The sequence below is a fragment of the Amblyomma americanum genome, chromosome 6, assembly GCF_052857255.1.
Source record: "Amblyomma americanum isolate KBUSLIRL-KWMA chromosome 6, ASM5285725v1, whole genome shotgun sequence".
NCBI classification, from domain to species: Eukaryota; Metazoa; Arthropoda; class Arachnida; order Ixodida; family Ixodidae; genus Amblyomma; species Amblyomma americanum.
This window is the reverse complement of record NC_135502.1, coordinates 106314606-106593523: the sequence shown is the minus strand read 5'-3', so window position 1 is coordinate 106593523 and position 278918 is coordinate 106314606. Positions and strand designations below refer to the sequence as shown.

At 46.6% G+C, this 278918-nt stretch overlaps 4 protein-coding genes across 9 annotated transcripts; 1 reads left to right on the top strand and 3 right to left on the bottom strand.

Moving 5' to 3' along the window:
- Positions 1-10127: 10127 nt before the first annotated feature.
- LOC144093948 (uncharacterized) lies at positions 10128-47501 on the bottom strand. 2 transcript variants are annotated; one of them, XM_077627719.1, is made up of 13 exons: positions 47326-47500; positions 36368-36607; positions 33446-33694; positions 28848-29032; positions 24634-24768; positions 22352-22475; positions 21840-22012; positions 19267-19374; positions 17386-17457; positions 13604-13772; positions 11816-11946; positions 11544-11702; positions 10128-10674 (listed from the first exon to the last, which is right to left on the bottom strand). In XM_077627719.1, the coding sequence occupies exons 1-13, from the start codon at positions 47387-47389 to the stop codon at positions 10336-10338; spliced, it is 2148 nt and encodes a 715-aa protein (XP_077483845.1). In that variant the 5' UTR covers positions 47390-47500; the 3' UTR covers positions 10128-10335. The 2 variants fall into 2 exon arrangements, with proteins under 2 accessions (XP_077483845.1, XP_077483846.1); XM_077627720.1 differs by lacking the exon at positions 24634-24768 and having other exon boundaries at positions 47326-47501.
- Positions 47502-64945: 17444 nt separating this feature from the next.
- tmod (tropomodulin) lies at positions 64946-208301 on the top strand. Of its 5 annotated transcripts, none has more exons than XM_077627715.1 (11): positions 64946-65771; positions 69727-69827; positions 176890-177013; positions 179550-179709; positions 181239-181370; positions 182589-182678; positions 187362-187492; positions 189081-189188; positions 196106-196249; positions 199790-199937; positions 205978-208301. In XM_077627715.1, exons 1-11 carry the CDS (start codon positions 65754-65756, stop codon positions 206019-206021), a joined length of 1200 nt encoding a protein of 399 aa, XP_077483841.1. In that variant the 5' UTR covers positions 64946-65753; the 3' UTR covers positions 206022-208301. The 5 variants fall into 5 exon arrangements, with proteins under 5 accessions (XP_077483841.1, XP_077483842.1, XP_077483844.1 ...); XM_077627716.1 differs by lacking the exons at positions 64946-65771; positions 69727-69827 and adding exons at positions 172481-172710; positions 174953-175074; XM_077627714.1 differs by lacking the exons at positions 64946-65771; positions 69727-69827 and adding exons at positions 172870-172944; positions 174953-175074.
- Positions 208302-214589: 6288 nt separating this feature from the next.
- On the bottom strand, positions 214590-231611 carry Txl (Thioredoxin-like). The gene is made up of 8 exons (XM_077627713.1): positions 231437-231611; positions 230664-230934; positions 229538-229660; positions 226268-226334; positions 221158-221251; positions 218865-218943; positions 216266-216370; positions 214590-214835 (listed from the first exon to the last, which is right to left on the bottom strand). Exons 1-8 carry the CDS (start codon positions 231529-231531, stop codon positions 214806-214808), a joined length of 864 nt encoding a protein of 287 aa, XP_077483839.1. The 5' UTR covers positions 231532-231611; the 3' UTR covers positions 214590-214805.
- A 363-nt stretch (positions 231612-231974) lies between these two features.
- Positions 231975-232954, bottom strand: LOC144094893 (uncharacterized). Its single transcript, XM_077628762.1, has one exon. It carries the CDS (start codon positions 232842-232844, stop codon positions 232269-232271), a length of 576 nt encoding a protein of 191 aa, XP_077484888.1. The 5' UTR covers positions 232845-232954; the 3' UTR covers positions 231975-232268.
- Between the last annotated feature and the right edge of the window lie 45964 nt (positions 232955-278918).

Below are 278918 nucleotides of genomic sequence, written 5' to 3'. Positions count from 1 at the left end.
ATGCTAGTTCAAAGATACTTTGCATGCTTTACCTAGAAGCTTCAGACTCAAATTTTTGAATTGGCTCGAATTAAAAACCATTTTATCTTCGCTTTGAGTCTCCTTACGTGTGGAAATGCGAAAGCATTTCGTGTTCCGTTGCCTCATCTGTTACTTAGAAAGGTTATTAATCACTGATGTTAATTATTTAATTAATAAAGATCACTTAATGATTTCAGCAAGTGATATTATTGGTCAATATTAGTTAATTTTTATTAATTAGTTTGATAAACAGTTTTATTGATTATTAATCGATCCAATATTATTTTATTGTTTGCTTCCTTCTGGAGGAACTACTATAATTCAGAAATTTCGTGAGATACCAGGAATAATTAAGAAAATTATCTGCCTTATTATTTAATTATTTCATAAGTAGTTCGGTAGTTTATAATTTATATTTAATTATTATTAATTATTACACATCATAATTACCCTCTTACTGAATGGCCGACAGTTCATGAGGACACGCTCTGTCCACAGCCCGTGTTGAGGCATTCTCTCCACGCCCCTCATGACGCAAGAAATATTTTCGCATTAATACTATTTCCGAATGGCAATTTCTGAGGCTAAACTATAACGCCGACGACGTCCCAGCAGTTATCACGGAGTTCATAAATAAAGTCTTGGCGTCGTCATCAGCGTCACAAGAAGGAATCGAGTGCCAGGAAAAAATATTCAGCTTTGATCTCCAAATTTATCCACAATAAATATTCATTTTGCTGCCAAAGGAACATCAGAAGAGCTACAGAAAGTCGAATAAAAAATTTACAAAGAACTAGGCTTATATGACATTGTCCTTAGCGTCCACAAAGCGTACATGGATTGGATTGTCGTCCGCTTCTCGACAGTAAGTACGTCTGTAAACCCTAGTGAAAAAAAGTTGCATAACGTAATAACTTCGTGCAGCCTTTATCATACACACGTCATACAGTTTGAATGATATTGTAGAACATTTCTATGCCGAATGAATGATTTTGTAAGAAGATAGAACATCTCTATGGCATTTTGATGATAATTGTATGAGATTTGTATGAAAAACATAAATGAGTTTATTATGAAGGAACATAGCACAAAATGAACGAAGTAGAGGAGAACAGACGCACGCGAACGCTGTATTCCTTCATAATGTTCAGTCAGCAACGCACCCAACCATCATCATCATCATCATCATAAGCCTGACTACAAATGAGTTTATAATGAAGGAACATAGCCCAAAAAGAACGAAGGAGAAGAGAACAGACGCACACGAACGCTGTATTCCTTCATAATTATCAGTCAGCAACGCACCCAACCATCATCATCATCATCAGCCTTGCTGCGCCCACTGCAGGGCAAAGGTCTCTCCCATGTCTCTCCAATTAACCCTGTCCTTTGCCAACTGCGGCCCCCGTATCCCTGTATCCCGCCCACCTAACCTTCTGCCGCCCGCTGCTACGCTTACTTTCTCTTGGAATCCAGTCCGTTACCCTTAAGGAACAGCCTTCGCGATACATACCCTGCCCAAGCCCATTTCTTCCTCATGGTTTCGACTAGGATGTCACTCACCCGCGTTTGTTCCCTCACCCACTCTGCCTTCTTACGGTCTCTTAACGTTACACCTGTCATTTTTCTTTCCATAGCTCGCGGCGTTGTCCTTAACTTAAGCTGAACCCTTTTCGTTAGCCTCCACGTGTCTGCTCCGGAGGTGAGCACCGGTAAGATACGGCTGTTGTAGCGCGCCCAACTTACCTTGATGCTGAATGAGGTTATTGCAGCCTGCAGATTTTTCACCAGGGAATGACTCGCAGGGATACGAGTCACCACCATATCCGCGCTTGAACTCGTCAGGATACAATTTTTTAGAAAGAAACGTCCTGTTAATATTTTTATCGAAGTTCCACGAGATTATGAACGAGGCACGTGCCGTCAAAAGTTCTGGAAGGAAGCCAATGCTATGTGAACTGAAACTAAGAACAAACTTCAAATGAAGCTATGCGCAACTTTTGCGATATAGGGCTACGAAGGCGATACTCTGATATTGCAATGACCACTAATCGGCACACTGCTCATGCAACGTTGTTGCCGGGCGCATGACACAACGGTATAGTGCCTCGCTTCAGTAATTCTTATACTTGCACTAAGTCTCCGTTGTCCTAGAATGGGAAGTAGGCAGAGCCCATTGTTACATTTTGCAGAACGAAAGTTCCCCTTAGCTACACAGATGCATGACAAACCCGCCAGAACAGCAGGAATCACGCACAGTGCGAGTGAAAAACTTCCAAATACCGCATGAAAACATTCAAACATAACTTTTTAGTGGAGTAGGTATATTAGTGCGCTTTCGTGTATGAGCCCAGAGGAGCGAAACGTGGCCTGCGGCGCGCTTTTGCTCCGTACGGAGGTATGGGCTTCACCTTCTACGCAGAGGACCTGGATCGAAGCCCCATTCGTTTAAACATCATGTTTATTTGCTTTTCTTAGTCTTCTACTTTACACAAATATCTGAATAAGCTTCAAGAAGTCATCGGAGACTTCTAAGAGGGCTTGTTTCTTAAATCTGCGTACCACAATGGCGAAGCTCGAGCCTTCGTGGAGTGGCGAATCTGTGTTTCACAAGCTATAAATCTTACTTCGCTCTTTTTTACCACCTGGAAGCATCGTATTGGCTCACGCATAGTGAGACATCCATGTCTTCCTCGGTAACTTCAAGCTTATCCGTCAAGAAAATCCTTTTAGATCGTTTCAAATCGCATGTAAAATGGAATGCTGAAGAAATGCCATAAAAAAAATTTATCGACAGAAATTTGAACTCGGGCTGTCTGAGGCGTCAAGATCACTCGTGACACAACGCCAATTCTCGTAACTCAACCGGTTGCATTGTGACACTCGCATCCAATTAAATATACGAATACCGCAGAACCAGAAATGCCCTTGAAAACATTAACCGGCATGAAAAAATGAGAAAGGCGAAGAAACATAGAGACGACAGTACGCGTGCTGACCGCCGCCTGCTGGTAGAACTGGAGGGGCACGAGGAAGTATATCGCAAATCAGGCTGGTCTCTTTCTTGGAAAGCGACCGCCCCTCTTGTTTCCATCCTGTCCCTGAAGCCCTTGAAGAGACCTTTGTGGGGCACTGAACAGAACAGGTCTTCAATGTAGATGCAGAAGACTGACACTGCTGACTTTTGCGTCGAAATCTCTTGCATAACTTAGGCTGAACTTTTCACTACAAAACGGCCGTCACTCGGCAAGCGGCTCAAATGACCCTATAGAAAGCTGCTGGCTTGAAATTGTCCTGTATATACTTCCAGACGACGATCAGTGGCTTGTCCTGTCGTCTCTATATTTCGAAGTCGTCCTCGTTTTTCGTGGTGATTACTGTTTCTTGGGGAATAAGCGACCAGCCCACACCAAGCTTTAATCAACTACATGCGCTCCAAGCAGTCGTTTAATTTTAGTTGTTAATGCCCTGTTTGGGGAGTATTTACCTTCAATACAGTTACAAGCCTGTACCTCTTTCTTGCGTGTCCTATAAAATGTACCTCGGTAGGTCTCTTGATCTAAGAGACGAGCCGTGCAATCAGCCCTCCCTTTATTACTGCTACGAACTGAGGGAGCGTGTCAGACATGCTTGTGGGAAGAATGATAATGCTGTTGCAACCGCTAGGCAGTGAAGTTGCACGAGCCGCTGTTATCAGAGGTGATTATGGTATCGGCGAGTCCTTCTCAAATCCCGTGTAAAGGCCGGGATAGATAGAGGCCGGGATAGATAGAGGCTGGGATAGATGGAGAATCGGCGTACCGTTCGTACGGCGCTTTAACGCTCAGTAAAGGTGTATTACATACGACGGCGTAACTCAACAAGCAGGCCACAAATTTTAATAAGGACTGCCAGCTTTTATGACAAAATGTATCTCTATTACCTGCCACGCATTAGCTACAACTGCCTTGAATTAAGTGAAAAACTTGAATTAAGTGAAATTATCAAGTATTAAAAGCGATCAGCTTTGAAACCACTATAAACGCGAAAGATTCCAGAGTTAGAATGGTGTGAAGAGCAGCAAGGCTCTACAAGTGGCTTGTCTTTCGTAACAGAACTTTTTTTTTTATTGTTTTCGCCCCGAAAGCAAAGCGCACGCCACGAAGAGAGTCCTCGACAAGGGCGCGTTTCGTCAACTTCTCGCCAGGAGACGCTGCAATGCCGACACTTCACGTGGCGTGTCCAATTTCGCACCAATGTACTCCTCGCAATCACGTAGGAGCGGCCGGAATTGTGTTCTATCCCGCTCTTCGTTCAGAGCTAGAGAATGGCACATGATAAGACGTAAAAAAAAACCAAACCCTGTTTTTTGCAACGCGTACTGTGAGGAATGTTGCGCTGAGCTAGGGTTCCTATTAAATTCGATCGCTTGGCGTTCTTTAATATGCACCGAAATTGCATTGCAGCAGATCTCTTGCATCTTCCCTCCATCGAAATAGAGCCGCCGTGGGCGGATTTCAACTCGCGATCTTGCAGGAATTAACAGAAAAGGCTATATTTTCCACAGTCTAGTTTACCCGGAAATTTTTTGGGTGCAGCAACCACTTAGTTATCGAAGTAATCAGAGAGCGTATATCCGAAACCCACAAAATTTCCGACTAGAGTACACTATGGAAAATATAGCTTCGGTGAATTCGCCTCAGTTATCGTTCAATGTTGCAGTCACTAAGTTACCCACGTAAGTAGATAGTGTACTTCCGAAACTGATAATTATAGAACTATGAAATTGGCATTTTCGCGTATTGGATGGTTCAAAAACTTTTAAACTCATTTGCGAAACCGCTCAAATTACTAAAAGGACATTTCTGAGAAATATGTATCCTCATTTGTTTGAGAACATCGCTCCTACTTTTCTTTCACCTTCGGCCCCCCTTTTAGTTTCAAGGAGTGGATATACTACTCTATGAATACGACAGCGCCATACGCAATGTTATTACTGCTGGATTAAGATACTCCAGACGTTCTGTTTTTTTCTTCTTTAGCGACTATTTACCGTGTCTTAGATGGCTTAATCCTGCTTTTCCATAATTTATTAAAATATTTTGTCATCAGCAGCGCTGCTGCAGGCATAAAGTGTTCGCTGCTGTCTTTGACTGATATTACGAATCTTATTTTACTGAAAGTGTTTTTAAAATCATCTCAATGCATTAAGTTGTAACTTTAACAAACCATACGCATCTCATTTAATGTGACGCTCATTACTGTCACCACGGATTGCTTTTGTCCGCGGCCTGGTATTGCGGTAGTCGCGGACCTAATGTTAGAGTTTGCAAATGTCGACTATCACAGCAAAACGACGTTTCTATATCGAAAAATTGCGTTTTAAGTTATCCTCTGGGCTTCTTGTCCCCGCAGCCAAGCCGGCGCTTACTTGAGCAAGGAGCTTTCTATTGCCACAGAGAGAAAATGTCGATAAAAGCCAGTAAACTCTAGTAAACCAGTAAAAGGTCAGTAAACTGTCCTTTGAATGCATTTTATCGCGTTTCAGCCTTAACTACTTTGAGGTAGTACTACATAGCCTCAATACTGCACTGATACGGCTTTGGCAAGAATATTTAGCGCTTTGAAGCTTGAACTGCAGTTATTGGGAGGACAAGGCCATGAAGAGATCGACGACACGATAGCAGTCTCACTATAGCCAGGCACCTGAACCGTGCAGTGGTTGAAGGAGTGAAGGGGGTGTAGAGGGAAAGCTGGTATATGACACTTGATGGTCTAGGCATTGCGTGGTATGCACTGGATCCTGCTGTGAAGGCTAGTACTATCTCAGGGCGATTTAGCATCCTGCCTTTATTTTTAATCGAAACCTTTAAGGGTCCCGTTCTACTGAAAATCCGGCGGCGTCCACCGATGTCCTTCGGCAGGATTGGTCGAAAAGGTGGCTACGTCACGCTTGAAGACTGTGTCTGCATCCTCTGCCCTTTGCCTGTGCGCTGTTATTCCAAGACATATCAAGCTGCTTGTTTGAAGAGTCATTAAAACATTAAAAAATTGGTGACTCAAATGCCATTAAGACGTGTATGTATGCAAAGTAAATGTGAATGGCATTAAAAAGAAAATGAGAGTAATTAGTCGGCAATCGCACCACTGACCCTTAGGATGCGAGTCAGACGCGCTAAAAGCTAGGACACTCAGAAGCGTTCGTACGACTTGGTTAAAGGGGAAGTTTATGTGTATCTCGTGTTGTCTTTCGCGTAATATGGAAACAGCGTCTGCGTCCGCTTGGGCAAGAGCAGCCGGTGACGGGACCCATTAACGCTATCGGGTCATACCGTCAAAGATGGGGCCTAAGTGTCCTGTATTTTTTTTCCCCTTAGGTGGTGAGGGAGGATTTTCCTAACGCTTGACAAGTACTTTCATCCCTCCTATTTGCCCCTTCTATATCACAGGGTTCTCAACCGCGTGGCCCCTAGAGCACTGTCGTGCGGCCAACTGGCCCTTACACTTTCATGCCGTGCTCCAGAAAAACCTCACACTGTCGCTCCCTGATTCTTAGCTTCTGAGGACCTGAACCCACGGAAAAGAATTCCGCTTCGTCCGGTATTCCCTGGTTTAAGCGAAATAATAGTGAGGGTTCGTGAAAAACTGTAATACGACGAGAAAACTGAAACAAAAAACATACCTAGCAATTCTGGACAAAAGCATTTCACAAAGGAAACTCTTTATAAAAGCAATTTGTTCATATAATCTCACATTTCACTATAACAACCCATATATGCGCAGATCACTGGACAACAGTCTGGTATTTTTTTTTTATTCACGCTTTTCCAATCGCCAAAAGCGTTCTCCATTGGTTTTCTATGGTAGTCCTAACTGTTCGATACAATCGATGCAAACACTTTACAAGAAAGATTTTGCTACATATCAGAATAATGGACCATTGCCTTCAATATTTCCATAAGAGTGCCTAACAACTTTCTAATTATCAAAATTTTTGCCCGAGAAAGCTGGACTTGAAAATAGAGAAAGGATACTTTTAGTGTCATTAGTTGAACTGTTTACCGTAGCTTCTGATATTTTCGTTTCTTTTGTGCGTGTTATTGAATTTACTTTTTCTGACGTTTTTATGTTTTGCTTTTTGCTTTTTCCTTGGACCCCGCTTCTTTCTCCTATCCACTCCCCGGTTTCTGGCTCATGGGGGACCACAGTCGTCAATGTCGAAACGAGTCAATACCTGTTTGGCCCGTGTCAGTAAGGTCCATGTGCCGAAAAGTTGGAGACGCATGCAGCTCGGAACCTTCTTAGATTGTTTCGAAGCCCACTAGAAATTTGTTTGAGAGCGACAGCGAGGGCGGAATTAGAATTAAAGGACTACTGACACTAAAATTGCGTTCGCGTTTTTCTTCTTTCAGATGATGCGTTAGACGTTAATATACACAGACACGTCGCGATATTCACCTCCGACCGCTAAATAATTTATGATAGGATTTCTTCTTCACTTTGTTTCGGTTTTATCAACCGAACCATGGCAATGGCTGTCACGTGTAGTTGATCTTTAGGTCGCGTGAGCCACGAAAAAACCTGCAATATAAAATAACTTACATGACTTCTTTTACAAATAAAATAAAATAAAAATGCTGATACTGCGTTTCTTGTCATTCCAGCTCGAGGAGCAGGCTGGTTTAAGTGGAATTAAAATTACGTATCAGTGTTTATATTGCAAGTTTTTTAATGTGTGTGTCTCAAAAACCCTAAAATGTCAACTACGCGTCACAGCCATCGCTCGGTTGATGAAACCGAAGCTGGAACAGCATTAGAGAGAAGAAATCCAAATAAAAATTATTTAGTAGTCGTAGCCGAATACCACGCGGTGATCCTATTCTATCTAATGCGTAGTTTGGACGAAGAAAACGTTTCAACTAAAATTAGGTGCGTACAGTATTTAAAGGGAAATGCTCAGTCATCTCTCTCCGAGCAAAATTTCAGGGTTGAAGGAAAAAGGAAGGGGTTTTGAAATGCCGATGAGTGCAAATCTCTGCCGCACCCTTAGGGAAAGTACGAAGTATGCGAGGAAAGAGAGAAATGAGAAAAGCAGAGCAGCGATTAAACTCTTGCTCAGCCCGAAATGTTTGATGTTTTGCGCTCGAGCCGGTAATTTCACCACGTACCAGCCGCCTGCACACTGCAGGCACCCACCCCTGCAGGGATTTAAAGTAAGTGCCGGATGTTGAAGCTGAAAGAAAGGTTGTTGTACCGGCAAGTATGCTCCAGTATTTAGTGGAAAAAGTGTGCTTTTTCATGCGTACGTATACAGTAACTACTACTATGCCTACGGCTCATGTATATAGAGGGTCGCTCAGTATGAAAGAGAACCCAGGAGCACGTGAGCTCCACGCTTGGGGAAGCGCTGGGGCTGACAGCCGGTGATAATCAGTGGCACCAGGCGCATGCGCGAAAAGAGCAGCCAGCTGCGCATACTGCGAATCCACCTTCGTCACCACTTATCGCTGGATCTCGGCACCAGCACTTCATGGAGTGCAGCGGCCACCACGCTCCCCTGTTCACTTTCATATTGAGCGATCCCTTCCCTTACGGCGCCGTTCAGGTGTCCGCCGATATGTGAGACAGATACTGTGTCGTTTCCATTAATAATAATAATAATTGGTTTTTAGGCGAAAGGGAATGGCGCAGTATCTGTCTCATTTATCGTTCGACACCTGAACCGCGCCGTAAGGAAAGGGTAAAGGAGGGAGTGAAAGAAGAAAGGAAGAATTGGAGGTGCCGTAGTGGAGGTCTTCGCGGAATAATTTCGACCACCTGGGGATCTTTAACGTGCACTGACATCGCACAGCACACGAGGGCCTTAGCGTTTTTCCTCCATAAAAACGCAGCAGCCGCGGTCGGGTTCGAACCCGGGAACTCCGGATCCCAAAACCAATTTTCATGTTCCTTTATCCCTTCCCTTACGGCGCGCGGTTCAGGTGTCCAACGATATATGAGACAGATACTTCGCCATTTCCTTTCCCCCAAAACCAATTATTATTATTATTATTATTATTATTATTATTATTATTATTATTATTATTATTATTATTATTATTATTATTATTATTATTATTATTATTATTATTATTATTATTATTATTATTATTATTATTATTATTATTATTATTATTATTATTATTATTATTATTATCTTTTTTTGGGGCGCCTTCAGCCAATGCGACTGCAGTTTTGAGGTCCTACGGCACGCATTACAATTTTCACCGTAGTGGCTGCATCTCGATAGCGGCGCAAAATAGAGAGTCAATGCACGTTACTGAAACCGAGGTGGTTGAAATTATTACGAAACTTTCCACTACGGCGTCCCTCACATCCGTGGCAGCGTCTCGAAATGTGCACGCACAAAAATGCGCTTCAGTCCAGCTATGCGATGCAAACTGTGCTTGTGAAGCAGCATATTTAACACGAATAATGATGCGAGATGACAAAACATTATGTTGTGGTAAAGATTCATTCTTTGACACTCACAGAAAATGCGCGATAAGCGAAACGGGTTCCTTTTCGCCTCAGTGGTAAAAATTTACCCTACGCGATGCGCTCATTTCGGCTGCGCGCCTTACCGCGCCTACCACGGCTCTGCCGTAAGCGCTGCCACACGGCATCGGCGGTTTTCACACCTTCCCATTCTAGCCACCTTAACGTGACCAACCACGTGACAGCGTTGCGGCGCTGCCACCGCCACGGCGCCGCCACGCTGAAGGCTCGAAATGCTACCGTAATGTGCTTTCGCTACAGAATTTATGCCTTTGGATATGTTACATGTGCTTTACAGCCAACATGCCAGCCAGGCGTCTGCCCAGAGGCAGGACCCAAGCCGGGCGCAGCCTCACCAGCGCGTAATATGTCGAACTTCCTATTGTTAATAGTGCGAGTTACACATCGCGTCCTCTTCGTGGCCGCGTCTGTCGCCCTTGACATTCATGCAGGTATATGTATGACGCGTCGTGTGGATGTTATGCTCCTGCTCCCGAATGGACCTCAGCGTCATGCGTGTGGTACAAAAGGAGAGACATATCATGAAAGATATGTTTACCTTTTACCTTCTTACAAAAAAAAATGCAATATTGGGAATAAAATAGAGTTCCACTATATTTGCCCAAACACCAGAATATTTTAAAGCAAGCTCGCATTCTGAAGTGATACCAAGGTCTTGAAGCCCCCTCTTTCACAGTCAAACTATCCCCGCGCCATTGAATTGAAAATTTCTCCGTTCTCTTATGCAAGGTACAAGGTAGACGAGAGAATTTTGTAGAAACTAATTTTTTTTCACATCTACCGTACAATGCGCTGGAGACGGAGCGACACAACACCAACCATGGCACCGATAGCGAACAGTCCGAGGGCCGCACCCACGAAGATAACCACGTGTACAGTTTTTGTATGGCCGGTGGTTCCATTCTTCGAGGCCACGCTGGACTCGTGGTGTGCCTGAGATCTGTACAGGAGGGCAGGCATCGGGTAGTCCAGGGTGACGTTTTGGACAGACCAACCGGGCTGGCCAGAACGGAACAGCGTGACGGGAGTGGGCCGTCGGGCTGGTTCGTTGCTCGGCGAGAAGTCTTCGTCGGCGCTCCGAAGCGAATGCGGCACGGCCGTGAACTCGATACTCTCCTGGGAAGAAGGGAAGGCTTTGTTTTTGAAACTTTCTGGTTTGGTACGACAGAACGGTTGCCTACCTTCGACTCTCTTGCCGTGTCAGCGGGCGATCGCAGTGACAAAAGGAACGCGGAGCCACTTCAGTTATTACAAAATGTGAAGATCACAATGATATTTCGATTGAATACAATCTCTATGCTATATACAACGCCGGACTCTCTTTCAAATTGCAAACAGAGAACTAAATACTCAGCGAAGTACGCTGGGGTAACAGTGAGCTTGCACTTCCCTAGTTACACGGAGCGGACCTGTCAGACAGGAAGACAAGCAGACGGACGAATGCAAGGACGGACGGACGAAGGGACCAATATATAGACACACAAGCAGTTAGGAAAAATACTATATGGAAGAGAAAAGGAAACGAAAATAGAAGTCTCAACCCGTAGTCAGTGAGGACAGTTACGCTGGCGTGCAAGTGGCATTAGCCCTAACTGTGTTGCGGTGCTAATCTCAAGCAGCACCAAAGTGAAGGCTTCGAATTCAAGCGAAGTGTCCGTTTCTAATCTCCCAATGCCATTATGCGCGTTCCCGGTGTTTCCACAGAGTCGTGCAGTGAATCTCCACTAGCGCTTCGGAATCTTCGCCAGCTGTTGAAATCGAAGGATACTGAAGTGCAAAGAGCACAACAGGGTCTCAACTGCGGTCTCAACTGCAGCATAAAGTCTCAACGGCAATTCAGCCCACTGCAACGTTCAATAATTCGACGTAGATGTTATATGAGCAAGAGATCGAAACATAGAATGCGAAGCTTCCTTCCTTTTTCTTTAAAGACATGCCCGTGAGAAAAGGGGGCCACTGCCTACAACATGAGTGAGATTACTTACCTGTTTTCCAGGAGCAGTCATACTGATTTTCAACACTCCGGCGTCCACGTCTTGCTCGAGCGACCCTTGCAGCTCCTCCAGTGTAGGCTCACCCTTAATATTTGGGAACTTGCCGAGCAACGCAAACTGAATGTGAAGCTTTTTTTCTTTGTCAAACGCCTACGAGCACAAAAACAATTATTGTAATTAACTATTTTCTTAATTTGATGATGTGGTAAGCAGATCTTACTATCTGCTTCGTACCAATTTATTGTATATGCGACAAAACTTACAGCTCGAAGTTTTCCGACCCTAAGAACTCCAAACTTGCTCTTCAAACTCTGCACTATGTGATATTTGCACATCGCCAAAAATAGCGGTTCGATGGTGATATTCACTACGTCTTCGTACTTTGTTTCTGGATCTGCAACGAAAGAATAAACCAACCTGAAATACATTACAAAACTCCTATTAGGTGCGGCTCAAAAGCTCTAGGTACAAAAAAAGGGTACTCGCAATAGCATTATTGGGTATCTTCATCGGCCTGGAGTCCTCTTTGCACATCATTTCTCGGACACGGACACTATTCTTTACTCTATTTTCATTTCTTTTAAATTTTATTCACATTATCTTTATTCATTTTTTTACAAGAGACACACCTCTATTTAGCCAAATCAAAAGAACGTTCCTCAGTGTTCGAAGGGTATCGCGCCCGGCTCACCATCTAAGGGACCGGGGTTCCAGTCCCGACTCGACCATTTTCCTTCAGTCTTTGTGGGGTGTTTGGATTACTTGCACGAGGTCATTTGGTTTTGACGTCATGATGCTCTCCACCAGTCCCGATTTTCTCGACACGCTAACGCCTACGCCGACGTCGGGCTATGCGCTGAACGGAACCCTTTATTTTATCGCGTTAAAACTGTTTTACAGTACATATGTACAACGCTGCCGGCCTGGGGCACAACCACCTTAATCTGCGGCCCAGGCCAAATAGGCGCAACTGAATTCGAATTCGGGGCCTTTACCCAGACCGCGGTGAAGAGTAGCCTTCCTCTTAGCCGCGAAGCTCCCAGTCGTTCATAGGCTACTGCAGCTAATCGTTTGGCAGCAGCGGCAGTCAGGCTTATTATCATCACTGTATTAACCAGCTTGCGAACAAGCTGGGACTCACCACTCATGGTATCCTGAAGGTGAGCAACTACTTTTTTTTTCCATTCGCTAAAAACAGGCGCATGAAGTCAATCAGATTACACCGGATGTTGGAAAACCTTGATAGAAATGACAGCTGCGTGCCGCTGAGTAACATTTGTAAAAATATGCGCAATGAAAACATCCTTCGAGCCGAAACGCTGACCTATAGCTTCTCGATATTCCAGTCGTTTGCAGGTAAAAAATTGAGAATCTCTGCATTCTTCGGTGAGCCTTCTTCACTTTTATAAGGTGATCCGATGGTCGCGATATGTTGTTCTGGAAAGTATTCGCCCTTTAAGGAGAACTTACTCATTGGTGATAGAAAAAAACGAAACGAGCAACCCACCATAGTACCCTGACGCAATCTGCAACAGTAGTGTACTGAGTTTAACGTCCCAATGTCAAATGGGCTACGACGGCCAATTAGTTTTATTTTTACAGCGAAAGCTGTTAGGCGCCCGTCCCTGGCTTGCGCGGCGCCGTCGGCGTAACTGGTGGATGCGTTAATGAAATCCACCCACCAGGTGGATGTCATTCATTGGATCCGTTAATGACCGCACCCACCGGTCATTAACGCACTCACCTTATTTCACGGTCAACCTGGGTCGCATAAGCCTACGAGTGGCTCTGTTTGGAACAGCCGCCAACCAGTGCAGAGGTGCATCACGTGACCACTACAGCAGCTATCGTCGAATCTCGCGTCACATACTCGTAACTGTGCTGTTAGTTTTTTTTTTGTTACACGGCTTTCCTTTTCTAATGACACTGCGAAAGAATTCATTAGAACCTCCCTCGATGCCGGGCTAGCGTCGGACGTTCTGAAATTGTTCAAAAGCTGAAAACAGAAACTTTCGTGAACGCCGTTACCCGAGCGGCGATGTCGTCCTTACATTTCAACTCGAACTGCATCGGGTCTATGTCTTCATCCATGCATTCGGTAACATCGAAGGCCTGCAGGTCTGTCACCCATTTGTTGGCGCTATCGACCCGATAGAAAGAGAACGTCAGCTTCTTCCAGTTTTCGTGAGGTATTTCGTCGTCATGAATGTCATCGGCAGTCTGAAAAAGAGCTCATATTAGACGAGGAATAGAACTTTGATCAATGATACACATTGGCATTCACAACTATCCCTATTTATGTCAACAACCACTCCTGCCTATATTACGTTCACAGTGTAGCACGCAATTTGTATCGAAGTTCTATGAAGAAGGGTACGTTTGCAAGAACACTTAGTTAGAGTTACTGTCGGTCCTATTACATGCTTACGTATGTTATTTAGACAGCACAGAATAGCTCCACTTAGAGCTGCAGAAAGGCACGTCTAAACGTCTGTTAGATGTACCTAACATCGAATTAGTCATTTAATCTGTTAATCTGTTAAAACCGGCTAAAACAATTTAATTTCTTGTCGGAGATCCCGTAAAGTTTTCGCTAGACGTTTCTAGATTCCTTGCCACTCTGCTCGGCGAAGGAGCCCTGTGATAGCAATATAGCAGCCTCCCCTCCCCATTATGAGAGCGCCCCCTTCGAGACGCAGATTGAAAGGCTCTCTTCGGTCACATGACTATAAAGAGAAGCCTCCGGAAACAATGGCATTGTTTCTCCAAAAGAAAGTTATTGTATAGTAGCAGCAGTAATTGATCTCTCATATTTTTACAGGCCAGAAGCCTGAAATACAACGAATGATCCCGAGCATAAGTTGCGAAAGACCCTACATTCCTTCCATTATCCAGATAAGAGCAAGGTTCTGAGCTAGTTGGTAATGCATTGTAATTGACTTGTTGCCTTAATTGCCTTGTAATGCCTTGTTGGTAGTGCCTCTATCTTGTTTTTTCGTCCTCAGCGTCTTAAAAGATTTTAACGCTTTTAAACCACCCCCCCCCCCCTTTTTTTTGGGCAAATTCTTAAAGCTTTTACGTGTTTCATTTTTTATGTTTCACTTGTATTTTCCTATCTGTGTTCCTGATGGTTTTAACGCATTCTCCCCCCCCCCCTCTTTTTTTGGTAATTTTTCATTGGTCTTGTTTTTGTTACTGTCACCTGACCACCTTTTTGCGGCTCTTTACACCGTCTTTTTATCGCTTACTTCGTTCGTTCCTGTTCTTGAACTTTTGTGACGCGACCACACTGATTGCCGGTTATCGCTGCAGCAGCCCTGTTAACCACCCTCTCATGTCTTCTATTTAAACATCTTTCCTTCAAAATAAAATTCAGTTGTGAGTCAGCGCTCGTGTGTGTGGTTTCTTCGTGATGTCCGCGTTTCTTCGCGCTGTATCTAATTACATTCCATTATCCTCCGAATCAAAAAGAGCGGAGCATCAGGGCCGTCACATCGTGCACCTTTGCACTACAAACGACAGCAAAGAATTTTGTGCGCGCGAAACTCTAAGGGAACGACAGCGATTTCTTTCATGGCCGAAAATAACATAATCGAAAAGTTTCCAACGGAGAGCTGCAATCCGCTCCAACAAGGACCATGGAGCTGAAAACTCCGAAGGTACTCGACAGAAGCGCAGAGTGTTCTCCTTCAAAGCGTGTTTGCCCCCTTTCCTCCTGCCTCCCCCCCCCCCCCCAAACGCCCTTTTGACTACCGACTCCTCTGCCTCACGGAAGACGGCACTTCGTAGCTAAATGTTTTACGCTACATATTCTTACCGCATTTTTTAACGCAAGGCAAGAAAACAAAATGGGTTATAATCACTGCTTCGTCGTTTTCATTAACTATAGCACTGAAGCCAGCATGCCTGAAGAGCCGGAATCACAATGAGCGAAGAAACAGGGATTAACCTGTATTTTATTTTCATGCCTCACGAGACCTTTACTGTCCGTCGACGTCACGGCCATATTTCGGCGGTTGGAACGTAAAGTCATACCTGTGAAATTAAAATAAAGCTCTGAATTATTTAGCGATTGCAGGGAAACGGCACGCGGTAATCCATGCATAGTAGTGTCTTACGCACCGTTACAAAGAAGAGAAAATGCCGCCGAAATTTGGCCCCTATACACCTTTAAGATGTGCAGCGAGGACCGCCGTCGTTAGCTCTGATGCACTGCGGGGAAACCTTATGCATGCGACTGCGACGTGCACCAGCCTGCGTTCAGTGTCTCTTTACTCCGTCTTAGTAAGCACTGTCGTAATCTGTCACCTTGTAAATGGGCATGGGAATCTGCTTGTAAAGGAGCGAACTAAGCGAACTGTGTATTGTGGTCGTTAACCAAAGCGACGCATGGGCTATGAGGGTGCCGTTTTGGAGGACTCCGGAATAATTTAGGCCATCTGGGGTTCTTCAACGTGCTCAGACATCGCACAGCACGAAGGCGCCTGTTGTATTTCACCTGCATCGAAATAGACCATCGCGGCAGGGATGAACAAACTATGTAAGTGATCGCGCTTCGACTGATTCCGAACCGACGGCTGAAGCTCAGCGGCACAGCGAAGACTTCGAATAACTTTTCAAAAATTGGATTTTTACAGTAAAATGTGGCTCTTGCAGCATAGTATTAGCAGTGCTGGCGGACACCGGCAAGTTAGTGATTTGACTAAAGTAGTAAACGGGTTAACTAATTTCTGATAATGATCTTTTTAACCACAGAGATAGACACCTAGTTGCAATTAGAGATTGGCAGTCGGTCGCTAGTAATGGCTATATCAGTTTTTTTACAAATTCGGAAACGCAGTTATCCTCGGTGCTATGGCTCGAAAAAATATAGCTACATCGTGCCAAAATACATGCGCTTTCGAAAGCATGCAAGCAAAGCAGCCCCTCCAGTGCGCGCAACTAGTTAAAAAAGCCAAATTTTGTCGAGCCACAGAGACAAGGATGATCGCGTTTTCTAAATTCTAAAAACTGATATAGCTGTTACTAACGATCGGCTACAAACCCCTAATGGCAACTAGGTGCTTAACTTTATTAGTTATAAAGATTTGTATTTTAAATTGTTTACCAGCATAATACTTAAAACGATTGACCGGTTTTCCGGTGTCCGACAACACTGGCAATACTATGCTGAAAAAGCCATATTTTAACTTTAAAAAAAGCCTTTTTGTTAAAATTAAAGTCTTCCCTCTAACACCAGGTATATCGAGTACCCGTAACCCGCAGAACGCGACCGTCACCCGCTCCAGAATTTTTTTAAGCCCTTAGTTCCCGACAACTAAATTGTTGTCTTTTTTTAATTTTTCGGCTCTACCTCGCAGCCATGCCAGAACGAATAATTTGTTCAAGAAGTACTTTGATTTGGGCTAGTTGGTTCATATCTTGAAAGAAGTTAGGACGGCGCTTTGTCTTTGTCGTTTTAGCGCCGTCCTAACTTCTTTCAAGAATAATTTGTCTACGGTGGCGGTGCAGCGACAACTGCAATGACCAAGTCGGCGTGCTTGCTGAGGCGATTGCGTCACGGGTCAGGAGCAACATGGCAAACTGTAAACTGCCAGCGGTGACCTGATTGGCTATTCGCGGGGGCGGACTTCCGAGTGACGAACGAAATTTTTGACCAAGGTAGAACCAAGGACAAGGCAAGCGACGGAGGCAAAACACTTCGCGTGACGACGCCGCTTGCACCTTCACGTGAGAGTTCGCATACATACAGCTCAGCCTTTTCAGGCGGCGGGCGACTGGGCACTGAATTTTACACTCCACGCCTCGAGAGACCAGAATTAAGAAGCCTTACCTGGGAGTGGTAGATTTCCAGACTGACCAGAGGAAGGCTTGGAGAGTCCCACATGCCAGTCGCTGGCTTTTCCTGGAGAGTTTCAGTGTTTTTCGCAGTCAAGATTCACAGACTTCAATATCTCGCTCAGCGGAACAAAGTGCAGTTAAGAGCTCAGATTGCCGTCAGATTTCTTATCTCTTGTAAAAAATACTCTCAATATTCACAGTGGACAGCAGGAACAAACAACTCGGTTTTGCCGTCCACTTACGTGGGAGCTCATACACTCGAGCGAACGCACATCGGCAGTTTCTTTAACAGCACACGGTTAAATCACTATTGCTCACTTACTGAGTTAAGCCTGTACACATTTCCCTGTCTCTTTCATTAAGCCTGTCTCTTTCAGTAAAGTCGCCTCCTCCTCCTCCTCCTCCTCCTCCTCCTCCTCCTCCTCCTCCTCCTCCTCCTAAGCCTGCACACATCAGTTGTTGTCACTAGCTCTGTTGTTAGTTTCAGTTGTTACTGACTGACTGCTGTTTTTCGTTCATCGATAGCTTTCGCATGGCAGTTTACTTTACTGTTTTTTCCTAGCCGTGTGTTAATTTTAGATTGAAAGTACTTCAGGCTTTCTCGTGGTTTCTTTTTCTTTACTTGGTAATGATACTCCATGATTAAGAGATACTTCACAGCCGTTGAGGAAAACAAGGTGAGGGAGATATGGTCGATTTTTATGACTTGTAATTCATTCCTTATTTCAGTAAACTAGTCCTGGAATCTCTGAGAGCTATTGTACTTGCTCGCACATAGGTCCACCTGCTGTTTCAATATCGCATTCTGCTAACTTCAGGTTCGACAAATACATGAATCACGACCACGACAGGCGTATACTCGGCTGCCATTTTTGGCAGGCAAGGTAGGCAACAACAAGCCATGCCATCGTTCCGCCCTATTGCCTTCACAAACTACGGCAGTTACTACCGTTATTTACCACGCAAAGGTTTCACAAGCCTGCTCCTTATTAAGAGAGCCGCGAAAAAAGCTCTACCTATCGTGTTCTCATCACAAAAACGAAATTTCCTCCAGTCGCTCAGCCGCACGGGAATATATCGGCAGCATTTAAGGGAGCCAGCGCCTTGCGTACGCAGCGCCGAAAAATAGGGTGGTTTCACACGAGTTCAATGTCACCGTAATGTTAGCCAGATACAGGGGAAAGGAGGGAAAAGAGTCAGAGTATAACACCGCACTTTCCGCGCACCCGCCGAAGATTACGGCCTTTGAGGAAAGACATTGAGGGTGCCTGTCAAACTTGGAGCGTGTCCGTTTCGCAGGGAAAGATTTCGAATTCACACTCGATGCGCAAGTACGCCGCCTCATGTGCGAGCTCGCCACTGCGCCGCCGCAGCTGTGATGTGTTTCGCGCTATACTAGTGGCCTTAATCGAATGTTGGAGGCTCGTATATTCAGCGGGTCGAGCTATGCGGCATTTGTTTGTTTGTTTATCTTTTTCTGGCCGGTTCCCGAAGTTGGGGAGTCGATCTATAAGAGGCATCGACCAATATGCGATTAGCCACAGTATACGCAACTACGAACTAAGTTGGGTTATGCAAAAAAGCAGCAAGAAGATGTGTTCCCAACGCTACACTGCTTACACTAGTCGCGATATCGAAAAGCCTCAGCGACTTGCTGTGTGCAAGATCAAGGGCTACGCTGCAATAAGTATATTAATGTTCTACTCAAGATACCCAATATACAACACACAAAATCGGTGGCGTTCCTCTGACACCCACATATCTTCGAGAATAGACTACGTCAGATAAACTGCCGACGACTGACGGCAGACGCAAGTATACAGTGAGCCCATGGTTACCTTCTTATCTTGGCCTGCACAGTACTGTGGCTTACCTTTTCCTCTCTCAGGCACCATTCCCAGACAGTGGTGACATTCTCTCCGGGAGGCCAGTCATTTCGTCGGCCCTGCCACACGTTGCACGGGATCCCTCGCTTGCGTGCCTAGAACCAAAGCCAGGGCCATTCAGCTGCTTCGCATTATCCGCAGTGTACCATTTCTTACTATTTAAATGTTAAGCGTCATAAGGTATGCTGTCAGTATATACCCGACCTTCACTATTATAAAAAGTATCTTTGGCAGTAACTCACAAGCTCCTCGAGAAGAAAACGGTTAATGTAGCGATAGCGTTTGGCACTCTTTCCTAAACTTTGTTATAAATAGAAGCCTGTGTGAGGATAAAGAAATGAAAGCACTGAAAGTTGTCTCATGTTCTTTTAGCTGCCTTGATTCTTACATTCAGCAGTTGCCGTTTAACGCCGGGTCTCTTTTAATCCAGTTATGTCAGGCAGGGCGAGAATTGATTCCGTTTGAGCTCGCGTCCATTGATCACCTCCTGCTTGATCTGTGCAACCTTTCTTCCGTACGGACATGACTTGCGAGTACGGAATATACACGTTTGTTTCCAACCCGAGTAGTTCAAGGCCTGGGCTCTCTCAGTCTACGGCTTCGATAAAACCCCACAATATTAGGAGGACTGCGCTGGACACGAGAAGTGTTTCGGCTTCACACCATCCTGCAGAGCGCGTGCTACTCTCACACTGTGCGGGGCACGCTGTTGTGACAGCTTTCAAACTTTCGCGCTAGGCATGATCTATTTGTCTAGAAAATGCAAAGGACAAGTAAACTTAATTTTGCAGGGCACTTGGGGAAATATTTGGATAGAAAACTCCGCTATTAGAGCTCAACTGTGAAGCGCCTGCTAGCCGTTAAAACGTTGTGTTAAGCTCATGAAAAGCCCTTCAGTTTCATTCTTTATATTGTTGAAATCCAGGAGCCAAATATCGGCGCCGTATGTGAGTTGAGAATGGAAAGGAAATAGATTTCGTACAGCTTTTCCCGCTATTCATGTTTCTTTTTTTTTCATTCTATATTCGTAAAAAAGAAAAAGGACAGAAATAAATGGTTATTTCTTAGAGATGTAGTACAGACTACCACAACAGTTTATACGGCTAATTCTATACCAAACGTCTTTCTCATAAAGTTTCTTCATATTTATTGCATAGGCGAATGCATCCTCAGCATTTTCGTGACTATGCATGCCAAGCCTTCTGGGAGTTTTCCACCTTAACTTACAAGCTTGCAAAGCCTAATTCCCGAAACAATGTTCGCTAGCCTGTGGTAGCGCGCAACACAAATAGTACGCTGAGGCAGGTCTACATATAAGGAAGAATAATATGACTCAGCCTGTGCCGCTATTTATAACTCGCTTAACCCAACCATAACTATAACTGAATCCGTCCAAAAAGCACAGCTTTCCTTTTGAATACACTAAAATGAAAAACAAAGCATTAAGGAAGAAACAGCATGGACACAATTCGCTCGGGAGAGGATCCAGGGAGGCTTCCCTGAAATCCTCAGGGAAAATATGGGTGTGAGTCGCACAACACGCTACGATTTGAATCAAATGTGAGGCTAGCATTAATGCTATCAGGCTCGCTTTGGAAAGGCATTGCTCGAACCCGATTTAAATTCAAACCATGCGGGGATGCACAAGTTATTAGGCGGTTTTTTGTCATTCAAAGTCTTAGACTGTTGATGTTCATGGAGTATCGCTGCAGTAGCCACCAGGCAGTTTGCTGTGGTTAATCAGTCCATGATAGCGTTTAAATTTTAAGCCCTGAGCTACCCGCGACGTAAGTCGGGGGCTTCAACTTCCTGACGCTGCGCTTAGCCTGAGGGAGGCGCTGTACCTGAAGACTCGGGATAGAACTCAACCATCAGTGTTAGTAAGTGCGCGTTGACATCGCACAGCACACGACCGTATTCTTAATTTCTATTTTTTTCGAAGAAATTCGGCCGCCGCGGCTTAGTTTCCATTTCGCGAGGCTCAGCAGCAGAACGCCAAATCCGCTAACAGTTAACGGCTGCTGTTTGCATTTGGCCTCCATCGCACGGCGGCCTATCCAGCCATGTTCCGGTGGAGGCGAAATGCATGATGTCCGTCTGCTGTGCATTGTTTAGCTGGCGCGTTAAAGAACCGGAACTGGTCAGTAATATTTGCTAGCCCTCCACTACTGTCCCTCTCTTTTAGCTTATGACGAGCTCACCTCGACATGGCTGAATGGCCTTCTGAAAGTCTTCTGACGAACAGCGGTCGTCAAACGTTATTCTTTTATAACATAGATGGCAGTAGTCATTTTTTACGGTACCAAATGAGCCATTTTAGTAAAATGTTTTTTTCGATGCGCCTGTAAACCGTAAAAACAATGCATTTTTCGTTTCACCACACGACTAACTTCTTACTTTTTACCTATTATTAGCTAACCATGCTGTTGTTCTGCCTTTGAAAAATATATCAGCAACCAAGACAACCGACCAATTGCACGCCGCTATCCTCTTCTTCATCACTTTCGGAACATTTAATTACTTTTCTGCTTGACTTTTCACGTGCATTTTGTCCATTTACCTTCTTTTTGAGAACGTACTTGGTCCGGTTTGTGCCGAAGAAAAGATCAGGCGAAAGCTCTGACATGTCTTGAAAATCTATAACCGCCTCTTTCATGAAAGGCAGTCTTTTCACCGCTCTGCGCTGGCACCGCGTTTTTCCATTCTTGAGGCTTTGTATGTCGAACACAAGGCCTGCATTTAAAAAGGAAAAAGAAAATGTAAACTTCATTTAGGACATGCTCAGTAAATAAATTTAACTCAGTGAACCCATTGAGAAGACAATAAAAACATTTGTGCGGAGTTGTTAATTTCGCACTTGTTATGAATTGAAAACGTGTGCAGGAAACTATCTCGCACCGCTTCCTTTGAAGTCAACCTTTCTTTTTCTATTTTGAGTATTAAATGACGCTAGTACCCATGTAAAGAATTTGTGAAATGAGCATGTGAAGCAAAGCACGACGTCAATTGCGGGGTAAAGTGAGCGAATGTTTCGAGCTCAGCACCAGCGCTCGGTATGCTCGGCACTCTCACCCGAAGTTCCCGAAATTATTCGGCTGACTGATTTCACGCTCCTCGATACGGTGATGTTGTTAAAATATGCCGTCTCTGGCGTGAAGTCGATCCGGTATAGCCTCTCCAAGGTGTCCATGTGAACCTGAAAATTGAAAAAAAAATCTTACGTTTCATACGCTACATTTTTACAGATTTCAAAGAGCCATTGATATGAACTCATGCGACAGTTGTCTTTGCTTTTAAAATCTCAATTCTTTTGCGCCATCACTTTTTTTCTAAAAAAATGTCAGCAATGCTTAATGCGGCCGTTAAGAACCCTTGCATGCAAAAATTTAAAAAAACCACAGCCGTCCACAATTATACGTTCTTCTTAAAGCCCTTACGTCTGGGACCAATCGCAGCTTGCCGGAAATACCCACAACCCCCGTTCTGTCTTCGTTTCTCTTGAGTGCGCACCGGCAGGCTGAAGCAAGCGATGCGTGTCTACTTTTCAGGTGGTATACAAAACGTTCAGTCACACAGCTTACATTCGTTACCCTGTAGATGCAAAGAAAACTTCATTTTGACCAATTTTTCGCAAACTACCTTTAAAAAACAAGAGAACTACACAAGAAGAAAAAAATAAATACTGTACCCAAAACTCCGAAACACGATTAAAAATAGATTTTGTTTTTAGCGGAAAGAAATCATTTTGATGCCACTCTTTTTAGCGCGGCTCCTACTACGCACCGTGGTGTGCCTTGACCACCACATCCCTCTTCGCTCAGATATGAAGAAGCGATAGTTCTAGCAGTGACGAGCCTAAGGAATGCAAGTTCTCTATCCCCACCTGTGGAGTCGGAAGCCACGCAGCGAGAAACGGAAGGGTTGAGCCGAGCGCGTTTGGTTGAATACACGTGCTTTTCTCTCTAAAACGCTGTTCCAACGGTCCCTTGCGTCGTAGAAAAGGGCCACAACCATTACCCCGTCTCCTGCCAATCGATGCGCGGTTCTAGAGTCGCTGTTTGCAGTCGTCGTAAGAGTAATGGCTCAACTTGACCTAAGTCAACATGTGTTTAAATAGCAGACACAACCAATCATTTCCCCAGATTTAGGCTTTACAATAAAAATGTGGGGATTGCAGTTAATCTTTTTCCAGAAAACAAAGAGGCTACAGTGGCAATAACAAATTTTTCGGTGGATTATCGTGCACCGATGTCGAAATCTTTGAAACAGTTACCCAGAGCGCGAAATAGAAGGCATGAATTGAGGCAACACTTATTTATTATTTCATTTACTGATACAACTAACGGAAAAAATGGTCTGCGGTGGTGTTGGCAGACATGAAAAATCTCCAAACACTAAAAAATTTGAGCCCGCAGAAATCTTTTCAAAAGTATGACAATATGCACTTATCTTATATACTGAAATCAATTCAGTCGGCCGTAGAGAAAAAAAAAAGGTTCAAGTTCCTGCTTCAGAAACAAACCTAGAAAGATTGCTTGAGTATGCGCTGATAGATGTGGAGTCATCAAGGACTTGAGGCAATAGGCTCCATTCGCGCATTGCATACGTGACAAATGGGAAGTGTCGATGTGAAACCTACCTACGTATTGTATTTATGCCTGGTAGTTCTGGACCTTGTTAACAGTGAATAATTTTCCTCTTTTCGATTCTCAGCATGCTCTCGACGAGCTTGTACAAATATTTTTAACCGTAAGAACTTGCACGATTGATAATTGTAGGTAGGCGATCCAGAAGTTCTAAAGGTGAAATGCAGAGGTCATATCTATTTTAAGTAAATCTGGCCGCTTTTTGCTGTAGGCTTCCTGATTTCGTGGTGCTTACGTTTTTGTATGGGAACAAAGAATACTACGCCATGTTCAAGCACAGGGCGGGCTGGCTAACAATATGCCGGAAGCTTTGTGTCTGCCGGAAGCTGTTTTTATTGTCTCTTTCAAATAATAAAGGAGTGAGATGGCACTGCTAGTAACTTAGGACACGTGTTTCTTCCATTTAAGTATTCCGTGATTAGTATGCCAAGATATTTAAGCTCATTAACCGCCTTATTTTAGTGCCACAGAAGAAATTCTGGCATTTCAAACTTCTTTTATTACTCACTCTTTATTAATGCTACCCAAAGGCTCCCTAATGAAGGAAAAGTTTGTGCCACAGACAAACCGTACCCTTCTTCTATCTAAGATTAAGGCAGTACAACGTTGAAAGGTCGTCGCGCAGAAAAGCCATTCTGGAAATAACGGGACATTCCCAGAGCATAACTTAAGTCAGTTCGAAACATGAGGTAAATAATGCGTACTTACACGGGAATCAACTACATAATTGAAGCCATCCTCGTCCAGAGTGACTTCGGCCGAATAACTGATATAGGTTAATGGAGATGTGTCCAACTTCCACTCTTGAGAAACGAAGTTTTCGCAGTACACTCCGTCAGGGTACTGCAAAATAAAACAAGCAATTTTTTCCCGCAAATAAATATGTTACTGAAGTAATAACTGCAGTCTGGCCTATATCATCTCATTAGAGGTACCTTGGTATGAGCTAAAAACGACGATGTTTTTTGTTGAAAACATGAAGACAAGCCTTTAGCCAGGTTGAACTTTTGTAACGACGTCGTTTATACGCCAGCCTAACGTACGCCTGCGTTGTCCGAGTCAGACAAGCCATTTCGCTCGTAAGCTTAACAATACTATGCCGGTTGGGGGGGGAGGGGGGGGGGACTTAGAGATAGCAATCATTTAGCCCCTCCCTTCGCTGGTTAGTATGATAGGGTTTAGAGCTTTTACTTCTGCCATTCTATCACTTCCAGTTCTTTCCTGCATCCCAGGTTTCTTTCTGTAAAAATGTGAGGCGCTAGTGATAACAACCGTTTGCTATTTAACCCTCAGGTTGTGGGCCACGTTTGGAATGACGAGAGCTCGAAGGCTAACTACAGCTCTTAGGTACTAGGCGCAAACTCAGAGACACAAGCAAGTACCTACCAACCTAGTACCTAAGATGAATTGTAACCAAGTCACCCAAGAAAACGTTCTGTTAACTACAGCTCAGTGACAAATTACCAATAATTAGCGGGAATCCCTTCTATAGTCTCATACAGGTCAAGAACGCAGCGGCTTTTCCCCGTCCAAGGACCTCCTTCTAGCCAATGGTGTCGGCCGGTTCTCATGACCCTGCTAGCGTGACAAAGCAGGCAGCGGCGTCACACTGGAGAGAGGGGTCTGTCTCCGACCATGGAGGAAAGGAACTAGCCCCTTTCATGGGCCACTCCCTGCTTTGTCACACTAGCAGGATCAGAGAATCGGCCTACACCACTGGCTAGAAGGAGGTCCTTGGACGGGGAATTACCGCTGCGTTCTTGACATGTATCAGACTATAGTTCCTTTGGCTGCCACTGCGTGTCGCATAGCTTTAAATATTCAAACATAGCGCGTTGGCATCATCTGTGATGAAAAAGAAAGCGAGTGACTGAATGCCTGCAGAACGTGATAGGCCGCTAGGCAGAGCGGCGCTGGCGGGCACTGTCCCTAATTCTTAGTAATGCTACAGTTATAATTAGACGGCACTCCACGAAGCTGTACTAAATGCACTGTTTTTTTTCGTACGGCACTGCGCAACACAATCAAGTACAATGGTACGAAGAAAGGTACATGCCATTTCACATCGCACCTGAACAGGCATGCATTGTGCCATATGGTTGTGTTTGTGAAACATTACGTGATTAAACAGCGAGCAGAAAAGTCTTTCTCGCTGGCTCGCGTGATGTGCAACTGCAGCTGACGCCAAAATTTTTAGAAATTCCTGTTTGTAACTGTATAATGCTGTATTACGTTCTGGGTAACGCCGATTTTTCACGCACTGTACTGAGCTATAACAGCGCAATGCGGCGCAACATCGTGATGCACCGTCCTGTGCAAGATGTGTGAAGTTTAACATCCCTAATCCGTACAGTCTTTGTCAAAAATATACAGCCCAAGGGTTCGCTTCCAAGCCATGTACCCGGGCTCTTAAGCACATATGACAGTCCTACGCTTGGGAGGTTTGAGGACGCAAGTTCACCCCGCCTTCATGAGATGGCAGTCCCTGAGTATGCAAGAGGAACCGCGCAGCAGGTCTCAGAAGCAGACCCCTTTGTTGTATACGTCTGACAAAGACTGTACATGAGCATTGAGGGACGTCATAAAAACGCCTTCTGCGCATCTTCACGGTTGCGAGCAGGCTACGGCGCAGTCCACATTAATTTCGGCCGTACTAGTACAGCTGTCTTTTTTATGTGTACAAAAATTATTTATTGACGACTTGCATGCCCCTTAAATGGCCAGACTGCGAGCTTAAACTTTGGTTTTGGTTTTTATGGGGTTTAACATCTCAAAGCGACTTAGGTTAACGGAACGCCTAGTTATGCTATCAGGTCTGCTGTGCCTATGAACCCACAGGCGACAAGGCGCCACTCCCTTTGCAATTGGCACATTCGAAACTAGTGAAAAGAGCAATTACAAACCTCTGCTTGTCAAATGCGCTTAAAAAGTCATGTATTCACGCAATGGAATGCAGCTTTCGTCGCCAGGTTGACCGCCTTACGGGAGCTGGGCGCCCCTCGCACTTGCTTGCGCGAAACGGCTGAATAAGAACCAAAAACTAAAGCGTGTCGCTGCCGAACAAGATCACGAGAGCAGGAGGACGAAGGACAAACGAAGAATTGTGGCCCTGCCATATGTGTTCATGGTGGGTGAACAGCGCAACAAAGGCGGGGCAAAGACAAGACAAGTTCAGCTTTTACTTGCGATATCTGCACAATATATCCCACCGCTTGAAAAAGACTGGTCGAAAAGCAGGAGTTAATGCTTTGCCTACTGCCGGGGAAAACTCAGAAGCCTCTGCAAACGTGTCAACGCAGATGACTCGTTAAAGCATCAAGGGTGCACAATAAACCACCAGAGTCGATTTGTGGAATCCGCAGGAGGCGTTGTCTTCCATACCATTGAAATGTGGGAAAAAGTATTTAGTGCAAACAGGCAGATGCACCAATGGACGGCTGAAAGAACACAAATGGAACGTCGATCAAGCATGAGCGCATAATTTTCATGAGTGTGCAGGAGTGCGTGTACCGCGTAGAGTGCGAGTCACGTGCCTGCGGCACATGTGGTGGCTTTATGCAAGGGTATATGAAGTTCTGTGTTTCACGAAATAAACGTTGTTGAAAGTCAGCGCCCGTTGTGTTGCCTTTTTGGCTCGTTCTCCCGTCCAAGTTCTGCTCTGCTACTTGAGGATGAAAAACCAATAAACCCAGTCTGCTGTTCTGCTCGGCATTCCTGGCCGCATGTACCTGAATTCTCTCCTCAGCCCTGCCTAATTTTCTTGTGCCGTCTCCGTGCTCCCCCCCCCCCCCCCCCCCCGGCATGCTCCCACTTGCCCTGACGCATATGCTAATCGAGAACATTCCCTTTTCTCCTGCTCCATTAATACTTAGTCTTCCCATTACCCACACCCTCTTCCCAATGTTTTGGGCCTTAGTAACCTTGCAACAGCTGACCTAGCAGCAGGCCTTGGCGACTCTGGCGCTGGACCCCGTCGACACTTAGTGTTGCGTCGCAGTTATTTTTCTATATCTCTTTTGCGCAATGCCCAGCATCGCCCAACCCTTTCCGGCCGCCGCTCCAAGACACAGTTCCGAGTCTCTGGTGTCTTCCAAGATAATCACGCATTTCTAAGTTACAGTGTACTAGAAGAGGCAGTGCAGCACGTGGTCGGGATTTCGCATTGGGCGCTTTTCCCTGCCACTGGCAAACGAAGCAGTGACGTTTCAGTCACCCACTCTCGAACGCGTTATTTTGGCATCACTAAGTTCGTCTACAGACAGATTCGGTAACTTGCGTGGCGCCCCTCACCTGGTGCATAAAAAGACCTAATATTTCTTTTCGGTTAGGCAGTCAGCGGACCGGGAGTGATTTAGGTGAAAAAATGTGGCCGTTCCCGATCACTCGAACGCCTTGGTGGAAGTAGTGAAACCACCTGTTTTTAACGGCGCTGCGATCGAACACCCTTGAAAGAGGGCCGCTACTGATGACGGCGCTAGGGACACGCGAAGATCCCCGCCCATTTCTGTCCAACTTTCCCGGAAAAAAAGTTTGAAAATTGGAAAATTATAAGATACTGTTATGACAATCTGGAAGGTAATGAATGATCCGTACTTCTGATATGTAGCAAAATTTTTCTTTAAAGTGTTTCCATCGATCTTATCGAACAGCTCAGATTTCCATAAAAAAATGGGAACTCTTTTGGTGGCAGCAAAACTTTAATAGAAAAAATTCTAGACTGCCGTCAGGTGATTTACGGATACCGTGATTGTTATACTGAAATATTTCATTATGTGAAACAATGGCGTTCATAAGCGGTTTGCCGCTCAAAAATGCTTTTGTCCAGAATTATTGGATATGACCGTGTCTATTCCAGCTCCCTGTGTATCTGAGTGGTCTGTTCATCCTTCGAGCTCGCGTGCATGAAGTTTCTGCTTCCTTACCTCAAGGTCATCGCCGAACACCGCGTTGTGAGTGAAGTGGAGTATCTCCACGACGTTGAGCTGCGTGGTCGTTTCGGTGCTGTTGTCGTCGGGCCTCGTGACGTTTTCCACACGACAGAGCCGCAGCTCCAGGGGCACGTTCCGCTCCTGAGACATCGACGACCACGAATTTTCTGCCGTAAAATCTGAACCACAAGTGGCACGGAGAAAGGGGAATTCATCTGAGACTTCCAGCTGGGCTTGTCGATGAATGCTCATGTTTCGCAAGAAAAATTGGCAGTGGCTTAACTTGGCTAACCCTGGAGTTCAGCGAAAAGCAAGCACGCTGGCTAAGCGTCTGAGGCTCGTCCATGGCAGCTCCGCTACACGCTCCTACAGCCCTTCTATATATACCCACGCGAACACGTGGCTATGGCGTGGTATCACATGTTCTTACGACACCGCCATCGGATATGCCATCACATGGGTTCGCATAACCCCTTCGGATGTTATTAAGGTCAGAGGTCAATCCAAAGCGCATCCAATGTCGAAGGACAAAGGTCGGAAGTAAAATAAATGTTAGGGGTCAAAGGTCAGACGTCAACTAAAGGTCATATGTCAAGGTCATACACATGGTCATACACAGCTAACGTGGTTCAGCTGAAGGCCGTTCAAGGTCATTATCCGGCCTACGCGACGACTCCTTTCTCTAGACTAGTGAAGTTTATCGCTTCAAAAAACAGCTCGAAAAATGAGGGACGCAGCACCGTGTTTGCCATCTGTTTCCTTTGTCCGCGTTCTTTTGCAATGACCCCTTGCCAAACATGAAAGGAATAGAGTTATATCACTATTAGGAATCAATCTGCAACATTTTACACGAGGTAACTGCATGGCGTTAGACTTTTACACGTACAAATGGAAACTGCTGGTCGCGTTTGAGCTGATTCAACCGCATGTAGCTGATAGTGAAAATTGGTGCAGCGAGAAGTGCGCTATTTCAGGCAAACAAATTTAAACGCGCATATGAATGTGCTCCTTTAAACAAACCGCGTTCCGTGCTTCTTCAGCTGACCTTGCGAAGACGGGATCCGGGATCGCCTGATATGAAGACGACGCGGATCCTGCTGCCGCCGAACTACGCAAATGTTCAATAAAAGTTTTTCATTCATTCAGCTGCCTCTGCATGTTTTGTCTCGTTCAGATGGAAAAATAATAGTAAAATGCAGAAAGTGTCTTCCTCCGCAATACCCGCTCATAAAAAATAGGCGCGCCACCTATCTCAGACAAGATATATCAAGTTTTATGTTTTGTGACGCACATGGAAGCACACGAGCACTACGGAGAGCTGCCTCAATAAAAGAAAAGGCTCGCCCATGCTCGCTCTTCGGTTTCTTTTAGTATTCATAGTTGTCGGTGCCCGAGGTATGACCGTCTTTGAGGCGCCAGGATTCAGGGATAGCGAAGATAATGTGACTTTGTCTGCGGTAGGCGTCGATAAAAAATTGTTGAAGGATTTCTCGCTTAAAAACAGGGAAGTAACCTCTGGATACGTTTTTAGGAGGCAGACTTCATGTACTCTACAAGTTTCCTAAATTTTTATTTTAAATAAGGGTTAGTTTTTAAATAGGACTGCTCAAGGTTCTAGAAATGTTTAAAATAAAAAACTTATGACATCACTGCGGCACCCGCATTGGAAGAATGCGTAAGCATTGACCACGATTCGAACCTGGGTTATCGCGACCATAGCGCAAGGCACTAACTACTATACGATCACTGTTGCCCGGGAGGGACGGACGGCATAGGGTCACGTGATCATCTGATTGAGAGAATTGACGTCAATTCAACCAAATTTTAATTGCCTCAGTTAATTGCCTTAATTAATCAAGTTCCATCATTGCCCATTTTGAGTTTTCAAACTTGGCCCCACGCTTCTTTTGCAAATTTGGCGCCACGCTTCGCTCCGTCCACACTTCCGGTTTTTCAAATTTGGCGCCACACGTAAGCTCCGTCCACTTCTGGAGTTTTCAAATTTGGGTCCACTTGTTGGACATTTTTGGCTCTAATTAGTTAATTAGCCACCATGCACCTCATGATTTCCGCTGAGATATTTTTGATGGTCTATCTAATGCCACCATTCTTTTCCGTATAACTCAATTCGTTCGAAAGTTATCGTGATGACAAGCTCGTGAGGACATGAAACCGCAAACATAGCCATACAATGCTTACGCATTAATAGCTGTGATAAAATCCTGAACTTGCTGGTGCCTGCCACCGCTCCGTTTCAAAGGGGACACTCATATGATGCATTGAGAAATAGTCTTTTATTATTTGTCATGCAAACGGCACAAAGCCGACCCACTGGCATTATGCACCGCCTCAGTGATGCCGAATCTAATCCAGCCATGAGATAAATGTTGCGCTAGAGCAAGCCGCCTGACATTTAATGCTCTTAAAGAGGAGAATTCGAGGACAGAGGGAAAGAGCGAGAACTTAATTACGTGCCCCAGGTGTAGGACGGCGGTTGGAGTGGGTGGGTTACGTGTTATGATGGTTGCCCAACATGTGGCTGATATGGGCAACTCAGACGGGCCGTAATGTTGGCCGGGGTACAGCAGGATGATAGGTTCAGTTCTCCCAGAAATAGGGAATGTGGGAAATGGCGGGGCGACGGAGGGGCGCGTAGGTGACTTCGATATTCGTGTGTTGCACAAGGCGATTGAGTATGTGGGGGTTGTAGAAGTCCCTGTAGGTCGGGAATTAGCTTACGCTTCTCTTATGTAAGTAGATTCCCGGCGAGCGAGGAACGAAGCGGCGGGAGTTGTGCAGTTTTGTTTTGTAGCGATAGCTACATTACGGTAGCATTGCGAGCCTTCAGCGTGGCGGCGCCGCCACGCTGTCACGTGGTTGGTCACGTGTTGGCGGAGCAGCTGCCGACCGCGCGGCGCCGTGGCTGATCACGTGGTTTGTCACGGGGTTGGTCACGAGACCAAGTTCTACTCGGCCAGCTGTAGCTATCGCGTCACTCCAGGTTTTACCAAAGCTAAACCACCGCCATTTTTTTTATCTTCTGTATAAGCGCAATGTGGTAAATATGCCTAGATTGCATACTGTGAAAGTCGATCAAGAATAAGCGAACCCAGCAAGAATATATTTAATCATTATTTATGTTAATAAACCTCCTTATTAACAGCCCTTCCAATGGCCGCGACTCTTATAGTATCAGTAAGTTCTTTTTACCTTAGGTGCGAACCTCCGGCGCAACTTTTATCGTGTTCCCACCTCGCTGCTCGAATCAGAAGGTTTGCATTCCAGGCAATGGTTTCCGCGTGGTGCTGTATTTCCTTCCTTTAATTTTTTTTTCTTATCTTAACTCTGCTTCGCCAGCGCGGTCTCCCGTAATAGGAAAAAAAATGGGAAAAACATGTCTCAGTGTCACATCTTAGTCATGCACATGTGCTCTACTGCCCGCCGATTTTTTGCGAACCGATACTGTGGCATGGCGTGTGTCCTCATGATCGAAACAGCGTAGCAGACGACGCTCCCCCTTCGTGCGCATGCGCCAACTCACACTGTGTTGCACGCTTACCGCCGTTATAATGCGCTGAGCAGCAATTTGGTCGACGCTCGCGCTATATTATTAAAAATAAGGAAGGCTGTACGATACGCGAATGCAGCAGGACACTAATTTGTGTGAAGTTGTTTAACGCTCTTTAATGAACTGATAAGCAATCATAGGTTCATCACTGAACTCTGTATTAATTTTCAACATATCATTTATAACAAAGCGCACTCGTTCCTTTTTTTTTTTTTGCATAGCCAGCCATCGTGCTTTCTGTGTTATGGGTTACTAGAACATGCCCGTTTTTTTCTCAAGTTTCCATGCTTCGGGGGAAGAAAACAGAAGAAAATGTTTTTTTTCAAAGATATCTGCTTTTTCCCGAAGCCTCCTATCACTAAACACGCGCTGTCACGCTTTGTGTATTGTCACCGACACCCCCTAGATTTTATTTTCACCCGTCCGAGGCATATGGCCGCCACGCGTTGAACGTGCGCTGAACGCGGAAGAACCAAGTTTATTCAGAGTCCTGAAGGTGACCTAGGATTCCTGCAGCGGCGAACACAAACCTCGGGACAGAACAGCACGCAATGATGCCTTCGTATGGCAGAATTTTTATTTCTGTATCTATTTCTTTTAGGTGCGTTGTCAAGGAGCAAAAGATGCCTTCTACTGCTTGCTAGCCAGATTTTCGCGTACCCATTTTCGCATCCGCACTGCAGCACTCGTCTGTATAGCAGTTAAGACTACATATGTGGCCGTAATTGTACGTTACACTGCTTTCGCAGTACAAAAATCCCAGCATATTGGCCCTCTTTGGACTCGAGAGTCGCAAAGTCGTACCAGCTGCAGTGTTCGTAGCCTTTCTCTTGCGTTCGAGTTTGAGCTGTGCTATGCCGTGACCCCTGAAAACTAAGGAGAAAGTTTCTCGTTGGGCTAATGCTGCAAAAGGTAACCCGGAATGGAAGCTGAATTTTTCTAATAAATTACCTTCAAAGCTCGCTTGCATAAAATGCCAGTACGCGTGCGCCGTAGCCGAGATGCGTCAAAGACATTTGCTCACCGGTCCACACGAGGGAGTACACTTCGCGAGACACTATGAGCGACCCGTCGTCACCCTTCCTGGTGACCGGCTGCTGGCGGACGGTCCAGGTCACGCAGGGCTGACCCCGACACGTCCCCCTCACGGGCTGCTCGTTGGGCTCTGGCAGGCTGAGCATCTGGAGCACGGGGAACGCCACGGAGCCCTTTTCATCCTTCAGCAGGTGAATGTTCTGCATGTTCAGCGCGTCCATGTTGACCCTCGAGCATCCTGTAAGCACAGAGGTCAGAGAGCCCATTTGATGTTCAGTGAGCCTCGGTCATGGCGACGTAATGCGCACGACAGGGTGGCATGATGCTGACGCAGTTCCACTAAAGACGCAGTCGTGATTTTTCACTTCAGAAGCATCATTGATGGACAGGTGGCTAATGCGGAAAGTTTTTGGTCATGACATACATAATACGACGCCGTTCACTCGGTGCAAGTCTCTCATCATTGTATTGCTAAAATATTTATTACATGCGATAGCATTTTTAGCCTACTGTCTCGTATTATACTGCTCGCCTGTGTGGGCCGGCTTGATCCTGTGAAAGAAACAGGCGCTGGCGAGGACCTTCTGGTTCTTTTACGTGCACTGACATCGCATAGCACACGGGCCTCTAGAATTTCGCCTCCATGGAAATTCGACCACCGCGCCCGGGATCGAACCCACGTCTAGCGCAAGAATGAAATGCATTTATCTATATTCGCGGCAGTCTCTTCAGAACATCTTGAAAGAAATCGCCTAGACGTAAACGGTCAAATGAAAGCCGTAATCGTGATTGCAACTGAATAACAACTCGGTAGAGACACTTCGTACTCCTTACGTGTGGGAATGCGAAAGCATTAGTTTTTGCACGGCCGACTTTCTTTTAAAAAGTTCTTTCTGCGAGATGGTTCGTCTGCTTGGTTTCTAGTGCAAGAAGACCTGTCCCCTTCGGGACTTCAAGCTGCTGCTGAGAGCCAAGGAAACGCCCCAGCTGCACAGATGAGAGGCTGCGGCCAGAGAGTGGCTTGCGCGCGGGCCTCCTCACGTGCCGACGTCCCCCACGAGTCGGAACCAGAGTGGAATCACCCCACATGCATGCGCCATCTATAGGTACAACGCGTGCGCCTCGCTCGGAGACCGCGTGATGACGCCATGTTTTTGGGACCATCTCTCGCCCTCAACAAGAGCGCCGGTCGCCGACGGAATTTCGCCAAATGGGGCTGTAATGTTTTCGCATTAATACCCACAACTATCCGCTAAAATTTCAATCACGTGCACGAAAAGATGCAGTATTCTCCAAGAAGGATTCCATAGAACTCCTGCACGAAATGAGCAGCTGATCTGGCTACTTTGGCTTCTCGGTGATCACCACGAGGGGGCCCACGGCACACGCACTGTCTCTAACTTTGTAGCATATACATCACCAGGCTCTCCAGAGTCGTGGTGGGGTCACTGATAACATATGGTGTTACTTAGACGCCCTATTAGTGAGTGCATGAAAAGAAGCGTAGCGATGCCTGCCGTAATGACACCAAAAGTAAGGGGATAACTTTCTGGTGCTTTCGTACCGTACACCCACATGCTCTTTGGAGGTAGTACTTCAGCCAACTGACGCAAGCCTTTGCAGTTTATGGAACACTACACTGGTTCCCACAAGTGCAATAGATGGCACTTTCAGATGATGAACAGCAGTTTCCAGTATCCTTCAAGATGAAAGTATATGACGATTGTATCTTACCGGTACTCACCTGTGGGGCAGCAACGTGGAGGCTAACGAAAAAGGGTGAACCAAGAAATAGAACAGCGCAGCGAGCTGTCGAAAGGAAAATTATTTATGTAACACTAAGAGACAGGAAGAGAACGGAGTGGATCAGAAAAAAAACGCGAATTAATCACATCCTATTCGAATTCAAGAAGAAATGGGCATGCGCATGACATGTAATGCGAAGGCAAGATAATCGATGGTCCCTTAAGGTAACGGAGTAGATTTTTAGAGAGAGCAAGCGTAATAAGGGGCGTCAGAGGTACAGATGTCTTATGATTTAGGAGGTTTGCTGCGCCACAGCTCACGACAGCGTTATTTGGAGGGAAATGCGCCAGGTCTTGGCCCCCCCTGTGGACGCAGTTCGGCTGACGATGGTGATGACACTGGTTCCACGCCACAGCAAAGAAGCGTCCGACTCACCGATGATGGCGGCTTTCTGCTGTCGCGCATGTAGGAAAAAAACCATGTGAACATGTGCCTAAATAGGTATAGTATGTGGACTGTTGTTTTGACGAATTTGTGCCTTTGGACAGCAGCCGGTCGTGTATATGCGCAGAAATGTGCCAATCAGCTCTTCATAATAACACTTTCTCTCGGACATAGGACGAAGTCGTTTTATCCCCTCAAAACCGAGCTATAGCCGAGTTATTATTGATTCATTCTTGCAGCGGTAGATATTTATGCCCAGTTTCCCGAGACCACGTTTTCGGTGGCCTTCTCCACATGGTAAGAAAAGAAGATGAAAAGCGACAACAGTTCTGTGAAGAATTGTTAAACCATCACAGACTATAAAAGGCCTACTACGAAGGAACAGTGCTCAGTGCGACAATTATTGCTACGGCTATACACTTGGCTAAGTGCAAATATTTGCCGCTCTGTTAGACCTCGTGTAGCTGTAAGTGAACGGGGTCCGGTCGATCCTGACGGTTTAACGTGATAGCGTTAATCTTCCGTTGTGCAGAAAATTTGGCGTCGTCGGCGTTGTAAACACCTAAATCATCTGCGAAAGTCCAGCCCGATGTCTGTGCGATTAGTATTTAGAAAATATCTGTCGCCTCCCATAGAAGCGCTTTAAGCAGCTATGTTTAGCGGCACTGCTGATGGCGCTGTCCCAATCTCCCGTTGATGAGAGGGAGCTCGACGTACTCACGTCCGTCAGCTATCTGCACGGTCTCGTTGAGGGCGCTGTCTTCGACGAAGCGCACGGCCGGAATGGTTCCCAGGTCGACGACGAGAGCCGCCCTCTTGTCCCCCGTGTCAGGGTCCACTCGGTAGCTCTCCCTGAATCCCGCCGCTATCGGGCTCTCGCTGGCGCGGGCCTCCGGCGAGCAGTCGCTGAGCGTGTAGGACTGGCCCATGGCTTGGAACGAAGCCGGAAGCTTGCCCCTTCCTGCGTCACAGGGCCACTCGCGCAGTTGGTGTGTGCCGTGGGCACTTACCCCTTCAGGCCTTCTCTCAACAAGTATGAGCGTTTCGAAAACGAACAAAAATACGATGACACAAGAAAAAAAAGGCTGAGGGGTACCATTGGAGTGCATTTTCTTTTCTTGCACATCACTAGTGCTGCAGTCGAATGCAGTTAGGGGATTGGTTGATGGCAAATGAACTAAGCTTAAAGCTTACTAAAACTGCTTACATAATATTTGTGCCCATCAACACAGCTAAACAATGTAGTGTAGTCATTAAATTTAAAATCAGTAATATGGAACATGTCACCAGTCAAAAGTTTCTGGGTGTTTCGCTTGATGAAAGCCTTCCATGGAAGCTGCTGTTATAAAATTTAGTAAAAAATGTGAGTAAACTTTTGGGGTGTCTTTTTTTATAAAATCATTTACTTTATAGTAGCTTACGTCAAGGTTTCGATATTTTATACCCTTTTTTATTCTAAAATATTATATTGTGTTCTCGAATGAGGAACCACTTCATCTGGGAATTTTAATGGTTGCTTGTCGTAAAACAGAAGCCGTTAGAGCTATTGAAATGCGGCAAACCGTGAGATTTGCCCTCAGAACCCTTATCCAAAAATTAAGCTACTCTGCCCTGACGTTAAATTTATTGCTCTAGTTTACTGCTACACATTCACCTAAGAGACATTATGCCACTCTACCTGACTCAGAACTGCCTTAATATGCCATCTCAGTACACGAAGAAAACGTGTAGCTGTCACTCGGACTATGGGAAAGAGAAATTAACTTTTCTGGAATTATTTGTCATGAACCAAATTTAGTAGATGGGGAATTCTCGACATCCACAAAAGTATTTAAAAAGAATATAAAGCAAAATTTGAATGAATATCCCGTATAGTTTCGTGGATTGAACTCGCTGTAGTTGTTTGTTTTTTCAGAATATGCAGCCTTATCTTTGCATAAAAATTCTGCAGGATAAAATTTTGGCTAATGACGCATATGCATTGTTGTTTCTACGTACAAAACAGGATATGTGTTACTACTTTCGTTGAATATACTTTTTAGCGTGTATAGATATTATGTTATGTATTTAAGTAATGCTTTTTGTGTTGTATAGACACTAGAGGTGTGTGATGTCTTTATAAGCACGTTGTAATGCGTGGACACAGGATTTATCGATTGTAGCTTCAAAACACAACGTTGCAATACCGTTCTTAACAACCTTTGAGTGACCTGAAGAGTAGTCAAATAATGGTTTTTGAGCTTGTACTTGTGGTTCTTCGTCCTGTCCTCGTCGTCATGCGCTTTTTTTCAGCATGAAAAAGTTGGACGCCACACTTTGGACTGAATAAATAGCAGGCCTCTGCCGCAGTCGAGCAGCTCACGTAGAATCTTCTATTCCCTGCACATTCATCTCGGCCAAGAGTGAGAACTTTTTGCAGTTGGGCAAGCACGCCTTGCCTTTTTTTTATTTCACTGTATTATGCGTTCTAAGGAAGTTTTCTTGTAAACCTGATTCCTCTGGCGTCAAATTTATTTTGGCTCTGGCAAGTCCTCATGTTGACACTCCTGCGGCAAACGCCGACGCCCAAGTGCCATCTGATATGGGGCGTACCCCCTGGTCCTGTAGCTCGCTACCTGGCCAACAAGAGACGCCGGTACCACCATATCGTGTGAAGAACATTCTTCCCAAGGTTTCCTGAAGAAAAACTTAAAAAATGCTCTAAAGATTGACTTGTGCAGAATAGACATTATCATGGCACAATATTTGACAAAATCAAGAATAAAGCTCGTAAACTGCTGGGAGTTTTACATAAGAAGAAAAGGGGCACTGGTTTTGGCAGTGAAACATCGAAACATCTGCCATTTTAATTCTACATTTTCTCAGATGCGGTGCTGCGTTTAGCACGCATCTGTCTCCGTTTTTTAATTTTTTTTCGTATGTGTGCACAGGTGCTTTACACTGAAGCATCTTCTCGACCAACAAACAGTTCGAGCTCAATATCTTTGTGTTGTGCGTTGTCCTTTGTAAACAACGTTTTTACGCTCAACTTACGCCTGAGAACTCATCACACGTCTTCTAAAAGCTTGTCTTATAATCCTTCAAGTCTTATGTTCCCGCTACACGAAGCCTCATTAGAGGAAATAAATAAAGGAAGGCTGCTATGAGGACTTATCCCAAGGGTTCGACTTTGTTTTCTAGAAGTGTGCATCGAGATGGATACGGAAAAATTATTCATACTTGAAACTGGCCGTAGCCCCAAACTCTCCTCGTATCTATGCGTAATTGCCGTTGATGTGGGAGAGGGGCCTTATTCCTTTAATAATGTTAGCGATGCATCGGTTTAGTGGTAGATTAGAAGTTTGTTATTACCACGACGCAGATAATCATGGCGTGTTTAATGGAATTTCTCCACGCGCTCAGCGCTGGGAATGTGACTGCCAACACGGGGAGCGACGTCGAAGAGGCAAGGGCCAGCCTCGCCACCGCAAGCGGATTCTTCCCAGTGCTAAGTTTTTGCTTCGCTCGCGACTGCACGTCCACCAGGTGCCACAAGTGTTGTCAAGAGCTCAGTGATCTTCACCTTACCTGCTTGCGTGAGACGACATATGTCAGATTCTTGCATGCCTTCCTCATCAGCCGCATCACCTACACCTGCTCCTACTGTCACCTTCGAAAGAAAGGCATCGAAGCGGTACACAGTGTAATCTGTGTGACCTACAAGGCAGCCCTAGGGCTGCCCTCTTATACCAGCACACAACGCCTCCTTCAACTTGGCGCTCTCAACACTCTCACAGAGTTGATAGAGGCCCACAAGACAACTGAAATCCACCGCCTTTCACGTACCGTTCATGATCCCCATATTCTCAACCAGTTAAACTCCCAAATATCCCTTCCCAGAGGTATTTACAGTTGCCTGGTTGCCAAGCCTCCCCCAAAGAACATGTTACTTGGACGACATGACAGATGCCGGCGCCTTAGCCCAAGCCCTAGACACCACGTGCATGGATGACACCCACGCAGTCTATGTAGACGCTGCCAAATACAATACCAGCACCTACATAGCGTGTACTGCCACTAATCGTGCTTCCCTCAGCTACGACGCGGGTTTCGCCTCCGACTGCTACAGAAGTTGCGAAAGCGCTGGCCATTGCTCACCCGCCACTCGTACACTTCTTAGCGACTCGAAAAACGCCATCCGCTATTACTCCAACTCCGTTTGCCCTGCCGCAGCACGCATCCTGAAAGACTGCGTCCTCCGTGACAGATCAGCCTATTCCGGGCTCCTGCTCATGCTGGAAACTCCGGGAACGAGGGAATCGACCACTTACCCCCAAGTTTTGCGAACCGGGCGGCCACGCGCCCTCCTCCCCGGACTCACAGCGGAGACTCTTCAAAGTTGCGCTGATATTACCAACCTATACAGATAACAACGCCGAATACACCCATCCCCCTCATCCTGACCTCGACATAGCAGAAGCCACCCTACTCCGTCGATTACAAAGTCATTCCTTCCTCAGTCACTCCCGTTTGGCGCATATCACCAACGATGAACTCGACCCTTCTTGCCAAAATTGTAACAATGGTACTCCCGGAACACAGGCTCGCATCTTACAGGGACGCGCGAAACAACCGCCCCAACACTCCCTACTATCAGCTCCCACTGAAGAGGGATTGAATGGACTGCTGACAACCACATACAAATCGCAACAAGTGGCTCTCACGCCGTGGCCCCAGGCAGTCGCCCCCACCTGGGAGGCACGCCGCTTTACTATGCCTCACTAATTCCAATTATGAAAGTGAAGTTTATTCACTCACTCACCTTGCCCGCCTTTTTTCGGTGGACTCAGGTTCATGGCAAAGCGTCGGTGCCTTTGGCCGAATTTTTTTCTTTAGAGCGAAAGCTCTACTCCTCTCGTACAAAGCTGAAGGTCATGCGGCTACGAAATTTGACCTTCACACCAGGAGGAGCGGAGGTTTGGCTCTGACGTCATACCACGTGACTCGCCACGCATTGCCACAGCTGCGCGCGTTGAGCCGACAGCGCTCGCTCCCCTCACAACATTCGAATCACGTGACTCACTGCGCCTCGCCACAGCTGCGTACGCGGAGCCGACGGCACTCTCGCAACAGCCGGAAATCGCGTGACACGCCGTTCCCTATACGAAAGCGCGCGGAGAGTGCTTACTTTCGTGGGCTTATATTAACAAAGGTTTCGCTCGTCTTACTATACCAGATAAGCTACGCGAGATTAATGAAGCCTATTACATACATTGTGAAGGAAGGTCTACGAGCACACTGTCCGTGGCGTTGCTCTCAATAACGAGAAATGCCTGAGAAGAGCTGTTAAAGCTTTGTTATTGTATTTATATCAATTACTCTGTTTAAGGTGCTGTTTTCTTCTTAAATAAAATTCAGCTGTGAATAAGTGCTTGGCCTGATCATCGGCATGCCCCATATATTTGCATAATTAAACTATTTTAGCTTAAGCTTTTTTGCTTCAAATCACTGTGCGGCGTCATCCGGTTTTGTGTTCTAACTTCGTGTCGTTTTGAAAATTCTTTTTTGGGGGAAAGGAAAAGGCGCAGTATCTGTCTCACATCTCGGCGGACACCTGAACCGCGCCGAAAGGAAGGGGATAAAGGAGGGAGTGCGAGCAGAAAGGAAGAAAGAGGCGCCGAAGTGGAGGGCTCCGGAATAATTTGACACCTGGAGGTATTTAACGTGCACTAACATCGCAGAGCACATGGGCGCCTTTGCGTTTCGCTTCCTACCCGCCGCGGTGGCTCAGTGGTTAGGGCGCTCGACTACTGATCCGGAGTTCCCGGGTTCGAACCCGACCGCGGCGGCTACGTTTTTATGGAGGAAAAACGCTAAGGCGCCCGTGTTCTGTGCGATGTCAGTGCACTTTAAAGATCCCCAGGTGGTCGAAATTATTCCGGAGCCCTCCACTACGGCACCTCCTTCTTCCCTTCTTCTTTCACTCCCTCCCTTGTCCCTTCCCTTACGGCGCGGTTCAGGTGTCCAACGATATATGAGACAGATATTGCGCCATTTCCTTTCCCCAAAAACCAATCATTATTATTATCATTATTTCGCCTCCATCGAAACGCGGCCGCCGCGGTCAGACTCGAACCCGGGTACTCCGAATCAATAACCGAGCGCCCTAACCACTCAGCCACCGCGGCCTACCACCATCGTTTTTGGTCATACCCCGCCGCGGTGGCTCAGTGGTTAGCGCGCTCGACTACTGATCCGGAGTTCCCGGGTTCGAACCCGACCGCGGCGGCTGCGTTTTTATGGAGGAAAAAACGCTAAGGCGCCCGTGTGCTGTGCGATGTCAGTGCACGTTAAAGATCCCCAGGTGGTCGAAATTAATCCGGAGCCCTCCACTACGGCACCTCTTCTTCCTTTCTTCTTTCACTCCCTCCTTTATCCCTTCCCTTACGGCGCGGTTCAGGTGTCCAACGATATATGAGACAGATACTGCGCCATTTCCTTTCCCGCCAAAACCAATTATTATTATTATTTTGGTCATATAAAATTAGCCGAAATTCCGGAATCGAAATTTGGTTCTGTTACGGCTATCAAGCGCCGTTTCCGCTTTTGGCATTTTGGTCTGTAATGTGTCACCAATGACGACACATTTAAAAATGACGCAAAATCAGAACACGAGCCCTGGTAAAATAAAAACAAATAGAAACGACCTATTTGAAGTCCTGGTAAGGTCTGAAAATGTACACATCAGACATCCGAATGAATTCTTTTGGTGTTTCAGTTCGGATGTTTTCAGAACCTTTTAAGGACATCCGTAGGACAAGCGTAAAGTCCCGCCGCGGATTTCTCTGACATGCTTAGGATGACATTGTGTTGTCTGGAGAGGTGGGCTGTGCAAGAACCTATGCAAATACCGGTATGTTGAATGAAGATCTTCCCGTTCCGTCCTATGGCCGTAAAGCCTAGATAAAAGAAAAAAATTCTAGAAAGGGACTCAACCGAAACACCACACCTAGGCCTCAATGAAACTGCGTCATTATCCCTCGCAATGCAGTCCTGAAAACTTATCATAAGATGATCATGGGGCATGGAATAATATGTCTTCAAGTCTATGCTAAAACCGAATACACTGTCCTGGATTGTTGGTCCTGAGAACTTATAACACTGACTCCGAATTCGTGCCTTTAATGGATCATGCCCAGCCAGGAACTTCAGATGCTTTCGTAGTTATCAGTAGCGACTGCATGCTACCCAGTATCTCGCTCGGATACGACAGTGCCGGAAGAGATGCTATCTTTTTAGGTTTTTGCCATAAAAATTACCGCCAACTGGAGGCCTTCAGTCTGTTTGATGCCGTTCACACAGCATGTCCACGCTGGGGCGAAGCAATGGAGAGGAAGCCTGTTCTTTTACCTTATTCTCTTTTAACGCCATAAGTCCGAAGGTTTGGCCAATAGCAACTTCAGCTTTTTTTCTCAAAGGATACTTCCGGTAACAGTACAAAACACCCTCCTTTATCGGCGCTACCAACTGTCAGCCCAGCGGAGACCAAGAAGTCATCAATACGTGCATTGTTTCCTACATTCCTTTTCCTATCTTGGGTTCTTTCCAGGACGTCAACACATTTTGCATTACAAAAAATTCATACCTTTGTTCGCCAAAGTAACGAGTCTTTCCAGGCACCGAGAACAATTGGTCCGTGAATTGATGGAAGCCTTCCACATGCGCATGAGCCAGGAAATCTGTGTCAGTCAACCTTCGGTGGCGTTGACTGTTAGAGAATTTGAGTTTCTAACGTCTGCATTGGGTCATAAGGGAAATAACTGAGCTGTTTTGCTTATGTTTCTTTTTTGATTTCTGCTGGTTGGCGAATTGTTGTGGTAATGATTGCTGCTTTTCTGTTCTTTTCCTTGGTTCAGTCTTTTCAAGGTATTCTATTAACACCTGTACTCTCAGGAATAGATTTTCAGTTGAGTTAGCGCTCCTCCATGTGGTTGTTCGTCCTGTCGTCATCTTCATGAGATTTTTTCCACCGTGTATGTTAATCTGCTCGCCAAACTTTCTGCTCTAATCGCGTCAGCCAGTCCCACGGCGGCTTGCCGCTCTGCCATCGGCGGAGTGATACGTAAGTAAGAGAGTCCACGTGTACTTTTATTTCCGTGGGCATAATTTGAGGCTATATTGTCTGTGACTGAAACTTTTCATTCACATAAACTTAAAAAAACAAAATAAAAGCGAAAGCGAAGCCGCCACTGGACTGCCTGAAGACACTCCACGCGTTGGTTGACTCCGCCTATCTACCGCGTTCGGTTCAAAAAAAGGCGGTTAATTCCATTTAATGAGGGCAGTCGGCCGCACAGGATAATAATTCTAAGTTTCTAAGAATGTCCGAATGTGTAGATAGAGGTCCCGCGGTTGAAAGATGAGTTAAGATTCCTCTTTAGTGCACCTTTAAGTCTGCTTACGTGGAGGAATGCGAAAGCATGTGTTAGCATGGCAGCCGCGTTGGGTCGCCGTCACAACGTTTACAGTCATTGTATCAGTTTTCCCCCTTAATTAAACTCCTTAATTAATCACATTTACTCTTATTACATAATCTTTTCACCCCAATCACACAGTTTTTTTTTTCAAATTTGGCGCCATTGCTGCTTACCCGTCCACCTACTATATTTCCGTCCAGCCAGTTCTGCCGTCCGACGACCGTTACTTCTAATTAATTAATTACTCTATGTCAATCAAACCTTTTGTTGTATTAATTATCACTCATCAAACACATTCAAATCATTTTAAACTTCATTTCCACTCATTTGCCTATTTTCCCACTACATCTATCCCCACGCTATTTCGACATTTTTTACTCTAATTAATTAACTAATCACCCTATCGACAGCAAATTTTGTTCGCACATCACCCTTACATCACCCTATGTCGATTACAATCATTCGTTCGATCCTAACTCTTCTGAAAACGACACAACGGCTGCCGACACGTTTTCCGGACACGCTCTCGCCGACATAGTCAAGTAATCATTTCGCATTAAAGCATGAACTGCTGAAGAGTGTCGGAGTCACGAATAGTACAAGCAGTATCAAAGAGTGCCGTGTAGCAATTCGCGCCACGGACATAGCATTCCACGTACCGGTCAACAAGCACAAATGAACAGGATTTTCGCAATAAAGGTTGTTAATGAAAACCTTCTCACGTCAGATACTTAAAGCGTATCAAGTGACTGGTACGAGATCGAACACGGTCGCCTCAACTGCATTCTGCACACCATTACGTTTCCTTGCAGCACTTCATCAATATGCAATCACCAGCTTCACGTTCAAGTACATAAAGTTCGAGCTAACTCTTTAGACGCGCCTTTGCCGCCTACTTTCTCATGACTGACTTTACAGAACCAATTTAAATATTTCAACCGCAGTTTTTTTACTGCTCAACAGGTGAAAACAAAGTCGTACAACGTTAAAAGATTCAAAGCAGCCAGCCGCTCTTCGCGCTGACATGACAGCGCTCTTGTCACCTTTTCGAGAACATATATCCAATTTTGCGTACGAGACTAATTTTCATGGGCCGTTCTTGTGTGTCGCGTGTGGCTCTTAGGACCTTGAATCAGCGTCAGTATGACGGTCAACCATGCCAGTTTTGCATATTGCAAAACTAACGCGACCGCAAAATAATAATAATAATAATTGGTTTTGGGGGAAAGGAAAATGGCGCAGTATGTGTCTCATATATCGTTGGACACCTGAACTAACGGAGGCAGTTCACTCCGGTTCTCAAGCATAGGTGATTGAAAGTCGACCGCAAAAGCAAACCTCATTTTCTGCACTAAAAAAGAAGGCACACCAAGTTCACGATAAAGAAACGCATTAAAGAACAAAATGTAAAACGATGTCTGATTTTGTTTAGGCAAAAAAGAAAGTAAATGAGCAGGAAATTAACGGTTCTAAACCTCTGGAAGGGGCCTTCTTTCCTTCATAGACGGAAAAATGAAACGAACGAAAGGGTGAAAATTTTATAGAAACAGAAACGTGTGGATATTTCATGGATATTTTTAAAATGGAGTCTCTCGCGCTTCTTAAGCATCAAATACACGTGCAGTTGGCATTTTTGTTTATGCGGAAGCTAACTTGATTTCGGCAACGATATCACGTGCAGCGGTTCCATTTTATAATTGAGTCATGCGGGAAAGCCAACTCAAAAAAGCTTTGAAATGCGTATTGTGGACGTTCGATATTTCGAACCACATTGCCGATTTTAAAAAAATAAATAAATAAAAAGATACTACACCACCAGCTTCGAAATATAACCTTTCCCTCTAAAATAAGAAGTTTATTACTTAATTTATTTATCGTCTAATTATAAATCCATATGAAATACGTAATGTCCGACTTGCTCTACTCTCTACATCAACGGACTGCACTGACATATATCTCAGAGTTCTTGAAATAATATTCCATATATGTTAAAAAAACTTCACCCCATACATTCGGACGCTTCCCACATTTGTATACGGCAGGTGTGCATACATGACAGTTTCTAGATGGACAACGCGTCTTGTGCAAACATATACCTATGCAAACAGCGGTCGCGCGCTAACTCCCGCGCTGACCCAAACCTCATACATAGTGTGCGTCTTTAGCATATTTTGCGAGCCTTAAGCAAACACTAAAGTCGAATCCCTGAACTCTGCCCTGCTGGGACTGTGAACGTTGGTATAACTGCCCAACCAAACTTAATTAAGGACAGACGTGAAGATGCGTTAATATCAGAAGCTTCCCTCTCAGGTGAGAAGTTAAGTTCCTGGAAGGCACATCGGCTCTTCGTGATACCCAAATAGACGACAACGCGATCAACATGACCAATGAAAATCACCCGGAAACTTTACTTAACGCACTGACATCCGATGAGTTATGTTAATTTCGCAGTACGGAGAATTGGCCGGAGTCAAATAAAAAGAACTCTCCTCAATAAAAGTTACCGCTGTGGTCCTCTAATCACTAATAATCGCGTTAGGAAGTGCAGCGTTAAAAAAGAATAAAACTTTATTAGCCAATCGCGCATAGTCCGGGGGCGGCCATCGTAAAAGTCTCTGTACATGACGGTGGCCCCCTTTACGCCCTGCCCCCTAATTTCTGGATGCGGCCTGTTAACACTACCGAATTCGTCGCGTACAACGCAAAATGTGAACAAATATGCAGTTAATAAAACATGCGTAAATTTGAACAACCATGTATGCAAACGGTGAAGACAGGCATTCGAAGCTAAAGCAGAAAATCGATTATTTTTATTGCGGCTTCCATCTTTTATGTCCGTTTCGATATACCACTAATGAGTATGAGTCTTCGTCTGCTTGCTTTGCAAGCAAAAACACTGATTTGTTCACATAACGACTTGATGTGACAGGCGTGGATCATAAGAAGTACCGCCGAGATTTTGAAAGCCGCTTTAAATCGTGACGCAGGCATATGAGGATCCGACCGAAATTGCTCAATTAATAATGGGCGAAACCTGAAATTTCTTCCACGCAAGCTTAACGCTCTTCTTGCGAAAATATTAAAGTTTGAAAATGTTTCATTCTCAGGTAAAGAATGGAGCTCGAGGGAGCTACACCTCTGCCTACTCAATACACGCGTAGTGCCTGCAGCTTCAGCAGTGGCTTGTTCCCTTCAAATGATACAGTGCGCGTCCGACGCTTACCCAGCCCGGCGACCGACGCTGTGCTGGCCGCCAGCAGCAAGGCGGCGCGTAGCCAGCGCTCCATATTGCGTGGTTCTTCGAGGCACGCGGCAACGCTCTCTCTGGGCTTGCTTCCCCTGCTTACGCGTAACACCGCTGCTGCGGATGCTGTCGGCAGTAGCAGCAAGCGCGAAAGTGACGCCCCCTTCCAGTAGAGGGCAGAGGAGGAAACTCGCCTACAGGTTGAATTACTCTCCCCATGTTCTTATCGTGGGTAGGAGCGATAAGGACTTTTCGTCTCTCTGGCCTACCTTTGTTTCGAGAAACGCTAGGCGTATCCCGATAAGCAGATACTGCTCACCCCTCGAGTGTATATACACATCCGACATATGAGCATATACGCCTCGCCGATAAAGCACCAAAGAGCGCTGGCAATCAGTTTCAGATGGGCGCCTTATTGAGGCGATTCTTTTATCTGTCTACCTGTTCTACAGGAATGCAGTAATTTTGCATTATGAGCGTTTCTTTCGTGATTTATCTGTTTTTCTTATCTACACCTTTTTTTCGCAGTCGAGAAGTTTCACGAAAGTCACATGAAAGCGTAGGCCCTTATTTCGTTAAACTCGTTTCGTTAAACCCGTTAAACTCGTTTCGTTATTTCGTTAAACCAGGAAACTTATACGTCGGCTCTATGAAAAGTCAGTTTATTCAGCGGTGTCTCGCGCAAAAACCACGCAGAATAAAGCTTACACGTGGCGTCTAAAGTTGTTTTATAACTATATCTGGGTGCGTGGATTTGGGCATTGCGATTTCCTTTGTGCTTATGTCCCCCTTCGTAATCCCTAATGTTTCTGAGCTAAATTATTGCACGCCATAGAAAATATAACTGATCTCTATAGTCTCCCCAGACTTATACAGTGAAGGTATAGGCTCCACAGCTTAGAAAAGAAATGTAGGTGGCTCAACTTACCAAAAGGACCATTGTTGAAAACGAGAAACTTGGGAAATAATGGATCCAATCCACCACGTAATGTTTTTTTTTTCATTTTACACACAGTCAGAAACCCATCCTGAACCACAGATACAGATAGCCGAGGGAACTGTAGCCAACAGCCCGACTAATTACGAAAGAAGAATAAATTCGAAAAGCACTGTGAATCGGTCTTTAGGCTGATTCTGCAACATATATTCAATTTTAAGCCTCGATGGCATAATGCATAAATAAAAATCATAAGTGCGTTTGCGAGTTGAGAAAAATTAAGCTCCTTGCACGGGTTCGGTAAAAAGAAGAAAAAATGTCGTGAAAATGTTGCATAAAGATAACAACAATACAAGTACAATTGTACATTTTCCAGTTTTCTTGTGTGTTGCGAATTTTATAATAACTAAGGTGGCGCACTTAGGCGGGACGAAAAGTCGCGAATGCGCGCTACGAGATGCTTGCAATTACCTCAATGTTGCCGCTGGAAACTGTGCGCTTATGGGGCGTGATTTGAGGAATTACTTCGAAAACCCCCCATCCCGGCTCGAGCAGATGATCACCTTACAGTTCAAACACTAATTACACTATAAGGGAGTGAAAACAGAGTAGGCAATCTTCTCGCGCTTTCATTTTAGGGGCGCAGTATGCCGCCCAAAATCCCGTGGTAGATTTCGGTAACTAAATACACGGAATGCCTACCGTTTGCAGCGAAGGACTATTCCCACCTCGGAGCGCAGCAACTTGAAGCAGTTAGCAACGGAAGGAGACTTCTTAACACGGCACCGGTAGTCTGAGGTTTGCAAATAGCGCAACCTGAAACTTTAGTTGAGATATTCGTAACTGCAAGAACTTCGTGTGTCTTGAAGAGAGAATCTGTTTTCGCTGCCAATCGTAGCTATTCCGTATTTTTAGTAATGGTAGTTTACACCAGCACATGGTCAGCGTACCCTTCCCCTATCAGGGAGAGTGTTAAAAGAAGGCTTACTCCCTTTTCAGTCCTTATTGGAGTAATTAGTGTTTAGAATGTAAGAATGATGTGTTTGTCAGAATATTTGCGAACGAGAGAGGGGCAGGGCGTTTACAAACAAAATGCGGAAAGGATATATTCAGTTTAGTCGACAGAAAGGAACTAGTTGTAAAGTATTGCACTCTTTAAGAGCTTCCTGCGTCATCTCTGACTAAGGTATTGCACTCTCTAAGAGCTCCCTGCTTCATCATCGCCGACACCCATACAGCTCAACTTCCCATGCAAACTGAGAAGCGACAAGTCCTTGCACATCGTCGCCAGAAAAACATTGGTTCGCTGACATGCCCAACGGAAAGAAAACACAATTTTTCTTCACGAGGTCAACAGCAAGTTGTCAACGGGCTCGGTTGTAGGCGGCGCGGTAAAAAAGAAGGCTCAAAAAATAAAATTAAACAAAACGTGCTGGCCTCCGAAGCTTCATGCCACACAGACGAGCAAACAGAGCAGGCCGTGTTTCGGTTGGCCAACTCTAACCCATAGAAATGAATCACGCTGCGGCGGTCAGGCCGTTTTCACTCCTTCGGTGTGACCTTGGTAGCTTTCCTCCTCTTTATGCTTGGTAGTTAAGGTTGACAGGGGAGGGTGGGGGGGGGGGGGGGGGGGGGGGGGCAGATTTGGGAGTACGGAAAGCCCCGCTTTAGAAATTTACAGCACGGCTTCTGTAGCGCTGGCGTAGGCTTGAACGGGTAGATGCACAAAATTGATTCCTCAAACAAGCGATGTGATCTGATTCACGGGCGCAGTCGCACGCGTGCAGTGGGACATAATTTTATATTATTTTGATTATCTCATTTACACCACTCCCAGATGTTGAAGGTGTTGAAGCAGTCTTTTCTAGGCTAGTATTAGGTCCACATACGTTCGTGGTAGGCTGTGTTTATCGAAGCCCCTCTTGCGATCATGAGTATATGTTAGCTTTGCACAGCTATATGCAACGTTTTCTTTTAGGAACGAGACTGATATTGCTAGGGGATTTCAATCTTCCAGATATCAACTGGCACACAACGCAGCATAGTTCCGCTTCCTCAGATGCCTTACTAGATATCATGCTTCAGTTAAACCTCACTCAGATAGTAAACCATCCGACACGTGTAACAGGACTGTCGACTAACACTCTTGATCTGATATTTCTTAGCCACCATTTTGCTCTCGGCAGAACAAAAGTAGACATTCTTGATGGAATCTCAGATCACAAATTAATCTTTGGAAGTGTCCCCATTGTCAGCACGCTGTCATCCCCGCGATCGGAAACTAAAGTTCTTGACTTTACTAGGGCTGACGATTCAAGCATTCTAGATCACCTGTACTTCGAGTTTGACTCCTTTTTATAGTCTTGCATGTCGCACAACTGACATTGACACTTTATGGGAATCCTTTAAATACATTTTATTGTATTGCATTCTGAAAATCGTGCCTTGTAGAAGGAAAAAAGTAAAGACACGCAACCCTTGGAAAACACGTGACGTTATACGTGCTAAACGCAAAGTAAATCGATTGAAAAAGGATCTCAAATTAAAATCTTGCACTAAAACAAGGAAAAACCTCACCTTAGCAATACAGTACATGAAAGGTTGACTAAAGGCCGCTAAATCGTACGACTTTACTCATACGCTAAACAATTTTATCAGGACGTCCCCAACAAAATTTTGGAGCTACTTAAATCCTAAGAAAAATACTGATAATCCACTCTCGGAAGAAGAAAGGCTTGAGTTTGCCAGATCTTTGAATGATTATTTTTCTTCAGTTTTCACTAACGACAACGGTACTCTTCCTCCCTTCAGCCATTCTGGAACGAAACACATTGAACCACTAACTGTTACTGAGTGCGGGGTTTTAAATCTATTATTAAATCCCGATACAAAAAAGGGCCCAGGACCAGATATGATCCCAAATTTTTTCTTAAAATATATGCGGAATGGATGGCTAAGTATATATGCATAATCTTTAACAAATCATTAATAACGTGCACACTCCCACAGGAATGGAAAAAAGCAAAAATCATCCCTATTCAGAAGTCAGGAAGCAAGACTGATGTTACTAACTACAGACCCATATCCATCACCTACCTGCTCAGTGCCTAAACTACCTGAGCATATTATCCTTAAGCACATAACAATTTTTCTCGAAGATGAGCGTATATTATCACCATTTAAGCATGGCTTCCGCCAAGGGCCTTCCACTGTAACTCAATTAATAGAACTAATACATAATTTATCGCAAAGCATAGATAGCCGTAAACAAACCGACCTAATACTACTTGTTTTTTCGAAGGCATTTGATCGGGTTACGCATAAAAAACTAATTAATAAACTTGAGACGACACTATGTCAAGGGCCTATAGTTAACTATATTAGAAATATTTTATCAGATCGAACACAGTTTGTAGAAATTAACCAACAAACTTCCCACATAGTCCAAGTTGTATCCCGTGTTCCCCAGGGCAGTGTCTTGGCCCCCATCCTCTTTTTAATCTTCATCAATGATTTAGCCGCTAATGCTAATGTCAACATGCGACTTTTTGCAGACGATTGCATCATTTATAAGGAAATCAACACAGTTGATGACCATCATACCCTTAACAATGCGCTTAAATCTATAACAAAATGGTGCACGGACTGGCAGATGACCCTTAACGCTTCTAACTTAGCTTTTATGATTATAACAAGGAAGAAGCATAAATCAAATTTTCCATACACCATAAATAACATACCACTAACTACAGTCGCGGAACATAAATATCTCGGTCTACTAATAGCTGATGACCTCCGGTGGAACGCCCACGTGGACATGATTATATCAACAGCTCTAAAACGACTCATTTTTATTAGACGACGTCTGCGACTAGCCCCTGCCCAAACTAAACTATTAGCGTACAACACTTCGGTTAGATCTATCTTAGAATATGGTAAAATCGTTTGCTTCCCTCATACTAATCAAAATATTGCCAAACTCGAAGCTGTTCAAAGAAAAGCTCTCAGATTTATATTTAACAAATACCAAACAACTGACTCACCAACAGAAATAATGAAACGTGAGGGGATACAAACACTCCAAATACGTAGTAAACTCGCGCAACACAAGATGATGTATCAACTAATTCACCAGCAATTAAAACTTGAAGTTACTAAATATATTTTCTTTTCTAAAGCAAGATCGACGCGTCACAAACATCCTAATACACTTAACGAGTACCCTTTCCATACTGACTGCTTCAAATAGTCATTTTTTTCCGTTTGCCACTCGTGAATGGAACAGTCTAAACCCTTCAATAACTAGCAGCTCATCGTTAGGAAAGTTCAGCGCTGCTATCGAGAGCTCGGTACTTAAGTAGCAAATATTTTTGTGTGTATGTTTTCTCTGTTGCTAATATTGCTTCCTATTCTGTGTGCCTTTTTAATGTTAACTTTGTTCATGTGTACACAGACTACCAGTACTGTTTTCAGAACTATTGCGATGTAACTTCTGTCATGACGCCTATTGTGAGATTTATTTGCCTTGTTTCGATATGGTTATGATACAGTTCGTTTTATTGTTATTCTGCGTTGTTGCATTTTTGGTTGTATTTCTATAGTTAATTCCAGTGCCTTTGCTTTACCCTTACTATTAGTTGTCTACTTTACGATCTTCACCAAAATGATGTATTTCTTGAACTGTTATTAATAATTTTATTTTGCCCTCCTGCAACAATCCCAAGTGGGATTAGCAGTATGTATAAATAAATAAATAAATAAATAAATAAATAAATAAATAAATAAATAAATAAATAAATCTAACGAGGAGCCGTTCAGAATATCCACCCACATCCAGTAACGTTAAGGAGCACTTATTATTGTGACGTCACGTGACTCAGTGATTGTTCACAGAAACAACCAGTGCTTGCCCGTGACACCAACGTGATCAGGAATGTAGTAGTTCATGCAGGATGACCGGTCTAACGTGACGGAAAGGTGCGCTTGAGCGCAGGCGCCGACCGCTACCGATTCTTCCGGTACAAGCTCGCTTGTAATTAATTATTAACACTGTCCACTGGTATTTTGAGCTCCCTTGGACTATTACTAGGCCTATAGGCATCTTTCAAGGCAAAAAAAAAAAGAAGACCAAGATACTTTTTATCTGTGCCCCTTTAGAAAGGTGCAGAAAAAAAGTTTAGGCTGCATGTTTTTTCGTTGTTATGATGCGCAACACATCATTGGCATCCATCGATTACCATTTTGTATTCGCCTATGCGGCCCCTAAATAATTTATAATATACTGTTTTTCTCTCATGCTGTTTCGATTTTAAACGCTCAGCGACGGCTGTAACATAAAGATTCAGTGTACATCAGGTGATGCATGAAAAATCTGCGATGCCATTGCTGAAGCTTCGTTATTATTACTACTTTTGAGGAAGGCTAGTAGAAAATTAAATCGACGAAGCAGCAATCATACCAGTGTTTTTACGCATCACGTGACCTAGACCGAACCTTGACGTCACAGCCATTGTGCGTGAGTTGAAACCAAAATTGAAACCCCATGATAAAAATTTTGGTTATAAATTATTTATCGCTCGCAGGCGTATACTACGCGGTGATCCTAGCATACTGGTCACTTACATGTTATTACAAGCAAGAAAATACGTGCGTAAAAATTCGTAACACTCAACGACGCCATGCTTTTATTATGTTAGCGTACAGCGACGTCACGCATGACGTCACTGCGACGCGTGACGCTGAGCGGTCTGAACAGAGTGACGTCACTAGTAGAAGCATGGTGACGTCACTGCCACTTGCGACGTCACTAGCACTCCATCAAGGAAGACAAAACGAAGGAATAAATAAAATTAATATTCCCATCGCAAACAGCATTCACTGAACCTCGCGTTAGGAAGCGGAAACCATCCTGTGAGCTCCTTGTTTTTTTATTGCAATAACAATATGACTGCATTTCTTGGCTTCTTTTTGAAGACATAGGTCTAAGAAATGTATTATACAAATAACGCCCACCTCACGCCTCCTCCACGAGTTGCCCATAGACCCACCCTGGGAACCGTCATTCGGGCTTCGTATGAAGGGTACGAATACAAGATATGATACTATAATAATAGAAGACGGAAGTGGACCTGGAAGAGCCCCAATGGTGAGATTAAAAATGAAATCGACTTCATACTATGCGCTAAACCTGGCATCATTCAGGATGTGGCCGTCCTCGGAAAGGTGCGTTGCAGCGACCACAGAATGGTAAGGTCTAGAATTAGCTTAGACTTGAAGAAGGAACGGAAGAAGCTAGTGAAGAAGAAGACCATTAACGAGTTAGCCTTAAGAGGGAAAGCACAGGAGTTTAGGATAGCGCTGCAAAACAGATATTCGGCTTTAACTGAGGAAGGCGATCTTGATGTTCATTCAATGCACAATAATCTGACATCAATAATTACGGAGTGCGCAGTAGAAGTAGGCGGTAGGACAGTTCCAAAGGATACAGGGAAGATATCTCAGGTGACGAAAGATCTGACTAAGAAGCGCCAAAACATGAGGACATCTAACCCTACCGATAGAATAGAACTAACGGAGCTATCAAAGTCAATAAATAAGCGCAAGGTAGCCGACATAAGGAAGTTTAATATGGAGAGAATCGAGCATGCTATAAAGAATGGAGGTAGCCTAAAAACAGTGAAGAGGAAACTAGGCATAGGTAAAAACCAGATCTATGCATTAAGAGACAAGCAGGCCAATGTCATTAGCAATATGGATAAGATAGTTAACGTAGCCGAAGAGTTCTACACAGACCTGTACAGTAGCCAATGTAATCAGAGCGTTAATGAGAAAGACAGCAGTGCACAGCAATGCGTCATCCCACCAGTAACGAAAGATGAAGTAATGAAAGCCTTAGAAGCAATGAAAAGGGGAAAAGCAGCTGGGGAGGATCAGGTAACAGCAGATCTGTTGAAGGATGGAGGGGACATCATGCTAGAAAAACTAGCCACCCTGTATACGCAATGCCTTATGACCTCGACTGTACCAGAAGCTTGGAAGAATGCAAACATTATCTTAATTCATAAGAAGGGAGACGCCAAGGACTTGAAAAATTACAGGCCGATCAGCTTACTATCCGTTGCCTACAAAGTATTTACTAAGGTAATCGCTAATAGAGTCAGGGCAACATTAGACTTTAATCAACCAAATGATCAGGCAGGCTTTCGTAAAGGATATTCCACAATAGATCATATTCACACTATCAATCAGGTGATAGAGAAATGCGCAGAATATAGCTAACCTCTATATATAGCTTTCATTGATTACGAGAAAGCATTCGACTCAGTGGAAACCTCAGCAGTCATACAGGCATTGCGTAATCAGGGGGTAGAAGAGCCTTATGTCAAAATACTGGAAGATATATATAGCAACTGCACAGCTACTATAGTCCTCCATAAAGTCAGCAATAAAATTCCAATAAGGAAGGGCGTCAGGCAAGGAGGCACGATCTCGCCAATGCTGTTCACCGCATGTTTACAGGAGGTATTTCGAGGCCTGAATTGGGAACAGTTGGGAATAAGAATAAATGGAGAATACCTAAATAATCTGCGATTTGCTGATGGCATTGCCTTGCTGAGTCACTCAGGAGGTGAACTGCAAATCATGATCAATGAGTTAGACAGGCAGAGCAGATCGATGGGTCTAAAAATTAACATGCAGAAAACCAAGGTCATGTTCAACAGCCTAGCAAGGGAACAACAGTTCACAATTGGCAGCGAGAGCCTAGAAATTGTGACGGAATACGTCTACTTAGGGCAGGTAGTGACAGCTGATCCGGATCATAAGAGGGAGATAACTAGAAGGATAAGAATGGGGTGGAGCGCATATGGCAAACTCTCGCAGATCATGAGTGGCAGTTTACCAATTTCCCTCAAGAGGAAAGTGTACAACAGCATAATCTTACCGGTACTCACCCACGGGGCAGAAACGTGGAGGCTAACGAAAAGAGTTCAGCTTAAGTTAAAGACAACGCAGCGAGGCATGGAAAGAAAAATGATAGGTGTAATGTTAAGAGATCGGAAGCGGGCAGAGTGGGTGAGAGAACAAACACGGGTTAATGGCATCCTAGTCGAAATCACGAGGAAGAAATCGGCTTGTACAGGGCATGTAATGCGAAGTCAAGATAACCGCTGGTCCTTAAGGGTAACGGAGTGGATTCCAAGAGAAAGTAAGCGTAGCAGGGGGCGGCAGAAGGTTAGGTGGGCGGATGAGATTAAGAAGCTTGCAGGCAAAGGGTGGATGCAGCTGGCAAAGGATAGGGTTAATTGGAGAGACATGGGAGAGGCCTTTGCCCTGCAGTGGGTGTAGTAAGGCTGATGATTATGATGATAATTATGATGATGAATAGAAGGTAACTCACCCATGGGGTAGAAACGCGAAGGCTAATGTAAAAGGATCAGCTTAAGTTAAGAACAACGCAGCAAGGTATAGAAAGAAAAATTATGGGTCTAACATTAAAACACCGGAAGCTTGCAGATTGGTAGAGGGAACAAACACGTGTTAATGGCATCCTAGTCGAAATCAGAAAGAAGAAATTGCCATGCGCAGGGCAAGTAATGCGAAGGCAAGATAGCAGATGGTCATAAGATTAACGAAGTGGATTCCAGGAGCGGATGAGCGTAGTAAGGTGCATCAGAAAGCGAGGTGGGAGGAGTAGATTAGGAAATTTCCGGGACAGGATGGCTGAAGGAGCACAAGACCAATGGCGCAGTATCTGTCTCGTATATCGCTAGACACCTGAACCGCACCGTAAGGGAAGGGATAAAGGGGGGAATGAAAGAAGAAAGGAAGAAACTGGTGCCATAGTGGAGGGCTCCGGAATAATTTCTACCCCCTGGGTATTTTTAACGTGCACTGACATCGCACAGCACACGGGCGCCTTAGCGTTTTTTCCTCTAAGCCTGCAAAAGCGATTTTTTTGTCTAGCGAGGCTGTGACCTATGAAAAAATTCTACAGTCCAACTGCTAATCAGTTCTGCTATTAAGTCTCCTGCGTTTAAGAGCAAAGCATTGCTTATCCAGAAATAAAAAAAAAGAAAATTGGTTGTTGGGGAATGAAAATGGCACAGTAACTGTCTCACATATCTCGGTGGACACCAGAACCGCGCCGTAATGGAAGGGATAAAGGAGAGACTGAGAGAAGAAAGGAAGAAAGAGGTGCCGTATTGGTGGTCTCCGGAATGATTTCGACCACCTGGGTATTTTTAACGTGCAATGACGTCGCACAGCCCACGGGCGCCTATTGCGTTTCGCCGCCATCGAAACGCTGCCGCCGCAAAATTACGCATGCCCACCTATGTGCAAAGGATAAAGGTCACATACGCGGTGAATGCAGTGACCATGTACACGGCAATCAACAGTGAACTTGATTAGTGCAAAAAATGGTATTGCTTGCACTGCACGCAGACAACCTGATCGTTGGCTGCCACCTGTCTCGATCGATTTTTCCCTTCCACGAACGTCGTCGATTGTACTGTCTATATGCTATGTGTGTTCTGTGGAACAAGACATAGAACACAGACGCGGCGCCAAATTACCTGGCACCGAACCATTCAGGGCACCTGTATATCACCGGCAGCACGCTTTACACGAAAGCCCGAGCGCTTGTCTTCCACTGGCATTAACGCCGCTGGGCTTCGGCCGCTAGGTCCGAGACAATGTTAGGGTGGAAGCAGGACACTACGTGTCGCCAATCGCCGCAAGCTCATCGCGCAACATGGTCTCAGACCCAGTGCCACGCGCCCAGCGGCTCGAATGTCAATGCAGAACGCGCACTCGAGAGTGTTAAGCGTGCTGTCGGATACGTATAGGTTGTGCAATAGAAAGCCAAGAAGAGCACGCCGTCTTTCTACTACATATGATATGCGTACAGGTGCCCTCGATCGCTCAGTGACAGGTCGTTTAGCGCACTGGTACTCCAGGCTCGCTCGTGACACTCTTGAGCTTTGGCGACCAGAAAGATGGTGTCTGACACATGCCTTACCACCGCATCTGTTGCTCTTCTCGATGAGGAGTTCTGAGTCTGTAGAGTCTTCTTTTGAGAAAAGGTTCTTCAGGTGAATTCCCGCGCAGCTAGAAGAATACCACCAACTGTCTTACGGACGTTTGCCTTCCGTTAAATTCCCGCTGCCCAGGAATGCCTCGGTATCTGTGGTCGGTCCTTTTGCATTTTACCTTGTATTAAATTTTCACGGTTCATATGCATTTTGTCGTGAATTATGGGTTGTTTCCGTTTCACACACTGCTTAAAACGATTCCGGAAATGCGTACATTTTGCTTGTAAGGTGGGCGGCTTATTAATAGAGGTCAGTTTCAGGCTAGCGCTTCTTCTGAGTGCTCTAATGAGTACCGTCTATTACGCGCTCAATTTTCTATAGCGAGTAAAGTTTCAGCATTGAACAGCTGTGTCGACCAGTTAGGTTTAGTTCGGCTAAGCTCTATCGCACCAATTCCTTCTTGTATTAGTGCTTGTTTAAAGTGACCAAACAGTCCTTTTGCATGAGATTTGGAGGGCACGTTAGCAATAGATATATATAATATACAAAATAAGGGCCAAATGAGAATGTTTGTCGTCCTTATTCAATCCCTGAAAAGCTGTAGTTTCAAATGATACTCACCAGGTCTCCCCTGATTTGATTTCATTTTACTCGATTCGAAGAAAAGCTGATGCGTCTACGTGTTTGGCAGACCTCTCTGGTGAGAGTGCGAAGACGAATCTTTTATTAGGTCTCCTGCACCCCCCCTTCCCCCCATTATTGACATTGCCGCTGCATAGGCTAGTTTTGGCTGCGAAGCAGGCCCGGTGTTTTCCCACGGTCTTTTCTAGAAGCCGCTACCGCGCAGAGGCGCTGCACGAGGATCTGTCAGCGGATAGCAAAACCGGCGCTAGGACTATGGCTAGACAAAGGTAGAGCCCGTGCCAACGCTTTGACAGCTTGACTCGCCTGAAGAAGAAGCGAAGAGGCGCTGGGAAGCGGTGGGGGCTCTCTGGGATCAAGACTAAACTAACGCGGATCGTCCTTCGGTGCCAGCGTTCCGACGAGTGGGGCCTTCTCTGTCAGAGCCGTAAAGAAGGCGAGTCCACTTGTGGAAGCCAGGACACTGGACCCCGGCTCCATCTTTGTTGACTTCCGCATCAGCTAGAGAGGGAACATGCAAGCGCGCGGCTCGTTAGGTGCTTTAATTTGATAAATATTAGATTCCAAATTACTCTATATACGGTAACGAGAGCAGAAGCCAGCTCCAAAAAACAGGCCAACGTCTCCTGAACACATAAGTTAATTTAAAAAAAAAATTGAGAATCGTCTTGTTCTGCCAGTGTGGTACAACGAACGGCTATCATCCGCTATTAGTGTATGATAAACAAACCGAAAAGATCATGTCATAATTTAATGAGTTGGGAATACGTACAAGCAAAGGGTCCGTTTCAATCTAGCTCTTGTGGTTTTGAATCGTTAAGATTATTTTACGCATTAAAGCTACTCATTCAGGAACTAAGGCATACTGTTATAAAGGCTTGCAGTTTAAATTTAACCGCTAGGCGTCGATTAAGGTGCGCAAAAGTCTCCGTAACCAAATTTTAGCAGCTTGCTTCCACCGTTCTGGATGAGGCCGGTATCGAAACAGTGAGTCTTTTCAAACATCACAGCGCCACAAAAAGTGAGCCGGCGTGCTGTTTTTTTTTTCTCGCTGAACGCCCTCTCTGCTGTCATCACTAAAATCAGCGGCTTCGTTACTGTGGTATGTGTAACTTAATTACAATAATAATTATAACGTTTATTTCGCCGCCATGCAGTACTTGATGGCAGGGTGCCTAATAAAAGCTGCCTTCTGACAGCTTGACAACGCCACGGGCACCTGACCTTAACTACTGACGGCAATACAGTGGCTTAGAACATGTGGTAATAGAGAGTTCGTAGAATACAGGTGCAATAGACAATTATTTAGTGTTATGGCACGTAAACTGCGCAGCAGCAGACAGGAAGAAAACAAATTGCTAGCAACAACACCATTCATTGCTGCCCAGGTGTGCGTGTGAGAACAAAAAAAAAAGCGAGAACCCTGTTCAGTCATGAGAAAAAAATATTGCTTTGGTTTATGCGTGATGAGTTCAAGAACAATATTATTCTCACACACTTTACTAAGCGAAAGTGATAATTTGTTTTCTGGCTTTTCATACCCATAATTAGTTCCGTATTTGTTGCGCGGCATATCAGAAGTCCAAGTACCCAGCGCTTTTGCAGAGATTCAGCTATAAAAGCGAATATCTTTTTTACCTAACGAGAGTGGTACGTCCTCAAATCGTCTGGTAGTGAAGATAGTGCAAAGCTTTACGAACTGTGTGGTCGACCAATAAGCTAAATCTCTAACGTGAAAAATAATTTAATGACCTACAGTGCAGTCGGGCTGTTAAACAAAATAAGACGGGTACATTTCCGAAGAATTTCTATCGACCATTGCACTGCACGTCACTCCCTGCCCGCATAACCGCACATATTCCTAGGGCCCACATGGACAATATTATTGCAGGTATCACATTCTAGCAGGCGTCTACTGCCCTACACTTTATCCGGACCACATGGACTTTTCGGTATACATAACGCACCTTAACGTATTGTCTTCAAGCAGCAGGTAAACACACTGCCTTCAGTTGCCACCACCACTGTTGGATTATACCAGCAGCCGAACTCCCTAAAAATCGCGTGTGTCATAATGCGGAGCAGTGATTGGACCGAAATTCGGAGCTTAGCAGATTGCCACGCCACATGTGGTATTCTCATGAACTATCCATAACTGCTCCAAACCGGGATATACGGAAAGAACCAAAAGTTTCAGGCATGGAGGGAAAAATCTCAGGAGGGAGCGCGACGCCAAACGGCCATCCTTCGAAAGTCAAGCGCTCGGGAAGCTGATCCCTCCCTCCCTCATTTTTCGCTCTCTCTGTTAGTCCCTATTGTTTTGGTGTTCGTATGTGTTATTGCGTGCGTCTGTGCGGCCCATGGCGCGAACAAGTAGGTTGATCTACAGTCAGTTTGCCGGGCTGGTCTGCACATGCGCGCGCGCGGCGGGTATAGATATTACCACACGCTACCACGTGGGGTCACCACGGGGGCACAGACTCTCTCTCCTATTTAGTTTTTATGACTAGGCTTCAAGGCTGTCGCCGGACGCTCCCTCCTGAGCTTGTTTTTTTTTTTCCGCCATGGTTGCAGGGCGCCGTCGATGACTAGCTGCCCCGCTCATAGGTGGCGCCACTTTCTATTGACCTCCGCGAAGTGATCACGAAAAGTGGGCAGTTTTCGTAGCTGAGTTTCGTAGCTTGCATCATCAGAAAGCTCCGGGTTGCGACGACATACTACGATGACGAAACTACAGCCATTTACTCTGGAGACAGTCGATCGCGGAGCTCCTGCTGCGAAGCAGACCTTGCACCGAAAGAACCAACAAATAATCTTAATGTAGTGCACAGTACAAGCTGGGGCTTCCAGAAAAAAAATTATTGGCATCTCACAAATAAAAAGTGACAATTCTTGCCTCATACCTCAACAAAGACGGACTCCCATAGAACCACGCCGGCAGAGTGTTTGAGAAGCGTCAGGTGGCCCTAGTGGGCAGTTTTCCAGTATTGCTGGATTTGCTCAAACCAGCTCCTGTGCTTGACATGCGCTGTGAATCTCAAAATTACCTTCGCCGAAAAGGAACACTGTAGTGCGTTTTGTAATTCCGCATTTTTAAATGCCGAAGCTTTGGGGCAATTAGGATCTGCTTTTTTCCATTTCGCTTTCTCCTGCATTTAAACTTTCTATATTGATCTGTCAGGTAGTTTTTTCCACTTCCACAATTTCGCTTCTTGGAAAATTTCTCTTTAGCATAACGTGTTGTTGGACAATTCTTCTCATCCATCAACTCACGTTGGATTTGTATTCCTATTTATGACATAGCCTCTACGTTAGCGCTAATAATAATAATAATAATAATAATAATAATAATAATAATAATAATAATTGGTTTTAGGGGAAAGGAAATGGCGCAGTATCTGTTTCATATATCGTTGGACACCTGAACCGCGCCGTAGAGGAAGGGATAAAGGAGGGAGTGAAAGAAGAAAGGAAGAAAGAAGTGCCGTAGTGGAGGGCTCCGGAATAATTTCGAGCACCTGGGGATCTTTAACGTGCACTGACATCGCACAGCACACGGGCGCCTTAGCGCTTTTCCTCCATAAAAACTACTGATCCGGAGTTCCCGGGTTCGAACCTGACCGCGGCGGCTGCGTTTTTATGGAGTTCTGATTTGCTGTTCGTATATTTAAGGGCGACATTCCGTTCTTCCTAAGAAATGCAGATTTGATTAATGCACCACTACGATCTCACTGCTGAAGACGGCGTCCACTGGCTACAACGTACAGGCAGCCTCAGGTCCGGATTTGAAATGCATAGTGCTTTCTGTGTACACCGCTATGTCCGAAACACAACAAGCAAGTCTGTTGTTGTGCGAACACTGGAACATACAGTGGACGAAGGAAATACAAACCTTGTCCACCGTTCTTTAATCACTGCATGTTTTTTTTCGCCGTGTTCGATCATTTATGAGCAACCAATTCGTTCGAGACGCTTCATTCAAGTCTTTTCGGTATGAATGGCTCTGTAGACTCCTACAGAAAGAGCAGTGCATTACTGCCGCCGTGAAGATACTCTAAGAAAATCCTAAACGGAATATGCTGCCGCATTGCTAACATTGGCTTGCTAATAAATATTTCTTCACAGTCCTCGTTCCAGCGCGAAGGAAAAGCACGACACAGGCAAACAAATAAACAAACAAAGAGCGGTAGTGGCAGTGATCGCGGTACAAAAATACGACAGTTACTTTCCGCGCCAGGCTCGCTTTTCTCTTACCGAAATGCCCTAAGCCTAACCGGAAGGTTCGGGACAGGGTTACGACGGTGGGACAGGCCTGCCCGTGGGACTGGGCTGTCCCAGCTGAGCCCATAAAGAAGGAGCGCCAACGTCGGCACCGCTTCCTCCCCGCCCGGCTTTTCACTCAGCACCGCAAATTTATGCCACGCTAACCCGGCTAGTTCCGTGCACTAGCGACGGAAAGCTCGTGCCACGAACTTGGCACACTGGCTTTATCCGTGGGAGGATGTTGTGTCGTTACTATGTAGGTTTAAAGCAGTGCTGCGGTAAACTGGGCGCAATACACTTGAAGGCTACCGACATCGGGACGCGTTCAAGCATCCTGTGACATCAACCGAGGCCAGGAGTGACGGGCGGCGTGATACGACGTTGGAAGCGCTACTCGTCACGTCCTGATTGGCTCAGCCATGACCGTGGTTTTTCCCTGCGCTGTACGCAATTAGCTGACGCCGACACGAGAGCGGAGACCTTGGCCTTGTTCCATCTACCGCGTCCCAAGCTGAGGTGGGAGGACTGTAGGGAGGACCGCCGTGGTGACAGCGGCGTCTCCGCTTGACGGAAACAAAAATTCGCAGGAAAGCGCGGCAGAAACAAGAGTTGCCGCCGCTGGTCCAGCGTCTGTTGTCATTGCTTCGGCCTATCGCTTTTGAGCAATACCGAAACGACGCGTTGTTTTTCCTTTCGAAATAACTGGCGGTGTCTGCGGCCCGTTGGCATGCCTCGCTCGGCGTCGCTTCCAGATAACCTTGTCACGGTCACTCGCACCCGCGTCGCTTTGACGAAACGCCTGGCGGTATATTTAGATTACGACTACAGAAATGGATCGGCGCGTCTGTGTTTTCTTTTCATTCTATATTTGCGTGCCAGTCGACCTTTTGGACTGGAAACAACGCTTGCACATGTCGTCGTCTAAGTCAACGTGGGGGGTAGCGTTCCTTCATTCTCTTCGTCATTTATGCATACGAGCTGTGTTCTCTAAATCAGTTAAGAGTGGGCCATCGGGTGGTTGAGCTTCATCATAGCGAAATGCCCGTTAATAATAATAATAATAATAATAATAATAATAATAATAATAATAATAATAATAATAATAATAATAATAATAATAATAATAATTGGTTTTGGGGGGAAAGGAAATGGCGCAGTATCTGTCTCATATATCGTTGGACATCTGAACCGCGCCGTCAAGGAAGGGATAAAGGAGGGAGTGAAAGAAGAAAGGAAGAAGAGGTGCCGGAGTGGAGGGCTCCGGAATAATTTCGACCACCCGGGGCTTTAACGTGCACTGACATCGCACGCCCGTTAGAGAGCGCTTGGCATTTCAGAAAACCTCACGCTTAGAGGCTGTAGGGTACACAAAACGGAACACAGCTCTAAAGCCTTAGCCGCTCGGTTTTCATAATCTCTCTTGAAGAAGGGGATTCACCGAAGCCGGGAAGATGACGACAGCAATAAGACCCAGAAGACGAGACTTGCTTGTGCGTCTGTTTCCAAATTAATGCGGTCCATATTCTTCGTCTATTGTTTCCCGACCTTGATCGTGTCACAGCCCGGCGGGTGCCCACCAGTCTACCTGCGCTTGCACCAAAAGAGCAATGTTGTTCCCGTGAGCTCAGACCCGCGAGCTGTTACGTCTCCACCGAAGCGAGCTCCCACGCGGGCCGCGTCTGCATCCTCCCCCGCTGGCCGGAGTTCCCCTCCCTTGTGGGCCCCCGTCGGTCCAGGAATGAACCGAACGCGAGCTTCTCAAGGGAGGTCGCTTTTTAAAGCAACCTGGAGCCCGTCCAGACCGAAACCGAGGTACGACGACGAAAAAAGAGGAGGATTGGTGCAAAACACAGAAGCACAAAGAAAGTATAACGCCAGAAGTCATATCAGCTGCTACAGCCTCCGCCGCAACAGCCGCCGCCATGTTTGTTCCTTCCCGTTAGCCACCGACTCACCCACCCTCCTCCCGCTCGTGATGCAGCCAAGCGCGCCTTGAGCGCTCGCCCTCCTCTCCACTCTCGTCTTTTCTTTCTCTCTCTCTCTTCCTCTCCCTGGCATTCGAGCTTCCTCATCTTCCGAGAGACGCCGCTGGCCGAGAAAAAAGAGGGCCCCTTTTTCCAAAACAACGCGGCTCCTCCGGGACGCCCCATCGTTGACCTCCTCTCCACACCGCTGTACTTTGACCACCGGGGACAACCATTTGGTCCAGCAACACTACTCAACAAACTCCGTAGATGCATTCGACATCTGAGCCCAGCGTTCACCGAGGATAACCGCCAACGAGCACCGCACCGAGAGAAACAAACTTCCGAATCTTTGTGGTGCCGCGAGCAAGAGCAACAGGGGGAAGAAAAAGAAGAGTGGAGGTCTTTTTGCCGCCTCTGTGCTGTGGTCAGTGCTCTTGAAGGAAGTGTTTTTTTTTTGTTGCCGTCTGACGGGCCACCCAGAGGCCCGAGCAGCCGTGAGAAGGGGCGTCTCCCTGAGCTCCGCTTGGATCATCTGTTTACATCCAGCTGCCACTGCCTTTCACGATGGAGGTGCTAATGCAGGTGGGTTCCGCCTCTTTCTTGACGAATGCGTTTGTCCGAAAGGATTGTGTGACGTTCGCAAACAGCGACATTGATAGCTCTTTCTTTAAAACTAAAGTTTTGTTTTCCTTCAGTTTATTTTGTACTTTAGGGCCATTTATTAGAAGGCAGCATATAAGCGCAGTGCAACACGCCGTTCATTCAGGAAAGCACGGGTTTCTTGCTATGTAGCTGTAAAAAAACTGCATCTCGGTGTTATCGCGAACCATAGAAAAACCAGGGAAAGGTTATGGGAGAATGCTTGATACCTGAGAATGCCTGGTACCTGAGAATATGGCAGAATGCCTGATACCTTATACCTGATTTAATATCTCCTGCGGGTCCTTTAACCCAAGATATTAAACTTATTTTTGAAATATGGCGGAGTGTTTGGCTTGAAGCACTCTTGCACGGGTCGGCCCGCTATTGCGCTCCCTCCGGGATCGGCCCGGGGCATATTAGCGCACGTCTTTTCTTTCTATCTTGGCACTCATATCCTTTAACTCTCCTACTTTCAGCAGGTGGCAGCGAGTTTCTGGTGTCAGAAGATTTTCTATTTTTCTGTTTTATATAAACGCAATTCATTCAACTCACTGTGTTCGTAGGTGAGCTGCACTCAAACTGGTTACGGGCAACTAGAGCCGCTATTAAAAGTAGTAAACAATGCCACAAAGTACAACGGGGTCGCTGCATAGAAGCTGAAAAAGAGCGGTCTGCTAATCTCTGCGACATATTAGGCCCGGTTTGCGAGTCTTCAAAACGCAGACACAATTTACTTGCTTGGGCTATAACGAGATGTTGTTGCGCTAACGAGGTCACCACCGCCGCGTGCTTGCCAGCTTCGCGAACACAACGACAAAATCGAAAGAAAAAAAGCGACCCTGCATCACTGCAAGATGGAATATGTCTCATTAGCGAAGCATGCTTAGGTTCTTATTAGGCCAAGAAAAACATCAAGCCGTCTTAATTTATTTTTATATTGTCTCGACTGCAAATTCTATAAACTATTTTACATTCTAGCCGCGACAAAGGAAAGAAAATGGGCAAAGGCGCAGCAACAAACAGCTGTGTTTAATTCCCTTGTGTTTTGTCAATTTTCTCAGTTTCCCGATTCGTCATTTGTGGCTCGTTTAGTGCTCACCTGTAACGTGCGACTGGCTGGGGATGAGCTTCAACAAGACTGGAATATAGTAGTCGTGTACTAATTATGAAGTAATAATAATAATAATTGGCTTTTTGGGGAAAGGAAATGGCGCAGCATGTCTCACATATCGGCGGACACCTGAACCGCGCCGTAAGGGAAGGGATAAAGGAGGAAGTGAAAGAAGAAAGGAAGAAAGAGGTGCCGTAGTGGAGGGCTCCGGAATAATTTCGACCCCCTGGGGATCTTTAACGTGCACTGACATCGTACAGCACACGGGCGCCTTAGCGTTTTGGTGGGTAATTCGTAAAACGTTTGTTATACCATGAAATGGTCCTAACTCTACGGCATCGTCACGCTAGAGGAAGCGCGTCGATTCGTTAACTTGCCGTCCACGGTGTCTCAGTGGTTATAGTGCTCGGCTGCTGATTCGAAAGATGCGGGTTCGATACCGGGCGCGGCGGTCGCATCTCGATGGAGGCGAAATGCCAAAAGCTTGAAGCTCGCGTAGTGTGGGATGTCAGAGCTCGTAAAAGAACCCCAGGCGGTCGAAATAAACCTTAGCCCTCAACCACGGCGTCCCTAACCTGAGTCGCTTCGGGACGTTAAACCCCATAAAACCATAAAACCATTGTATTTTAGCTGCCTTAAAGCATGCGGCGCATTCCTATGCATCGATTTTACCATGTGAGAACTGCGTTTTTTCATTCGAGAGCGGAGACTGACTTTTACTGTCCGAGGTCAACAAATATTATGTGCACGCGTGAGGTTCATTCCGGTTTCGCGTTGCGGGATAGATCAAAAGAAAAATTAATGCAATGCACTGCAATAACTCTATGTGGTTACAAAGCCTCCGTCCTGTCTAAACAAAAACTGAGCTGTGCATACATAAAGGATGAACCATGAAAGCTGTGCTTGAAAGATTAGTGTATCCTACATTAGCAGGCGCGCAGGGGCAACACAAGCCACATCAAGAATACCTGTTCACGAAAAGTCAGGTACAGATAAGAACACGAATCCTCAGAAAATTTCAAGAGACTCGGCGACGTAATCGAGCCAAGAAAGAATAGGAAAAAAGTAGGTCATGATTAGTGCAGCCGCCATGCACCTCCAAGATTCAGCAGAGAGCTTTGCATGCTTAACGTTCCTTTTTAAGTTTGGGGTTGCAGTTTTAATCACGTGAGTTGGATTTCTTTTTATTTTTTGAAGGGCTGAACGCGGGATTATCAGTTGTACTGCCTGGGGCTTAGCGCGGAATTTAAAGTCTGAGTATCGTGTGATGTGCCACGTATGATATTGCCAATCCCAAAGTTTGAAAATGGTTCGCAATACACGTGGCTAACTGCCTGCTTCATTATAAAGTTTCTAACTACCGTTAGCAAAGTTTCAACGGTAAGCTCCGACATCTCCAGTCTACTGTTTGTATATGCTGAGTAAACCAGTGAAGTAAGACCTCAGGTCCTTTCGATTCCACTGACCCGTGTTGTTCCAGACCATGGACGGCTGGACTTAGCATCAAAAGCGGATAGCTCTCTTTCCTTTTTTTGAATTGCTTTTGTATTCCCGCACAAATATTTGTCGGTCTTCGCTCCCGTGCCGACATATGTATGCGCAAATAGCGGTGTGCACAGCTTCCTTGAAGTTTGTTCAGGTGGCAGTTCGGTCTGCATAGCATAGGTTCTGCGTAGCGGAAAGTGAGCAAACACAGCCAGGAAATGTTTGAGAAAGCAAGCAACATGAGAAGCGAAAGTACTTTCTCTTTGGCTGTCCTATACGGAACCATAGTACACAACGCCGAGACATGCACCAATCACCGTACCCGAGCAGACATGGGCGGCAAGCGAGCAGCGGCAGTATTTTTTTCACAGACGCTGTCCTCGCTCTAAAACATTGAAGCCATCCTTTCTGCGCACCAAACTGCTCATAAAGTAGGGCGAGGCTTAAGTATACAGCGCATTTTAACAGGTCAGCCTACCGAAGTTAACAGCGGCGCTTGTTCGCGTTGTAAGCAGGAAAGCACGTCTCCTCCACTCTCAATCTCCACTGCACCATTGTGTACAGTGATGTCCTGTTTACGAGGAAGAAGGTCGCGCGGGACAGACTGCCCAGCGTTTTTAGGGGCGTCTATATATTCTCACTGACAGCCATTAAGTTTATTTCCTTGCATTTCAATTGATTTATTATTAACGTGATAGCGTTCGCCGTCGACGTCGTTGTGACTGGAAAATCCTGATTGGTCGAGAGTGTAGTGACGTAGAAAAGCAGTTCCGCTGGAAAGAAAAAAAGTGGTCGAGCGGAATCGAACCGCTGTCCTTCGGGTTGGGAGCTGGGCACGCCACCTGTACATCACTGAGGAAAAGTTCGTTCAGTGGGATAAATGGGGGCCTTGTACGAGCACCTCACGCATGGTAGGTGAATTAAATTAGAGCAACACTTAGTTAATTAGGGTCACTGATTAGCCTCAACATTTAACATGGACGATGATGTGTAATAAAACAGTGATTGCAACAAGCGTGTCGATGTCTGCGAAAGAGTGGGCCAGGGGACCCCCAGAAGACCGAAGGGACCCTTTAACGCTATTGCCTCATACTCTTAAGGTCATCTAAGTGGGGTTTTTTTTTATATTGTAGCAGTGGACTGATCTTAATACTTCCAGTAGTACTTTTCAGTGTCTAATGCATTTCAGCGTCGCGTTTTGAAAAACACCGATCTGCAACGCCCTTTAGCCACGCTTGTCTGGGCTGCCTCTAGCAGGCTTGGGAACTCTGTTCCGACACCATGTGCTTTCTTGCGCAGGGAAGCATCTTCGAACAGCGAACGAGCGAGTTCTCGAAAACGATAGGACGGCGGATACAAGTGTTCAGCTCCGGAGGCGGCATGTTCTCGTCGCACAACAAGTAAGTAAACAGCGCTGGTGTCCTTGCCGAACACGGCGGCACTGAGCGCGCATGTCGACGACGATGTGCATTGCCAGTATGCACTCTGTTCACCCTGCTGCATGCGCTGTGTGTGCGCACGTCTGCGATGATACCTCATGACTGTGCTTCCTTCTGCGCCTGTCAGGGTTGTTTGAATACATGGGCAATACAACGGTACGTCCATACAGCGCGCTTGACACCGTTCGCTGCAACCCAGCGTTTCCAGGCCAAGTTTGTAATTTGCCGAATGTGTTTCACACGTGGTGTGTGCGGTGATATAGAACATTTTCTTATGTGCTGTCCAGTGTACAACGCGGAAAGGTGTGCGTTGTTCGCTTTCCTCAAGAAGACAAGAGTCTCTCACAGTTGCCTTCAGTACATTGTCTATACCCGGGCGGAAATCAGTCGTGTAGAACGGAGGCTTCACGCCTTTTTTTTAGAGTTCCTGCGGGACTCGGATTTGGACTCCAGATGGTGATAGCAGGAGTTCACCATTAACTGTTATAGTTTATTGTGTTTAGAGTTATGATGATCAGTTATATATCAGGTATGTGCCAGCTTTGTGGACAATATTCAGCATTTAAGTGTCGCTACTGTAGGGCAATTGCCGGCAGGGTCTGCAAGGCTAACTCCACCAGTAGCTGCAACAACCTCAACGTCAACCTCTGTAGTTTGCCGACGTCACCCGTTTGCTAAACCAAGCAGATGCACAAAAACCTTAGAATCTGGCGATGTTGTCCAACTGGATGTTAGTGCAGTATACGGTTACCACTTTTTGCGCCCAAGCAATCCTGCTGCTTATCGCTTGAGATCGCGATTACAATTTTATTTCGCAGTGGTCTGAGATACACTGTACTGACGGAGTCGGCGTCTAAAAACACGCTGGCACAGTGGCTCGTACGTGATCGGTAATCAAACGTTACCCTCGTTTCCGTTAATTGGCTACAATCTTCAGGTTCTGTTGCAATCACGCCGAATAGCGTTATTTATTTCATCGAAAACCCGCCTGCATTGACTGGTGCGAGCAGAATTTTCTGCCAGCTGCCCTGAAACGACGTTTTTTACCCTACAGTTTACCGATGGCGTTCTATACACTTTGTTCACGGGAAGAGTTTCAATAATGGGTTTTTGATATAAAATGTTTGCCCCTTTGCGATCATCATTTCGACAAAGGCAAATGTCATGAAACAGGTGAGATGCGGCAATTACTCGAATAATTAAATAAACATGTTGTTAATGTAATTATAATACCTATTCATTTGGTTTCGACTATCAAATTGTACCAGGCCATGGACGCCTCCAATAACAAACTTTAAGTCCAAAAAAAGAACGGTACCTACGGCTTCCCGCGCGCATGAAGCTTGCGCTCGAAGGCCAGCCAGGGTGCCGACGTTGCCACGCCCACCTGCGCTTCATGTGACCGCAGAGCCAAAGTTCCTAGCGCCGTAGCGTGGAAGGCAGGTAAGTTTTTCCGCATCTATAGTAACCGATACTGGATGCGCTGATGGCCGTCAAGAGCTTGCTCATTACAGTCCAACTCCTAACTCTTACGATTAAAAAGTTTTAGTAAGTAACGCATATCGCCTGTTTCGTGTCTTCTACCACAGCCGCCTCAATTATTGCGAACAAACTGTTACTTTATCTCGAAAAGTCTTTTTTTTTAATTACTTAGCATTCACGGTCGCACACTATATATGTAAGGGGAAACACGCATACGTTTGCATCCTTATGCAGAGCTTTTACTGCTGTTGCCATTTGCATCACATGGGATTGGAGGAATCGTGTCTGCATACTGCCCAATGCAACAGGCTTAACAAAAGATATTCACAATTTAAAACTTAATTTTTGCCTTTTCATCTGCACTTCGTTTTTTTTTTTCATTTACAAAAAAAAAGAGAAACGCGGACGCACAGGCGAAGTTTTTTTTTCACCTGACACCTGCTGCACAAAAAAAAAACATGGTCTGCTCTCAGATATCAGCACAGATACATGTATACTACGGATAAAACCAGTGATGTCAAATATCGCGGACAAGGGCATGATATTTCAGCCTGTAAATTTTTGGTATAAGGCATTAGGAGCTCTAATCTTTAAATTTCAACTTTCTACAGCCATAAAGCCAGCAACATTCTTAGTTTGAACAGTTACAAGCTGCCATCTCTCCCTCTGGTTGTGAGAGCTTTATTCAGATTGAGTTGAAGCTTTAGTCAGGCGCCGTTAATAGAGTTATTGTAGAACTGATGGTAGGAAAAGTGCATTAAACTAACGAGAGTACCAAGAGGAGCAAATAAAAATAATTTTTCGCATTTCAATCGCGCACAGTTGATGTCGCAGCAATAGATGACCACTAAGATGATCATTGTGTTGGATATCGTTCCATGACTATTAATTATAAAGCGGTGTCAGTGATCAGACTCACTCAGATTTTGGTATGAAAGTCAGACGTCACGTCGATTCATGATTGGTTGGTGGATTATACCTGCGTCACACGGGTTTTTCGAAGTCATTCGAGCCGATAGTTTATCGTTTCGACGGTCCATCGAATACTGCTATACGGGCAGCTCCAATGGAGCCGTACGGAACTCTGTAGAGATTTCGAAGGCCTTCGAGCAGCAACAGAATGGTCTCTCGGACATAAAGCGCTAGCATCTACGCACTGAATAATAATATCGGAGTAGTTTAATTGATAACATTTTTTTAATTATATAATTTTGAAACATACAACTTACGTTGCAGAAAAACAAAAGACAGGAAAGCCTCAGAACCCTGCAGTAGACATAATATCATTGGCGTCAGTGGTACAAGTACACTCGACACCTGCTATCCCAAAAGTGCATGGGTGCTACTAACACTTGTCCGAAGAACATTTAATATTACTCTAGTGAATAAACATTTCATTTTTAACCTCATTTTAGATTAAAATTAATAACTGATACTTTGCATGCATGCAAAATTAGCGGCAGTGACCGGTGGCGCCACAACAGCTTGGCGTGAACTAATGGAATTTCTCGGCAGCGATCAAGTTTGCCGAGTGGCAGTGGCACACCTCCTTCGACTTCGATCGCGGTTGAGCACCCCGAAGACCCGAAGGAGAACAGCCATCTCAGAGTACGAATGTGACAGGAATATGAGTTACCGTCTCGATGCCGATCATGACCGGTTAAAGTACTAGCCAATCACGGTCCCGCACTTATTATAGCTCACTAGTGAACAGACGATGGTCAGCCGGAAGTCGATCATACGAACGAGACTTACGAAAAGCAGTCTCGGGAAGGTTTCCAGGATCTAAACACATTAAATTGTTCATGGCATGATTATTTTAATATGTTGCATGCTGAAATGTTGGAAATGTGTTATGTACCGTACCAATAGGGCAACTGTGACAATATTCAGCTGCATAAATATTAGAAAAGCATGACCAACTCAAGCTGGCGAAAAACTTAACAAAGAAACTACGAAGCTTGCAATGCCTCCAGGATATATCTGCAATGTTTATTTTTTTGTTATTTTTCGCCGACAGTAACAGAAGCTGATTCTCAATTGCGTCGTTTTAACATGAATTTTGTTTCTTGTCTTGGTTTACACGTACATATATTTGATTTTTCTTTCGCGAGTGCTTCCCAGTTCAGGTACATCTGGTCATTTGCAAACATTGGCAATACGTGTGCAATCGCGCACCAACTTACTTCCTGCTAGAACTGATCTGTTCGTAGCTAGGCAGTGCTGCCGTTCTCGATAGCGTTCGTTATTGTAAGTGCATATGCATGTCAGTAAAGGCTGATACGTGATAAATATCGCGCAAATTTGTTCCCGCATGCTTAGCAGTTCTTCACGGTTAAAACTTCAACAGCTAATCGGCATACCAAACACGTTCGTAAAACTATGGCTGAGAGTATGTCATTAGAAAGCCAAACTTCACGGTTTTGCCGTTTTTCACAGAAAAGCAGATGTGCCGTACGTACAAGCAAATGATCTTTGAAAGCCCCAGACACAGCTTGTTGTCAGTGAAATTCCTTCCGAAAAACCCTGAACTCTGCAGAAGCCTTTTGCAGCACTGAAGACAAAATATTGCCGTTGTTGTTTTAAGTCATCATAGTTTTGAAATTTTTCAAGCTTTTTTAACCGCTCATTCTGGTTTAACTATTTTGGAAGAATTAATTTTTTATCCCGTGCTCCAAACCGATGGCATGTACCGCATCGGCGCACAGGATATGTACTGCAATAACTTCCACACCAGGTTCCTTCGTTCCAAATAAACACGAAAAACGGTGTTGATTTCTCAATTTTTACTTCACGACGCAAATTCGCGCGTAGTTTGTAAAGCTCTGAAACTTTTCTTTCTTTTTTTCATCGCGTATTTCCAGTAATGGCCTGTAACGGTGCGTACATAATTATTAGCTGAAAATGTATTTTTTTTACTTTTGGTTCATGATTAAACTGCGCTAAAGAACGGGGACAGAGACAATAAACATGTGCACACACAGAACGCAATGTGTTTCTTGTCTCTGTCCCGGTTCTTTAGCGCAGTTTAATAATGAACGAGATGCACCAGCTAGACCGCCAAAAAACCATTCTTCATTTACTTTTGGTGTTGCTTCCCAATTTTATTATTATGCTGATTTTTCTAGACTTGCATAAATATTAGCATTCCCGAGTTTTGCAGGAAGACGACGAGTATATTTTACTCGGATGCTCTCTGCGCTCATGACTGCTTGACGTTGCCGTTCTTTAGCGCAGTTTAATCATGAACGAGATGCACAAACTAGAGCGCCAAAAAAACCATTCTTCATTTACTTTTGGTGTTGTTTCCCAATTTTATTATTATACTGATTTTTCTAGACATGCATAAATATTAGCATTCCCGAGTTTTGCAGGAAGACGACGAGTATATTTTACTCGGATGCTCTATGCGCTCATGACTGCTTGACGTTGCCGTTCTTTAGCGCAGTTTAATCATGAACGAGATGCACCAACTAGCCCGCCAAAAAAACCATTCTTCATTTATTTTTGGTGTTGCTTCCCAATTATATTATTATACTGATTTTTCTAGACTTGCATAAATATTAGCATTCACGACTTTTGCACGAAGACGACGAGTCTATTTTACTCGGATGCTCTCTGCGCTCATTACTGCTTGACGATGCCGTATAACGTAATGAAGTCGCGCCCATTTTCCGGTAGTTAAGGCAAATGCCAACAGCAGAAACACCCCACACTCACTCCTTTGCCACGCCGACTGCCCTTTGCCACTCTGAAGCAGCAATATAAATTGGCCGCTCTCGTGCTTGCACTGCGCTACACGAATTGAGCTCAATGCGAGCAACAGCAAGCTCACCACTTGGATAACAAAGACGAACCACTGGTGATCAAAAAGCAATTCTTTCGCCCGAATGACCCAAAGTACGCAGCTCGCAGACCCGAATACTTCTTGCAGGTCGCTACACCATCTAGTCAAGACAATAAATGTACATTATGATGCATACAATCTTCAACAAGAGGTTAAAAAGAACGCATTTACCATAGACGGCAGTGCACCCAAATGATAGCAACGAACTGTACACCAGAGCAAGAGTCTGCTTGTAAATGCCGGTTTCCAGTTCACAGCGTCCTGGTCTACTACGCTCGGATAGCACGTCATCGAGTAACAATGCTAGTCGAATAACTGTCCTCTCTCTCTCCGTGTCTGTGTATACGCACTAGTTAACGTGCGTCAATAACTGGGGTGCTCTCTGGTAGAAGGAAATTCTTAGCAGTTTTGTACAGCACGCACAAATACACTCTACGTAGCCAAGCTCATCGAAGACAGAAATGAAAAGCAAGTCGACACTAACTTGAGTTCTACGTGCACTGTCAGTTTGGCCCTGGTGTCGGGAGTAGGAGCGGACCTGCACCCGCGTGTCGAGGCTAAAATAGTCTCGTCTATAAACTCGTTGCCATTTTGAATGCCAGTTTTGACAGTTCGGAATAACTTTTTTTCTTGTTCCTTTCTTCTACTATTCTAGCAACTCAACCTTAAAAAGCGCCCCGCAAACGTTCGTATTTGCCGCTGCTACTACTCCTGTTCGGTTTATCTTGTATTGGGAAGGCCCCCCGCAACAGTATCTACAGCACAGTTGTTGTGCAGTTTAGAGCAATTCTGGCTCAACTTGCGCAGCTGTTGTAGCTAGCGAAGTTGATTGACGGCCCCTTCCGACGAGCAGCCAGTTATCCGCTCCTCCTTCCCGTCAGAGCGACGTTCAATCTATCGAGAACCGGCTCTGTGTCTAAACAAAGGCGGCGGCGTCTAAACGGAGCCCGCGTATAAATCCAACCTTTAAGGTTTATTCACGCTGCTCCAAAATAGCCCCTCCAGACCGGAGGAAGGCCTTGTCTCTCTCTTCCTCCTCCATCCCTCTTTCCATTCCGCCCCCGCCGCTTCTTTTTGTTCTTGTTGTGGTTTCGGCCTCTGTCGACACCCGCTCGGAAAGGTGCGAGCGCCCTGGCCTCTTCTTCTCGTTCGCGAAAACAACCAGGCTATCTTGTTTACGAGATGACATTCGCGTATTTATAACCGATTCCTCCGAACCTTGTTTCAAGTTGAGGTGTATTTTGCCGCCTTTTCCGTCCCTCTGCGCCACGAGCAAAGAAAAACGCGGTAATATTGTATGCGGTTCCTATTCCGCCGCTTTGCTAACAACGTTTACTTCGGCATAAACCTGCGTTGAATTCCTCCGAGATCGACGCCGTTACAAGGCTTGTCCCGGGCAGTTATTTCATTTCATTTATTAATACCCTCAGGGCCGTTTGGCATTACAGAGGGGAGTGATAAAAATGATAACGCATTAAACAAAAGCAAGCAACGCAAAAAAAAATATACAAGTTGATTAGGCTCTTAATTATACAATGTTAGCTATTGCATCTTTAAAACGATGATGATCTTCAGTGGCGGCGATAAGTCGGGGAAGGCGGTTCCAATCCTGTGATGTGCGGGGAACAAAACTATATAAAATAAAAAATAATACTATTACTACATAATAACATAAAATGAATAATAAAATAATAAAATATTAATAGAATAATAAAATAAAATAAATAAATAATAATAAATAATTTAGAATAAAAAAACTATATAAAATAAAAATAATGCTCTACTATGCGCTTGGTCTGAGTTTCTTTTTTTATGTCACCGCGAGCACTGTGCTCCAGACAGTAGAGACAAATGCCTATTGTACTTTACGAGCATTGCACGCAGTACCGCAGCTCTTGGGACAGCCCTCGCCTCGTGCACGGATCCGTTAGGTTATCGGTTAAGGCGACACGAGAAAAGCCGTGATCGTCCGCGACTGTGTCTGGTTGAGTAAACATGTCCTGAGCGCTCGGCCGAGCTGTCGGCGTCTGAATGAAGTTGCCCATCGAAGAAGTATGATCGTCTGACACCGTGAGCGCACGGGGCAACGCATTTCTGTGGATCTTATTTAGCACACCATTACGGTAAAACAAAAAAAAAAACACAACGTGTTACACAGATTGCTTTCAGATGAGACGAATTGTAACCTTGTTGCTTGGGCTGAAATTGGGCACGTAATCAAGCTCATAATATAGTTAATAATAATAATAATAATAATAATAATTGTTTTGGGGGTGGAGGAAATGGCGCAGTATCTGTCTCATACAGCGTTGGGAACCGCGCCGTAAGGAAAGGGATAAACGAGGGAGTGAAAGAAGAAAGGAAGAGAAGGTGCCGTAGTGGAGGACTCCGGAATAATTTCGACCACCTGTTGTCTTTAACATGCGCTGACATCGCACAGCACACGGGCGCCTTAGCGTTTTTCCTCCATAAAAACGCAGCCACTGTGGTCGGGTTCGAACCCGGGAACATAACATAGTTCCCAGTGTAAGGAATGTCGGCTTCGTCGTGCATTATCGACGCTAGTGAAGCCAAACCTGTGAAAAATGCAACGATGGCCAATAATTTTGCACACATAAAATATACCTCCTTTTTGTAGAGGAAAAGAAGTCCACCAAAATTCGTTCGGAAAGATTATACTAGTCAACTAACCAGCAAGCTTTCGTTCGTGCTGAGTCGAAAGGCAGCGAATGTAACTCGTTTGTCGATAATTTTTTCTTTTCTCAGTTGCCGAGACTTGGCCATCGTGCGTCTACTAATTCCACCCAGATACGCGGCTTCCACGAAAAATTATAGTAATTATTGAATTATTCATGCCAAAAAACCACACTGGTGGTGAGAACAAATTCCCTGCTGCGGCGTTCCTGCAAAAATGCTGGAAAAGTACGGTTTTGTTAAAGGAAGCGGTTTGTCAAACCATTGTTACCGGTCCTGAAGCATGGCTCCCGGCGTGTTTTTGTAAGCGGTAGCAGCACTTAATGCAGTAGCAAAACAATTGTAGGCCTTTCAGAGAGAGAGAAAAAAAAGAGGCACCGGGGATTACACTTGGGACGTGTCCGAAGTCTCGAGCGTTGGGCAGCTTACCGAATATTGCGCCATATTTCGCATACATTTTTTCTTTCACGGCCCACATCGTTATTAGAAGTAGTCCCCATAATCTTCAGCTTCCCAGCGCTTATAGTCCAAATCCCCTAGCACTTTACGCTGCTGGCGTTTACATGAAGGAAACAAAAAGAAATTAAACAAGCCTGAAACTTTCCTATTACTCTCCGCTCCAATGACGACGCCAGTGCGTAGGAAGAGCCTTCAACTTAACTCGAAATATCAAGAAGTGATATTTAGAGCAATGGCGCGGAGGTTAAAGCAAAAGAAAGAAAACGAGGTAATGTAGAAACAACGTCGCACTTGTCATGTCATGCAGATCACTTTCTGCACCATCTGGCGTGCGACATGTGACAAGTCCTGGTCTGTCGCCTTTCCGTGATCTGTTGCTCGCCCCTCCAGAATCGCGACTATTTCCTTAACGGATGAGCGGCACACGAACAAGAAAGGAACGACGGAAAACAAATTTTTCAGTGCACTTCCGAGAAACGCCGTCGTGCCGTGCTTTCGCGCGCACGGGACTAGCCGAGGGCCGGGGAAAAGAGAGACTACTTAAGCGTTTCACAACTCGCGACACTCACAAGAGCGCTTTGCTGCGCGCACACACCGGTCCTGGGAACACTGTCACGCATTCCGAGAACGACACGCGTCGATCGTGCTCAGCTGGAGGGGAGCACGACAGTAGGACGGGATGCACGACACTCCGGGCGAAGAGAGTCCCGGCGGCCGGGGTTACGTCAGCGCAGCGAGCCTGAGTCACGCCCTGGAGAGCGCAGAGAACAGGGGCCTGGTGTTCATTGGAAAAAACGAGCGCGCACAGCTTCTTCGAGCGGAACCAAGAGTGGCGAGGGAAGAGGAGTGTGTGCGCGTGGTATACTGAGGGAAAAAAAAAGAAAAAGTAAACGCTCCTCCTAAAGGACCGAGTGGTGGGCTGTAAATCTCTGGAGGAAGTCGCACTGGGCCCATCTTCTACTGGAGCTCCGGGTCCCAGCGCCGGGGCTGCACCCGGGGCGCTAAAATAGGAGGGGAGAGGGACGCATCTCCCTCTTCGCGGCCGACCTTGCCTCGCTGGCTATGCTGGCGGCCGTAGCGGGCAGCCGTCTCTCTCCCGAGGCAGAGCAGTGCTGAGTTTGCGTTGCGCGCATTCCGCGCTGAGCGCAGCCAGCCGATCCAGGCGCGACCTTCCAAGGATGCGCGGCGGCTGCTGCTTCCAGCCCTGAGGAGACGCGCCGTGTCTGCTGGGGCTGGTTAAAGGGGGTTGTTGTGTATACGAGTGTATGTGTGCGTGGGCGAATACCCTGCCGACACCCGACTCCGTGGGATGGAACGCGAGCTGACATGTTTAATTGAGGTCGCGAGTTCGAATGGCGGTTCGCGTCCGCTTGGTTTGCGTGGGTTGTGTCTGAAAGGACGCTGTCGTGTTGTGCTGGCATCACTCGGCTGCAAGAGGAGCTGTGAATTTAGTCGAGGTCTCAAGTTTAGAAGGTCCCTTTCTCACTGGATGGTTTAAGCGATATGGTGTAAAAAAGCCACCAGACAACTACGTCTGATCGTCTGCCAAAAGGGAAAACTGTACTCCCCCGAACAAGCGCTAACAAACCGAGAGGCACAGGGTATAGATAATTCGGTTTCCAACTATACTTCAGCAACATTCGCATGCCTTCAATGAAAGAAAACTGTGGAGGCCACCGTATCGGCTTGGTCAAACATTAAGAATACGGTATATTTTGTGTTGTTCAGAAGACCCTGACCCTTGACGCTTCCAGTAGCCGTTTCAGATACTGTCGCGGACGCAATATTGACACTTTTTCCTTAGCTCTCAAACAAGCATCCAGAAGAGTAATGACGCTAATACAACGGGGCCTTACTGTGACCATGAAACGTATCGTTTTGCTTGATGTAGCGGTTTTTGTAGCGATAGCTACACTACGCCAGCCACTTCGCGAGGTCTGGCTGCGCGCTGAGCCATGGCACCAACGCTCCTCCAGCTGTCCGCATGCGCGAAATGACGTCATAGCCCGCAGCTGGTGTGCGCGCCGCTCGCCTCGCCGCTGCGCCGACGGCGGAGCAGACGCCGCCCGCCTCGTCAGTTGTGCGCATGCGTGGAGTGACGTCAGAGCACACAGCTGGTGTGCGCTCCGCGCGCGTACATTACGCTATCATTTCGCACCGTGGCCACCGTGGCAGCTGCCGGCGGCGCGGCGAGCCGGCGAAACCGAGTGGGGGAGGAGTGTAGAGGGGGCAAGCATGAATCCATGTCCAGGGTCGAAGATGAAGGAACGCTCAGCGAAACGCAGCGGCGAAAGACTGACTTTGCAATTCGACTGAGCGAGTTCCACTCGGCCAGCTATAGCTATCGCGCCACTCCAGTTTAACCAGAGCTATACCACCGCCATTTTTTAAGAGTGAGAGAATTCGACTTTTGCATATTGCACTCAGGTCTGTCATTGGGGTAGCTTGAGCCTTTTGAAAGACGCAGAAGTGACTCTGTTACTAGTTTTGCGCGCTAAAGAGCCTTGCAATCCAAGTAAAGTGTTGTTTGTGGACACTTTTCACTGACAGCGGTGAGTGGGCATGCTATAAGTTTGCGACCAAATTCAAAAGTCTTCGACAGCGAGCGCGCCACCAGTGATAACTTCGGAATGTGCTCGCAGCTTGCAGGACGTCTATTCGCGAGGACTCCCCTAGGCGCAGCCTAATCCTTAAATGGAAAAGGAAACATTGCGATTTATTCCCCCACTACGCGAGATAGAGGCGTGATAGCTCTGCATGCATTCCTCCCTTCCCCGCCCCCCTTAAACTGTGGACAACACTACTCTGCCCCACCCTCCGAACCCACAACTCTCTAAGGCCCAGGCCTAGGAAAACCTACTTAGATCAAGGGACAACAGATGGCGCACTCTGCTCACCCAGTGACTATGGCAGTGCTGCATTCTAATTGGTCAGAGGATGACCACGTGAGCCCGATTTGGTGGCGTCACAGAGTTTTCGGTTATGACAGGCACACTATTGAATTATCACGATGCCGTCAGCATAGGGAAGACTCCCTGATAAAGCTATCGTTTTCACATTCACAATCCACATTGCGGTCACTGTAAGGGGAGGAACTCGGGTTTCAGCGAAAGCTGATGATTGAGGGGACAGGACCGACAGTCAAAGGTTATTGATGCTTATTACGTCATCTTTGCTTGACTTAGCTCGCGGCCATTGTTTGCAGTTGTCCAATATTGTTCCTGATATTTTCACGCTTAACTCGATTATTCGACAAATTTAAGAATTACTAGTCCGTCATTATGGTCGGTGAAGTGTGCACTGCTGCGTTGGATTCTGTGATCTAGGCCTCTGTTTTGGAATACTCGCTGCAAACATGATTTTCTTGACGTGGATATTACTTCTGTATTTGCCGCAAGCTTTCTCACTAAAGATTCTTGTAAAGGGGATATTAACTGCGTTAATCTTATATGTCTGTTGAACGCATTGGACGCAGCATGCGTACTGCGAGGTTGTGTGTAAGACATGGCACGACTCATGGTATGGCGCACGCTGTTTAATAGTCACCGAAGAGGTCGAGTGACATACCACTTCCTTCGTGCAATGAGTAGGTTGGTAGGCCTGCAGCACGGCTGTTGACTCGTCGTTTATTAGAGAAGTTCTTTATTATTTCTAGCGCGTCACATCATCACACTTAAAACTATCCACTGGACGGTGGCGAAGCGAAACTCGGAAAGGCCGGCGCTCGCACGCTCCAGGCGCCGACCAATGGGCAGCTCGTTCATCCCGTCACCTCTTCCCTCTCCCCACGTGCGCCTTCTCTCGCGCTTTCCTCTTCTCCCCGGAAGCAACACACCGACCACGCCGCAATCTCGGGAAGGTGGCAATAACAGCTCTTGCTGTAAAATGACTGTCTTCTGTGATTACACATTTACTAACTACGCTCTATTGATGTATATTGCCGCCCTACCTTATCCTTTTTTACTATCACTCCTCCTTTCTTTCCCTCTCTCTGTCCTTTTATTCCCACTATCCGCAGCTCGGGTGCTTCAGGTTTGATGGCAGATGCCGCGGCTAGCAACATCTTTGCGTTCTATTGTTATTTTTATTAATAAATAGCCACTAGCAAGAACAACTTCAAAGTTGTCTGGCTGTTCAGCTTACAGGCATAGTAAGCTGCATTTGCTTCCCACTTGGAATGACTGTGCATCCAACTGCCTCCACACGTTTAGATTACACCACAAAGTTGGGGAAGTTTCAGTGGCTGACAGCGCATTACGGCATGTAGATAATGGCCGCACTGACCGCGCAGCAGCGGTGGCGCGGAGTAGTTCACCTGGGCTCATCTTCATTCCCTGTCGAAGCGATGTATCGAGAATTCTAGCCACTATTGCCTGGCCGTCGCCGTGTGTCCTGTTCCATTAAAGTCCCTCCTCCTCCCGTTCCGTACTTGTGACCCTGCGATTTTCACGTGCCGCGTGTCTGGGTAAGGCATGGCTGCCCTTGAATTCACTGGATTCCCTAAAATGTGGGGCGTATCCTACTTAGTATGCGAGGAATTTTACTCTATTCAGCAATATTTTTTAGCGAATGCTGGACTGTTGGCAAAGTATCGCTCTTCGTGCAAGGCTATATGACCAGTCGGACAGCTCATTCGAGCGGGTTTGTGAATATCATTTCACTGATCACCTGACACCTTCTACTCAATTCTCAATAAAATGAAATGCCCAGTATAAAATCTGACAATCCCCAACACCGCTTTGCCCTGCATGTACTGTTGGTCAAGACTTCGAATGTGTAAATTGCGTGTGCGATGTTTTGAATGAATGAATGAACTTTATTTCCTCGTCATAGCGAGTAAAGACTGGGACTGAAGGTACCAATGACCAGACGAAAGGTCCCAGCCCCTACAGTAAACAGTTTCGACTACAGTGATAAGAGAAGAAAATACATATAAAAGGCAAAAGTACAGAATTTACACAAGTACAAACATATTACACTTGTAATACGGACTACACAGCCACAATGCACACTTAGCACAACTGCACTGTATGTATTCATTTTGTGAACAAATGTACGTACATACAAACAAACAGAAATGGAACAGAATGACATTGATCAAGAAAAGGAAACAACATCGGCTAGTAGCAATGCGGTTAACTCTTTTTTGAAAGTACCCAATGGAGCGCCAAAGTCTAACAGTTCCTCAACCTTGTTTAATATTTCAGTTGACTGATATAAAAATGTCTGCTTTCCATAATTTGTTCTTGTTTTCGGCTTGTGTCGGATGTTTCGCCGTAGAAGGCGCGGAGATGTATCTGTATTGAATATTTTATACAATAATTTCTGTTTGTTAATTGTAAGCAGAAGCTTCTTAGAATAAATTTTGTCTGCGCGAAGAAGAGAATAATGCTGGAATAATGGAACGGTTGCAAGATCTGCATAACTACCATGGTAATTGCTGTATATACGAAGAATGCATTTTTGAAAAAGAATTAACTTGTTGTAGTTCGTTGTTGTTGTTGTTCCCCATACGAAAATCCCATAGCAGAGCTTTGAATACAAAAGGGCATTGTACAACTGTTGTTTGAGTCAAAGAGGAATTAGGTGGGCTATTATTTTAATAATGCCTACGGATTTAGAAAGATAATTGCATAACCTGTTTATATGTGAACTTCACCATAAATTTTCATCAAACCATACACCTAATAGGATAGGAAAACTTTTATTGAATCATAAGTATTTAGGTGATCAGAAGTCTTCTTGCTTGCTTCGCGTGTCGCTGGCTTCACGCTGCGCTGCAGGGAAGGGTTCTTCAGCAAAGGGTGGTCCCTCAGTGCAGGGCTCCACTGAGTTTGGCTGCATCCCTTGCGTGCTCTACCATCCTCTTTTGGACAGCGAGCTCGCAGCTGACGAGCCGGCTCTCCCAGTGCTCCGCACTCGGGGGTTTGTGTTCTCGGAATGCGTTGTTTCGTTCGCATTCCCATGTTATGTGAAATAGTGTGGGTGTGGCCCCGCACCACGAGCATGTGCCCCTATATTGCGTTGGGAACATCTTGTTGTATATAAAGAGGTTGGGGAAGGAACCTGTTTGTAATCTACGCCAATCTGTTGCCTCCTCCTTTGTTAGTGCTTTATGCGGGGGCGGATATTTATATCTCACCCCCTGTGATGTTGGAGTAGTTCTGAATAGCTGTCCCCGAGGATCATGGCGCTCAGACCACGGCTCTCCTGCTGCTGTCCGACTCGGAAACAAAAAGCTCGAGCTAGACCATCCGCCGCCTCATTGCTCCTTATGCCCTCGTGCGCAGGTATCCAGATTAAATTATGTTGGACTGTTATGCTCTCTGAGAGGTTGCACTCTCTGAGCACCTTAAGAGCAGCTTTGCTAATTCTGCCCTTCGTATAATTTCGACAGGTCTCTTTTGAGTCCGTGAGAATATTCAATGATTTGTTCTCCCTATATCCTTTTGCTGCCGCCAGCGCTACGGCTAACTCCTCGGCGTCTGTTATACTCCAGATTTCCGTGGATGCCCCGGAGGTTAGTTCCCCATCTTTGTTTACTACCACTGCCGTACCTATGTATTTGCTGCTGCCGCTCGCTACTTCCATAGCGCTTGCGTCCGTGTAGAAGGTGTTATCCTTCCCCGCTAGTGTTCTTTCAATGTGTTCTGCCCTGGCCTTCCTTCTGCCTTCGTGGAGCCTGGGGTCCATGTTCTTTGGAATGGGTCTGACATAAAATGTTTTCCTTATTTCGGTAGGCATGTCTTCGTACCGCTTTGTGTCGATGTATTCGCAGCCTATTCTGTCGAGCAGTGCTCTTCCAGTGTAGGTCCCTCCTAGTCTTTTAATTTGCGATTTTCGTTGCGCTTCCACCATTTCTAGGAAGGTGTTGTTGACGCCAAGCTGCATGAGCTTTTCGTTGGGTGTGTTTCTTGACAGGTGTAATGCTGTCTTGTATGCTTTCCTTAGAATGGTTTCGATTTCTTCATTAGACGTTTTGGTCCTTACGTGGAAGGGAAGCGAGTACGTAACTCTGCTTACTATGAGGCTGTTGACCAATCTTAGGGTGTCTTCTTCTTTCATCCCATGTCTTCTTTGAGAGACTCTGCTTATCATTCTGCTGACACTTTCTGTTGATTTCTTGAGTAGGGAAATCGTGTGGTCGCATTTCCTACTACCCTGCAGCCACATGCCGAGGATGCGGATCATTTTGCATTCCGGTATGAGTTGTCCTTCGAGAGTGACTTCCAGTTTCGCCTTAGTCTGGTGTCGGCCCACTCTCAGGAGTTCAGACTTTTCGGTAGAACAGTTGAGGCCTCTAGCTGTCACGTAGTCTTCTACGCAGCTCGCCGCTTCTTGCAGTGCGGCTTGCTTTTCTTCTAAGGTCCCTCCGGTAGCCCATACCGTGATGTCGTCCGCGTACATCGCGTGTCGGACTCCCTGGATTTGCTCGAGTTTTCTTGCTAGGCCAATCATCGCCACGTTGAATAATACGGGCGAGATTACGGAGCCTTGGGGCGTACCTCTGCTAGGCGTTGCAAAGATATCGCTCCTTAGTTCTCCTAGGCCTACTGTTGCCGTTCTGTTTGAAAGGAAGTCCTTCACGTAATCGTGTGTTCTCTTCCCGCAGTTCGCGTTGATGAGACCTTCCATGATGGCCTCGTGGCTTACGTTGTCGAAGGCTCCTTTGACATCGAGCGCCATGACCACGTTTTCGCCCTTTCTTGGCATAGTTTCTAAGACCTCCTTCTCGAGCTGTAGCAGGACATCTTGCGTCGAGAGGTTGGCTCTGAACCCGAACATTAAGTTTGGGTAGTACTTTTCGCTCTCCAGGTGTTGTTGGATGCGTTTGGTGACTATCTTCTCGTAGAGTTTGCCCAGGCACGATGTGAGAGAGATCGGCCTCAGATTATCGATTTGGATTTTCTTGCCTGGTTTGGGGATCATCACTACGACGGCGTGTTTCCATGCCGCCGGGACTCTCCCTTCTTGCCATAATTTGTTTAAGTAGCGGACTAGCTGGTCTATCGCTTCGTCGCTGAGGTTTCTAATGAGGGAGTTCCGTACTCGATCTGCTCCCGCTGCTGTGTTCTTGGTGGCTGATCTAATTGCCTCAATGACCTCTTTCCTAAAGATGGGTCGATCCATGTTCGGGTTTTCTTCGCCTCGGTATTCACCGTGGTATCCCTCCGGTTCTCCGGTTCCGTAGCATTTCTTGCGAACCTCTTCGAGCATCTGCTCGTCCGTTCCTTGATACTGGTGTATTATTCTTTGGATAGAATTGCTGCTTTCCCGTTTGCTCTTGCTGGGATCCATCAGGCCTCTGAGTATTTGCCACGTTCTGGCTGTACTGAGGGTGCCCTTCAGCGAGTCTGTGAATTGTTGCCACCCCTGTCTAACCAGTTGCGTAGCGTACTCTTCCGCTTTCTTACTGATCTCCGCAATCTTCCTCTTGAGTTTCTTATTTAGTTTCTGTTTTTCCCATCGTTTGGTGAGACCGCGCCTTGCTTCCCATAGCCTAAGCAGCCGCCTATCTACCTCCGGTGCTTCCTCCGTCCTGTCCACTTCTCGGGTGTACATCTCTTGGATCTGTTTTAGCTGGTGGCTCCATTCCTCCGGGGAGGTTATGTCGCCGCTCATCCCTCTGCAGTGTTCTCGAAAAGCGTCCCAGTCCGTTAGCTTGGCTGTGCCGATCTTCCTTTTCGTATGTTCTGCCTCCAGTTGCAGGCGTAGAATGTAGTGATCGCTCCCAAGATTCTCGAGCGTATTTTCCCATTCCACGTTTCCGGCATTCTTTACGAAGGTTAGGTCAGGGCAGGTGTCTACACTGACGCTGTTTCCTATTCTGGTTGGTTGGGCTTCATCGGTTAGGAGCTCGCATCCTACGTTTTCTGCCGCAGGGCTAATCTCTCTACCCTTTTTGCCGTCTTTCGCGTAACCCCACTGTGGACTCTTGGCATTGAAGTCTCCTGCTACGACTAGCGTGTTTTGTCCCACTAGTTTTTTAGCTTCGGCGAAGAGCTTTATAAACTCTCCGTTCCTCTGTTTTGGTGAACTATATACGTTAATTACGAAAGTGCTTTTCGCTTTCCTCTTCTTCGGAATGATCTCCGTTATTGTGTGTTCGATGTTTGTGTCCTTAATCTCGTCGTGTGCTATGGTGACTATCTTGTTGCTTATGAGGGTTGCGACCTTGCCTCTCTTTAAACACGTGTAGCCCCTAAGTGTCGGAGTGGTGAAGGTTTCTTGTAATAGTATTAGGTCTGGCATCGTACCTTTGTGATTGATGAATTGTTGCAGGAGCCCCTGTTTATGCCTGTAGCCCCTGCAGTTCCATTGCCAAATTTCTAATTTGTTGCCTCCGGCCATATTGGGGCGTTGGTATTATTGTGAATATTAGCGGTAGCTATTCCTGGGGTTTCTGCGTTCCCGCCGAAGCGGCGCTCGTTGTATAGTCTATCTCTAGAGTCATGGATCTTTTGCACGTTATGGTTCTTTATGTAATTGCGGAATCCCTGTTCTTGTAGGGCTACTTTTTGTTGTGTGGTTTGCATTTCCTTCTGTATGTTCTGAAATTGTGACTGCAGATTTAGTAGCATGTTCTTGATTTCGCTAATCCCTTCCGCTGCCTGTGGCTCGGGGCTAGGGGACTTAGGCGGCGGAGTGGCCACCCTTATGGGTGCTGAGTATGGTGTTGCCGGTGTTAGACCCTGTCGCCTGATCTCTTGTAGTTCCTTGATTATGTCATTTAGCTGTTTCCTCAGCTGTTGATTTTCCTTTCTTAACTCGTTTATAATTTGTTTATCATTATTTGTGTGGTCATTTTGGTTTGAGTGCGGAGTATCTGGGTGAATTGTAATGGGAGGGCCGGCTCCCCAGCTCACCTTCGTGCCGCCGCTTTTCTTCTGTTGTTGTTTCTCTGCCTGCTGCTGCTGTCCCTTGGGTGGCGGTGTCCATGATCCGTCCCGGGCTCGGCTGCGGCTGCGGCTACGGCTGCTGCTCCACCCGCTCTGGTCCCCTTCTTCCCTCGAGAACCACCTCTGGCGTCTGGCTCCGCCGCCTCGGCTTTTGCTCCGGCTGCGACTTTGCCTCTGCTGCTGCTGTTGGGTTCTCCCCCATCTTAGCTCGCTCGCTGTCTTCAGTCTTTGCTTGCAGTCCCTGGTTCCTGCCACGTGGCCACCGCCGCACAGCAGACACTTGGGTATGCACTCGTGCTCCTCGATTAGTTTCCGTCCTCCGCATTGTCAGCAGGTTCTGGAATCTGGACTTTGGCAGACGTCCGTTCGATGTCCTTGCTGTCCGCAGGTGTAGCAGACTTGCCTCGTGGGTCGGTATGGGTAGCACCACATCTCCCCGCCGTAATAGATGACTTGCTTGGGGAGACGCGGGCCGTCAAAAGTTATGACTGCGGTACCCGAACGCCCGAGCATTCTCGCCGCCAGGATTTATACTCCCTGGGTGCGTACTCGCAGGTGTGCCTTTAGTTCTTCGGCCGGGGTTCCCGGGTCTACGCCGTGGATGACCCCGCGCAGCGTTCCCTCCGGTGCCGCCATATGGCAGTTGACTGCGAAGGCTTTCCCGCCAAAATTCAGCTCGGTGATCCGTCTGATGTTTCGGGCAACCTCTTCGTTGTTAGTGCTGATAATTATGATAATTATGATAATTATGATAATTTCCGTGTCATTAAAATATAAGTTAATGTCACTATGCATGTTTTTTTACGAGGCCTGAATAAAATATATGTTGTTTTTTCTGTATTGAGTTCTAGGCTGTTTTTGCTCAGCCATTCTGACAGACGATTTAGATAAGTATTTGCGATGAAAGCAAGTTCGGAAATGTCATTGGATGTAAAAAATACATTGGTATCATCGGCATACATTGCCATGTCTGGGGAGTCAGGTATTCGTACAATGTCATTTACGTATTTAAGGAACGTTATACGAACGTTACACGGTCGTTTCAAGTACGGCGTTGAAGGTTGCCCCAAAGCTGCATCACTATTCTTTCCTCAACCTTCCTAATGTCCTTGGTCTTTGGATACTGCGGCACCTGCTTTCTCTCCAACGAAAGCCCTTCTGAGTTGTCTCAGAGACGCGAGACATGTCTGTTCCCTGCGAATAACTTTTATTTTTGTATGTGCGTACGTGGTGGTTGGTGGGGGGGGTGGCTTTCATGACTGTGTAAAGCTTCATGTTCGGCGATTCTCATCTGTAGCAGCCTGCCCAGTATATTAGTCGGCAAGCATCTGCAGAGTCCATTAAACATATCTCCTCCCGTTCCGCCCTCACACAGCTTCAAATATCACGGGTTTACGCCCGCTGAAAGGTGAAGCCTTCTATATTTAAATCCTTCCTCCGAGTTACGTACTCTGTGGAGTGTAATTAGCCTGGAGAAGAGAGAGAGGGGGACGAGAGGAGAGGGCACATTGACGTCGTGACCATTGTGAGCGTGAATCCGTTCTGGCAGTTCCAACACCCTGTGTCCAACCGAAGTGCGCGGTATGTGTAAATCACCTCATGTTGTTTCCTTTTTCCCTCACTCTCTTCCGCCTGGCCCCTCCCTTTGTTGTTGTTGTTTTTCGCACGCGAGCGCTTGATGGATTACCCCGTGGGTGCCAAGTTGGCACCGGGGCATGTAGTACAGGAAATCAGGTGTCTCATCCTGTCCAAGCATCCCTCTGCGAAGAGGCGGAGGTACAAGCGACCTGTCTGCTTCTGGCTACTGCGTTGCTAGCTCGACGGCTTCCGAACGCCGTTCTCTCTTTCGCTCTTGCCGTTGCTCCTTCAGCAAGACCATTTTTAGAGAGAGGGAGAAGAAGAATGTCTGCGTTTATGCGCATGCGTGACTTTCAGTGCAAAGTAAGCGCTTCGCCGTCCTCGGCTGTCTCGCTAATGGAATACGGCTTTAGCTCAAAAAAAAGAAAAGAGGAAGGTGTGGAACAGAGCAGTTTATCGCGCATCTCAGCCGGGTCCTGCTACAAGCTCACGCGTCGGGATTACCCCTCACATGGGCACGATGCTGACGAGCAAGATACCTGCAATCTGTGGAGGCCATGGCCTAAGCATGCAAGCCAAGCGTTCCAGCACGCACATCAGCCGTATTTCACTCGCGTTGTTTGCCTGCGCAAAGCTCAGGCTTCTTGCTCGACGTGGGCCTTTTTTGTGCGTCCCTCGTTCTTCATTCCTTCAGTGTGAAATTTCGCCAGCTTGTCGAAAAGCCCAGTAGACGAAGCAGTTTGCCTCCTTTCTGGCGAGTATGGAGCCAGTAACGATGTCTCTGAACGCCTGCGGAAGAGGTTAGGAAGCTAGCTGTTTTGTTTTTAGGAGCTCTGAGATTTCTGTAAACACGTCGGTTGAATGGCGCAAGTGTCCATGCGCGCGTGCTGCAGACTATGCCTAGCATCTTGCGCGTGGCGTTGACGAAGAGCTGTAGTGCTCTAAAGGGGACCCCGTGCCCGCCATCAACGCAACTGTCAGGCAGCTTCGTGGGCCATGATGACGGCTTCATCTCTTCGCAACACTTGCACGGCCGTACCGTGCTAACGCAAATCATCCCGCCTTCCTTTTCTTCATCATCATCAGGATGGCCGTTCACTAGAGAATAGCGTCCTTCCCAGATGCTCTCCTATTATTTTCTTCCTTTCCTGAGCCGACGCCTCTCACCCTATCCCAGAAAATTTCCCTGTCGCATTTCTCCATCCTGGCTGCGTCATTCTTTCCTTAGGATCTACTCGTGTCCTAATAAGCTGTCGAATAGCTAGCTGTCCACCGCGTTTCATGTCCCGCCCAGGTCTATTTTTCTATTTTAATTTCTACTTGAATAGAATTAAACCTAGTCTGTTGTCTAATTCGTATTGTTCTGTTTCAGTCTCTCAAGGTCACATGTATTAGTTTCCTTCGCACGGCACGTTACGCCGTCCTCAATTTGTTTTCAAGCTTTTTCGTCACCCTTTTATGTTACTGTCCCATGGGTGAGCACTCACAAAACATACAGCTGTTTTAAATTTCCTCTTTGCGGATATCGCTGAATTCCTGTTCATGACACAAGAGCGCCTACCAAATTGCGCATCTACCTTTTTTATTCTCCTGTTGATATCTTTCTCGTGGTCGGTTCTTTTCATAGTTTCAAAACAAAAATTTCCACCCGCTGTCCCGCAGTGGAATGAAAGAGTGGAATTGAATGCTTTATTGCAGCATGCACAAGAATGCCCCTCCTAAGCATATATCTGGAACAAATGCGTACTAGCGGCGCCGATTATCAGACAGCTTCCAGTTCCCGCCTGCACGCTCGTGTGGTTATTTTTCATCGATAGCAGTTATCGACAGCAGTTATTGGTGACAATGTACTAAGATGTCGACCCTGTCTATCGCAGAGCAAGTCTCACGTAAGATGTCACCGCTAAAAAAAAAAAGATGGAGAAAATCAAGTACTCTGCGTACACATGTTTTTCAAAGTGTCTTTAGTTGTTCATTTAATGTCCCACTTCTCTAAACATTAGTGCTTAAATTCTCATCAATCAGGTAGAGAGAGTTCTGTAGCTGTACGTATCTTTGCTGTGACAAGTCTGCTGCATGCGGCTTGTATGAAGGTCACGAGGGAACAGTGGAATGACCCAATAGCCACGAGCTTTATGCTCCCGGTGCTCCCTGCGCAATCTGAGCTCGGAGTATCCGATTCTTTGCATGCATCCCCGCATGGCGACGCTCTTTAGGCATTTTCGCCAATGGTCGTCGCCATAACCTCTGAGTTAGAAATGCATGATGGTGCGTATGTAAATGTGATCCCGTCATAAAGCTGGAGCGGGTCAATGTGGCAACAAGCCGCTATCGTGAGTTTCGCCGTTTGCGATTTTCTGCTCCTCTTTTTGGGCTCAAGTTCGCGTCATGAACTCTTTGTCTCTGAAGTCGCTTGGCCCTCGTTTCGCGACGGTCGTCCCCTGTACGTGATTGAGTAATCGAGCGTTTTCTCTGCGTCCATTGTTATTGCCCCAAGAACAGTTGGGGGCAGAATTCTCCAGGACGAAATAGCGTCAAGCGAAAACCGTAACTTTGCCATCAATCGGTGGTGCTATAGACCACACTTGTAGTATTGAAAGTATATAAGACTAGCTAGCTTTAATTTATGATAGTGAAATCAGGTAACAGCTGCAAAACGTGACACCTAACTATGCTTTAAAATCACTTTTCGCGCGTCCTGAAGACTTTTGCCCCCACTTTTCAGCTATGCACTGCTCAGAGCTGAGCTGGTTGGAATCAGAACATACTCGGATGCCGTTGTCTGCTTATATAGATAGTTTGTCAAGTCTTGCACCAGCTCACATTCGTGCAAGCAGGTGAGAGAGCATAGTGCAAGGCAGGTAGGACAGCAACAGATCGCATGTTGGTTTGAAGTAAACTAACGGAAATTAAGCTGGCAAAAAATGATTCAGATATGCAAGGAACATTGTTTCAGAGACACCAAACAAGCCCACAGAAAAGGTGAGCAGAACGGAGACAGCAAGAAAAAAAAGTAGCTATGCAGTGCACACCCAGAAGTTTAGTAGAGGCGATGTCCATGATGACACTCAAATTTCCCAAGGCAGCAGTTCCTAAGGGAGCATAGTGCCGAAAATCATTGCGTACGGTGTCCCGCGTGATAAACAAAAAACGACCATGCTAAGATTTTTCAAATAAGTATGTACTCTAATATACATCACCTCGTGTTTCAGCGAACAGTTTAAAAAAATTACTACGAAATGGGAGTCCGAATAGCAAGAAAATATTTTTAACAACAAATCGCGAGTCGTGGAGGACGTCGGTTATTATAAAATTTCCCGAATTAAACCACTAATTGACCAAAATTTAACAATTCATTTTCTATTAACCATATCATGCCTGTTACTGCCGATCGGGAGTTTGAAGCCACGGACAAGGCGATGCCATATCACGATGCCACACTTTGAAGGTTCGCCTACACGCACCGAAGATAGCCTCGAATGTAGAATATTGAACGGCCACCGCCGTAACTCATTTGGTAGAGCACTGTACCAGAATTCAGAGGTCGTGGGTTCGGATGCCATCGGCGGCTTGCGGTTGTTTTTCGCCAACTTTATAATCAATTATCTTTAGGGCATGACATCTACACTATTATTTTCCCATTGACTGAACGCAAATTTAAAACAAAAACCTTTCCCAGTGTTTTACTTGGTTTCGATGACTGTCGCTTCCTTCACACGCAAGTCGTAACAAGCCTCTTATTTCCCTGCCCTTGTGTGCTCAACCTATATACTGTATCATCAGTGTGTCCATTCGCTGTTGTATACTCATTTGAATAACTGACAACAACGATCCACAAAGCACAGGATTAACAACATTGATTTTGAAACAAGTAGACCCCAGAGCTAAGCAAGCGTGCTGAGAATCTCCGATGTGGAATGCTATCCTTTAGAGGTCTCGATATCACTTGTGTATTTTGTGTGTAGGCATTAAGTGTTTCTTCAATAACGGCATCCCTTTCTTGTCACCAAGTAAGTTTAAACCGCAGACGCTGCCGAACATAAATATTATAGCTTTGCTAAAGAATTGAATTCGTATAGCGTGGCTGAAATCCAAATCGAATTAAAATAAAATAGTGAAAGCATATAAGCGAATACGAATCGAATATTCCTACAAAGCGAATATTCGTGCGAAACGCCTAAGCGCAAGAGGCGGTACGACGCTATAACTCATGGAGATTTGCCTGTCCAAAGACGCCACACTGACCACCAGAAATTAATATATGTGGGGTTTAACGTCTCGAAGTGATATATCCTCTTTGAGAGACGCCGTAGTGCAGGGCTCCGGATTAATTTGGACCACCTGGCGATTTTTAAAGAGACGCTGAGATGAAATAGAAGTTGGCCTGAATCAATTGGGTATCGAGTTTTTATCACAAAGAGACCACTCTTCTCACCGGAAACAACGATTTTATACGATGTAGAAAATTAGCCACAAAAAAAACAAATACTGGAGGAGACATACTCGCCAGGTTCCACAAGTAAAATGCGTGCGTCGACACCAATTTGTGGGTGTGCTTCCCAGAGGCTACACCACACCTCCGTTCACTTCGAAACGGTGGCAACCAGTACTTTTCGGCAATTGCGTCACGAGTATGAATCGACTGGCGGGAAGGTTTTTAAATTCAGTTTTATCACCGATAAATGTGTCTTTTGCTGCGCGACAAACGTCAACAGGGGCAGAAAGTGCCGGAAAATTAATTTTTGCTGCATCTTCAACATTATCGAAGAAAAATTTTGAAAAAATGAAAAATTGTGATACTGTTATGAAAATAGTGAAGGTAATGGTCCATTCTTCTGATATTTAGCCAAATATTTGTTTTAAATTGTTTCCATTGATCGCATCGAAGACGTAAGGCTGCTATAGAAAATCAACTGGGAACGGTTTTGACGAAAGCAAGAACATTAATAGAAAAAAACTCCAAGACTGCCGTCGGGTGATCTGTGGATGATTTGATTGTTACAGTGAAACCTTACAATATATGAAAAAATTGCGTTCATAAACGGTTTCCCGCTCAAAAAAAAAATTCCCACAATTTTGGTATGGCACAATAACTGAATGGCGTTGTCTTCAACGTCCGTTTAACGAGCGCTGGCATCGCAGAGCACATGGGCCGCCGCCGCAGCCGGACTCCGCCTCTTTCACAAGGCCGCTATACGCATGCGCGCCTCTTCTCCTCCAGCTCCAGTGGTTGAAAACGAAACCGCCTGCTCCTACTGCGCCTGCGCAGTTCGTGTTAGTGACAGGCGCATGCGACAGATGGCGGCAGCTGTCAAGCACACACGCTTGCCACTTCGCAGGCGCAGCTGTCTCCTCGTGGACCAAGATCGTGCCTGAGTCTCCCACTTGCGTCTGTTTTCAATCAGTAGCAGACGAATTTTCGCGACTTACCAGAGTGTGCCACATCATGTGAAAAAGGCGGATTTCTTCGGGCGCCCTTGGGATCAGCGGCGGGACGGCAAAGTGATTGAGCCAACGCGGCGGGTGATCTCGGCTGCGAAGCCAGGTGTGAGCGTCATGTCACACGCAGAGTATAATTAGCTTTCGCTGTAGATGACGACAACGAATAAACAAGCGTCACACATTAGTGGATGAAAGATGCGACAACTATAAGCCACGGCCTCCGAGGTAAGGCATCCGTCCAGGATTTGCGAGACCTGCCTGAACCCTGCCGCGTTAACCCATCTTGGAGGCCATGTATGAGCATTACGAACGCAGTGTGAAGCGAATCGATCGCACCGCGGCGCTGAACCCTCCGTATACCGCGGTCTGATAGCAGCATCATGCTGTGCGGAATCTGAGTTAACACTGTTATTGAAATAGTCGTTGAAGAAACCTACTGCTCGTTGTTAAGAATTCACGCAAATTATTCAAAGCAATTTGAAAGCTTGGGAGCACAATCAATAGGTTTCGAATTATGATGAACGTGAACAATTCGATTCTTTTAGCGAATGGAATTGGAAGATATTCGATTTGTTATTCAATAATTTTTAATATTCGCACACCTGCCATTATTTACTAACATGAAAGGCCTTAATTGCTAAACATTTAATTTTTCGCTTTTTTTCTTGACTATACCCCAGCCCCATCGAACTGTAGAATGTGCAGGGATTTTAACAAAGACGTACCGTGCGGAATTCATGTGAAATTTGTTGCAACCGAAATGCATGGCGTTCATGCGGTCTGCAGTAATCACATCGGAAATTTCAGCTGATAAAATTCCTGTGGGTAATAAAGTGTGTGCTGTAAATAACCTATGCTTCCCATCTGAAAACCCTTTTTCGTGCTTTATTCTGCAGACACCGTGCGTGTATACCTCTGCAGTGAACTGGTGTAACGGATGTCCTTCATTTTGGATGGCACGGAAGCGTAGGACTGCATGCCACTTGAAAGGGGCATTCATACTGCGTGTTTATTTTGGCCCAACTTTAAAGTTTCAGACACTCCCCTAATCACATTTAATATACAGGTGGAGATGTCTTTCTTTTTCCGATTGAGACTTCTGTGCAAAAAATAAAGCATCGCTTGTAGGCCAGCCGATTGAGAAACGTGATTGCTTATCGACTCATTCGTTTCAGACAGCTCCTGAAACAACGGGAGAAGCTTAAAACACTAATTGCAAAGTAATAGGTCATCTTTTTTTTCTAATCTCTTTTTTATTCGGGCCTCACGAGGTAGCAAGGTGTGCATGACTTTCTTGGTAATGTTTAGTACATATGACTTGTAATAACACAAACAAAGTGAACAAGAAGTGACCAGGAGAAAAGGTGGTGGTGGTGCAAAACATTTATTTGGCTATATGTACAGAGTGGTGCTCGGGGAGAGGCCCCTAGTGGGTCTCGCCTCTTACAATAGAAGGCGGAGTCCCTCATTCCGGGACCCCGTTGGTCCTGACCGCTGAGCAGGTGCGCCGAACCAGGGCCTGTTGGGAGACGAAGCGAGCCTCTGGGTGCTTAGCCAACGTCTCGCCAAGACCGGGACTTGTCTCTGCTGTTCTACAAGTCCTCTTGTCGAAACGTTGGCTGAACAACCTGCAGTTCCCCCCTCCGTCGTTCACCTTGTGTTGTCAAGAAACCCACCTTCCTTCCCTCTCTCTGCCACGTTGTCGTTATATATAGTTAGACTTGCAGGGGCCCAAAAAAGAGTAGCTTGAACTATGCCATAAACGAATCAACACTCGAATCTGATAAATATGTGACGCTGAAACCTCCAATCACCCAAAATTAAAATCAAACTCCGTGTCAGGTAATCACTGAACACTCCCAAAGTCAGGTTCGCACAAGCATCGCTCATGAAATGCGCTAACACTGTGATTCTCACTTTGACCTTGAGCCAACTTGCAGAGGAAGCTGCGGGGAGCAAAACAGTAAGAAGACTTGTACTTAAGCCGATGCGGCTTATGCTCACTGTGGGCAATTTCCTCTTTAGGGCCAGCTCTGCCACAGTGAATCTATTGGGGCCAAACAAGTCGAGCGTAATCGCCACTATTATGAGCGACTGATGAAGAACAAAATGGCGTTCATTGTAGCGATGCCTTTGCTTCAACTGCGCTCTTCTAATGTAAATCACGGCGCACATATTTAGCGCTGACCTCCTTTCAGCAACCTTTGATGTTTCTGATTTTCGGCGTAAACGCGGCTCGTGACTGAAAACCGCTTGCAAGCAGTGCCTTTCGCTACACAGCAGTGCATGCGAGTTGATGGTGCATCGACAGACCAGCCGTCATCTCCTGAGAAGGAAGCACTTGTGCGATACGGCCCTGCTGTCACTGTATACGTTGCGAAGGCTGTATGTGTCATTGGAAGCCAAGTATTGCGATGGCTGAGAAGCGAAGAGGCAGAAATGTATAAACTCCTCGTCAAAGTTCTTTACCTCACAGCGTTCACTTGTAGTGGAAAGAATGTCCTTTAATTACTCCTGTAGCGGAGCATTGAAGCACACGTCAAGCAGCAAGCATATCTACCTGGGGAAGAAACCATCTCCTAGCATATCAAGCCCCGTAGTCTTTAATGGTGCCGTGATGGCTCCATAATGCATCATCATCATCATCATCATCATCATCAGGCTGACTACACCCACTGCAAGGCAACGGCCTCTCCCATGTCTCTCCAATGAAGCCTGTCCTGTGCCAGGTGCGTCCACCCTATCCCTGCGAACTACTTAATCTCATGCGCCCACCTAACCTTCTGCCGCCCCCTGCTACGCTTACCTTCTCTCGGAACCCACTCCGTTACCATTAAGGACCAGCGGTTATCTTGCCTTCGCATTACATGCCCTGCCCAAGCCCATTTCTTCCTCTTGATTTCGACTATAGATGTCATTAACCAGCGTTTGTTCCCTCACCTACTCTGCCCGCATCTGGTCTCTTCACATGACACATATCGTTATTATTTCCACAGCTCGCTGCGTTGCCCTTAACTTAAGCTGAGCCCTTTTCGTTAGCTTCCGAGTTTATGCCCCGTAAGTGAGTACCGGTTAGATACAGCTGCTGTCTCAAGTTGGAAGCGTTTGGCCTAAAATTTCTGACCAAGACTGTACATCACTTGATTCACGCTCAAACCAAGGGCGCTGATCTTTATAGAGCCGCATTTTATGGACGTCCATAAAGTGCATGACAATCCTGGACGCTCATGGCTTAGAGGCAGGTTCTTTCGGTATCCCGCAGGTCGTTCGTGACCGAGGGCATAAAAGCGGCAATGCGGCACCTTAAAATAAAATAAGCCGACAGGTTCAAAACATTTCCTTAACACCGCACGCATTCGGGGCCGCGTTTAGGGGCCAAAAAAAAAAAAACATGCCTCATTTGTGCAACTGCTGCCGCATCGACGGAAACGCTCGGCGACGCGGCAAAGAGCCCAATTAGCGACGCACGTCGGTGGCATGTTTTTGTGTCTCCGCAGCTCCTCTCCGGGCGTAGGCATGCAGAGGTAATCATGGCGCTTTGGGGCACCGTTTTCAGGCGCACCGTCGCCCAGCCGCTGTTTTCGTTGCTGCCGTCGAACGACAGAACCGGGAGACGCTGCTAACGCGACACGCTTTTCCCTCTGGCGTCGCTCTTCTGCATCCGCCACCCCGCTTCGACCCACCGCGCACGTCGAGAAAGGCTGGCCCGATGTGCACCTGCCGCATGCTCGCAGATCGTCACGCCTCGCTCCGGTAACGCCGCTCGACAAGAACTGCGGGCGACGGCAAGGGGGGAAAAAAAAGACACGGCTAAATGCCTACAAAACAAAGGTAGCATTACACGCGTTCGCTATGCCCGGTGTGGTCTGCGGAAGAGCTGAGCAACGAAGCCCGAAACAATAGGTTTTTTGTTACGGTTCGACTGCAGGGGCGGTGATGCGTCTGGCGGCCTCATCTGAGTCAACCGTTCTTTTTTCGTTGTCGCTGTCGTTGCCTCGCCCGTTTTGTCTCGTCATCGCCATCAGTGCTCTTGGTAGTGCTCCTGAGTCCCCCCTACCACAATGTTGTCCTTGGCCTCTGGCAAATTGTTACACGTGAAGGTTGCGTTATGGTAATGCCGCTCGTTTGTTCCAGGTGACGCACCGCTCTTGATGTGAGTACCTCCGCTCACTTTTTTCAGTTTAGTGTTTCCTGTATTTGGGTCGTTTGTATTCCTGGAACAGTGTCTTTCCAGTGGACGACTGATTACACTTTCTGCTTGCAGGAGGAACCAGCCCCCCAACAATTTATTTTTACTGGGAAAGCGGGACTATCGTCACCATGCTAAAATGCTGGCATCTGTCTCTGTCTTTAGGGCCAGATCAGGTGACGCTTACACTCTCCTGAAGCGCCACCCTCTTGCCACCTCCCAATCGTCCCCCCCCCCACCCCCCCCACCCCCCCGCCAGAGAGCCGCCCATCCACCTACCGACAACAATAGCCTTGTATAGAGCGCATGTGTATCGGCTTCCCTTTGGCCAATGCTTACGTCCTTGCCCATGACGCTTGCTACCGTCCTGGCACGCTAGCTTATCAACTGCTGCGATACAACGCTGCACATACCTTCATAAATCCACCTGGCAAGATATTAATCAAGTCTCGTGCATTTGAAGCAAATTATTGTCGCGCTGCATCGGAAGCTAAACGCGTCAGAAATATGTTTTTCCCGCGTGCAGAACCGCTAACAAACCATGGGCCACATTTCATTCTTACAGCGTATGTGTCGATATGATAATGCTCAACTGTACTGGAACCAATTCATCATCATCGTCATCTGTCTGACTACAACCACTGCAGGGCAAAAACCTCCCCTACGTCTCTCCAGTTAACCCTGTTCTTTGCCAGCTGCGCCCGCACTATGCCTGCAAACTCCTTAATCTCATCCGCCCACCTAACCTTCTGCCACCCACTGCTAAGCTTGCCTTCTCTTGGAATCCACTCAGTTACCCTTAAGGACCAGCGATTATCTTGCCTTCGCATCACATGCACTGCCCAGGCCAATTTCTTCCTCTTGATTTTGAGTAGGATGACATTATCCGGCGCTTCTTCCGTCAGCCTATCTCCTCTCTTCCTGCCTTCTAACGTTACACTCATCATTTTCTTTTACTGCGTTGTACAGCTGTTGTACACTTTTCTCTTGACGGGTAAACAGCCATTCATGATCTGAGAGAACCTGCTATATACGCTCAACCCCATTCTTATGGGAAACCAGTTCAATGCATAATAATAGCAGTCGAGTGACAGCTGTCATATGACGCGGAAACCGTACGTCTATTGGTTTCCACAACATCAAAGGCCGCCGTCATTGCAGTTTGTGGCCGCGCAACCCTGCCAAAGATGCCACTTCGCGTGTTTGATGTCTGGGCTTCAAAGCCAGCTTTATAAATCCCTGACCTATTCAACATTGTTCTGTTTTGTTGGGTGGAACGACACAAACTTATTTGCGCTTTGAGGCTGAGCACGGCCTTTCAATATAGCGTCCAGCTACAGGCGGCAGCATTTTGGCATTAGGCTTGTCTTTTACCGTACACGGTCACCGCTTCCACACAATCCATGGCCATGGTAAATGTACCGAAAATAGTAAAGCAGCAGAAATTCATGGCATGGGTTAAAGGGGCCCTGAAACACCTTTTGAGGAGAGTGCGTAATCTCGCTCAATCATTAAATTGTGTTGTCAAGAAAACCTAGGCCAAGTAATGAACTTCCACAACGCCGCAGAGAACCCACAATCGTGCGCGAAAGTTGGTGAGTCCTTTCTAGCGAAGTTTTAAAACTCTCCTCCGTGTCGCGTATCTGCGTATGTCGATTAAAAAAAAAGAAAAAAGATGCCGCCGCTGTCCGGAAGACCTTGAAGTAACGAGCGTTAGCTGTTTGGCTTACTAGAATTGATATGAATGAGATTAAAGTGAGATAAACCAATGTAATTACGAATTTGATTTCTTGATTTTTAAATGACTTCACCACTCAATAACCAACTGAATATAACTGTGACGTAACCAATAAATCACCGATTCGATATATAATGAGATCACCAATCAATCGCCAATTGGGTTGCTATATTGAGTTATTATAGGGGCCGCCATCTTGAATAATTTGGGCATCGAAAATTTCACGCCGAAGGGGGCTGGTAGCAGACTCCAAAAAATCAAGAAACGTGATGAGTAAGAGCTAACGCTCTTAAAGAAATGGCAGTGGCTTAACTTGGCTAACACTGGAAATCAGCGAAAAGGTACTGCACACATTGTTACACGTAGTAAAGCTTTATTGTTACACAGTTGTCTCACTATGTTTCTCTTGGTCCTGCTGCTTGTCAGACGTTGGTGCGATGCCTCGAAGATTGCTCGATGGTCTCAGAAATGCGTAGCCATTGTAGCCCGGCCAGGGTGGCAGGGTGCGCGCGCTGCCTATCCAGTGTGCGGAACGCAATCAAACCATGTTTTTGCAGTTGGGCACCAGGGCGCTCGGCTACTGATCCGGAGTTCCAGGGTTCGAACCCGACCGCTGCGGCTGCGTTTTTATGGAGGAAAAACGCTAAGGCGCCCGTGTGCTGTGCGATGTCAGTGCACGTTAAAGATCCCCAGGTGGTCGAAATTATTCCGGAGCCCTCCACTACGGCACCTCTTTCTTCCTTTATTCTTTCACTCCCTCCTTTATCCCTTCCCTTGCGGCGCGGTTCAGGTGTCCAACGATATATGAGACATATACTGCGCCATTTCCTTTCCCCAAAAACCAATTATTATTATTATTATTATTATTATTAGTTGGGCACCAACGCCACGTACTATCGGCAATACATGTGGTATAGTCTACGCAGCGGGAGCCGGAACAACGCAAAACTTATCGTAACACCATCTAAAGCACGAAACATTGAATCGGGTCAAGCAGCATGCCTACAGATAATAAAGTGCTCCCATTGGCTGTCTCTATCCCAAATGCCGCCTGTTGATTGCGTTACGATGCAGTTTTCTGTTGCTGCAGCTCCCGCTGCGCGGAGTTTACCACTTTTTTCCCCGATAGTAGATGAAATCAAGTTTTAGGTGTCCACTTACCCAGGGAGCCAGTTTTGCGCCTTTCCTTTCGTGAAAATCAACGGCATCTACAACGTTGTCAGCGCCAATGAGCGCCGGCGGCTCACTTGTTTTGTTTGGTTTAAAAAAATGGCTCAGTAACTGTCACATCTTGGTAGACAGCCGAACCGCGCCGTATAAGGGAAGGAATAAAGGAGGGAGGGAAAGAATAAAGGAAGGAAGATGAAACTGAAAGTTGAAATCGGTTTTTGAGGAAAGCAAATGGCACAGTATCTGTCTCACATCTCGATGGACACCTGAACTTCACCTTGAGAGATCCTTGGTTCGGCTGAAGGTCGTTCAAGCTCGTTTGGCTACCTGCCCGAAGACTGTTTTACCTAGCGTAGCCAAGCTTTTCGCTTAAAAAGCGGCTATTTGTTACATTCTTGTAGTCTTTGCGTAGCTGTCATGGCCACAATCAGTCAGCCGCGTCTCTCCGGTGGGTCAGGAAGCTTCCTCCCCCCCCCCCCCCCCCCTCGGAAGATGGCGGTGGAGCCGAGTGGGTGTGGCCTGCGGAGGAGCGCCGACCTTTCAGCGTGCAAAAAATGACGAGAGGAGAGGAAAATGCGCGTAGACGCTGAAATTCAAAAAATTGTCTTCAGTGACCCAATTCCTTACAAACGCATTAAAAAAAATCCTTACTGGAGGATATTCGAAAAGCGCCGTGCTTTAACGTCCCAGGCATACCGCAACATTATTGAGAGCCTCTTTCAGAATCCCTTTAACGGAGGCAATATATGAGCGGAGAAACGCGAACAGGACATCAAATAGAAAGTTGCCGATAATTTTGTCAAAAGGGCCAAAGGCCAAAGAGCGGCATTGCACAAGGTATTTTCCACCACACAAGTTGCGGTGAAATACCAATTTTAAAAGCATTTCACTACAGAAGCCGAGTGCCAGGCCAGGGGAAAGCTTGTACCTATTGTGTCATCGGTGGTACTCGGCGGCACTGAGCATTTAATCCCGGAAACCCCGCATGCGAGGCCGATATCAAATGGAAAGAAATCAAAAGAAACGCTGCGGCAATAATGAAACGCAAGTCCCTCTTAAGGTGCGGTCTTTCTCAAAAATACACAGCCCAATGGGTTTTCCGCCAAGCCGTGTAGCAGAGCTCTTAAGCATATTGGACAGTTCTAGGCTTGGGAGGGTTGAGGACTCAAGTTCCTCTCGTCTTCGTGAGATTAGGGTCCCTCAATATGCAAGAGGACCAGCGCTACAGGGCTCGGAAGCACACCCAGTGGGTTGTATACTTTTGACAAGGACTGTGCATAAAGTGTACATGTAAATGTTTTACGGAAAGGGGAGAGCGTGTAGTAATTTCCGCACTCCCTGCCAGCACCTGGAGAGCGCCATGGTGGAGATGATGATGGAAGGAATGAAAGAAGGGAGAAAGAGACGGCTCCGCAATAATTTCGACCATTCGGAATTATTTAACGTTCACTGGCGTCGCACAGCACATGCGCACTTGTGTATTTCTCCTCCATTGAAATATGGCTGGGAGTCGAACTGGTGACCTCGTGCTCATCAGCCTAACTTTGTGTCTATCGAGCCACAGCGACTTCTATTTGAAGGGACAGCAAGTCTGAAGTTTTAAAGGTGGTTTGTAAAAAGAGGTGACGGCGCCTCGAACGGCGTTAGTTAGCATGTGGTTCCGCGCTTAGAGATAGAACTCCAGTTCGCTCCAGAGGTAGAAGAGAGATCTACTGAAAACTTCAACGCTAGTATTAGATAGGAATGGTAAAAATACAGCTTAGCCAGTTCTCTTGGGAACTATCCGTCCAGAGGAAAACTCATGCCCAGCCAGCTTATCCGAAATACAGCAACTAGCGCCATCTGTTGGCCGCCAGTAGCGAACCCCGCGTAAAACATGATTTGCAGAAACCTAGGGAGTCGAGAGATATTCTACGCGAACTTGGTGGTTATCTAGGCTTCCTCCTCGCTGTAGAATCTGATCTATAAAATGCTTCCTTCGCTCACAGCGACTCTTTCCGATCGGCGTAGGAAATGAATAAGATGTACAAAAATTCGAAATTCCGGATGTGATTTTGAGCTTTTTGCGCCAAGCTCCACGTGGTGGCAGCTCCACGAACTAGAACCGCTTATTCAGACCTCCTAGACTTGTATTTGCTAATAAAACAAAGAAAAAATATTATTTTTCGCTCATGGTTGTAGAGATATTACTGGCTTAACGTGGATACTGTGTTTCCTTTCACTTTGAACCCACCTGTACGTGCCTTAGTGGCTTTGGCATTCGCCCTCTCCTGCCCCTGCGCTTAGCGTTGTCAGTGCAAGTTAAGGAACCCCAGGTAGTCGCTATTATTTCGGAGCCCTCTATTACGACGTCCCTCATAGCCAGCGCGCAACTTCATAGCGTGGAGCCCCATAGTTTTGGAGAGTCTGTAGACTGTCCGCAGAAATTTTTCTATAAAATCTCAACTTTCTATGGAAAAATCATATAGACAATACAAAACATATAGGCAGTCAATAGACTATCTAGGTATTTATGGCCACACACTTTGCGGTTGGACCGCAGCGGTGGCCGAGTGGTTGAGCATCCGCCTCGCATGCGGGAGGTGCGGGGTTCGATCCCGGGTTCCACCGGGTACCCACCGTTGATACAATGGGTACAAGCTCTCCCCTGGTCTGGTGCTTGGCTTATTTAGAGAGAAATGCTTGGGAAATGGGTGTTTGACCCCACCTTGAGAAATCGAAAATACCTTGTGCCATGGCGCTCTTTGGCCTCAGATGCCCTTGCGCCATAAAAATTCATCATCAACATACTTTTGGTAGCGTTTGGTCTATAGACATTCTGTAGACCATTTTTATAAAGAATATACACTTACAAAATTTTTTCGACCTACTGCTGATGGAGGAAAAAAGATGGCATTTAAGTGTTACACGCAGAATTATTGCCGCATTCATTGTATTTAAGAAGTTTCGACCGACTAAAATCTCATGACCATGATCTTTATTTCTGATATTTTTGTAAGGGTGAGCGTCTGGCCCGCCTTTCTTCGATTTGCGATATGAGCTATGCACACACTCATTCAGCTCTTTGTTCAGTGTAAAGCTCCTGCTTGATGAAAGGATGAACATAGCAGTGGCAATGGTCCCAGGGTTTGCTGGCCTGCAGTCCTCGGCAGTGTCGTCTTTGCTTTTCTGTGCACTGGCCATGTTCTACGTGGCCATTAAGTTTCGTTTTTTTTTTCGCCTGCACTAATAAAATAATATATTTTTTCCCTCCCAAAGAAAACGAAAAGGTAGTATTAGTTTTTACTTTTTCCGAAAGTTGTAAGCCGGAGTGACTTTTATGTAAAGCCGAGCAACTGAGAAAACTCTGATAACATGGTTTATCGTTTTCCAGTCAATTCCGCGCATTTCTCTGTACACGCGAGTCTCGCGTTTCCAATCGAACGCTCTTCCCTTGCAAAACCAGCACCCGGGGCCTCTCATGAAGTAGTTTATTTTCGGTCCCTCTTCTTCTGAGTTCAAATCGAAAAACCGGAGTCCGTACTTATGAGTCGCACTCGGTGGCGTTTCATCTTACTACAGCATTTTCTGTCGAACATAAGCGATGAAATGGCTTGTTTACTGTGTCCTCGTTGGATCTCGCTGACGTAAACGGACGCTTTCAGAGCTTTTGAACTACCACTTTCTAAACTGTGCCGGTGCGTTGTCGTTAGGTTTCAGAAAACTCTGTCCTCCCTAACAGTTATTTTTGTTCCTGTTTTTTTCTCTACCATGCAAGTTTGAATTGCCCACGTGGACAGCATTTTTTTTATAATTTGGAATGTCCAAGCCTCATTTCTGACAACTTCTCGCCACGTGAAGATGGCATAAAATAAATTTATAGCTCTCTTCTTTTCCTTTTCTCAGCTTTTCTGAGTTGTGCTTTTTGTAATGTTATGGGTCCAGTTCTACGCCACTATTCTGCACTGCTATCCCAGACTAGCAATGCAGAAAGTATTGGCTAACGAGTAATGCTTGTACTGTTGGACAATAGCTATTCCCTCTGTGCTGTGCCTATTGTTATTCTATGGGTTCGTTTCAACGTCACTGCTTTGCACTGCTGTCATAGAATACCAATACAAACAGTAATGGCTAGCGAGCAATGCTCGGACTATTGGACAAGCTTGGACTGTTGGACCATAGCTATTCCGTTTGTGTTCTTCCTATTATTATGTTATGGGTGCTTGATCTGAGCTGCCTGCACTCATGCAACTGAATCGCTGAACTACCTCGATATAATTATTTGCTGTTGGCTGCCTCAGTTTTTTTTATTTCTTTTACTAAGGGCATATGGTGCAATTTAAAGCGTTACAGGGTGTGCGAAGGTTGTCCAACAGTCCGAGCATTGATCGCTGGCCACTACTCTCTATATTGACACTCTCGGATAGCAGTGCAGAACAGTGACGCAAAAATGAACCGTGAAGAACGGGTTCGCTGCACCTTGTGTCCTCAGCCGCGTTTGTCACCGTCGGTATGTAACACTAAGATGGCTCAAACATAGTTGCGAAATTTTTGACCCCATCTCCGAAAACCAGTCATGTCGGTTACGTTAGAAAGACAGAGTTCGCGATTGATGCCTTTCGCTGTGTCCAGCTGACTTTGTTTTGTTAACATTATGGCGCTTTTCTAAACGTTACGTAGAAACTGCGGGTCATTCTCACAGAAATATTCCACAGGGCTGCTGGAACTATCACTTTGTTCATTAGTGTGCGTGTGCGTGTGCGTGCGTGCGCGCGTGTGTGTGTGTGTGTGTGTGTGTGTGTGTGTGTGTGTGTGTGTGTGTGTGTGTGTGTGTGTGTGTGTGTGTGTGTGTGTGTGTGTGTGTGTGTGTGTGTGTGTGTGTGTGTGTGTGTGTGTGTGTGTGTGTGTGTGTGTGTGTGTGTGTGTGTGCGTGCGTGCGTGCGTGTGTCTGTGTGTGTGTGTGTGCGCGTGCGTGCGTGCGTGCGTGCGTGCGTGTGTGTGTGTGTGTGTGTGTGTGTGTGTGTGTGTGTGTGTGTGTGTGTGTGTGTGTGTGTGTGTGTGTGTGTGTGTGTGTGTGTGTGTGTGTGTGTGTGTGTGTGTGTGTGTGTGTGTGTGTGTGTGTGTGTGTGTGTGTGTGTGTGTGTGTGTGTGTGTGTGTGTGTGTGTGTGTGTGTGTGTGTGTGTGCGCGCACTGTTACAATGCCTCGCAACAGTATAACGAACATTGAAACATTCTTGTGTGCCATGGTTGTTTCCCCTTGAAGCAAATTAACGCATTGCAAACAGGGTCAGGACAAGCAAGCTCACCTGTCGTCGCCCTGTTCGCGTAGTGCACATGGTGCAGGAACATCGCCCGTAAACGCGGTTCAGGTCGCCACCACAAATAGGGCCTTGAAATAAATATACGCAGTGACTATTTGTCGGCCCTAGGAATGTTCAAATAAAGCAGAAAGTTGGGTTTCTAAACTTGAGATTCCAATTTTGGAATATAGGACCAGCGTACGTAAAAGAAGAAGACAGGGTGATCACTTAACTGTGACCGGCGATTACCCTGCCTATAGAACTACGCAGGTATAGCCGAAGATCTCTGGTGCGGTAATCCTGGGCTCGTGTCACCTTGTCTGCGACCTTCGTGGCGGGAAATATGAGCTTTCGTGCTTAAAACCAAGCCGCAATCTCTCACCCGGCTAGCAGCGTAGATGATGCGGTACTGCGCGATATATCCGTGCCATGCGTATTCACTGCTTCCTTTGAGGTCCCGTAACTAACCGTCCCGGCGTCCTTTTGTTCGCCCGCTGTCGTAGGCTCGTTTCCCGAGAGCCAGCGTCCACCCGGCCGCTTCTGAGCTGTCCGCATATCCCACTGTTTGGCAGCAGCCGCTTCGACGCGCTTGCCCCATCGCGACTGCGTGAAAGGTTGCGCTGTCAACAGTGCAGGCCCTGTCGTTTCTCCGGTGCCTACAAAGGACCAGTCCGCCCACTCGCTCCAAGGGGTCTCAGCTTGACGCGCGAGCCTTCGTCTGAACATTGCGGCAACGTCTTGCATGATATAGCACTGCTTTCTTTCACGCTTTGGAGCTGGGCCCAACACGAACCGCCTCGTGTAAAGGAACGGGCCAGCTAGTCGCAATCGCTCTCGGTGCCTATCCAACATAACTTGCTCGCCCGGTTTATTTGTAGGTTATATTTTTTTCTCTGCGCAGACATCTTCCTTGCTCGGGTGCATAAAAATATTGCCCGTCGTTATGAGTCTTCAAGCGCCAAGGAAACATGGAGAGTAAAACTGCGCTCGAAAACCGCGTTTAATGCCCGCCTGTTTTCCACACCATCGGTTCATAATTTCGTCTCTTCATGTCGGGCAAACCTCAGGAAAGAGCTCACCTTGTGCCAAATAGTTTTCATGGCATTCAATGTTTCCATAAGTTCCTTAGGACGAACAGTGCAGTGCTCTTCAGACTCATCCAGAGCTCTCGAGCTGTGCGTTGCGGAGAGTGGGAAATGAGACTGAACTGCCGCTGCTGTATTTCACGCATAACATGGTCCTGTCTGTGCAGCTTGAGGGTGGATGCTGTCGCACTTGCGTGCAAGATCTGTCTCAAACATCCAGCGACTGCCGTCAGGTGCCTCTCAGTGTGCTCAGCGGGTGGACAAATACGCTAAAAATTAAAAGCTACGCGACAGTTATCACCACCTAGATGGAAAGCGAATGCTACAAATTATCTTATATATATATATATATATATATATTGTAAGGCTAAAGAAGAAGATGCGTCTGATGATTTGAAAATGAAAAGACGAAGACGAGGTGACAGTGTTCTCGAGAGTTTTTGCCAGCGCTACGCTTGTGTGTCTTTTGCCGATCTGATCCCAGACTGCTGCCGTTGCCGTTCCCGTCGCCCCAGTACCTCGTAACAAACCCCCCGTTACATTTGGTGGAGGTGCGGGGTAAAAACATCGGCCCTGGAGCTCCGTAGTCGTGCTCTCCCGGCGCGCACGATGCCTGAGGACGTCCAACACCAGGCCGTACAAGTGGGCCAGGCTGTCATCTGTGCCGGCTCTCTTCGTCAACGGGACCCGACCATTTTCAGCGGGACTGACGAGAACGATGTGGAAGATTGGCTCACATCGTACGAGCGGGTGAGCGTATACAACAAATGGGACGATGTGACGAAGCTAAACAACGTCATCTTTTATCTCGCCGGTGTGGCTAACCTCTGGTATCGCAACCATGAGGCAGATATTCAAACCTGGTCCATTTTTAAGACTAAATTTGCAGACGTATTTGGTCGACCGGCTGTCAGGCAACTCCGAGCCGAACAGCGATTGCGTGAACGATCTCAGCAGGCTAGTGAAAGCTTCACTAGCTACATTGAAGATGTCGTCGACTTGTGCAAGCGGGTCAACGCTCGTATGTCGGAAGCCGACAAGATCCAACACATCTTGAAAGGCATCGATGACGACGCTTTTCAGATGCTTCTAGCGCGCGACTTGCGTACCGTTGCTGAAGTCGTCACGCTGTGTCAAAGCTTTGAGCAGTTGCGCAAGCAGCGGATTCTGACACGCCAGCGGCCACAGCAGGTTGAGTCGCTCGCTGGGCTCACGCCTGCTCCTCACCCCTCGCTGCTACAGCAGATTAAAGACTTCGTGCGGGAAGAAGTGGCACGTCAACTTTCCTTTCTGCCGAGCGCTCACGACCGACCATCATATCTGACTCCAGCGCTCCGACATACAATTCAAGAGCAAGTTGCTGAGGCTCTTCCACCGGCTCATCCGTCACCACCTGTCACGGTTCCGCTGACATACGCTGACGTTGTCGCCAGACCACAACCTGTGGCGGCTCCGCTCACATATGCCGAAGCCGTCGCGAGACCGCCTCCTGTCGCGGCTCCAGTGACATATGCTGATGTCGTAGCAAGACCGCAGCCGCCAATCTATAGTGCGCCTCCGGCGCATTTGCGAGGGCCAGTGGCTTACCGACGACCTACTCCAAGGGTCAGCGATTCCTGGCGCACAACGGACAATCGGCCGATTTGCTTCTTTTGTGGTCTCCCAGGTCATGTAGCTCGGCATTGCCGCCGTCGTCTCCCGGACGCGGAAATTCCTCCCCAAGCTCCTGGGTACTGGCCCCCACCGAGTCAGTACTCTGTACCAGCTGCGCCGCCGCAAAGTCGTACTTCCTCGCCGGACCGTTCTACCCTCTCCAGCCGCCGGCCCTCTTCTCCACGACGCCGGTCTATTTCGCCTATGCGACGTCGCCCCACCGCTAACCAGGAGGAAAACTAGGCGCCGCAGTTCCTGAGGCGAGAACTGCGTCCACAACGAACTTCGAAAGGCCTCATCCGTCAGCCGCTAACCTCATTGAAATTTCCGTCGACGGCGTTTCTGTCATGGCGCTTGTCGACACTGGTGCTGCCGTTTCCGTCATGGACGCAAAGCTGTGTAGTTCTTTAAGAAAAGTAAGGACGCCAATTGCTGGACTCTCACTGCGCACCGCCAGCGCTCAGAACATCCAGCCGTCAGCAGCGTGTACCGCTCGCGTTGTAATCCAGGGGACCATTTATGCCGTCGAATTCGTCGTACTGCCCTGCTGTTCTCATGCTGTTATCCTGGGCTGGGATTTCCTATCGCGCCATGCTGCTATCATCGATTGTGCTCGAGCTGAAGTCGAGTTCTCTCACCTGCCCGAAGCTGTCTTGGACACTGCCCCTCCTGGTGCCTGTGTTAAGGCCCTAGTTGCCGAAGACATTGACCTGCCTCCCTGCTCTTCAGTCCTCGTACTCCTCTCTTGCGGCCCTCTTCGCGACGACACTGTCCTCTTCACTCCGTCCCCTATCTTTCTGCACCGCAAGTGTCTGCCTCTGCCATACGCTGTACTGACTATATCCGCTGGCCTCTCCGTACTGTTCGTGTCTAACCCATTCTCGTTCCCCAACGCCTTGTGCCTAGGTGAATGTCTCGGCACGGTACAACCATTCGCGTCTCTGCTCATCCGCGAAGAGACGGACGACGCGCCGCACCTCTCCATAGCCGCACTCAGCCCACCTACTGCTGCGCCCGATCCCTCCTCAACCGAAGCATTCCTTCGCTCCATCGACGACAACCTTCCAGCGCCGCAAAGGGCACAGCTTCTCACTTTACTTAATCAGTTTCGCTCATCATTTGACTCACATCAAAGTTCCTTGGGCCAAACTTCCACTGTCACCCATGCCATCGACACAGGTGACCACGCACCGCTGCGACAACGTCCCTATCGTGTGTCTGTCGCCGAGCGCCAAGTTATTGAAGACCAAGTCGACAAGATGCTCCAGAGCGGCGTCATTCAGCCCTCAAGCAGCCCATGGGCGTCGCCTGTGGTGCTCGTCAAAAAGAAGGATGGCTCCATACGCTTCTGTGTAGATTACCGCCGCCTTAATAAGATTACGCGCAAAGATGTCTATCCCCTCCCGCGCATAGACGACGCTCTGGACTCTTTGCAAGGGGCCGAACTCTTTTCATCTCTTGATTTGCGTTCCGGGTACTGGCAAGTTCCTATGAAAGAAGCCGATCGCCCCAAAACCGCCTTTGTGACACCGGATGGCTTGTATGAATTTACGGTGATGCCCTTCGGGCTTTGTAACGCCCCCGCGACTTTTGAGAGGATGATGGACACCATTTTGCGCGGACTTAAGTGGAAGACATGCCTTTGCTACCTCGACGACATTGTGGTCTTTTCCCCGGACTTTGACACCCACCTCTCCCGTTTGAAGCACGTCTTGACCTGCCTCTCTGACGCCGGCCTGCAGCTGAACTTAAAAAAATGCCGTTTTGCCGCTCGTCAATTAACCATCTTAGGTCATGTTGTCTCTAAGCAGGGCGTCAGTCCCGACCCAGCGAAACTTCGTGCTGTGGTTGACTTTCCCAAACCTACCTCCATCAAAGACCTGCGCAGCTTCCTGGGTTTGTGCTCATATTTCCGCCGGTTTATTCGCAACTTTGCGTCCATTGCTGCGCCTTTGACTCAACTGCTGTCTGGAAGTGCGGATTTATCACTGTGGTCTCCAGCGTGCGACGACGCATACACCACCTTGCGCCGTCTCCTCACGGCGCCGCCCATTCTGCGCCATTTCGACTCGGCCGCTCCTACCGAAGTTCACACGGACGCCAGCGGTGTTGGCCTCGGCGCTGTCCTCGCCCAACGAAAACCTGGCTTTGACGAATACGTCGTTGCTTATGCTAGCCGCACACTCACACCAGCAGAACGCAACTACTCCGTAACTGAAAAAGAGTGTTTGGCGATTGTATGGGCCCTCGCGAAGTTTCGACCGTACATTTATGGGCGCCCTTTTGACGTTGTGACCGACCACCATGCGCTCTGTTGGCTTTGCAACCTGAAAGACCCCTCCGGCCGCCTCGCTAGGTGGGCCCTTCGCTTGCAAGAATATGATATCCGCGTCGTGTATCGCACCGGCCGCAAGCATCACGACGCGGATGCACTGTCACGCTGCCCCCTTCCAGCCGAGATCGCCAGCCTTTCCACCTCCGACGCTTCTCTGCCCTTGCTTCGCCTCAGCGACATGCCTTCAGCGCAACGCATGGATCCCTGGATCGCTTCCCTTCTCGACTTTCTCGCCAACCCGACGGCTGCTTCACCGTCACGTGCGCTCCGCCGCCAAGCTGCCCATTTTGCGATCCGTGACACCCTACTTTATCGCCGTAACTACAACTCCGAAGGTCGCAAGTGGCTGCTCGTTATTCCACGTCACTTACGCTCGGAGATATGCGCATACTTCCATGCTGCCCCCCACAGCGGTCACGCGGGCGTTTTCAAGACCTACACCCGCATACGGCTGCGCTACTACTGGCGCGGAATGTACACCTTTATCATGAAGTACGTGCGCGCATGCATTCCCTGCCAACGTCGCAAGACACCTCCCCATCGTTCTGCTGCTGAGCTGCAGCCGTTACCATGCCCTCCACTCCCGTTCGACCGCGTTGGCATTGATTTATGCGGTCCGCTTCCATACACTGCAGACGGCAACCGTTGGGCTATAGTAGCGGTGGATCACCTTACACGATATGCCGAAACTGCTGCCCTTCCGGCTGCCACAGCGACGGACGTCGCCTCCTTCATTTTGCACCGATTCATCCTTCGCCACGGTGCACCTCGTGAACTGCTCAGTGACCGAGGCCGCGTGTTCTTATCTGAGGTGGTGAAGGCGCTTCTCAAAGAGTGCAACACGATTCACCGAACTACCACCGCCTATCATCCGCAGACCAATGGCCTCACTGAGCGATTTAACCGCACACTCGGAGACATGCTCTCCAAGTACGTCGCTTCTGACCACACGAATTGGGATCTCGTCCTTCCGTATGTTACTTATGCGTACAATACCGCTACGCAGTCTACCACCGGATTCTCTCCTTTCTTCCTACTTTACGGCCGCCAACCCTTTGCTACTATCGACACTATCCTCCCTTACCGCCCTGATGAATCCGAATATCGGCCTGTTTCCGACGCCGCGCAACACGCCGAAGCCTGCCGCCAAATTGCCCGGTCACTCACCACTGACACCCAGCATCGCCAGCGCTCCCGCCTCGACCAAGACCAAACCCCACCGAACTACACTTTTGGTGCACTTGTGTGGCTCTGGATCCCTTCAGGAACTCCCGGTCTCTCCTCAAAATTTCTTGCGAAGTACCATGGTCCCTACCGTGTGCTGGAGCGCACCTCTCCGGTTAATTATATCGTGGAAACCCTCACGCCGTCTCCTGATCTCCGCCGCCGAGGACGGGAGACCGTTCATGTCCAGCGCCTCAAGCCCTACTACGACCCCGCCGTCTTGTCATCATCCTAAGTCGCCAGGATGGCTCCTCTTGTCCCCGGGGTGATTGTAAGGCTAAAGAAGAAGATGCGTCTGATGATTTGAAAAGACGAAGACGAGGTGACAGTGTTCTCGAGAGTTTTTGCCAGCGCTACGCTTGTGTGTCTTTTGCCGATCTGATCCCAGACTGCTGCCGTTGCCGTTCCCGTCGCCCCAGTACCTCGTAACAAACCCCCCGTTACAATATATATATATATATATATATGTGTGTGTGTGTGTGTGTGTGTGTGTGTGTGTGTGTGTGTGTGTGTGTGTGTGTGTGTGTGTGTGTGTGTGTGTGTGTGTGTGTGTGTGTGTGTGTGTGTGTGTGTGTGTGTGTGTGTGTGTGTGTGTGTGTGTGTGTGTGTGTGTGTGTGTGTGTGTGTGTGTGTGTGTGTGTGTGTGTGTGTGTGTGTGTGTGTGTGTGTGTGTGTGTGTGTGTGTGTGTGTGTGTGTGTGTGTGTGTGTGTTGTGAGCACTTTTTGCACTTTCGTCGTCGTCCCCTCTCTGGCTGCGACTTCATCCTCTTTTCATGCTCTGTACATTCCCATCGTCATCGCTTGGTGCTGTTCGCTGGGAGCACGTCTTTGCCAGTGGGCTGGAACAAACGTCTCCCTTGAAGTCTTCCCTTACAATATATATATAATATATCTATCAACCTATCTCTCTATCTATCTACCTACCTATCTGTCTATCTATCTAATCTATCTGATCTATCTATCTATCTACCTACCTACCTACCTACCTACCTACCTACCTACCTACCTACCTACCTACCTACCTACCTACCTACCTATCTGTCTATCTATCTAATCTGTCTGTCTGTCTGTCTGTCTGTCTGTCTGTCTGTCTGTCTGTCTGTCTGTCTGTCTGTCTGTCTGTCTGTCTGTCTGTCTGTCTGTCTGTCTGTCTGTCTGTCTGTCTGTCTGTCTGTCTGTCTGTCTGTCTGTCTGTCTGTCTGTCTGTCTGTCTGTCTGTCTGTCTGTCTGTCTGTCTGTCTGTCTGTCTGTCTGTCTGTCTGTCTGTCTGTCTGTCTGTCTGTCTGTCTGTCTGTCTGTCTGTCTGTCTGTCTGTCTGTCTGTCTGTCTGTCTGTCTGTCTGTCTGTCTGTCTGTCTGTCTGTCTGTCTGTCTGTCTGTCTGTCTGTCTGTCTGTCTGTCTGTCTGTCTGTCACTCAGGTTTCCTGGTAGCACTAAACAAAATGAACAAGGGTTGAGAGGGGAGCCTCAGTGTGCTTTGCCAACGTTTGGGCACAACAGGACATGTCTTCATCTGGGCCAAGGAGGCAAGTCCTCTTATCGAAACGTTGGCTAGCGGACGGAGGCTCTCAATCGATCCTTGTTCATTTTGTTCTGAGTTGTCAAGAGCCCCATCTTCATGCCTTCTCTATAGAGCTGTCTAGAGAACAATTATGCGCTTAGTACTGACACGTTCACATAAATGCACTGCAAACAATGTTTCTTCATTCCTACAGCGGTTACAATCACACGGCATAAAATGCGTGCAGCTACTTTGGACACTTTCTTTACTCGACTTGACGAAGGCGCCACCAATACAAGCTTTTCCATTCGCTATCAGCGCATCCTGTTACTTTCCAGGGGGTCTAGTTGGTTCGTTTACTATTTGAGATAACACGAAGGTCCTCAGACTCTCTAATTGCTAACGAATAAGGGTATCTGGTTTCGAAACATGGCATCTATAGATTTGGTTTATGGTTTATGGGGGTTTAACGTCCCAAAGCGACTCAGGCTATGAGAGACGCCGTAGTGAAGGTCTCCGGAAATTTCGACCGCCTGGGGTTCTATAACGTGCACTGACATCGCACAGTACACGGGCCTCTAGAATTTCGCCTCCATCTAAATTCGACCGCCGCGGCCGGGATCGAACCCGCGTCTTTCGGGTCAGCAACCAAGCGCCATAACCACTCAGCCACCGCGGCGGCCAAGGCATCTATAGGTTAGTTTTTAACATTAGTTAAAGAAACAGTGGCGTCGTTAAGCCTGGATCCCTGCGACTTTAACGACGTTTCAGCCATAGCGAAACTGTGGATGGCATCAATGGGCAACACATTTCTGGACGTGGGTGTAAAAAAACAGAAGCCTAAGCCTACAGCGGGAAATTCTCTGTGGACAATAAACATTTCATGTAATACTCATCCTGTCTTTGTCTTTCGTCTATTCTTTGTTTTCACATTCTTAAGTGCACATTAAGCACATATAAAGTGTTGACTCGTTGCCTACGTACCAAGTTGAATACTCTGTTAAGAGAAAATAACACGTTCTAAATGTCCCCAGTTAAGTTCCTGTACTTGCTGGCGGCGTTTTCGTGAAGGCGAAATGCTCAGATTCTCAAATGAACAGTGGTTTTGATGCGCGCCGGAAGAACCTAAAGTTACCGGAGAGAGCAACTTAAATCTCGGCGATGACGAATTTGTCGCTATGTAAAGTACCCACAATAATAATCTCACTTGTTTGCCTTACTTCAAGCGTCGACTTCACGGAAACTGAAGTAATTATCGTCTCATTATCCGGTTAGATATTAAACAACAAAGATTTAGAACCTGCGTCAGGTAATTTAAGGCCAAGCTTTTGCCAAGCCGAGCCCGCTAGGTACGTTCAAGTCATTAGCTAAATCACTTCAGCATAAACTACCCCTCGGGCAGGAGAATAAACTTCCGGCCCTTCACTTCCAAGACAACCGGTACAAGTTTTGGCAGTCTTGAAAGGAACATTTTCAATGTGTCCCTAGGTGGCACACCTAACCTGCAGCGCATGGTATTCGTGAGTTTCAAAACGAGTGTAGTTTACTTCAGTTTAAGCCAAGCCAACGCTGTTTATTCGCTCTTTATGTGCAACATCTCTTCGCGTAGTGGAATGAATTCGCATATTATAGGTTTACTATGCACGATCTCCGAAAAAAAATTATTCGCTGAACAGGGAGGCAGAAAAATCAGCGACAAAGGAGGAAGGAACATGCAAGAACTCATAATGTACAGAAAAGTGGTCGAGGGAACTGGCGGCGCAGATACGGGAGAAACCGCTGCCGCGTTTTGCCCGCAAGCTGATCGCCGCCGTTATCGCGCTCGACAAAGGGGCGAGGATGCGCCCGCTTGGGCGCGCAGTGAAAGCGTTACGAATGTGAAGCAAGAGTCGAAACGTTGCAACAGGAGAGCGAAGCCCTCAGGGCGTGCATAACCGGCTTGAGGCCCGGAACGAACGGTGCAAGTGGTAAGCTGTAGGCTCGTAAAGCGGCGTAAACGGTGACGGCGTGAAGCATGGAAGGGTGTTGTCTACAATAGGAGCGTGAAGCTCCGGTGTAGACGCAACGTTAGCAACCAGAGGCCGCGGAAGAAGCGAGAAGAAAAAATTCAGTGCCAGGCGGTAACGACAGATGGGAAGAATGGAAAGGTTGGCGCCTAGCCAGGGGCTGAATAACACTGAGCTGAGGAACACTGACAACAAGGAACAGTGAGTGTATCGCTGGAATCACTACAGGCCCAGGGATAAAGAAAATTCAGGAACGCGTTAAAGAGTGGGCGCGTGTTTCCATGGCAGGTAAAAGTTAGAAGTCAAGAATTTCGCCCAGCTTCTCGTTAACCTTCTGTTAACAATTAAAGTTGGTGGTACTCTTCGGGTAGTTGGTCTGCGGTCTCCCGCTTCGCTTTACCTTCGTGTGTCTTAAACCATTATACCGACAAACTGTGATTAATTCAAGCCGATCTAGCATGACTCGTTTCGGGCACTCGTTCATTTTGTCGTCGTTAAGCGCTTCGCCTGCAATTGGAGCTCCCACCTTCTCTGCCCTGGTCAGGGATTGCGCAAGAAATTAGGACGTTACGTAAGCGAAGCCCCCTACGTCAATACCACGGCGACGAGCCTGGGTGCTTCGCAGCACGCAACTGAAACTGCACGTGCGGCCTCGAGTTTTGTAAGTTACTCTTCGAGGAGCGACTACTCGAATCGCTGACTCTCTCGTCCTTGTCGTCCGGTCGTCCTTCTAGTCGAATTACGCTCACGTTGCCCCGGCCCACGGAGTCACGTGTCCGGCTCGAGAGGCCCCTGCCTCCGCAATGCAGACGAGCCGTGCTGTCCGGCGAGGCTTACGTAAGCTGACCCGTTCGTAATAATTTCTCGTGATTCGGCACTCAAGCTAAGCTGCTGCTGCACGAGACTATATTCTCAGTTCTACCTCGCGCCCTCATCTGAGTCAACGTGACGGCACTTAATATAACCTCGCGAATGGATAATCTGCCCTGATGTAGGTGGCGTCTTCCATGAGAGCTCATCGCTCGCGCCTGATTCAATATCAGCTATAAAAAGACACCGCAGCTTGAAATCTGCCTCGTGACCTCACTCGCATAGTAGTGCGCGCATGCAGCACTGTAGAAGAGTCGTGCAGGAATATAAAGAAAGCGTGCAGAAAATTGCTTGCCGGCATAACGCTCGGCGCCGCTTGATTACTGGTCGAATTTCTTTTCTTTCATATTGACGCCTCGCGTTTCTAATATCTCTCATGCACGTATACACAAACATTAATTATACAAACATTATACACAAACCGAAACAAAACATTAAGTTCACTTTTTTTTTGTCTAACATTAATTCGCCGCGGTGGCTCAGTGGTTAGGGCGCTCGACTACTGATCCGGAGTTCCCGGGTTCGAACCCGACCGCGGCGGCTGCGTTTTTATGGAGGAAAAACGCAATGGCGCCCGTGTGCTGTGCGATGTCAGTGCACGTTAAAGATCCCCAGGTGGACGAAATTATTCCGGAGCCCTCCACTACGGCACCTCTCTCTTCCTCTCTTCTTTCACTCCCTCCTTTACCCTTCCCTTACGGCGCGGTTCAGGTGTCCAACGATATATGAGACAGATACTGTGCCATTTCCTTTCCCCCCCAAAACCAATTATTATGGTGTAATATCGTTTCTTTCGAACGTTTTGGTAGTGTTGCATACACAAGCTTTCCCCAACATTAATTACACATTTAAACAACGTAATATGAAACATTCTCAGAAATTGTAAAGCAACTCTGCACGAGCATGCAGCCATTTGTAAAGGTGCGTAATTGAATCAATGCCTTGCAAGGGCATGTTTCGCTGGCGACACTTGAGCTCCACAACACAGCATAACATGAAGCTCGTATGCACCTCCGAACGGATCCCGCGGAGTCAAGCTCATATAGTCATCACTGAAGGGTGTCCCATGAGCCATAATATAGTGGCGAAGGGGTAATAAGCAAAGCTTTTAACAAGATAATGTCGCTAGGCATGCAATCTATGGAAGACACAATATAAGAAACTTAGTTTCAAAGTACTACTAGTTGAAAAAGAACTTTGAGAACAGTGGGAAAAGTTCTGGGTCCCATTGCTTAAAATGTATTGAAAATTGCAAATTAGATTCTGGCGAAAGGAAATGGCGCAGTATCTGTCTCAAATGTCGGAGGACACCTGAACCGCGCCGTAAGGGAAGGGATAAAAGAGGGAGTGAAAGAAGAAAGGAAGAAAGAGGTGCCGTAGTTGAGGGCTCCGGAATGACTTCGACCACCTGCGGATCTTTAACGTGCACTGATATCGCGCAGCACACGGGCGCCTTAACGTTTCGCCTCCATGGAAACGCAACCGCCGCGGTCATGTTGGAAACCGGGAACTCCGAATCAGAAGCCGAGCGCTCTAACCCCTGAGCCACCGCGGTGGGTCTTGAAATGTTTTTGTAACCTTGTTTTGTATTTACGATTCAAGCATTATAATAACGTGAGACAACTATATTAAAACAAGGTTTATTTCAAACGTTAAACTAATGCTTACGATTCTACATATAACGTAGATTTTAACGTTATAGTAAAATTTTATTATCTGCATTAGAATAACGTTTACTTTTAATGTTCAACTAATTTTTCAGCTATAACATATAGCGTTATTTGTTAATTTGAACAATAATGCAATATCACTGCAACTTACATAACATTTTGATAACATCATTCTGATGTGCGGTGCTACCTGGGCTGCAGGTATGCTCTATTACGTACTGGCCATAGACTTAAACGGACTTTTCTAGGAGAGTCCCTAGAATAGAACGCTAGTTCTTGGAGTGGTATTTGGACAACACTTCGATTCCGCCCGACCCATTCGCGCTTAAAAATGCCCCCCCGGCTGCACAGGCTCCATTCGGCAAACAAGCTCCCCCCGCTATGCCTACACGCTTTCGTTGCCTGCAGCGGCAATTAGTGTTCCTCGTCTGACATTTGCCTTTATTTCGCATCGTCACCCACGTCGCTTCGTGGCTCCAGGCAACTCGGCGCTTCCTGGTTTACCTGACTTACTAGCAACCTGTGCAAAGTGGGTAATATTCGAGGGCAATTTTCCCCCCGCCAACGCACGATCGACTCGGTGGCGCAGCGAACAAGCGAGAAAGCGTACTGAATTTCATGCGCCCACGCCCCCCTAGCCACGGTGTCGAAGGACCGGCTTTATACAATATTATCTTAAGAGGTTTTCATTTTGTTTTTTACTTTTTACTTTCTAAATACCTGACTACTGCTCTTTGATACCCTGCGGCGAACTGAACGTGTTACAGATTGCTTGTGTACGTCCTTCGCACAAGATGTCATTAAGACACTTTCATGACCTTTCCTCAAACGCGTGCAACGGTACATGATTTACGTATTAATGTATAAGTTTGCTGGTTCTTACTGTAGCGCCGGTTATGGAGGGTATACTAGTAGAGTTTCCCAATATAAAGGAAGTATAGCTTTGCATCTGGGATCAAGAATATTCGGTTCATTCCTCAAACTTCATAATTTCAGCCCGTCTCGCATTAGTAGGGGATCTCGCTCAATACTATTATTCTGCCCGTGAATATTTCTCCGTTTTGTTCCTGAATCAACAAAAAAAAATGTTATCTGCCAGTTGCAGCACTAACGTTCCATTTTCTGGCTGCTGGTTGCATGGACATCCAAGTTACGCTACATGTGAGAGTTCGCGACGTTAACGTGCCAATAAAAACGGCGACAAAATAGCGATTCAGCTGCTAACCATTTAAAGCATGGAGGGGACAGAGGAATAAATTTTCGCGAAGTCGACTGAACGTTATTCTCTACATATTACCAAAGAGTCATGTGTAGTAGAACGCTGCGATATTAGGTTAGGTTAGGTACTGGTCTGCACTTTTCCTCGGATGTGACAAGGAACTTATCGTTCTTATAATATGCAGGAGGAGAGGTTTGTGATGCGGCCTCGTGATCTAACTTGTTCCAAGAGTTTAAACGCTTCATTCGTGTAAGTGTGGCCTCAGAGTCATAACCTTCAGTGTAGCGGGACGAAGAACGATTCCGATAATGCACACTCCGGGTACGCCGCCGTAAAGAGTTGGAGAAATCGAACGTTCCGCCTGATAAATTCCCATCCATGGTATATGGGGAGCGCAAAAACGGCACAAGGGACAAAGAAAGACGGACAACACAGGCGCTAACTTCCGACTGAAATAAACCTAGGCGACCAAAACGAACGTGGACCGTGAGGGGAACCAGGCGCATGCGCTCGGAAAGATAAAGAAAACCAGGTGAACGAGGAACAACGGACATGCACGACTCAGGTAATCTTTAAGAAGGCCAGCTCTCTTTTCGACAGGGAGATAGACGGCTTGCTGACACACTTGTCTTGCAAGGCAGCGATGCGAGCTGCTTCTATAATCTCGCGAGTTAACTGATCCCGGTGTCTGGCGACGATCGAGCACTTGTCCAGATATGGCACACAACCACATTCCTTACAGTGTAAAGCCAGGTTGCTGCCAGTAAATGTTCTCAAATTATTATTGTGCTCGCGAAGTCTCTCATTTAAGCACCGACCAGACTGACCAACATACCGCTTGCCACAAGAGAGAGGGATGTCGTAAACAATGCCTTCAATGCATTTCACGAATTTCTGTCTGTGCTTAATGGTGCACTGCATCTTTTGGGGACGTTTATCGGCGGGCAAAGTTTTTTTTGGATAGCGCTCTTAGTTTGTCAGGGGCAGAAAAAACGACACGAACATTAGCTTTTGTTCCAATTTTCTTGAGGTTATGGGACAGGCAATGGATGTAAGGAATAACAGCAATTTTCTCCTTCTTTCTTTCCGAGGGCCCGGATGGTGGTAGACTTTCCTGGCGCTTCTTCTTCAGTATTCGTTCGGCGACAGAAACACAAATATCGGCTGGGTAGCCTGCTTCATGGAACCTTGCGATTTGTTCGTGAAAGCTCTCGCTTATGAGATGGGGGCATGACTTTTCTAATAATGTCTCTTTTAACGAGTTTTGAATGGGCAGATGTGTAGGGAAGTAAAGGTTTGTTGGCTCGAGGTGAATAGCTCCAACACACGTGGTTTTCTAGGAATTTAAAACAGATATCAAGGAAGCGAATTTCGTTGTTGGTAGGCATTTCGTTAGTCAATAGCAGCGGTGAAAAACACTCTTGTACATTAGCTTAAATACCGGATGCAACCTGCTCTAAGCACGATGGCGTACACTCAACCAGAAAAAGGAAATCGTCAACAAAACGGAAAATCCTGACTACATGAGGGCTGGCAAGCCTCTCTTGGAGACTCCTCTCAAGATGAGCCAAATACAGGTCACTAAGTACAGGGGCCAGACAAGACCCAATGCATATTCCCTGTTTCTGAATGTGAGCATCGCCTTGCCAGTTAATGAAAGTGGAGCGGAGATAAAAGTTTAGCAATTCTAAAATACCGCTGACGGACAGACCGGATTCATTCTGAAATGACACCGCGCCAAAATGATGGATGGAATCCTCAACTATTGTAAGCAGGTTGTGATGGGGCAATGAGTAATACAGATCTTTCACGTCAATTGAGAAACCAAGGAGGCTCTTGTCAGAAAGTGATTTCACAGCACTTAACACTTCTTCTGAACTACGTACTAGAAATGGGTCATTAATCGTCAACAATTTTAGTTTTTCTTTTAGAAACACAGCGATTTACTTTTGCCAAGTGTCCTGTTCCGATATGATTACCCTTAAAGGTACGCCAGTTTTATGCGATTTTGCGCTAAAGAACACTTCTAGGAAGAAGCGCTTACTTTTATCAATGCTACTGGCTACTCTTTCGAGATTGAGCTTGAGGCACAGTTTTTTGGCTTGCGCCTTAAGTTTGGGAAGTGAAACATTTCTTCCACGTTTAAACTCTTCTGATACGGCATGATTGGCTTTTTCGTTGAATACACCGTGGGGAAAGACTGCAAAACCGCCCTGCAAAAGTCCCATAATCGTGAGAAAAGTTTTACAAAGAACGCAGTTACAGAAGCTGAGCGTCAAAAAGCCTGGTGCCTTTGGAACTGTGCTGACTTGAGCGACCTGTCTGCTCCCAATCGTTTGGGTCTATGCGGAGGACTAAGTGGCACCAAGCTAGTCCATATGGATCACCGTCTTATGTGACACTTTCTCCGCATGAAGGCTCGTCTTGGTTTCAAAATGAGGACCGTGTGCGCCTATTCAGACAACTTCATCAAAACTAAGTCATTATGCTCTGGCCGTTACACACCGGTATCACAAGCTGCCAATTTTAAGAAATAAATGAGGACCAAGGGCAAATTATTTTTCATTAAAAAGTAAAAATCAAGGCCCGACAGAGAGCCTTCTTGTTGAACTATGACAAAGCCAGAATTCTTCATTCTAGTGTGGAATGCTGTCGTGAGCATCTTTTCTATTTATTTTTTTCGCGTAATTTAACCTTGCCTTTATGAATCCTGCTTTGCGGTCTAACAGGAAGCGTTATTGAACACAGTCGCATCGTCAGCCATCTACGACAAGACAGAGCGGGTCATTAACAAGTGTCTCCAACCACACTCACGTCACCGCATTCGTCCTGCCTGTCAAGCAGGCCGCACAAGCACAGCTGACATTCTGAAGCCAGAGTGTGTGCTGCATGCAGAAATTAATGTATGGTACGAATCGCCTTCAGAGTCCTTCGTTATGTGTTTAGAGTGCTTCAGAATTCGAATTATGTTTCTGGACCCTTTTCTGTCACACGCACTGCATACTGCGTAAATTTCAATGGAATTTAGTTACGGGACTGGTGACTGACGCCGATGTCACCGGCATTAATTTAGTTCATTTGCCCCTCAAGTGCACCCGTGCTGCGGTATTCAGTCAAGGGTGGGTTTATGTGCAAAGGGATGAACTTTTCCTTGGACGGCGTTGAAGTGTCCAAAACTGTCGGCATGAAAATGACTTCACTAATTTGCTGGTTGAAAGAAGATAGGAAAAGAGAGGTGCCGTAGTGGAGGGCTCCGGATTAATTTCGACCACCTGGGGATCTTTAACGTGCACTGACATCGCACAGCACACGGGTGCCTTGCCGTTTTTCCTCCATAAAAACGCAGCCGCCGCGGTCGGGTTCTTTCAATCCCTCCTTTATCTCTCCCCTTACGGCGCGGTTCAGGTGTCCAATTATATATGAGATAGATACTGCGCCATTTCCTTTTCCCAAAAACCAATTATATATTATTATTTTCCTGGTTGAACATAAAAGCAGTTAAATACACATCACTCTGGGCTTATAGCAGATTAACGTCTTTATAATGACTAATTCAGGCCGTACAAAAAGCGCGAAGCAGTCTTGGCAAAAGATTTGCCAAGCAGTGAGTGGTAAAATGGCTGAAAAAAGGCATAGTCTAGCTACTTTACGACGCGATTTAAGGAAAGATCATGATTCGGATTTCAGATTAGAATTTCGTTAAAAGTCCTGAGTAATCTGAATTTACGAATATTGCTTCGCAATTTTGGATAGCTGAAGATGGGCCTTTGTGTTCTTTCTTAGTCCGATTTGATAATGTAGTTCTCCTAGGTAACCAAGGCGATAAATTGTCGTTTTGGATTTATTATAAAATAAAAGTGGAACGGTAGGCTAGATAATTAATATGAAGGAAACATAAGCCACCTTCAACAGCCTGGTAACAAAGCAGCATTTTCATGGACAGGCGCAAGCCTGAGGTAGTGAGGCCGTACATTTATTGTGAGCGAGTGCTTTTTTATGGTTTATGGGGATTTAACGTCCCAAAGCGACTCAGGCTATGAGGGACGCCGTAGTGAAGGGCTCCGGAAATTTCGACCACCTGGGGTTCTTTTACGTGCACTGACATCGCACAGCACACGGACCTCTAGAATTTCGCCTCCATCGAAATTCGACCGCCGCGGCCTTGATCGAACCAGCGTGTTTCGGGCCGGCAGCCGAGCGCCATAACCACTCAGCCACCGCGGCGGCTTGTGGGCGAGTACTGATCGTGAACCCGAAGCATGAGAAAGTAATTGGCGCTCTGCGTTATGACCAGAAAAAGAAAGAGAGCCAGCGCCCAAACAACATCTCAGCCATTTTTCTGCTTTAATAAAGCCGAAAGGTTAGTTGTTCCGTTCACTGTGATATCTACACAATAAAACGAGTGCATACGCAAGACTCCTGGGACTTAATTCGTAAAAAACATTTATTTTCTCATAAAAAAACTGTCGTACAAAAAATCGCTTGTATTTACAATATTTTGACATAATATACATTAACACCGAAGCTTCTGCTCTACAACAAAGTTAGCAACTGTGAACGAATGGCATTTGTCAGAACTTCTACCCCATGCTTGTGAACCTGCGCCTGGCCTCATAGGCGCTTAAAAAAAATGACTTTTTTATTTTCGCGATAGTCTGTAACCATTTAAGGACAATGCAAATGATGAAAAAAGTAGCCTGACGCGTAAATGAACTTTTTATTTGCGTGAACTGTGCCTACAATTAAAAGGGGTGCCATACATCGTACAATAACTAAGAAGTGTGACTTTTCTGCAATAACTTGCGCTTCCTATTGTAAAGCCGCGACAACGTACGCCAATCTTTTAGATAATAAACCTAAACTCTTCTTATTTTCGCTTTTGCATTTTAATATATCGAAGCGTTGAGTAAATAGCAGATGCGGAAAAAGGCCGAAAGGAGGAGCAGATGCAGCCTTCAGAAATTTTCGGGAGGGGGGGGGGGGGTGTTCTGACACCTCCTGGCTACGCCCCTGGTGCTGGTCTTATAACAGTTATTATAACAGTCTTTATATTAGGTGCTTTAGAGGTCCTGGGCCCAAGTGATGAGGGCGCGTTGCAGGTTCAGCCACGATGGGGGGAAAGGATAGGCGGGGAACTGGAAAGCCGAGTGGCACTGTGTAAAGCAGTGTTCTATATCTGCATTTTGTCTGGACAGATTAAGCACTCAGGCGTCGAAGTGCACCGGTACAAATAAAGTTTGGCTGGTGTATGAAGGAGATTAAATTTTATTCGGCGAAGAATGCGAGCTTCACAGATCGATAAGCTTGGATGTGGTGGAAGAGTGGAAAAGACAGCAGCGGTAATTAGAGAAAATATCGAGGTAATGGCGTCCAGTGAAGTCAAGAGAAAAAATACTGACTGGCAACACACAACCGATTTCCTCTTGGGGTAACGCAGCGGGTTCCACTGAAGGCAGAATGCATCTTGGGGCCGAAGAGTCAGATGGGCTGGTGGGATGAGAAAATTGGCCGGGCCGTGACTGGCGCAGGCCAGGCTAATTGGACGTTGATGGGAGGGACCTTCGTCCTGCAATGCGTCTATCTTTGCTTATGGTGATGATGGTGACGATAATAATAACAATTCTCGCATCCCTCCAGCTATGGTCAGCTGGCGTCGTATCAACTATTCTGACCCGATATATGTCGCATTCGATAGCCACCGCTACTCAGCCGCTGCAATTAGCGCTGCTTCTATTCTGCGCGGTGACTACAGCCGAGGTCGGTAGCCTTATTTTCTGTCCGCGTCACGCGGTTAACCTGACTATGGAATGCATGGCCCGTACTGTACAACCAGCAGCGATGGGTTCGGAGGCATGTGGTATATGGTTTCGTGACTGGGCGCAGGGAGAGGTCGAATGGTAATGGCTCTGGGTCGGGATGAAGAGTTTGTCGTTTTAGCCCTGACGATGCTTAATGGCTTATTTCGAGTTCCTGGCTTCCATCCGACATGAATTATGAAACTGATGCATAGTGTAGCATCGTCGCTGCGTTATTCGCGGATGTTCTTTTAAGCTGTCTGAGAAGTCTTGCGCATTGCTTGTTTTCTTTTATTTTTTCCTCGCTTTTACAAGCCTAGCTGTGAAGCATTCTGTGCTGATCAAACATTTACATGTAGCAACGGAACATATTTGAATAAATAAACAACGCATGTATGAGGAAGTTTTTTTTTTTTTTACAAATGAGCCAAATCGACTTAAACATGGTACTGGGAAGAACGTGAAAGTTTCTTATCCGCATAAACCGTAGCGCTGTCCACGTTGTTATATTACGTGTTTTACTAATAGGTCAGAGCACCTCTATACCAACGTACATTAAAAAATTATCCAAATAATTTTTTTTAATATCGGCATGCAAACAATAGATTTGCCCCTTTTCGATATGAAACTCTAGATCTAAAGGAGTTTTGTTGCAAAAATTTTATTTGTTGACTATTTCTTATAGGTCTGATTAAAAAATAATGCTTAAAATGATTATGCGGTGAATGGAGTAGAAAAACAATTTTAAAATTTATTGTGTGCAATCAGGGGCACTGCGGTGCTTCACCAGCACAAACAAGTAAATGTGAACAGCAGGCTTCTGTCAGAAGCGCTGACATGACTGCCTTCTTTCCTTGTGTTCTCACTTCGGCAGCGAGAAAGTAGGCTAGTTAGAACGTGTAGAATCTGCAGTTCTTTCTACTTCACTGTAGCATCCTAGATTCATGATTAGTGGCGATATGGTAGACACAGACGGGACACAAAACGACAGGACAACCACTGGCGCGGTCGTTGTCTGCTATTTCGCTAGTAATAATGAATTTAAGAAGATAATACCAACTATTCCAATTGAACACTTTGAAGTTTAATGTAACAGAGGCTTATTCATGCTTCCTCGGTGACGGGGCTAATTATCCCATCGTTGTCATCTTCTGGGTGCAGATCTTCCGTCAACCCCTTTATGCCCAGTGCAGTCGATAGTAAATTAGCGTTGCGAAGAAATAAATGGAACCACGCTCGGCACTGTTCAATATACGAGGCTCAACTTAATAAAAAAAGACACTCAAGGGTGAATTTGGTTCATTTTGATCCGCACATCAGCAGTATACGGCTCATTTTTATTTGAAGTAGGATTTGCGTGCAGATTTTCAAGGCGTTATTGCGCCCTTTCATTATTAAATATTTTTTTTTCAATGGAAAGAGCAGGGAATTTGTTTGCCCCTTAGCCTGGATGTTAGTGCAAGCTATACCCTGCAGCTAGAAAATAACATCATTGAAATTGTGGGCAAGTTTGAATCGCTCGGCATTGTTTTTAACTCCCGCATGAGATGATCTGACCATATAATGCATATAAAAAGTAAGCTTACTGGATATGTAGGGTTCCTCTCGAGACTTCGGAACGATTTTTCCCCAAATCACAAGCTTCTTATTTTCCACGCTATATTTCAGTCGTACATAAACTACTGTCGCCCTGTTTGCGGCACAACATCCAAAACAAAAATATCATACTTGGTCTCCAAAAGAAAGCAATTAGACTTATCGCTGGTACTGGTTACACGGCCCACACGAAAACTTTATTTCCACAATGTAGGATTCACCGTGTGCATACCACCGCCGAGAATCGCTTGTTGCACTGCCTTGTTCTCACCACAGTGCTCATCCGACTTCCTGAAGAATATTTCCTTATAAAAATGGTCTATACAGAATCTATAGACGTCTTATAGACTCTATTGACTTCGTGTAAATATTTATTTTTGTCTATTCATAGTCTATAGACTTCCTATAGACAAAAGTGTGTTAAAAGTGTATGGTCATAAATCTACAGATTGTCTATAGACTGTTTATAGGATTTGTATTGCCTATAGACTATTCTCTGGGGCTTGTCTAAAGAGAGTCTAAAGACATTAAAGAAATAAGTCTATAGATGGTCTATAGACTGTCTAAAAAATTTGTAAGGGTTGTAAGAGCCTTCGTTTCGTTTTACCATACGCACTAAATCATCACAGTGTAAACAACCCAAGCATCTTTACCGCCCCCATTAAAAACTTCAAGTTATATTTCATCAATGCCGCACACTCTTTCTGTTCTTTGCCTATAGGTGAGCTTTTTCATGAAAACTCAGGTTCAGCCACGTTGCTTGCATACTGCTTGACGATCGTTGACCGTTAGTTACTGTCTTTATTCTAGTTTGTTTCATTAGCGCAAGTATTTCTCCTGGTTTTGCTTTTTTCTATACTACATAATTTCGTTCTCTATATGTAGGCTTGCCTTGAATGTGCACATGTTCCGCTGCTCTGCCTTCACCGGGCCTCGAGCATCTCTCAAGCTACCCTTGTAGCTTTTCGCCCGATGCCCATTTCCTGTATGTCGGGAAACTTTCTTCAAATGCACTATAATTTGACTTGGTTTACATTTCTGGATTTGACTTATTTCGAAGAAAAAAATACTCATATACTTTAACGTAAAAGTCGCATAGTGCAACCTCCTTCTTTGGGGCAGATTTTGTATACCCGAAACTCAAGTTCACCGCAAGCCAGGAGCTTAAACTCAAGTGAAAGAAAGCGTACTCCAGCGGACTGTGCAGCCCACGAAAACATGAGGACAAATAGAAGTTTGCCTGTGTGAATAGCACACCGCCTTCCAATCACAGGGACCACTTTTATCGAATACGGAGCTCCTCTTGGCTACAGAAAGGAACAAAAAACTAAATACAGATGTTGCCACCATCGGCAGATTTCACAACTAACAAGCGTGCGTCGACACCGATTTTTGGACATGGGTCTTGGAGGACGTGCTACACCGCCAATTAATTTTAGAACGGCGACAACCCATCCTTTTCAGTAAGGAATTAAGTCATGAGTTTGAATGGACTGACGCGAAGATTTTTAAACCCAATTACGTAGCCGATAAATGCGCCTTTTGCTGCCCGACAAACGTCAACGAAGCCAGAGAATCAGTTTTTACTGAGATCAATAACTGGACGGAGTTGTCTCTGGTGTCTGTCCAAACACCAAAGTTCGACGCCCAAATACCACAGAGCCGTCACTGGCGTCGTCCTTTGTAAAAGTGTGTTGTTAATTATACATGGCTTCGGTGAATTTCAGTACTTTGCACACCTAGCTCGGGAGCGACACCTACACATTTCAAGCAAATTGATGAGGCTGCAACAGCGTTTCCCAAAGTATGCCCTTTTTACGACCCGCTGCACCACTGGTTTATTTAGTGTCTGTCAACTTTTAATAGGTGCCATTACATATCTGGAGAACTTAATAGCCGCCGCCGTCCCGACCTCTACACTGCCTATTTCTTCGCTCGAAAGAAGCCGTCCGCGGCTTTTAAGAAGCCTTACGACGCGCGCATTGGTTGACACTCACTCCGCCTCTGTTCCACACTTTCGATGGCGTCGTCGTTAATGCGACGACCTTTCACGCCTGCCTTTCCACACAGCCTACTGCCGTAACGACTCCAAGTTACGAAACGCGCAAGTCGAGAGACCTGTCGCCACCACGGGCAACGAACGGCACCACACGCGTGAACGTCTCGGCAACTTGTGCTCGCCCGCTCCATTACGTGTACTTTCCCGCGCATCGCCAGCCAAAGACAGACCTCGTGATTTTTACAGCGAAGCTGTATACCTCTACCGTCCAAGGAAATTTTCGTGTCGTTGACGTCGTCAACAAAAAACGATAGGCTAAAAATAGAATGCTACTCCGAGTGAAAAAAGTACCCAGCAGAATAGAAATCGTATATCATACTGATGATGAAGCAGTCGTAATGTGGAAAAAAAATTAAAAATAAATTAATAATAACCAATAAAACTAAAACGAAATAAAAATAACAAATAAAAAAATATATATTCAGGAAAAAAATTAAAAACTGGAGGACGCTTAAGCTTCATCTTTAAGAGCGGGACGCGACCGCGTCTTGCAGCGTTGCCAAGGAGTCCACGGAACGCCATCGCCCGTTCGGCGCGACGCGCAGCCCGTTGGACAATTTAGGAAACGAAATGACGCCTTCCACGCATATCTTGGTAGACACCCGAACCACTCCGTAAGGCAAGGAAAATGAAATGGAAATTGGTTTTAAGGAAAGGAAATGACGCCTGCAGCACTTATCTCGGTGGGCACACAAACCGCGCCGTAAGGAAAGGAATATTTCCGACGCGCGGTGCCGACAAAAGATCCCCAGGTGGTCGAAATTATTCCGGAGCCCTCCACTACGGCACCTCTTTCTTCCTTTCTTCTTTCACTCCCTCCTTTATCTCTGCCAGTACGGCGCGGTTCAGGTGTCCAACGATATATGAGACAGATACTGCGCCATTTCCTTTCCCCAAAAACCAATTATTATTATTCAACTACACGTTCCGCTAAACATTAGCTTTGCAGCTGCTTCGGAAAAGGTTGGCGTCATTCGAAGCACTCGTGTGAAGTGCAAACCGCATAATGTATATAAGTGCGCCTGCAAACAATGCGAAACACGTTCCTTCTCCCCGCGTGTGTTTCTCGGTAAAGATTACGGTTGCGTTTTCGCGTCGGTGTCTAAGCAAAAAACTCCAGGCGAAAAATTGAATGCAAACAGCATATCTCTTCTGAAATCAGGCATACAGCGCACAGCTCGGGTACATTTCACTTGTATCCGGTTTCACTCTGTAGATCGAGCCACATGTGTGAATTTTCAAGTGACGTCGCAATAGGTGATTGGGTGTCGTGTTACGGCTTTGCTGTCCAACCACCTTCACAGCGTGGATTCGGAGGCGCAATTTTAACGCGACAGCATTCAGGGCCCCGTGTCGCAGAAAAGCCGGTGTCGTCGGCGTCGGCGGCGTTGGCCGTGAGCTTCTTCTTCTTGTTCTTCTTCACCCCAGGTATATGGCACATACCCACGCGGGGGGATTGGCCAAGGCTAAAAATCCATCCTCTTCCTCCTAGCTCCTCCTCCTCTTCGCGATGTACGCCACTGCCCCAACAGATGGCGCGCCACGGCAGCGCCTTCCGCTCGTCTCGTTCGGGCGCAGTGGGGCCGTGCGGACACGCAGGAATCACGCGGCAAGCGGCGCACAACGCAGCGCAGAACCAAACCGCGTTCACCACGAAGCTTGCTGCTTGCTGCCCGTTCGTTCGGCGCGGAAGCTATGCTGGTGTTCGTGGCATCGGGTTTGTCGAGAACAATGTGCCGACGATACGACTGCAACTTGAGTCCGGCGCGTTTCGGCAAGGCGCCTGGCAACGCTTCTACGTGGTTTGCCGCTCCGCGCGTCCGTTTCACCGCAATGAGCAGAGCGAGTTGTCTAACGGGCAAGGCGTCGCGCCGAACGAGCGATGGCGTTCCGTGGACTCCCTGGCAATGCTGCAGCAGGCTGTCGGGTTCCACTCTTAAAGGCGAAGCTTAAGCGTCCTCCAATTTTTCTTTGTGAAGTTAGAATTGATGAAGTGTCATTTTGCGTCTAATGTCACATTCAGAAAATGGCTTCACCATGTGACACAGAGTTAAAAGCCCTCCCATGTAACTCTAAGGCAACTTTAGGCCACTATAACATTGCTAAGCTCCTGCACATTTGTGCAAAGTATTCTCGTTAAATCATGATTTCGCGTAAAATCGTTGTTTGGGCTAGAAGTTGTATTTGAAATATGACCTTTATACAATTGTTATCGTGAGTTCTTAAGGCGAATACGCTTTAATTAAAATTTATAGCCATGAAGTTACGGCAAAGTAATAATAATAATAATAATAATAATAATAATAATAATAATTGGTTTTGGGGGAAAGGAAATGGCGCAGTATCTGTCTCATATATCGCTGGACACCTGAACCGCGCCATAAGGGAAGGGTATAGGAGGGAGTGAAAAAAGTAACGTGCGGTACTTTTTTTCAGTAACGGTAACACTTTACATTTTTTTTTTCTTTCTTCCCTTCCTTCCTTGTTTCCTTCCTTCTTTGCCTCCTCCTTTATTTCTTTCCTTCCTTCCTGCCTTCGCTTTTCCTTTCTTCCCTTCCTTCTTTCTTTCCTTACTTCTTTCCTTCTTTCCCTCCTCTTTTCTTTCCTTCCTTCTTTCTTTTTTTTTCAAAGCCGCCCCTGTCATTCTTTCCGCGAGTGCGCAAATAAGGTATCTCGTATTCTCGGATCGTATACGATGCTCTAGCCCTTCTAGGGAGTCTCCGCCAGTGAGTTGCGCAACGATGGCGCTCACAACCCAATCAGTCGGGTTCTAGTCTCGTTCATTACGTTAACCGCTCCCTCCTCTAAGTTGTTTTGCTACGTCACGCCACTGCCTGCTGCAGCAGTGCCTGGACGAAGCCGACGGAATTAATAATAATAATAATAATTGGTTTTTGGTGGAATGGAAATGGCGCAGTATCTGTCTCATATATCGTTGGACACCTGAACCGCGCCGTAAGGGAAGGGATAAAGGAGGGAGTGAAAGAAGATAGGAACGAATAGGTCCGTAGTGGAGGGCTCCATAATTTCGACCACCTGGGGATCTTTAACGTGCACTGACATCGCACAGCACACGAGGGCCTTAGCGTTTTTCCTCCATAAAAACGCAGCCGCCGCGGTCGGGTTCGAACCCGGGAACTCCGGATCAGTAGTCGAGCGCCCTAACCACTGAGCCACCGCGGCGGGGCCCGACGGAATTACCGACTCTGTTTTCAGGGTGTATACTGCCGCACGAGACGCGCCCTTTTCTTATTTATTCATTTACCCCGTTTATCGAGGAAAGTGTGAGAAAACAAGACGAGTCTGACTGCGAAGTAATTGTATAGCATGCGTGTGCTCAGCCATCCGCAGCTCCGGCAGTAAACACAAGATGGCTCGTATATAAGGGTCGCGCTTCATCACGAGGCACAGGTGGTTACGTAACCTTCGCGCGTCATGATGAAACTACCTCTGCGCCCACGGTCGTCAGGTTGCGGAGGAAAGAGCACGACAACTTGGGGTTTGTTGCAACAGTGAGGGCATGTGCTGTGGGACGCCTTTTGTTTGTACAAAGGGGTAGATGAGAACGGAAGCACCACCGGCTTGTGACGAGTTTGGCTTGGCCCAACTTTGATGCCGCACATATAGGATTCGGTAACGATTAATGAATCGGTCGTTACGCATACACCGTAATTAGTAACATGACATTTTAAAGCATAAGCTAGGATCGTTACACGCTGCCCTTGAGAAAAGCCGAGTTTTGTGGGATTATTTCTGCGACCACCCACTGCTGACCGCTGCGCAAAATGGCGCTTCGCCATGTGAGTACGCTTGCGGCAGTTGACACTTATTGTTGCCATCTAGAATAGATCAGGCAGGAAATTAGGGAGATTTAGAATAGGGGACCCCAAGGCATGGGGGCCCCAAGCAAATAGTGGGTCCAAGCGCTACGTATGTCTGCGCCGGTGAGTTTTAGAATAGAGATCTCCCCTACGGAGCGGGGCCAGGCTTGCATTTATCGATTGCAGCGCCACTACGGCGAACCAAAAAGATACTCTTGAAAAAGATTTTAAAATATTATAGCAAGTGAGAGTAGCGGCGACAGCGAATCGGTGGTGAAGCGACAGGCCCCGTTTAAACGGGGGCCTGGGCGCACGCCTCTTTGAACCTCCCGCGCTTTCTGACAAACTACGCGTACTCGCCAAGCCTAGCAGCTTTGTAAACACGGCGGCAATCTGAAAATTTGGCGTGTTTTATCCCTAAAGTTCTGTGGTTCAGGTAAGTTCAGACAAAGCGAAAGGTTCGGGCTCATTTAGTTGGCCGTGAATGTGGGACACAGTGTAGGGGCCACCACGAATCGGTGGTGAAGCGAGCGGTCCCCGCTTCACTGCACACCGCCATGTTTCCTACGCTATCCGGCGTTAGGAGGCCACGCTATTTCTTTTTATTTAATTGGTTTTTGGAAAAAGGAAATGGCGCAGTATCTGTCTCATATATCGGCGGACACCTGAACCGCGCCGTCAGGGAAGGGATAAAGGAGGGAGTGAAAGAAGAAAGGAAGAAAGAGGTGCCGTAGTGGAGGGCTCAGGAATAATTTCGACCACCTGGGGATCTTTAACGTGCACTGACATCGCACAGCACACGGGCGCCTTAGCGTTTTTTCTCCATAAAAACGCAGCCGCCGCGGTCGGGTTCTGTAGTCAACATTCGAATTTCCGCGTATTCGCGTCTTTCCCCACCTCGTCACTTTTTGCACGCTGGAAGGTCGGCGCTCCTCCGCCGGCCCCTCCTCCGGGAGAGAGCTTCCTGACCCGCCGGAGCTACGCGGCTTATTGGCCGCGGCCATGGTAGCTGCGTGACATGCGAAGGAATCTGACCAATGGCCATCTCTCAACATGTATACGTAGATGCGAGCGACGAAGGAGGGTGAGAGCATGAAAAAGACGCCGGGAAGGGCTCGCCAACTTTCGCGCGTGATTGTGGGTCCTCTGCTGCGTGTAGAAGTGTATTATTTGGCGCAGGTTTTCATGACAGCACAACGCAGTGAATAAGTGATTTCATGTTCTCTCCTCGGGAGGTGTTTCAGAGCCTCTTTATCCGAGCTTGAAATCTCCCGTATTTGCTAACACAAAACCAACTCTGCCGCTCTCAAAAGCTTGCTCCCATTGCCAACTGCATCAAGTTCCTATGTTTTGCGATGGGAATATGCCTCCGCTGCCAAGAATAAGCATTCTCTATATCTGGTGATTGAAATGTACCTTGGGACTTGGGCAGCATACCCTGGCCGAAAGAGGGAGTGCGCCAGAGGACAGCTTATTCCCTTTTTACTCCCGTATAGACCCATTCGTTCTAGAGTGTAGTTAGGCTGCTGTTTACTATGATGACTGCCATTTCTTCGCACACAGAATGGGAGAAAAGTCTTCGTTCTTATTGGTTTCCGCGGACCTTTGGAACTCTGTCCCTCACTTTCTGTCAAGATTCGTGTATTTCAAATCAAATCAAATCATATTTTATTCCCCAGCATGTATCTTGATGGTCACCTGGTCTAAAAGCTGTACGAACAGCTTGACGAAGGCCCAGGAAACCATTACATGGCAGCAGCAGACAGAACGAAATAACAATTAATGAGCAAGACAGTAGTGGTCGTCAATAAATAAATAGAAACGAAATTATACAGCGTACGTATGAGAGCAACGCAGCAGATATAAGATAACAATGTTTATCAATAATGAATGAATGCAAAAAAAGAGTACAGTGATAACAGACATTTTCTCATACGACATAAGAATAAATACAGATTACATTTTCACAAAGTATATTCGCAGTTGTTTTGGACTAAATCCAGCAGTATCTTTATAGTTATTAAGAATAAATGGCAGATTGTGAGCCAAGGATTGCAGCTCTTAAACGTCAAACTGCGAGCAATGCTGTAGGCATCGGCCTCCAAGAGAACAGAAACGCGGTAAAGCTTAGTGCTTAGGCAGCGATACGCGTAGCCCCATCTCGTGGCAGCCACCTGCATTAGTTTACGCACGCACAGCGCGATCCGGGCAGCGGTGACGAGCGTCGTGGGTGTCCACGCTTCCAAGGCGAACTCTTGGCAACAGAAGTGAAAAGACCGCAGGGTCCCCAGTAGAGATTTTAAAGCAATAGAGTGATACGCTGTCCTCACAGTGGAGAGGAGGCGTCAGCATGAGACGCTTTGCAACACTGACGCTGCACATTCGCGGACGAGTCAGTTAGATACGCTATTCTTGTCTTACACTGACCTGGCCCACAAGCTGTGCCGTTTCTACCAACAAATTTATGCGTGTGCACGTGTCTGAATTGTGTAATACCACGGAAACGTAAAATGCTGACATGAGAAAACATTCGCGTAAAGTGACTGTCTTATGCTGGCATCAGCCATCACGTATGTTGGCATCAATTACTTCGTACACTTAGCGTCTATCTCATGTATCCACAGTTGTGTGGGTCAGGGAAGAGCATCCAGGATGCTTAAACACAAAAATATTTCGACGGAGCGATAATGTTTGCATAGCCTTCAGTACCTTTTTATTTTATTCCTGTCATTGTCAGGTATACAAGTGAAATCACGCTGGTGTGACCGGTTCTGTACAGAATTAAAAAACTCGTTATGCGGTCCCCTATACTACTCCGCGCCGCGCTGTTACATTATACGTTCAAGTCGCTGCATTCTATAAAGCGGGGAATTTCTTTTTTTCATGCCCTACTTTTCTCTTACTTATTCCGATATTTATTCCTCTGTACATGTATTCGCCAGTGAGGCATGTTGCGGCCTTATTATAACAAGCACCCTCGCCACTCTCCCGCTTCAGTGCACGCCCCTATAGACAGACGCATATATTTACACGCCGTGTATATAAACAGAACGAACAAGCGGCAGCGAGGCGAGAAGGTTATCAGCCGACACCTGCCGGGCTTTCCGACAAACTCTGCCACGTGCCGCCAGTCCGTTAACCGGCGTCGCGGGCGATATCCCGCTGGCTGGCGCTGCCGACGTGGAACCAGCAGGAATAACCACGTGCGGACGCGCGCCAGTGCATCGCTCCTATAGCCACGCCGCATGACTGCGGCAGCGTAATGCCGCCGACGTCACGACGGCGCCACGCAAGTGCGGAAGGCAACGGAGTCGAGGTGTTCGCGACAGAGCCGTGCGTCAGTTGAGTGATGAAGCACGCGAGTCCTGACGTCGCTGCGGCCGCCGTTGCAGTGTTGGACGTTGCGCCGGCGTTGCGGAATCCTGGCACACGGGGAACGACGTCATGTTTCCGCTAGCTCCACCGAAGATTTAATGGATGACGTCAAAGCAACCCGGCACATAATGCTTCGAGAGTGATTCGCATAAATAGTCTAACACAATTTGAACATTATTCTTGTCTTTTGAGTCAAAAAAGAGCAAATAAAGTTTGCCGTTATGATCACTATAGTCTGCAACAAAAAGGCGATAGCGAATGGTTGAATCAAGCGCTTAGCTAAGCCCATGTGTTATGTACAAACTTCCTGCGAAAAAAAAAATGTGGTAGAGCGCACTAGTCCACTGAGGCTACGTAAAAGTGGTAAATTAATTTTGATGATTCTACTATTCGCCTTCATTATACGTAACCTTCAACGTGCACAACCTGATGGGAAGTCACTTCAGGAAGTAGTCATCCCTGAAAAAGTTTCGCGTCCAGCTGCCAATCAAAAAGGCAGGTTTCCCTGCTTTAACCCCACATGTTTTCTTGCTGGGCGTCATGTGGATTATTCTCTAGCTACAAAGTGCGAACCGCAGAACAGTCAGTCACCGCAGATGTGTTGCATCTCATACTGAGTGCGGCTGTAGCACATGCCCATTCGCCTTCAGCAAGCGAGATTTTTGGACCCTATATATATATATATATATATATATATATATATATATATATATATATATATATATATATATATATATATATATATATATATATATATATATATATATATATATATATATATATATATATATATATATATATATATATATATATATATGCTTCGCTGGACTTAAGGATTGTCCGGACCCCGTAGAGTATCTGTTACGGGTCCAATTGGACTAATTTTTGGAAATGTGGCGGAGAGTTTGAAGGATGCTTCACTCCCGCCACCGGTTGGCCCGGTATTGCACTGCCTCCGGGATCGGCCTTGACTTTAGCGCGTCTTAACTACCCTGTCTTGCTATCCCATCTTTCAACTCTCCTACTATCTGCCCGTGGCAGCGATTGTGGCTCGGCTTGAGCCAGTGGGCAGGCCTGTGCACTTTCATTTTCTTTCTTCCTGGCAACTTCTTCTCTCTCTCAGCAAATCGTGTATTAACGAAGCGGCCGCTCCGTTCGCACTGTCATAGCCCTCAGTCGAAGTGTCTCAGTGCATATTAGAACAACGTGGTGGTCTGAAGAACCCCGGTGGTTATCTATATGTAAATCCAGCCAGGCCGTTCCTTCCGTCGTTCCGCACCCCGCAAACCTCCGCGCATCATTTTTTAGGTGGCGTTCTTAAAGCTTCGTTGATATGTTTTATATTATGTCTTATTATTGCGACAGCATTAGACAGCTCATCGACATGAAAAGGCGAGAGAGAGATAGTAATTTAATTACTGATCCGGAGTTCCCGGGTTCGAACCCGACCGCGGCGGTTGCGTTTTTATGGGGGCAAAGCGCTAAGGCGCCCGTGTGCTGTGCGATGTCGGTGCACGTTAAAGATCCCCAGGTGGTCGAAATTATTCCGGAGTCCTCCGCTACGGCACCCTTTTCTTCCTTTCTTCTTTCATTCCCTCCTTTATCACTTCCTTTACGGCGCGGTTCAGGTGTCCAACGATATGTGAGACAGATACTGCGCCATTTCCTTTCCCCAAAAAAACAATTATTATTATTAGAAAGTAATTTAATGAAAGGAAAGGCGGAGAGGTCGGCATGCTACTCCACACTGGGGAAGGGGGAAGAGGGATGTAAAAGAAGAATGAGGATGCGAACGGAGGGCGATGCTGGCAGCATTATAAAACTCCACATTAAGGCGATAGCATTAAAGGCCCTGTTACTCCGAAAATCCGGCGTCGGCGTTGTAAGCAAAAAATCACGAGCCTGACTCTGGCAGGTGGTGCCCAGAGAACAACTTAAGCAGGTGGGCCATCTAGGTCATGTGACTTTGCGGCGTCATCACAATCTGCCCACCGGATAGTGAGAAAACTGCCCACCCTGGCATGTAGCAGTTAAATTAATGATTGGGCCGCACAAGGCCCATCACTGGGAGCACCTGGCATCGCAGGGCAGTGGCGCATCGCTTAACTGCTGCAGTACTGCAGCAGGAGTGATATGAGGACTCCCAGGGATTTATGAATGTAAAGTAGACAATGATCCTCCGCATATATGAGAATTAATCCATTACTCTATCGTGTTATACCCTCAAGGCGTAGCTTAAGCTTCCCCTCCAGTTTTTTGGCCGAAACGGTGCGACGTCATCATGGGTGGGAAATACGGAATGTTAACCAGTTATAGCATGCACTAGTGCTCGCAACTGCACCAACTATACAAATGAATAGAATAAAATTAGAATGAAATTGGAATACAATTTGATGAAATCGGAATAGAATTACCTTGTTTTCGCAATTGCTCGCACGTAAGTTTCTTAAGTGGTGCCTCCCCAGTAACTTTTGTACAGCCTGTTTCTATAGGTTTGTTCTATCTTACGCGATTTGCGACAAGGTCTCTATTCAGCGTGCCGCCGTCAGCACGCTTAAAATGAACGCTCAAATGCATGTCTTCCATTGACATTAGCGCCGCTGGACGTCATCCGCTGGGTCTGAGATAATGTTAGGCTGGGAGCAGGACCCGATCTGTTTCCAACCGCCGCAAACACACCGTGCAGCATGGTCTCGGACTCAGCGCCCAGCACTCAGGGGCTGTATATCAGTGCAGGACGCGCAGTCAAGCGTTCGTGTTAAACGTGCTGACGGCGGTACGCCTTTACGTGAGATTCCTCGTTGGTATCACCTGCGTAGCTCTTAAGCTGTAGTGCTTAACTGTGGTCGCCGCGGTTACAGCACTGCATATCTCGTGCAAGCCATCTTGCTCATGCACCGACCTCCCCCACGCTACCTCATGAATTCTGGCAAAATTTCGTTGAGCAGCTCCTTTAAATTCATCCTCAAACAGCCCACTTCCAGCACACGCCGAAAAGCAGCCTGAAATGAACGCTTCTTTGCCACATTTTTTAGAGCGACTCGGGTTACAGGCCTAGTCCGGCGCCAGCAGAGAACTCACGTGTCATCTGACGTCATAACAGCTGCCGAAGCCTCCCCCGCGCTCCATTCATTTCTCGAACACATTTGGCCCATGCATGTGTGGTGGGCTAATCACAAGTGATGTCTCATTGACATTTGTACTTTTCTCCGGTAAATGCGCCTGAAGATGAAACATTCACCGCAAGTATTCGATAGCGAATGCATATTCTGTAATAAATAGCGTTCACCCTGATGACCAAAAAAGGACGATAAACAGGGTGCAACGCTTACTTGCAGCTGTTTATTTTGCTCAAATCTTTCTACTGCACCTTAGGGGATTCCCCTAAACATTTGACGAACACTGTTCCCACTTAGAGTTATTGACCAATTCGCTCTCGCCGTATACCATGAGCTTGAGTCCCGGATAGCGCAGTTGGCAGAGGGACTGCTCCGGTGAAGCAGTGGTCCCTGATTCGAACCCCGAACCACGAAGTTTTTGAGGAAGGTGTACAGCTTTCCTTTTTAGCCTATAGGGCCGCGCTTGGGTGGATGCCAATGAGTAGTTACTCCCTTATTAACTCCACTTTAATTCACGAGTATGGCTTCGTTCACCCATGAAGGGGCTGAAAACGCGAAACCGAAAACTAGCTGCGTTTTTACGGAGGAAAAACGCTAAGGCGCCCGTGTGCTGTGCGATGTCAGTGCACGTTAAAGATCCCCAGGTGGTCGAAATTATTCCGGAGCCCTCCACTACGGCGCCTATTACTTCCTTTCTTCTTTCACTCCCTCCTTTATCCCTTTCCTTTCGGCGCGGTTCAGGTGTCCAACGATATTCCCCCAAAAACCAATTATATAATCTCATCACCGCCTCGGCTCCATCATTTGGACAATTTTACCCTCCTTTCATTAAGAAAGGAAGTCCTCCGGCGCCGCACACGTGCTCTCATCCCTCCGTGTGCGGTAACCCTCCCCCGCGGTCTTACCCGTGCAGAGGAGGTTGCGCTTAGGAGGATCCGGGTCGGGGTTGCCCTCACACCAGCCGTCACTCGGAAGTGGCCTCAGTACCGAGAATTGTTTCCTCGGCCAGGGTGTCCGATATGTAAACACGAGGACATTGAGGCCGACATTCATCACTTACTGTGGGACTGCCCAGCTCTCAAGCCTACAAGGATCCGGCACCTGATGGTAGCAGGTCTTTCACCAAGCAACCCTGCTTCATACATTGCCTGGACGCAGGGACCATACCATCGTTCTCTACTGGACTTCATCAAATCAGCTAACATTTTTCCATTCATTTAATCTCTACTACGTCATTTATCACACCTTCATCCATCATTGATGCCCTGGGGAAATAAATTTCGCTTTAAAAAAAACTGATCCCGTGAAGGGAAAGTTAGAAATGTGCGCCTCGTTTTCGGGATATCCTGCTTTCGGGTGCATTTCTTCGTCAGTGCTACAGGTGGGGCACTCATGCGCATACGCCTGCAGCCATTTTCTTTATGGATTCCGTTATCTCTCGGATTTTCCTGGTTATTGGTCTTGTAACTGTTATTGTTCCCTCTCGCAAGACCAAGAACAAGAACGACTGAGGGGGAAATAGAGTCCTTCGCTGTGATGGAAACGGCTGTAGAATTTATGAGCATTCGGCATGTCGCGGTGACGATTAAAGAATTCGCTCACCTAAAACCAGACAGTCTCGATATCGAGGAGCGCATTTGAAGCCTTCCTCACATGGCATCAATTTCTTTTTGTATTATTTTTTTGTGCGGTCCTTAAACTTATGCTCGTGAATTGATACATACAAGCTCTGCAAGTGAGCTACTGCTGGTATATTTTTGCTACTACAGCCTCATTCGCTTTGCCTTCCTTTTTTCCTGCTCGTCATTTTGGTCAAAGTTTGTGCTATTGCAGAATAAAGCACCAACTGGCATCCGATCATGGTTGTTGCGCCGCAAATGCGCAATTTAATATAGTTATGGCTATCCTTAATTCACGCAAGCAACGCATGGAAAGCCACACCTAATTGATTCACTGCATTGGTCGCTCATTATTGCAGTCATTTTAGTTCGTATCCAAGGGCGCTCGATGCTGTCTTACCTTGCACCTTAGCGTGAATGAAGAATAACTTTTTTTAAGGCAATGTTGGAACAATATTACGAATATTGCTGTTGGAAGTAATATTTGAAGTATAGCAACTGAAGTAATACTGAAATTTCGGAACGTAATCACCGTTCATCCTGACCTTCAGAACAAACATTAAAGAGTTGTAATAGCTACGGATTCTGAGTCGCAGAAGAAACTTCAAAAAGTTAATGGCAGCCTCCTCTAGTTCTTCCATTACAAGGCTTCAAAAAAATTGGATGTCAAATTTTCACACTTCGCTCGGCACTTTGCTCACCGCTACGGCTTTTCACTTTTAATGCGGTAGCATTAGAGTCCACATTCCGCAAAAATGGCGGCGTGTGCCAAGGAATTTTCTTATTGGTCGACAGCGGTCATGTGACCTTTTGACCTCATCCCAACCTGCCCACTGGGGCAGGTGGGAATTAAATTAATGATTGGTAGAGAGAGGTTGCGTGACGTGATGACGTCATCACAAGGTGCCCACAGAAGGAAGGTAAAAAAGAGGTCAGGAAGAAGGCTGATAGAAGGCACAATGACACAGAACACCAAGTCGCAACAATATGTATCTCTAACGCTGTCGCATTCCATTCTTAAGGTGTGTTATGGGTCATCAGAGTGTATTTTTTTATGGATCATCTTGCTATAAGTAGAGTACTCACGTGAAAATAAATGTTAAATTTCTATATCCGCGTTTGCATGAATGCGACAGTAGCGCATCGCATTTCCTAGCCTATCTCGCGGTTCTGGTGCGCTACTGTTTACATGTATACCGCATGCCGCCTGGCGGGACGGTGAGCCCTCGCCCATTACACACGGCAGAGGGGTCCAGGTACCGCCATCTTGAGCGAAGTCTGCTTTGACATCCGGCTGGGGGAGGGGGTAGTAGTGCATAGATACCACAGGGAGGAGGAGGAGCACCAACGAACCTGTTTCCATTCAGCGCCGAAGTCGACTTAGCATTCTCGGTCTACCCGAGTCTGGTGCATTGATCAACGTGCATTCCCAGCGAATTGTCACCTTTTACATGAATGTTATGCGGAAAAAGTTCACGCGATGCGCTGCTGTCACATTCATGTAAACACGGCATTTTTTTTTAAATCCACGAAGCGCAATGCAGCTTGTGTTTGTTTCTGTTTTGTTTCTGTTTTTGCTTTTTCATTAGTGTCGGCGTAGAAGTGCGCTATTTCCGACTTACTAGTCTTTCGCGAGATGCGCCTCTGGTACCGCACTCCGCTCTCTCCTCGTCGATTTTGGTAGCGTGTTTACGAAGCCCTCTTAATAACCACTCACTGTTCCACGTGCGCTGAGCGGCGAGTCAGAAGGCCCCGATTCCATTCTGATGAGTAACGTCTGCGGTTGCGTAGGTTGCATCGCCGCCGAGCTTGGTCGGGTGGCAAGCGAGTTACATAAAGTGCGCTTCACCCTTTTGTTAAACGCTCGAAAGGCCCTCTGCGTTGCAGACATGGTTGCAAATAATCCCGCAGCTGGCCGCAGCTGCAGCTATCCATGTTCTCAAGAAGATTATTGCTTGAAAGGTTTGCCACATGAAGCTACGAGCGTGATGAGCGTGCGTACCTCACATCAATCCCACCAGTTGCAGTCTAACTTCGCTTTTTACTCTCTGCAAGCCACACCACACTACTCCCTTTGCCCGAAGGACAGTGTGTTGCGCAACCTACCGGTGTCCACTGCATAGAAACCCATTTGCAGGCAAAGCTGTAATCAACCTTTTTTTTCTGGCTGTCTTCGTGGTTACAACACGCTCGAATGCCGATTAGTGTTTTCGCTCGAAACTTGTGAGCCGCTTTGGTGGCTCATATACATGGCGCTTGGCTGCTGACCCAAAAGACGCCGGTTCGACCCTGGCCGCGGCGGTCGGTCACATTTCGATGGAGGCGAAATGATAGAGGCCCGAGTACTGTGCGATGTTAGTGCACGTTAAAGAACCCCAGGTGGTCTCAATTATCCGGATCCCCTCCACTACGGCGTCCGTCATAGCCTAGTGTCGCTTTTGGGCGTGAAACCCCCTTAAACCCTAAACCATCTTGAGACTATTGACTGATAGTTGAGGCATAACAGTACATTGTCATGTGGTCCCGTTTTCAAATTCATGGCAACAAAAAAAATGATAAATATGCCACTGAGTTGCGCTCCACTTCAAGAAGTGGTGAAAGAAAGAAGCTTCATGAAAGAATCTTCACTAGCTTCCAGTCACAAGCTGAAACGAAAATTTGTGCAGACACAACGGAGTTATTGCAGCAAGCTATATGTGCAAATTTTCGGCAACAAAAAGAAAAAGACATTTGGAGGAATTTTCAAGAAACCTGTTTTTTGGTTTGCTTGCCACATGCTAAGGAAAAATAGCAGCGAAAACGGGCTCAAAACACAAAACTCCGGGCAGAGGACATCCAATCCGAAAAAATAGACACCTTTAGCGTGCCGTGTACCGCGTTACCGTTACCGGAGCACCGAAAGCCAGCGCACTTGTAGTGAGCCCGCGCTGATCGATCCCAATGCGGCAGGCGTGTGCGCAGATGCCGGGTACCTGGCGCCATCTGGCCTCCTCGAGGCAATCTGCGCATGCGCAGTGGTGGTGGGCGGGCTCCCAGTAAAGGTAACGGTAACGGTAACATGGTGCACGCTATGCTAATTGTTCATGACATGCACCTGTGCAGGTTGCCCACAACCCTGTGGGCAGGTAGGCAGCTTGCCATAAAGCAGGCTTCAGAAAAGCACTCAACAGCTAAATGCGGGGAATGGCCCCTATTAGTGCTAGCGCACTAAATGCGCCATATTCACCCACTTTCGTTGCATACGCGCATATATGAACTGACATACAAACGCAAACGTGCAAAAATATGTCGCATATGTACCTACTGCAGTGCACATATACACGTACTCACCCGCAGGTGCCATGTGCGACTGCTCCTTTATTTGTGCCATTTGGATTTTGGTGCACTTCCTCCCATCAAGAGACCTTCGGACATCAGAGCGGTACAGACGTATGCCACGAAGGCCCACAGAAACCCACGCACCGAAAAGCGTCATACCTTTTGCACGATTACTTGTGTGTTTATATGTGGCCATGCAAAGTTTCTGAGGTCTGAGCACTCAAGCACGCTACAGACACCGCACATATCCACTGAAGACTTGCTCTTTCGCGTTTATTTGCTTCATATATCTGAGCCCTCATCAGACTCAGCTGCGCTTGGCAACTGAGCTAAAATCAACTTCTTTCGAAATTGTGCCGACGCAAGTGGTCACCACACGTCGAGCGACAGCGTGCAGTCTGTGTGAACTCTCAGAATATTATATGGTCGCTTGATGAATAATTGAACAGCTGTTCGGAAAGCCTGAAAAAATTTAAGTGGATTGGCGCAGCTAATCCAGGATATACAAAGCGAAAGATGTTGGCGTTCACTCTGTTCATTGGCGTTGGCGTACGGCGATGGCTTCGAGCAAAGGAAGGGCGCATAACTGGTTCCCTGGATATGCGGACGCCTCATTTGTGCTTTGATACATGTGGCGGTGGTGAGATAGAGATGTGGCCTGAATGCATTAGCGCTGACAGCGTTGTGGCTGACATGCGGCACTGCAGCAATAGCTAGGCCGCAGCGTTCATTTGGTGATCGATCTCTCGCGATCGACCATTAACTGCATGCCACATCCCAGGGTGGCAGGGAGAGCCCGCTGCCTATCCAGTGTGCGGAACACAATCACAGCAGGCTTTTGCAGTTGAACACCAACGCCACGTGCATGAAAGCGAGATTGAGGTTTCCACTGACCCACGGAGCCGGTTGTGCGCCTTTCCTTTCGTGAAAATGAACGGCCTTTGCAAAGTTGTCAACGCCAGTGAACTCTATGAACGCCGTCGGATTATTTGTTTTGTTTGGTTCTTGAGAAAAGGAAATGGCACAGTAATGTCTGGTGGACACCCGAACCGCGCCGTAAAGGAAGGGATAAAGGAAGGAGGGAAAGAATAAAGAGAAAACTTAAAACCGATAGTTGGATTTTGAAGAAAGGCGCGGCGCTGCGCAGTGGCGGAACACCTGTGGGTCGGTGCTACTAGTGGCGCATGCGCAGTAGTGACTAGGGAGCGAGAAAGAGAGAGAAATATCCGCGGCGAGGCGCGCGTTGTGACGTCATGTGCCTCCTCGGAGCACCGCCATGGCGAAATCGCAAGTTCGCGGCCAGTAAAGCTTTCGCTTTAAGAACTATTCAGCCCAAACGTGTCACATGGAGGATATTTGCGAAGTACACGTTGAAGAGACGATACGGGCATTCTGACCGCCAAAACATGTGCGACATTAAAATGAAAGCGCAGTATATGGTGTTTTGGTACACACAACCTTAATAGGGTGCTTTTTTAGTTTATAATGTGCCGGTGGTAAAAGTGCCCGTATACGCTGCTGCAGACAATATCGCCATGTGATGTGCTCATGGGAAAAAAGATAATTTCATACTTTCATTTGGATTGTAGTGCAAATGAACCTTCAACCGGACACCAAAAACACTACCAGATGAAGCAAAGAAAGCAGTCGAGAGGAGGAATGCGATATTTCATTTCCATTGTTTATTAAAAAAACTACAGCACACAAGACCAAACATATTATCTCGTAGTGGTGCCCACAAGTAAGCAGGAAAACCAAGACTCCGGCGATAAACCGCTTACTGTGATAACTTGTTCTGAGCTAGGTGGCGACGATAGTAGCATGTGCCGTCTACGATTGCCGGAATCAGAAAACCTGTTGCCATCAGCGGCACTCTATTTAAAGATAACAGCGAACTTTCGAGAAAAGGAGCCTAAAATACAGGCAACAATCTCAGACCTAGGTAGAACCTACCATGCGTGGTCGGGGTCGCGCCAGGCGCTCTGCAAACGCGTCGCATAGCAAACAAAGTATAGTAATCTGTAGGTTACGGGCCTGGGGCGCAAAGCAAAGCAAAATACATGAAAAAACAGACACAACTGAGCTTCGCGACACCGTTGAGCAGCGCTTGTGTGTAGATACATGTTTGCACTTGCCAATACACAAATGCACATCTATATACCTGCATATATACGTGCGCCGTTGCCCATAGATGTATACACACGAAACTGATAGTGGCGCTCATCCTGCTATGTCCCGAGCTGTTCTGTTTCCCTTTCTGCCAGCACAGTTTTACAGGCACAGATGAGGGAAAATACTCGAAGAATGCTTCTGCGACATCATGGTATGTTATATCCAATAAATAAATGCGACCGAACACTGAACTCAGTAAACGCAAGATGTGATACAGGAAGACCGCCAAAGGCAGAAATAGCACATAGCGGCCGAAAGGCGGTTCTCAAAGCCCCAGACGAAATGAGGTAGCGGAGAAATAGGGGAGTGAATAAAAGATCACGTCGGCGTTTGCCCGTCACTGTGTTGCAGGAAGCGGGTTTTCAAATCCTGTAGCCCCGCGGCGTTGGTTCTGCTGTATTGTATAGGAAACCCCTGCTGCTGCGCACAGGTTGCAAGTGTGGCAGAAATAAATTGCGTTCCGCCGGTGCTGTACTAGCCGGCCAAGATTTCGACGCAGGTCCGATACCCTCGCAGCTACATGGCGTTCTCGTCGCAATATCGTCGCGCGTGGTGGAAGACGTCAGCGAAAACGGATTTCCGTGTTTATTTTTTTTTTTTGTCTGTCGCAGTAAGCGAAGCTTTCCGCGCTATAGGCGACCGGAAGCAGCGCGCCCTCCTTTTGCGTACAGGAGTTGCAACCGCCTTGCACGACATCTGTAGGGAGCACAGATATATAGGGTCATGGCTACAAGTTCAGACTTGGTGTGATAAAAGATATATGTTTCCAGTGCTGGAAATAGACTGTTTATTTTGTGATTTCTTTAACCACACTGGCCATCAGGTGAAATGACATTTAACGCAGTTTTCGGGTGGCCAGCATGAGTGCAGTCAGGAGAATGTGCAGCTTGGAATACTGTAAATTCCCTGAGCCAGATGAAGTACCCTGCCCTGCTATAATCTTAGCGACAGCACGTGCTGTGGGTTAACTATCTACTGTGATTGGTTGATTTGTTTATTTGTTTATTTACATTCGAATTCATACGCTTATCTATTACACAATTATCTAAAAGCTGCACTACCGCGTGTCCAGCAGCGCTTTCTTTAATTATGAGTAACCACCATTTTGCCCAATCTGCCGTTCTTCTTCACTTACCTTTGATTATCTTGATCAGTTTACACTTTACATATCGTGTACTGACAAGGACCGCCCTTTATTTCCTTGCATCAATTATTTCCACTGCAGGAACGAAGGATCGACAAACAAAGCACGCGAGACGAAAAAGTTCTTCCATTGCACGCTATACGCTCAGCGACTGCGGTCCGGCCTGTCTTTCGAGCTAGCTGTGCGTTTTTTCCTCAGTGTCCTGAAAAATAAATGCATAAATACAAATCCACATAAAGCAGTCTGCTGTCCGCAGACTAATTTTAGGGCGCCGCAGAGGCAAATGTCGGAGGTATCCACAACAATAGCGTGATCAATCCTTGAAACACGCTTTCGGCACGCCGGTCAGCCGAGTAGCCGCTCGTCTGCTGCGGCAGTTTCTTTGCCACTTTTTATTTCTTTCTCACGAACAACGGTGTCTGCCAGGCAGGCGTGAATTCGGTTCTATTTTAGGAATTCTCCCCCCTCTATTTCGTTCCCTTGCTTTCGTCTGCTATTGCTTTGTTGTTTTTTTATTTCAATGTAGCCCTCATGTGGCATTCGCCGACTAATGCGTATACGACCACGAGTTTGACCGCTGATGTCACGGAAGTCGTGGGGCTCCGGCGGCAACGGTCGAGACGGTCACGATTACGGAAGGTCCGTGAGGAAGGAACGGCGGCCAAGAAAAGTAAGGGCGCGTTCGCGGCCTGTACCTGCACCCTCACATTTTGTTTTGAGTCTTTTTTTCTTCCCTGTATCGCACTTTTTTGTGTGTGCGTTTGCTCTGTTACCAGAAAATCACAGAAGCGTCCTTGCGTGGTCACGAAACGTCTACTAAAAAAGGAAAAAAAAACTCAAGAAAAATGGCGCTAGCGCACAAACCCTGAAACGACAAGTACGATGACGTCGAATTAGAAATTCGGCAAGAAAGCTCCGTCATAGCTTTTCAATTTGATTCAGGGCTGGCACCGACTGGCCGGAAGCATGTCCAAGCATCGTCTGCAGATTGTGCGATGGTGCGGAGTCACGTGAAGTCGTTCTCGCTGAGCACTCACGAAGCGGCCGTAAAACTAGTTGCTGGAGTAAAATTCGCCATACGCTAACATTTTATGATATCAGGATTTATAGTAGGGTAAAATTAAAGACAGCAACAACCAAGGTTAAGTATAAACCTAAAAAAATCACGGAGCACTCAGCTCAGCTACAACGTCGTTTCAAAAGATTCGTTACTATCATCTGTCTGTCCGTCCTTTCATCTCTTTTTTTTCGGGACTTCGGAATGGAGCCCGTGTGCAGTCAACTTCAGTACAACGAACTCAACCTTTCTCTCCAGACAGTGTAACAAAATGGTGAGTCATCTGGCCGGGATTCCTGCTGCACGATGAATATCCCCTCGATTCTCATTGAAGAATAAGCGGCCGGCTAGAGAGTTAATTTTGAAAAAAAAAAAAAGATATGCTTTTCCATATCCAGTGAAAATAGATTTTCAACACAAGTCTAAGGTTCTTGGACGTCAATTTTTGTGAGGAAACTGGAATACTTAATAAACTGTTGTGTCAATATGTCATGAAAGCGTAGCAAGTTCTGTCTTAAAAATCGTCCATCACTTTCATCGAGTAGTGAAGACTGCTATAGGAAACCAATGGGGAACGTTCCTGATGGTAGCAATGCCGTTAATAACAAAAAAGGCAAGCCTGCCGAGAGGAGTTCTGCGGATATTGATTGCTGTAGTGAAATCTTCGATGTATGAAACACTTGCGTTCTTATAAACAACTTGCCATAAAAAAATGCTCTTGGCCAGAATTTAGCGTAAATCGCCGGCAATACGTTAAGTTTGTAATTTTATTTCAACCAAAAAAGTTGCCGATAGCGCAAAAGCGTAGTTTCTGCCAAGGTCATCGTTGTACAGTCAAGAAATGCAAATCTGCGGACGATACTTCGGCCATCTTTCGACGACGAATGCTAGGCGACCTTCAAATGGGCTCAGCATTCACGTGTGGTCACATTTGGCGCGTGATTGAAGGGTGCGAAAATGCTCGTTGAAAGCCAACCTGGGTTAAGCTGCACGCGGAATGAGCCGAACGAGGGCGCTTTCGTGTGACGCAGTGTCCCAGCGCCCTCCAATCACGTCGGAACGGAACGCCAGTCGCAAGGTCGCGCGACTGCCGCCTCACGGCGACACGGCAGCGGTCGAGCAATCGCTTTACGACTGATCATATCCCTTTCCCGGAGAACGCGGACGAATGAGGGATTGCGAGCGACCCGCTGTTCTGAGACGATGGAAGAGATCTCCACCGGATCGCGAGGGCGCCGCTGGCGTGTCGATGGTGAAACAGCGCTGCGCTGTAACTTTCCCTGTCGGCTGTATAGTTCTTGTGCATGCATGTGCGTGGGGCGACTGCGCAATTCCTTCTCTGTGCTTGCGTATTCACTCAGCATTCACTCTTGCGCATAACAATGCTGGCAGGAATAAACGAACAATAGGAACACCGGGATTTTTTTTTTTTTGAGATCATTGAGAAATGCGCACCCTCCTCGGTGTTAAGGCCGCACAGTTCGCTCTTCATCCACATAATGAAACACTTAAAGCAGAATTAAAGTTCTAAATCTGTGCATGGTGAGAATAGCTTTATTTCCTTGTATTTGGTGTGTTGATTTCTCCACCGTACGACTAACCATGCGGTCCGGAGAATTCGACCTAAACATGCTGTAGAGTAAAGCGGGCACCCTTCCGTCAGTTCTGGCTTTTCGTGGTTGCTTGCTTGCGGTCCACGACCGGCACCAGACTGGTGTAGATGGCTCGAACAGCCCACTTACCTAAGGACAAATCGACATCGCGCAGTGGAGGTGCTAGCTATACTAAATTCAACAATCTTGTGACAAAGAGGAGCCACAAACCCTCGTCACGTCACCTGTCTAATTACAGATGCGGCCTATGTAATTCTGGCTACCTTTCAGGCAATAAAATTAGGTGGAGTCAGCGCTGCGTTTGAGTTCTTCTCTCGTCTTCGTGTTTCATATCGCAATGTAATTTTCCGCAGCATCAGCTGCTTACCGGGGCTTTCACGCTTCCCTCCCTCCAGTCGGCCTCTTTGTTGTTGTGGGATAGAAAAGTATATGCAGTGAAATAGAACATACCACTGCCTTCGTCCAGTTCGTTGACTCCACTCCATTAAAACAGGGCAGCGCACAACGTGAACGAAACACAGACGAGACGAGAAATCAGGTAGAAGCACAGGTCGTTCCAAACACGCTGCCCTCGCATCTCTCGTGCCATCGGATTCTAACCAGAGATTCGAGCCTAGTTAGGACGCACGATCGAGTGGTTCTCGGCGGCGAAGAGTGCGGCGGACGGTGGAGTGTGGGAAAGTCGTGGCGTGAGCTGAGCACCACGGGTGGGCGGACGACATTGCACTACAGCGACCGTTAATAGGCTGCGCGCGTGCGTCGCAGCCATCGGGACCAGCCTGAGCATTTCACCGGGGCCCGCCCGCGGAGATCTCGTTCGTTCCCATCCGTTGTCGTCGCCGCAGCGGCCGCGCTGTTCTTTCCGCAATACTGCGACCCTGCACGACACTGGAGGCGCCGTCGCCCGCGCTCCCCTGTGGAAGGGCGTGCTAGCCAAGCGCGTAATTTCTCGTCGTTCGCCCCTCGAATGTGTGGGTGTTTATGTGCGTATGCGTAAGACATGGGTCCCTTGGCTGAAAACAACGAGAGAAAGATAGAGAAAAGTAAAGACGAACACTCCCACCTTCTCTCGGGGCAGAAGGTTGAAGGAAGAAGAATCGCAGTCGCCGGGAGGTCAGTGACCCCGCAGCGTCGCCATCTTCTCCCCAGCGCCAAATCGGGCACAGCCTAAACACGGCCATCAATTTGCCCTCGCCAGGAAGGAGAAAACTGAGAGAGAGAGAGAGAGAGAGCTCCCACGAGAGGAACAGGGAGGATATCTGTGCGCGTGGGTATGCACATGCAGGCCACAGGCACGCGCTTCCCAACGCCCGCCCGCGCCTGTCGCCGAACTGTAAAAAGCAAGCGAGGCAACCAAGAAGCTAGTCTTTCCGTCGGAAGGATGCTAAAAACGCACCGGCGCGAGCTGCCGCCGCCGCTTCCCTCCCGGCACGCGCCGCGGCTGAGTTTCTTTTTCTTCCTTGAGCGGTTAAATCGGTGGCGGCGGCTCCCGCCTTGCCCGGATGCGCGCGGGAGCCGCCGTCCAAACACGTGAGACTAGGCGCGTCCGTTGCGCTCCCGGGCGACAGTTGCGTCTCGTCGCGGAGAAGGGACACCCGAACCGCGCCGCTCCCCCTCCTTCGGGGACCTCCCCGGTTAGTTTTTTTTTTTCAGCCCGGTAGCAGCAGTGCCGCCGAAAGCTTCGCCCACGCGTCGTGTCGCCTTGCGCGAGCGTGCGTGTGGCCACTCGTCGCCCGTACAGCCGGCGGTCGACCGTCCCATCCAAATTGGGCGCCCGGAGGACGGCCACCCGCCACCTCCGACAGGGAACGGCCTCTTTTTTTCTTGGCACCTACTGCTTCCTTCCTTCCAGCCTTCCGCCCGTCTTTTCTTTCTGGTTCCTGTCGTCCCCGTTCCGTTTGGTCAGTGTCCAGCGCCTGCGCTTCCCCTTGCTTGGTGGGGCTTCTTTTCCCACCCTTCGTTCCTACCTTCGTTTTCTCTCGGTCTTGTGTCTTCCCTTTTTTTTCTTTCCTTCGCTCATCCTTTCTTCTCTTCTTTCCGCTCTGCTTTTTCTCGTCTGCCTTCTTTTCGTGCGGTACTGAGCACTCGTTGTAAAAGCCTGACACTGAGGCCGACTCCTGAGCGGGTGGCGCGCGCACGGAACAGGAACTTGACGCGAGGTGTGAAGGAAGCGGAGCGAGGGAGAGAGTGGTGACGCAATAGCGCGTCGCCGGGCTGCGTGTCTTTAAGTCGTTCGGCCTTTCCTTTACGACGCTCTTACTGCTAGCGAAGGCGTAACGCGACGACTGATTCGGTGTCGCGCGAAGAACAGTGGCAGAACCGCGCAGGCTGCAACACATACCGCAACACCTCGTTGACGAAACTCGGATGAGCTGTTGACATCACCGCTTCCCCCTGCCCATTTGTGCCATTTTTATTTTTGTCCGAAGCGGAGCTAGCCCTCACATCGTGAACAATCCACCCACGGCTGTCTCGGGGGATGGTACAGCAGCGGGCACTGCAGGATTGAGTTACATCGCGCAGGATTTTGAGTACACCTACACGAGTGTGGCAACACCTCGTTCCAAGCTACAGTTGACAGTCCTGTGGAGTGCGACGTCAAGACGAGAATGTACAGGGTCGGTCAAAAATTCCCAGGCCACAGGGTCTGCTTTTCGTCGGTATACCTTGGGCTTTAAGATGCCGATAAAGCTACCAAGGTTCTCAGAGTAGAGGTTAGAACGATACTACATCTACCATCTACAGATATTTTGAGCATCAGGAGTGTCGAACTGCCTTACTATGCATTTCGAAAGTAGAGTCCGTGGCCTGGGAACTTTTGACCGATCCTGCACGTGCTGTCAGCTTCAAATGAACTGCGAACAGGAAAACTGAAACATGAACATCAAAGTGCGAAGATCTTGGCTGAGAGAATATTAGCGCATTTGATTATCACTTCGTAAGCAAAAAGAGCGCTGCTTAGAAGTGTTAGAAAACCGCGCCTATCCTTTCTAGCAGCTAATATATTTCAGTATTTCGGTTTCTCGTTTTGACCGGCATTGTTCGCATTTCATCTGACGCTGACTGGCTGTTCACAGCAGTGAAATCGGGGGGCAAGACACAGGCTGTTTTCTCGATGTCTGACTCTATATATGCAAGCGCCCAAATGAAAGTGCAGCCTAAATACAAGATTTGTGGTAACCATGCCTATTTGTTTAGCTTGTTCCTAGTTCCTTAAATGTCTCGTATTCGCAAGAGCACTCAATAAATGATGCTCGGGGCGAATTTCCGCTGCGCGATGCGACGGCTCCCAAACGTTCGCGGTTGGCTCACGCGCGCGTGAGAACAGCACATTTAAGGAAGCCGCCCGCTCGCACTCGTAGTTTCCCCCGCAGTGCGACGGACAGTTATTCCTGAGGATAAATTCTCAAAGAAAAGACTGTAAAACACTTTTCTATCGTATGTAATCGTAAAACAAACGTCTTTAAAATATTTTCATTTTTATTTTTTAATTTTTTAATTGGTTTTTGGGGAAAGGAAATGGCCCGGTATCTGTCTCATATATCGTTGGACACCTGAACCGCGCCGTAAGGGAAGGGATAAAGGAAGGAGTGAAAGAAGAGAGGAAGCCCTTCTGCGATTTCTGCATGTTTCTGGCGCTAAAGTCGGCGCTTTCCCGAAACATCCATAATATGAAGTCTACCTCAGGCACGTAATATATTCATGAGTACCTCCGTCCTGGTAGTGATGTTTTACTAGAGGATTCTGAGCCATCTGCATACCCTCCCCTCTCCTTCCCAAAAAATAAAAGAAATCAATGGTGCTACCTCGCAGACATCTTCTTTGTCATCTACAATGCCAGCTTGGGCGACCCTTCCTCAGTTAAGCTTCCTTTGAACAACAAATTACCTTTATATTACCATAGCTTTCTTAAGAGCCGTGTAAGGTTAGCGGCCGCTCCAAAGGGCGAAAAAACAAACAGGCTAATTGATTGGCCCTGAGCTACTATTTCTCTTTTTTACATCGTGTCTAGCTGTAGGGAGGTAAAGAGGCATCCTTACAGTCTTCACGGTACCCTATAATTAGATATTAGTAATTAGTCTTAGGTTCCGGAACTTAATGTAATTTACGGAGGCCATATTCCTTGTGACGACATTGTTCCAACAAATTTGCTTTATTTAGTTAAGTCCCTTGGTTGTTTGCTTACTCGTTACCTGTGCTATCTTTCGAAATAATCGAACTCCGCAGCAGCTTTTCCGTTTGCGTATTTTTTTTATTTTATGAATTTGACACAGTCGTTTCGGAATACATGCAAGCTGGAATCTGATAGCGTGTGGGGCTGCAGAATTAATTAACGGAGGAAGACTCAGTATAGGAGCTGACGTCGTTGTTAACAGCCATTAAATTCGGTCTAAGCAAACAAATATTGAAAATCTTCTCGATTTAGTGATGACAAGCTTAGAGAAAACGGTAAACAACGCAGTGCCTGCACTGAGCGACATCAGGGAACTCCTACGACAGATTCGTACTCGTAATATATACAGCCGCACATTTGGGGGTATATAGAACGCGCATAAGGAGATTTTGATGTCATCTGCCTGCTTGGTTCAACGCCATTTTTGAAAAGAGCATAAGAAGTGCGAACTTCTCCGCAGAGCTTCATGCAGTGTATACGATGCAGTCATATACTGGGTGCACATACGTCGCCGCTTCGGCGTATGGCAAAGCACCGTACCACAGGCGCTGCCTCGTAAAGCAGCGCCCACGGAGGGCGACATGGACGGCAAATACCGGAAGCTTTCGGACTGTCCTTTGAATTGTCGTCTGGCGCGTACGCTGCACTTGAGCGCGTTCAAAATGAACGGAAATCCCAGTGCGCATCGTGTATAGGCAATATACGTTTCTGCAACAGCTGCTCGGTCTGGTGCCAGGGGCGTCTGCATTGCGATGCACTTTGAGCGGCATGCAAATTTCGGCGTGCGCATGCGTCGCATCGAAATTGCAAATTTCGCAGCGTCTACTGGTTCAGCGAAGCTAAAAGCAGCAATCCGAGAGCTTTGCACCACGTGGCGCACTGGTTCCAAAATAGCTATAAATAACAAGCAGTCGACAGAAACAGACCCCGAAAGTAACGGGACAGAACTGAGAGAGAGAGAGAGAAGGTGAAAGAGGAGGAGGAGGAAAAACATTTATGAAAGGCGAACGCTACGGCCCAGTGAAAAAGAGCGTTTTCTCCGCTAAGGCCCGTCAGTCGTCTGCCGAGCACTCCAGGAAGGAGCGGGAAGGTACCGAAAGTGCGAAGCGGAAGCTGGCGACTCCATATGCTCCCACCAGACAGAGCTCCAGGGCAGGTCGGGAAGGATATCTTCGGATAATAACTCTCTCGAGAGAGTGCTGTGCTCATTCAAATTAGGTCAAGGTGTCTCAAAACGCGAATTTAACCAAGAAGACACACGTGCATTTGTGTGGTAAATCTGTAGAAACAATTGAACGTGTTACACTAGAATGTGGCAGTATCCGTCCGGATGTCGATGCAGGCTCATTCATTGTCCCTGAAGCCTTGGGATTTAGAGATAACAGGGGTGAAATGAATAATCTGCGGTAGGAGTTAGAAAAAAGCGATTGGAAGATTAGTGGCTTAAAAGAAAGTTGGTGACGAAAGGGTACAAGTTCAGGATTAAAAACGGCATTTCGAAAAAAAAAATGGGGAATTTATAATTAATACCCTTCAGGTTGACGATTTGTTTATACAAATATAAAGAAAAAAGCCTAGCATGGTGGAAACTACCTTCTACTTGTTCCAAAGGGGATGGTCCTCAGTTCCATCCATCCATCCATCCATCCATCCATCCATCCATCCATCCATCCATCCATCCATCCATCCATACATACATACATACATACATACATACATACATACATACATACATACATACATACATACATACATACATACATACATACATACATACATACATACATACATACATACATACATACATACATACATACATACATACATACGTACGTACATACATACATACGTACGTACGTACATACATACATACATACATACATACATACATACATACATACATACATACATACATACATACATACATACATACATACATACATACATACATACATACATACATACATACATACATACATACATACATACATACATACATACATACATACATACATACATACATACATACATACATACATACATACATACATACATACATACATACATACATACGTCCGTTCGTCCGTCCGTCCGTCCGTTTATCTTTCCTTCCTACAAGGATGAAAAATTGATCAAACATAAAATCAGTGCAATGTATAGTAAAAGATTGGCGAATTTAGATATTGTTAAATTTGACAGATTGGTTAGAAAAATATTTAAAAAGTAATACCGAGGGTATCATCGCCTGCTACCATCCTGTTTCAGAGGGGACGCTACTACCCTCCGTCCACCCGTCCTGCCAGGCTAGTGCCAAGAAACTGACGGAATTCTCGAAAACAACAGACGGCAGATGCGTTTCACGCTCTGGGGCGCGCGGCAGGCGTGAGACATTTGTTACCTTTGCTGCTGGGGAACCTCTTTTTTTTCACGCTTCCTTGCCGCATAACAGTATGCTTTGACTTGGAAGGCACGCTTTTTAGAGGAGCTGAAGGGTTCCCTACTTCAGGTTCGGTGGTGTCCCGCATCCCGCTAAACAGCTGTTGTTTGTTTCATTCAATGTTGTGTGAAAATGTGCCTGGCAGCCTTCCCCATTTGAAGTCGAATTGAAGAGTTATCAACGCGCCTTCGAGGTCATGACTTACAGTAGTTTATTGGTTGTCACTGGTCATGCGTACGGTTGACGACTGCAAGGCCTTGCAAAGCTCACATGCAAGCTCTTGGTGAGCGAATAAAACGCGCCTGTGTGCTTGCAGTCTGCTGTGAAAGCTCTTGTGGTCGCGCTTTTTGTCTTTAAAACGCCGGTAATACGAATTCTGTGTCTTCCGGAAAGACAGAAATAGCGCCGTTGTTTGTCTCGTGTGGTCCAGCGAAGGAAGTGTACTTGAGCGAGTAGTTTATAGGCATTTCTTTATATTTTGTTTACAAGTATATTAACGGTGGAGCGCCGCGGGTACGCGCATGGCGTGAAAATGCGATATATATCCCGGAGAAGGAAGCATTCTTACTAGAAAGTATTGCCGAACGCTTTCAAAAGAACAAGAAATCGGAACCCGAACATTTCAGTGTGAAAGGTGTTGAGTAAACCATTGGTAGAGAAATTGGGTCTTGTTGCGATATACATTAGAAAGAAGCCAACAGTCACTGACGCTTTCACGTAGTTGATGTGTTGATCAGATAGAAATTAGAACTGCAAAAATAATTCTCCTTAAAGGCCCACTCAGGAAATGGAGGAAAAATAATTAAAAAAGATTGCAAGCGCATGTCCTGAGCAGCTCATTACAGTAAAATGACCGAGCCCTCGCGCTGTCGTTTGTATGGGGCAGAAGGCTAAATTTTTTTCGTCCAAGAACCCAATTATACGAACGCATTGTCTCTTCGGTCACTGGGGCTAAATTGTGACGCCTAGCATGACGACTTACGTTGACATTATGGCATGTATGAGCCAGCCAGCCTCCAGTGGAGACATCAATCCAAGTTTCTGTTTCGTCGTTTTCGTTGTTTTCACACATTGCACTTCAGTATTCAAATCTCGCGCTCAAAGACGCCCTTAGCCGAAGTACACATTGCTCTCAGTGTTTTGATCACTCAAAAACAATTTTGCGGGTTTCATCCAATCAGCTTCGTCGTCACGCTGTCGTCGTCCGTCCTCGCAGGGCGGATTAGCCATCGCCAAGTATGCTGGGCGTTCACATTTTCTTTTCTTTATTTTATAAAATTTTTGTTTAGGGAGGAAGTCTGATACTTGTTAGTTAATGGTGAGAGGCAATTCGTCGATCTACACTCCGCTTCGCATTTTGTTGCGTTGAAGTTGAGGTCAGTGCAGCTGCCAGCGTTTTTTAGAGGCCGAGCTATGTCGAAGTCCTCCTCATTTGAAAGCAGTTCGTGACCACTTCGTGTCCGCCACTTCGCACGCACTCGACGCATTCGCGGACGAACAACTTTTACAATTCTTCCGCTGAATAAATGTCGCCAGCTGTAGCTTCCAATAAAGCGTCCACAAACTGCGAGACTCGAAAAGAAGCATTCGATGGAAATCTGTCTGGTTGGGGAAGAACTTTTATAGCACAGCAGAAAAAGACCAACCAAGCCTATCAAGATACGTGAAGGAAGCGCTACGTCTCGGTGTCAGCTTGACTGCTCCATCGGGGAGTCTTCCGTCGTCCTTCCCACGTGGAGAAGTCGTGCTGACTGCCATAGGTTGGTTCGATGTTTAGGGGAATCTTCCAAGATGGAGTAAATTGGAGTAGATGGCTGCGTTTCGGTGGATGCTAATGAGTAAACGACCCCATTTTACTCCCAACGGTGGCTTCCTCCAGGAACATTTGGGCTTGGCTGCCGTTTTCTCTTCCTCTGTGCACTAAATGTTAGATTTGGAGCTTGCAGTATTTGCATATAGTTCGGTGAACTAAAACATCGCCACCAAGGTTGCTGTCTTGGTGGTTCAGCGAACGTGTGACGTTCTGCTGCTCAGTACGAGGTCGCGAGTTCTATTACTGGCTGCATCTCCCCACTCCAGTGCAGGTTGAAAGTGAAACGCCAGTGCGCTGGGATTTTACTGAAATAAAATCCCTGGTCCTCGAAGTTAATACGGAGCCCTCCACTGCGGTTTGTCTGCGTAGTAGGCAGATTGTAGCCGTGACATGTAAAAATGCGTTCACTGTAATATAATGGCCAAATCTGCAACATCTTTAGAAGCGTAATGAGCTTTATCGACATTCTGAAATGCTTGCTGAAGAACACACTGAGACATGAACATAGAAAGACTGAGAAAACAAGAAAGCATCGAGAATCTGCGACCACCTATGGAGGCAAGCAAGAAAACGTAAACGTCAAGTCAATATGCCACTTGGCCTCTGCTTAATGTGCTGCCAAAAAGTTACAGCTACAGGGGGTGACTACGTTGTATACGTGTGCGAAACTCGAATCTGCAAGAAACCGTTGAATCTCGCACTGAGGCTCGCACACTGCGCTGACGACTTGGTGAGCATGACGAGTTTCAGGCAATACCGGTGTGCGAAATGAACAGGCAAATATGCGTCGAACGTGGCATCAGGAAATGCGAACTGATAAACCGCTTCACGAAAAGCGTGCTGCCCGTATGGCGTCCAGAACTAGATTCAAATTAACCAAGGAAGGGCCGCGTTCAAAGAGCGTTCCAGGCGAAAGTGCATAGACGCATTGGTGAGGTATGGTTGACGACTGGGCGAGTTGGTACTGATTCATCTTGAAACCAGCCGGAAGACACAACAGAGGAGAAGTGATTAGCACAAAACGAGGCCGGACTGACAACTGACATTTTATTGAAGGAAAGCGGCAAAGGAAGACTCTCAAAGAGATGCGCGCGCACAAAACCCCAAAACAGTTGAAGGGCAGAAAAATATAATAATCGAAAGTCACTGGACCCCCGCCGCGGTGGCCCAGTGGTTAGGGCGCTCGACTACTGATCCTGAGTTCCCGGGTTCGAACCCGACCGCGGCGGCTGCGTTTTTATGGAGAAAAACGTTAAGGCGCCCGTGTGCTGTGCGATGTCAGTGCACGTTAAAGATCCCCAGGCGGTCGAAATTATTCCGCAGCCCTCCACTACGGCACCTCTCTCTTCCTTTCTTCTTTCACTCCCTCCTTTATGCCTTCCCTTACGGCGCTGTTCAGGTGTCCAACAATATATGAGACAGATACTGCGCCATTTCCTTTCCCCAAAAACCAATTCTTATTATTAAAGTCACTGGCGTCCAGCCTCGTCTCGTGCTCATCTCTTCTACTGTGTTGTGTCTTCCGGCTGGCTTTAATATGGATTTACGTATGATCTCTGCTAATGGATACCAGTGACAACCGATGCCAGCTATAGCCTCCCCTGAGCTGCAGTCTGAGTGAGATAGTACACGAATAAGAAGAAATGTAGACGTATTGAAGGCACGGGCGGAGACGGGTGATTGATTTGCTCGCAAATCACAATGCATCAGGCCTCGTATAGTCTAGGTTCACTGTATTCGCCGTTAGGCGGACCCAGCGCTCCGGCGCCCAACATGAACGCATTGTAAGACAGGCTGGACGTGGACAAAAAGGCAGTTCGCCGATAACCCGAGGCCTGTGTTTTGCTCTGCACTTGTTGCACGCTCTGCCATTTAAGGCAATGCAAGCCCAGAGACAACCTTTTATCAGCGCAGGCGCAGCGCAACAAAGCCATTAGCGTGCGCGATGACCGGAACACCTTACTGGCGGAAAGCCTCGTGTCCATACTGGGCGCAATAGCCCGTTTTAGAAACTCCGTGAACGCTCGAACCTGCCGCTGCGCCATCCATCACGCCCGCTCCAATGCGCACACTGATGGCCGGTATCGCGCGCCACTTGATACAAACAGGCACGTGCCACGCGCAGCAAAAAATATGGCGCTGATTGCCACGCCATCTGCACGTCTTTCTCTGCGGCAAATACTGCGCTTTTTGGACTTGAGGCTTAAGCCTTTTGTTGTTTCTTTTCAGCGGAGCGTACCCGGTGCCTTTTGGAGAGGTCTTGGGTTTCTTGATTCCTGTTAAACAGTACCTGGCACAGCGTCGTAACGACGAGAAAAAAAACTCCTTTAAAATTTACTCCAAGCTCGGGAACGAGCGCATCCACGTAGTTATGAAACGCGTAATTGTGCCTGTCGCCGCCGCTATATCGAGCACTTAGAATCGCTCCACATCGGGCGGCTTGCATGATTGAGGTGGGAGCAGAGACTCCTAGAATCAGGGATCTATTTCGTACGGCTTAGTCTTTGTGTAGTTCCCTTAAGTGCTTTTTGAGTACAGACCTGTCTAGAGTGCTCGGACTCTGCGCCGCCTGCTCTCCGCAGCGCAAAGAGCGACGTCTGACAACGCCTGGTTCGAGATAGCGCATCTTTGAGTATGGTCTGAACAACAGAGATGCGCTATCTCGAGCCAGGTGCTGCCGCTAGACGTCGCCCTGTGCGCTGCGAAGGGCAGGTGGCGCAGAGTTCGAGCGCTCTAGACAGGCCTGTGGACGACTTCATACTTTCTTAAGTGTTTTTTTTTAGTTGAATCAAAGTTAATTGGTTTTCTATTACGGTCATTCAGCCGTGCTTTGAAGCCGCAAAAATACTTTTCGCCGTAAAAAACAGTGCAAGCGTATGTTCACAAGCGCGAATGTAATGCGCAAAAGCGCTGAAAACTTGTGCCAAGGCACCACGCGGATTTATCTGCGAAAGATTACTTCCTTGAAGCCGCATTAAATTTCGGTTTCACACTTCTGCCGACATACGACCACTCGCTAAACCACAAACCTCTCTTCACAGCATCGTACTCATAAAAACGAATGTTCATTGCGTTTCACGAAACCGTTTTGAGGTCAGGAACTGTGGACACCAAGCTTTCCGTTGCGTCGAAAACCTTATGGCTTTTAAAGCTCAATTTTTGGTTCTTTAAAGTGAGGAAATAGCGTAATTATCAATTACCCGTGGCAGCTACACTGTAAACAAGAATAAACCCAAATAGGAGTTTAAATGGTTGGCGCCAACCTTTATACTCCACATACGGAAACATTTACTCCATCATTATGGAGTAAAATGTGCTAAATAACCTATTTTACTCTCTGCGCTAAATTATGTGGTATATAGGAGGATTCTGCTCCTTGTAACTCCCATTTTTAAATGGAATTTCTTGGTCTAAATGCGCCCCAAGTCCCAAATCAAGTAAAAAAAAAAACACCATTTTGAGTCATCCACCCCGCCACCTAGCGTCTCGTCTGCTTCTGGTGAGTCGTCTGATAATGGCGGTGAGTGACGACCTCTGGCTACCATCATCGCTGGATCTTTGCTCACTTCTGCGCCTTCACGGGCGTCTGCGCGGTACAAGATGTCGGCTTGTCGCCGTTTTCCATTACAGTAGGCTACATAATTTAACTCCTCTTGAGAAGGCTCCAGTGCTCGAACCATACCTGACCTTCTTTTGTTAGTGTCGCCGCCCCGTTAGAGCCTCCGCTTAGGCCTAATTCTCACAGCTGTTTTCATTGTGGGTATCGCGGTGTGTCGCAGCAGATTATAATGTGTTGCATGAACATGGAACTGTTTAGTTTCAACGCTGAGCTTTTGATTGAGCTGATGCGGTTACATTTTTCCTGAGTCATATTGAAATCCCAAGCCTTAAATAAGTGAATATGAAAGCAAACACTGCCATACCAAACTACCTTGAGAGGTGTTTTCATTTTCAATTTATTCTGCTCTGGTTTAGAGTCAGATGTAGCGTGTCAAATATAGCGTCAAATATATTAGTCAAATATAGCGTATAATGCTATATCCCTTTATCTACGAACACAGTCAACCAAACGAGGTCGTACAGCAAAAGCAGACGACACGCAGACGACACCTTCCGCCTCCGCCGCCGCTGGGCCTGCAGACGGCGAAAAGAACGCGTGACGTGGGGTAACATTAGGGCAGCGCAGTTTCCGAAGTTGGATTTCCGGCTGCCCACGCAGCTACCACCCGTTCCCACCGCTGGCACTGCTGCAAGAATTAGCCTGAATGAGGATAAATGAACACGACGCAATTTTTGGGCTCCATTTCTGTAGGTATTAAAAAAAAATTACTCCCTTGTACTCCTAAATACCTCCCTTGTATATAGAAGTAAATAAATAAAATACTCCATTTATATAGAGTAAATAAAACGTCCCTTGGGTGTGCGCTCGAGGACAAGCCATTTATTCCACCCATTTGGGCGTTTTTTTGTTAACAGTGTAGCGACACGTTTCTTCGAACAACGAGTGATGACTGTTTCGATATGAGAAAGTCGCCTGTCTGCTCCTCCCAAAGTGTTGAGAAATAACACTTGAAAGTAAATAAAAAGTGGAACTTCATTGCCTCGGATAGCAGTTTTAGAATAGTGTGAGAATGATGGAGTAAAGACGACAAACTGCAAAGTGACCAAGGAACAATGACTTCACCTCTCGTCACAAGTGGTCAGCCTGTTCAGGGGTGGGGGGGGGGGCAGTTCCATCGTCACGAGTTCGGCAGCTCTGGCGTGACAGGCCAATTCGCTCGCTTAGATGCAGTTTTCCGCACCGAAAACAGAAAATAAAAAGCCAGAAAGCAACTGCGACAGTCCCAAACACAAAACGGAATTCTACAATCCAGCTTTCAGCCTTTCTGGCATTTTTCTTTCAGCTCGAGATCGCATCTCCCATTCGCACAACAACCAACCTCTTCCCGCGTTGCGATCCGCGTATCCCATGGTGCAGTAAATTAGTTTAAACTACCAAACACTTTCTCCCCGCTTGACGCGTGCCGGGGAATAATTGCCAGAAAACTTGGTAAATTCAAACTGTATCAAGCCTCTACTACGTCCCCCGTGCCGTGATTAGCACGCTTCAATAAGCGGACAATGCAGCCGCATGCACTGCGCGAACACAGATGGTGCGCTCGATTGTTCACAAGAGTGGGCCGCATGGTTCCCGCGAATAGCGCCAAGAGCGAGCGCGGCGTCATAACGAACTTAACGCCCACACAAGCTCACGTTTTGAAAGGAGCGGCGCTATCTGTAAGCGAGCTGCGAGAGCGTATGTGAGTAATGCCGCACTGATGCGGAGGTAGTGAAGCGAACATAAGCGATCTCGAAGAAATAACGCACGATGCCTCCGCTCCGGTTAATTGAGCGCTCGGGTAGCGTAAGGGTGGCGCTTCATTCGAATAGCGCCTCCCCGCCTCGCTAGCTGCGCGCGTACTTCGCCCCGTGCCGTCACCGCCGCTTCGTTCCCTTTTGTGTCGGATCTTCATTCCGGCCATTGTCCGTGCTCTGCGGAGGTATAAAGGCAACCCTTGCGAAGCAGCAGCAGGCGTCGTACGCACATGCATGGGCGCGAAACCCGAAGAAGAAAATGCCGACGGCCCGCCCTTTGTTTCCAGTCTGCGGGCGGTGTCGTCACTCGGCTGCGAAATTCGTCGCGCGGGGGCGTCGGACGAAGGCGTCGCCTTGCGAGCTTTGTCAACAAACAGAGAAACGCGAGCTGTGAAAGAAGCGACAGCTGAAACAAATCGAAAGCAGTGAAGTGACAACTTGCAGAAACGAGCCGTTATTCAAGGCGAGCATGCAAAGCCGAGCGTTTTATGGCTCCTGCCGCGGGCGGGGATTAGGGTCGCGGAGAGCATCTCGGCGGGAACGCGCGCGAGGGTATATGGTATATGACGATGCGACAAGTCGTTTGCGTTAAACCGTGATGGCGTTGCCGGCATACGATCAACACAGGAGGTTGGGATATGTGACGAAATTATGATGCGCTTTATTTAGGTGTCGTCAACGAAGAATTGTTTGGGCCGTGACCGATGTTTGCCATGTCACTTGTTTTTTCCCATCTATATTAGTCGAATGGTATAACTGCAGTTCGCACTCAGTGCTTGGCTTGAAAGTCGCGATGCCACTGGGACTTGCCGTCGTGTCTCATTGTTTTGCCGTTCGGAGGTTGAGCCCAGGTTCGCGTCCGTGTCCGTTGTTGTGCGATGTGTTGTGTTGTGGTGAGTTTAATGGCACATAAACAGCTAAGGCTATTATTCTCCAAACTCGAGGTTAAAACCTCGTGGCTGTGCGATGTCAGGGTACGTAAGAGAGGCCCACTGGTTCTAACTAATACAGAGCCCTCCACTACACATTTATCCCGCGCACAATACTGAACAAAAACATATTTCAGTTTTTCGAATTCAACTTTTTTTGCCCTCTAAAATTTGCGCACTAGGTTATTGGACAACAACGTCAGTCTTTTTACACAAAAGCAAATCATTTTTATCATTGTATTAACAAAGCGACAATTTCTTCCCACAGAAAATTTATTGGAAGATCTGCTCTCTGCGCTCTGTGAAGGTATCGGTGACTATACGTTTTTCTTTTATTACAAACTGAGGCAACAGTTTCAAAAGTGTATTTTTTTACAATAACCTAATGAGTCAGTACATCATACGCAAGCCTTTTCTGGTGATGCTCGACTCAGCCGAAGCATGGAGTCCAGGAAGCTGTCAGCGAACGTCTTGTTTATGTGTCCACGCTTTTGCAGCAGCTTCTAGACTTTCTGCTCGGCGCTGCTGTTTTTGTTTTTTGTACCTAGGATGATGCGCCATGTTTGTTCAAATATATTCAATAGAAATAATCAAAGTACGCTGGCTTGGTAACTCCATACGGTCTGCTGTCCTCTTCTTCACCCAATTTTTCACAAGCGTGGAGGAGTGCTTAGGGTCGTAATTTTGCAGACAAACATATCCAAATCCCAGATTCTTATGTGCCAATGGAAGCATAACCTTCTCAAGAGTGCCCTGATCAACATTTACGCTCATGATACTTTGAATTCATTCAAGGAGACAAACACCACGAGAGGGGAATCAGCCCGGTGCCGTTACGTTCCCGCCTCTCTGATTTAACGTGGGAAGTTGATAACACTCTCCATACAAATTGCGTTTGGGGCGATGTATACAACGAATCCCATCATTCCCGCATGACAAGAGCTTCGATTCGTCGAATGAAATTACTCTTGTCCATATGTGAGCTATCCACACTACAGGTGTTCATTTACCTACATTGTCCTGGAAACCCGATTCTTTTCACAGGTGTGCGGGATTGAAGCTGGGCTCCTGTCGTTAAGTCCAGTACATTGCACATGACGTCTCATAGTCCATGGAGTGACTGCAGTGTCTGATAGCAGGGCGAAAACTTCGGAAATGTCGAAAGCAGTCTGTCTAGTGTTTATTTAGGCGCGAACATTGCCTTTCTCAACAACTTGCTTGGTCGTTCTAGCCTGTCTCCTGAGAAGATGGGCAAACAAAATCTCCTCTGAACCTATATCTCTACAAAACGTGTGTAGGCGTGGACGGCACCACTCTGAAATCCAGTGAAAGCTTATGGTGTTTAACCCCATAGCTGTGGCCGCAGGTAAATGCCAATTGAGTAGTCTTGAAGTCGTTATATTAGTTTCACACTACGGCCACTGCTTATAAAAATGTACACTCATGCAGGCAACCGCGCATTATGCCACCTGAAAACGACAACGTTAATCATAGTTCAGGACAGATGGAAAATGAACGCAATGTGAAGCACCCGTGAAAAGACAAAAATGGAAACGAGCTTATGGCAAGCAGTTATGCCACCAACTCCTGACGAAGAAGACGTACTTGCGCCATAATATATTCAGCAATAGCAAAGAGGTGTTTCATATACGTGACATTTTCTACTTATAGCAAAAAAAAGTGAGGATATCATCTCTTTTTGTTCACTACTGTATATATAAGTCAGTGACCACCAGGGTCAGTGCGCATGGCAAGTAGGTAGCTCAGTGCAACAAGAATAATTGTCCTAAAAACGCGGCTGCAAGTTTACTGTAGATCTCGATGGTAGACAACTTAACTGCTGTCGCGAACAAATTAGTCATTTGGTTCTTTGATCGCATTTCTCACAGCGCATGCACATAGTCTGGTCTCGAATCGTGCGACTGTATCTTTAAGCTGAAAAAAAAAATGCTTAATTCATGTGACTTCGGGATGGGACGACAGCAAAGTCCTGCCCGTTTTTCGTTTTCTTGCCTTGAATCTGGACCCGCCGCGGTGGCTCAGTGGTTAGGGCGCTCGACTACTGATCCGGAGTTCCCGGGTTCGAACCCGACTGCGCCCGTGTGCTGTGCGATGTCAGTGCACGTTAAAGATCCCCAGGTGGTCGAAATTATTCCGGAGCCCTCCACTACGGCACCACTTCCTTCCTTTCTTCTTTCACTCCCTGCTTTATCCCTTCCCTTACGGCGCGGTTCAGGTGTCCAACGATATATGAGACAGATACTGCGCCATTTCCTTTCCCCCAGAACCAATTATTATTTATTATTATTATTGAATGTGGTATCCTTAGGTTAAGAGAGTTCGATGTGATCGTGTGGCATTATGCTTAGTGGCATGTCTTTTTTTATTAGTCCCACCGTATAGTAGTTGATGGCCATATCTAGGGATATTGCCACTTTGCCGGTTATCAGTAGCCAACAACGTCATTCATACGCATACAGATCTGCTTCTCTATCTGCTCCTTTCGTTCTGCGCAAACAGAAATGACTACGCGCGGTCGCTATATAACCCCGTGCGACTCTAATATTAGAGCGTGACGCGCATAGCTCGAGGGTGAAAGTCCACGCACGCCTGACACGCTTGGTGGCCTCAATTCGAGGACGAGCGGCATCCGTGACATGAGATGCAGGCGCCGTCACTCACTCACTCGCATCACACGCGAGCGGAACACGGCTAATTGAAGGGGCGGTGAGGGCGCAGCGGACACCTGTTTGTGTACACCGACGCGCGCCGCGACGCCATCTTTAACTGTTGCGTACGCCGGCCGATTCCGACTCCGCAGTCGTCTGCCCACGTTCGTCTTGATTATTGTCTCTCTTCAGGGCCCACACGTGCGGCGCTTGTAATAATAATAATTGGTTTTGGGGAAAGGAAATGGCGCAGTATCTGTCTCATATATCGTTGGACACCTGAACCGCGCCGTAAGGGAAGGGATAAAGGAGGGAGTGAAAGACGAAAGGAAGAAGAGGCGCCGTAGTGGAGGGCTCCGGGATAATTTCGACCACCTGGGGATCTTTAACGTGCACTGACATCGCACAGCACACGGGCGCCTTAGCGTTTTTCCTCCATAAAAACGCAGCCGCCGCGGTCGGGTTCGAACTCGGGTACTCCGGATCAGTAGTCGAGCGCCCTAACCACTGAGCCACCGCGGCGGGTGCGGCGCTTGTATGCGGCCCACTCTGATTCGTCGGGTTTTGTCTTCAAAAGTGCGAACGCGCTAATCCGGAGGTTCAGAGCCTAGCAAAATCGTATCGTGCACGTGCACCCTGGAAGCATATAGAAAAATTTGGCAGAAAATAAATCACATATCCACGCCTGAGAGTTGAACCTGCGGCGGCGCGAACAGGTCAGTTTCAAAAGCTGCTGCGTGAGACAACTTTAAGATATCGCCGCATTTTTTTTAAACACGGCGCATGTTACAGCGATTAGTCTATCGCCGCAGCCTAGCACGCCTCGTATTAAACTGTACCATACTATCACGCTGTGCATTGCAGAGCGTTGTCTTCATCAACGTCCATCTGGCTCGTCCCGCGGCACTGCCTGCTCATCGTTGTCTCACACGTAGAACTCGAATTTAGTGAACAGTTTTTGTAATTGCTATTTTGGTTTCCTGTCCTCTGGCCTGGCCAAGTCAGAGAATGGAAAATTCCACATTGTGAGAATTTTATTCTTCGCTAAATAAATCTCAACGCGGCATCTCGAATAAAGTTTCCAGCAAAATAGTCTGTCGAAAGCCATGTCGAAGGTGCGTCACTTTTGGAAGCTTAACTCTGGATATCAGCAGGATCCCACTTTCAGTTTGTGAGAGAAACTTTTTAAAGAAAACGGCAAAACCGTTTCGAGATGAAACACAGTACCAACCAGTGTGAGAAATGCAGGCAATAGCTCCTGAACATACCGTTCCGAAGCCAGGTGCTTGATGCGATCGGTATGTTCCTATGAAGGATCTAAATCGGAAATAGTGCTCCTAAACTGTAACATATATTGTTGCATTCCTGCCATAAGCAGTGAAGAAAAATAAGCCTTTGTTGGGAAATAAATTTTTTACTCGCTTTGCAAATTCGCTTTCCAGATGTTTGTAGTATTTTGCAAAGGAATGTACCATTCTCGTTCAATTGGTAACATTGTGACTTCAAAGGTGCTTACTTTGAATACATTGAGTGCTGAATACAGCCTCTCCAGACTGGGTGGCACCACATCGTCGTCAATGCAATCATTGTTTCCAAGATTTCCGCATTTAAAAGAGCGTCTGGGTATTTTCATATACTAAATTCTCAGATATTCTCTCCCGATATTTTGTTGTTTCCTTGTCTTTTTAAAATTACTCTGAAATTTCACCCAAGGCACAATCATTAGCTTGCCACCAGTTTACCCTATTCTATAGGGTCTCCCCACTGAACCCTGGCCAATCGCCCGTCGTGGGTATGTGCCATGTCCCGAAGGTAACAACAACATCGTCGTCAACTGCCGTCTGCCAGCTTAGCGCTGTCACTGTCATCGCCTGCTAAGGCAGCTTTTGGTTAAGCAGGTTTCGCCACTGCATCTAACACCCGTGCCACACGCTCACAATAAATGGCAGTAAATCCTCAATGCCTTAGGTTTGTTAATGCCATTACTTTCAGAACTGATGCTATACACGACGACGACAATGATTGCAAAGCAGTCAGAAATTTCGCTTGTATATAGAGAGTTCTAATGAGCACAATATCTCGGGAATGTTGTTCAAATGTAATATAGAAATTATTTTGTAGAAAATAGCGCTGTTCTTGCTCGACAAGTCGAAAAGGTAGCTATAATCTGCCTTGTTAGCACACAATTAAGCCGCGAGTTTCTGTCAACAATTCCGGTAAAAATGGTGCCCTTCGCACCGAACATGCAGTAGAGGTGCCTCATATCTGAGTGAAAGTTATGAAATAATCATTTGCTTCTTATTAGCAAGTTGGTGCTAACAAAGTAGCATGCTTTTCTTCGTGTGGAACGGGGACGAGAGTACGCATTGCTCGGGCGAACGAGTTGTTGCGAACTCAGTAGGTCGCGAATGGCGGTAAGGCTAATGCAATTAAATTTATGCGTGTGGCATTGCGCGAATCTCATTAAAACTTAGTGTCATGTTCTTTTACCGCGCCGTTTAAGCGACAGTTCTATAGCTGTCGTCAGCACGGAGACCACGTGTTGCCCTGCCCTCTCGATCGATCAGTTAACCTAGCGCAAAACCCAGCGCTATGTAAATCCACCTTTCAGCAGTCAACTTCCGTTTGCGCTTTTTGTAACAGTTCCTACATTTATTACTTTCTTTGGCGATAGTATTTCCTTCTGCACGCACAGCTATACGTGTCTTGCCAGTATAATTATAACCACCATTTGTGCTTCAGTTCCTGGTAAATTGAATGCTCAGGATGACAGAAGCTTGAATATATGTAACTTTTTATAGTAAAGGAAAGGCAAGACACATTTTATCACTGAAAACAATCGATAATTCATCACTTGGAAATATTATACGCCGAAATAAACCGAAAACGACGCTCTCGTATAGTCGAGTAGTTATATTCGAACTACATACGCAAAGATGATTTCATATGAAGCATCTTTGAGTGCATACTGACATTTCTTTCATGGCCCAGTCAGTGAGCTTCGCCGATCGACGGTGATTCACAGCGGGCTGGCGGTGACTGGCATTTTTTCGTCTCCCATGACGGACGGCCGGCTGATGCCAAAACAAGCGCCTGCTCCGCGCGCTTTGCGTGCTCGTCCCGATGTCTAACACGGCGCAGCGTCGCAGAAACTGCGCATCTGAAGCCAAGGATTCGCGAACGGCCCACTTTACCGCGCGCAAAATTGCGCAGTTGGAAGGCGGCGCGCCTCGAAGACAGCCCTCCTCATCCACGCGCCGCCATTTGTAAACAGACACGCTGTTGCTAGGGCGACGCGTCTCTCGTCTCTCGCGACCAACGAGAAAGAACGAGGACGCCGCGAGACTGGCGAGAGAAGGCAGCAGGGTGGCTCCCGAGCGCAAGAAAACCTAAGCGTGCCTGTGTGTAGCTTCACGACCAGCGATTTCTTCGAACACAGGTGCGTACGGCTACGCTAAAGCGTGCTTTTGTGCTGTACGTGACGCGAGATCTCCTTCTGCGCTCACTGGGGAGGTTTGGATAGCGTAGCCGTCAAATTTGACCGGTTATTTTAGGCCGAGAAGTGCAGCGTTTGGGCGACGGCGCCCAAGTTTCTATTTCTGTAGGAGATTTCATGAGTTGGTTCTCGGCCTACTGCAACTGGCCCATCGGAATAGCTTGCGGCGGAACAAAGGTAGTCGTGTGATTTTGTGGAGCTCCCTAATGTTGACGTTTCAGCCTGGCATAAGCTGTACCCGCCGGTGTTTCTTCGTGTCCGTATCGAGTGGCATGAGCTCTCCGGCCGAGTAACGGTGTACGGGCAGTCGGCATACGTCCGCAACGTCCGGACGCAGTTTCTCCGCTCCTTGTCGCTGTCACATTGTCGGCGCGTTTTCATTCTCCACTGGCCGGCTTCCGAGAAGTCGGGTTTGTCGCACCTTTGACGCCAGCGTGAGGAGCACATCTTGCGGGTCTCCTTTTAGGATGATGCAGCGCGGCATGCGGCGAGGGGGCCCGGCTCTTCCTCGGCTATATTTATCCTTGGTCCGACGTTGTTTGTAGACTGTGCTCTTAACGTAGGTGTGCTTTGTTCCCAAGCGCAGTTGCGATCGCAGATTGTCTGTGTTCGTTACGTCAAGACCGCCCGAGATATGACCGTACGAGCGCTACGCGCCGTACGGTAGGCCCTCTAGACCGCTTGGCGCCTCTTCTTAAACGAAAACTCTCGCGAAGGGGAGCAAATATACTGGGCGCATGAGTTGACGCCTTTGTCGAAGATTAGCGGAGCATTTTGTGGCCAGAAAATAGGAAGCACCGCCAGTAAGTTCGTGGTGACCAACTTTCCAAGCGTCGCAGAGGTGATTAGCGGAACTCCATCGCAAGGCGTGGTCAGATACGGAAGCGGTGCTGCTCAATACCGCTTGTGCTCGCTCCTGCTTGTGGAGCCGCCTTTTCCCGAGTCATTGGTTACAAAATGTGGGCCAAACGTGACGACGCATTCTCCATCTAGTTGGGCGGGCCACGAGCGGGCTTATTGAGCATTATAGCCTACGGGATTTGTGGCGCGATGAATTCTCGCCCGCTGCGTGACGCGTAGCTCCCCCACAATTGACGGTGCTTTGTCCACTTGGCAGACTGTAGCGATGTCTTTGTATGCATAGATTATGACGGGAGTTAACATTCTTTCGTGATTGGGGCATTGGAGCCTCTGTGACCTTGACAGGAGAGTGCTCTCGGGTTTGCTGATGTGTCCGAAACTACTTCTCTGGCGTCGCTGCAGGTGAACTTGTTGAGCCATAACGATAACGTGGCCCATCTGTTCCTTTTGGGATTGCAGTGTGTTCGGCTGTGTATAATTTTTGTGTGAACAGTCATTGAAAATTGTAGTACCATGTGAATGTGTACTTGATAGCGGTGTGTTTATCAGCAACATCCATTGTCATTGTCTTCCTGAGGCACATTGTTCTCAAAACCCTTAAGGGAAATTCGTTTTGTCAGGGCATTCAAAGCACATTGACATTTAGATGTAGAAGGATTGGTAATGTGGATGGCAATGCCATCTAGTGCTGTATGTCTAGTCCAAAGCTTGTGGTTGCTTAAGCTTTGCTGTAATGTGTTCGCCTTATACTGCGTGGTTAATATATTTGCTACTTTTTAATGAAGTAAAGCGTGATCAGCTAGCACAACCCAAAAGCTTATTTGAAGATCAGTAGGCTAAAAGAAATTTGCATGTGGTGACCTACATTATGTATCCCCAGCTGTTAGACCAACTGTGTTGCGCATAATGAGTTTCCATATATGTATATATATTTTTTTAGTGCGAGTGTATTTTATCATTAAGCTTTTGTAGTGTGCAATGGGATGATCTGATGGTTAGCGACAAGTTTTTCTTTCAGGAGCAGAAAGTTATCAGATATGGCGACAGCTGTCAGTGACCTCTTTTATTTAGTGCATAGCTGAATGAAAAGCTTACAATGCCTTGCAAAACAGTTTCAGCCTATTCAGAACTAATTCCAAGTGCCTATTTGGTAGCACTTGTGCATATGGTCTAGCCGTACCTGTTATAGTGAATCATTACTGGTGTATATATAGCAAATTGTGTGCATATGTGCCTACTGTCTGCAGTATCTTCAGAGCCCTTGAAAACTTGACAGTAAAGCTAATTATTAGTGTGTCTGCTTGTTTTGACTCTTGGGTGGCAGCGAGGAGGCAGGAAAAGCGCAGTCATGAGTATCATCAGTGTGAAGACGACGACCCACAGGGTCACAACGCGTGTTAGAACACACCACCGTGTGTCCACGACTAGCCTCGATGACAAGCCGGCGTGAGTGCCAAGCTTTGGCTTGGGCGCATGAATCTGCAGTGGCGACTGGCCACGAAGAAGTGGCGTTTTGTAACCAGCAGCTGCAGATTGTGCTCAGCTGCATTCTTGGAAATGCCTGTGTGTCTTGTTTGTGACTGTGTGTGGCATGCAATGCATACTCATTATAACAGTGTAGGAGCTGTGTGTAGGTGAACTTGGAAAGAAGAATCATCATCACTGTTTTCTTTAATGTAAGGCTCCTGCATGCATGTCTTATACCATATGTGAGCAACGATGTCTTCATCAAGCTTTAGAAAGCCATCAAGTGTAAGAAAAAAAACAGCAACTGCTCCTATCTAACTCTTGATCTGCAGTCATTTATGAACATTTGAGCAACCACCATGTATTAAGCTTGCGCTGTCAGCTTCCATCTGTCACACTCAATTTTTCTCCTTATTTCGTACTACTGACAGCCAATTCACTTGCATCTTAATATTACTCACTGTGCTGCGACGGAAAAGGCTGAAATATGTTGTTATTTGGCACAGTGAATAATCAAGGTGGCAGTTGCCACTGTCGTGCTTTAGGGCATCTGTGATTTCTTGCAAGTTTTCAAATGTCTAGTAATTGTTTGCCAGGTCTTTGGTGGCCAGCCTTTGCATCATACGCATCTCTGTACCATAATACTGCAAAAGCGGTTGTTACGCATTATTAATTCATTGCACTTTTATTCAAGAGCTAGCCTGACAAGTGCAACACTCTTTTCTACCGGATCCCATTTTCTGTGGTTTCTAAGCTAGACTCTCCAACAGGTTAATTGTCCCTGTGCATTGAGCATGGATCATTTTGAAAATAATAATCTACTAATGCAATGGTCAGTGTTCTCTTTTGCATTTTTATAAACTATGATTGTGCCTACTAACAATGCATTTTGAGTGAGTGAGTGAACCTAATTCTTTATTGCATGGAACTGACTCCTATATCTCGTTTTTTCAGAAGAGTTGTCATAACACATCGTTGTCTGAAAACCATAGTGGTACCTTCAGTGGCGAAGGGTGATAGAATAGTGTCTCCTCCTTTATCTTGAGTTCAAAATAATTGGGAGAATTTTTGCATTAATGAGGGCTCCAGCCTTCATCATTTTCGGTTACAATTTTTGTTAGCACCTGTAATATGTTGGAATAATGTTTATCATGCAGCTTTTGATGTGGCCTGCTAATCTGAATTGAGAATTGGTTAGCCATACTACAGCCCTCAGTTTTAGCTGTGTTACCAGTATTTCTATATGTTAACATTTTCTAGTGGATGCGCTGATATTTAGGCAATTCCTTCTTATTCAACATTGTGGCATTAACCAGTGTTGTGAAGCTGTCCCTCTTGTCTGAGGTGTTGACTATCAGTTTAAGTTTTCATTTAGTGTAGTGATAGCAGCGATCATGGATTAATAAGTTAGGCTTGTTTGTGCGTCATCCATCATGCAGCATTGCAGCCGACCTGCAAGCAGCAAACGTGATCGGATTCACCATGTTAAATGTGTGTGATGGAGTACAGGAATAAAAAAGCATTTTTATTAACAGCCTGACTCTCTCATATATGGCTGCACCTATTAGTAGAAGCTAAAGTGATGTACAACTTCTATCACTTGTGAGATTGACTTTCTTTCTCATTTGGTAATGCTAAACCAGGCGTATACTTGCCTTTGCACTGTATCACTATGCAGCCTTAGCTATGGAGCGCGATAGAAGAATTTTTTTCCAGAGCCTTGTCGCTTGTGAATCGATGGGCAGAAGATTTTTGTGAGACATCTTTCCTCACTTTTTTTTTTTACTTCCCCAGGCTCCACATGGCCGAGAACCTCATGAAGGACGTGAAGAAGTATGCTGACATGGACATTGATGAACTGTTGGCCAAGCTGTCTCCAGAAGAACTGGAGCAGCTAGGCAACATGGTGGACCCAGATGTAAGTATACCCCCTGAAGAAGGCTGGTGACTGCTGCTTCTTTCATGTCTGATTGGAGAATGTTTGGAACTTTGAGCCAAATCCTGGAAGTGTTCAAATGCGTGTGGATTAAAGCAAGAGCATTCTGTTGCTCCAAAAAACGGCAGATGCTGCCAGTAGCACCTTAGATTGTGTCAGTTGCATAGAAGCTCCCATTTCCTTTAAGTCATAGGCAGCTGCCTGTTTCTGCTTTTGAATGCTTCAGTAAATAAATGAATATGTTTTATTATAAACTGATAAGTAGTTTTACCACGGTTTTCGTAATGTTCAGTTCTGCAGTACAATTGCTGATGTGATGGCAAGGGAAGCTTGAGCAGAGGTGACATAACTGGAAAGACGGCTCAGCTGATATCTTGCAGCCATCACTTCCTTATTTGGGGCTCTGACCAGTTGGCGGAGAAACAAAGTGGACATGTCTGCTTGGAGGACCCTTCAAAATATGGGCCCTAATTAGGACACAGCCTGTTTCACAAAAGTTGGCATTCAAGGCAAAATTGCGGCTAGCACAAGCTGATCAGGAGTGTGCTCATGATATATATTATATCCATATGCGATATGTCCGCCTTCAAGACAAGAGCATTGAGTCATAAACGATCGACATGTTCAGTTAAAGGGACACTTAGGGCAAATTGGAAGTGGTCCATGTCATGATTACAGTATTTCATAATAAAGAGATTATTTCCACTGAAGACAGAGCTTTGTTTGCTTGAAAAACATGTAAAAAAATAAAATTCGTGCACTGTCACCAGTGGCCATTCTCTCAAGCTTACTGCGACGACGCCAAATACTTCTTTTAATTGCAAATTTCTGACACTAAGCTATACTGCCATCCACTTCAAGTCGGTGGTCACGTAGTCCAGTCCATGATGCTCTAGACTGTCATCATGAGTTTGAATCGAGAGGTGGGAAAGAGTAAAATCCAAATTGCACAGTAATAAATACATATTTTCTGTAAAACTTCAACAAAGCCACAAAATGCTACACAGTTGCTTTTCACTAAAAATGAAAATTGGATGGAGTTTTCCTTGGTGTCCCTTTAACACAAGCTGATAAGGCATGTCTTGTGAGGCAGTAATGTGTGGTGGTAAGGCACTCTGTAAATGGCTAAGCAGTGAAAAGTGTGAAATACTAGATTGCTCCCTAATCAACGCCATTTTTCTCGCATGCAGTCTTCAACGCCCGACAATGCCTCATAGTTTCCATTTGAGCGCCAGAAAGTTGGGAGACAGTGTGTAGGCATTAGTCCTTTCTTTAAGTACGTTGAGCTGCTTTACATTTATTCGCTGGAAGGCTGCGGTTGTACAGAGAAGAGGCTAAGCAGTAACGCCAAGGAGATGTGTATTGAGCTGAATCGCCCGCAGTCGTTGCCAACTTTTTTTTTTACTACTTGCCAGATATTCCTTAGTCGGATGGCTGTGGTAAAAACTTTAATTGGAATAAAAGAGGGAATGCACTAAGCCTGAAAATGTTGGGGAAATTTTTTTCCCTAGGCAGAATCACTTGGGCGCTGTGCTGCAGACCTACATTGTTGAGGGCATTTATCACTTTAGGTGACACAAAAATGTTTTTGTGCAAAGGAATTGACCCATGTGATAAATTAAAGCCTGCCACAATAGGTACTTGACAAACAAAACAGTAGGGTATCAGACATGCAGCGGAGTTTGCAGATTATACATAGCACACAAGTATAAAATCATCATCGAATACTTGGACCAGTTTTTTTACCTGTTAATAGAAGCATCTTTAACTGCGCCCATAGCTCTCCTGGCAACTAATGTTCATGGCACGCAGCCAGTTCATTCGATCATCTGATGAGAGGTGCATAAACATGTTGTTTCTTCGAAAAGTTTTTTCTTTAAAATTGAGAGGAAATCAGTTGTTGGCTGGTTGCTCAACAATATGCTTTTTCTTGAGCACAAGGCTGTTTTTAGCACAAGAGAGGCCTGGAATAACAGCTGTCACTCATTAGTTAATCCTTTTTGGCAGTCAGCAGTACTGTACTTATTTTTTGCTAACTGCACAGTGTATCTAACGTATGACAGCATTTGTGGTAGTGACCTCCTTTCTATCTTAGATTGTCTTGGAATGGACAGTTGTAGAAGCACACATGTGCCATCATGCTGTTTTGTGCTAAAACAGGTGATAAGGTTATGGCCTTTTGTACTTCTGTTACGTGTTAAGGGTTGTACATTGTGTGGTAATGTAGTATGTTCGTTGTGTTTTTATTAGGTGCCAAAACTTGGCCATTGCATTTTGCACCCATCATTCGTCATTGCTGTGATTCTCATGTGCAAAGCAAAAACTATGACGGAGTAAAGGTGACACCTATGTGTACTAAGCCTTGCTGCAGGAAGTACCTACAGGGAGCACGCAGTGATAGGCTTTGCGATGCAATAATACAACCGTTGCTGTGTGCTATAATTTTTTTCTTTTTGCTTACGCTGGTTGTGTATCTGTGTGGGGCATGATGCATGTGCCTATGGCCTGGTGATCGCAGGACTCGCTAATACCTCCATCGGAACGATGTCGAACGCAAACCAAGAAGAAGCCGACTGGTCCCCTGAACCGACGCCACCTGCTGCAGTTCCTCGAAAAGTTTGCACGGGAACAGGAAGACTGGCCCGAAGCTAAGCCATTCCAGGCGGGAACAAAAAGAGGTAGTGTACATAGACTGTGGAATTTAGTGGACTGTTTGTAGACTACTTGACTCTAAATCAGGGTTCCTTAGCAACTGTGTTGGATGTAAAACACTCTATATTGTGAATCTGATAGTTGGATTAAAATTGGAAGATTCAGTAGAGCCCAAAGCAAGTAGCGAAAGGACTGGAGGCTTGGAAAAGTTTGGTTTTGGTTTTGTGGGGTTTAACGTCCCAAAGCAACTTAGGCTATGAGGTGCTGTAGTGGATGGCTTTGACCATCGGGGGTTCTTTAACGTGCACTGACATTGCACAGCACACAAGCCTCTAGCATTTCGCCTCCATCGAATGCGACCGCCACTGCTGGCACCGAGCTCACGACTTTCAGGTCAGCAGCGGTGCACCATACACTGAGCTATTGCAGCGGCGGCTGTGAGAAGTGGCAGTCGGAACTGGCTCTCTGTGCATCACAGTTGTGTGGGGTTCAGAGCAAACAATGTACTTTCAAGTGACGACATTTTACACTGCGCTCACTTATTACAGCACACTGTCTAGCGCAGTGTCCTGGCGCAGTGAAGGGCACTTGTGCACGCTTTTACATCTCTGCTGCCATGCTCCATCAAGTGCAAAAACCTTCAACACATTGTACTTACATTTGAATCTCTTTGTCCAGTTTTAAAACAGTGGCAGAACACACCATTCTGGTGGCGATTTGGATTGGCTTTTACAGCAACAAAAGTGTCATTCCCATTGATGGAGCCAACTGGGACACATATGGTAAAATCTCACTAATTGGGACTGCAAAATATATTCGGATTAGCCAGGTTTTTGAATGAACCAAACGCAAGCAAAAAAATGGGACAAAGGCAGAAATTCTAGTTGCACGAATGTGGTTTCTTTATTGGACAAACCGAGTGATTACCGCATAAAAATCTTAACCCCCAACTCATAGCGTCTGGTGGCCAAAAATGCTGATTGCAAATAATACGCACACAACCCTCCCTCCCCTGCCACCACTTCGTCCCACTGCAGCGCTTTGTTGTGTAATTTCCCATGGGAAGGCATTGCGGCATCCACAACTCAAAGTAAGAAACACCTATTAATGCTATCGCGAAGACAGCAAGGAAGCCAGTGGGAATCAAAAGCAAAAAACACGCTCCAACCTGCCTTCCGTACTCACGCGCGACCCAACTGACTAGCGACAAACTGAACTACATACAGACCTGTAGTTTTGGATTCCGGCAAGGTGCACGCCTCAGAGATTATCGGCAGTTTGCTATCGCACTGCCTACCACTCATCTGAGAAAGCTGCCTTCACCGTGAACGAGCTGTGTAAATGGTGCATGATTTGAAATAAAAAAAAATTACTGTTACCTTTCGGTGTTCACTAGTAATCTTGTGTGTCGTCACCATGTTTGAGATTAAAGTTGCTACAGGATTGAAGTTTGAGTGTTTGACGAGAAGGCCACTGCTCTGTGCATGGCTTTTGGCGTGAATCTTTAGTCTGTTCATGCCTCTGCTTTCTCTGATGTCTTCTCTTGCATTTGCAGGAAAGGTGTTTGTTCCCCGTGTCCAGCCCAAGCCCAAGCAAGACGACGATGTGGAGGTGGAGCTGGACATTGGCGAAGACTACGAGAAGGCTCTCAACACAGCAAATGAGTCGGAGCTGGTGGACCTGGCAGGTGGGTGGCTCCACAGCACTTAAGGGCAGTCTCTTATACCCCTGTCACACTAGCAAATTTAATGTCATTCGGATCGAATGGCATTCGCACCTAATGCCATTAATCTGCTGCTACACAGGAACATTTAATGTCATTAGGTTCGAATGACATTCGCTATCGAATGAGTTCATTAAACTCATTCGCATTCGATGTCGAACCGAATGTGTACTCTGGACACCATACGCGCAGCAGAAACAAGCGACACGAAAAAATCGTGTGCGCAATGTCAAAGTTATAAATTGTATTTATTTAGTTCTGCTAAAAAATGTTAATTTTGGTGCGAACCTCTTCACACTTGTAGCTGTCGTGGATAGCTATTACTCTCGGTCCCAGCAGCAGCCAACGGCAGCAGCCGACCGTGAAGCAGGGCCTTTCCCGCGACCGCTGATCATTTTGGGTTGCGTGTTTCTTGCTGGTTGGCGTTTCATGTTCGTTTAGCTCGGAAGTACTTAAAGATGCCACTGAGCGCTTCACCTTTCAGAAGTCATTTCCACGCTCCACGCGTCGCCGCGCGCCGCCGTGTTAGCCATTTTGTTCGTTTACAGTTTTCGGATTTATGGTTGACTTTGTACTTGGCTTGTTTTTTGATATCTGAAGTGCCGCAGAATGGCCAGAAATAATATTTTAAGCTTATAATATTGCACAGGAATGTTTTCACCCGCTTTTAAAACACTACACAACAATTTGTAACTTATTTTATGCGCGTTGACGTGTTTGAATTGTACATTTTTTTTTTTTCACTGATCGTCACTGGCATCATTTTCGAATGACATTATTTTTTACCGTGTAGCACCGAAAGAGACCGAATGACATTCGATGCATTGAATGACATTCGATTAGAATGACATTAAATTTGCTAGTGTGGCAGGAGTATTAAATTATTCCTCACATTATCTAAAGAAGTCCTAGTAATGTGGTGCGTAATTTCAGTAGGTTGGGATACTATCCCAACGTAGAAAGATTTAGAGGCATATGCTAATAGCATCAGATATATCACAGCTCATATTCCTTGCCTGGATGGCAGTATGCTACCCGCCTTGCACATATTATGTGGACATTCCTTCGTGGTGACATGATGAACTGGCATCTTCTTCCTTTGCTTAAGTGCGCTTTCCTGTGTGTGTGCCGTTTGCATTTTGCATGCGTTTAAAAAATGCACTTGTTGTCCCCTGGGCGCAGCCATCCTCGGTCTGCACAGCATGCTCAGTCAGGACCAGTACCACAACTCGGTGACCAACCGGAGACAGAGACCGGGCACGGGATTCGACTGTGAGTACCCCTTCATGTGGTCTCCTTCCCTTTGCGTGGCGATCTCACGTTGGTGATGTGCAGGCAGTGCTTAATGGTCGAGGATGCGGCCAGGACGGGTGCATTTGCAGCATCCGTAGTGGTGCGGGAGAGTGTTGGAAGCATCCAGAATTCTGCACATTGTGCACAATGCACTCTGGCCGTGGAATTTTAGAAACTTGCGTCATCCTGAAATTCGGATCAGCTGCGGTCACATCATCAAGATTCTACAGTATACACTAAAGGTTTTGTTGTCCCCGATTAAAAAGCAGCTGTCTGTTGATTTAGAGATTGACAGCGTGATGCTTCTTGCTCCTGGGCTATTTCTCTTATATCTCTAAGTGGCCCATGATTTGCTCATAGTGGCCTGCTGTTTGCTGAACTGCACAAATATGGTATCAAACAAATGCATGGAGGCCAGTTAGTGCACACCTGAAATTGTCGCCAAGGCTTACTCTGACTGGTCTGGTCAAGCACTGATTGGCACATTCACTCCAAAGGTTCCGCAAAGCCTCACTTGAGCTTGGAAAGTCAACAGAGCCAGCAGGTGGATTCCACTGCTGCGAACATTTGAGCCAAGCGCTCCGGTTCTTTTTAGCATACAGCACTCACGAACAAAATGGCAAAAGTTTCTATCCTCTAAAACTTTCTAGTTGTATGATCACATTTGCATTTTCTTTATCAGGGGCTTGTGCTATTACTGTATCTTGGCTGTCTGAACAGCCTTCCTCATATGCTGTGCTTGGTAGGCTGCATTGGATAAAACAGTGTGAGGCAGTACAAAATCAAGAAAGCCAAGTAAAGTAAAAGCTCGTTACAGTGGACTCTCGTGATTCAGAAAAAAAACAAACATTCTATCCAGAATGTACACTATGCAAAGCAAGGGAAGGGGCACAAAAATATGAGCCTTTTGCAGCGCAACTTCACAAAGCTTTATTTGTTATCCTGAAAAGAACTGAGCAATGAAGAACTTCCTCATTCATTTAAATGAACTAACAGTACTGCATTTCTAGTACAGTAAAGCCTCGTTAATTTTAAGGTATTGGGATAGCGAGAAGTGTTCAAATTCACCAGGTTTTCGAATTACCGTAAAAACCCGCGTATAATACGAACCCGAATATAATACGAGATGAAGTTTTAGAGACTCGAAATGGAAAAAAAAATTTGCCCGCGTATAATACGAGTGACGAAAGCTCAGAGAAGATATTCAAACCACATCCCGCTCTTCATTTCAATCACTTTCATCTTCAGCATTGCTTTCTTCAGACATTTCTTTGTCTGACAAATCATCCCAAATGTACTCATCTTCCATGCCATCGAGGGCGTTCAAGATCCCGCACTTCTTAAAAGAATGACAAGATCTTCTGGGATGGCTGCCCACACGTCCGCGATCCATTTGCACAGCGTGGCTGGCAAAGCCTGCTTCAGCCGCCCGGTTGGTGTCACTGCAGGCCCACCTGAGCGCATCCACTCTGCGTAGCAACGCTTGACTGAGTCCTTGAAGCTTTTGTTTACACAAACACCAAGAGGCTGTAGTTGTGACGTCATCCCACCCGGAATCACGAGTTCAGTGCCGCAGTCGCATGGCAGCCTCTTCGCCGAGTCGGCCAAATGGCAACGAAACGCATCCAGCACAAGGATGGACGGCAGAGTCAACAGTGCACCACGTCTCCTACACCACACGGACTTTACCCAGTCCAAGACTAGATCCTCATTCATCCACTCTTTCTCATGATATCTCACGATTACATTTTTCAGCAGCTCCTCACCTTTCGGCATTGTTTTCCTCTTGAAGATCACGTAACGGGGGAGCTTGTGGTCATCTGCCGTGCACGATGACTGTAACTCGCGTTGTCTTGTAGCCAGTGGACCGGACGCTAACTTGTTTAGACCCCTTCTCGTGCACGGTGAGGGGCGATGGCATGTCCAGGTAAACCAGCGTCTTATTGGCATTGCGTATTTCATCCAACATAAAGTTATTTGACTAGCGCAAAAAAATATGGCGCTGAAAACTCGCAAGCATATTGAGCACTTCATGCAGCTTCTGTGAAATCGAGGTATGCCGGCGTCGTGAAAAGCCTGCACGGCACATGTAGCAATGTTGTAGCGATGTACACGTAGCAATGTAGCGGCACATGTAGTGCTTGCTTGCTTTGAAGGCAGAGCGCGGTATCCCTTTTTCTTTTGCAAGTTCTCTAGCTTTTGCCTGCCACGCTCATAGCTAGATGTGCGGCTCACTGTTGCCGTACGAACTCCATCAGGCCAACTTCAATTTCTGGGACTGCGCCATTCTTCGGGCCGCGAAGGCTTCGTCGTGTTCCGCTGCACGCGAAAAGGGCTTCTTTCTGTCGTCGCCATCCACGAATGCTTCCCTCGACGACACCAAACTGCCTCCCGGCTGCAGTGTTGCCGATGTTCTCCGCAGCTAAAATCACTTTTTGCTTCAAATAGCCGAGTACTGTTTTCGAGACCCTGACATCTTGCTCCCAGAAAAACATCCACTCTACGAAGCGTGGCTTACATGCAAGCACGCGCGTTGTCACAGGCACACGGCACACCACAACCCCCCGGCACACCCAACGGATCACCAACAAAGAAAGGACATCGTGACGTCGTTTTTCAAAAGTAGTGAAGCCAGGCCGTAGCCACGTCGCAATAATTAAACCAAAACTTCGAGCAACTTCGAAAATTTTTGTTTGGATCCCCAAATAGTACGAGGCGGAAATTTAGGACGCTAATTATGGGAAAAAACCTCGTATTATACGCGGGTTTTTACAGGCTTTTCAGTCGGCCACGTAACGCTGACTGACTCACCAGAAAGCCACTTGAAGGCGATTCTATGCCTTAATTTAAATCGATTGAGCCAGCCTTCACTACACGTGAACTCTTCTTGCTTCAGAACAGCGGCGAGTTGCTCCATACGTTTCCGTAGAAGCAGACCGTTCACGGGGATGTTTCATCAGCTGGCGTCACAAAGTCGCATCAGCAGGGCCTCCATGGCAGGGAATAAAGCCTCGCAGAGTTCCCCGAGACTTTATTTGCTAGGATTGCCTTGGCACTGACGATAGTGTTCACGGTTTGCTTCGATAAGCCCAAGGCCACGACAACGTCCACCTGCTTTGTGCCCTTCTCAACCTTAACTTGCTTGATGATATCAACCTTGTCCATCAGGGAAATCTGCTTGCACTTTGTCGCTTCTGGTGGTTTGTGATGCGCAGCATTGGGTGATCCATTTGGCTCCATCACACCGCTAACGTCCGCACGCATAGGGTGACAGGTAAAGTGCACACTGCACTTGAACGTAAGGGCCACAAAACATTTTATTCTGAGAGGGGATGCTACCAAGTGACCACGTCTTTTTTTTAAAATTTTGGCGAAAGTATTATACAAGTAATAAGTGGAAAGTAATCATAGCAATCATAGCAAATCATCTGTCATACCAGAATTGGTCAAAGCCAGCCCGATTTCAAGTCGATCGAATCCAAGCCAAGTGTGGCCACCTCAGAATGGCCACCGCCTGTGTTGATCCTGCTGGCGCTGTTCCCGTTCCGAAAGTATGCCAAGTGATGTTTGAAGTTGGAATGTCTGCAGTGCAGAAGTCCGCAGTGAAGAAGTGTAAAGGAGGAAAATTATACTCAAAATTTTGTCCATTCTATCGGAATGTCCGCTGTAGCTGAATCCGCAGTAAGCAAAGTTTAGTCCATTGAAGAGATAGGAAAACCAACCAAACTTCACAGATCGGTTTGTTATAACTTATAACTGAATATCCGTTGAAACCGGATCTGTTGTAATGAGATTATACTGTATTACACTCCACTGTGCTTAGATTGTGTACCAGTGAGGTAAAAAAATTGGTGCTTTTTGATTAATCAGCCCTTTCGTCAACTTGGAGGATATTTTTTTGGCTGACAGTCACCAATTTTAGGGTTCGCACCATGCAACTAGCCAAAAAACTATGATTTCCCAAAAAGAAATAAATGCTGCAAAACGTCTGCTGGTTTTTCTCAGAAACCAACATTGGAAAGTCCATGGCCTTGTTGTAACATGCCACAAATATGTGCTGTAAAAGTTGCTCTGAGACAAATTTTACCCTATATTTAGTCTTGTAGCTGATAGTCAGTCTGTGGTTACTGAGTCCCTTAAAATCAAAGCATGTTTTGTTTAATAAAATGTGTGCTTGGTTTATGGGGGTTTAACGTCCCAAAGCAACTCAGGCTATGAGGGACGCAGTAGTGAAGGGCTCCAGAAATTTCGACCACCTGGGGTTCTTTAACGTGCACTGACATTGCACAGTACACGGGCCTCTAGCATTTTGCCTCCATCGAAATGCTACCGCCACGGCCGAGATCGAACCCGCGTATTTCGGGTCAGCAGCCGAGCGCCATAACCACTTAGCCACCACAGCGGCTAAAAAATGTATGCATAGAAAATTAGTGATACTGTCCGTTATAATCGGTTGTCCGTTGTTTCCGGTTCCATTGTAATGAGATTTGACGGTACCAGATACTTTAACCGTTTTCAGCAAATGGGCGCTTTATTTGTGTCTTGTTCTCTTTAAAAGGCCTGGGACATTGTTTCTCTGCAAGGTCCCAGATCTTGCTTAATTCCTTTGATTTAAAGGAGTTCTTCCGAGCATGCACTTCTCACTTAATGCCTTCTCTGCAGCCCTGGTGAAGGCATCCATGCCCAAGCCCATGCCCATGGAGCCTGACAACGACACCAACACCCACCAGACCGCCGACAAGGTGGCCGCCAACGACCCGTCCCTCAAAACGCTCAACTGGAATAACATAAAGGTAGCAATACTACACAGTGCGGCATATTTCCTTGGTGTCTTTGGCAAGATTGGCTGGCAACATTAAGCTATAGGCAGACGTTGAAAGTACACGTAAGCGAGGCACTCTCTACTTGTCTGTGTATGCTGGTGGGTGGTCACAGAAGTCTGTGGAAGCACGTTTACTGGCGCCACCAAGTGGTACATAATACAAGCTTCTTCACTGTTAAAGTTGCAGCAGAACAAATCACCAGGGAGCGTGTTTTAATGCATGTCTGCTCTTGCCTTGTAAATGTTCAGCTGCGCATACTAAAAAAACACTATTTGCACTTGCTTAAACGGGGGCACACCGCAGCAGACTCCAGTTGTCAGACTGCACCACAAATGGTTTATAAAGGCATCCCACATCAGCTTGTTAACTCTTCTCTTATTATTTCAATCCCTTTCCGTCCTTTCAGGATTGTATTGCACTGAAGTGACATTTCTGTTGTTGTCCACCATAGAGAGGCCTCTTTTGTGCTAGAGTGCTCAGATGTGCCTCGTCGGAAAATAGGCAGCACTATCGTATTACATGCCAATTTTGCATACCGGTAATATGGACTGAAGGGGGAAGTTGCAGAGACGCAGCAGCCTTGACAAAACATGATTCTGAGAGGGACAAATTCGGATGCTTATAGCATTCAGGATGGTTTGAAGCGGCAACATATCACCTCTACACTTCAAAATGAGTGCTTTTTGGCATGCGCATGCCTTCTTGGGTAGTAGCTTCACATGGAAAGGTGACTTTTAGATCATTGTGTAGACAGCTAGGCCCTCGTCTATGTGACTGCGCACATGGTCCTGGCAAACTCTTTCTTTGCTCTTTATATTGGAATGAAATGGTTGGAGAGAGCCTCGGGAAAATTTTAAATTGTGAAGTTTAATGTCCCGAAGCAACACATGGGCTATGAGGAATGCCGTAGTGGAGGACTTCGGATTAATTTCTACCTTATGTGGGTTCATTAACGTGCTCTGCCATTATGCAGCAAATCGGTGCCTTTTGCGTTTCACTTAAAAGAGTGAAGTGTGCACAGTCTGCACCACTATCTACCATGGGCGTTGGCGCACATACTCATACTTATTGTTACTGTAGAGATCAGACCAAGCCAGTAAGGTTGGCTCGATTTAGAAGTGGGATTGGCACATGTTATGTACAACATGTTATTACTTTGCAGTATATATATAGTACCTTCTTTTTTAATGATTCCTGCTTTCTGGTTCAAGTGTGCTGACATTTTCTTCTGCCTCAAATACATAGCCTTAAATAGCCACTAGGCCAGTGAACTCGCCTGGTCGAGTGCCTGTAGCTTAGCCACATTGTAACTTTGTTTGATCTGTGAACAGTCAGTGTGGGTAAATTTGATTATGTAGTCTCAATTTTAGCATGTAAATTAAACAAGAGTTCACAGGGCTCGTGTGCGAGAGAAGTTTTCGCAGTCTATATGCCATCTGAGTTTTCTTTTTCTCTTGCTCAGCTGCATTAAACAAAAATGGTCACGTGTGAATTAATTCTCAGTGGTGCCTTTCTTGCACGTGAGTGGCGGGATCTGTAAATTCTCTTTTTGTTTCAGAACATCCGAAGAGATGACTTCAAGAAGCTTTTCGAAGGCCTTAAGAAGAACACAAACCTTGAATCCCTTTCACTAGCAAACACTGATCTCACGGACAGCTTAGTCAAGGTGAGCTTTGGAGAACCTCTGGGTTTAGTGCCAGAAGAAATGAAGGGTTCATCACTAGACCGCAGACATCAAAACTTGAAGACATAAAACTACGCAGGAGACAGGACAAAGAAAAGATGCAGACAGGACGAGCGTAGACTAACAACTGATTTATTGGACGAAAAAACACAAGCTTCCTTCAAGAGCAACGCATGCGCAACCAAACTTAACGCCCAAAGCAAAAGTACGCAATCTTATCAACCCAAAAAGGCTCTTCTACCTTATGATTTGTGCCACTCAAAGCTCGTAAAAAGGGGAATCGCAACCTCATGTTTAAGATCCTCGCTTGTCAGGTCATGTCCACACATGGTGAAATGTAGTTTTACAAGTCAGGTAGACCGGCTTTACTCTGCTGGTTTTCCTCCTGCTCTTCTGAAAGCTGTTGCGGAGTCTTTGCTGAAAACCCTATGGTTGAAACAAAACCAACAGGAACTCACTGAAAGCGAGAGGAGGAAGTTTGAAGTCCTTCCTTATGTGCACAAGACTTCACACGGTTTGAAGAAGGTGGGAGGGAAATTTGGTGTCAACGTGTTCTATTCAGCCCCATGTAAACTGTCTCGTTTATGCTGATTAACTAACAATAACCTGCAAAAGAAAGTAGGGTACGGAGTCAACCACAGACCTAAGTTTGTAGCCTGTAAGATGGGAATTATCTACGAGATCCCATTCAGCTGTGGTTCCGTTATGTAGGGCAGACGGGGCGCTGCATTAATAAACGCCTTCAGGAGCACAATAACTCTTTGAGCCAACACGGTGGGCAGCATTTAGCAAGGCACTGCCAGTCTTGTAAGATCAATGACAAGATGAAAAAAGTGTTTTGTACGCCGCTTTTCAAGCAAACGAAGATTATAGGCTGCGCGAAGGACCGGAAGGCACGCGAGATTTTTGAAGCCTGGAAAATTGCTAGATACGGTGTAGAAAAATGTGTTAGTGAAGCATCAATTCACCTGTATCAGAAGGAACTTGACTTTTTGGGTTGATAAGATTGTGTACTTTTGCTTTGGGCGTTAAGTTTGGTTGCGCATGCGTTGCTCTTGAAGGAAGCTTGTGTTTTTTCGTCCAATAAATCAGTTGTTAGTCTACGCTCGTCCTGTCTGCATCTTTTCTTTGTCCTGTCTCCTGCGTAGTTTTATGTCTTCAGAATGTCTTACCAACTAGCCTCTCATCACACACTTCTAGAATCAAAACTTGAACTCTTGTTTTAGTCGTTACGAGCACTTACGTCATTATTAGTTAGCCTTGTCTACTGGTTTTAAGACCTGCAAGAGGTAGTGAGACTAGAATTATTCACAAAATTCATGCCATCAAGGTAATTGCAAAACATTCCTATCGTCACTAGCTATAATGGCGCGAAATGCCAAAAGTTATATCTTGTCTCTGCGGTTTAGATTGCCTTCCCTTTTTCTGGCTGTTCAATTATTAAATCGTTGTGCATGATGAGCCCACATGTCAACGGGAAGCTGTGCAGCGACTTTGACAGCAGCATGCTTTATATCGATTGCATGCTTTTGTGCTATCAACTTGGCGGCTTTAATGGGAAATGCAGCCATATTGTCGCAAGAGGATGTGTTCACAGAAGGGACGGGGGCATTTGCAGCAGAAGAAACAGCCGCAAGGGCAGCTGAGCAATGCTAGCAAATCCAAGTGCAATCAAAGAAATTCAAACAAATCTAGAATTATTTAATTCATTCCTTTATTCCTTAATGAAATGCTGTCATCCATTGCAACCATGACTACTTCGAGCACTTCGCTAAATGGCTCATATTTCATAAGAAGTGCCCATGGAAGACCCCTTTACTGGAGCGTTTTAGGTATTGCTGATTTTCACGACCTAGAAGGATGGCCTCAGTTGAGACAGCATGGCGGAATCATGGAGGACTGGTTCTTGGGACGGCCTAAGGAGAATTGCGGTTGTTTTGAAATTTCATGGTAAACTCGTGCTTGTTTGTTGTTTGTGGCAACCGTGGAGTTTCTCAATTTTACCTGTAGGGAAAGGTCACGCTTCGGTAGTTCATTCAGCATGGAGAAATGCAGGAATGCCGGGAGGGTGCAGTTTCGTATTTGGCTTGGGTACAGTCTCGAGCCCGCTTATAGCGAACATGACGCTGCGTTTGTTTGTTACATCCCGAAGTTCGTAGTAAGCGGGCCACAGCTGTAAAGACAGTTGCTTGTCAAAACACAAAATTTTTTCTTTGCGGAAAAGTCTGTGATGGACGTCTGTTTTTGCAGCGCAGATCTGATGAGGGAGGTTTCCAGTTTATTTAAAGCACAAGCGTACTATCGCCGAGGCCCTTGGCTTATACAAGTTGTCTGAGGCTCTCTATGTAGCTCATTGCTACAGGCATGCGTATGGGTGCTGGCTGCAAATTTTCTTCTCATCTGATTCCTCCGCATCACTCTTGTCTCGCACTTCGGAAACGATGCCCTCATCCGTGCACGGTTCCACGGTGTCGGCATTGTCACCCGCAGAAATAAAATCACTCCAACCAATGTCATGACCCCCCCATGTCGGAGTTGACGACGCGCTGTCACAAATCGCCGCCGGGCTGGTCATCTTCCGAAGCATCAGGCTCGGCATCGGACACTGTGTTGACGAAGCCAGCCTTGCAGAAGCAGTTCCACTCGCCAGTGGCCGTCACCTCTGCCCAGTCACTTTCATCATCTCTACTGCTGAATACAGTGGAAATGGGCACGGTGTTCCTGTCTGCCATCCAGAATTACAACCAGGGCCCGAGATCTGAACGAAGCCAACGAAACGTCCGGCCTGCAACGCCGCAACAAGAGTGACAAAAGTGTGCGATGGGATAGACGTGCAACATGCACAGGCGGCAATCAAGCCAATCAAGCTCAAGATACAGACGCGCAGCACCAGCGGAGAGACCAATGAGGGGCGTCCGTGAGCATCAGTGCAGCCACCTCTTGGCTGCCACGGAAGGCCTGCTTCACGGAGCGTGGCCTCCACGATCGGCAACGGCGGCAGAGTGGTTGATTGCAGAGGCCACACTCGGATTTGCAAGAGAGTGAGGAGTCGAGAGAGGAGTTGAGTTGCGAGGAAGGGCGGGAGTGCAATCTTGGAAGGCGCGTCAGCGGTGAAGAGTAGCTCTCTCGAGACCGGCACGAAACGGGGCGGCTCGGGAAAACGTACCATGCGCCGGGCGCACAAAGGGGTCGGAGGCAGGTTATCTCACATCGCAGCGCCGGGTTTACGCCGTCCGTTTGCTGTAACCGATCAGCAGGGCTTAATGACGTTCGTTATATGCGTGATTTTGTGCCATTGAAACAATGTATATTTTTACGGTCGCGCAGGTCTTGTTCGTTATAAGCGAAAGTTCGTCTTAAGTGGGGCCGTTTTATGTGGGCTTGTCTGTATTAATAGTTGGGCATGAATCATGGATTCACTTAATCAAACCTCATAGAAATGCTGTGGAAGTTTCCATAGCAGTCTAGCACCTAACTTTCTTTTTAGTTAAATTTATTGAGGAAGTGAAAAATGCACTAGTAAGATAATTTAATCTGAGCACAGAGGAGAGGACCGTGGCAAAGCTGCTGATTCGTAGGCAGAGTCCACATTTTCGGCCCAACAGTAGCCAAGCCAAATACAAAACCTTATCTTCCCGGCATTCAGGCTGTGAATGAACTGCTTTCTAAGAAACTCTCACACACGATGGCGCCAGCTTTCTCCCCAGGTAAAGTTGAGAAACTATGGTGGCAACCTCATGTGTGCCAGTCTTCCATGTCTCGGGTGTGTAAAGGAATGAGCAATGGGCAAAGAAGAAATTGCCGTTTGTAGTTTGGAATTGGCCAGCGTGAAAGTGCAGTGGCAGACAGTTGACTTGCACTATGTAGAGAATTTAAAATAAATCACGCCATTGATGAAGCCTCTTGTAAAATGACAAAACTAGAAGCGTATTTTTTGCACTTAGCACTACACGTGGTGAAGAGGCAGCTATTTTTGTGCTGCTTGCGTAAAAAAACCAGTTGAAAAAGTCGATGTCTCTTATGTTTTAACTGTTAAAGCTGTACCCTTTCCTCTTTTTTTTTTTGTGCTCATAAATTTTATTCACTACATGCTATTTTAAATATCAATATAGATTTTTAATCATGTATATAGGTGAGAACATTGAGGTCACCTTTTTTTCCGCGCGCTGGTTTCGCGGGAACATTTACTCATGCCTAGTGCTTTCAGTTTGGTCGTAAGCAGTGGCCTTGCATAACGAATGCTAGGCAGCTATTTTGCAGTTCCTTCCACCTTATTCTATTCTCTTCTTAGTACCATCCACAAGTCTGACTGACTGATTCCGATGAGAGTGAGGGAATAACGAAGTGCAGCGAGTCGGAATGAAATGGAATTTGAATGAAATCATTATATCGCCCCTCACTCTGCTTGGATAACAAAACACCATATCACCATACACGCATGCCATAATAAGGGGCAGTCATGCATAAAATTACCTTATTCACGCTTGAAATGTGCCCGTTAGGGGTGTGCTCAGTGATGTTTGTTAACAAATAGCGCTATAGCACCTTGATTTACATGTGCTCTTCCAGTCCAAGCAAATAAACTTTTTCAAAACGTAGGTTTGATGCCTAATCACAACTCGGCTGTCATGGCTTGCAAGCATTCCTCTACATTGTGAAAGCATCCCGTTCTCATGGTCTGCCTATATTTCTTACACCAGAAGGACTCGCACAGTGACACAAAGCAGCTGTCTATCTTATTATGGTGGTGAACTGCTTATCATCATCATCAGCCTGACTACACCCAGTGCAAGGCAAGGGCCTCTCCCATGTCTATTGACCCTCTTCTTTGCCAGCTGCGCCCACCCTATGCCTGCAAACTTACCGTAAAAACCGGACTATAGGTCGGACCGGAATATAGGTCGACCCCCCAACTAAGCAATCCTAAAAATGAAAAAAATATTTTTCAGTGGCAAAAGTACTGAAAGACACCCTTACCTTGAAACAAATGCGACTCAGCCGGTTGCACAATGGTGACAGTATTTATTTAAATGCTGCTCGCATGTGCACCTGGCTAAGTTTTTAACAGCATCGCGCGACCATCGACCCACGTGCTTGTCAGCACCTTATTAACGGCGCTGAGCGGCGAAACAAACGAGATACGCGCATGTGTACACATGCGCTTACTTTCGCTATTTCGCCGCTCCGTGCCGTGATGATAAGGTGCTGACAAACACGCGGGTCGATGGTCACGCGATGCTGTTAAAAATTGGCCGGGTGTGCAGTACACAGAAGGACACAAAGAGCGCAAGCGCTACTCCGAATCAGAGTCGTCCGAACTAGAGTCCGATGACGAGTGCTTCTCGCTGCCCACGTCCCATAGAGCATCGTCCTCTGTGCCGTCCAGCGCGTTGCTTGTGCAGCATTTTCTGAAAGACTTGCGCACCATCTCTTCGGGGAGAGATTTCCACGCCGACGACACCCAGCCACAAACAGTCGCAAGCGGTGGACGTTGCAGGCGGCCGGTGGAGGTAGTCGGGTTATCGCCCAGCATCCATTCATTATAGAGTTCGCGCACTCTATCTTTAAACGGCTTATGTAGCACAACGTCTAGTGGCTGCAGCACAGATGTCAGTCCACCAGGGACGACCACGAGGTCCGTCTTCCCGTCGCACAGGGCCTGCTTTACGTTGGCCTCGAAATGAGTCCAGAACGAGCATGTTCGCTCGCTCAAAGAGAGCACCAGGTCGCCGCTTCCAGACGAGCCGGACCCACTCCAGCATCAACGATTCGTTCATAAAACCGTTTTCATTAACCCGGACATTGACGTCTCGTGTGAATTCCTCTTTCGGCAATGTTTTTCTTTTAAAAATGATGAAAGGGGGCAGCTTCTTCCCATCAGCTGTACATGCGAGCATCACAGTGAACCGCGAGTGCTCGTTGCCCGTTGTTAGAAGCTTGATTTGCTTGGCTCCTTTCTCGGAAACAGTCCGGCTTGAGGGCATATCGAACCACACTGGCGTTTCGTCGGCGTTTCCTATCTGTCCTATCATGTAGTCGCGTTGCTGCCGAAGCGCAATTACATATCGCTGAAACTCGATTAGCTTGTCCTCGAATTCTTCGGGCAGTTTCTGGCACAAAGAAGTACGGCGCCGTAGTGCAAAACTCTTCCTTTTCATGAAACGCCGCACCCAGGATGGCGAGCCCTTGAATTGCGCCCTCGTCAGTCCAGAGGCACGCGCGATCTCTACCGCTTTAAAAACGGATGGATTCAGCAGTCACAGGCAGCGATCTTGCACGAAGCTCCCGGACGAAATCCGCAACCTTGTTTTCCAGTTCTGGATACGCTGCAGTCCGCCCACGAAATGAAGTTTTCTTTTGGTTGCTGCAAGCAACCAAAAGCTGCTTCTGCTTCCGCCAGTAGCGAATGCATTTTTCCGACACTCCAAATTCGCGCTGTGTTGCCAGATTGCCGTTAGCTTCCGCGTACTCGATCGCCTTTTTCTTGAAGGCGACGGTGAATTGCCGTCGGCTTCTGCTCATTTTTAAACAAAATGTGAAACAATGCAAACGCAAAATGACGGTGCTACAATGTCGCCATGCCACGTCGCGCTGCTGCTGATGTCGATGGCGGCTGTTTACTTCATCCGCCCATTGTTGCAAGACTTCCGTAGTTTTTCCGCCAATGTCCGGTATATAAGTCGAGGGTCGACTTTTCGCGATGGTTTTTTGAAAAAAGTTTGACCTATATTCCGGTTTTTACGGTAGCTGCACATGGATCCTTCGTAGATTGGTTTGCGTGCCACCGCAGCGGGGTGTAGAGTTTGTGAAAATAGCCAATTGAAAATAGATAAATGCATAGTACAAGCGAATGCATGGCGCTGTTGCTGATGGACAGAGGGTCGTCGTGTCTTGTGCAGCGCCTCATTGAAGCCGTGCGGCAGAACAAGACGCTGAAGTCCCTCAACGTTGAGTCCAACTACATCAGCGGCCCAGTCATAAAGGATCTGGTGGAAGCCGCCAATGCCCAGCAGTCTCTCGAGGAGCTCAGGGCATCGAACCAGGTGGGCCACTTCTGCCATTTATATGCGACTTCCATTGGCTCCTCTTTATTTATGAGCTTGGTTTGAGGTAAAATCTGTGTAGAGGAATGGCTGTCTCCACCATTTGGGGAAAAGTCTGATTTTGTGAGGAACTGTTAAGTGAAGTGCTCAAAGCGAAATGGCTTCAGGCAACTTGAGGAAAGTTGTGTGAGTGATTTGTTTGAGGAAGTCATTCATTACATGCGTGATAACTGGTTTCTATCTTGCACACACTGATCGGTGCAAATATATTACTGTTAATCACTGCAGCAGCTATGGCGGTTATGAGTGCCCTCCGAGGCTGCTGCTAGGTGTGGAGACAGTCATTTAGTGTGGAAATTGAGATTGGTAAAATGCATAGCTCTGGAAATAGCAGCAATGAAGGATGTGTGCACACTACAAATATAAAGTGACATAAAAACACACAGCTGTAATGAATTTGGCAAGCAGGCCTCTTGGGGCCATTGGAGCCATTGGGGCCACTAGGTGTTCCAGACTGACATGTGAAGTGGGTGTCGCAAATGCTGGCTCCGAGATTTAGTGAGGCGTCGCAATTCGCGGTGCAATCCTTGAGAATGGGTTTGCTGATTTCCACAGGAAACAGCACAGTTGTGTAACTTTGCCGCTTTTAGTTGATATTTTCGAAAGTGTATCCCAGCAAAGTGCATTTGGGGAGCAGAGACCTGCATAGTGATTTTGCTGGATAACAAAATTGTGTGCACGCAGGTTAGGCATCACAGGCATTAACGGCGAGTTTTTATGAAGCATCGTTTACTGCAGGGGTTCTCAAGCTTTTTTGCCCTAAGGAACCCCAACAGCCTTCAACATGTGCCTAAGGCCCCCCCCCCCCCCCACAACAATCTGTCGTCACAACTGGTTGATGTTGTTTGTGAATCGACCACATGTGCTTTTTTCTTGCTGTTTCATTCACTTTTGTAAGTACCATGTTTGCACTCGTAATTTGTGCATTTTTTTCTTTAAATTGTGGCTTCCAAAAAGGGGCACGCAAATTATGCGAAAATTTTTTTGAATACATCCTAAAAAAATCTCTACAAAAATCATAACGCACAATATATATACTGTATACTGCCAAGGTCATAACACATAAGATATACTGTATACTGCCACCTATACGTAATCTCCCAGATCCCACCACTTCCTGGCCAACAAAAAAGTTGACTCAAATATAAGACGCATACCCCCTCCCACCCGCCTCATGTTATTAAGTTCCCTTCAGAATGGCAGGGTGGCCTGTATGCAGCTCAAAGCAATAAATGTACAATAATACAATCGCAAATCCAGCAGTCAGAAGCAAATGGAACTAACATGCGATAAAACGGCGCCCTCGCGTGCGGCCCGGCTGACTAGCGGCAAACCGAGCACGAACGGTTCAGTAGTTTCGGATTTTGACGTGTGGTAACTGTTCGTCCGGGACAGCGGCCGCCAAAGACTGCCAGCGCAAGCAACCCGGGTAAAAGCTGTGCAATTCGTCGCCTAGACACTCGCACCTTTCGCACCTGCACACGACGATGTGGCTGCCTCCTCCCCTCATTTCGACAGATACCGCTTTTGCAACACAAATGGGTTCACCGGTGGCAAAACTCTGCCCCAGTGCTGCCGATGCCATTGAATCGCCCGGAAAAACGCCCGATCAGGCGCTCACGCTTTCTTTTTGTCTTGGCTGGGCTCTAACTCAGCGGTGCGGCCCACACTTCCGTCCCACACAAGTGCACTTACCGTATTTACACGATTGTAAGTCGACCTATTTTTTTAAATTTGAAAATCCGAAGTAGGGGGGTCGACTTAAAATCGAAACAAGAACATCGCACTATAAGTAAAGGTGAGTAAAACGAGATATCAGGAATTCTGCAGTGTGGTTGCATTTTTGCTGCGTGGCTCCGTCGCATCGCTCTTGGTGCTGGCTTTGAGCAGCTGCTATGTCAACGCGCAGAACAGGCATCCCCTACCCGCGCGCTCAGGCGGCGGCTGATGGCGGCTATCGATAAACAGCTAGCAAACTGGCACCCCACACGTGGCTGCTGACTGCGGTTGCTGATAAACGGCGGCGGCCTGATAACGCAATCGCATTCTAAGGGAAGCTGAAGCGTCCAACAAGTTTTTTTTTTACTCTCAAATGCGCGCTCGGCGCTCAAGGGAGCGTTAATAGTTTATGGAAGTACTGCTGTTCCAATCGAGGCGGCACCCCCACTCGGAACGGCAGCGGTGCCGGGGAGTGTCGGCAGCCGACGGAAGAGCCGACGCCATTCACTCGTACTCTCTTTTTGGCTCTGACGCATTTGACTACTGCCGGCTGCGTTTCACAAGTTTTTAAAGTAGTGCTTCTTCAGTCATCATTTGTGCTCCAGGTCCGCCAAGCAACTGGCGCTCATTCACGGCTACATTCAAGATGGCTGCCATTTTTTATGCCGAAGAAACAAACAGCCGCACGCTGGGCCACAAATTCGATATTCACAATGGGTGATACAGGTGTGGCGGCTGCAGCGAGGAAAATTTTCAGCTGCATCACGCGATGTCGTGATGTGGCTGTTTGCGAAGTGTGGGATTTCGCTGGATGACGACGTTAGAACGACGTGCTGTGAGACCACAGCAGGGATCACGGCGGCAGCGCTAGTGAGGACGATGGTGCAAGTGTGGACGAGTAGTCCAGTGACTAATACATTTCCGTTTTGGAATGTGCCCATGGGCGCGCCCGCGCGCGGCAGCTGATAGCGGCTGGCAATAAACGCCGGCCACTGAATAATGCTATTGCGTTCAACTATTGAAGGCCATGCTTAAATAACCCCGGAAGTTTTTTTTATTTTTCGGAAATGTGATTTGTGGGGGTCGACTTACAATCGTGTAAATACCTCATGTTGCCTTGTGTGCCATACCACTTCCACGCCACCTTGCCGGCGTTCTAAACGTATTATGTTTTTTGATGCTCAGCATCTTGGCGTGCTACCAAGGTCTGTGCTGTGGATGGCGCAGACACTGATGGCACGAAACAGAGAAAGAGGTAATGCTCAGAAATGGGTTTTAATAAACCGGGTACTGTGTCTGCTTCACGCATGCCCGCCATTAGTGTGCTGGAAAGGAGGTACAGGCGAGTGTGGGTGCTCGCGAACCCACAAAAGCAGGCCGCGGAACCCAGTTTGAGTTTAGTGAGAGACCGTGGAAATAATCACTGTTGTGAAATTAGTGCAACATCAGTGAAAACAACCAGGGAGTTGTATTAAAATCGCTTAAGAAACGTCAAAAAGTTTTCGGAGGCCAGTTTTCTTTGCATCTTGCAGATTGTGATGGTCATGCTTTATAAAATCAAAGAAAACCTTGCCCTGAAACTTAAAATGAACTCCCGAGACTGCCAGAGTAAAAACATGCATTGAAATGCTATAGAGCACGGCTGTGGGAGCTGTGATAGGTGTACAGCCAACGTAGTGCTAAGATATCACCTATTTTAGGTTGAGCTTCTGCTCTTGGTGACTTTTGTGTTTTTGTGTTTTTTTTCTCTAATTCCTTTAGAGGCCCATGATCCTTGGAAACAAGATTGAGATGGAGATTGCACGACTGGTGGAGAAGAACCGAACCCTGCTGCGGCTGGGCATTTCATTCGACGTTCCTGATGCGCGCATGAGGGTGACGCAACACCTGCAGAACAACTACGACCGCTGTGAGTGAGAGTGTGCACTTCTACTCTAGTGTATGTGTAGCGCAGTTTTTGCTGGAAATTTGCGGTTGAAGGGCATTTTATATTTGTATCAGGCAGTGCAAGTTTATTGTTGCTTCTAGGGAGCGCAGTTCACCTCTCGAAATGCCAGTTTGGCAGCATGCCGCTACACGAGGAAGAAAAGTGCAGTTTTGATTGGACCTCTCTGCAGTAATGTGCTGTGCATACACCTAGCCTCCTTGTCCACCATTTTCGCGAGGTGAAGCAGGTTCACAGGTGTCTCCTCCAACAGTGACCCGGCGAAATGCCGGCAATATATTAGCCATCTGAACCCATGTAGATGTGCGTGCACCAGTTTCTGCGCTGAAGAAACAAGGCACTGTGTGGTTCAGCAGTGTTCTTGGGTCAGGCGTTAAGCAGATTAAATTAGCGCTGATAGCATACTGCATGGCAGGTGTGTGTGTCCATGAACTGCAAGCACACATCTGCTTAGGCTCGAAGATGCCAGGACTGCTGCAATCCAAACTACAGTATTCCCCACAGAGTAAGGCCATGCTAGCATTACACAGGAGTTTTGTAGCGATAGCTACATTACGGTAGCATTTCGAGCCCTCAACGTGGCGGTGGCATGTGACCGTGGCGCGCAGCCATGGCGTGGCGGCGCCGCCACCGTCACGTGGTTGGTCACGTGACCAGCCACGTGGTGCGGAGCAGCTGCTGCTGCCGGCGGCGCGGCAGGTTGGCGAAACTGAGCTGCAACAGCTGTGCGCATGCCCCATGTCAAGTGGGACGAAGATGAAGAAGGAACGCCCAGCAAAATGGAGCGGCGAAAGACTGACTTTGCAATTCAACTGAGCAAGTTCCACTCGGCCAACTGTAGCTATCGCGTCACTCCAGGTTTAACCAGAGCTAAACCAACACCTTTTTTTTTTTTTTTGCTATTCAGGGAAGCTGACTGTTGATGTGTATAACACGAAGTATGTGAAGTGTGTTTTAGCCGAGTGGAGCAAGTTTGCTAAACTTGCATTGAGACCACAGTGTTCTGAGGTCAATGTCGCTTAAGTTAATCATGTGAAACTGCATGATTGGCACTATAGGCAATTGTCATTCACTGAAAGAGACCCTAAATTTTTCTATGAGACACAGGCATAAGTTTTACGTTCGAAGTTTTACTCTCAGCCTCAGGCTCATCTCACTGGCGTATATGTAGATGCATCTCCGTTTATTTTTGTCTAAATCATTCCGGACATGCTGCTTTATATTGTGCGTTACCACTAGGCGAAATCTCAGGTCAAATTTGGAGTGAAGAACGGCAGATTCTTATCCCTGAGACCATTAATCACATTATTGCAAGTCTGTCCTTTGTATGTGTGTAAGCCACCTCCGTGGCATATTTTGACTCCGTGCCATGATCAGACGGTCTAATTGGTACTGGGAACTTGTGTTGATGCTCGGAAATTACTGCAAGCTGCTTGGGTGTTACTTTGTTTTTTTTAAGAACCAGCCTTGACTCACAGTTGTGATTTGACTCATGGGTAATGTGCTTGTACATCCATGTGCACTTCCCTATTCCCGCCGTTGCCTACTGTACCCTTCTTTCTTTCCATCTCTCCCTCCCCTCGTGCAGAGTAGCATGCCAGAGATAGTAGCTCATGATGACCTCTCTGCATTTGTTTTTAAATAAGCCTGTTTTTCTGGCGGCAAGTAGTATAGTATTTAAAAGATGTGGAGTATGTTATATATTGTGTATTTGAATTGCAAGAATTTTCTTTTAAATAGGAACAAATAGTGCAAATTGTGCCTCTATAAGTACTCAATAAGTTCTTGAACTTTGAATAATTGGAACGAATTCGCAGTTTCTTTCAGTTTTTAATTATCTAGTCGACTGCAGCGTGAGTGTGGAAGAATATCACTCTGCTGCGTCTCGCTCCTGGTCTTCAAGGCCTTGATGAGGTGTAGCGCGAAAGCATGGCGAGATGTAAAACGGAGTGCTAGACGCCGAAAACCGGTGTACTTGTGTGTTGTCACAATGCCAGATGCTTGCTTTGTCGATGTCAACAGGTGTTCAGTGGTCCCTTTTGATTGAGCTGAATTTTGAGTCGTCTACTTTTCAACATTGGTGAACTGCAGATATTAGGCACAGACGTAGACAGCGTGAATAGGCATGCCAGCTCCAGCCGCATTGAACACCAAGTATGAAATGGAGTATAGGTAGTTAGGGGTGCAGGTGATGGGGGCATTCTTGTTGGTATTAACGATGCATAGCTTGTAATTGGGTAACCACAAGGCATGGCTGTAAGCAACAAACTGAAATGTTTGTGCATGTGTGTGCATGCCAAACATGGCTGCTGCAGTCTAGTCTGTAGTGTATCAAGTCAGTTGTAATTCGAAAGTGGTAACACTAGAGCAGTGCAAAAGATGTGTGCTGTCAGCATTCCCTGGTGTTCACTACATGTCTCGGAGAGCCATGTGTATGAAAATAGATGGGAGCGCCAACCCAAAAATATGCTACCTTGTGGCCCATCTGGTTCTGCTTTATGATTCTGTGCATGCGCATTGTGACAGTATAGTGCCCAGCTCAGTTGTCATCTACACCAGCCCTGAGAAAAGAAAAAGCTGGGAAGGAGGACCTTGTGGCAGTCTCTTGAAACCTAGTTGCAATCATAAGAGGAGGAGGCTAGTCAGAATTCCACATTTCCCTTCTCTCGACAACTTCCGGTTTCTCCTCCTGGCTTGTTTGGCAGTTCATTAAACAATGATTTTGGCTCGAAAGCGTGTGCATATGCAATATTAAAGGCAGCACACGCCACGAGGAGAAATAGTGGCGTATTTGCATGCTATTAATTTTGGTGTAAAAAAAGAAATGGACAAGATTGGTTTGTTGAAAAACAGGAGCCAAACGACTGTATTGCATATTGAAAAGTGTAGCGCTAATACATTGTGCCATAGAACAGATGGGAGTGAACTCTTAATTGAGATTTTATCCGTTTTCATGAATTCTATCCTATTTGCTGCCAGGTGTACTCCAGGCAACGCTGCCAAAGCTAGCGTGCCTGTTCGCACTGGCTGAGTCTGTGCCAAAAAAAGTAGTTTGCCACCCAACCACAGTAACCATGGCATATTTTGTGTGACATATCTCAAGTACCATGAATGACAACCACCTGTGCTTCGTTTTACCTATCGCCACAGTTTCGGCCTGCGACTCATCGAGACTTAGAGAACTAAAAATGACATGTGGCGGTATGATACGCGGCTGGTAGGGCGAATCGCTGCCACACCATCTGCACCTAAAAAGTAGTCCACACTCAGTGAAAATTATAGCCAGAGGGCCCGAACTGGCCCGAACACTGAGCGCCTCACAGCTTTTACCGTGATTTTAGGTGCTACCACTTCATTTTATACTGCTCTTTGTTTTCGTTCAAACGATGACCGAGGTGAGGCTTCGAGGAGAACAAATTATACATGGCAGAGTAATAAGGTTTCGCGGACGCATTCCATTCGCAGCCTCCGCAGCGCTGCCTGCTAAGTATATAGAACGGAGTATATAGTGCAGCTTAGCTGGAAGCTGGGGGATTGTATTGTTGAGAGAATGGACTCGTGCATCACAATAATAGGAGGACACTGCCAAAAGTAACAGGCTGTGGCTTACAGTAGAATCACGATAAACGAAAGTTGGTTAAACGGAATCAACGCTTAAATGGAACAAACGCCTCGCAGTTGGTTGGTTTTGTATTAAGGCAATGTGAAAAAAATCTCGTTAATCGGAACTCAATTGTCCGACAACCGTATAAACGGAACCGAAAATAGACTTGAAACCGCAACTTGACGTGCACGCACAGCCCCATCGCGGTGCACATCACTGCCCCCCCCCCCCCCCCTCCCTATTTCCGTCTTTGGTTTCCGGTTTTCTTGTACACTGCAACCGCATAGCTTGCCTTCTGTCACAGTGTGCTTGCAGTTGTGTTAAGCTACGCTTAAGCCTTACATCCGCTGTTCAGCGTCGTCTGCGACATTTCGTCGCGAAGTCAGCATCCGATGGCAGCGCAGAAGCAACCTCACAGTGCCCTTACGTTAGAAAGGAAGGTGGAGATAATCAACGACTTCGAGAGTGGTCGCTTAACAAAAACAGCGCTTGCGACGAACTACGCTGTCCCCAAGAGCAGCCTCACGAGGATACTTCAGGACAAGGATAAGCTGTGGCAGGCTTTCGGGACGTCACGCTTTGGCCCTCAAAGAAAACAACTGCGGGTGGCCAACCACGAAGATTTGGAGAAGTGCCTGGTGGTTTGGCTGCGGAGAGCCCGCAGTGAAAACATTCCGATCAGCGGGCCACTCATTCACGCGCAAGCAGAAGAATTTGTTCTGCAGCTCGGCATCGAAGGTTTCTCATGCAGCGAAGGGTGGTTGACGAGATTTAAAGATCGGAATGGCATAGTGTGTCTTGCCATTTCAGGGGAGGCTGCCGCTGCAGACACGACAGCATGCGGGGACTCGCGAGCAAGACAGCTTCCCAAAATTCTGCAGGAGTACGACCCAGAGAACATCTACGGTGTAGGAGACAGCACTGTAAATTAAATTACTACCGTCAAAATCCTTGTCATTCAAAGGAGAGAATGCACCGGGAAGAAGCTGAATAAGGACAGATTGACTGTCCTGATCGTGGCCAACATGACGGGAAGCGAAAAATCAAAGCCGCTAGTGATCGGGAAATCGAAGCACCCTCGCTGCTTCAAAAATGTCGCAACCTTGCCAGTTTCTTATCAGGCCAATGGCAAGGCATGGGTGACTCAGTCCATTTTCAGGGAATGGATTTATTGTGAGGATGCGCTGTTCTCGTGAGTTTTATTCGAGAGTTTTATTCCTCGTCGAAAGCTGCCCTGGACATGGAACTGTGCCGGGTCTGAAGTCCATACAGTTGGAATTTCTGCCAGCAAACACCACAGCACTGCTGCAGCCCATGAATCATGGTGTGATCCAAGCGCTCAAGTCGCGCTTCCGCAAAAACCTTCTCCTGAGGATGCTGTTATGCATGGACAAGGGGAAGGACTACAGGGTCGATGTACTGCACGCCATTTACCTCCTTGATGATGCTTGGCGGCAGGTGAGTGCAACGACCATTGCCAGCTGCTTCAGACATGCAGGGTTTGCCTCAGCTACAGAAGAACACTGCACACTGGATGAGCTTGATGTCCAAGATGCAGCCGAAGAAGAGCTGCTACTGCAGAATTGTGCTGCGATGCGCGTACAGTTTGACGAGTATGTTCAAATTGACAGTCACGTGGCAACACGCCCGGAAAACACCGTGGAGAGCATTGTAGCTCATGTCTGTCCCCCCAATAAAAGCGAAGACGAGGAGGAAGAAGTCGAAAACGAGACTGCCGACTCTGATCCTGTGGTGACACCTGCACAGGCGGAATCGGCAGTCCAAATGCTGAAGAGTTTCTTCCAACGAGAAGAAGGTTCTGAGCTGTTTTTGAGCAGCGTGTCTAGTATGGGTGGCGCCATTCAAAGAAAACGGTTGCAAGAGCTAAAACAAGGAAACATGAAGTCCTTTTTTACAAGCCAATAAATGGCAGTTCCCACTGATTTCTGCGTAATAAGAGGACTATTGACGTTTTTTTTTTTAATTTCAGTAGTGCTTTGAAAAAAAAAAAGTTCACTGCTTACTGCTTTTGTGCAATAAAGTCTGTGCCCATAGTGTACCGTTTTCTTTATTATCTAGATTTTGCATTTGAGATCCGCTTCCGCGGAGACTGCCAACTGCGTGCACACCTGTCTCGTCAGGGCCTAGCAGCGTGGAACGGATGGCGAAATTCTCAACCTTCTCTCTCTAAACGAAACTCCTGATAAACGGAACATATTTTCCCGGTCCCTTGAGGTTCCGTTTAACGAAAGTCCACTGTATTTAGGGGATGTCTTTTTAGAGGCCTCTGAGAGTGTCATGCTGCCTCAGTTTTTCTCTTTCTGATACGAGTGTGCTTTGTTGTGAACTTTATGGGAAGGTTGTTGCATACAGCATTTTTTTTTCTTTTCTCCATTTCAGTGCGGCTGAGGCGCAACGCTTCGAGCAGCACCATAGCTGCCTAGGGGAGCCTCCTCGTCCAAGTCGCCATCTTTCCCGATTTGTTTTTTTTTTTGTCTCTCTAAACATTGTATCCTAGAGGCAAAGGGTGGGACTGCCCCATTGCCTGCACCGCAGCAGAAGCAGCAACAGTGTCCCTGATTTCTATCGTTCTTTTTTTTTTTTTTTGGTGTGTGCAAGTGTGTGTTGGAGCTCCTGCTGTCCTCCTTGATTGCGACGCCAAGTGTACAGCCAGCAGCGAAGATCCCCTGGTGCATTTTTTTCTTATATTTTTTTTTTGTATTTCTCTCTCCTGTCCTGCTTCTCCTCAGAAAAGCCTTCATGATGTCAAAGGAGCTTTGCAAAAGGGTGCACAGCGTTGCTGGGTTGTTAGTACGGTGTTCACAATGCAGAGCTGATTTTTTTTTTTTTTTACGGTTTACAAACTCTAAGGATGACTTACAGTTGCCGCTCTTTTGAGTGAGAAGCAAGCTGATGCAAGAGTGCTTGAAGACGGACTTGGTCCTTTTTTATTGACCATGTGCTCATAGATTACAAGCGAGTGCCTCTGCATTGTATTCGCTGTGGTCAGTCAGTTACTGATGGTTGCTGTGGTCTGACCCAACAGTGTTCATTTTATTGTAGTCTTGGGCTGCGTACTAGAGAGAGGTCTTGCAGCGGCTCATCTTTATGCCACGAAACTCAAGGAGCTATGCATGGAACTTTTATTGTTCAAAGAAAAGGGAGGGCCCAGTTCACAGGGTGGACGAGAGACGAGTTGTGCAGCTGGTTTACGGTAGATTGCTGCCACATCAAAATGCCATTTTCAAGTGCACCGCCCAACCAACCGTGCCAGCTAAGTACGCATTTAAGGAAAGCAGGTGCACTTGATTTTGCAGTAACACGCTGCAGTTTGGCTTGCAAGCAATCTGCTGTACGGATAGAAGTGGTGAGCTACCCATAGAGCTTTGTGCTGAAGTGCTAAAAAGAATGCTTCGATCATGGGGCTGACATAGTGGCCGGCATGGTACCCACTCTCCCCCTCCATTTTAGTGAGGTGCTGCGTGTGTGTAAGCTTCTGTAGAGACTTGTGTTGCAGGTTGTACATTGTCTTTTCACATCAACACTCATTTTCTTCGTGTAGCGTGACTCATCACACAGTGGTGTGTGTTGCGACCTCATCTCCACCACATCTGTAGACCGGTGTTTTTCGTTTATTTCCTCTTCTTTATTTTCTCATCATCGGAGGCAGCCTTTCCTCCTTGTCATTTTTTCTTTTTTTCCACGTGGAGAAGGAAGAAAGGTTGTGCCTGTTGTCCACTCCTTCATTTTGCTGTGTGACGACAAAAAAAAAATCGAATCGGACAAGCTCATGCAGCGAGGCTGTTGGTGCCTCAGCGTCACGTTACACTGGTCCGTTGTGCTTTACCGCTCTGGCACTGCCTCTAGGATGCCTGACGTTTTATTTTTTTCTTCGTTCGTTTCACTTCGTTACCACCGTGTACAGGCGACATTGGAGGTGTTATGAAACGTTTGCACCTGTGCGTAAGCAAAAGACGTGCGTGTTCCATACGTCCATCGTTGCAACAACTTTTTTGTACAGGATTTAATTTGCACGGGAAGTAGTGAATTGGTTGCCTTACTTTGTTTTCTTACTTTTTGTTAATATTTTTTTTGTAAGGAAGTAAGCCTTGAGTATATTTTATCAATTGTTGAGTGCATACTTTCTTGATGACGTGCACTCAATATGGAAGTGTGTCGTGGGCAAGGCTGCATCAACACATCCTGGTGAAAAGGAAGTGGCCAGGCATTATGTTTAAGCATCAAAGGTGGGTGTGGGACAATCTCAACATCACCACTGAGCTTGCAACTTGTGTTCGCGAAGCACGCTAGCATGTCCTAGAGTTTCGCGTGCTGCGTCGGTTCCCAGTTAATCTGCGAGCCGGCCGACGCCACATTTCATGCGGCGAACCTTGTTGTTTTCACTAAGCTGTACATAAGTGCATTGTTTTCTTTTGTTGCCACTTCTGACAGCTTTTTGTTTTTCTTTTCTACGTTTGTTATGGCATTTTTGTATCGGTCGCTTTTAATTTGCAGGGTTCGACGATTTAGCAATGGGAATGCTTCTTTCATAAATGCCCGTGCTAGCTGTTTGAGAGTCTTGCGTGGTGCTGCCATGAGCGGACACAACCCCTTGCTTTTTTCTCGTTCACCATGCACCACATATATTCAGTGCTCAGAGCCACGTCTTGAGCTTCTACCATGCTATTTGTGTATACCTTGAGTAATAAACTTAAGCAAACGAGCATGGTCTTGTCCTATTTCACTGACTGGCACTTGCTGTATTGAACTCTGCGATACCTCTCCCGCCCCCTTCCTCTTGCAATTTTTTCGTGCAGGAATATCATTCAAAGTCCACTGATAGGGAGAGGCTTACCGAAAAACTTGCAGGTAGACCACATTATGGTGAAACTGATACTGTCAGATGGTGCCCGCTGTAAATGAAATGAGTAATAGTAGGTTTAACACTTTTATTTAAATTGGTTATAGGCTGCAACGAAGCAAATCGACCTCAGCGGTGGCCTAGTAGTTTGAGTATCTGCCTCGCATGCGGGAGGTGTGGGGTTCGATCCCCAGTGCCGCCGGGTACCCACCGGTGATACAATGGGTACAAGCTTTCCGTTGTTTGGTGCTCGGTTTAGGGTGAAATGCCTGGGGAAATGGGTCTTTGACCTCGCCTTGTGAAATGAAAACTACCTTGTGCCATGGCACTCTTTGGCCACAGCTGCCCTTGTGCCATAGAAATTCATCTCCATCAGCTACAACAAACCAAGAATAACACCAGAAGGATGTCAGTCAAAGCGAAGTAACTTTCTGTTTGTGCAGAGGTATGTAAATGCAGTTTTCTTAACATGTCTCCCATATAGTGAAAACATGCTTTCTGCTTGGTAGTACTAACTGTAAAGAGTAGAAGGCATCTCTGTCTATGCATTAACTTTCGAGGGCATTGTGCTGTTTAGTTTCTGATATGCCCATGACAGCAGTGCCTTCATGGTTCAAATCAAATTAGTTTAGCCCTCGTACATTCATTGCTAATGCCAATAAGGTCCCAGAGTCGAAGGATAAACAGGAGTCGTGCTTTCAGAACAAGCGTAAAACAATGCATATTAGTATAACATTGGACTGAAATGCAAAAGTTAAAAACCAAATGAAAATGAGAAGATTAACGTAACGAAAAGGGTTCAAGCTTAAGGACAACGCAGCGAGCTATCGAAACATAAACGATAGTTGTAACGCTGAGACCGGAAGCGGCAGAGTGGTCGAGAGAACAAACACGGGTTAATGACATCCTAGCCGAAGTCAAGAGGAAGAAATGGGCTTGGGCAGGGAATGTAATGCGAAGGCAAGATAGCCGCTGGTCCTTAAGGGCAACTGAGTGGATTTCAAGGGAAGGCAAGTGTAGCAGTGGGTGGCAAAAAGTTAGGTGGGCGGATGAGATTAAGAAGTTTGCGGGCATGCGGTGTGCGCAGCTGGCAAAGGACAGCGTTAGTTGGAAAGACATGGGAGAAGAGTTTGCCCTGCAGTGGATGTAGTCAGGCTGATAACGATAATGTAACTTGAACATGCACAACAGTTTTCTAGTTTCTCATCCCCTGCTCTACAATGCAAGATGCATTCTGCTTTGGATGCTACCTATATTGTGTTGATGAGGTATAATGTACTGTCATGGAAAAAAATTGCGGGTTCTAGGAAAGCATTTTTTTTCCTCTTTGGTTAGGTACAGCAGGTCAATGAAATACATTGAGGATGAGGAGGAATAATTTTTTTTTATTGACGATTGTAAGAGATAATGAGAGGGATCCCTAGCTCAGGATGTCGTTGGCCGAGGTGGGCTAGCCATTGCTGGCGCTCCGGGCAGGGGTCTTGCAGGCCGGCCTCCATTCTTCGGTGCAGAGGTGGGGGAGCAGATGTGGAGGAGTAACCTGACAGTCCCACAACACGTGGAAGAGACTAGCATGAGGAGACATGCATGCTCCATCGGCTAGAAGACCATCTGACTGTCCGGCGAGGCAACACGGAAATTTTTTTGTCTGCCAATCCACATTCTGCAAACTCATATCCATGACAGTACTCTACGAGACTGCCTTATCCTTGCTGTTTGCGCTGTGGAACCTCATGTGAATTATCCACTAGCCCGAACCATCACCCCTCTATGAGGCATCGTGAGGACCTTAACATGACATTAAGGCATACAGCTTTAACTGGTGGTTCTACGATTTTTTGCAAATAATGTTTTGCCACGAAAATCATTCGCAAAAGGAAGATCGGGGAGAGCTGGAAGCAGAAGAGGGAAACGAATCTAATCAATGGTAGATTGGTGGTTGGATCGCCATCCTCTTCAGGCAGTGTCCTTAGTCTAGGATTACATTGGCTGTCGCTGTCTTGCGCGCCTGCTCAGTCAGCCGTTGCTGGTCCTGTGGGTCCTTGGGGGGCGGGGGGGGGGGGGAAGGGGCTTACAGTGGAGTCGCAGGCGTCTGCAGCTATGCGTCGCTTGAGCTCGCCGGTACATGCCTCCGCACCACAAGCTTCCCTTTGCCCAACCGCCTCTAGCCATATCATCATCATCATCAGCCTGACTATGCCCACTGCAGGGCAAAGGACTCTCCCATGTCTCTGCAATTAACCCTCTTCTTTGCCAGCTGCACCCACCGTATGTCCGCAAACTTCTTAATCTCATCCGCCCACCTAACTTTCTGCCGCCCCCTGCTACGCTTATATTCTCTTGGAATCCACTCTGTTGCCCATAAGGACCAGCAGTTACCTTGCCTTCGCATTACATTCCCTGCCCAAGCCCATTTCTTCCGCTTGATTACGACTAGGATGTCATTAACCCGGGTTTGTTTCTTTGCCCACTCTACCCGCTTCCAGTCTCTTAACGTTGCACCTATCATTTTTCTTTCCATAGCTCGCTGCATTTCTCCCCCACAGGTGAGTACCGGTAAGATACAGCTGTTGTATACTTTTCTCTTGAGGGATATTGGTAAACTGCCATTCATGATTTGAGAGAACCTGCCATATGCACTCACCTCATTCTTATTCTAGTTATTTCTCTCTCATGATCAGGATCAGCGGCCACAACCTGCCCTAAGTAGATGTATTCCCTTACCACTTCCAGTACCTCGCTACCAATTGTGAACTGCTGTTCTCTTGCTAGACTGTTGAACATTACTTTGGTTTTCTGCATGTTCGTTTTTAGACCCACCGTTCTGCTCTGCCTAACTCATTGATTGTGCTTTGCAGTTCATCTCCTAAGTGACTCTGCAAAGCAATGTCATCTGCAAATCGCAGATTATTTATGTATTCTCCATTAACTCTTTTTCCCCCAATTGTTCCCAATCCAGGCCTCAGAATAAAATAGCATTGGTGAGATCGTATTTCTCTGCTTGACACCCTCTCTTATTGGAATTTTATTGCCGACTTTGTGGAGGACTATAGTAGCCGTGCACCCATTATAGATATCTTCCAGTATTTTTACATAAGGCCCTTCTACACCCCGATTCTGCAATGTCTGCATGACTGCTGAGGTTTCCACTGAGTCTAATGCTTTCTCATAATCAATGAAGGCTATATATAGGGGTTAGTTACATTCTGCGTATTTCTCGACCACCTGATTGATTGTGTGAATGTGACCTAATGTGTAATATCCTTTACGAAAGCCTGCCTGATCATTTGGTTGATTGTGTTTAAGGTTGCCCCAACTCTATTAGCAATTACCTCAGTAAATACCTTGTAGGCAATGAACAGTAAGCCGATTGGTCTAATTTTTCAAGTCCTTGGTGTCTCCTTTATTATGAATTACGATAACATTAGCATTCTTCCAAGCTTCTGGTACAGTTGAACATTGCATATACAGGCCGGCTAGTTTTTCTAGCACAATCTCCCCTCCATCCTTCAACAGGTATGCTGTTACCTGATCCTCGCCAGCTGCTTTCCCCTCTGCATTGATCCTAAGGCTTTCTTTACATCCTCTTTCAAAGCGAAAGCTTTACTACTCCAGCCAGCGAGCCATTTCAGCTCGTTGCGCCGTATGTCATATGCCTGGCTCATGAACGACCTTGAGCCGCCGTTGCCTAGCAACGCTGAAGCCGCGCTCCAACAGATGGCGCCGCCGTTGACACCGCTGCCGTCGCCGCTCGCTCCACCAGATGTGCTCCGCTGGTGTAGAGGGAGAGGAGGGGTCGCCTCGCGGGGGGTGTGTATATATATATATATATATATATATATATATATATATATATATATATATGCGCTTCGCCTCAGTGTATTGTAGTCATAATAGAGAGCGTGAAAGAGACGCAACAACGACAGAATGAAGCGAGGAATAGAGACGATGCGCTCAAGAGACGCCAGAACGCGCCGCACGACTCGAGAAGCGTCGTAACAAAGATGCGGCTAGAATTCGTTCCACATCTTCAACTGCGGAAGAGGCCGCTTTGAGTTCTCAAGAGCGTCGGAATGAGATGCTGCGTAGACGACGTGCCGAGGAAACGAAGCTTTCGCAAATCAACTAGGGTTAACCAGAGCAAAACCACAGTCAATTTTCGTTACTGGCGGGATGTCCCATTGCTGCGTGCTACTGCCTCTTTCATTTACGTTCCAATGACATTGGCTACTGTATAGCCATCTGTACTGTACGCAGATGGCCCACAGCCATATATGGGCCCCTAAAAGCTAGCATACGGCCGTAGCCAAGTTACTACCGTAGAGTCCCTTTAAGGTGAATCCGGTTTAGACGAATGCTTGGAGAAGATGAACAATGCGAGGCCATGTGGCTAGTTTTCCATAGGGGTCACTGTGGAAAAAAAATTCGCTCGAGACGAACTTTCGCAGCGACCGTGATTGCAAAATATATCGGAAAGCTTCTGCGCAAAAGAGCGCACCTCTCATAAGATGGCTTCCGTGTACCTTTTCGCAAAACTGCAAAAGTCTTGAGGGAGAGCGTGTTATTGTGGGGAAGCTTTCTTGTCGGTGAGGAAAAGGCAGGGCACCATACAGGGCGTGCGCTGGCGCAGATCAGACATGGTCAGAGCTCGGCATCGCACTCCCAGCACGTGCCGCGTGCTGCCTCCCACAGTCTAAAACTTGGAGGGGACACTTAAGCTCTGCCATAAGGGTATGATGTGATAGCCTAATGGATTAATTCTCATATATGCAGGTCATTATCTACTTTACATTTGTAGATCCTTGGGAGTCCTAATACTACTCTGGGCACAGTGGTGCAGCAGTTAAGCGATGCGCCAGTATACCCTGCGATGGCAATTGTTCCCAACAGTGGGCCAGGTTACTCTTCCTGAGCGACCAACCATTAATCTAACTGCCCCCTACCACGGTGGCAGGGTGTGATGACGCCGCAAGGTCACGTGACCGTGGCCCACCTGCCAGACCCTTGCTCGTGATTTTTTGCTCACAACGGCGACGCTGGGTTTTCTGGGTAATGGAGCATTTAACGCTCTCGCGTTAAAAGGTGCGTATGTGCAACATGCACCTTTTCGTTGATTTGCGGCTTGAAAACACCACGGCCGCATTTTCATCTGACGCAGCGTCGCAACACGTGTTACCGTGGCGCAGAGATGGTCATATCGCCGCCGCGCGTAATTCCTATGGCGTACGGAAAGGCACGTGCTGTGCTTGCTCATGGATTTGGTAATAACTGTGCTGCAGAGGGACAGAGATAACACCAAGAGACCCACGGGCACCATTCAAGAGCAGGATGAAAACCAAAAAAAAAAAATTGCAGCCACTGTTGGACACAGGAAGAAAAACACGATGGTGAAAAAAAAAGCTAGACCAATGCTAATTTCAAGTATACTACTAATGTGAGCTTGTCTCGTGCCCCCCACTCTTCAGCTTACTTCATGCATAGTACAATAAATGGTCTATATGCAATTATCCTCTCTATGAAAGCCTACTTCACTGTTTTCATGCAGCATATGACCTTAGCGTGTACTCAAATATCGTTTTTAGGGGCGCTTCTGCTAATATTAACTTCTGATAAGGCAAATTTTGTGGTGCCTTCAAATCTGTCTTAAAGGAAGTTACTGTACTATGACGAGTCTTCTTTATGTACGATCATGGCGAGGTGTTAATGGAGCCAGAGATAAACAGCAGTTTCTTGAGGTCATCATGTTCAGCATATGCAATGTGATGTACACTGTTTCGTACAGTGCAGGTGGCAAACAGGCTTAACCAAATAATAATGCTTGTGGACCAAGACGAGAAATCAAGTTTCACCAAAAACAAAAGGCCCTGCATACAACAGTACCAGCTCAAAAAGAAAAAGTAAAAAAATACTACTAATTTGCTGAAATGAATACACAGTAAATGCTGCTGTACAGTTAAAATGGTACTCACACAGGCGTTGACGTCCCTCTCTAAGCGAGGGAGACTGAGCATGAGTCACGCCTTCGAGAGGCCCCACGTATAGTAGTGGCTGAAAAATAACTGCTAAGAAATTTGCTGAAATTCTACTGCGATAAATGCTTGTGTACTTTTCTTGACAGTTTCTTGCAGCCCATGTACAAGTGATAGCAAGACCCTGCAAAAACGCTTTATTCCAGCCTGAAATGTACACAAATGTACACATGCATCAAGAACAGCTGCGTAGCATGGCTTCATTCAAGATTTCCATGCATCATTAAAACCTTGCTCAGAATGATGCTCTCACACCGTCACAAAATTGCATACTAAGGAAAAAGCAGCAGGTCATCACAAGGCCACTCCTGTGTAAGGCATGTTCATCTTGTAGCTTGCTAATGGCTTTCTCCCTTCTTTCCAGCCACCTGAAAAAGATATTTAAAGATGGTACCTGAATGCTCCAGAAAAGGAAAAGCAGATGGTTTATCATGGCTAAGCACGGAATATCGTGCGGTAGCACTAGTTAGGGTGGGCACTTAAGGTTCTTACGTGCTCAAGGCATTTGACCTAAAGGCCTTTACCATAAAGGCCTTTGGCCTAAATGCCTTCTACCTGGAAGTTCTTAACCCCAAAAACCTTTACCAAAAAGGGGGCTTCAGGGATATACATATGTCAGGCTTCAGGAACATACATTTGTATGCATGTCCGAAATCTGAAAATGCGGCTAGTAAAGCTACCTCGCTGAAAAGCATGGTCAAATTTTTTCACTTTGGAAGCAGTTATGGGAGGGTATGTGGAGTTGTTTACTAATACAACATTTTGGGCGAGTTGGTTACTTACATTCATTATTACAGCGCAAAGACGGCACAGAACAAGAAGGGGACACAACAGCGCTGTTGTGTCCCCTTCTTGTTCTGTGCCGTCTTTGCGCTGTAATAATGAAAGAAAGGAGTTCAGTTTGAAGCCACACTAAGGATAACTTCATCAAATTTTTGTTATCTGTTAAAACCAATTCTTTGACTTTCTGTGCCTATGTTCATGCTTTTAGGCACCAGTCATTTCAAAATCACTACGTCAATAATGTAAAGGTCTCTATGATCACCGCATGGAACCCAATGGTGGCAACATAAAAAGCTGCACTGATCTCACAGTAATGATGTGAAAATGGTCAATGGCAGCGATACCCTTAATTCATTTCCTGGTCATATTTAGCTCACCAAAGCTCCGCCTGCAGTGAAAATAGCCTCCTGTCAACTTTGGTGATACAAGCCAAATGAATGGATGAGTTTGCCTCTTACCTTAAAAATGAGTTTTTAAGTTTGGTGGGCAACTATTTCGGACCCTGCATTCATTTTCTTGTTCAAAATAATCAGCTTGTTCCAAGTGAACTCTGAAGCAACACCCGACTATAATAGAATCTCGATAATGTGAGTCTCGGGGTGTCGTGGAAAATAACCTTATTATCGAAAATAGACATGCAGAAGCATGGGTCATGCATTCACGCAAATCCGTTCACAGCTGATGGAACTTATTCATGGCTGCGTGTTGCAGCTTACTGCTTGAGGTGTGCACAGCATGACTGGTGACAGCGCTTCGGCAATGTTTGGGCAGCCCAAGGGTGCGGTCATGGCTTGGGCATTAAGTATTATCCATGGTGGCACAAGAGTGTCCAGCAACCCAGAATTCTTTGCAGCGTGCACAGCACAGCACTTTGGCCAGACAATTTTATGGATTCGCATGATTCTGAAGTTCGTATCAACCGGGACTGAAGCATCCGAAATTTTACTGTGCATGATTATTACACACTTTCGGGCGGCTCGAGCCACAAAATCAGCAGAACCATCACTGCCCTTACCCTTTTGAATTCACCCATGTTTGTAGTGTTAATTGGGCTGCCATAGATGACCAGGTAGTTGATGCGTGTCGTTTCCGTTCCGGTCTGGTTGTCCTTGACAAAGATCTGCGAATGGTCGCCAATCAGTAGACACATGATGAAGTAAACCATGAAAGTTGGCAAACACGAAAAGGTGTCAACAATGTGCATTGAGTGGTGTGCATAAAGAAAACTAGTACAGGCTGCCACTCTCATATCTGCCTTAAGTTATAGGTAGCAAATACCCATAATGCATTTATTTTTTTGTTCAAAATAATCAGCGTGTTCCAAGTGAACTTTGAAACAACACCCGACTACAAGAGAATATCATATTGCAGATATGAGATAGATATGGGTAGAAGTTCTCCTTCAGAGATGAAATAAAAGTACGACCTGGTTTAACGGTACGTAATGAGGAAAAATGAAGATGTCTCGGGCACTAGTATGTCAAGAAATTAAGGAAATTTGCCCTTTGTGGATAGAAGCCCAGCTTTCAAGCTAAAGCCAGTGTAAATACTTCGAGATCGGCGACAAGAGCTCCTTCTTTCCGTGCAAAAAGCCAGGCAACATAATTCTGACACGAGTACATGTTCACGTACTGGTCACCATAGAATTTCTAAACACACGTGGAAAAAGTAAATAACTAAAGCAGTGACACTGAGTCTCAGTGCAAAGTTTGCAACAGAGAAACGTGGCTCGGCAGTCATGTAAGTAAGTGCGGACAGCACCTTTCCTCCCCTGGATGTGCGCAAAAATGCAGGAAAGTCAGGGCTGAACAACAAATGTGTTCTATAAGTTTCTGTGGCCACTAGTGCTATCAATGTTGATGAGAAGAGGCCATAGGGCTGCAATTCTCGGGAATAGAAGGCTCTCCCTGGGGCATGTTATTAGTCACTCCGCATTAAAAATGTTGCTAACTTCACTGCAATGGCGACTTTCCCTGTGCTTTGCTCCCGAGCTTCATCATCGATATTGCAAAGCAGTTTTACAGCATACCTTATAATCAAGCAGCATAGCATAGTTCAGTGTAAATTTAATTCACGAGTCACTGACCAGGCTCACAAGAAAATGTTTTGCACGCACTATAGCTCCCTTGTTTCACATCGACAAGCTCAGTCTTTAGCTCGCTCGTTGGTTCTAGCGCAATGTGCCCTGCATGGCATGCTTGAGGAGGTCATGCGCAAGCTTTGCCAATTCCGTGGACAGCCACAGTCAAAAGTTTTTGGACTGCAACGGTAGCAAGAAAAAGTCTAAATTCACTGCTCTTTTTGCAGCTAATGTGGAATAGACACATGCAGCCTCATTCCAAATGTGCGTAATGTACAGGGCGGATCATTACATCCCAGACAGCGTGCAGTGTGCCCTAGACATGAAAAGAAGTTCTATTTTGCCATAGCTATGTTCCACATGCTTTTGGTGAAGCTCATGCAAGAGTGTTGAAGGACAAAAAGAATGCTTGCGTTTTCTCTGAGAATAAGGGATTTGACGCAACACTTTTAGTAGATGGGTGAAAAAAAAAATGCCACTTTATCCTGTCACCAAGAGGAGGAAGAATGAAACGCAAGACACGATTTCTCTCTATGGCAAGCAGTGGCGTTAAGCAGAATACTGCAGTAGACGTTCCAAGTGCAACCAGTTCAGTCAGAAAGGCTTGCACCAACTGGCGCAGGCCACTGCCCCCAGTCTAGAGTGCTAAAGAACTTTGCTGCACACCTACAAATCATGCCGGACAAAGCAACTAGCAAGCGGGCAGGTCGCATCTGGCTATCAACAGCCTGGTGCATGCATTCATAATCGTGGAAAATACGGTTGTTCACATGACATCTGATGCAACAACTGCATTTCCTAATTTACCGTGTCTCGAGTGCGTGATTTGATTAATTTTTCACTTAATATTCTTAGTATCATTTCAGGCTAGATTTGTGGCTCGATTGTTCTCTCACAAACTGCACCCAGCCTGTTACAGTCAACTTGTGGCTCAGTTACTTTATATTTCTACAATTCTGAATAGCAATTACTCATTTGTGCGAATAAACTGTACTGCTTCCAGAGATAACAGTAAAAACCCGCATACAATTCCAGATTTTAGCATGTCAAATTACCAGCTCATATTATGCGCAGATCCAAACAATATTCAGCCCAACCCACCAGTTCTGGTTTCATCATTATTCAGCGCTATCACCATGAGGATTCAAGCGAGAGGACGTAACGGCGTCATCAGCCGGTATTTTTAATTTAAAAAGTTACCACCTACAAAACTAAAATAAAAATGACAGGACAATCGTCAAACTCTATGCGAGAATGCTGCGATAGCAATTGGATTTGCCCTCAATGATTGCCTTGATGCTTTTACTCTTAACAAATGCTTCTACTCTAAGCCGAAGCTTCACACATGCGAAATGGAGAGGGAAGGTGGAAGGAAGTGGGTGGGTTGGCAGTGGGTGGTGCTTCTGAAGAATGGAGGTTTCACTCGCCATGACTTCACACACAAGACGCCAGCATTTCTGCCAAGTGCCACTCGTACCGCTATGCGGTACAAGAAACTTGAAAGCGAGAGCAAGAAGAAAACAGGATGTTCCACCTGGAGGTTCTGGACATTCTGGAACTTCACAAAGCGCAGAGGCACAACAGCTCCCTCTTCAAGGTCCTTCCCAGTCAGCCTGCACAGAGCAAAGGGAGCAGAAGAAAAAAAATTCGAGCACGAAATTTCACCTCAATGTCGACAAAAATGCCCATGTAGGACCTCCCCCCCCCCCCCTTTTCATTTTAAGAAACAGCACATGCCTAGTTCCTAGTAAGCTTATTTGCACTGGCAAGTCATAAAAGTCATGTGGCCTGACTGCAGTGCTGCATGACACAAACTTAGTGAATCTCAACACAGTTTTTAACAGCACAGGATATGGTTAAGGGGGAAGAGGGCTTTAGAAAAAAAAATTGCAATTCATGAAGTCTAAATTATGTAATTTATATAATTTAAGTTTATGTAAAGTAAGTCCTTGTGCACTTAACTTATGCACTATGTTATGTCACTTTTTCCAAGAGGTTTCAAGAAATTTCGCTGCAGGGAACTTGCTACAATGCGTGCCATTGGTTTATCTTGACATCAAGCTATGCACTAAGGGTAAAATTATCATCCTGCCTGCCATAAACGTTGAGTTGTAGGATTTTGAGATGCAACCTCACTAATAGGAAGTGATTTATGATTTATGAGGGTTTAACGTCCCAAAGCAACTCGGGCTATGAGGGACGCCGTAGTGAAAGGCTCCAGAAATTTAGACCACCTGGGGTTCTTTAATGTGCATTAACATCGCACGGTATATGGGCTTCTAGAATTCCACCTCCATCGAAATTTGACCGGAGCAGCCGGGATCGAACCCGTGTCTTTTGGGTCAGCAGCCGAGTACCATAACCATCGAGCCACTGCGGCAGCTGTCACTAATGGGAACAAAAATTTCTGAAATGACTTCATATGTGAGTTTATCAATTTCCAGGCTCAATTTGTGCCATGGGGAACATTTGCTGGAGGTGCGTACAATGTATATGCACACTCTGCAGCACAATGAGACCTGTGTTAAGCCACACACAGCGCGTGTCAGCACGACCGCGCACTGTTCACACAACAAAACAAGGAACACTATGAATCAGGCATGCCTGATTTTCATTAAAAAACATGGAAAAAGTACAGAAATATGGGATTTTTAAGTTTTTGTTTAATACTTTCCAACAGTTTTTCCAAGTTGTCCAGACGGCAAAGAAGCCGATCAAAATGTTTTAGAGATCAGGAAAACGTAAGCCTTGTCAGGGAAAAAATTACAAATTTAACAAAATTTGCTTTTTGCAGCATATTCAGCTGTCAATTGCACAGTGCCCAGTAAAAAATGAAAGATAGCAAGTTGCACAGTACCAGTCAATGACGTTTATTTCCGGAAGTTTAATCACAACATTCTTTGTTATAAGTGAGAAAATAATTTTGTAAGTCGAGTCCTTGCTTCAACCTCGGCATTGCTCCGTGCTTGCTCTTCATTGCAGCACACTTTACTACCAGCTGCAAATATACACAGAGCCAGCACTCCGCTGCACGAATACAACGGTGCGCTGTGCTTGGACGCTGCCAGCTTTGGCAGCACAGAAATCTGCTGAAGAGCATTGTTACAAAAATTTCGTACCACAATGGATCAGTAATTAGAAGACTGATTAACCTAAATTACTTATTAAACTGATTTTAGGGCAGTTTTTTTTCTTGTAATTTATGGTCGTCAACATCGAAGGTGAGCCCTGTTTCTAAATTTTCTTAATCGGCAATGTGGTTCAAAATATTGACTGTTAAAAATACACATTTCCAAGCTCTTTGAGTTGGCTTTCCAGCATTGCATATCTACAAAATGGCATCTATAGCACTTCTTACAGATAAAATACAGGTGCAGTTGCTGTGTTTGACAATGTACAAGAAGTTACTAATTTCGAATTAGGTAATGAGGGAAAGACAGCTCAACAAACTTTCAAATGCACATTTATGACGTTTTGGTATTTTGAACCATACTGCCTATAACGAAAACTTCCAAAACTGAGCTTACCTTAGATGTTGACTGGTATAAACTTCACAATATAACATTGCACCCTAAAGTCAAAAATAAAAAAAAAACTGTTTATTAGGTAATTTACTTTAATTAATCTGTACGAGGTGCATAATGTCCGCCTGGCTGTACATCCAGCTCAACAAATCACACTACCGTATCTCACACAGTTTTTAAAATAAAAATCTGTAATGGTAAAAAAAAATCATCCTGTATACTACACATTTTACACAACAGTATCCAGAGGGAAAGCAGCATGCCTGAGATATAACACCGTTGCCACACGCCGCCAAAACTCACGTGAGTGTCTGCACAGCCTCCATGCCGACTGCCTGGTCAAATCCCAGGGTCCTCGGCTGGTTGATGAACAGCTTGACCGTTTTGGGCCCCAGAGCTGGACGAGAGTCGAGAGCATGCGTTGATGCAATGCTGTTTGAGGCGCAGAATTTAACATCCGCAAGTACCAAATTCAACCACTATCAACAATGTACACAAACAAACATTGCTTTTCTTTAAAGCCACAACCAAATAAACCTTGTTGTGGGCCACACTCCTCCAGTGAACAACATGTGCAGTCTCCTTGGCCAGTTGGCCAGCAAAAGTAGAATATACAGTATAACTGTGTTAATTTGAAGTAAATGGTACCGCCAAAAATGTTCTAATTAACTGGGTTTTCGAGCTAACCAAGCAGAGCAAAAAAGAATACGGGACCCAAACAAAAAATTTCACTGCAGGTACGCACTACCTTTATGGGATGAACTTTCTGATTGCCGTATATTGCAGCACGAAAGTCGATTCCACAACGCGTAGCCCTTGCTGGCTAAAAAACGCCCAGCCCCAAATGTAAGCCATAAGGGTAAAATGTAAGGTACAGCAAGGACAACTGCATCCAATATTTGCTGTAACTAAAAGTCAATTGTAACTCTTCCTGGCCAGCTGCTGTTTGGCAGCAAAAGACAAATTTATTTCCAGAAAAACTGGATTTGATAATAGAGACTTTTTTGGCCGCCGCTCAATTCAAACTCCTCACACTGGGATACCACAATCATTGGTAAACGAGAAGAGCGATTTGGCCTAACCTCAGAGGTCAGCATGAAAATCATACTGACATTGCAGCAGTTTGCTTGCGAAAACAGCCAGTTGCAGTGACACCTGTAGAGTAGCCAATCAACTCCTGATACTCTGGACTTCACTCAGAAATTGTCAGGCACCGGCCCTTCACTAGCGTAAAAGGTCCCATCTTGGATTTAAACGCAGTCATTCGGATGGACTGACTTGAATAAGCTTGGCTATTTGTTCCTCATCGTTACTTCCAAGTTAATCACATGCTCTACAGTGGCATAGGGGTTCAAGGCAGGCTACAAAAAAAAAAAAAAAGAGCGCTCAATAGCATTGAAAATGTGGTAGCGGTAGCATCCACCGCAGCTTAGACGACGCCACACATGGCATGAGGCAGATGGGGGGACGTGGGGGTGGGGTGCAGCCGGAGATGCTCGCTTAATCTCCTTTCTTCCAGTGGGTTTCATGTCTGTCTTCGCAACTGCTGTTGCCCCAGGAAACGCACTGTTCTCGCTTCGCACAGCACGGGTATAGTGGTGTAGGCCGGAATATGCATCACGGTGCATTCACGGCATGACCCACTGCCGCATTGCAGCCTGGTATTGGTGACCTGAGGTAGTGCAGACATGGCCGATAGCTTGACTCTGGCTTGATTACAATCTAATTTATAGCTTGCAGATGGAACAGAGGAAACAGCAAAGTTCACAATTTTTTATGACGGTTTTCCATAGCAAAGTGATTTTTTTTAAGTTTACAAATTTCTCGGACTGCTCGATTACTATTCAGACCATTTTTCGGATCCTGAAGAATCCGAAAAATCGTTTGTTGATTGTACATATATTTCTTTTCGTTTTCTAGCTTATAAAAGCTGTCAGCAGTGACAGTAACCTCTGTGTCATGAGAACATGGTGATACGAAGTCATGAGCCTATGCCTAACTGCTCCAGTTTACACATATCCATTAGTTCAGGAGTTTGCATTCAAAGGGCGCATCATTTCCTGAAACTAAATGCATTGACCCCATCCAGAGAGGCTTGAGGATATTATCAGACAAGAATATCTCAAAGGTGTTTCCTGCAGCCGATAAAAATCATTTGTGCAAAGAAAACACTGCAATACAAAGGTAAACAAACAATTGACAGCCCTGGAAGAAAAGCTTTCCTTGCTTCACGATCCAAGCTAGAGCTTTGAAGTGGAAGACTACTCACTGGAATATTGATCATACTGAAAAGCGAAATGTCAACCCGCCGCGGTGGCTCAGTGGTTAGGACGCTAGACTACTGATCCGGAGTTCCCGGGTTCCAACCCGACCGCGGCGGCTGCGTTTTTATGGAGGAAAAACGCTAAGGCGCCCGTGTGCTGTGCGATGTCAGTGCACGTTAAAGATCCCCAGGCGGTCGAAATTATTCCGGAGTCCTCCACTACGGGACCTCATTGTTCCTCTCTTCTTTCACTCCCTCCTTTATCCCTACCCTTACGGCGCGGTTCAGGTGTCCAACGATATATGAGACAGATACTGCGCCATTTCCTTTCCCCCAAAAGCCAATTATTAACCCATTCCGGGAATGTAATCATGGGTGTGATTCTAACCATGCATTTCGTGTTAAATCGAGGTGCTCTGCAAGAGGACATCCTTTTTTTTCAAGGTATGACACAAGCGGAAACACAGAGTGGGCCTCAAGATGATCCGGGCTTCTTACTCCCCTCCTGCTTTTGTTACCATATGCTACGCACTATTAAAGCAATACAGTACAGACACCAAGTATCTGGCGCCATGTTTTCTGCTTTGGAATGCTTCGTAACACATCAGTACACATGGCTCATCATGTGGATTTTCTTCTCTCATGCCGCTTCAGGTCTAGTTTCCACATCCAAACACTGGCTCTGACATTAAGTGGACTTCAGGTCGTGTGAGGCAAGAAAAATCTGTGATATAACCACTGGTTTGTTGTTTCAATCTGCTCCCACTCTTGTACCAGAATGACAATAAATGAACAAGCAGATACAACAACAAAGCAGTTCTTTTATGCCTTTGGTGATCTGAAGCTAACTTTGATGTCATATCCACCATTTGGGCTCAAGGCCCCCCCCCCCCTAAAATCGAGCTCAAACCCTCACCCCACCAGTCTTAGATGTTTTTTGTTGAGCATGCAACCCTCCCCCCTCCAAAACACACACATTTACAGCAGAGTGCTGTAAGCTGCCTTGGGCCGCTCCTGAATACGTGCCTGAACAAGATGATTACAAAATTCAGTTACATGTTATTTGCTGGGTGCAGGCAAATTCCACATGGCGATTTATGTTCATAAATTTTATGGATATCATTGGAAATACCACACAACCAAAATTTGGAGTCTGCACCCCCTTTAATGAGGGAAGCTACAACTGCCAGGAATTGTTAAATGGGCAATTAGCAACCTAGGAAAAACGGTCATGCATTCAACAGTCTGCAACAGACAACAGGTCACAATTTAAATGCACCTTGTACCTGGAAGAAATGAGGAGGCTTTGCTGAAAAGACCCAGGGCAAATGCAGGCTGAATGAATGGAAATCCAGACTGTTGGGCTACTCGTAGACCCAACATGTCCACAAAGCATTAGCTGCAGAAATAAATGCCAGTCTCTTCTGGCTGGGAAAGTACTATGTACTAGTACTTGTAAGTGTCAAATGATTCATGGTAGAATAGAACCCCTCTATAGTTAAGTAGCTTGGACCATAAAAAAATGTTTACTATATCAGGGACTTTACTATATCAGGGTCTGTGCTATATAAGTTGTTGGTGATAGTAATGCTCTGACTATGCTCTGGCTGCTTACTAAGCACAAAGTGTTTGCATATAAAACGAACACTGAGAAATATCTTACATCCTTCTCTTATCGTCCCTTCATGTAATAACTATTTAGTATCAGTTATTACATGTTATCACATTTTAAGATGAAAGATTTTAATGGCTCATTCTCCCATCTGTCCGGTGTCCGTTACATCTAGCAGCTTGATAAAAAAAAACTTTGTGCACGGTGGGATTCGAACCATCATCCTTGCGTTCCGCAAGCGAGCATGCTAACAACTACGCTACTTCCTGCCAATGCATATGTAGTTCTCCTTGTCTAGGATGCTGGAGAGTTTTTCCGGAAAGGCGTCAAATCAGACGGATGCCTCCCAAACACCCTCCAGTGTCTCCAGAATTTAAGATTCACAAACAATTGTGCACTTAATTAACCTCTTAACCACACATCAGTGATGCAAGCAGCAACACCGCGCTAAAGGCTTTCGCCTCACCGCACTTTAGGTCAACAAAGTGCCCCTCTGAATTTTTTCGACATCATTTACGTCTTGTTTCGGAAGTACCGCATTTACAAGAATACAACGTGATACAAAAATAAAGAGAGTTTGATTCCACGTGAAAGCCAAAGCGTTCCATGACCATGGAGTCTTGTTCTGTGTCTTCAGCATCATTCAAGAGGCAGTAGTTAAGAAACACGCACTACAAAGTGAAGTGCGGCAAAACCACCTAAGCAGTTCCGCTGCACCTCTGCTTCTTGCTGCTGCTTCCTCGTGCTTCCCACTACCCTGCTACAAACGTACACCCTATTCTTCCATGTTGTACTCCTCACTGCATTTTTACTGACTTTCCTTTATTAGCGACCTGCGCCACCTTCTTTCTACGTACATAGCCAGCTTTACTTTTTCTGTGCGCGCCACGCACTTTGCCTTGCAACCTCAATGTCCTCAAAAAGTTGGCATCTCCTCGCGGCTCTCGAGCTCGGTGGTGAAGCTGCCTCAAAAAGCGCTTTCGGTACATATTAGCTTTGCGATCCTTTACTTCGCGCGTGCTGCGATGCGACCATTCCGCGGGAAGTACGTCGCCACGGCTAGACGCTCTTTACTATAGCCGTTTCTTCGAAAAAATCTTTACTATAACAAAAAAAAAGTACAGTTGTCTATGGAAGATAAAATGGGAATGCAGCTTCATTTTACTGCATCCGACGTTTTACTATAATAGAGTTTACTATAGCAGGGTTTTACTGTACCTGGCATCACACCACAAAATTTAGCCCAGCTATTGCTTTCACGTGATAGTGCGCTATAGGCTGCTATTTTGCTTCCATCCCTTTCGAACTTGTCTGGCACAGTAGCGTTTCTACACCAAAGTCAGATGCCCGAGTTTCACAGTAAACTTTTGTTTGTGGTTTCATAAAGTTTGCTTATTGCAAGTTTTGCAATGCCTTCTCTAAGTGTGTCATGGTTAGGAAACAGCTAATAAGAACTTTAGAGAAAGAAAAAAGAACCCCAAAAGAAGGAAAGACCGAAGAATTAAAGAAGGAAGAAAGAAAAAAAGGGAGAAACTCACAACTCGGTGCCTGAAACTTGATGGAATGGAGCTTCACAGGCTGCATGAATCCGAGAGAAATGATGAGCTGCAAAGGAACGACCAACAAAGAACATTAGGGACAATGCCAGCTAGCCATGCAATAACTGCACCTGAACAGCACAACCGCAGCTTCATTTGCAGTGAACATTATCTGCACACTCATCACAACAGCAGCTGAACACCGTGGAATCACATGTAGAAACATGTACTAACAACAGAAAACGTTTGTCCTGCATCTACTTTGTACTGCTATGTATCATCACCGAAAGTAACAGATTCCCCGAGTTCTGCATTTCATGGAACATGCTGGGTGCGCCAGTAGCACATTCAAACAGAAAAAACTATGAGAGTGCATTGCATACAAACAACAACAATGGAACCCTGGGAACTTATAACGTTACATCAGGCAATGTCTGGAGCAAAAGGGGCATACTCCGCTCGGTCCGTGGCAGAGCGAGCGGATGGATGGATGGAAGGTAGGAGTGTCCCCTTTGAAACGACAGGGTGATGGCAGTTGCCGCCATGCTCACTTTTTGTCCCTTTATTTTTGTTTAACTGTGCAGTAGGTGATTAAAATTCGTCATCTTCTTTAAATACGTCCTCATACACTTTTAACCTTATGTCACCTCTTTGCATTTGAGCCACGAATCTTCCAATCGCTTTTTGCTAGTTTCCACCGCAGATTTATTTACATGACTATTGTTATCTCTAAACCTTAGGGCCTCAGGAAGAGTGACTGTGCCTGCATCGACATCGGGATAGATACCATCACATTGTAGAATGAGGTGTTCTATTGTTTCTACAGAGTTACCACACACAGCACATGTGTCATCTTCTTCATTAAATTCCTTTTTGTAGCTACGCGTTCTCAGACATCCTGACCTAGCTTTAAAGAGTAGGGCACTGCCTTTTAAGTTACCATAAAACATCTCCTTCCTGATCTGCTATTTCCAGTATCGATATAGTTCTACACTAGGCTTCTTTTCCATTGAATCTATCCAATTTTTACCTTCGACGCTTTTAACCTGTCGTTTAATGCTCTTTCTTTCTTCGTCCTTATGTCTGGCATACTTACTGGTCAGCTTTCTAGTTCGTTTCTGTCACTGAGTCAACGCTCTTTCCGTAACCCCAACAGAGCCGGCAACAAGCGATGCTGTCCATAAGCTCTTGAGGATCGGAGAATATCCGCCAAAAAGATAGCCCAGATACTGAACATCTCCCGGGAGCATGTTGTTTTTATTATTACCAATATCCTAGACATGCGCAAGCTTTCAACGAAGTTGGTGCCAAAATGTTTGAACAGTGAACAGAAGGAGACACGAGTTGAGGCATCCAGAGCGGTTTTGACCCACTATGATGCTACAAAGGACTTTTTGGATACATTAGTGACCGAGGATGAAACATGGCTCCACATTTATGATCCCGAAATCAAGGAACAGTCAAAGGAATGGCGCCACAGTGTCCCTGTGACCGAAGAAATTCCGCACCGAGAATTTGGTGAAAAAAGCCATGGTGTCCATTTTCTATGACAAAGATGGTGTTCTCTTGGTGAACTACCTATCTCAGGGCTGTAGTATAAGCGGAGAGTATTATGCTGGCCTCCTTGACAAATTGAAAGAAGCAGTTAAGACGAAACGCTGGGGAAATCTGAACAAAGGAATCCTTTTGTTGCAGGACAATGCACCCGCGCACACGTCCAGAGTTGTGCCTGTCAAACTAAAGATCCTGGGTTTATAATTGGTCCACCATCCCCCCTGTTCACCTGACCTGGTCCCTTCTGACTACCATCTCTTTCCGAACTTGAAGAAACATCTCAAGGGTCGTCATTTCGATGACACTGCTGGCGTCAAACATGCTGCTGAATGCTGGTTTGACGACCTGTCAAATTTCTTTTTAAACAGAATAGAAAAGCTGAAAAAACAATGTAACAAGTGCATCAGTCTCAGGGGGTAGTATGTTGAATAAATGTGTGCTTTCAAAACTCTGGCCGTTATCTTTTTGTGCAAAGCCGAGAAGTTCTCAGTACCCCCTTGTATTTGTACTCCTACCTAATGGCTGCACTGGGCAGAGATATCCAATCTGTTTAGCCTCAGAAAATGCCGAACTTTTCAAAAGGTAAAGGAAAAGTAGGTATTGAGGCATGCATGGATTCAGGCGCTCGGGGAGCCAAAAGATACCATTACAATTAAGCCAAGTGTTTTGTAGAACCCAATTTGAGAACCCCAGTCGATACAGGATTACAGCCTACTATCTTTATAACTGTAATACAGCAAAAAGAAATTTGCAGTTCCGTGTAGGATAAAAAACATCAGTGGCGATGAAATGCCACATGTAAAGCAGCCCAGTATTCATTTGAAAGAAAAAGCATGATATGACATGACCAAAGATACAGAATAAGCGTGTACATCCAAGTTTGGCATTGTACATCTTCTTCACCCAGTTCATATTGTGCTATAGCCTCTGTTTCACATAAACATAGTAGCCTAAGCCAAACCCAGTTCATATTGTGCTATAGCCTCTGTTTCACATAAACATAGTAGCCTAAGCCAAAGTTACAACTCTACAATTTATATGCCAAACACTAGGGAATGTCTACCAACATCAAGAAGTGAAAATTTCAAATTCTCATTGACATTAATGCTGCTGTAGATAAGGTAAACATATGACAGTTGAAACAATTATCACAAGTCCGCTTGTTGCATAACTGGACAACAATGTGTTGTTCCCAGACCAAGTTGCTGGCCCACTTTCTTCATGAGAAAAGCGCTCTGAATGTGGCTGTTTTTGTTTTCTATGCTAAAACTTGTCTTGCGTTATCTTTCATGAACCCTCTTATAAAAGCCCTATCCTTTGAGTTTTGCTTAGTGTTTACTGAGGAAGAGGCATGTATCTTGGTGGCTTGACTTCGCCAATTTAGCTTTGTTAATGACATGAGCTAAGTGGTGAACGTCGAGAACAACACAGCCAAATAGGGAATCACTTGCATTAGTTCACATGAGGTGCCAATTAGTCTGAAGACAAGTTTTCTCTTTGTTACCATTTTGAAAACAGATTAGCAACTCGTGTAGACTTCACACTCCAAAGTCAAGTTGCCATGGGGCAGAACACAGTGAAGGGCTCTGGGTTATATTCAGCAGTGCGCCAGTCTCAACACCGGGAGTATATTGTCACCAATACTGTTGACGTAGCATTGTTGCATCCCATCATATGATCGCCTTTGTCTATTTTTACAGCAGCAATGTTGCACACCTGCTCATCGCAGTCAGATTCCAAGTAACCATCCCCCGAAGACAGACATCCAGCTAGAGGGTGGTCGTCAGACTCATTTAGGCATTCTTGAGCACTCCGATCCAAGAATGTTGACATGTCAACCTAAAAACAAAGAACGGTGGTCAAATACCTGCATGGCAGAAAACATACTACCAGCATGAAATAAAATGCAAACAAAATAACTGAAACACAAAAACAATATCAAAATAATGGTTGCTGGAGAGAAAATCAGGCAGAGCACATTAACCCAAATATGCCGAAACATCAGAAATTTGGAAAAAAATTCTACATAAAATATTTTTCTATATAAAATGTTTATTTCATTCATAATTCATTATCATTCTTTTATTGGTGGAAATATTTTTCCCAACACCGACTTTTGAGTCGTCCTACAATGTAGGATATAGGCAAATTTACTGCGTGTTATGTGTAGTAATTCTTCAAACATTTAACGTAGACTTTAAAATCATATTTCTCATCCTACGCGGTGATGTCCTTATGACAATGCACAAAATTTTTTTCTTGCAGAAATACAATCCAGCCGACGGGGTCGAGTTTCAAGAATGGTGTCCAAAAAAGACTGGCCCATCTTTCTGAAGGCACACAATGCACAAAACTGAACGCACACAACAAACACAACCCTTGCACAGGAAGTGTAAATCAAATATGCTGGTGCTCAGTCTCCACCAGCCAAGATCCTCTCGTTTTGCTGTCCTTGTTGCAGTTGCCTTGTTCGGTTTTCATTTTACGCTGACAGTATATTCATTAACAATCACAGTTTCACAGAACGTGCGGTCAGACACTGAAGGCAATAGTACGACACAGCTACAACAGAGATCGGCAAAGTGCTAATCTTCCAGCTCTTTTTGTTAAATGGTCAATGCTTACAGCAAAGTGCTGTAACCTGAAACGGACGTTCCAGAAACTAGCGGTGCATTGGAGCAAGGTAATTCTCCTAAGTCAAGAAGTGAAAAAATGTGTATTCTGCACGCTCTGCCCTCTTGCCCCCCCACCTCCCCGGGATGCAAATTACGTCCCAAAAGTGCACGACTCGGAAGACAGGGCGAAATAAGTGCTCAGGCCAAAACGTGAGCATGGTACTTGCATGGCCGTGGACCTTCTCACTGGTGGCCCCCTCGGGGGGCTCTGAACTCAGGAGCTCCTGGATCTTGGCCTCGAGGGTGGCCGGGTCGGCGCCCCGCAACGTGGTCAGCTTCGCCTTGGCCCTGAAGAACACGAACGTCGGCACCGCGCTCACGCCATGGGCGGAGGCGATTTCCTGGCACTGGTCAATGTCCACCTTCAGAAACACTGCCTGGGTGTACTTGCTGCTGAGCGACTCGAACACGGGCGCCATCCTCTGACAGGGCCCGCACCTGCGATGGAACCTTGAAAACGTCATGGACCGAACGTTGACGACGACGACACAATATTCGGGCAATAACCGGTCTCCAAACAACGACATTAACGGCAACTAAGCGCCATCATGAAAAGACAAAGCTATGGGCAAAGGGGCGTCGCGGGGCTAGTTAGTAGATAAAGGAGACAAACACAATCATAACCTCTGAAAAGAGCGGCGGCCAGAAGCTCTGGTTCCGCTTCTGTTGCCGAGTGGTGAAAGTAATGCCGATTCTCTCTCTCAGCTGCCATGCACTGACAAGGCGCACGCCCTTACCAAAAGCCCAACCAGAACAGCAAACGGACGAGTGTGGTTGTCTTCGTTAACTAGACGCACACACATCAGAACTTAAGAACCCGAATAATTTTCGACCACGGAAAATTTAATTTTTGAAACACGAAGACGCGCGAATGATGTCAGCACTTTGGACGTGGTGGTGCAATGGCCAGCCGGCAAGAGGGGCCAACTTAGCTTCTCACCAGCTCGCAGTGAAATCGACTATCACAAGGCTGGCTCCAGAGTTCGCCAATTCCGCTTGAAAACGAGCGTCGTCGGTTATTTGTTTCACAGGCATTGTTTCTCACTGATGATCACAGAACAGCACGAATGGAACGTCGAGGCAACCGGCGGCCGTTTCGCAGAACGCGGCGCCGCTTTTACACGACGGCCAAGAAAGGAACTAAACTTATGCTAGAATTCATGGTTTCAGTTTCGGTTCTAAGACGAATGCTCTAGCTCGGGACTAACATAGGGCCAGCATTTCTCTTCGATAACTTATTCGCATCGGACCTTATCGTAGGTCTACGACCACTCAAAACTGGAACATGCGCAACAGTGCGCTGACGATTTATGCTGGAGCGTAACTGAACTCAGTTGATTAAAATTGCTCAGCGGGACCATGAAGAGAGGAAAATCCTATTCTGTAGACAGAGAAACAACGCGATAATGTGCAACTTTTATTGTCCACTGGAATATCGCCGGTAGAAAAAAAAAAGCTTTTCGCCCTACCGCAGTACATTTAAGCACGCTTTGGACAAGTTTGTCGTTTATTCTTTTAACGTTAAAGTGCAACGCCAAGATAACAAAGGAGAAACAGAAACAAGCCTCCTCGCTTGTTTGAAGACCAAAGTTCTCGAAAGCCATCATCTGGACTTGCAGTCAGCTTGTAGCTGCAGCGATGCTCAATGTTTGAAGGCTTTCTTGGCGCACTTGTCTTGTCACACCGGCAAAAAAAAAAAAAAGACATGAGCAGGTAGGGACAGAAGTCTAGGCCGGCTTTTCTGTTCTCGTGGGAGTGTGTCAGCCGCCGCGTCATTCTTCGTTCTCTTCGGTCTTCTTCGGTTCGATCTCGTACTCCTTAAGCAGATCGGCGAACATGGCACGCTGCTTGTCTCGGGTGGCTTCGAAAATGTTCTCGTACTTTGCCTTAGCCAAAATCACCACGTTCCTCAGGTCTTCCGGAGACATGGTCTTCTCGAGCTTCTCGTGAAGGCGCTCCAGGAGCCGCGAAACCTGCACCTTCCGCAGGCGGTTGTAGTCCAGGTCAGCCAGCATGAGCCTGTAGCTGCACTCGTCCAGGATGCGAACTACGTGACGGGTGTTCTTGATGTCGCAGCACTCGACGCGGTAAACCCGCGGCACGACTCGCATGGCGCGGCAGCGCATCAGGAACGCCGCGTTGTTGGCGTACGAGGCCAGGTCGAACATGGAGCGGAAGTAGCGGTTCACCAGCTCCATGGGGCGGCGGCCGTAGGTCTTTCGGAGGTGCCGTTTCAGCGACGATGGGCTCTGCTGCTTGTTGGCCGACGTCTCGCTCATATTGCCGTCCTTGCCAAGAGCGCTGGTCTCCATGGTGTCGCCGGCCGCCTTGTTCGACTCCTCGGGCATCGTAGCTGCTCAGCTCTCTGCAAGGGGCGGGTCCCGGGTTCCGAACGACTGCAGGCCAGGCCGCACGAGCTGTTGCTGCTGCTGCTGTGCACGCCGTCCCGCGTGCTGTGCTTGCCACGCTCGCCACGAGGGGCACTGGCGCTGCGGTTGCTTAGCAAGGGCGATGACGGCGACGCCTCATCTGGCTACAAAGGCGCAGCAACGACGAGAAAAACTGCCTGGTTTATCTTGCAAAGAAAAAGAAATGAAATGAATTGCTCTAGTGAAGCACTGTGCGTCAACGTGGTAGCCAAATCTGCGTTTTGGTGCGTCGTGCAGACGTGTGGGACAGTTAAGGGATCTACACGAGATAACTTGTCTGCCAGGCAGCCTAAGGACAGCAGTGTCTATCGGGCTTTTTGCTCTTATCTGTAATCGTTTTGGTCAAATCCTTTGTTTTTATCAACTGCTTGTGTATTTGCCCGCGGTCACTCTTCTTTCTTGGTTTTAACGTAAGAACCGGGATTAAAGGTATCTACGTGCCTCATTCCTTCCATTGTGTCGTTGCCGCGTGCAGTCTTGATTTAACTTTATAAGCAGGCGCATTAGTCTTCACGACTCAACCAGACTTCACGTGTGCTCGTGCTAGATTTCGGCGAATCTGATCGGTTCTAGAAGTATGTGCATAATTGAAAATTTTAAAAGCAGTTGGTTAGGCTGATCTTTACACTAACATTTAGAAAACAGAACTGGGAGCTTGTAACTTTTCTTTCCTTGTTTTGCATAAAAAAAATTAATGAAAGCTCAAATTTGGGCAAGAATCACTGGCCGCACTCGACTCGCCCAAATGTAGCTAATGATGCCCCCCCCCCCCCGGGGGGGGGGGGGGGGGGCGTACATAGGCGGGCACAGGTTTCTCCATAAGGGGCGCCAAAGGTCACGATAACACTAGTGCCATGTCTCCTGGTTGTAAGGAAAAAATAGGGGACGAAGTATAAGCCTCTTTTTCCCAATGCCTGTTAAATGGGGGCCACTGCCCCCTTTCCACGCCCGTGTGCAAGCGTATCGGTGGTAAGAGGAGGAAATTCCAAACACATTTTAAAACACCAACTCACGCCAAGGTAGAATGTGGAGGCCCCAGTTCATTTATTTCCACTTAATTCACTCTCGTGGAGTAAGCGAGACGCTCGCAGTCAGCAGCCCGACGAGGAACGTGTACATATCCCCCTTCATTACTTCGTTTCCTGTAGCGGCACACGTTCGGCTGCCACTCGCTTGGCGAGCCCGACGGCCACGAGTACTGGCCAGCAGCTATTGTTCTCGCATTGGACGCGCGCTAATTAATCCTTCCCTTTGGCGTCGACAGATGCGAGGCAATCTCATACCTCCCCAACTGGCTGGGCTTCCTGCATTCCGAGAAGCTGGCGGAAACTACGATGGCCTCTCGCTGGAGCAGACCGCTTCAATATCAGACCCACACACATGCAGATGCCGGCAGTGAGGCACGAAACTACTTTAATTCGTGCTGTATCTGCCCAAGCGGGATAAAACTTGTTGAGTAGTCTTATTGGTCCAAATTATCGTGCTAGAATAACGGCATGAAAGGACAGGGAAGAAAAGGAATTATGTGGACAACTGTTGGTGGGAAAAGAGAGTAGAGAAAGAAAGCAGTGGATATGTTTTGTTCACGTACTGCGTACTCACTCACTCACTCACTCACTCACTCACTCACTCACTCACTCACTCACTCACTCACTCACTCACTCACTCACTCACTCACTCACTCACTCACTCACTCACTCACTCACTCACTCACTCACTCTAAGCAAACCGACCTTTACTGAAACGCGTTTGTCGTGGCCGGAATAGAACCCGCGCCTCCTCGGGTTCAGCAGCCGAGCAAATGGCCACCGCGGCTGGTGCCGGGAGGCAAGGGATGAACGAGGGAGTGAAAAAAGGAGCAGAAAAAAAATTTCGCCACAGGCACTTAACACTTAAGACACGCCCGCGCGCGCGCGCGCGCGCGCACACACACACACACACACACACACACACACACACACACACACACACACACACACACACACACACACACACACACACACACACACACACACACACACACACACACACACACACACACACGCGCGCGCGCGCACACACACACACACACACACACACACACACACACACACACACACACACACACACACACACACACACACACACACACACACACACACACACACGCATGCACGCACACACACACACACACACACACACACACACGCGCGCACGCCGGCTTTTCTCGTAATGGGACTATTAATGCTATCGCATTAAAAGATTTGTCACCGGAATAATTTAGACCGGTCGGGGCACTTTAGCATGAGCTGAAAAATTGGTTAAAGGACGTCGTGATTTGTCTTCCTCTCAGTGGACACCTCAACCGTGCCGAAGAAAGGGGGCAAACGAGGAAGTGATGAAAGGAAGAGAGAAAGCGGCGTCATAGTGGCAGCCTTCAGAATAACTTCGACCACCTGGGATTCTTCAAAGTGCACTCACATCCCACAGCACACGGGCGTCTTGCTTTTCGCCTACATATGGAAACAATGCCACCTATGCCGCGATTTGATCTCCCGCCCTCTAAGCCCGAGGACGCTGGTTCGAACCCGGCCGTGGCGGCCGCGTTTTGATGGAAGCGAAATTCTTGAGTCCAGTGTACCATGGAGAACCCCAGGTGGTTTAAATTTACCGGATCCCTTTACTCTACGGTTCCTCTTTCTCTCTTCCTTCTTTCACTAATTTCCTTCTCCTTTTCCTTCACAATCAGGATCGGGTGTCCATCGAGAAGTTATCCAGTTACTGCGCCCCTACCTTTTTTTTAAATTGATTTTTGGGGGAAGGAAATGGCGCAGTTTCTGTCTCATATATCCTTGGACACCTCAACCACGCCGTAAGGGAAGGGATAAAAAAGGGAGTGAAAGAAGAAAGGAATAAAGACGTGCCGTAGTGAAGGGCTCCGGAATAATTTCGACCACCTGGGGATCTTAACGGGCACTGACATCGCACAGCACATGGGCGCCTTAGCGTTTTTCCTCCATAAAAACGCAGCCGCCGCGGTCGGGTTCGAGCCCGGGAACTCCGGATCAGCAGTCGAGCGCCCTAACCATTGAGCCACAGCGGCGGGTCCCTACCTTCCCTCAAAACCAATTTCCATCCCGCATCAGAGCGCAGCAGCCGAACGCTGTAACCACTGAGCTATTGCAGCGAGTATGCACTGGCATCGCGCTGCACACGCGCATCCTTTGCCTACGCCTTCGTCTAAATGCGTTAATCTCACTACTACTTGAGTTTTAATAGAGCTATACAAGCCCGGGGAGGCGACCTTAACATGTGTGCTGCCCTCACGCGCTTACGAGCTATAGTCGGATACAAAATCCGATACAAATAAAAAACGGAGCGGCTTTTCTGCGTCAAAAGAAAAACGAATGAAAATTGGTTTTGAGGGTAGGAAATGATGCAGTAACTGTCTCGCATATCTTAGTGAATACACCTGAACCGCGCCGTACGGGAAGGGATAAAGGAGGGAGTGAAAGAAGAAAGGAAGAAAGAGGTGTCGTAGTGGAGGGCTCCCAACGATCTCATTTTCAAGATAAACACAAATCTCATCTTTCATGTGTATGAGCAGCAGTGCTGCGCTGAATCACTGGGCACTACCAAACTACGACACAGATAAGACATTTACAACGATGTAGAGATATAACAATCTGATCTAAATCTCACGAAGTCCACTTATCCCCTTTTTCCTTCTTTCCCTCTCATTTCCACGAACGATGAGTTATGTATGAAAAAAAAATCACGGGCAACCAGTGCTATTGAGATGGATACGTTTGCGTCAGCATTTGGGCTCCGGTGGCATCACAGATTTGGTTTGACGAACTGAATTAACTAACACAAATTGCAAAGCTTTGGCTGCGATAAACCATTTATTTCCTTGTCGTCCATTTCCTTCAAATCATTTTGGATATCGTCTAATTAATTCAAGTCATATATTCAGCAGCCATCAATTTCCATTTTCTTTTTCCTCCACAGGTGCCACACAGTTTAAGCTTTATGTTTTATAGGGTTTAACGTCCCAAATCGACTCGGGCTATGAGGGACACCGTAGTGAAGGGCTCCGGAAATTTCGACCACCTGGGGTTCTTTAACGTGCACTGACATCGCACAGCAGTACACGGGCCTAGAGCATTTCGCCTCCATCGAAATGCGACTTCCGCGGCCGGGATCGAACCCGCGTCTTTCGGGTCACGAGCTAAGCACCATAACCACTGAGCCACCGTGGCGGCTTAGTTCCATGCGCGTTGCGACGTTTGACGGCATGGCACTGCAGGCCCAAGAGTGTTTGTTTTGTGTCGGTTTTTAGTAGCTTGTGAATATAGGTCAGTTGAATCCTGACTTTCCCTGCTGATTACTGAGTTGGCAAGTGCCCGCGTGCTCTTGCGTTTAGAAGCGGCTGCACTTGTGCCTTTCTGTTTTTGGATTCAAAGTTCCAACGATGGCCAGTTTTTGCGAATATGTCGGTGCTGGTGTGTAGACAAACTCACGGAAACCATGATTAGAGACCTCCTCTCTCCTTGCCTCGAAAGTAAGGGATACATACCATGTTTGGTTTAAGGCCGTGTTTGTCTGCACAAGACATCCCCCTTCAACAAAATCGAGAATTCATTCAACCCATCTATTCGACGCACAGTGACAGGGCAGTTCTTGCTCTCTACATTAGGGGTGCGTTCGATAATGTTAAGCATGAGAACATCCTGGCCAACTGAAGCGACACTGATTGCGGTAGGAAAACATTTACATATGCATACATCAGAGACCAGTGGTGGAGCCAGAATTATTTTCCAGGGGGTGCTATACGCCGCAGGAATAACAAAAACAAAACGAAAGATGGCCTGCGGCCGAACAATATCTTAATCAATTGCGTTTTGCGGGAATTTACACTGTTACATCCTCACCTTTAGTTCAGTGCATGCAAACTGAGACGCAGCGATAACTTCAGCTTAGTGGCGCCATATGGTTTTTAGAACAGCACCATTTTCGTCAACAAACGACACTGCTATTTTCGTTTTTATATTTTAATATATTGAAGCGGGTAGACGACGACGACAATGAGCGATTGAACGAGTGGAAGGAGACGAAGACGACAACGAAGTTCTGGCTGTGTTCTCCGTGCTGTGTTCTCCAACATATTTCAGCCAGCTTGTGTGATCCATTGTTCAATAACGTGGATTTTAGCCACTTAAAGTTCCCATGGAATATCCGGTGGTGTAAATCAAGGCTTTGTGAGGTGTCAATGACGCTTCTGCGATGCAGAATCCCTCACTTAAATTTGTAGTTATGCAGATGTGCGTTCGCTGCGACAAACTTTTGTGTATCATGTGGGGAAGTTGAAACAATAGATCATTTTCTCCTCTCTTGCCGGCGGTTCGCAGTTCAGAGAAAACAGTATTTGGAGGTCCCTCTTTCGAGATAAGGACTCCCTCTGTCTCTTCCACTTAGTCTTTTGTTCGGTGCGAGCGCAACGGGATTCCCGTTAAGCAGGGCCTGCGGCTACCTTCATGATTACATAAGTGCAACTGATCGATTATCTTGTTAGCGGTATACAAAAGTTTGTCGCATGTCCAAAAGTGCTTGATTCTCTTCCTGGTAATTCATATTTCTTTAATTCATTTGAATTTTCCAATTTTTATCTGGATTCAGTCTTCTCACGTCTATTTTTCCCCTCGCAAATACATCATTGGGATTATCTACTGAACCTTGGCCAATCCCCCTGCGTGGGTATGTGCCATGGTTACTAAGGTGAAGAAGAAGAAGTTCTCGGTGCCGCTCGTCCTACCCCAACGTCTACTCCTCCTTCTGTAGTAATCGATTCCACTCCACAGGGCCAAAAACAATGTGAGCAACAAAAGACCTCTCAGGCATCTCCTTCGAACAGCGCTATGGACGCATCCTCTATGGACTGTATGGATATGGAGTCTGATCTCCGCGCCCAGAAACGAAGTGGGTCTCCTCTGAATATTGCAGGACCATCTTGCCCCCAGTCAAAGACAAAGAAAAGTAACGCAAGTCAAAATGCTAAGACCAGGATTTTAGAAAAGGCAGTAACGGCTGCGGCACTCCCGCCAAGATAGGCTTCTTAAGTGTACTCCAGTGGAATTGTCGATGTATGTTCTCAGCTTCAACAGATTTAAATGACCTGTGCAATCAGCTTCTACCAGATTTAGTTGCTTTACAGGAAACATGGCTAACTACAAATTTCAATTATCATCTCAAGGATTACCGTCCGTTCCGGCTTGACCGGTCATCACGAGGGGGAGGGTTGTTAGTGCTCATCTCTACAAAGTTTTGCCACAGGGCATGCATTTCTTTCCAATATGCGGACAATTAATGTGAAATCCTTGCGGTTGACCTCAGTGTCCCTGGTCAACAGCCCTTTATGGTAGCTAATGCATATTTCCCGTCTGGTGTGCATGACACTCGGCTCCTTGACTCACTCATGTCTAGTAGCCGATCTCAGGTTCTATTACTTGGAGACTTCAATTCGCACCATGTGACGTCTATAATATTTGACTGGGCTTCTGACAACAACTTGATCTGCAACAATTCCGGATTGCCTACGTTTGTTCGGAGTCAATGCCGCTCTGCCTTGGATTTAACTTTTTCCTCACCAGGAGTCTGTTATGTCTTGGGCGCCTGTTGACTGTGCAACAAACAGTGATCATCTACCAATTAGTTCAATTAGATCAAAATTTTGTTCAATGAATCTCCTGCAGACTTGCTGGCTCTAGTTAACCATTCTATTAAAGGTCCTTGGATACCTCATGAGTGGCGTCTTGCTGAAATAGTTCCATTGCTTAAAAACCAAGGGGAGGGCTTAACTTTAGACAACATACGCCCTATTACATTAACATCGAACCTAGTGAAATTGGTGGAAAGGGTCCTTCTCTGCCGTGCCATGCCATTCATTTAGGAAAATTCTCTCTTGAATCCATACCAAATTGGTTTCAGGCAGGGTTGTTCAAATTGGTGTGCTCATACTGACGTAGAGAGTCGTATTAAATTAGCTCGCAATAGAAAACAGTTTGCTGCGCTTGTCAGCTTGGATGTCAGTAAAGCATGCGACAGCATTGAGCACTCGACTCTGTTACTAAGATTACAGGAACTGAACTTCCCAAGCTATTTTGTAGCCTGGATTTCTGTTTTGTTTGGAAAATAGAGAAGTTTACTGCTGCCAAAATAGTGTTTCCTCAAGGAGATTTACACAGACAAAAGGTGTACCGCAAGGATGAGTTCTCTCACCTGTTCTTTTTAACATTTTTCTGAGCTCAATTCCATGCATTCAAAATGTGAAAACTTATGTGTACGTCGACGATATTGCATTTTTTTTTGCATCAGCAGGTGACATTCACACTCTTTATCGAACCCTGCACAATTACCTCAGTGTTCTTGACCACTGGTTAGGAAGAATTCATCTGTCCCTCAATGTGAAGAAATGCGCATTGTTAGTATTTCCGGTTTCTGTTCCTGTAAATATCTGCCTGGTCTATAGAAATAACATAATACCTCAATTTCAGACGGTGAAGTATCTCGGAGTAATATACGACTCTATTCTATCCTGGCAGCCACACATTGAGCAAGTTTCTGCAAAAGAAGTTCGGACCATTGGAATCCTGCGCATGCTTTGTAGTGCTAGGTCAGGCATGAGAAGGCATACACTTCTGATGATTTATGAAATGTACGCCCGCATAATTTTGGAGTTCGGGTGTGTTTTATTCTCAGGAGCTCCTGCCTATAAACTTCGCCCTCTTGTGCTGTTGGAGCGTGAGGCGTTGCGCCTTTGTCTGGGGCTTCCAAAATATGTCGCCAGTGCTGTACTGCACCTTGAGGCACGAATCCCATCGTTATCAGCTAGGTTTTGCCTTTTAACAGTTCAAACATTTTTAAAATTGTGCGACTCACCTCTTCACGCTTCCAGTATAATATTTCTTTGTCAACCTTCCGCCTTTTTAAGTGCTGCCTGGTCTCGTTTTCATACCCCGCAGATATGTTAAGTGCAGTCCCTCCTTGATCCCATAAATATTCATGTCACAGATGTCCGCCAATTGTATAACAACTCATCATCTGTCCAGATTGAATTCGATGACATTGTCCCATCGAATGCAAAGCTGCAGCCCTTCCCGCTTCTTCAGGGTCTGTTGCAGGACCACCTAAGGTCATTTCCCTCTCATGTTCTTATTGCTACCGATGCCTCGCAGGATCGCGAGAAGGCAGGTGTGGGAATTTTTTCGCCTTAGCTGGATTGGTCTTTTTCTCTCCGTCTTCCTGACTTCACTCCAATTTTTCTGCCTGAATTATTAGCAGTAATCTTAGCCTTACGAAAATTAGAAACTACCGTTTCCCAGGTCGTGGTTATGACAGACTCTCTGTCCATTTGCTCTTACTTATACTCACCCACTGAGTCTCGGGCATTACGTCTCTTCAAGTTCCTGATTCCGCTCCATCTAAATTCGGTAAGGTTGCTTTGGGTACCAGGTCACATGGGCTTTCACTTAAATGAGGTTGCAGATTCCTTAGCAAGAGCCTCTCTCTGCGGCCCAATTGTGCTGTCCTGCCAAAGTGTGCATATACAGCTGCGGTGAGGTTTCGCAGCTACACAATATTTCAGGAATTTGTCTCCTCGGCTCTTACATCATCTCCCGAATATCAGCATCTTCTGCATCCTTGGAGTAGCAAAGACTGGCGCTCACGCCGACTAGAGGTCTCTTTCACGCGCTTGCGTTGCCGGGTTCCCTTTCTAAATTTCTACCTTCACAGATCTGGCCTGGCGACTTCCCCACTGTGCCCTTTTTGTGCCGAACCTGAGACAATAGATCACTTCCTACTGTTCTGCCGACGCCTCTCTCATTTGAGGAAGCCTCTTTTGCAAATTCCATTTCATCAACTGGGCTTGCCTGCGTCCTCCGCGGTTGTTCTTTCCATTGGCGCTTCTTTGCTTGGACGAAGCAACAGGAGTGCGCGCTCTGCTGTGCAAAATTTTCTTCAAGAAACGCAGCGAATCCCATCCTAATTTCTTTTTCCCGCTCTCCGTCAGTACGACATTGAAAAATTATAGGCATTGTATACTATTATGCACATTAAGCCATTGTTCCGTCTTCGATCTCCAAGCTAACAGGACCCTTGTCCTTCCGTCTTCCAATCTATCAGATTATACATACTATTACCACTCCTTTTCCCGTCAAAACTTTCTTATTAACAGCCTGTGTCTTGGCCCCTCTCCTGTAGTGGGTATGTGCCAGCAACGTCTGAGGCCTTCCTTCCTTCCTTCCTTCCTTCCTTCCTTCCTTCCTTCCTTCCTTCCTTCCTTCCTTCCTTCCTTCCTTCCTTCCTTCCTTCCTTCCTTCCTTCCTTCCTTCCTTCCTTCCTTCCTTCCTTCCTTCCAACGTCTACGCTCTTCTGTCCTTGAAGAAATGCACGATCTGCCGACAGCCGGCCACCTTGGCGTGTCCCGCCCGTACGTTCGAGTGCGGCACCGCTTCTTTTGGCCTGGTCTGTATCGTTCCGTCAAGCGTTGTGTTGCAGCTTGCGACCTGTGCCAACGTCGGAAAAGGCCCTCCACTTCGCCTGCCGGTCATCTACAACCCATCGACGTACCTCAGGAACCGTTTCACCATGCTGGCCTCGACCTTCTTGGCCCTTTTCCCACGTCCCTGTCCGGCAACAAGTGGATCGCTATCGCAACTGATTACACGGCTCGGTACGCCATGACGCGTGCTTTGCCTACCACAGCTGCGCTACCGATGCCACTCATTTTCTTCTCCAGGACGTCATTCTTCACCATGGCGCCCCTCGTCAACTGCTCACCGACCGCGGTCGTTATTTTCTGTCCCGAGTGATTAATGACATTCTTCGTTCGTGTGCCACGCAGCACCAGCTCGTGACAGCTTACCATCCACAAACCAACGGGCTTACGGAACGGTTAAACCGCACGCTCACCGACATGTTAGCAATGTACGTCTCGCCAGACCACCGAGATTGGGACGCCGCCTTGCCTTATGTGACTTTTGCGTATAACTCTTCACGGCATGACACAACCGGCTATTCTCCTTTCTACCTTTTGTTTCGTCGGCACCCCACCTTGCCTTTGGACACACTCATGCCGCCTTCTTCCGTCCCCACTACTGCTTACTCTCGGGACGCCATCGCCAAGGCAACGCTGGCGCGAAAAATAGCCATTAGTCGGCTCAATGCCTCTCAAGCTTCCCAGAAGTCCGCCTACGACCGCCGTCATCGGGCAGTTGAATATAACCCCGGATCACTCGTTTTTCTCTGGACGCCGTCTCGCAGCGTCGGTCTTATTCTTCTTCTTCTTCTTAGTACACATGGCACATACCCACGAAGGGGGATTGGCCAAGGTTCAGTAGATAATCCCAATGAGGTATTTGCGCGGGGAAAAATAGGCGTGAGAACACTAAATCCATATAAAAATTGGAACAGTGAAATGAATTAAAGAAATATGAGTTACCAGGAGTAGAATCGAGCAATTTTGGACATGCGACAAAATTTTGTATACAGATAACAAGATAATCGATCACTTGCACTTATGTAATCATGAAGGTAGCCGCAGACCCTGCTTAACGGGAATCCCGTTGCGCTCGCACCGAACGAAAGACTAAGTGGAAGAGACAGAGGGAGTCTTAACCTCGAAAGAGGGACCTCCAAATACTGTTTTCTCTGAACTGTGAACCGCCAGCAAGAGAGGAGAAAATGATCTATTGTTTCAACTTGCCCACATGATGCACAAAGGTTTGTCGCAGCGAACGCACATCTGCATAAGTACAAATTTAAGTGAGGGATTCTGCATCGCAGAAGCGTCATTGACACCTCACAAAGCCTTGATTTACACCACCGGATATTCCATGAGAATTTTAAGTGGTTAAAATCCACGGTATTGAGCAATGGATCCCTCAGGTTGGCTGAAATATGTTGGAAGCGCTGGAAACGTGAAGTTTCTAACAGAATGAGGTGAGGGACGGGATAGATTACAGGAGCGCTGAGAGCTGACCTTGCCAATGAATCAGACACCTCGTTAAAATAGACGCCCGAATGCCCAGGTACTCAGACAAAGCGGATCTCACGCACTGTGCCCGGAACAAAAAATCTAAGCGAACGATTCAATAAAGATTCCCAGAATATTGGAGAGAGACTGGAACTGAAAGGCAGTTTGCAAGAATAAGAACCCGTGCTACATGCCTAGGAAGTTTGAGAAGAGCCAAACCAATGGCCAGAAACTCTGCGAAGAATATAGGAGTATAATCAGGTACACAAACGGAATAGCTCCAAGCCACCTCCTGCGAATATATCCCAACCGCCGCCTTCTCACAGCTGCCGGAGGCACCAGTGGAGATAACAGTATGAAGAGGAAAATCTGTAGGTATTCAGAAAGGAGACCATTTAGGATATTTGCGGGCATATGTTTCGCATGGAACGGGAAAATATGGTCATAATAGAAGACGGGGTCAGCCTGCCTATCTGCAACTAAATGCAAGGAGGTCAGATCAACCTGAAGCAGGGCTAACAGACGCTGTGTGAGCCTAACTTGCGGAAGCTGATAGCGTGTCCAATGGTTAGTGAAAAACAGGTGTGGTTGGGATATTAAAATGGGATTACGAACGCCGGGGGCCGGATCAAAGGACCTGCGGACAGTACGCACTGTTAGAGGTTGGAAGCGGGAAAAGAGATCGGGGATACGGACTTCCAGATAAAGGACAGCGGTTGAAGCTGATTTTTGGAGCCCGAGGCATAGCCGTAGGGCACGCCTTTCCAGTAAAGCTAATGGCTGCAGCTTGTGGTTAGCGCTACCAGAGAACAAGGCACAACCAAATTCCAGAATCGGTCTCATATAAGCCTTATAGAGCAACAGTAACGTGTCACGACGCATGCCAAGCTTTTTATTGCCAGCTCGTGTCAACCGGCCCAGAGCACGTTCCCATTTAACAACATTATTCTTAATATGGTGTCGCCAGTCCAAACTTTTATCATAAGTAACGCCTAGGTATTTAACCGACTCCACCTGCGGAATTGGAGTGTAGCGGTATATACTAGCGAGATGTACAAAGGACAAAATACCAGCACGCCACATTTGCTGACATTAAGTGATAAATTAATTTGGTTCATCCAGACTTTAATAGCATTCAGGCAGGCCTGCAAACACTCGTATAATGCATGAATATCATTTGCTGATGCGAAAAAGCTATATAATCTGTGTATACATAAACTGCAATGTCTGGATGAATGGGTATGTCCCGAACCATTATGTTGAAAAGCAGTGGCGACAAAACAGATCCTTGCGGCACACCTCTTCATTGGACATAGGTATTAGAACAGAAAGATCCGCCTGTGCAGAAGAAAAAATTATCTTTTAAGAATTCACAAATCCAAGCATAGATGTAGTGCGGTGATGTAGCTGAGCATGATTGTTAATAAGGACCGTGTGTTCAACGCTGTCATAGGCTTTAGCAACATCAAGTGTCACCAAGGCAGCAACTTCTCTCTTGCGCATTGAGAGTCGTATTCGGCTCTCGAGATCCACATGCGCGGACCATATGGAACAACCGCGACGAAAGCCAATCTGTGCGAAGCTGAAGCCGTTAACGTGATGAACATGCTCTGTGAGCCGCCTGTGTACTACTGTTTCTATTAGCTTTACTAAATTTGAGGTTAAAGCAATCGGCCGAATATTGTCTGAATGAAATCCATTCTCTGCATTTTTCAAAAGTAAAATTATTCTCGCAATTTTCCAACTGTAAGGAATGCAAAAGTTTTCCCAATGACGCATTTACAATATACAGAAGGTGAGTCGGAAAGTCTTGCGCTAAAATCTTTAACATGCCCATAGAGATCCCATCAGATCCCGGGGCAGCAGACTGCATCGAGGAAACAATTGGGAGGAGTTCCGACACGTCCACCTCGGGATAGTCTGAGCTGGGGGTGAGAGTGTGCAAAGGTTCCGTTTGCTGCACTTGGAAACGTAAAGCCAGCCCCTCAGCGATACGTTCAAGGTGTTGCTTAGCTTCCTGCGGAGACAATACCATTGACTTTATGCGGTTGGAGGCCGGAGAGTTGTTATTCTGCGCCATGAATCTATATAAAGCCTTCTTATTCTGAGGTTTAGAGAGATACGTGTTTAAATTTTGATTATAATCCTCCCTTGCTTTTTTAACAGTTCTTTTGAAAGATGCAGAGTAGAACTTATAATTTATCCAATTAGCTGGGCTCTGATTATAGGAAAGGCTTTTCCATGCTGCTTTTCTAAGGCGGTAAGCTTTCTCGCACTCCTCCGTCCACCAAGGAGACGGCTGTCGGGCAGGGGCAGTAGCGCACACAGAGAATACAGAGCTCTGAGCAGCATCTTGGAAAAAGGAAATTGCCCGCTGAGCTCTTTCTGCTCGACCTGAGCTACCTATGGAGGGAAGCGAGGCAGATATCAATTTTTTATACGCAATGTGATTTACAAATTTCATGGTTGCACTACCTTTTCTGATAGGAGAGGACATAATAGTAAATGTTATTGGAAAGTGGGTCACTAGATGTACCTGAGTCTACTGTTGACCATGCAGATACACCAACCCCACGAGATGCTAATGTTAAATCCATGACTGAACGAGAAGCTCCACGCATAAAGGTTACCGCTCCGGAATTGCAGCAGCGCACTGCATGCATAGACATCCATGACCAGAGAAACTGGCCGCAGGAGTCAGAGCGACTACCCCAGACACTGTGGTGCGAATTAAAATCCCCTGCGATGACTGTGTTGTTTGCTACGCTCAGTAAGGTATCCAAACAGTCAGTCCTGTGAACACCTAAAGGAAAGTAGACGTTAGCAATAGTTAATTTGGCGCACTGTGGAAGGGAGATTTCAACCGCCAACAACTCAAAGTCAGGAAGCATAACTTTCTGCGAGATTGATGCGTCGGTCTCTCCGAGAAGCTTCTTTCTCACTACCGTGGCCCTTCCCGTGTGGTGCGCCATGCCAGCGACGTGAACTATGAAATTTGCTCCCCTTGCGTAGTCGCCTTCGTACTCCGGCCCCACCACCGACATCGTCCATGTCTCCCGCCTAAAACCTTATCACGACGTTCATACGTCGCCACCCTAACGCTGAGAAAGCGTTTCAACAGCCGGGGGTCCTGAAGCGGGAAGACGACGACGACGACATTGAGCTAGTGAACGAGTGGACGAAGACGACAACGAAGTTCTGGCTGTGTTCTCAGCGCCGCTCGCAGCTGTTCCCTTCGCTTGTGTAAATAACTAAATATATTCTTTCCCGCAACAATATTGATGCGGTGTGTAAATATCATTGACGAGAAAAAGGCCGAAAGGAGGGGGGGGGGCTGAGAAGACGGATACAGCGCTCAGAAAAGTTCGGGGGGTGTTCTGACGCCGAAACACCCCTCCTAGCTAGGCTCCTGTCAGAGACAGACCTCCTCTCAGATAGGCAGGTGATCCTCCGCATAGACGATAAGGAACACGGTGAATTTAAAATGGGTACGTTGGAGAGCCTGCGAGAGACAGTCGCCTTTCAGCATAGTTATGATGTAGCTCCCGTGGGCCTTGACACAAGTGGAGGAGGTACATCATGCGCTGTACGACGATGACATCACAACTTGGGCCAATTAGGGCAGCATAGACGAAATGGAAGACCGTCTCCAGCAGGCCGCCTCCATTGTGGACGCCTATATGCGACTTAATGCGGATTGTGGTGGTGGTGGAGTGGGGGGGGGGGGGGGGGCATGTTTTAGGCTGGGACAGGAGGTATGTTCGGATTAGCCCGGAAGGAACCGATCCTTACAAGCACTAGGTGGAGGTCCCTAATTTGGGACCTTAATGGCGGTGGTCGCCACCCGGGCGCGCCCGACTAAGGCTTGTTGGGCCTGCAAGTCGTGGCAGCCGAGCAGGCTTGCCTCCTAGCCCTCCCGGGTTGGGTTGGGGAGGGGGGGGGGGGAATAGACGGGTTGGAGGGGCAGGCCCACACCATGTGATAGGTGTCAGAAGACGCCGCTCTACAGTGCGGGTTTGGGGGTGGGGTGTTCGAACGCGACCGTGGCGGCTACGTTTTTATGGAGGCAAAACGCTAAGGCGCCCGTGTGCTGTGCAATGTCAGCTAGTCCACATTAAAGATTCTCAGGTGGTCGAAATTATTCCGGAGCCCTCCACTACAGCAGCTCTTTCTTCCTTTCTTCTTTCACTCCCCCTTTATCACTTCCCTTACGGCGCGGTTCAGGTGTCTGCCGATCTATGAGACAAATACTGCGCCATTTCCTTTCCCTAAAAACCAATTAATATTACTACAGTGCGGGCAGCTGCCGTTAAAGGAGGGGTCCAGATGTTTTAGTACTGCTGGGCAGGGCAATGTATTTGTGAGAAGGCGGAGAAGGAGCCGCTCATCCGCCTTCTTAAGGCGCGCTCCAGCTAAATCTGAAGTCCTATATATCCGAGCAAACATTACAGGCAGGACGATCCTGAACTTGACGTTATCAGGGTCCCCCATCCGGGAGGTCTCTTGGAGAATCTTGGGCCTTCTCATACACAACAGAAGCAAAAACGGAACTACGTTGGACAAGATACGCAAAGTTGGGGAACAGACAGACAGACAGACAGACAGACAGACAGACAGACAGACAGACAGACAGACAGACAGACAGACAGACAGACAGACAGACAGACAGACAGACAGACAGACAGACAGACAGACAGACAGACAGACAGACAGACAGACAGACAGACAGACAGACAGACAGACAGACAGACAGACAGACAGACAGACAGAAAAACTTTATTCAGCAACTGAGTTTTAGACCCAGCTGGGTCCCTGGGCCACTGCGCGGTCCCGCACTGCATCAAGTAGGTCATGCCGGGACATGACGTCGGCAGCCCGAGTCACCGCAGCAAGCTGCGATGTCGGGTCTGCAGACATAAGCAAGACCTCCCAGACCTCCCAGCTCGAGGTGGCGTGCTGTCCCCGCGGGGGAGGGTCAGCAGGGCAGCCGAAAAGGATATGGGAGAGTGTGGCGTGGGGGTCACCGCATAGGGAGCATGCAAGGGATGCGCCGCAATAGTGGGATAAAAGCTGAGGGGATGACAGAGAGCGGGTCTGGAGGCGTCTGAAGAGGATCTGTTGGGAGTGCGTAAGAGAGGGGTGGGGAGGAGGGTAAGTCCGACGGTTCAAACGGGGTATTTGCGTGAGCTCCGCAAAGGTGTGCGCCCGCTCCCTCGAGAATCCTGGATAGAGACTGTCCTGAGCCCGGCAATCAGACCTCGGGCCAATTTATCGGCAGCCTCGTTTCCAGGGCTCCCAGAGTGAGCCGGCGCCCACTGAAGCTCTACCCTGCGCGGTAAATTTTGGGTAGGGGTGTTCAACAATTGCCAGGCAGGGGCGTGAATCCTGCCCCTGGCAAAGTTGGACAGAGCCGTTTTGGAGTCGCTGAATATGTATTGGGCGTCCGAATGTGCAAGGGCTAGGGCGACGGCGGTCTCCTCTGCCTCCTCAGGTGTAGAGCCCGAGGGAAGACGGTGAGTTAGGGGGTGAGGTAGCGTTTGATTGTAGGCAACTGCTACCGCTTCATGCGCTGTACATGCGGCGTCTACCCAAACAGCATCGTGGGCTTGCCCATAATACTTATGGAGGGCATTTGCGCGAGCTACGCAGCGAGGGATGTGATATTGGGGATGGACGTTTCGAGGAAGGGGCTTCACAACGAGAGGTGTATGGATGTGTCGAGGGATGGCTATAAGGGTTGACTGGTTAGCGGGTATGTGGATGCGAAGGGAAGATGGTATATGGCGGCCAGTGCCACTCGTGGCAAATGTAAGGTACTGTGTCTGAAGGTGCGCGTCAACTAGTTCCTGAATGGTGTTATGCATGCCTAGAGCAATAAGTTTGGCTGTGCTAGTGCTACGAGGTAGGTTTAGGGCTGTCTTAGTCGCAAGGCGGATCATTGCGTTCACGCGTTCGGTTTCCGTGCGATTCAATTTGAGATATGGGGTGGCGTATAGAATGCGGCTAAGCGTAAAGGCGTGCACTACTTTCATGTTGTCCGCTTCGTCTAAACCCTTGTTAAGGAAGGACACTCGTCAGAGCCATGAGTGGTCCACGTGGTAATATAATAAGCGTACAGGGTATGCTTTAGGTGTGGGATTAGAGCCAGTTTGTGAGCTAGGGGGATGAGAGCAACGTGAAAGAAAAGGGGACAAAAGGACCGCCCCTTGAGCGATTCCGAGCTCTCCGAGTGTATAAGGGGATGTGGTAATCTGATCTATGTGCAGGGAGGCAGTGCGGCCCGAGAGAAATGCACGAGCGTAATTGTAGGTGTTAGGGCCTACCTGTAGAGCCTGCAGTTCCCGTAAGATGGCATCGTGTCGAATTCTGTCAAATGCCTTGGTGAGGTCAACTGCCAGGATAGCTTTAGTGTGGTGGGGGATGGTATCATCAAGCACGTCATGCGAAATTTGAAGTAGGGCGTCCTGCGGAGATAGATGCGCACGAAATCCGAGCATACTGTGGGGGAAAAGGTGGTTGTCTTCCATGTACGTTGTTAGCCGAGCAAGAATTATGTGCTCGAAGACCTTGCCTAGACAGGATGTAAGAGAAATGGGGCGGATGTTGTCTAGGGTGATAGGCTTGTGGGGTTTTGGAATAAAAATAATTTTTCCATGCTTCCACGAGGCAGGGAGAGTACCTGCCTCCCAACATTCGTTAAAGTAGTTGACTAAGTCAGAGATGGAAGCATCGTCAAGATTTCCGATAGCTGCATTGGTAATTTGATCATCTCCGGGAGCGGTATTCCGCAATTTCAATAAGGCGGCGCGAAATTCTGATTCTGTAATAAGGGCGTCAAGCTCAGGCTGGGGTGGGCCTGCATAATCAGGATACTTGCAAGGGAGACCGGGGGTTGTATAGGTGCATTTCACCTGAGCGAGGAAGGCGTCGGTGTCCTGTCGATGGTTGTGAGCGAGGCGGCGAATGCTAAGGCGCGTCTGAGATTTAGACTGCGTGGGGTCTAGCATGTGCCGTAACAGATGCCAAGCGCGGGTTGTAGAGAGATTGGCGCGGAGACCGTCACAAACCTGAGCCCAGTTAGCTTTGCAAAGAGTGGCACTACATTGTATTATTTGGGATTGAATCTGGGCAAGTTTGAGTTTCAGTCTCCTATTGTGCTTCTGAGTCTTTCACCTTTGCGTTATGTTGTCCTGTGCTTGGAGGAGGTGGGCGAGCTTGCTGTGAATAACAAGGGTGTCTGGCGTAGAGTCGAGCGTTTGAGTGTGTTGGCGAATGCCTTTTTGCAACTGAATAATCCAGGTGTCTAGGTCGAAGGGGGCCTGTGTTGGCTTCGCTTGTCTAAATTTGCGGAGCGCGTCCCAATTATTGTGCTTAACGGTAAATTTGCGCTGAGATCGGCGATAGTTTAGCGTTATTCGAATTAGGTGATGATCGCTGCCTAGTGTGGAAAGCATTCTTTCCCACTGCAGGTGGTCCAAGTGTCAACCAAGCGTGAGGTCTGGGCTAGTATCGGCAGTAACACTGTTGCCAATCCGCGTAGGTAAGCTGAAATCATTAAAGATGGTCAGGTGGAGCGCCAGCGTCTCATTGTATAAAACTGTGCCTCTGTGGTTGGTGCGCCGATAGCCCCAGTCCACGTGAGCGCAATTAAAATCTCCGGCAATAAGTAGGGGGTTTGATCCGGCCAACTGGGTTGCGGATTTGAGAAGTGAGGAAAGTAAGTTAATTGGCTGACGTGGGAGAAGGTAGCAGTTAAGAAAGAACAGGCTTGATTTTGCAGGGGTGGGCGGTAAGACTTCAATAAGGCTGTTAGCGATAGGGGAGGTAATTACGTGCTCCACGTAATGCAAGGATTTACTGACATATGTGACCACCCGAGGAAGATCAGTGGGGTTTGAGGGGATAAAAGCGTATCCTGGCAGTTGCCTGCAAACATTGGCGTCCTGAATGGCGATAATGTCTGGTGGGGATGACGAACTTGCGATAATTTGCTGCAGAGGATCGCGCTTTCGCCGAAAGCCCCTGCAATTCCACTGAATAATCTGTAAAGAATTAAGGCCCGTCGGAGGAGCCATGTTGTTGGGTAGTGAGGGGAAGGAGGGGTTGGAGAGTGGGACTATGGGAGGATAGTCCGTTGAGAGTCCAGGAGTGAGGCCAGTTAAGCGCTCCTCCACCTTGGTCATGATGCTACATATGACACTATCCATTAGACGGGTAATGGTAGATTCAGTCATAAGCTGGCACTGTGCAGTGAGCTGCGCAGTAATGCGCTCTGTGAGCCTGGCGTCCAAGTTTTGGGCGAAGGCCTGAAATTTGGCGTCTAGGTCTATTGGTTCGACTGGGCTCTCATCAGGCCTTCTTTTTTTAGGGGGAAGTTGGGCGGGTTGGGTGGGCGAAGGGGAGGGGGGTGGTGGATGGGGAGATACAGCAGAGGTGGCGGTAGAGAGGGCTGCCCTGAGCTGCTTTACCTCCTCTCGCAGAGCCCTCATGCCCGGGTCCTGGGAGGTCCTGGTGTTCGTCCCGGCAGCCTTGGAGGCCCATGTTGCAGTGGGCGGGAGGGTCGTTTTCAGCGGAGGAAAGTCGTTCTTGTTAGTTTGCAGCGGAGGAAAGTCATCCTTGTTAGGGGGCATTGCCTTCTGGGCGATGGGTTGCGTGGTTGGGCGGTGCGATTTTTAGCCATGCACGAGCCGGTGCCCGTGAGGTGCTGGCCTCCACAGAGAATGCAGGTCAGGATGCAGGAGGGCACATCTTGCGGTTCATGCTTGTCTCCGCACCGCGGGCAGAGACCAGTCTTGGGGTGCGGGCACACGTCATACCTATGGCCCGGCCGACGACAGTTCGTGCACGCGTCTGGACTTCCCTTGTACGGCGTGCATCTGTACACTACACTCATGTAGCGTATGGTATGCGGGACTGGTCCGTGCGCAAAGGTGATCAGAACGGAATGAGCCCTACCCATTCTGCGGGCTGCAATGATATCAGCGTACGGGTTACGGGTCTGGAGGTCCCGTAGCATCTGCTCCGGCGTCTCCTCCCAATAGGCTTGCGAGATGACTCCACGCACAGCAGCCGCCGGCGGTGCAATACAGGCTGCGACACGGTAAGCGGTCTCTTGGAGGACCACTTCCCTGAGCTGGACGAGGTGAAGGGCGGTTGTCTCGTGCGGGGTAGCGACCGTGAAGGTGTTATTCGTAGGGTGGATCCTCAGGTGAATATCCCCGAGGTCACGGCCAGCAGCGCTGACTTGTAGGGCTTGCAGGAGTGGTTGCGCCATGGTGCCTTTCAAAGCGAGGCCTCCTCTTGGTCGGTAAACGACCCGTACAGTGCCGGGAGGGAGTGAAGCAAGTTGTTTGCTTCGGTGCGCGACTGCGTGCGTCGTGCGCAGCTGTTCTTGTTGAGGCCTGTATGTAGGCTTGATAGTCGCAGGGGTAGCGGACGCGGACGCCGTAGGCGTAGATGGAACAGACGCTGCTTGATGGGATATGGCCAGCGTTTCCGCGCTTGAGATTTCACCCTTGTACGTGCGGAGTATCGGGGTCCACTCACTGGGACGAAGGTCTTTCCTCTGCGCTTGCACCTCCATGGCTGCTGGGGGTAGGTTCGCTGCCGGTGAGTGAGGAACACAGAGCGCCGGCGAGGCTCGCCTCGATGAGGCGAGGCTTAGCGCAGCGGCACAGCAGGCGGAGACGTTTTCACTTGCCAGTTCTTGTAAATAATCGGGCACATCCAAAAAATGATAACGGTTAGGGCCCGTGTACCTTCCTGGATCCGTTGAGGGTCCTGATGGGTCCTTGGGAAGATTTAGCTGGGCACAGGAGCCAGAAATTGGCGGAGTCTATGCGAGACGCGTCCGCTCACTCGGGCCCCTAGCGGCGATTCTTGGGGAACAGATAGGACTTATGATCGTCGAGTCTCAAACAAACGCGGGTTTTTTTGTAACTAGTATATCCCTTGTAACAAGCATGATTTTTTTTAATCTGCTCCGTATTTGAGCATGACTATACACGAGGAGAAAAGGGCTGATGCAATACTCGGAAAAGTAACCAAACGCGCCTCAGACCTTCCCAACCGCACTTCCAATCATAAACTCTCTGCATTGGGGGTCACTAACTCTATTCAAGAGCTCAGGCAGGCGCACCTCACAAATCAGTACACACGGATTATGCAGACCGGCCCGAGGCGCAGCCTGCTGGACCATCTGTGCATTCAACGCGACCGCGAAACTGAACACACAGAAAGCATCCCACAGCTTTGGCGCACCAAACTCTGGGTGCCCCCGCTCTCTCACAATATGTCAAAGAAAACACATGAAGGCCGAAGATAGGCGCGTGCCAAAACGCAAGAAAGACAGCTTGGCTCCCGTTCTGGGGTTTACTATGTTGATGTAGCCGGGCCATCGCCCAGGGGATATTACAACAGGGGATATTACACGGCGGCGGTTGTACATCAGGGAACTCAGGCGGACAGACTCTCATTTAGAGCCGCGGATCCAAACCAAGCAGATGAGGTCACTATCGCCTTGACGGTTGCAGACCCTAAATCCAACTGCATACTCACAGACTGTCGAAGTGCCTGTGAAAGCTGCTTGGGAGGGAAAATCTCTCCGCTGGCCCAAAGAATTCTGAGACTTTGCATCAGGGACCGGGATCCCGCACCAAAAATGAATAATCTGGACTCTAGGCCATCAGGGCCTCCGAGGTAACGAAGCTGCAGATGCAGCGACCCGCGTACTCATTCACCAGGAACCTCCCCGTTCCTCTGAGCAGCCTGAACGTCCTAAACTCTACTTCGTTTCAGTGCAATCCGGGATTACTATCGCCAGCTGCACTGGGTGTACATCCCCCCGGCGAAAGGCCTATCCACAACAGAGGAACGCGTCCTTCGGCTCCTACAAACCAATACGCTGCTCTGCTCAGCTATAATAAAACACTTCGATCCAAATATAATAATAATAATAATAATAATAATAATAATAATAATAATAATAATAATAATAATAATAATAATAATAATAATAATAATAGCAATAATAATAATAACAATAATAATTTCTTTATTTCCATCAGTGATGGAGGAGACTGCGAGTAAAAGTCGCTTTAGAGGCAAGCGACTTGACTAGAGCCCGCAGCCTCCTTTACAAGGCAAACAGCGATTGAGCAGGAGATATACATAGCAATTGACCACATGTGAAATTTGCACAAAAAATAAACGCAAAAACACAAATTACCTGAAAAACGCTCTTCAATTGTTTAAGAAAGATTGAGTGACAAAGTGCTGACGTAAAGCTCGTACATCAGTTATATAAATATCAAGACTTGATTTCAGAAACAAATTTAAAAGTGTTGGTAGTGTGTATGATATCTTTTGTGTAGAATAGTTGGCACGCGGAGTGACTACCTTCCAAGGTGACTACCGTACACCTTGTGATGTAAGAATGTGTGTTCCTGGTGAGATTAGATAACTCATGAAGGAACTGTAAATTATCTTTTACCTCCCGTTTGAAAGCTTGTCTTAACTTGTAATGATAAAGGTTAAACACGGGTATTATATTTGCTTTCCGAAATAAGTTTGATGTGTGGGCATTGTAAGGCATGTTAAATAGTACTCGCAAAAACTTTTTCTGAAGTATATGTATCTTTTCTAGATTCGTACGTGATGTGGTACCCCACACGAGCAGACAGTAATAAAGTGTAGAGAAAAATAGGGTGTTATAAACAAGATCCTTGATTCTGTATGGTAATAGTGGTCTCAGCCGCATCATCATGCCAACTACACGAGATAATTTGCCCAATATCGATTCTATGTGCATGTCCCAAAGCATATTCTGTGTGAAAATAACTCCAAGTATTTTAAATCTATCTACAATTTTTATGTTTACATCGTCATAGACAAGGTTGACGGAACTGATTATTTGCTTAGATATGGGCCTAAATATTATTGCTTTTGTTTTGTTTATATTGATTTGTAGACAGCTTTGTTTTGACCATAAATGAAGAATTTTCAGAGCAGTGTTAGCTTTATTCTCAAGGCTACTAATGTCAGGTGATGAAAAAATATACTCGCATCGTCTGCGTACATTACGCATTTCGCATCTTTATAGATATTTACTAAGTCATTTATATATACAATAAACAGGAACGGGCCAAGAATACTACCCTGAGGAACGCCGCTGGTGATATGTTTCAAATTTGAGCGGCTGTTGTTTATTTCAATGTATTGATAGCAATTATCAAGGTACGATTTTATAAGGCTTCCACAGTGCCCTCGAATACCGTAGATTTCAAGCTTGTCAAGTAGAACCGAATGAAGGATGCAATCAAATGCTTTGGTAAAATCAATATAAATACCAAGGACAATGTTCTTAATTTCAAATTGCGATAAATAAATTCTTTTTGATGAAGTAGTGCTAATTCTGTAGACCGTCGTTTTCTAAATCCAAACTGGGCTGGAGAAATTAGGCTATGTTTGTCAAAAAACTTCGAAACCTGCATTAGTATTAGTTTTTCTAGTCACTTCGAAAAAACAGGTAATATAGAAATGGGTCTGTAATTTTTAGTACCATTAACATCACCTTTATTGAACAATACCGACACTCTGGCTATTTGCATTCGTTTAGGAAAGATAGCGCTTGACAAAGACAGATTAAAAATATAGGTAATGTACGGGGAAATGATATCAAGCACATACTTGATAGGGTGAACCTGCATGCCTTCTGCATCGCAACTTGAGCTATTTTTTAGTGAAAGGAAAACTGATGTCACCTCGTGCTCAGTAAAGGGGTGAAGAAAGAGTGAAGATGAATTTCTGTTTGGTATAAATTCAGTAATATCAGACTAATATCAATGGACAATGCCAGCACTGTGGTGATTAGGTAGATCACACGCGGTCTGGACCTGCCAACGGAATCCCAATCTATCCCCTATTCGCCACCCCACTCGAGAGGACCGGGAGGCGACCCTGCTGAGCAGCTCCGGATTAGAGCAACAACCACCTCTGGTCCAACGGGCTCGAGCAGCGGCTTCGACCATTGACTTCCTGGACTAGGGACGACACCTATTTTAGGGAGCCCACGGGCTTCACCTTTTCTCATTGTTGAATTAAAGTTTTCACCACCACCGCCAGTCCACTTTAAAGATCCCAACAGTCCCCCTAATCATACTCTAAATCAGGCCGAGCAGGTCACTTGACGGCAATTGGAAACTGAAACTCTTCATAGACGCTAAACAGAAAGGAGTAGAAAGGACTAACCGGTCCTCTAGCGCACCGACTTAAAGAAAGATTGCGCTAGGGGACAGGTTACCTCCTTTTGCTCCCATATATGCGTATTCGTGTTTAGAGTGTACGCACTACCTCAACGCATTCATTCACTCCACCGAGGGGCAACCAAAGTGCCGTTTATGCGGCCACCCTAAAGCGGTCTTTACTCACACCTATCGAACCTATGCAAACAGACCCGCGCCACCATACGTGGGACTCGAACTTCCGCAGTGGTGGGAGAACGTGCTGCTCGGTTCACAGCCGGAGCCTCAACTCCGTCTGGCGCGCTGACCCGCCGAGGTCGCAGGTGCCTAAGGGCTCATGTTCATTTAGTGCGGCCTAGCTCCCTCTTCCATTTACTACACACACCCCTCACTTGGTCTCTCTTTTGGGCTCATTAGCCGCCGCGCCGGCTCAGTGGTTCACCCGCGCCGGCTCACTCGGCTGCTGGCCCAAAAGACGTGGGCCCGATCCCGGCCGCGGAGGTCGAATTTCGATGAACGCGAAATTCTAGAAGCCTGTGTGCTGTGCGATGTCAGTGCACGTTAAAGAACTCCAGCTGGTCGAAATTTTCGGAGCCCTTCACTACGGCGTCCCTCATGGCCCGAGTCGCATTGGGACTTTAAACAATCATAAACCACAAATATTTTGGGGGTCAATAAATGTTTTTACCACACAAGGTGGTCGGTATTATTACTACCCAGGGATCTTTAACGTGTATTGGCATTGTTAACAGCACTAATGCGAACGCATAAAGCAACAGTGGTAATATTTTTTTACTGTGAGAACTGTAATATACATTACCGCATGATGTACCCGCCGCGGTGGCTCACTGGTTATGGCACTCGGCTGCTAACCCGAAATACGCGGGTTCGATACCGGCCGTGACGGTCGCATTTCGATGGAGGCGAAATGATTGAGGTCACGCGTGTACTGCACGATGTCAGTGAACGTTGAACAACACCAAATGGTCGAAATTTGCGGAACTCTTCACTACGGCGTCCATCATATCCTTAGTCGCTTTGGGACGTCAAACCCGCCATAAACCAAACAAAACAATTAACCTAACGGGTGCCATCCGTGCGGTTAGCCCCAGGAACGTACAGCGATGATAAACCGCGGAGAAGAAGAGGCGTCGAGCAGTGGAGGAGGTGGTGCCAGGCACAGGTGTTCGGGAAACGGGCGCGCCAGGGGGAAAAGTGGTGTGGGCGCAGCTCAGCCACCACTACTGCGCATGCGTGGGTCATGCAGCTCATCGCACCGTCGCCTTGGAAAATAGCCGCGTCTCATCAACCACGTTCGGTTAAGCGATTGCTGCAGCAAGCGATCAGGCACGAGCAGTATCGAACACCACACGTATCTCCGCTACTATCTTTTAAAACATTTTGTGTATAGGTGATACATATCGTTTGCCAAAATTCAAGTATCGGAGTATCAGTATCGAAAATACGTTTTTATATATCGTGTATTGGTAGCGAGGTGCTGGAAGTGGTAAAGAAGGAATACGTCTACTTAGGGCAGGTAGTGACAGCTGATCCGGATCATGAGAGGGAGATAACTAGAAGGATAAGAATGGGCTGCAGCGCATATGGCAAATTCCCGCAGATCATGAGTGGCAGTTTACCAATTTCCCTCAAGAGAAAAGTGTACAACAGGTGTATCTTACCGGTACTCACTTAGTGAGCAGAAACGGGGAGGCTAACGGAAAGGGTTCAGCTTCAGCTAAGGACAGCGCAGCGAGCCATGTAAAGGAAAATGATAAGTGTAACGTCAAGAGACTGGAAATGAGCAGAGTGGGTGTGAGGGAATGAATGAATGAATGAATGAATGAATGAATGAATGAATGAATGAATGAATGAATGAATGAATGAATGAATGAAAAACTTTATTGTATAAGGGTTATTTCTCGCAGCGTAGGTGGAGCCCTCAGTCCAGGGCCCCAGCGGCCTTTGCAGTCTTGCGAGCCCTGTCGATCAGCTTGAGCTGCTCTTCAGGCTTCGAGCTGGACAGCGCAGCCTCCCACTGCTCCGGTGTAGGTGTGTTGTTTATCGGCGCTGCTGCATTTTCTGACAGGCCCATGTAACGTGGTAAAGCGTTGCGTGTTCACCGCATAGCGGGCATTTGTTTTCATAAGTGGATGGATAGATTTTGCTGAGTAAACTCAGATTGGGGTATGTATTAGTCTGTAGTTGTCTCCAGGCAACCGACTGCTATTTACTAAGGTCTTTGTGGGGAGGCGGGTAGGTCCTCCGGAGGGCTCGTTGGTGTTCTAAGATGGCTCCATACCGTCTAGTGACTGCGTGTGTGAGGGAACAAACGCGGATTAATGACATCCTAGTCGAAATCAAGAGGTAGAAATGGGCTCGGGAAGGGCATGTAATGCGAAGGCAAGATAACCGCTGGTCCTTAAGGGCTGGTCCTTAAGGGTCCTTAAAGGGGCGGCAGAAAGGATGAGATTAAGAAGTTTGTGGGCATACGGTGGGTGCAGCTGGCAAAGGATACGGTTAATTGGAAAGACATGGGAGAGGCTTTTGCCCTGCAGTGGGCGCAGTCAGGCTGATGATGATGATGATGATGTATTTTAACGATTCTCGATATTCAAAGAAAAGAGTGTACCGAAAATTTTGAGCCTGCTGTGCAATGCCGTTGGCCCAGTCAGCCGTCTTCCTGTGGTAATTGTTCGGCAGACGATATATACAGGATGTTTCTGGGAAGACTTTCAAAAATTTTCAAAAATAGCCTTTTTAGATTAAAAATATGGTTTTTGCGGCATAGCATCACCAATGTTGGCGGACACAGGAAAACCGGTTAATCGTATTAAGTAGTAAGCTGGTTAACTAATTCTTGATAATTATCTTTTTAAGTAGTAGAGTTAGACGACTAGTTGCAATTAGAGATTCGTAGCTGGTCATTAGTGATAGCCATACTATTTTTTATAATTTCGAAAACGTGATTACCCTTGGCGCTGTGGCTGGACAAAATTTGGATTTTTTGACTAGTTACATGCACTGAAAAGGTTGCTTTGCCTGCATGCTTTTTGAAAGCACATGTATTTTGGCTCGATGCAGCCATATTTCGTCGAGCCCAGCGCCATGCATAATCGCGTTTCCTAAATTCTAAAATCTGAATGGCTATTACTAGCGACCAGCTACAAATATCTAATTGCAACTAGGCAGGCACCCGACTCTACTAGTTAAAAAGTTCATTATTGAAAATTAGTTAACCAACTTGCTACTTAAGATGATTCACCGGTTTTCTGGTGTCCGCCAACACTGGTAATACTATGCTGAAAAAGCCATAGTTTTACCTCAAAAAACCTATTTCTGAAAATTTTTGAGAGTCTTCCTTGAAACACCTGGTATATGTTGCGCTTCTGAACAGTCGTTGACAGAAGGGACGATGACTCACCGGTGTGGCAAAAACAACGCCCCTTCACCCCTAATTCAAATTGCGGTGGCTGCCTACATAAATGGAAGAATTTTGCGTTCATGCTTAGGAGCTTGCAGAACATCTGTTGTTTACTTTGTGTGCACGAAAAAGGTCACGCACTGTTCAATACGCTGGTCAATGGGGTCATCAGCGCCGGCAGTGTCAAGTGCATCAGCTGACGCTTTCCTTTCGTATGGAGGAGCAACACTACCTCGAGCCGCAGCTCTCGAGAGGCGCTAATAAAACTTCAGTTTCTTAACTATACTTCGAAGATCCTAGAGCCGAAGTGGCAAGCTTCCCACTTATCCGTTGATAAAAGGAATCTGCACGAAGTATAACACAGCAACATGCTTGTGGTTCAGTACCACTCTGGCTTTTTCATTTGTTCTCACTACCGTTAAGTAAAAAAGCATTTAAATTACATAGATCAGCAAGATAAGTTTTTTGGTTAATAAACACTTTTAGTCCTCTTAATCTTTGTTTTTTTTCTAACTTTCAACGCAGAATAATCCATTTCAAACGTCTGTTAAACAGAGTGCTGGGGAAATATCTGTACAGATTTAACAAGTGCATGAAGCTTGCACCTTTCAGCACAGGGCAAATGCAGAGGCAACCGGTAAATATAACCAACGGATAGCATCAGTCAAGTTTATACTTATGTAGTTAAGTACTCAGAGACCAGTTTGCATGAAAGATAATGTTACGAAGACGAAGAAGAGAGCAGTGGCGGGGGACGGAGCGCTCACGCCACCTGGCACCTGCCAGCTCGAACTGACCAGAACCGACCAGCCGCTTTCCCCCGCCCCGTCCCCGACCACAAGACACTATACAACCAGGACCAGACGTACTATGACCCGAACCAAGACGGCACCCCCGCCCAAACTCTCCTGCGAGTCCTTAAACCTTGACCTTCGGCTGTGGGCGACCGACCGCGGGACCTGAAGCCCCGGTGGAAACAGTTCATCAAATCAACTCACTCATCTTGGTGGCAAGCCTTTAACCTTCTTCTATTCTTTCTGGTCGCGCTCATCGTCACCTGACCAATGAGAATTCAAGCAATGATCGGGATGATCGCTCGGAGGGCCCTGGTAGTGTTACGAAGAAGAAGAGGGCAGTGGCACGGGACGGAGCGCTCTCGCTAGGCCCGCATCCAGTAAATCATATTTTCATCAGTCATCATGTCGTCCCGTTCTTTGGCTTGCCACCTCGTATCAACATTAGCTTTAAAGAAAGATTTTGCTAGCCTCCTTATGGAAGTCATCATTTCAACGTCACCGTGGCTTCATTGCAACGCTAAAGTCTTAACGAGACCACCTGCGCAGACAGTGAAGCTTAAAGAAACCCGCCGACGCGGTGGCTGAGTGGTTATGGCGCTCGGCTGCTGACCTGAAAGACGCGGGTTCGATCCCGGCCGCGGCGGTCGAATTTCTATGGAGGCGAAATTCTAGAGGCCCGTGTACTGTGCGATGTCAGTGCACGTTAAAGAACCCCAGGTGGTCGAAATTTCCGGAGCCCTTCACTATGGCGTCTCTCATAGCCTGAGTCGCTTTGGGACGTTAAACCCCCTTAAACCAAACCTTAAAGAAACCCAACCGCCCGGATATTTTGCATCCTTTAAAGTACAGTGCGCTGTATCACGTACGCTACTCCATAAATTTCAGAAGCTACGGGCAAATTACTTAGCCTAGCAAGTGATTTTACCAGCTTTATTAATACTGGCAATTTCAGTGATGTATCGAAGGATCGACGATATGTTGTCAAGTACATGGTTTGGAATTGAATTTTGGTTCGCTATTTGGTATCTGAACTGAATCGACAACAAGTTGGCGAAGAACGAACAAACTTTCAAACAGTTTATAGTTTTTATAGCCTCTTGGCTAGTGACGTCACCGAGACCACTGCAGATAATAGATAGCTTGGGTTGGTGAACCTAGTGCGAGATAAGCCCGGCATATGTTGGTAGCGCCTGCGGGTTCATAACGGTATCGTTATCGGAAATATTATTTTTGGGGGTATCGGGTATCGGTATCGAAGGTACTTTTTTCAAGTATCGCGCCCAGCCCTGCAACAGGTGCTCTCGGCCGCTAATGCTAGTCACCTCTCGCTGATTAATGCGCTAAGGCGAAAAAAACTTAGAAGCTTGGCTTAGAAACACGAGAAGTTTAGCTTTACTATTTTCTTCTAGAATAAAACACAAAGCTAATACTCAGGTGGAATGGTATGGAGAGCGGAGTTCAACGTTCCGAAATGGCACGTGGGCTCCGGATTAATAAGAGGGCTTTGGATTAATTTTGACCACCTGGAAATCTTTATTGAGCGCTGACATAAAAAGAGAAAGAGAGATTTGGTTTATTTTTGATGGGAGTTTAACGTCCTAAAGCGGCTCAGGCTATGAGGGACGTCGTAGTGAAGGGCTCCGGAAATTTCGACCACCTTGGGTTCCTTAACGTGCATTAGCAACGCACAGTACAAGGGCCTCTAGAGTTTCGCATTCATCGAAATTCGACGACCGCGGCCAGGATCCAAACCGCCTCTTTCGGGTCAGCAGCCGAGCACCATAACCGCTGAGCCACCGCGGCGGCTTTCGGAGAGAGAGAGAGAGAGAACTTTATTTTCACGCAATATTAAGCATCGAGGATGTCCTGAGCCAGGGTCACAAAAGCCAAACCCGAAAATCGTGGGCGAAGGGCATGGAAAATTAGGAGACTGAATGGCGATGTGGCAGGAGAAACGGGACTGTTCCAAATCAACATAAGGTTAGGGACAATTCAGGCAAGCTGCTGAGTGTCGCTCGGGAGAAATGAGAACAGACAGGAGTAAAGAGTTCATTTTGCTGTATGCGTCGAAAAATGCATAGCTTCGTGGCGGCGAGAGATTTGTCCGGCACAGGAAGTGTATGGAGAGTTCTTCAAATGTCGCACAGTACACTGACTGCATTTTGCCTGCATAGAAATGCGGTCGCCGGAGCCGAGATTCCGTCTCTCATGTTCAGCTGCAATATGCCATGGCTACGGAGACGACAGTAGATGAGGCTACAGTAGAAGAGGTTAAAAGTGTTCCACATTCTGCAACGTTCCGTTGTGAGAAAAACTGGCTAGAAAATCACTTTCGCGAAAACCAAACGCGAGACTCCGCTGGGCATTTCACATAAAGCAGTCCTTGCTCTTAGTGCAAAAGGCGCCCGTGTGCTGTGCGATGTCAGTGCACGTTAAAGATCCCCAGGTGGTCGAAATTTTTCCGGAGGCCTCCACTACGGCACCTCTTTCTTCCTGTCTTCTTTCACTCCCTTCTTTATCCATTCCCTTACTGCGCGCGGTTCAGGTATCCGCCGATACGTGAGACAGATACTGCGTCATTTCCTTTTTCCCAAAACCAATTTTCAATTTCAAGTCTGCCAGAGTCACTGGGAATTTTTCTCATAGTTGTCAATATTAACGGAACAGAAATACATGGGCCCCAATGAACTCCGTACATTTTCATCCTCTCATTGCCCGGACTGCGAGTTTCCATATTAACAAGGTGTAAATATGTTCAAAAATTTTCTTCCGATAAAAATTGTCTACAATTCGAGCCGTCCATAATAATGGGGGTCGTATTAAACGGGCACGACTGTACTTATATCACTTGATATACTTTATTTCCGCCTTGAACCGGGTTGTTGGATGTTGAAGATGCGAGCAGAGAAAAATAACTTGTGTCAAGTTCGCGCACAATTCACACAGGCACGGGATCACTGCACGCAGTTTCACTGGTCTTTTATTTGCGCGGGTAGCTCCGGGGGGGGGGGGGGGGGGGGGGGGTAGGGGGGCGGGGCTTTACTTGATACCTGGCAGCCAAGACTCTCATTTATTCCCCTACAGTCCCCTGGTAACGGTTACTTACTGTTATGCTATTACAAAGAACTGCTTCGTACCACTAAAGGGGAGCCCACATAATGTTCAGTTTCCCTAAGCTTACGTGATAGCTGTTACTTAGCCCACTCACTTAACGTACTGGCGTGATCAGGTAGAACAGCCCTGTTTCTGCAAGGCATTTCGGACTAAGTCACCATCTTTGTGAGCCATAACGCTTCGCTGCTCCCTGCTTCTTGCGGACACCGCTGTCTCAGCCAAAGGTCAGGTGCTGCTGAAGTGTGCGCGCCCAAGGAAAGTTCCGCCCGCGGGTGAATCATTAAAACTGGAGAGGGCTTAATCCATTGCTTCCGCGAACATTGAGTAAACTTCACAGAGGCTGCAGCTCCGCGCGACACCGCCAAGCACTCGGCCGTTTTATAACGCACGCGACAAGCCTGCGGGGGTGTGTGTGTGTCCCACCGCACGCCTCATCCCGGAGAAAATACTAAATTTTTAACGAGTTGCATAGCAGGATTAGGCTGGGCTCGAGCGAAAAACGCCACCTCGTTATTCTGCCATTTCTCTCCCTAACGCGTCTTTTAAAGGCAGTTGCAAAAAAAAAAAAAAAGAGAGAACAGGTATCACTTCTTGCGACAAGTATTGGAGGTTCGTCCACGCGGCGATTAGAAAGGGAACGAAGGCCAAAGAATAAAAGGGAATGGGGGGAAAAAAAGAGGGCGCCCTGAACGACGGAGCCGAGCAACGTCGCGGAGGGCGAAAACGAGCCGTGAATGGAAAGGTGTCGCTGATATCGGCTTTCCATGCATTAAGCTCGAGGTGGCCGAACGTCATCCTAAGCTGCGCGTCCATTAGCGAGATTGGTCGGCCCGGTGCTTCGAAATTTGGATGTCCCGCGCAGGGGGCCTTTATCGGAGAGTGTCGTTTTCTGTTCTGCGACCCCTTTCCGTCACGCGTATCTCTATATCTCTTGTTCTTTCCTTCCCTCCTCTTGTTTCGTTCGTCTCGCTCTGCCTCTTCCAGCACCGATGCCGCATATTGCTGTCGAATGCTCTTTATTTTTTTCCTTGTCGCTATCTTTCGCGGGGACCCCCGAAGTTTGAGACAGGCCAAATCCGGACCTCCATCAATCAAGATTTGTCTCAATTTGCATCTTCCGAGTGCGAGGCAAGGATCGCGTCTGTCGCTTTTTTGGCTATGACTGAGTGTTCCAGTGTGGAGCAGCCTGGAGGGATGCTATACGCATTCTTAGAAAAAAAGTACGCACTTGAGAGCGGAGGGACACGGAGGCGATATCGACGGTTCCCTGACTCGAAAAGATGTGTCCCTTGTCTGTGTGGATATATATAGCCTTGCACCGGGTGTGTCTTCTTGCGAAGCAGCGACAACTCGTCGATGCACTCAGGCCGTGCGCGATCAGTTGCCTTCAGATCCCCTACAAACATTTCTTTAGACAGTCTATAGACTACCCATAGACTTCTGTCTATAAACTCTATAGACTCTCTATAGACAAACCCTAAAGAGCAGTCTATAGGCAATACAAATTCTATAGACAGTCTATAGAGAATCTATAGATTTATGGCAATACACTTTTAGTAGACTTTTGTCTATAGACTATCAACAGACAAAAGAAATATCTATAGAAAGGCAATATATTCTATAAAAACTTTATAGACTGCCTATAGGCCATTTTTATAAAGGATGTCGTCCCGGCCGCGGGTTTGGGCCACTTTTAACCCCAGAATGGGGTTAAACGCACTCACTATGCGACGTTCCCGCTGGCGAATGCTGTATGTGCATCGTCTCAGGATCGGAAAGATCAGGCCGCGCATTTAGCGGTCATTGAAACTGGACTAAAATGTGGCAAACTTCACTGACACTGGAAACGCGCCAAAGGGGCATTATTAGCTGCAAGCGGCCGAATTCGTCTCACGTCCAACAATTTCGGACCAAAATATTGATAATTGGAAAATTGTAAGATACTGTTACGAAAATATTGAAGGTAATCATACATTCTTCTGATATGTAGCAAAATCTTCCTTTTAAAGTGTTAGATCACATCGAACAGTTAAGACTTCCACAAAAAAGCCAATGGGGAACGCCTCTGATAAGAGCAAAATAGTGAATAGATAAAACAATGCACGGCTTCATCGAGTGATAGTTAAATCTTGCATTATATAAAAAAATGCGTTCATAACAGAGGTCTCCCGCTGAAAAATGCTTTTGTCCAGAATTGTTGAGTATCGTTGGGCTGAGAACAGTAGGCGACACACTTTTTCATTTAGCACTTTTCGATATCCTGCATATCGTTCTGGCAAACTTCGTTAAACTTGTCCAAACATCGTCTCTTTAAGCTCTTAATTTATGTGATCGGTCCGTAAGAGTAAAAAAGCGCGTTGACCACTCAGTTACGGCACGAATATATATATATATATATATATATATATATATATATATATATATATATATATATATATATATATATATATATATATATATATATATATATATATATATATATATATATATATATGTATATTATATATTATATATGTATATATGTATATATATGTATATTATATATGTATATTATATATGTATATATATATACCAAAATTGATTTCTGGGAGCTGATTGGTCAATATAAAAGCACCAAAAATTGAAAAACATATCAAGATTTAATTCACGACGTTTCGGCTGGAGGACCAGCTCCAAAAAGGCTGGTCCTCCAGCGGGAACGTCTTGAATTAAATCCTGTTATGTTCTTCAATTTTTGGTGAATATATATATATATATATATATATATATATATATATATATATATATATATATATATATATATATGTGTGCAAAGTTGAAAACGCTTCATTTAGCCATAGATTTATTTTGAGTCGACGTTTCGGACAGAGCCTGTCCTTGTCTTGAGAAAGGACAGGCTCTGTCCGGAACGTCGACTCAAAATAAATCTATGGCTAAATGAAGCGTTTTCAACTTTGCATTTTGCCTCTAGCAATCAAATACGTTTATCTTTCTACATATATATATATATATATATATATATATATATATATATATATATATATATATATATATATATATATATATATATATATATATATATATATGGCTTTCCTTATTTCGACCCGCGCATTAAAAAGCGCTCAGCAGACAGAATTAATCCGTACGCGTCCAGCGCCGTCTCCCTCAGGACGACGGTATCGCTCCTAATTGGAAAACTGCGTTATTCCAGCCGGAAACGCAGTTGTTTCGTAACTAACCACAGAGGACCTCAAGGCTCGAGCTAGGCTTATGTGCCTGTCCCGTATGGCCTCGCCTTCTCTCGGGCGAGAGGAGGAGAAGGAGGGGGGGGGCTTCTGCTTTCTTCTTCCTGTCTCAAGACAGACAGCAAGCCGCCAGCGCTGACCTGACTATGCGTGGACAGTTGCATAACGGAGCAGTGACCACTTTGAGCCGTGAGCTGTTTTCGCTAAAACCCGGCTCATGATGTTCCGTTGAGCTTTGCGGTTTTGGTTGAGTACCCATTCCTTTTAATCTTGTCTTTAATGGCATGCGCACGTGCGCGTTATTAGTCAAAAGAAGCCGAGGCAACATGACTGTCTTTTATTGGGAGAGAGAGGAGACTTCGGTTCCGTGCCAGGTCCGGAGCTCAGAGGTGAAGGCACTCCAAAATCATCCTGCACACGTGACCAAAAAAAATTACGGAGGGCACTTAAGACTATTTACGTGCTTTGAAGGCAAATGAATTATAATTTTTTAATTTATATTTTTTCCATTCGCTTTTTAATGACACTCGCACTCATTAGCATACCGTCGCAAGGCAACGCATACAGCAGGTTCACCTACATTCGCCATGGGGCAGCGCGGTTTTGTGGCCCATGGGTTGCGTGCTCGATTCGCAGTCTGAAGGCCTTGGTTGAAGTTCCGTGCACCTTATGAATAAATTTCCTTCTTTGCTGATGACACCATCAGGGATTCTCTGAACCCCTTTTCCAGCACGCTGAAGTCGGGTTTCTTTGCTGATGAGCCATATAAGGCTTTCGCCTTAAAAACAGTGCATCTTCCGAAGCCGTATGGGTGGTAGTAGTAGAAACTGGACTAGGGGTTCAGCGGCGACAGAGGCTATAAAGCACAAAACAAAAGACGATGCAGCTTATACAAGTTGTTTCACCTAAGACTTTTCATATTTTCTTTAAAAACAGGCTTTCTGGGTTATAAGAGTTTTTTTTTTTTTTGCTGCACAGCATTGTTAGAGGTGTATTAGAGCAAAATACAGCCAAGACGTGCTAACTACTAGGATAGTTAAGTAATATTTGAATAGTTAACTTTTTAACTGTTACTGTTAGGCTCCTTAATTATTCACAGGCATGTAGCCCACCGTAATAACCATACCTGTTTTTAGAATTTCGAAAACGCGGTTACTTTTGATGTTGTGGTTCAAAAAAATTTGGCTATTTCGACAAATTAGATGCGCTGGAGAGGTTGCTTTGCCTGCGAACTTTTCGAATTCGCATGTATTTTGAAGCGATGTAGCCAAAATTTCTTGGGCCACAGCACCGAGGGTAACCGCGTTTTCGAAATTCTCAAAACTGGCATGGATATTACTTACGGTGGGCTACACGCTTCTCACTAATTAAGGAGTCTAAAAGTAATTAGAAAGTTAACTATTCAACGTTAGTTAACCAGCCTGTCAGTTGGACGTCTTAGCTGTATTATGATGTACACCACTGACAATGCTATGCCGAAAAAGGCGCTCTTCCAACTCAAGAAGCATATTTTTAGATATCGTGTAGTCATATAGAGAAACACCCTGTATATTGTTGCTGACAGAATAGGGGTGCATCGACTGTCGAGGAATACGTGTGTGAGGTGACGGGAGAGTCGTGGTATCATCGTGCAGTCGATGGAGCAAGTTTGTTCGTTCCTTGTGCTTCCCAGGGTCATCCTGGCTGTTTTAGCAGTTTCGGTATAGTTACGACAGCTGCTGACCCCTATATTCCCTGTTCGGGTGCTGTACGTTCGAAACTGAGCGCCCAGCATAAATCGCCGCAGACGACATATCCGCTTACGTTGCTGAGTGTAGCTTTAACGCGATAGCGTTGAGGGTCCCGTTCAGCGCAGAACGCGGCGTAGTTGTCGGCGTCGCCAGTGTGTGCGGAGAAGCCGGATTGGTCCAGGGGGTCGTGACGTCCCCTGCGGAGCTGTGGAATGAAAAGTGACTAAAACTCTATAAAACTGATGACCAAAAGGTGTCAACATGGCTCAAATCTAAGGCATGTAAGTACAAAGTAAGTGAATTGCGCTGATAAAAAACTACATGGGTAATCAGTCAGGAATCGAGCTCCTGACCATTGGGATAGGAGTCGGACCCGCTGCCCCTAGGTCACGCAGGCTTGGTTAAAGCGGGACTTAATATGTATGTCGTGTTGGCTTACTCGAGTCAACCGCGTACCGCGTCGCCTATCGAATGGGTATTGCATCATGATCACATGACGTGTATCCGTCTTAATTATATCCGGCACAAAATTCGTTATACCCACTATTTATATTTGTAACCCCATTTTAATGCCAATGAATGCTTTATAACACAAATCGTTTGACACCACTTCGAATGTCTTCCGTCGAGTAGTTTGGTCGTAATGGCAGTCTGAATATCCAAGAAATTATGGTTTTGGAGACCAAAGGTCGTCGGTACGAATAGCTATAACACAGTATGCTTTGACTGACAGGTAATTATATGCCCCATAACGCGCTGAATCGTTTGCTGAGACTCTTATTATTCTACGCTAATTAGGTGGTTCACAATCTGTGTACCAATGGTACGACGACGTGGTCCAACTTCGAGAATTTACAAACAAGAGTATATAGAGAAACGAAAGTATAGAAGTATATCCAGCACTCGGCATGCTGCTTATAGGTATGCGTTGTTGCTATGCGACCGACTTTGTCACATGGTATGATACCGTGTAATTGTACCACGTAGTAGTGACTATGGTGGTTTGTCACCTGGCATCGAGCGGTGTTGCCACTGCGCTCGCCGTTTTAAAATAAAAGGCAACTTTTCGGAATCACCTGACCTTGAGTAAATAGAGCTAAGCTCTAAACCAGTGTCCGAGTCTGAGTCGGCAAGAGTAGCCCCTTACGGGAGCCGGAGCCATTAACGCTACCGAGTCATACCCTTAAAGACGGTTCTTAATGGGCGCCCAAATTTTTTTTTGTCACTTAAGTGACACAAATAGGACTAATTAGTTCCGCTCTTCGCAGTTCTCTAGGCGGCTTTGTGCACACTCAGCTGCTGACATTTTTCCCTTGCCTTTTTGTTGTTTTTTTGGGTGTGTTTCAATTTATGAGTTACAAACCGAGGAAGAGCCGACTAATGGTGTTGCATACGCCTGATTTCTAAGCGGAATTTCGTAGTGGCAATGTGCTTCTCAAGGCGGATTTAATGATGTGAACTAGCGAATGCTAACATTTTGTTATTTTTTCAAATACCCTTGCCTGCTTAATAACTCAAAGCCGACTGCCTGCCGCGTAGGATAATCATCATAGTTTATACGAAGAGTTCTTGAAGAAAATAATGTGGTAGTGTGAATCTGCTTTTCCAAATATAACGATGGTTACATGAAACGGAAAGAAGCAATGGATCACAGGGAAAGGGCTCAGGCGAATGAAAGCGCGAAATAGGATATTTTAGCGCGCTCGTAAAATTAAAGAATCTGACATTTCGAAAGGAGCGCACAGAGTAAGTAATAAGTTAAATTCTGACATAAAAATCTTGAATTCATCATTACGCTCGAAAAATAATAAACGCTTCCTCTGGTCCTCAAGAAACTAGGCGTACGGTAAAATACCTTCTTCAGAAATCTCAAGCTAACATCACGACTCAAACGACATTAGGAGAGACTGTTTTTTGGGGGTAGGAGAGGAAGAGGAGGACGAAGACGTTGTTTGATCTACTGTCGCCTCATCTCTGTTTATTTACCTAATTTTGCCTAATTTACCTAATTTTATTTGAATATTCGAGGACGGCAGCATCTTCAAGGCGGTACTGTCCCTATGGGAAGAGTACGGCTGCTCCGGTGCCAGCAAGCCTAAAGGAATCACGCCAATTTAAGGAGGCTGGCTCAAAAGAGGCGGCCATGGCTTCCCAGGCTGTGGAGCGACCAGAACATGGACTCGACCACCCGTCCAGCGAGACCTCATCGCTTAGCGGGGATGAGTCAACGATCGTGGACGGTGACGAGTCAGTGGCCGATATGGCTGACGTGGACAGGGAGGGCTTCAAGTTGGTGAGTCATCGCAAGCAACGAACGGTAGGGATCCCGGTAGTGGTCGAGCCCACAGAAAAGGGGGTTGATTTAAGAGAGAAGAATCCCATCTTACTTTTCGCGGCCATTCAATCACTGCTGGGATCAGCTCCGATTCGAAGTCGGTTCACCATGCACGGGGCTCTTCAGCTGGATGTCTCGACGGAAGAGCAGGTTGACAAGCTCCTGCAGAGCTCTGAGATTTTTGGCATCAAGTTAACGTGCGGTTGCCCCATTCCTACATGAAGAACCCCTGTGTAATTAAGGGTGTACCAAAGTGGTATTCAGAACGCGACCTACTTGATTATCTGAAACCACAAGGTGTACTGCACGTGAAACGACTTGTGCGTCGTGTGGAGTCTCCAAGAAAAGAATGGGCTGCGAAACCTACCAACTCTATCGTGTTGACATTCGCTCCCAACTCAGAGCGCCCTGAAAAAAATTGATCTGGGATTCACAAAACACGCAGTTGCAGATTTCACTGTAGCTCCTCCACGGTGTTTTAGATGCCAACGGTTTGGGCACGTGGCCAAAGTTTGCACAAATGATCGACGCTGTAAGCGGTGCGGAGGCGACCACGACTTTAAAACCTGCAAGGCCGATTTTGCTTGCGCCAATTGCGGTGGTGATCATCCAGCGAGTTTCGGAGGCTGCCCCTTCCGTGTGAGCGCTCTGCACCGTCGGATATCCTTTATTGCTGGTCCAAAAACCAAACCGACTGAGACGCCTGTCCCAGGATTAGACGAGTTTTCAGTGTTGGAGTCTGATGTTGTTGCGCTACCCAACAATGTCCCTAAAAGACCTGAGTCCAGCAAGACGCCAAGGTCCAGTGCGCGCGAGTCGGCTGTTCGACCTCCAGCAAAAAGAGCCCATGTTCCTGAGCGGCCGGATCACAGCCAGGCTCTACGGCAAGTGGGACCCTCATATGCACAAGTGGCAAAAAAAAAACCAGCTACTGTGGCCAAGAGTGTGTCCCCGTCGGCATCTTTCGTCGTTGTTGTGAGTACGCTGCGCAAAATAAGGAGCTCAAAAATCAACGTATGTCTGACCTTCTTCATATTTTGTTTGGAGTCCTGCGTTCACATGTTCCAGCGATGGCGCCTGGTAACCTGAAGAACTTCCTACTGCTGGTGCTTCTTTTGATTCCTTAATTACCACCTTCGCAGCGAACTTCATTGCGATCTAATATGAATGGGGTTAAACCTCGTGGATCTTATATGCACCGAAAAGTGCCGTTGATATTACAGTGGAACTGCGCTGGGATTTTAAGTCGGTTAGCTGATCTAAAACTCTTCTTGAAAGAGACTTGTGTTCCAGTATTGGCCCTGTCAGAAGCTGGCTTGCCAAGCGGGAGACGTTTGACTAGTTATGTCGCCCATAAAAACTGCAGCATAAAGTCATTTCCTGCAGGAAGTGCGGTGCTTTACATAAGAAGGAAAATTCCACATGTTTTTCTAAGGGTTGCCGATCTTTGCACGGATGACATTGAGGTAGCGACTGTGAGAATACAGCTCGGCTCTCGAACCCTTTCTATTGCATCCGTGTACGTGTCTCCGCGGAAGAAGGTAGCATTGGATTTGTTTCTACAGCAGCTCTGCGACCGCTGCCCAGCTCCTCGAATCATCTGCGGTGATTTCAACACCCATCATGCCGTTTGGGGTGACAGGAACACGGATTCCCGTGGACGCAAGCTCGTAGAGGTTATTGTCAGTTTGGACCTGTGTGTTTCCAATGACGGAAGCCCCACTTTCTTCCGGCCTCCAGCCTCAGCGACAGCTATAGACCTGACAGTGCATTCACCTGACGTCCGCGTGAGTTGGTCAACAGCGCCCGACCGCATGGGAAGCGATCACTATCCGATTTTTGTGTTTGATGCCGACTTTCGTATGCATGATCCTAAAATTAGCAATGTGGTCAACTGGGACCAGTACAGAGAGCACCTAGAACGCGTGTCTGGTGATGTTGACAAAATGATTTCTAGTAAGCTAACAGCAACTACGGCGGTCAAGCTTCCTGATCATTTTCCTGCCCCGCATTTAAAATACAGGAACCTTTGCGCAGCGAGAAGGGCGGAGCGCCAACTCGTGCGGAAGAAGGACGACAGGCAACTGAAGACGACCTTCAATAGGCTGAATTCTGATATTAGACGGCACACGAACAAGCTGTACAGATCGCAATGGGCCTCATTCTGCGCTAGTTTGACTGTGTTCTCACCGATAACGAGAATATGGCGAGTTATTGGCAGCCTTGCTGGAGAATCTCGCCCTTCGAAGCCTTTTGAAGCTCTTGCAAGGAAAAACCTATCTCATGCTTGGCAGAGGAATTTGCAGACGCACTCGTACGCGCTAATTCCGGAATATATATATATATATATATATATATATATATATATATATATATATATATATATATATATATATATATATATATATATATATATATATATATATATATATATATATATATATATATATATATATATATACACACACACACACCACCTGCTTCCTCCAGGTCTATCATGGACGTTCCGTTCACGCTTCTTGAGCTTCAGACTGCGCTCAGTGGCCTGCGGCGCCGGTGTGCGCTAGGCCCCGACGGCATCACCAATAAAATGCTGAATAATCTGCCCTTGCAACTCAGGAAGGAGCTCCCCAACTTCATCAGTAGAGTTTGTGAAACTGTTCCTCCGTCATGGAAGGTAGCACATGTAGTTCCAGTACTGAATGAAGCCTGGCAAAGACATGACGGACCTTGCCTCGTATCGCCCGGTGTCATTAGCCTCCTGCGTAGCTAAGTTGATGGAGAAGCTGGTAAATGAACGCTTATCGTAGTGGCTTGAGGACAGCAAGGTACTGCCAACATGTATGACAGGATTCTGCCCAGGCCTTAGTGCCCAAGATAACGTCTTAGACTTGGTGAGTCACGTTGAACACCAGAGAGCTTTCGACCTTTCCACCATATCCATTTTTCTTGACGTTGCGAAAGCTTACGACAACGTGCTTCAGAGCTCAATTCTAAACAGTTTGCAAGGCATGGGCATACAGGGCCTAATGTTAAGATTCATTTACAAGTTTATCAGTGATCGCGCGGTTCGTGTACGGTTAGGGAGTACGTTAAGCACCGAAAGGGTTCTATCACGAGGTGTGCCTCAAGGAAGTGTTCTTTCCCCCACGCTCTTTAACGTCGTAATGGCTGGCCTTCCCGATGCGTTGAAAAAAAGTTGCAGGCAAGTGCGTACGTAATTATATTGTGAGGACATCTGTATTTAGATTACTGGCTACCAACACAAGCGATTAGCCCTGACAGCTCGACAGGCTCTGCTTTCGGCACAAGCTTACGTTCAGGGTGTTGGATTGTCTCTGTCCGTGGAAAAATCCGGCTTTGTTCTTTTTCCAGGTGTAGGAAGACGTCAAGCGCGGTTGAAGACAGACCTCTGTCACTCTTGCATCCGTCAATTCAACCACACGCGTTTCCTGGGCGTCACTATTGACTCCCGTGTACAGTGGTGAAAAGATGTAGACGTGATTGTTTCATCTATATCTTCGCGTATCAATGTGATTCGTAGAATTGCACGTGATCAATGGGGAAACCATCCTTCTTCAATGATCAAACTTCATGAAGCGCTGGTGGTCAGCCGGATAATGTATCAATTACCTTTAATTTCCCCCTCGGCATCACAACTTGAACGTCTCGCAGTTGTCCACAGAAAGGGCCTAAGAAGAGCCATTGGAGTTCCTCAGGCGGCTGCGAATAAGGCAGTACTTCATGAGTCTCTATCGAAAAGCCTTATCGCTTCTCAGAGACTACTAATGCATCTTGACCGCCTAAGAGAGACGGTAGCTGGGCGATCCCTTCTCCAGCGGCTCTGCAAGAGATATGAGTCGGAGGCTTACTTGGTACTCAATACTCTTAGTTCTTTAGGCCTTAATGTCCGAAGGCAAGGGAAACGGTTGAAACACCCTGGTCTTTTCCGACCCTCGACTGTAAGGTCACAATTCCCCATGTGAGCGCAAAGCGCAGCTCTCCTTTGGCAGCAACGCTTTCGCGTGTACTTGAACACTTGGAAACAGAGTATGCTCGCCATCTTAAAATTTTCACGGATGGTTCTGTGGACAAGGTCACACAAGCTAGCGCAGCGGCTTTTTACATTCCTTCTTTGGACTGTAAGTGGTTCGTACGCTTTAGTGCTGTTGTATCCTACACAACGGCTGAAAGTGTTGCTATTGAGGCGGCTTTACGGAAGTTAATGTCTTGTCCGGCTCTACCTGTTGCCATCCTGATTCAAAATCTGCCCTCCAGAGGTTAGAGCGCGGATTCCTTACTGATGCCTTATCTACTAGCTCTCTACGCTTGGTGCCGAATCTGCACAGCAGAGGGTTACTCTATAATTTTAATGGGTGCCCTCTCACATAGTCAGAGGCAATGCGGTGGCAGTCAGTCTCGCCCATAAAGCTCTGTCAAAGAATCCATCTAAAAAAGCACCTCAAGATGGAAAAAGACTCTACAGGAAAACGGTGCTCGATCATTTTAGTACCCCGTAGAGCGTGCCCCACAAGCTATGTTTGACCAGGGGACTGCGAAGATTCCAGTCGACTCTACTACATCGAATTCGCACGGCCTCTGCTCGCACTCGTGCCTGTATGCATGAGACGGGCATAGCATCGTCTCCGCTCTGCTCTTTATGTGATGTGTGCGGGGATATCGAACATTATATTATGTACTTCCCACAGCACAACGCGGAAAGGTATGTGATGTTCCCTTCGTTCAAGAAGACAGGAACCCGTTACAGTACAATCCAGGACATTGTCTACCCGAGTGGAAATCAGACATGCTGCACGCCTTCTTTTAACATTTCTGCAGGACGCGGATCTTGTTTCTAAATGGTGACAGCAGGAACGGACTATGGCCTACTGTGGTTGAATGTGTGCGTAGATGGTGTATTCCGGAGTGGACTACGTTATACTGTGAGTGAATGTGTGTATGGATTGCGGCACTACAATGGCCTATGTTCTACCGTGACTGAATACGTGCATAGATGGTGACTTCTGGAGTGGACTGTGATGTGGACTGTGTGGATTGAATGTGTGTATAGATGGTGACTGCGGGAGAGAATGTGTGCTATTATAAGAGATTGTGCGTACAGCGGGGTAGATGCGAAAGGCTTTAGGACATTGTTAATATAGAAGGGACGCTACGGTGCAGCAATTGCCGGCAGATAAAGCAAGGCTAACCCCGCCAGTAGCATTCAACACTTCAACTAAACTCAGCTGTTCTTTGCGGTAAACCTTTTTCGAATGAATTCAGCAGGTACTTTTTAGGATTCGGGGCCTTCGATGCAACAGCGTCGAGTAAATTTGGAAAATGTGCGTAATTTAAGTTACAAGTCACTCTGTTGTGATAGCCTGCTACTCACGCAGAAATTAACGACATAATACGCCGATTCAAATGTGACAGTGTGTAGTATATCGCCTGAATTTCGTTTCTGTTTTCCCTGTGTCCTGTACTATCATCAGCAACAGTCCCCTTTCTCCTCTCTCGATTCCCAAGCTGTCATCGCCGACGCATTGCCTGTTCCACATACGGGAACTCCTGCGTCAACTGGCAGGTGGCACGCGTTCTAGAGCTAAAAGCTCTACTCCTCCCATGCTGAGCCTGAAGGTCATCTGGCTCTTAGATTTGACCTCTAGCGGAAGGCGCGCCACAAGTAGGAAATAGTGCCTGGTAGGTGCCTGGATCTTCATCTTCGGCTTCACCTTCGTCGTCACAGCTGCGCGCTTTGCATTAACGTTCACCGCTGCGCTGGTTGCTGCTCAGCCGCTCCTCCTCGCCAGCTGTGGCATGCGATGTGTCACGTGATTCGCTCATGCGCTTGGCAATAACGTCCGCCGCTGCGCCGACCGCCGCTCTGGATTCTCGCTCTTTCACTTGTGGCACGTGACGCATCACGTGGTCTGCTTTCGCTGACGTCTTGAAGCAATAAAGATGAACCAAAGCTAAACCGTGTCTAACCATGCTTAACAGAGCTTTCGCTCTGTATATCCTGGCCCAGCTGAGTTGAGCCACAGCCACCTTTTGAAAGTTTGAAAGCTTCTATAATGTTAAGAAAAAAGTTTCAATTCTACCCTACATGTATCGTGTCTTCCATGCGCTGAAACATAGCAAACAGGCACAGCTTTCGGGGCTTTTTCAATATATCGAGAGAGCGCAGACTGTCCGGCGCTACTGCGCCGGAAGACGAAGGAGAGGAGAAAGCATGCGAGGGCAAGGGCATGCCCACAATTCCTGCTGCTGAAGTGGGCGCCGTCTGCTGGTATGTTCCAATTAGTGCGAAGCAAGCCCTAGCCATCATCGGGTGTTATGCATCGGAGTCACAAGATACTTATACCAGTCGTTTTATACGCTGCATATAGTGCGGGCGACATTTGCCGGGCATGCCTCGGAAACGAGTTGCAATCGCTACTCAAAACTCTTTTAGAGAACCCTTGATATCGGCGCATTAATTAAGTCAAAACAAACGCTTTCTAGATTCTATTCTTAAACGCAACCGGAGCCCAGCGTTGTGTTTGGAACGTAGCTCGGTTGCACTATAATACACTAGGTTTGCTAATAAAGCATTAGTTGTTAATCAGCGCTCATTCTGCGTCTTGCTTCCTTCTTGTCACTCGTTTTTTGCGCTGTTTTACTAGCCTGCACATTATATTTTTTAACTGACACCAGAGAGTAGGGACCTAACAACCTTCATAAGGAATGACGGGTTGTTTCTATCTTCAAAAGGGCATGCTTTGGTCTCGCCTCTGCTCCTGTGGCTTTTCAGGTGTACATGTTACATGAGGACATAATCATCTGGAAAACGACGCCAAGGATCACAAGGAAAATTAATAACCGGGCCCAAAAAGTATCATAAGACTAGAGCTAAAGAGTTGTAGCAGTATTGGTTTATTAAAATATTAATAAAAAGAAGTATAAGATTTTTGCTAGCCCCGGCATCTGCCATCAATGCTGAAGCACCATAGTTGGGGCGGCGGAAATAAAGGATAGGAGGCAGAATGGATAAATGAAATGGAAGAGGTGAGGGGACAGGAAGTGAGGATAGGGGTAGAACTAGGTAATATAC

Excerpts from the sequence above, each read along its gene's own strand:
- LOC144093948 (XM_077627719.1), bottom strand. The coding sequence starts at position 47,389 with ATGGAGCGCTGGCTACGCGCCGCCTTGCTGCTGGCGGCCAGCACAGCG. Across the intron at positions 11,947-13,603 it reads GATGCAGTTCGAGTTGAAAT|ATCCAGAAACAAAGTACGAA; the intron begins GTAAGGACGACA and ends CTTTCGTTGCAG. Across the intron at positions 10,675-11,543 it reads TGACTGCTCCTGGAAAACAG|GAGAGTATCGAGTTCACGGC; the intron begins GTAAGTAATCTC and ends CCTTCTTCCCAG.
- tmod (XM_077627714.1), top strand. The coding sequence starts at position 172,885 with ATGAGTTGGTTCTCGGCCTACTGCAACTGGCCCATCGGAATAGCTTGC. Across the intron at positions 181,371-182,588 it reads GGAGCTGGTGGACCTGGCAG|CCATCCTCGGTCTGCACAGC; the intron begins GTGGGTGGCTCC and ends CCCTGGGCGCAG. Across the intron at positions 199,938-205,977 it reads GCAGAACAACTACGACCGCT|TGCGGCTGAGGCGCAACGCT; the intron begins GTGAGTGAGAGT and ends TCTCCATTTCAG.
- Txl (XM_077627713.1), bottom strand. The coding sequence starts at position 231,531 with ATGCCTGTGAAACAAATAACCGACGACGCTCGTTTTCAAGCGGAATTG. Across the intron at positions 218,944-221,157 it reads GAGGCTGTGCAGACACTCAC|GCTGACTGGGAAGGACCTTG; the intron begins GTGAGTTTTGGC and ends TGCTCTGTGCAG. Across the intron at positions 214,836-216,265 it reads ACATGGGTGAATTCAAAAGG|GTGGCTGGAAAGAAGGGAGA; the intron begins GTAAGGGCAGTG and ends TATCTTTTTCAG.
- LOC144094893 (XM_077628762.1), bottom strand. The coding sequence starts at position 232,844 with ATGCCCGAGGAGTCGAACAAGGCGGCCGGCGACACCATGGAGACCAGC.